Below are 288358 nucleotides of genomic sequence, written 5' to 3' on the forward strand. Positions count from 1 at the left end.
AAACGCCGAATTCGGCAAATAAGCGTGACAAGTAAAGACACAGGGTTTGGTGGGAATACGTTGGCACAGTCTCTTAGATTAGGGTTGCAGTTATGGTGGTGATCACGTTATGTGGGGATCCCTATTGGGGTACAGAAAGGACACATACTTTCTTATGTCATGATGGCCCCGATGCACTATATTCGTATTGCTTTTACCTGCTGAATACCATTTCCGCCTCAGCCCCCCTCATTATTAGCAGTAAAAATTGAATATTGTGTTATTGAATGAGACGTATGAAGCCGTTCGTAGGGAAGAGAAGAGGTGTAGTCGATGATTGGGAGCCATTAATTCATGTCTTTCTTTCCTGCCTTTATTACACAGGTTTACACTTCAAGCAACATTGGATACATCTATGACATTGAAAGTTTGTGTCGTACCTGGATCCTATCACCGTTAGACAGGTATAAACGCCGAATACGGCAAATAAGCGTGACACGTAAAGACACAGTGTTTGGTGGGAATACGTTGACACAGTCCCTTAGATTAGGGTTGCAGTTATGGTGGCGATCACGTTATGTGGGGATCCCTATTGGGGTACAGAATGGACACAAATTTTCGTATGTCATGATGGCATCGTTGCACTACATTCGTAACGCTTTAACGTTCTGACCAATGTTTCCGTTTCAGTTCCCCTCATAATTAGCAGTAAAAATTAAATAATGTGTTATTGAATGAGACGTATGAAGCCGTTCGTAGGGAAGACAAGAGGTGTAGTCGATGATTGGGAGCCATGAATTCATCTCTTTCTTTCCTGCCTTTATTACATAGGTTTACCCTTCAAGCAACAGTGGATACATCTATGACATTGAAAGTTTGTGTCGTACCTGGATCCTATCACCGTTAGACAGTTATAAACGCCGAGTTCGGCTAATACGCGTGACAGGTAAAGACACAGGGTTTGGTGGGAATACGTTGGCACAGTCTTTTAGATTAGGGTTGCAGTTATGGTGGTGATCACGTTATGTGGGGATCCCTATTGGGCTACAGAACGGACACATACTTTCGTATGTCATGATGACCCCGTTGCACTACATTCGTATTGCTTTATCCTGCTGAATACCATTTCCGCCTCAGCCCCCTTTCATTATTAGCAGCAAAATTTGAATATTGTGTTATTGAATGAGACGTATGAAGCCGTTCGTAGGGAAGAGAAGAGGTGTAGTCGATGATTGGGAGCCATTAATTCGTGTCTTTCGTTGTTGCCTTTATTACACAGGTTACCCTTCAAGCAACACTGGATACATCTATTACATTGGAAGTTTGTGCCCTACCTGGATCCAATCACCGTTAGACAGGTATAAACGCCGAATTCGGCAAATAAGTGTGACAAGTAAAGACACAGGGTTTGGTGGGAATGCGTTGACACAATCTTTTAGATTAGGGTCGCTGTTATGGTCCGTGATCACGTTATGTGGGGATCCCTATTGGGGTACAGCATGGACACATACTTTCGTATGTCATTTTGGCCCCCGTTGCACTACATTCGTATCGTTTTAACCTTCTCACTAACAGTTCCGTCTCAGCCCCCCTCATTATTAGCAGTAAAAATTGAATATTGTGTTATTGAATGAGTCGTATGAAGCCGTTCGTAGGGAAGAGAAGAGGTGAAGTCGATGATTGGGAGCCATGAATTCATGTTTTTCTTTCCTGCCTTTATTACACAGATTTACCCTTCAAGCAACATTCGATACATCTATGACACTGAAAGTTTGTGTCGTACCTGGATCCTATCCCCGTTAGACAGGTATAAACGCCGAATTCGGCAAATAAGCGTGACAAGTAAATTCACAGGGTTTGGTGGGAATACGTTGACACAGTCTCTTAGATTAGGGTTGCAGTTATGGTGGTGATCACGTTATGTAAGGATCCCTATTGGGGTACAGAATGGACACATACTTTCTTATGTCATGATGGTCCCGTTGCACTACATTCGTATTGCTTTAACCTGCTGAATACCATTTCCGCCTCAGCCACTCTCATTATTAGCAGCAAAATTTGAATATTGTGTTATTGAATGAGACGTATGAAGCCGTTCGTACGGAAGAGAAGAGGTGTAGTCGATGATTGGGAACCATGAATTCATGTCTTTCTTTCCTGCCTTTATTACACAGATTTACCCTTCAAGCAACATTGGATACATCTAAGACATTGAAATTTTGTGTCGTACCTGGATCCTATGACCGTTAGACAGGTATAAACGCCGAATTCGGCAAATAAGCGTGACATGTAAAGACACAGGGTTTGGTGGGAATACGTTGACACAGTCTTTTAGATTAGGGTCGCAGTTATGGTCGGTGATCACGTTATGTGGGGATCCCTATTGGGGTACAGAATGAACACATACTTTCGTATGTCATGATGGCCCCGTTGCACTACATTCGTAACGCTTTAACGTTCTGACCAATGTTTCCGTTTCAGTTCCCCTCATAATTAGCAGTAAAATTGAATATTGTGTTATTGAATGAGACGTATGAAGCCGTTCGTAGGGAAGAGAAGAGGTGTAGTCGATGATTGGGAGCCATGAATACATGACTTTCTTTCCTGCCTTTATTACACAGGTTCACCCTTCAAGCAACATTGGATACATCTATGACATTGAAAGTTTGTGTCGTACCTGGATCCTATCACCGTTAGACAGGTATAAACGCCGAATACGGCAAATAAGCGTGACAAGTAAAGACACTGGGTTTGGTGGGAAAACGTTGACACAGTGTTTTAGATTGGGGTTGCAGTTGTGGTCGGTGATCACGTTATGTGGGGATCCTTATTGGGGTACAGAATGGACACATACTTTCGTATGTCATGATGGCACGGTGCACTACATTCGTATCGCTTTAACCTTCCGAATAACATTTCCGCCTCAGCCCCCCTCATTATTAGTAGTAAAAATTGAATATTGAGTTATTGAATGAGACGTATGAAGCCGTTCGTAGGGAAGAGAAGAGGTGTAGTCGATGATTGGGAGCCATGAATTCATGTCTTTTTTCTTGCCTTTATTACACAGCTTTACCCTTCAAGAACATTGGATACATCTATGACATTGAAAGTTTGTGTCGTACCTGGATCCTATCACCGTTAGACAAGTATAAACGCTGAATTCGGCAAATAAGCCTGACAAGTAAAGACACAGGGTTTTGTTGGGAATACGTTGACACAGTCTTTTAGATTAGGGTCGCTGTTATGGTCGGTTATGACGTTATGTGGGGAAACCTATTGGGGTATAGAATGGACACATACTTTCTTATGTCATGATGGTCCCGTTGCACTACATTCGTATTGCTTTAACCTTCTGACTAACATTTCCGCCTCAGCCACTCTCATTATTAGCAGCAAAATTTGAATATTGTGTTATTGAATGAGACGTATGAAGCCGTTCGTAGGGAAGAGAAGAGGTGAAGTCGATGATTGGGAGCCATGAATTCATGTTTTTCTTTCCTGCATTTATTACACAGATTTACCCTTCAAGCAACATTCGATACATCTATGACACTGAAAGTTTGTGTCGTACCTGGATCCTATCCCCGTTAGACAGGTATAAACGCCGAATTCGGCAAATAAGCGTGACAAGTAAATTCACAGGGTTTGGTGGGAATACGTTGACACAGTCTCTTAGATTAGGGTTGCAGTTATGGTGGTGATCACGTTATGTAAGGATCCCTATTGGGGTACAGAATGGACACATACTTTCTTATGTCATGATGGTCCCGTTGCACTACATTCGTATTGCTTTAACCTGCTGAATACCATTTCCGCCTCAGCCACTCTCATTATTAGCAGCAAAATTTGAATATTGTGTTATTGAATGAGACGTATGAAGCCGTTCGTAGGGAAGAGAAGAGGTGTAGTCGATGATTGGGAACCATGAATTCATGTCTTTCTTTCCTGCCTTTATTACACAGATTTACCCTTCAAGCAACATTGGATACATCTAAGACATTGAAATTTTGTGTCGTACCTGGATCCTATGACCGTTAGACAGGTATAAACGCCGAATTCGGCAAATAAGCGTGACATGTAAAGACACAGGGTTTGGTGGGAATACGTTGACACAGTCTTTTAGATTAGGGTCGCAGTTATGGTCGGTGATCACGTTATGTGGGGATCCCTATTGGGGTACAGAATGAACACATACTTTCGTATGTCATGATGGCCCCGTTGCACTACATTCGTAACGCTTTAACGTTCTGACCAATGTTTCCGTTTCAGTTCCCCTCATAATTAGCAGTAAAATTGAATATTGTGTTATTGAATGAGACGTATGAAGCCGTTCGTAGGGAAGAGAAGAGGTGTAGTCGATGATTGGGAGCCATGAATACATGACTTTCTTTCCTGCCTTTATTACACAGGTTCACCCTTCAAGCAACATTGGATACATCTATGACATTGAAAGTTTGTGTCGTACCTGGATCCTATCACCGTTAGACAGGTATAAACGCCGAATACGGCAAATAAGCGTGACAAGTAAAGACACTGGGTTTGGTGGGGAAACGTTGACACAGTGTTTTAGATTGGGGTTGCAGTTGTGGTCGGTGATCACGTTATGTGGGGATCCTTATTGGGGTACAGAATGGACACATACTTTCGTATGTCATGATGGCACGGTGCACTACATTCGTATCGCTTTAACCTTCTGAATAACATTTCCGCCTCAGCCCCCTCATTATTAGCAGTAAAAATTGAATATTGAGTTATTGAATGAGACGTATGAAGCCGTTCGTAGGGAAGAGAAGAGGTGTAGTCGATGATTGGGAGCCATGAATTCATGTCTTTTTTCTTGCCTTTATTACACAGCTTTACCCTTCAAGAACATTGGATACATCTATGACATTGAAAGTTTGTGTCGTACCTGGATCCTATCACCGTTAGACAAGTATAAACGCTGAATTCGGCAAATAAGCCTGACAAGTAAAGACACAGGGTTTTGTTGGGAATACGTTGACACAGCTTTTTAGAGTAGGGTCGCTGTTATGGTCGGTTATGACGTTATGTGGGTAAACCTATTGGGGTATAGAATGGACACATACTTTCGTATGTCATGATGGCCCCGTTGCACTACATTCGTAACGCTTTAACCTTCTGACTAACATTTCCACCTCAGCCCCCCTCATTATTAGCAGCAAAAATTGAATATTATGTTATTGAATAAGACGTATGAAGACGTTCGTAGGGAAGAGAAGAGGTGTAGTCGATGATTGGGAGCCATGAATTCATGTCTTTCTTTCCTGCCTTTTTTACACAGCTTTACGCTTCAAGCAAAATTGGATACATCTACGACATTGAAAGTTTGTGTCGTACCTGGATCCTATGACCGTAGGACAGGTATAAACGCCGAATTCGGCAAATAAGCGTGACAAGTAAAGACACAGGGTTGGGTGGGAATATGTTGACACAGTCTTTTAGATTAGGGTCGCAGTTATGGTCGGTGATCACGTTATGTGGGGATCCCTATTGGGGTACAGAATGGACACATACATTCGTATGTCATGATGGACCCGTTGCACTACATTCGTATCGCTTTAACCTTCTAACTAACATTTCAGCCCCTCATTATTAGCAGAAAAATTGAATATTGTGTTATTGAATGAGACGTATGAAGCCGTTCGTAGGGAAGAGAAGAGGTGTAGTCGATGATTGGGAGTCATGAATTCATGTCTTTCTTTCCTGCCTTTATTACACAGCTTTACCCTTCAAGAAACATTGGATACATCTATGACATTGAAAGTTTGTGTCGTACCTGGATCCTATGAACGTTAGACAGGTAAAAATGCCGAATTCGGCAAATAAGCGTGACAAGTAAAGACACAGGGTTTGGTGGGAATACGTTGACACAGTCATTTAGATTAGGGTCGCAGTTATGGTCGGTGTTCACGCTATGTGGGGATCCCTATTGTGGTACAGAATGGACACATACTTTCGTATGTCATGATGGCCCCGTTGCACTACATTCGTATCGCTTTAACCTTCTGACTAACATTTCAGCCTCAACCCCCCTCATTATTAGCAGTAAAAATTGAATATTGTGTTTTTGAATGAGACGTATGAAGCCGTTCGTAGGGAAGGGAATAGGTTGTAACCTCCCCACAAAAATGTTGAATGACTATAGTTTGAATCTTAACAAGAATACAACCTAACGTAACCTCCCAGCGATAAAAGTGGAGCATTCAACAAAGCATGTTTCAGGTTCACAAATTCAGAATGTGCTTGCTTATCCCAAGACCAAATACTGTTTTTACCTGTCAGTTGACATAATCTAGGTGTGTCTAAAGCAGAGTGATGAATAAATTTACGAAAAAAGTTAATTAAGCCCAAAAAACTGCGTAATTGCTTTTTTGTCGTAGGAACAGTAATGTCACGTAGAGCTTGATGTTTTTCCGGATCAGGCGCAATGCCTTCTGCTGAAATTACGTGTCCAAGAAATTTTATAGAAGTTTTGCCAAAATGCGATTTACTGAGGTTAACTGTGAGTCCTTGTGCATGGAAAATTTGTAACAGTTGTTCAAGAATCAGATTGTGTTCGGACCAGTTAGCTTCTGCAATAAGAATGTCGTCTACATACGTCGTAATTCTGTCCTTAAGTTCTGTCGGAAGTATTGTGTTCAAACCGCGAATAAAAGCTGCAGAAGAAATAGTTAAGCCGAATGGTAATTTACAAAATTGATAACAGAGAAAAGCTGTATATTTTCTGCAATTTGGATGAAGTTGAATTTGCCAAAATCCCGATTTCAAATCTAATGTAGAATAAATAGCAGTACCGTGAAATTTCTGTAAAAGTTCCTCTAGTGTCTGTGGTCGATCTGTTTCATTAATAATAATGTCATTAATGTGACGTGAATCAAGTACGAGGCGAAGTGAGCCATCTTTTTTCTTAACAATATGTAGCGGGTTTATGTACGGACTAACTGCTGGTTCTATAATTCCTTGATCAAGCATATCCTGCAATTCTTTTTTAACTTGTTCTCTGTGAATATATGGAATGGGATAATGCTTTGCTTTAAATGTGTCGTGCTGTTTCACTTGAAATTCATACATAAAACCGGACATAGTACCAGGTATGTTGTCGAAAACTGGAGCTTGCTGTAAAAGAATTTCGTGTAAGTGCGTTCGTTCGTCGTCTGTAGTTGCACTGCTCTCTTTAACCTTATCAGAAATCAATTGCATTACGTCGTAGTCAGCTTCGTCTGGAGTATTATAGTTGTGTACGTACGTATCTGTGAACAATGTGGGATTACAGTCTATGTTACGTGTTGCGGAAATGACCTCTGTGCGGTTAATTGTTTGTTCTTCCGCAGATAAAGAGTGCTGAAATTCTAAAGCCAATTGTACATTTTCATCCTTTAACATTAAATAAGAATTTTGAAAATCGATAACTGCGTCGTCTTGTACCAGAAAATTCGTACCTAAAATTACGTCTGTTGTCAATAAAAGAACAATCCAAAAATTAGAGTGGAAAGTATGACCTCCAATACAAAATGATGAATGCGTCTGTAATTTAACGTCTACTCCTTTACTCGATACTGCTCCTTTCACTTTTGTTTTGCCTAAAGGTAATGTCGGATAAGTATTCTCTTTGTTGCACTCGTTAAAAGTCTCCTCATTTATTACTGATATAGGTGATCCAGAATCAATTACTGCTGAGAATTTTGATGAACCAATTTTAATTTCGATGACAGGATGTGAAATAGTTTTCTGAACAAATGGTCTTTCCAGCAAGAGAGTGTCTGATATCGTCAAAAGTAATTACATTTTCGTGAACAACATTTTGCGTGTCAAACGTAGTGCTTGTGTTATTGGAAGATGCGTCCTGTACAGTATCTAGTCAGATTCTATCTGACGTGTTATTATTATTAGGAGTATTCTGTGGCATTTCGACTATTTGAACTGTCCTATTACTTCTTCCAGACGTATTACGCTCTGGATGGTACCTACTGTCGGGTTCATTCATGAGAATAGGTTCTTGTGTAAAATTTTGTTGCTGGTAAGACCGACTGTTATTATATGTACGCTGATAATTGTGTTCATCGTTTTTACGTCTGTCGTAATAGTCATTCCTATACGGTGCATTACGATAGGAATTGAAATACTGTCTTCTCTGTACGTAGTTGTTTCCTTGCTGCCGTACGTTACTATTTCTTGTATCAGGGACTACACGTGCACGCGGCGAAACATTAAAGCCTGGTTGACCTTGTGCATTACATTGTTGGTGATGTATTCCAACCGGCTGACTTTCATGCTGTTGTGGTGGAAAACGTCTATTGTTACCAAAATGTGCTTCCTGTTGCTGAAAATTTTGACGATATTGGTAATCTGAATTTTGTCTGTGATCTAAGTTCTGGTAGTTGTCGTTCCTAAAGCGTCTGTTACTTTTCCTCTTGAAATTACGTCCCTGATCATAATTACTGTAAGTTTGTTGACCTTGGTTATTATACGAAAAGTTTTTGTTTACAAAAGAATAATCAGATTGCTGCACTTCTAAAAGCTGCAACAGATCCCTGAACGCCGAAATATTTTCTTTTTGTTGACCAGTCAGAAGTGACACTCTTAATGACCTTGGTAATTTAGAGATGCATAATTGAATAAGTGCTGATTCACTGTACGGTTCACTTAGGTACTGGTTTTGTTGCACCATGTGTTCAAAAAATTGAGTGACACTGGGAAAGTTTGTATTCTCATAGTTCGGTAAACTGATTAGCTGATCCTTAATTCCGCGCTGTGTCGTCTTCGACCAGTACGCTGACAGAAAAGCATTCTGAAATTCTTCTACTGAATAGCATTGTCTCGCGATCGGTCTCATACGAGTTGCCGGCTCGCCTTCCAAAAAACTACAAATAAATTCAAGTTTATGCGTAACGGGCCAAGTCGGTGGAAAAGCAAAGCTAAATTGTTGTATCCAATCTAGTGGGTGAATCTGTGTTCTGTCATTCTTAAACACTTTAAATTTTCTAACTGACAGAAAATGTTTGTAATCAAAATTATCGTCTCTATGTGATGGAACAGGTTCAGGATTGTAAGAGAATCTGTTGAACTGTGGTTGTTCGGAATCTAAGTCCCGTACTCTCTGTAGATTACCCAAATTATACGCGCTGCGTGATTCTGAAAAATGTTCGAAAAGTGGCGTCTGCTGTGATGTGTTATTAGCTGAAATATTTCTTATCTGTGCTACCTCTTGCTGTAAACTCGACAATTTTCTACGCATCGTGTTATTAGATGAATCGATCTCATTAATTGTCTGCTGTAGATTTTGAAATTCAGGTGTTTGATTAAATGAAACCGGTGAAGTATCGTCTGATTTATTCTCATTAGTAGTTTCAATAACGTAAATACGACTGGCCAATTCATCATATTTTTCAGTCAGTATTTTTACCTGCTCATCAGACTTAGTGTCAGAGGCATTAATCGGTTTTTGCAATTTACGTGTTGTTTCGTTCAGTTTTTTAACGTCAGTTTTGACGACATCGGAATCCTGTGTTAATTCTAATTGTTCGAGTCTGTCGGTCACTGTTTGAAAATCGGTTGTGTATGTGTCTGTTTTCGATTTAAGATCAGAAATTTCGTCACGTAATTCTATGTTCGACTGTTTGATGGAATTAATTTCGTCGGACACTGTAGCAATATTGTTGTCTACGTATGTCTTCGCTTTCGCGAACAATTTACGTTTGTCTTCCTGTCTCTGTGCAGTGATTGTTTCCATTACCTGACGTTTTACTTTATTTTGATCCTGAATAAATTTGCGGAAACGCGTATTACTGTTTTCTATGTGGTGATTAAAACGCTCGTCAATTTGAGTGTTCTGTTGGTCGAATTTCGCGTCAATCTTTTCATCCATTGTGCGCGAAAGTTCTGTTGTCATTGCTTTAAACTCATCGCGTAATTGTGTAGCTTTTTCAGAGCATTGTTTAGCGACTCCGCTAATTTCCTCTCTGAGTGTTTCTGTTGCAGCAGTATGCATTTCCCTTAATTCCTGAGCAACAGACCTAATTTCTTCGCTACTTTTCTTTGAACAAGCCTCAATTTCCTCGCGTAACTGTTCCTCAGTGTCATGACACTGCGCGGCAACGGCTGCAATCTGCTCGCTAAGCTGTCTGGAATTGTTGTCTAATTTTTCATTTAACTGTCTGGAATTGTTGTCTAATTTTTCATTTAACTGTCTGGAATTATTGTCTAATTTTTCATTATTATTGTCTAATTTTTCATTAAACTGTTTGTTCTGTTCTCTAAGTTGTTTGTTATCTTCCTTAAGGTTGTCTTGTTTTTCAATAATTTCGTTAACTCGTTGTAGCAATAGTGCCATAATTTGATCCGAGCCAAAATTAGCATTTCTATTATCTGTGTTGTTTGATAGTGTACCTACAATTGTCACGTTTTCTGTAACCATCCGGTCATTCTGCGATTCACAAAAAGGATTATCAGTCGGATGTACACTGTCAGACACTATTTCGGAATTAAATAAATTCGTCGTACTTTGAGTATTCTGTTCATTTTCATTGGAAAAATTTGTCTGTGCGTTACCTGAATTTTCTAAACCGGGTGTGTTAAGCTGGACAGCGCTCATTACAATAGAGCGCCCCGCGTCATCAGTTGTCGTCAAATTAACAGAGGAGACAATTGAGTTCGTTTGTTCATCATTAGGATGATTGTCAGTAAACGCTGAATTGTCATCATTATATGAGGCACTGAGAGCACAAGCGGACTAACCCACACTTTTTGTGAATTTGAGGTATTGACATGTTGTGATAACAGTATACGAGTATTATGCAATGCATGTTGATCTGTTTGTTTATCTGAAGGTTTGTCTAATGTAGCAACGTAAACATTGCTGTTGCACTCAACCGCCGATAGATACCGTTGAGAGCAGGGGTGGACTATGCGTCATAGTCCATTTGTGCTCTATGCTCTCCGTCCACTGCCATTGCGCGTGACGCCGGCGAACGAAAGACTTGTGTATTTAGTGTGGAACAACGTATTGGACCAGTGACCACGTGGACGTGTATTTCAGTTGATCAGCATGGCAGCCCCTGCGAAAAGCGTGGAGGAGCAGTTGGAAGGTTAGTTTGTATTGTGTTCCATTCCTTTTTTGCGGATAACATTGTCGATTGTACACTAACGCGTTCATATGCAAACACGTCTAGATGTACCGTATCTCGAATGGTGACTTTGTTCAGAAAATGCAGGTTGTTTTCCATACGAAAACAGAATGACATACAAACAATACTTTATGTATTGCTATTTTGTGTAATCAAGTAACGATCACTTGTAATGTTATGTGTACAACAATGTTTTACCGCCCGCCGAGTTGTGTTGAGCAATTGCTTCGCCTGTGGATACCAATGCACACGTTGACCATTACTGTAGTGTAGTTAATATTACATTGAGGGATGGATATTGTTATTACAGAGATGTTTGCGTCCGATGGGGACGTGCCGGGAGACGCGAGAGCGAGCACGGCTGCAGCAACAACTGTTCCAGAGGACGTGCCAGAGACGAACGACGATGCCGTGGTACGGAGCCGAGGAAAGAAGCGCCTTAGAAACGAAGACAAATGGCTTCGTAACGTTAGGAAAGAACGGAGAGCTCTAGGTCAAGAGTATGTAAACCGTAAGGGTAACCTTGTACCTCGAAAGGAATTGCGGAAAATCAGCGAGTGTACGTGCCGGTTTGAGTGCCACAAACACATCAACGAAGAACAGCAGGAACAAGTGTTCAATGAGTTTTATAACTTAGGCAGCCACGATCTGCAGTCGGCTTTCCTGTTTACCATGATTAAAGTCGTTGATAAAGCACGGTCTTACGTAGGTCAGCAACATTCACGTAGGGAGAAGACGAGATTGTATTACTTGCTCAATTCAAATGGGTCTGAAACGAGGGTGTGCAAAAGATTCTTTCAGAATACTTTAGCCGTATCTGCTGGAAGAATCGATAGGGTACTCAAGAATAAAGGGGGAAAAGCCACCCCTCCTCGTGATGGTAGAGGTAAAGGTGAACCTGGTAATAAAACACCTCGCCACAAAGTTGATGTAGTAAAACGTTTCATAGAAAAATTCCCGGCGTATGAAAGCCATTATGCGTATCATAAAAATAACGGTAGAAAGTATTTAAATTTATCAGTCATGTATTCACTGTACTGTGCAGAGGAGCAAATGCCCGTTTCTCATTTTATTTTCCGCAAAATTTTTTACGAAAACTTCAATTTGTCATTTCATCCACCAGTGTCCGACTCTTGTCGAACATGTGATGCTTTGCAGGTAAAAATAACAGCTGCCGATAATGATAAGGAGAGGACGGAGTTAATTGCAGAACGTGAATTCCATCAGCAAAAAGCTGAGTATGCACGGGCAGGTTTACATAGTGATACATTGCTTAGCAAATCAGATGGTAACGTTACAGTGATAACATTTGATTTGATGAAAACTTTGCCTACACCGATCATCTCAACTGGAGTTTGCTATTACAAACGTCAGTTGTGGACATATTGCTTTGGCATCCACAATATGCACAATGATGATGTATACATGTTTCTGTGGCATGAATCCATTGCGTCGAGAGGGCCACAAGAAATTGGTTCTTGTTTGCTGTACTTCATACGCAATTTTGTCAGGACTGAAAAACTAATTATGTACTCTGATCAGTGCGGAGGCCAGAATAGAAACATAAAGGTTGCTGTACTGTGCCAATACATTGTCAACAGCTCAGAGTTCTCTGTGAAGGAAATAGACCATAAATTTTTAGTTAGCGGACACTCGTACCTGCCCTGTGATCAGGATTTTGGCTTAGTTCAGAAACGAAAAAAGTATTTTCCTAATATTTACCGTCCTAAACACTGGAATGATGTGGTAGTGAGTGCCAGAAAAAGGAATCCATTCAAGGTAATTAATATGAATGCGGAATGTTTCTTTTCAACAAAACAACTCGAAAGAAACATCACGAATCGAAAAATGTCTTCTGGCAATTGTAAAGTACAATGGTTGAACATACAGTGGCTGCGGTATGAAGCAACCAACAGATTCAAAATATTGTATAAATACTCGAACCAAAACCAAGAGCCATTTCAGGAAATTGATGTGGCCAAACGAACATCCACATGCATCAGCAATCTCGAACTGCTTTATCCTAATGGAAATGTAATTACAGAGGCAAAAAAGAAGGATCTGCTAAGTTTGCTTCCGTATGTACCTCCACTTCATCATGATTTCTACAAAACTTTACAAACGTCATCAAATGCTGTAGAAACATTGCCTGTGGATGATTTTGAAATGTAACACAATGCGTAACATTACAGAAACCAATGTAAAATGGTACATGTAATGTGTACAATGTATACTAGTAATGAATACTATTGTCACATGCATCAGCGTACTAACGGACCTGTCATTGAGAATGTTCAACTACTTGGAGCGAAAATGGACTAAGCCACAACAAAACTGCTAATATTCTACTATATAGTACGTTTGTAATTTATCTATGTCAAAATATTGTTCAATAAAACCACAGTTACATCATATGCATGTTACAAGGCTGCAATGTATCACAAACATACATTATTTGTGGGCCCGTATTATGAGACCTGTTTCCTCCATATTGACTTCTCCGGGGTTAGTCCGCTTGTGCTCTCAGTGCCTCATATTGCATATCGCGATTCCTATCGGTCAAGCTGTTTAATTCGGTAGTTCCATTCATTATACCTTGCGATACACTATTCACAGTCTTTCGCGGCATTCTTACAATAGTCAAAATTATTCACAAAACAAATAAGCACAAAGCAAAAGCAACGAACACAAATACAACAGAGCAAAGAATTGCCGATGATCTGAGGAAAGAAATTCACAAATTAGTAAAAGCGTTGCGCCAAATGTTAATTATACTAAAGCAAATAAGAGCAGATTTCTGACTACTTTTCAGAAGATTCTCAACGAAATACGATCCTGGCAGGGTCGCCAAGTGTAACATCCCCACAAAAATGTTGAATGACTATAGTTTGAATCTTAACAAGAATACAACCTAACGTAACCTCCCAGCAAATAAATTCAATGACAATGACCATTAGACAAAAATTAGCAATCTGACCCAAGTATAAATTCCTCACGAAAATAATGAAAGTCAATTCAGTGATAAGAAAATCTCAGTGATAATTATAATTCAATTAAACCGAAATATCGGTCTTTGGCCCTGTGCAAATCAGAATTAAATTCTTACCTCATTGTAACTGCTAGTCAAATTTCTGCTCTTATTCTTGCGCACAGCTTGGAGGAACTGCATTGCAAATAATAATATTCCTTTTTTTTTTAATTTAACTGAAACTTTTCTTTAAGGGAAGTGGAATGAAATCGTTAATTCAATTAAATAAATTTTTTTGTAAAATTGCTTTTGAAATCAAAATTATTATTGGGGCACTTGTTGGAAATTAATTACAATAAATAACCTTTACATTATCTGATGATTACCTTAATTAACAATATACCTCATTCAGCATCTTGACCAGTGTTGCCGACAGACTACATCACACAACCGCACTGGGCTGCTACTACTGATCGACCGCTCTGCATGACGACTACTAGCGTACTGCACGACGGCTACTACTGTACTGCTCTACATGACGACTACAACTCAACTCGACGAGTACTGCCCAACTGCTCGCAACACTCGCGCGGTCAAGCGCAGACTAACCATGAAAATAGGCTCTCTGGTCAAAGATTTTAACGTGCCTCACCATCGCTGCTGTGTTACATACGTGTTTCAAGGTGTAGTCGATGATTGGGAGCCATGAATTCATGTCTTTCTTTCCTGCCTTTATTACACAGCTTTACCCCTCAAGCATCATTGGATACATCTATGACATTGAAAGTTTGTGTCGTAGCTGGATCCCATGACCGTTAGCCAGGTATAAACGGCGAATTCGGCAAATAAGCGTGACAAGTAAAGACACAGGGTTTGGTGGGAATACGTTGACACAGTCTTTTAGATTAGGGTCGCAGTTATGGTCGGTGTTCACGCTATGTGGGGATCCCTATTGGGGTACAGAATGGACACATACTTTCGTATGTCATGATGGCCCCGTTGCACTACATTCGTATCGCTTTAATCTTCTGACCAATATTTCCGTCTCAGTTCCCCTCATTATTAGCAGTAAAAATTGAATATATTGTTATTGAATGAGACGTATGAAGCCGTTCGTAGGGAAGGAAAGAGGTGTAGTCGATGATTGGGAGCCATGAATTCATGTCTTTCTTTCCTGCCTTTATTACACAGCTTTACCCCTCAAGCATCATTGGATACATCTATGACATTGAAAGTTTGTGTCGTACCTGGATCCTATTTCCGTTAGACAGGTATAAACGGCGAATTCGGCAAATAAGCGTGACAAGTAAAGACACAGGGTTTGGTGGGAATACGTTGACACAGTCTTTTAGATTAGGGTCGCAGTTATGGTCGGTGTTCACGCTATGTGGGGATCCCTATTGGGGTACAGAATGGACACATACTTTCGTATGTCATGATGGCCCCGTTGCTCTACATTCGTATCGCTTTAACCTTCTGACCAATATTTCCGTCTCAGTTCCCCACATTACTAGCAGTAAAAATTGAATATATTGTTATTGAATGAGACGTATGAAGCCGTTCGTAGGGAAGGGAAGAGGTGTAGTCGATGATTGGGAGCCATGAATTCATGTCTTTCTTTCCTGCCTTTATTACACAGCTTTACCCCTCAAGCATCATTGGATACATCTATGACATTGAAAGTTTGTGTCGTAGCTGGATCCTATGACCGTTAGACAGGTATAAACGGCGAATTCGGCAAATAAGCGTGACAAGTAAAGACACAGGGTTTGGTCGGAATACGTTGACACAGTCTTTTAGATTAGGGTCGCAGCTATGGTCGGTGATCACGTTATGTGGGGATCCCTATTGGGTACAGAATGGACACATACTTTCGTATGTCATGACGGCCCGTTGCACTACATTCGTATCGCTTTAACCTTCTGACTAACATTTCCGCCTCAGCCCCCGTCATTATTAGCAGAAAAATTGAATATTGTGTTATTGAATGAGACGTATGAAGCCGTTCGTAGGGAAGAGAAAAGGTGTAATCGATGATTGGGAGTCATGAATTCATGTCTTTCTTTCCTGCCTTTATTACACAGCTTTACCCTTCAAGCAACATTGGATACATCTATGACATTGAAAGTTTGTGTCGTACCCGGATCCTATCACCGTTAGACAGGTATAAACGCCGAATACGGGAAATAAGCATGACAAGTAAAGACACAGGGTTTGGTGGGAATACGTTGACACAGCCTTTTAGATTAGGGTCACAGTTATCGTCGGTGATCACGTTAGGTGGGGATCGCTATTGGGGTACAGGATGGACACATTGTTTCGTGTACCGAGAGGGGTGGCGCAGTGGTTAGACACTGGACTCGCATTCGGGAGGACGACGGTTCAATCCCGCGTCCGACCATCCTGATTTAGGTTTTCCGTGATTTCCTTAAATCACTCCAAGCAAATGCCGGGATGGTTCCCTTGAAAGGGCACGGCCGACTTCCTTCCCAATCCTTCCCTAATCCGATGAGACCGATGACCACGCTGTCTGGTCGCTTCCCCAAGCCAACCAACCAACCATTCTTTCGTATGTCATGATGGGCCTGTTGCACTACATTCGTATCGCTTTAACCTTCTGACTAACATTTCCACCTCAGCCCCCCTCATTATCAGCAGTAAAAATTGAATATTGTGTTATTGAATGAGACGTATGAAGCCGTTCGTAGGGAAGAGAAGAGGTGTAGTCGATGATTGGGAGCCATGAATTCATGTCTTTCTTTCCTGCCTTTATCACACAGCTTTTCCTTTCAAGCAACATTGGATACGTCTATGACATTGAAAGTTTGTGTCGTACCTGGATCCTATCACCGTTAGACAGGTATAAACGCCGAAATCGGCAAATAAGCATCACAAGTAAAGACACAGGGTTGGGTGGGAATACGTTGACACAGTCTTTTAGATTAGGGTCGCTGTTATGGTCGGTGATCACGTTATGTGGGGATCCCTATTGTGGTACAGAATGGACACATACTTTCTTATGTCACGATGGCTCGGTTGCACTACTTCCCAACCGCTTTCAACTTCTGACTAACATTTCCGCCTCAGCCCTTTTTATTATTGGCAGTAAAAATTGAATATTGTGTTGTTGAATGAGTCGTATGAATCCGTTTCCAGGTGAAGAGAAGTGACGTAGTCGATGATTAGGAGCCTAGAATTCATGTCTTTTTTTCCTGCCTTCATTACACATATTTACCCTTCAAGCAACATTAGATGCAGCTGCGACTATTAAAGTTAGTGTCCTACCTGAATCTTATCACCGTTAGACAGGTTTAAACGCTGAATTCGGCAAATAAGCATAACAAGTATAGATTCGAGGTGGGTGGGAATAAGTTGACACAGTCTTTTAGATTAGGGTCGCTGTTATGGTCGGTGATCACGTTATGTTGTGATCCCTATTGTGGTACAGTAATGACACTTACATCTTTATGTCATGATGGCCTCGTTGCACTATTTTTTACCGCTTTAACCTTCTGGCAAAGATTTCTGACTTAGCCCCTCTCATTATTGGCAGTAAAAACTGAATATTGTGTTATTGAATGAGTAGTATGATACCGTTCTTAGGGAAGAGAATCAATGGGTTCGATGAACGTGAGCCCTGATTCCATTTCTCAAATGGTTCAAATGGCTTTGAGCACTATGGGACTTAACAGCTGTCGTCATCAGTCCCCTAGAACTTAGAACTACTTACACCTAACTAATCTAAGGACATCACACATATCCATGCCCGAGGCACGATTCGAACATTCGATAGTAGCAGACGCGCGGTTCCGGACTGCGCGCCTAGAACCGCTAGACCACCGCGGGCGGATTTTATTTCCCAATTTCCTGCTATCATTACAGAGATTTACCCTACAAGCAACATTGGATACATCTATGACATTGAAAGTTTGTGTCGTACCTGGATCCTATCGCCGATAGACAGGTATAAACGCCGATTTCGGCAAATATTCGTGAGAAGTAAAGACACAGGGTTGGGTGAGAATACGTTGACACAGTCTGATAGATTAGGTTCGCTGTTGTGGCCGGTGATCACGTTATGTGGCGATCCCTATTGGAGTAAAGATGTGACACATAGTTTCTTATGTCATGATGGCCTCGTTGCGCTACTGCCCTACCGCTTTAACCTTCTTACAAAGATTTCGGTCTCACCCCTCTCTCACTACTGGCGATAAAAATTGAATATTGCATTATTGAATTCGTCGTATGAAGCCGTTCCTAAGGAAGAGAGGAGATGTATTCGATGATCGGGAGCCCTAATTTCATCTCTCTATTTCCTGCCTTTATTACACAGCTTTACCCTACAAGAAACATTGGATGCATCTATGAAATTGAATGTTTGTGTCGTACCTGGACCCTATCAGCTTTGTTGTTGTTGTTGTTGTTGTCTACAGTCCTGACACTCGTTTGATGCAGCTCTCCATGCTACCCTATCCTGTGCAAGCTTCTTCATCTCCCAGTACTTACTGCAATTCAAATCCTTCTGAATCTGCTTAGTGTATTCATCTCTTGGTCTCCCTCTACGATTTTTACCCTCCACTCTGCCTCCCATGCTAAATTTGTGATCCATTGATGTCTCAGATCATGTCCCACTGACCGGTCCCTCTTTTTGTCAAGTTGTGCCACATACTCCACTTCTCCCCAATTCTGTTCAATACCTCCTCATTAGTTATGTGATCTACCCATCTAATCTTCAGCATTCTTCTGTAGCACCACATTTCGAAAGCTTCTATTCTCTTCTTGTCCAAACTATTTATCGTCTATGTTTCACTTCCATACATTGCGACACTCCATACAAATACTTTCAGAAACGACTTCCTGACACTTAAATCTATACTCGATGTTAACAAATTTCTCTCCTTCAGAAACGCTTTCCTTGCCATTGCCAGTCTATATTTTATATCCTCTGTACTTCGACCATCATCAGTTATTTTGCTCCCCAGATAGCAAATCTCCTTTACTACTTTAAGTATCTCATTTCCGAATCTAATTCTCTCAGCATCACCCGACTTAATTCGACTACATTCCATTAACCTCGTTTTGCTTTTGTTGATGTTCATCTTATATCCTCCTTTCAAGATATTGTCCATTCCGTTCAACTGCTCTTCCAAGTCCTTTGCTGTCTCTGATAGAATTGCAATGTCATCGGTGAACATCGAAGTTTTTATTTCTTGTCCATGGATTTTAATACCCACTCCAACTTTTTCTTTTGTTTCCTTTACTGCTTGCTCAATATACAGATTGAATAACATCGGGGACAGGCTGCAACCCCGTCTCACTCCCTTCCCAACGACTGCTTCCCTTTCATGATCCTCGACTCTTAAAACTGCCATCTGGTTTCTGTACGAATTGTTAACAGCCGTTCTCTCCCTGTATTTTACCCCTGCCACGTTAGAATTTGAAAGAGAGTATTCCAGTCAACATTGTCAAAAGCTTTCTCTAAGTCTACAAATGCTATAAAAGTAGGTTTGCCTTTCCTCAATCTTTCTTCTAGGACAAGTCGTAAGGTCAGTATTGCCTCACGTGTCCCAATATTTCTACTGAATCCAAACTGATCTTCCCCGAGGTCGCCTTCTACCAGTTTTTCCATTCGTCTGTAAAGAATTCGCGTTAGTATTTTGCAGCTGTGACTTATTAAACTGATAGTTTGGTAATTTTCACATCTGTCAACAGCTGCTCTCTTTGGGATTGGAATTATTATATTCTTCTTGAAGCCAGAGGGAATTTCGCCTGTCTCATACATCTTGCTCACCAGATGGTAGAGATTTGTCAGGACTGGCTCTCCCAAGGCCGTCAGTAGTTCTAATGGAATGTTGTCTACTCCGGGGGCCTTGTTTCGACTCAGGTCTTTCAGTGCTCTATCAAACTCTTCACGCAGTATCGTATCTCCCATTTCATCTTCATCTACAGCCTCATCCATTTCCATAATATTGTCCTCAAGTACATCGCCCTTGTATAGACCCTCTATATACTCCTTCCACCTTTCTGCTTTCCCTTCTTTGCTTAGAACTGGGTTTCCATCTGAGCTCTTGATATTCATACAAGTGGTTCTCCTTTCTTCAAAGGTTTCTTTAATATTCCTGTAGGCAGTATCTATCCAACCCCTAGTGACATAAGTCTCTACATCCTTACATTTGTCCTCTAGCCATCCCTGCTTAGCCATTTTGCACTTGCTGTCGGTCTCATTTTTTACGTCTGTATTCCTTTTTGCCTGCTTCATTTACTGCATTTTTATATTTTCTCCTTTCATCAATTAAGTTCAATATTTCTTCTGTTACCCAAGGAGTTCTACTAGCCCTCGTCTTTTTACCTACTTGATCCTCTGCTGCCTTCACTACTTCATCCCTCAGAGCTACCCATTCTTTTTCTACTATACTTCTTTCCCCCATTCCCGTCAATTGTTCCCTTATGCTCTCCCTGAAACTCTGTACAACCTCTGGTTTAGTCAGTTTATCCACGTCCCATCCCCTTAAATTCCCACCTTTTTGCAGTTTCTTCAGTTCTAATCTGCAGTTCATAACCAATAGATTGTGATCAGAGTCCACATCCGCCCCTGGAAAAGTCTTACAATTTAAAACCTGGTCCCTAAATCTCTGTCTTACCATTATATAATCTATCTGATACCTTCTAGTATCTCCAGGATTCTTCCATGTATACAACCTTCTTTCATGATTCTTGAACCAAGTGTTAGCTATGATTAAGTTATGCTCTGTGCAAAACTCTACCACACGGCTTCCTCTTTCATTTCTCAGCCCCAATCCATATTCACTTACTATGTTTCCTTCTCTCGCTTTTCCTACTCTCGAATTCCAGTCACCCATGACAATTAAATTTTCGTCTCCCTTCACTACCTGAATAATTTCTTTTATCTCATTATACATTTCATCAATTTATTCATCATCTGCAGAGCTAGTTGGCATATAAACTTGTACTATTGCAGTAGGCATAGGCTTCGTGTCTATCTTGGCCACAATAATCCGTTCACTATGCTGTTTGTAATAGCTTACTCGCACTCCTATTGTCCTATTCATTATTAAACCTACTCCTGCATAACCCCTATTTGATTTTGTGTTTATAACCCAGTATTCACCTGACGAGAAGTCTTGTTCCTTGTCTTGTTGGTGAGGTATGACGCAATACCACTATATCTAACTTTAACCTATCCATTTCCCTTTTTAAATATTCTAATCTACCTGCCCGGTTAAGGGATCTGACGTTCAACGCTCCGATCCCTAGAACACCAATTTTCTTTCTCCTGATAACGACGTCTTCTAGAGTAGTCCCCGCCCGGAGATCCGAATGGGGGACTATTTTACCTCCGGAATATTTTACCCAAGAGGACGCCATCATCATTTATCCAAACAGTAAAGCTCCATGCCCTCGGGAAAAATTACGGCTGTAGTTTCCCCTTGCTTTCAGCCGTTCGCACCACCAGTACAACAAGGCCGTTTTGGTTAATGTTGCAAGGCCAGGTCAGTCAATCATCCAGACTGTTGCCCCAGCAACTACTGAAAAGGCTGCTGCCCCTCTTCAGGAACCACGCGTTTGTCTGGCCTCACTACAGATACCACTCCGTTGTGGATGCACCTACGGTACGGCCATCTGTATCGCTGAGACACGCAAGCCTCCACACCAACAGCAAGGTCCATGGTTCATGGGGAAGGCCATGGTTCATGGGGAAGACAGGTATAAACGCCGAATTAGGCAAATAAGCATGAGAAGTAAAGACACAGGGTTGGGTGGGAATACGTTGACACAGTCTTTTAGATTAGGGTAGTGTTATGGTCGGTGACAATATTATGTGGGGATCCATATCGGGGTACAGAAGTGACACGTACTTTTTTATGTCATGATGGCCTCATTCCACTACTTTCCCACCGCATTAACCTTCTGACCAAGATTTCTGTCTCAGCCCCTCTCATTATTAGCAGTAAAAATTGGATGTTTTTTATTGAATCAATCGTATGAAGCCGTTCCCACGGAAGAGAAGAGATGTAGTCGATGATCGGGAGCCCTGATTTCATCTCTTTATTTCCGGCCTCCATTCCACAGCATTACGCTACATGCAACTTTGGATTCATCTATGACATTTTAAGTTTGTGTCGTACCTGGATCCTATCACCGATAGACAGGTATGAACGCCGAATTCGGCACATAAGCATGAGAAATAAAGACACAGGGTTGGGTGGTAATTCGCTGACACAGTCTTTTAAATTAGGGTGGCTGTTATGGTCGGCGATCACGTTATGTGCGTATCCCCATTAGGGTACTGAAGTGACACATACTATCTTATGTCATGATGGCCTCGTTGCACTACTTTCCTACCACAAGAACTTTGTGACCAAGATTTCTGTCTCAGTACCTCTCATTATTGGCAGTCAAAATTGAATGTTTTTTTATTGAATGAGTCGTATGAAGCCGTTCCTAGGGAAGAGAAGAGATGTAGTCGAAGATTGGGAGCCCTGATTTCATCTCCTTATTTCCGGCCTTCATTACACAGCATAACCCTACAAGCAACATTGGATACATCTATGACATTGAAAGTTTGTGACGTACCTGGATCCTATCACCGTTACACAGGTATAAACACCGAATTCGGCAAATAGGCATGAGAAGTAAAGACACAGGGTTGGATGGGAATATGTTGACACAGTCTTTTGGATGAAGGTCGCTGTTATGGTCGGTGATCACGTTATGTGGGGATCCCTATTGGGGTAAAGCAGTGACACATATTTTCTTATATCATGATGGCCTCGTGCATACTGTGCATACTGTCCTCCCGCTTTAACCTTCTGACCGAGATATCTGTCTCAGCCCCTCTAATTTGTGGCAGTAAACATTGAATATTGTGTTATTGAATGAATCGTATGAAGCCGTTCCTAGGGAAGAGAAGAGATGTAGTCGATGATGGAGAGCCCTGATTTCATCTCTTTATTTCCTGTCTTCATTACACAGCTTTACCCTGCTAGCAACATTGGATACATCTATGACATTGAATGTCTGTGTCTTACATGGGTCCTATCACCGATAGACATGTATGAACACCGAATTCGGCAAGTAAGCATGAGAAGTAAGGACACCGGGTTGGGTGGGACGACGTGGACATAGTCGTTTAGATTAGGGTCGCTGTTATATCGGTGATCACGTTATGTGGGGATTCTTATTTGGGGTACAGAAGTGACACTTGCTTTCTTATGACATGATGGCCTCGATGCACTATTTTTTTTACCGCTTTAACCTTCTAACCAAGATTTCTGTCTCAGCGCCCTCTCATTATAGGCAGTAAAAATTTATGGAGTGTTAATGAATGAGTCGTATGAAGCCGTTCCTAGGGAAGAGAAGAGATGTAGTCGATGATTGGGAGCCCTGAATTCATGTCTTTTTTTCCTGCCCTCATTACACAGCTTTACCCTTCAAGCAACATTGGATGAATCTATGACATTGAAAGTTTGTGTCGTACCTGGATCCTATCACCGTTAGACAGGTATAAATGTAGAATTTGGCGAATAAGCATCAGAAATAATAACACAGGGGTTTGTGTCAATAAGATGAAAGACTCTCTTCGATTAGGGTCGCTGTTATAGTGGGTGATCACGTTATGTTGGTATCCCAATTGAGCTACAGAATTGAAACATACTTTTTGCACTACTTTGCTACCGCATTTGTCTTCTGTCCAACATTTCTGTCACAGTCCCTCTAATAATTGGCAGAAAGAAATGAATTTTGTGTTATTGAATGAGTCATATAAAGCCCTTCCTAGGGTAGAGAAGCGATCGGTTATGCTGATTTTATCTCTGTATTTCCTGCCTTCATTACCCGCTTTACTCGTTAAGCAACCAGGGAGTCATCTATGATATTAAAAGTTTGTGTCGTACCTGGATCCTATCACTGTTAGATAGGTATAAATGCCAAATTCGGCAAATAAGCATCACAATTAATAACACACGGTTGGGTGGGAATACGTTGGGAGACCCTTTTAAATTAGGATCGCTGTTATGGTCGATGATCGTGTTACGTGCTGATCCCTATTGGGGTACAGAAGTGACATATTTTCGTATGTCATGATGACCTCGTTGCACTACGTACCTACCACATTAGCCTTCTGACGAAGATTTCTGAATTAGACCCTCTCATAATTGGAAGGAAGATATGGATTTTGTGTAACTGAATAAGTTATATGAAGGCCTTCCTAGGCTAGAGAAGAGATGATGTCGAACATTCGTTATCCTGTTTTCATCTCTGTATTTCTTTCCTTCATTAACCGCCTTACTCGTCAAGCAACAGGGGAGACATCTATGATGTTGAAAGTTTTTGTCGTACCTCAATTCTACCACCGTTAAACACGTTTAAATTCCGAATTCGGCGACTAAGTGTGAGAAATAATAACATATTGTTGGGTGGGAACACGTCAACAGACTCTTTTAGATTAGGGTCACTGTTATGATCGGGGATCACGTTATGTTGGGATCCCTATTCGGGTACAGAAGTGACACATTTCGTATGTCACGATGGCCTCGTTGCACTACTTTCCTCACGAATTAGCTTATTAACCAGTATTTCTGACCCACTCTCTCTCATAATTAACAGGAAGAAATGAATTTTGTGTTATTGAATGAGTCATATGTAACCGTTCCTAGAGTAGAGATGACATGATTTCGATGATCGGTTGTCCAATTTTCATCTCTGTACTTCTTGCCATCATTACCTGCTTTCCTCGTCAAGCCACAGGGGAGACATCTGACATTGAATGTTTGTGTCGTTCCTGATTCCTATCAGCGTTAGACAGGTATAAATGCCGAATTCGGCAATTAAGCGTCAGAAATAATAAGACAGTTTTGGGTGGGAACACGTTGACAGACTATTTTAGGTTTGGGTCGCTGTTATGCTCGGTAATCACGTTGTGTGAGGATCCCTATTGGGGTGTAGGAGTGAACATTTGTTTCCTATGTCATGATGGCCTCGTTGCACTTCTTTCCTTCTGCATTAGCCTTCTGACCAACATTTCTGACTCATTCCCGCTCATAACTGGCAGGAAGAAATGAATTTTGTGTTACAGAATGAGACATATGAAGGCCTTCCTGTGGTAGACAAGAGATGTTGCTGATGATCAGTTATCGTGTCATCATCTCTGTATTTCTTGCCTTCGTTACCCTCTTTACTCGTCAAACAACAATGGAGACATCAATGACATTGAAGGTTTGTGTCGTCCCATCTTCCTGTTACCGTTAGATGGGTATAAATGCCGAATTGAGCAAATAACAATCACAAATAGTGACACAGGTTTGGGTGGGAATACGTAGACAGAATCTTTTAGATTAGGGACGCTGTTATGGTCGGTGATCACGTTACGTGGACATCCCTATTGGGGCACAGAAGTGACACACATTTTCCTATGTCGTGACGGACTCGTTGCAAATCTTTACTACCGCATTAGCTTTCTGGTTAACATTTCTGACTCAGTCCCATTCATAATTGGCAAGATGAAATTAATATGGTGTTAGGAATGAATCATATGAAGGCCTTCCTAATATGGATGTTGTTGATAATCGATTATCCTGTCTTCATCTCTGCATTTCTTGCCTTCATTACCCGCTTTACTCGTCATGAAACAGAGGGGAGATCTATGACATTGAAAGTCTGTGTCGTACCTGGATCCTATCACCGTTGAACATGTATAAATGCCACATTCGGCAAATAACGATCTGAAATAATAACATAGGTTTGAGTGGGAATACGTTGACAGACTCTTATAGATAAGGGTCGCTGTTATGGTCTTTGATCACGTTCTACATCTACATCTACATCTACATTTATACTCCACAAGCCACCCAACGGTGTGTGGCGGAGGGCACTTTACGTGCCACTGTCATTACCTCCCTTTCCTGTTCCAGTCGCGTATGGTTCGCGGGAAAAACGACTGTCTGAAAGCCTCCGTGCGCGCTCTAATCTCTCTAATTTTACATTCGTAATCTCCTCGGGAGGTGTAAGTAGGAGGAAGCAATATATTCGATACCTCATCCAGAAACGCACCCTCTCGAAACCTGGCGAGCAAGCTACACCGCGATACAGAGCGCCTCTCTTGCAGAGTCTGCCACTTGAGTTTGTTAAACATCTCCGTAACGCTATCACGGTTACCAAATAACCCTGTGACGAAACGCGCCGCTCTTCTTTGGATCTTCTCTATCTCCTCCGTCAACCCGATCTGGTACAGATCCCACACTGATGAGCAATACTCAAGTATAGGTCGAACGAGTGTTTTGTAAGCCACCTCCTTTGTTGATGGACTACATTTTCTAAGGACTCTCCCTATGAATCTCAACCTGGTACCCGCCTTACCAACAATTAATTTTATATGGTCATTCCACTTCAAATCGTTCCGCACGCATACTCCCAGATATTTTACAGAAGTAACTACTACCAGTGTTTGTTCCGCTATCATATAATCATACAATAAAGGATCCTTCTTTCTATGTATTCGCAATACATTACATTTGTCTATGTTAAGGGTCAGTTGCCACTCCCTGCACCAAGTGCCTATCCGCTGCAGATCTTCCTGCATTTCGCTACAATTTTCTAATGCTGCAACTTCTCTGTATACTAAAGCATCATCCGCGAAAAGCCGCATGGAACTTCCGACACTATCTACTAGGTCATTTATATATATTGTGAAAAGCAATCGTCCCATAACACTCCCCTGTGGCACGCCAGAGGTTACTTTAACGTCTGTAGACGTCTCTCCGTTGATAACAACATGCTGTGTTCTGTTTGCTAAAAACTCTTCAATCCAGCCACACCGCTGGTCTGATATTCCGTAGGCTCTTACTTTGTTTATCAGGCGACAGTGCGGAACTGTATCGAACGCCTTCCGGAAGTCAAGAAAAATAGCATCTACCTAGGAGCCTGTATCTAATATTTTCTGGGTCTCATGAACAAATAAAGCGAGTTGGGTCTCACACGATCGCTGTTTCCGGAATCCATGTTGATTCCTACATAGTAGATTCTGGGTTTCCAAAAACGACATGATACTCGAGCAAAAAACATGTTCTAAAATTCTACAACAGATCGACGTCAGAGATATAGGTCTATAGTTTTGCGCATCTGCTCGACGACCCTTCTTGAAGACTGGGACTACCTGTGCTCTTTTCCAATCATTTGGAACCTTAATTGAGTACAGAAGTGACACATAGTTTCGTATATCCTGATGGCCTCGTTGCACGTTCATCACAAATTTGCCTTCTGACCAACATTTCTGTCTCAGTCCCTGTCATAATTGGCAGGAAGAAATGAATTTTGTGTTACTGAATGAGTCATATGAAGGCCTTCCTAGGGTAGAGAAGAGATGTTGTCGATGATCGGTTATCCTAGACAGCTATGACCTTGAATGATTGTGTCATACCTGGATCCTATCACCGTTAGACAGATATAAACGCCGAATTCGGCAAATAAGCATAAGAAACAGACACAGCTTGGGTGGGAAGACGCTGACAGACTCTTTTAGATTACGGTCGCTGTTATTGTCGGTGATCACGTTATGTAGGGTTCCTATTGGCGTACAGAAGTGACACATATGTTAGATTAGATTTGTTTTTAGTTCTTTAGATCCGTGTTGAGGAGATCCTCCTGGATGAGGAACGTGTCACTTTTTTTTAAGCTGAAATAACAATACTAATTGTATGAGTATATACACCACATCATTTTTTAAGTTCAAATAACAATACTAATAGTATGAGTATGTACAATACATCATTTGTTTCTATTAAAAAAATCGTCAATGTAGTAGGTGCAGTTGGCCACTAGTAAGTCTTTCAGGCTCCTTTTAAACTGATCTTTATTTGTAACAAGAAATTTTATTTTTGCTGGAAAATTATTGAAGATGAGTGCTTCTGAGTAGTGGACCCCTTTTTGAACTAAAGTAAGTGGTGTTAGTCCTTCTGCAGATCATTTTTGTTCCTGGTATTGTATGTATGAACTGGGCTGTTTGTTGGAAAAAGAGATATATTATTTAGGACAAATTTCATTAAGGAGTAAATATACTGAGAGGCAGTAGTTAGTATTCCCAGTTGTTTGAAGACGTTTCTACAGGACGTTGGTGAATTTAATACTCCACAAATAATACGTATCACAAATAATACGTATTACAAGCTTTTGGACTCTGAAAACTTTTGTTTGACTTGAAGAGTTACCCCAAAATATTATACCATATGACATTATGGAATCAAAGTAGGCAAAGTAAGCAAGCTTTTTCATTTTTATGTCTCCTATGTCTGCTAACACTCGAATTGCAAATACAGATTTGTTAAGGCGTTTCTGCAGTTCTGTGGTGTGCTCCTCCCAACTGAATTTATTATCAACTTTTAATCCCAGGAATTTAAGACTCTCAACCTCTTCTATCTGCTCTTCTTCATACTTTATGCATATGCTGGGTGGAAACCTCTTAAAGGTTCTGAATTGCATATAGTGAGTCTTTTCGAAGTTTAATGTCAGTGAGTTGGCTTTAAACCATTTATTCATATCCATGAAAATATCATTAGCAGATCTTTCTAGAACTACACTCGACATACTATTTATTGCAATACTTGTGTCTTCTGCAAACAAACGAACTCTGCTTCTGCCAGTGTAACTGATGAGAGATCATTGATGTACACAAGAAAAAGCAATTGCTCTAAAATGGATCCTTGTGGGAGACCACATGTAATTTCTTCCTATTCTGATGATGACTGATGACTTAATTCACTAGTCCCTTGCGCTGACACACTTTGTTTCTTGTTAGTGAGTTATTACTTGAACCATTTTGCAGCACTGCCCATGACACCATAGAATTCTAATTTATTTAAAAGGATTTGTGATTCACACAATCAAATGCCTTTGACAAATCACAGAAAATACTTCCTGCTTGTAATGTGTTATTTAATGAATTAAGTACATTTTCATTGTAGGTGTAAATAGCCTTCTCGATATCAGAACCCTTCAGAAATCCAAACTGTGTTCTTGATAATATGTTATTTGTGGTCAGATGGTTGAGAAGCTGCCTGTACATTACTTTTTCTAAAATTTTTGTGAATGCTGGCAAAAATGAAATCGGTCTGTAGTTTGATGCTATCTCTTTATCCTCTTTCTTGAATAGAGGCTTAACATCTGCATATTTTAGCCAGTCAGGAAATGTCCCAGTTATAATTGATTGGTTACACAAGTAATTTAGAAATGTACTAAATTCACAAGAACATGCCTTAATTAACTTTGTTGATATTTCATCGTAACCACTAGAATGCTTTGTTTTAAAGATTTTATTATGGAAGTTATTTCTTTTGGTGAAATGAGTGACATATTCATGTACCTGAAGCTATTTGTAAAGGCTAGTTTCAGATATTCAAGGGCATTATTTACTGATCCTGACAATCCCATTCTATCAGTGACCGATATAAAGTACTTGGTAAATAGATTTGCCACACTATGCCCATTGATTACTAATGTATCATCTACCCTTAATACTATTTGCTCCTGTTCCTTTCTGGTTCTACCAGTCTCCTCTTTCACTATATCCCATATTGTTTTTATCTTGTTCCCTGACATTGCTATCTTTTTCTCGTAGTGCATTTGTTTAAATGTCTGAATTACTTTTTTTAATATTTTACAGTATTCCTTGCATTTAGCTAAATCATCAGCATTGGAGCTATTCTAGGTCGACAGATACATTTCCCTTTTTGTCTTACAGGAAATCTTTTTTCCTTGAGTAATCCATGGTTTTATTATAGACTTCTGTTTAATTTGAGTAATTTTTAGAGGAAAACAGTTTTCAAACATGGTACTGATACTGTTCATGAATGTGTTATAGTTTTCATTCATGTCATGAGCACTATAAACATCTTTCCAGTTCATATCTTTGAGCAGATTTCTAAAACACTCAGTTTTTGGTTGATTGACTACTCTCCTGTACTCACATTTAGCAGTCTTAATAATCTGCTTAGAATTTACATCTAAAACAAGGAGCTGCATGTCATGATCTGATAGTCAATTCATGATATGATTTTGTTCCTTTGATTTGTCTACAAAATGTTATCAATGGCTGTCCTTGAGGATTTAGTGATCCTAGTTGGAAAGTTTACAGTGTGGGTTAGATTAAAAGACAACATTACTAACTGCAGTAAACGTTTACTGGAAGATTGCATTAGAAAATCTGTATTAAAATCACCAGCAATCAAAATTTCTTTGTTTCTTCCTGTTAAATAACCCAAAACAGCTTCTAGATGATTTATGAATAGATTATAATTTCCTGCAGGTACTCGGTAGATAGTTACTATTATATAGGATCTGTTATGGAACTCTACTTCTGTTGCACATGCTTCTAGATGCTGCTCTAAACAGAATTTATTAATGTCAATGCTCTTGAATTTATGGCAGTTTTTAATGACTGTGGCAACTCCTCCTCCATCCATATCTACTCTGCAGAAGTAGGAAGCTAGCTTAAATCCTGAAATGTCTAACATATCTATACCAGTGGTCACCTGATATTCAGAGAGGCAGATTATGTCACTTTGGTTAGAAGAATACATTTCATCAATACAAATGAGTAGTTCATCAACTTTATTTCTGAGTCCTGAAATGTTCTGGTGTAATAAAGATAAATGATACTGCATACTAATGGGATTATAGCTGCTTTGGCGAAGATGAACTGGCAGTTTCTGATTACTTTCTGTTAAACATGTTTAAATGGAGGCTGTATGCTAAAATCTGACTCCTGTTCATCTGTTTTCTCAAACTGAGTGTGTCTGCCAATCTCTCTTCCCTGTCCTAAAAAAGGTATCCCTCTGACACCTGTGACCACTGGTATTTTACCACTTGTGACAGTGTCCCCCGGTAAGTTTTCTGCAATCAACTCAGACAGTTTTCCCTTCCCTTTCCTACTGAGGTGAAGGCCATGCCTAGTGTAGTCCCACCTATCAGTAACATCCACAGGAATCAAACCAATATGGGACCCCATATCCGTCATAAGCAGCCACTCCAACTCTAAGTTCACCCTCCCAACGGAAGAGTTCAAATGAGGCCGATCATGGCGTCTCAACACAGACACAAATCCCACACTCGTATGCTTTGTTGCTGATGCTATCTTCACCAGGTCACTCTCTATGGAATATTCAGAGTCTCTGTCAATGCTATTTCCCAGACCACCCACTACAACCACGGCATCCTCCTTTGTGAAATCCTTGCATAAAGAACCTACATCCTCTGTTATCTGACCCAGATCTGCACTAGGCTTGAAAAAGTTTGTGACCTGGTACTCTGGACCTAGATTTTCCTGCAGTAGTTGGCTAACACCTCTTCCATGGGAACTACCTAACAACAGAACTTTCTCTTTACAAATTTCCCTACCTTTTTCGAGTCCTTGAAAGCTTGTTGTGCCCTTTCTACAGCTTCAGCTACATGAGGCTCATCCGATTCTGACTGGGGCAACAGGTCAAATCTATTTTCAAGATTTATGACAAAGCTGTCTGATGCTCTCCTTTGCCTGTTCCCCCTATTACCTGTTGCCACTTCCCCCCTCTGTTCACCCTTCTCCCTCTTTAACCTGTCCAGATCCTCCCTTGCCTTGTCTAAGTCAGCTTGAAGAGCTGCAATTTTCCCTTCCTGTTCCAGTATTTTCCTATCTCTACTGCAGATCCTACATTTCCACTGGTGAGCCTCATTTATGTCCCCATTTCCCACGCCACTACATTCGCCCCAATGAAAGAAACTACAGCATCCATCGCACCACACCCTGGAACTAACGATCCTACGGCATGTCACACACTTCTCACTCATGGTAAAAACAGAAATCGTATAAACTGATTTAAGTACTGACTAAAACGTAAACAAAAGACCCTAGAAACTATTCACGCAGATATAAATAAATTGAAAGAGTACAGAATAAAAAAAACTGGTGATTACATATAAGTTTAAGTCACTGTTTACTTACGACACGCGCGCGTGAAATTAAGCCTAAAATCTGTGCTATAGGCGCGAGAAGGAAAATAAACTTCTTACCCCTTTTAATCTCCTTTAACACTTCACTAACACTTACACTAATGAAACAACGCTTATATTATATTTATACAAACTGGAAACGTTTAGCTATAAGTTTAATTCACTACTTAATTACGAATAGCACGTATGAAATTAGGCCTAGGATTCGTGCTACAGACGCGAAAAGAAAAATACGCTTCTTACCCGTTTAATCTTATTTTAGACGTCACTAACACTTCCACTAATTTAACAACACTTAGATTATATTTATAACAACTGTAAACACTAAAAAAACTTAATGACACCGCTTTCTATAATTATTTATTGCAGCAAATACTCGAAGTGTCCGCGTCAGCGCAGTGTTGCCAACCAAGCAATGACATGATGGACTCGTTGCACTACGTTCCTACCGCATTAGCCTTCTGGCCAAGATTTCTGACTCAGCCCCTCTCATAATTTTCAGTAAGAAATGAACTTTATGTTGTTTAATGAGTCATATGAAGCCCTTCCTAGGATAGAGAAGGGAAGTAGTCGATCATCGGGGTCCTGTTTTCATCTCTGTATTTCTTGCCTTCATTACCTCATTTACTCGTCAAGCAACAGGGGAGACATCTATGACATAGAAAGAATGTGTTATAACTGAAGCCTTTCACCGACAGACACATATAAACGTCGAATTCGACAAATAAGCATCAGAAATTAAGTCACAGAGTTGGGTGGGAATATGTTGACAGACTCATTTAGATTAGGATCGCTGTTATGTTCGGTGATCACGCTATGTGGAGTTCGCTATAAGGGTACAGAAGTGACACATATTTCCTATGTCACGATGGCCACATTGCACTACTTTAATACCGCATTAGCCTTCTGACTAAGATTTCTAACTCAGTCCCTTTCATAATGGGCAGTGTTGTGTTACTGAATGAGACATATGAAGGCCTTCCTAGGGTAGAGAGGAGATGTAGTCGCTGATCGGGGATCCTGTTTTCATCTCTGTATTTCTTGATTTCATTACCACCTTTACTCATCAAGCAACACGAGAAAACATCTAGGACATTGAATATTTGATTCGTAGCTGGATCCTATCACCGTTAGATAGGTATAAACAACGAATTCGGGAAATAAGCATAAGAAAAAAGGCACAGGGTTGTGTGGGAATATGTTGGAAAACTCTTTTAGATTAGAGTCACTGTTATGGATGCTTATCACGTAATCTGGGTATCAGTATTGGAGTACAGATGTGACACATACTTTCGTATGTCATGTTGGCCTCGTTGCACTACATTCCTACCGCATTAGCCTTCTGACCAATATTTCTGACTCAGTCCCTCTCATAATTGGCAGTAAGAAGAGGATTTTGTGTTATTGATTAGTCATATGAAGCCCTTGCTAGGGTAGAAAAGAGATGTAAACGATGATCGGAGATCCTGTTTTCATCTCTGTATGTCTTGCCTTTATAACCCCCATTTATTCGTCAAGCAACAGGGGAGACATCTATGACATTGAAATTTTGTGTCAAACTGGATCCTATCACCGTTAGACAGGTATAAACGCTGAATTAGGCAAATAAGCATATGATATAAATACACATTGTTTGGTGGGAATACGTTGACAGAGTCTTTTAGGTTAAGGTCGCTGTTATGTTAGGTGATCATGTTATGTGGGGAACACTATTGAGGTCCAGAAATGACACATTCTTTTGTACGCCATGATGGCTGTTACATCTGCCACAGACAGCCCCTGCTAGGCAGACTACACTCAAGACACCCCTGTGTACCATATAACATACGCAAGCACTTGCAGGTGGAACCAAGAGGAAAACAATTCATCAAAACAAATAGAACTTGCTAGATTCTAATGCAAACCATTTTCTGCAGAGGTCGCCTAACAGATGCAGGGAAGTTGGAGTACTCCAACGGTCTCCGCCAGATTTATAAGGCCAACGCAGCAACAGTACAGCAGGCCCTCGCCGAGCTAGGACCAGCTCTGACGGACCTCACCGTGATGAATGGTCTTCTACAAGTTATTTGTTTTTGTGTGTATATAGTGATTGTTCGAGAAGTGTAATTCAGTATCAATAAACGACAATATACTGAATGTTCAACAATACTGAATATTCTCCAATGGCCTCCTTGCACTACTCTCCTACCGCATTAGCCTTATGACCAAGATTCCTGAATTGGTCCCTCTCGAAATTAGGAGTAAGAAATGAATTTTGTGTTAATGAATGTTTCATATTGAGCCCTTCCTTGGTTAGAGAAGAGATGTAGTCGCTGATAGGGGATCCTGCTTCCATCTCTGTATTTCTTGATTTCATTACCACCTTTATTCGTCAAGAAACAGGGAAGACATCTATGACACTGAAAGTTTGTGTCGTACCTGGATCCTATCACCGTTAAACACGTTTAAATTCGGCAAATAAGCATCAGAAATAAAGACACAGGGTGCTGTGGCCTTCTCCACCAAACATCACAGAGCCTACAGTATCTGCAACCAAACTGACAGCCTGCAGACGCGGGCTGCCTGCATCGCAGCCACACCGAAGCATTACACAACTGACAGGCAATATTGATGAATGGCCACAACAACAACAACAACACAGCAAATCAACAGTGGCCACCAGGGGCCACTACTGGCCCACATAAACATAAGGAACAGGTCGCTGCAGATCCTGGAACTATTTTCACATGTCAAACCACATGATGGAAAAAAGTTCTGAGGTACTCATCCGCCGCAGCACTATAAAGGCCGGCGCTCGGCCGCACATTGGCAGTTCATCGACTGCCAGCAGACGTTGATAGCTGCTGCCCCGGCAGCCCGGCTTGGATCTTCTCGCTCATCTCTGGATTGGGCTTGGTATATAGGTGAAGTCTCTGGCGAAAACTAGTAGGAAATTATTTCAGTTGTTTTCTATATTATTCTTGTATGTGGTTGTGATTCGAAGACATATCACTGTTTTGTGTTGGTGTCATACTTGGAGAGTTGGTTTTGGTTAATTGTTTTCGGACTTTGATTGTTAGTTTCTTCTCCTTACACAGACACATCACATGGTTTGTTGGGAATATGTTGACAGACTCTTTTAGGTTAGGGTCACTGTTATCTTCAGTAATCACGTTATCTGGGTGTCACTATTGGAGTACAGAAGTGACACATACTTTCATATGTCATGGTGGCCTTGTTGCACTACAATCCTCATGCATTAGCCTTCGGACCATGATTTCTGTCTCAGTCCCTCTAATAATTGCAGTAAGAAATGAACTTTATGTTATTGAATGTGTCATATGGAGTCCTTCCTAGTGTAGAGAAGAAATGTAGTCGATGATCGGGGGCACTGTTTTCATCTCTGTATTTCTTGCCTTCATTACCCCCATTACTCGTCAAGCCACAGGGTAGACATCTGTGGCATTGAGAGTTTGTGTGGCACCTTGATACTTTCACCGTTAGACAGGTATAAACGCCAAATTCGGCAAATAAGTATAAGAAATAAACACACTGGGTTGGGTGGGAATATGTAGACACACACTTTTATTTTAGGGTCGCTGTTGTGGTCGGTGATCAAGTTATCTGGGTTTCACTATTGGAGTACAGAAGTGACAAATACAATCTTATGTCATAATGGCCTCGTTGAACTACTTTCCTCATCCATTAGCCTTCTGACCAAGATTAGTGACTCAGTCCCTCTCATAATTGGCAGTAAGAAATGAATTTTGTGTCATTGAATGTAACATATTGAGCCATTCCTAGGGTAGAGGAGAGGTGTAGTTGATGTTCGGGGGTCCTGTTTTCATCTCTGTATTACTTACTTTAATTGCCGCCTTTCCATGTCAAACAACAGGGGAGACATCTACGACATTGAAAGATCGTGTCGTAGATTGATCCTCTCACCATTAGACAAATATTCGGCAAAAAAAAGCATAAGAAATAAAGGCATATGGTTGAGTTTGAACCTGTTCAAGCACTATTTTAGATTACCGTTTCTGTTATGGTCGGTGATCACGTTATGTGAGGATCCCTATTGGGGTACAGAAGTGGCACATCACATATTATGTAATGATGGCCCCCTTGCACAACTTTCCTCACACAATGTACTTCTCTCCAAGTTTTCTGACTTGGTCAGTATTATAATTGGCAGTAAGAAACGAATTTTCTGTTACTGAATGAGTCATATGAAGCCCTTCCTGGGGTTGTAAGGAGATGCACTCGATTTTCGGGGATCCTGTTTTCATCTCTGTATTTCTTGCCTTCTTTACCCTCTTTACTCGTTAAGCAACAGGGGAGACCTCTATGACATTGAAAGTTTATTTCGTATCTGGATCCTATTAACCTTAGGCAAATATAAACGCCTAATTCGCAAATGATCATTAGAAATAAAGACACAGGTTTGGGGGGAATATGTTCAAAAACTATTTTAGATTAGGGTCGATGTTATAGTCGGTGATCACATTGTATGAGGATCTCTATTGGGTTACAGAAGTGAACCATACTTCCGTATGTCATGATGGCCTTGTAGCACTACTCCCCTTACGCATTGGCCTTCTGACCACGTTTTCAGGCTTAGTCACTCCCATAATTGGCAGTAAGAAATAAGTTTATTGCTATTGAATGAAACATATGAAGCTGTAACTAGAGTACTGAGGGATGCACTGTATTTATGGGTATCCTTTTTTCATCCACATACTTTTTGCTATTCATTACCTCCTTCACTCGCCAAACAAAGGGAGTAATGTTTGACACAGAAAATTTCTGTCGTACATGACACCTATCTTCCTTAGACTGATATAAACATCGAATTCCGCAAATAAACATTAGAACTAAACACGCTGCATTTGGTGAGAATACGTTCAGAAAGGTCACTGTTATGGTCGGTGATTACGTTATGTGAGGATCCCTATCGGCTACCAAAGTCACACATACTTTCGTATGTCATCATGGCCTCGGTTCCATACTTTCCTCATACATGCCTTCTGACCAAGATTTCTTACTCAATCACTCACATAAGTGGCAGTAAGAAATGATGTTAGCGTTATTGAATGAGACATATGAAACCCTTCATAGGCTAGTGAGGAGGTGCTCGCGATTTATGGGGATCCTTTTTTCATCTTCATATTTCTTGTCTTCATCACTTCCTTTACTCACCAAGCAACGGGGGAGACATCTATGACATTGAATGTTTGTGCTGTATCTGGATCCTATCACTGTTAGATATAACTGCCGAATACAGCAAAAAAGCATCAGAAATAAAGGCACAGGGTTGGATGGGAAAAAGTTCAAAGACTATTTTAGATTAGGGTAGCTGTTATGGTTGGAGAACATGTTATGTGATGAACCCTTTTGGGCTACAGAAGAGACACTTACTTCCGTATGTTATGATGTCCTCGTTGCACTACTTTCCTCAATCATTTGCCTTCTGGCCAAGTTTTTTAACTAAGTCACTCTCATAATTGGAAGTAAGAAATGAGTTTAGTGTTTTGAATGAGACATATGAAGCTCTTCCTTGGGTGATGAGGAGATGCACTCGCTTAACGGTGATCCTAGTTTCATCTTTGAATTTCTTGCCTTCATTACCTCCTTCACTCGCCAAGCAACAGGGGAGACATCTACAACATTGAAAGTTTGTGTCATCATTTTATCCTATCACTTTTACACAGATATAAACACCACATTCGACAAATAAGCATAAGAAATAAAACCACAGTTTTGGGTGGGAATACGTTCATAGACTATTTTAGGTTAAGGTCGCGTTAATGGTCGGTGATCACGTTATGTGAATATTCCTATTGGGGTACAGAAGTGACATAATTTCATATGCCATGATGGCCTTTTTGTACTACTTTCCTCACGCATAGCCCTTCTGACAAAGTTTTCTGAGTCAGTCACTTTCATAATTGGCAGTAAGAAATAAGGTTAGTGTTATTGAATGAGACATCCCATTTACCTGTCTTAAAATAACTGCAGTAGTCTGCAACCAGACTCCAATAATACCCACACAAGGACTAACCTTTCACATAACCACAAACAGAATGAGACATGCAAATGGAACATAGGACATATGTCAGTTAAATGACCTAGTTCTGAATTATAACAAATGACAACAATTCTGTTACATGAAAATAGAACGTGGTGATACTGCCGAGTATAGATCAATTTGTCAATTTTCACATACATAACACCTTAAGAGAATTAAAATTGAAAAATAGCTTTTTCCTTGCCAGAAAATGCAAAAGACGATGCTAACTTTCGCGTCCCCCATATGCATCCGCCACTGGGCTAAACTAACGGCTGTGACGTGATGTTACATGACAGACAGTGTAAATATGGCCTGACGTGACAGTGCCCTAACAGCCAGTGTGAATTGTCTTTTGGCATTCTACTTGATGAAATGTTTCTCATTAATATTTCGGTAAGTTGCGACGATATCAACTCTCTTGTTTCCCACAAAGTTCTTACAGCCCATGACGATATCCTCAAGGCAGTTGTTCTGCCAAGTTAAACACTTCTCAGTCATGTTTGCAGTAGAAGTTTCCAGAAACGACAGCAAGATGAACTGAATATCGCAACTTTATGGCACAAAAATATTCTATTTGCTTTGTGTACTCAACTTAATGAGAGTGCTGTCCCAGGGATAACTTACAGGAAAATAAAATGTCTTCATACAATAAGCAGCAGTTATACTGTAGTTAGTCCATTCCTGGAATAACTATCATTGGCTTTATCTCGCGATCGTACAACTGATACTAAATGGAAGAGAAATATCCAAGTCGACAAAGAACAAGTGCAATGCAAAAAAAAGTAATAAAATAAAGACTAATAGTACGCAAAAGCACAATATCCACTACTGTAATATGACTGAGCAGGGCGAAAATAGGTCAATGTCAGATGTTTGCAGATGACGACACCGTTTCTCCCACGAAACTCAACGCCAAACCTTCTTCCAGAGAAATCTTGACATTGTTGATGTGCCGTTCCGTTGACGGTCAATGTGAATGCCGTTATTTGAAATGCAGGGTGGTATGTTTCGACGTTCCGTTCCGTCCGATGTGAATCGATCCTTACAACGAGTGTCATTTGGTAAACAGAAGGCGCCATTTTGATTCGTGATTAGACAGTCACTTGTGTGTCGTCTGTGTTTTGTTATTCAGTCGACGAAGTATATGTTCCTTATTTCCTACGCTGACCCGAAAGGCAGGAATTCGAAGGTGTACTGAGATTGTTCTTTTATTACAGTTTATTGGCTATATTTTTTTTGAATGTAGATGACGAATTTCCCTTAAACTATGTAATAATTTCAATCGTATGCATATATTTGCTGTAATACATAAATAAAGCATTTTATGCCAAGGATTAACAAAACTGGTGATTGAATCCATTGCGATAAATTATAACTGTGTGAAATACTGACCTGCGGCATTGACGCTGGCGAGACATCTTTGACGTGTTGCGCGCACACGTACTAGCATGTTTGACAGCTATTCTGTTCAATAGACCAAATTCTTTCTTTTTTATGAGATGAACTTCAGCTATTCAAAAATTCCACAGTGACGCCCTATTAAGACATTTTATTTATAGAAATATACACAGTCACACAATGTGAGTTTTGTAAATTACAACAGTAATACTGATTTCATAGAACGCGCCAATTGAAGCGTGACAAGCAGCATTTCCCAAACGTAAATTGTTTACAATTTTACACAGAGGATGATGAAACGCACAGTGTCTGCTGCTATATTCACATTTGTGAGATTAATGCCGCGGTTGTATTCGAGTTCATCTTTTTGTCAGATTATTCCCCTGTCAGTGTACTTTTTCTGAGGGACTCAGGTCATTTTCATAAATGAATGCGTAGGTTGTTTTCTAGATGGCTGAAATTTTTATGACAGCAGTTTTCTCCACTCAATGGATACTGTAATAGTCGCAAACTGTCTCGTGTAAAACAAGCAAATGTGCTACCAAAGCATTCAAATTTTAATATTTCGTTCAAACTCGTTACCGGTTTTTGCCAATTGCAATATTTTTTTTTATTCCTAATATAATCCAAAACGTTATACAGATGTAAAAAACTGTGCATCATGTCACATACTGGGTGCTGTTGCCACACTGACGTCACCGATAGGATACTGATTTAAAATGTTGGAACATTTTCCTCTTCACTTTTGTATGCAAAACACGATAAGACATTATGCAAAACACGATAAGACATGCCCCACACTTTCATCCACTCATGGTTCGCCTATTGTGTTTCCATTTGTGAAAATTTACGTGCACATCTACATCACATATTTCATTAGTTTCATATAATGCAAGTGAATGAAATAACAGAAAGCCAACAAATTTAACCCATGATTTGTGTGGGAGCATTGTACCTCTTACATTTATGTTTATCATTGTATTAGGCTATCACCAACTTTGGGTCAGTTATTTTTGTCTGTTTAATTTAGAGTACATCTATAATGCTGTATGTAAAATTATTTAAATGCTTTGTTTGAAGTATTAGATATAAGCAATAGCTGTACAGTCAAAGAGGAAGGGAGTGGTCCACCCCCCCCCCCCCCTTTTTTTTTCCAAAGTAGCAGTGGCTGCTTTTGCATGTTGATATAATTTCTCTTTTCCACAGCCCAGGTGGTTTACTTTCATAGAGGGATTTATGGAACATGATGTGTGATAAATGAATGAATTCTAATTTTATACTTTTAGGTTTCAGGTTAAGCTCAGGTCAACATTCTTATGAGATTATGATTCATAACTAGGGAAAAAAGTCTGTTATGGTGAGCATAAAGGAAAAAAAAGCTGCAACTTTTTTTATGCACCCTGTATGACATGGCCTCTGTAGTGCCAACAATGCTGTTGAGTTATTTGCACATTTATTCTCAACAACGGATGTTGCTCTGCCAGAGAGACAAGATACATAAAGTTACTGCTTATGTACTGATATTTACAGTGAAAAGTGTACACTCTTTTAATTTGACATTTTAAGTATTTCAGTTGGTATCACTGGTTATTCATTAACTTCACCATCATTTAGGGGTTCATTATTTTATATAATTCCTGTGTGGCATTTTAGGTGTAATATGAGCATTGCTCTAGGATTATATCAGCACCCTCATCATCAAATAACACAGTGTAAAGGAAGCTTATGTATATGGCTGACCGTTTCCGATGCATTTGTTAAGAATTCCACATTCATCAAGTAACAGGTGACAATATATGAGAATTCTCCATTCATCAAGTAACAGGTGGCAGGATATGTATGCAGTTTTGAGCCAAAGTCTTAAATTGTTCTTTAGAACATGAAGACCCTTCAGAGATTGACATTTTGTTTTGTTGTACTTACTCAGATCACAAAAACATTGTAATCTAACAATATCATGTTACATAAATCTTGTAGGCACAAGTGTCATGATAGTATTCATTATTTGGATAATTTTTCAGATTTTATTTGTTATTCTCGATACGCTGAAGCCTAAGTTGTTTCACATTCAGAGAGATTTTCCCATTGACCCATATTTCTCACTAACTGCTTCTTCCTCCTCCTTGGCACCTCTCCACAATTTTACTCTCCTATTAATCTCTATACCTCTTATGTTTCTGATGTGTTTGAGGCCTGGTATTTCAGCGTGTAGATTTTCTTGTTGGTATGAGTTCATATTACAAATTAAAACTTTAAATCTACAACATGTTATATACCTCTTAGACTTGTGTAGGCAAAATAATTCAACAGAATATTGATGGGACACAGCAGTAACCAGCCACAAATTACTTTTTGATTACATTAGTAAAAAGCACCATTAGCACTTTTGAATTGATTTATACGAATTGATCATCAGACAACTTGCATGCTCTTGTTAAAATACGTGTCTTGATGTTTTAACAAAAGTTTGTAAGCGATTTTTTTATTATTATGAATGTATCAATTTGAAATTTATAATGGTGCCTTTAATAAACTAAAGTGAAACCAAATTGTGACCAATTGCTGGTATGTACCAGCAACATCCCTTATCACATAAGTCATACTGCTTTTATAGTGTCATTATTTTATAAAATGTAATAATTAATATTTAAATAGAAACATAGCAGCTGTAGTTTGTTTTTCATAGTTATACCCTTACCAGTAAATTTGACTCCTTTGAGACTTGTCATACAAATATATGCACTTTATTTCACATTTTCTCCTAGCTCCTCATATAACTGGCTGGGCAAGCCTATTCAAAGGTCAGAAACAGGCAAGAAGCAGACCTCCTCCAACAGGAGTATGTCAGATAGTGTTATTTGATATTGAAAACAAAGCTTCAGGTTGAGGACAAGTGTGCCATTGATTGTAAAACTTATATACTGAAAATTTTTCTGTGAAATTTCTCTCATACCAATACCTCCAGGTTGTATGGAGCATGAGAAGAATGACTGTGAGAATGCCTCTATGCATGATGTAATTAGTCTAATCTTCTTCTTGATCCCTATGAGAGCAATGTGTAGGTGGTTGTAATATATTCATAGATTCATCACTTAAAGTTGGTTCTAGAAATGTTGTAAGATTTTCGTGGGATGTTTTGTGTCTTTCTTCATCTGCCAGTTCAGTTCTTTCAGCATATTTGACACAATCTTCGGTGGGTTGAACAAATTTGTGACCATTGCCCTTCTCTGTGTATGTTCAATATACGCTATTAATTCTGTTTGGTATGGTTCCCGCACATTCGAGAGGATTTTTAGACAGTATTTCATTATAAGGTACTGCATCACCTGCGTAAAGTCTGAGATCACTATTAATACTGTCCACTAGGTCATTAGTGTACAACATGAACAGCAAGGGTCCCAACACACTTCCTTCGGGCAGACCAGAAGTTGCTTCTACATCTGTCGATGATTCTCCATCTGAGATAACTTGCCGTGTCCTTCCTACCAAAAGACCCTCAAACTAATCACATATTTCACATGAAATCCTATTTGATCATACTTTTCTGAATAAGCATAGACGTGTCTTTGGACAGCGAGAAATACTGCATCCATCTGACTGCCTTGATCCATGGCTTTCAGTATGTCATGTGAGAAAAATGCAAGTTGAGCTTCACAGTACCGTTCTTTTCATGATCCATTTTGGTTGGCATGAATAAGGTTATTCTGTGTGAGATATCTCATTATGTTTCAGATCCAAATATGTTCTAAGATTCTATAACAAATGTGAAGGATAATGGATAGCAGTTTTGTGTATCAGTTCTGCTACCCTTCTTGTAGATGGGTGTGACCTGTGCTTTCTTCCAACTAATGGGCACAGTTTTTTGTCTGAGAGATCTACAGCTGAGTATAGTAAAAAGCCACAAATTCAGTAACCTATATAATCTGATAGGGATTTCATCATGCCTAAGAGCTGGGTTCAATTTTAACATTTTCAGCTGTTTCTTAATGTCACAGACACTAATAATTTTGAATACTCTTTGAGAATAACTTGCTAGAGAAGAGCTAATATATTTATGTATTCAAATTAATTTTGTAGACAACCTGTAAATTCTGAAAGTACATTGCCATGTCTTTCCTTGTAACTAAATATGTTACCTTAAAGAATTCTCCTGGGGGCTTCCATACAATTTCACTGAATTTATAACAAAGAAAGTACAGACATATGCAATATGTGCATAAATTATAGAAAAGCACTATGGACCATTTATTCAACCAGGCTATTTTTTTTTTTAACTTGACTGTGAGTATCCTATTGCTGTGGTTGTTTTAACAAGTAAATACAGTTATTGCAAGTTCATTTTATATATGTCTAAAAATCTGATAGTAATAGATCGTCTACTTTGTTTTTGCATTTTTTGAAGTGCACAATTTTACAATTTCTGAACATTTCAAAGAAATTGCCAATATTTGCACCACTTTCAAATGTTATTAAGATCTGACTGGATATTTGTGCAACTTTGTTCACATAGAACTTCATTATAAATAACTCCATCAAATGCAAAAAGTATGAGAGTTCTGTTGACAATATCTGTGAGTTATTAATATAGAACATAAGCACAAAGCACAAAGAACCCCCTTCCCTGGGACAAGCCTGAAGTTACGTCTACTTTTGTTTATGACTGTCCATGCACAATAACGTGCTGCATACTCCTTACCAAGAAATCCTCAAACCAGTCACAAATTTTGTTTGATAACCTACATAATTGTACATCTGTTAATAAACACTGGTGTAGTACTGAGTAAAATGATTTTCGGAAACCAAAAAAATACTGCAGCCTCTTGATTGCCAGATCCATGACTTTCAAGACGTCATGTGACAGTACAAGTTGTGTATCACATGATTGATGTTTTCAGAATCCATTCCGGTTGGCATGGAAGAGATCATTTGGCATGATATACTTCATTATGTTAGAGCTCAGAAAATGTTTTGGAATTCTACAACAATAGTTTTGTTGTTCACTTTTGCTACCCGTCTTGTAGATGGGTATGACCTGTGCTTTCTTTCAGTCTTTGGGCACAGTTTTTTGTTCTACAGAATCTATGGTGTATTATGGTTACAATGGCAGGTAACTGAGCTTCAAATTCTGTATGAAATCAGTCAGTGATTCCATCATGCCCTCTTTAGTTCTAGTGACTTTGGTTGTTTCTCAACACATCTGTGGTACAAGAAGCCCATGGCGTATATTATCTGTTTCTTCCTTTGGAAAGTAACATTTGAAAATAGTGTTCAGGATTTCTGCATTTGCTTTGTTACCTTCAACCTAAATTCTTGTCATCTATAAGTGTCTGGACACTGGAGCCACTGACATTGTTTACATATAACAAGAATTTCTTTGATTAACTTCTTATGGGTGGGTTCACAGTAACATTTTTTTTTTTTCTTTCTTTTCTTTTTTTTTTTTTTTTTTTTTTTAACTGTCATGGTCAACTTTGACCTAAAGCTATTTATTCGTACAAACTGTTGTTGCATTTTCAATGGCAATTATCTAGTTAATTAATGAAGAATTGTGTTTCAGATATTTTACAAGTTTTGGCGTATTCCAAAGCACAATTTCTATATAACTCCACTTGACAGTGGCCACACTGCCAAAACTGCAATAGGGGTATATGAAAAAATAGTTTTAAAGTCAAAGGTAACCATGTTGTCTCTGAATTTTGTGAGAGGTCTTTCAATAAGATTCTGCTACAGTAGTCATTGAGGGCTTCATGCCCTGCCCTCTTGACAGCCAAATGTGTTCCATTCAGCATCTCTCCATCTATACCCTTACATTATGTTTTACACCTTTTAGCAGTAGTTGCTGTTTCTCTAGAAGTTTCTTTACAGTTCTGTATACCTGGGAGATCCCTCCCATCATGAAGTGTTCTGTGAAGTAAACATCTATCGTGTGCATTCTTTTAAACTTGAACCACGGCTCTTTTAAATGTTTCTCTCTAGAGGTAAATGTTTGGTGTTCCTGTTTGAGATGTGACATAATTACATCTTTATCTAGATTACTGCCCATAGAATACCCATCCTGCTCTAACCTGAGCACGTGCTCTATTTCTAATGACCATGTTGTTGACAGACATTAAACTGTAATCATCCCTCTCATTTTTTACTTAATAATGTTTTGCAGGATATTTTGTGACTCACACCACTTACGAAGCTGTAACTATCCCAGCTGAATATCGGATGATTAAAGTCTCTTCCAATTATGACATTATGATTGGGGAACATTTGCACTAATGAAATGAGATTCCTCTACAGTTTTTGGCTACATGTGGATGGTACTTGATAGAAAGATTCAAATACAAGTTCATGCCCACCCTTGATAGTGAGTGTCTCCCATACAATCCTGCATCCAGCTTAAATTTAAGTCCTGGTTAATTTGAATTTTATGTTTAACACAAAAAATATATTAGGCTACCTCCATTTCCCATCCCCCTATCCTTGCAACACTCATTTAGATTCACCCCAAAGTCTCACTGATGACAAACAAGATTTTAGTCAGCTTCCTGTACATAGTTTCTTCAAGCAGTTTAAGAGACTGACTATAAGGTTAGGCAGAGTTATTTGCGGTTATTATATGCGGCAAATAGAATATTAATTTTCTGTCTGATAGTGCTAATCAAGAACAGAAACAGTAGCTCATGTTCACTTTTGAATTATTTTCCACAGTGAATTTCCCAGTGAGGATTGAATTTAATAGTTCAGCAGCCATTGACAACTTAAAAAAAAATAGCTTCGGCAATTTAGAACACTCTAAAAACTTGGAAATTTAGGAGATAGGACCTGGATAAGTTTAAACAACTGAACGTCACCAAGAGTTTCAAAAGGAGCATTAAACAATGAATGACTGAAATAGGTGAATGAAATATAGTAGAAGATAAATGGATAACTTTCAGAGAAATAGTGCATAGAGGCAAGAGAAGAACAACTGAGTGAATAAGGCAACATGGAGTCGAAATCCTGGGTTAACACAGGATAAGTTAAATTTAGTTGATGGAATAAGTTATAAAAATGCAGGTGGCGTAGGGGAATACAGGCATCTAAAATAAGAGATTGAAATAAAGTGAAAAATGGGTAAGCAGGAATGGTTAGAGAGCAAATGCAGAGATTTAGATACAAGGGAAGATAGATGCAATTTATAGGAAAACTAAAAAAAGGATCTGTATGACCATAAAGATCTCAGATGGAAAGCCAATAATAAACAAAGAAAAGAATGCTGAAAGGTGCAAAGAATATAAAGAGGAGCTTCCTTTCTTCCTATCAGGTGCCCTTTATCCAGCCAATGCTGGAGCAAGGCTTGTATGGCATTTCTCCAGTTTCACAGAGAACCAACCTTGTTTGTATATAGGCTAATGTTATGGTGGGGTTGCCAGTCCCAAAGGCATTTTAAAGCTATTGCCAGCTCTCTCCTTCCATGGGGATGAATCTGCATACCACTTCTCTCTGTGTCCAGTGTAATCACATGGTCAACTGTGATGTCATTTTCGAAGTGTTGTGTATCTGAGTTGGGACGGGGAACTAGCTCAGTATTTAAATGGGTGTATGTGGAAAACTCCCTAAGAACTACATCTAGGCTGGTTGGCACACTGGTGTACATCACCATGTCCCTTAAGCGGGCACTTTAACACACTCAGCCATCTGGGCAGGTATAGAACAGCTATATTAAGGAAATAAACTTCACAAAAATATGGAAGAAGCAGTTGAGGATGAAGTGGAGATGTCAAACTGTGAGAAGAAGTATAATTTCTTTAAAAAAATATCCAGTATTATAACCATCAGAATGTTTAATATTGTTTCATAGTGTTAGTAGAGGAATTATTGGCAAAATTTAAACTAGTTGTAAATCACACTCTGGGGAAGTATGGGGCAAGTGGACTGAGGACAGAAAAGACTCACCATTCTTTAATGATAAAATTTGGAGAATACTGAGTGAGGAGGCAGCAACTATTACAATATTGCTACAAAAAAGAACATGGAAATGTTGACAGCTAAAAGTTAGTAAAAATGTGTGCATCTATAAAGAAGATCAGTGTGCAAACCATACAACAAACAACTCCCACCACCATTCTCTAGTGAAAGATCTGTCTGAAATTTTTTTTACATAAAGTCATTAAATGGGTCAAAAGCTTCTATCCCGCCACTTGTCAACTGACCTTATGTGCTGAAGTTTTAAATTTAGCATTCACGGTGGATGATCAAACAGAAATACTATCATTATACTGTCACAAAGTCTTCCATTTGGACGACATAATAATAGGCATCACTGCCATAGAAAAGTAACTGGAAGAATTGAAAACAAATAAGTAATCTGGTCCAGATGGAATCCCAGTTCAATTTTTCAGAGGTACTCTACAGTATTGGCACATTATAGTGAATCTCCCACTAAGCTACTGGAAAAAGCACAATTGATTCATTTGCATGTGAAATGTAAAAGAATGGACCCACAAAATTACAAACCAGTATCCATTACATTGGTTTGCTGCAGAATTCTTGAGTATTTTCCACATCTACATCCATACTCTGCAAACCACCATGAGGTGCATGGTGGAGGGTATGCTCATTGTACCAGTTATTGGGGTTTCTTTCTGTTCCATTCACGTACGGAGGTGGGAAGAATGATTGTTTGAATGCCTCTGTGCATGCACTAATTATTTCCCTTCGTGGGTGATTTGCAGGAGAGTGTAGTAAATTGGTAGAGTCACCAATTATAGCCAGTTCTTGAAACTTTGGTAGTAGTCTTTCTCAGGATAGTTTATGCCTATCTTCAAGAGGCAACCAGTTCAGTTCTTTCAACATTTCAGTGACACTCACCTGCAGGTCAAAGAAACCTGTGACTATTCATGCTACCTTTCTGTGTATACATTAAATATCCCTTCTTCTAACTTAGAATATAATAAAACTCCCTGAGACAGAGAAACTCCAGTCCACAAATCAGCATGGATGTAGAATGTGTCACTCATGTGAAACTCAGGTTGCCCTTTTTGCGCATGATGTGCTGTGAGCCTCGGATGGAGGGCAACAGGCAAATTCCATATCCTGGATTTCTAGAAAGTGCTTGACATGATGCTCCACTGCTGACTATTAAGGTTCGAGAGCACAGAGTAGGTTTCCAGGTACATGAATGACTTGAAGACAGAGTGTTCGTCGGAAACAAGGGTATTGTTAGAAGTCCCCTAAAGAAGTGTGATAGGGCCACTCTTGTTCTTTATATACCGTACATAAATGATCCAGTGGACAGAGTGAGTAGCAGTCTGTGGCTGGTTGCTGAGGACACTATAGTGTACAATAATTATGATTGTTGAGTTAATGTGGAGGGATACAGGATTTCTATTTGGTGTGATGAATGATAGTAACTTACTTCCCATTGGGAAAAACTATCCTGTAATGTTCAAATACAGTATTAGTAATGTGCTGCCTGGCACAGTCACATCAATTAAATATTTAGGCATAATGTTGCAATGCAGTATGAAATGGAGCAGTCACACAAGGAAGGTAGTAGGGAAGACGAATGGTCGACTTAGGTTTATTAGGAAATTTTAGGAAAGTGTAGCTCATCTACAAAGGAGACTATGTATAGAACAGTACTTGAGTACTACTCAAATGTTTTGGATGTCTTAACAGGTCAGATTAAAGGACGACATTAAAGCAGGCCAAAGGTGAACTGCTAAATTTGTTAATAGTGGGTTCAGTCAACATGTATTATGGAGATGCTTCGTGAAGTCAAATGGGAATCACTGGAGGAAAGACAACATTCTTTTTGTGAAACGCTATTGAGAAAATTTAGAGAAACGGCATTTGCAGGTGAACGCAGAATGATTCTATTGCTGTCAGTGTACATATCACTTATGAACTGCAATGACAAGATAAGAGAAATTGGGGCTTGTACAGAGGCATCTAGACAGTTATTTTTCTGCCACTCCACTTGCAAGTGTAAAAGGAAAGGAAATGAATAGTGGTACAAGTTAACCTCTACCATGCACCCATATAGTGGTTTTTAGAGTATTTGTGTAGATGTAGTTGATATCCGGATATTAGCCTACCACAGATGATTAAATAAAGACAATGAACTGAGGCCATCTAAAATTATGACTGAGGCCCCTTGAGAGTGGACCACTTCATATGATACAGGTGAAGTACCCTCAGATTCAAGAATAATGTAATAATTCCAATTCCAAAAACGGCAAATGCTGACAGTTAAGAATACTACTGAAACATTAGTTTAATAAGTCATATTTGCAAAATACTGATACACATTACCTACAGAAGATACATGTTACAGGGTGATGATGTACTATTGGCCTCTGAAGACGAAACTAACCTACAGTGGCAAGTCAAAGCCCGGAAAGACTGCCTTGCAGAAATAGGTCTGTGACGACATAAAGAAAATGCAGTACCTCACCACAGATGTTAATGATTCAGACACCATCAGAATAAATGCTGTTGACCTCCAAACAACAAGGACTTTGAAGTACCAAGGCTCAACCTTTGCTACCATGGAAATCTCAGTGCAGAAATCTCTATCCAGTTGAGCAGCACTTGGTTCAAATGGTGCTCTGTGTCTTATGTACTCTGTGACCGGAAGTTTCTAGGCAGGCTCATGTTGAAAGTATACCGATCTGCATTCTGTTCAGGTGTGCTGTATATGTTGAATGCTGGCTTTCAACAAAAGAAGTGGAACAGTAACTTGCTGACATGAAAACAAGGATGCTGAGATGGACATCTGGATTAACATTGCACAGCCATGCCACAAATCGTGAAGTTCGTAAGTTGTACCGAGCAGCACCAATGGTAGACAGGGTGAAAGACATCTGTGATAGTAAGAGCATGTTCTTAGAGCAAACACACCATTTTGCAAAAACTGGTTTTCACCTTAGAGTAAATGGTAAACAGCCAGTAGGATGATCTAGGCAGCAATGGCTTGACAACAGACACTGTCAGCATGTGGAACAAATGTTAAGGAAGAAGAAGAAGATTATCTACAGAAAGTACTGGTAGAAGCCACTCTTGGAGAAGATCTGTTAGGGTCCTGGAGAAATGTAGGAATACACGAGATGGTATTGATGTGGCTTATCTTACAAGACAGACTGAAGCAAGGCAGTCATACGTTAATAGTGTTTATAGATTCAAAGAAGGCTTTTATGAATGTTGAAAGCATGAACACACACACACACACACACACACACACACACACACACACACACACACACAGAGAGAGAGAGAGAGAGAGAGAGAGAGAGAGAGAGAGAGAGAGAGAGAGAGAGAGAGAGAGAGAGAGAGAGAGAGGGGGGGGGGGGGAGGGGGGGGGGGAGGTTGCTATGTAAAAATCTAAGTAGGTGCAGCATGTTTTCTTTGTTCTTAAAATGTGCCACAAAGTAATTTTATTTTTAAATATTTTTCAGTGTTTCCTTGCTCCTGTCACATACATCTAGTAAAAGATAACAAACACATAGAGATTACAAAGTACATTATGCTAGGCATTTTGAAAGGGAGTGGTAGTTCAGGTAGATGAAATAAAACTTAAAAGATTTGCCAATGATGTAATTCTGTTAGAGATGGCAAAAGGTTTGAAAGATTAGTTGAATGGATTGTATAGTGCCTTGAAAAGAGGTTTTAAGATAGATGTCAAGAAAAGGGAAAACAAGGACAATGACATGTAGCCCAATTAAATCCAGTGTTGCTGTGGAAATCAGATTAAAAAATTAAAGACTTGAAGTAGTAGACAAGTTTTGTTATTTTCACAGCAAAATAACTGACAACAGCAGGTAGACTGACCATAACAGGATAAAATTATACAGAGAAAGACAAATATGATAACACTGAATATGAGTTTCATTCTAAGGAAGTCGTTTCTGAATGAATTTTTTTGGCCTTGTCGTGTATGGAAGTCAAATGTGGACAATAACCAATACAGACAATAAGAGAATGGTAGCTTTTGAAATGTGATGCTACAACAGAATGGTGGAGATAAGATAGACTGAATAGCTAGTGAAGTGGTACTAAACTGAAGTGTGGGAAAAAGAATCTTAAAGTACACAGAAGAGAAAGAGGGAGTAAGCTGATTATTGATCACATCCTGAAACAGCAAGAAACAGTTAATTTGGCAACTACAGGAAGTGTATGGGAATAAAAATTGTAGAGAGAGGCCAAGACTTGACTACAGTAACCAGTTTGATGTGGATGCTGGCTGCAGTAATTATACAGAGATGTGCACAGGATGGATTAGAATGGAAAGCTGCTGCACACTTGTGTCTGGACTGAAGACCACAGCAATGTATTGTAAAAGCAGTTGTAAATTGGTAGTCAAATCTTGAAAATAAAAAACATGAAGCATTTACATCCAAGTCACAAAAGGGAAACAATGTATAACAGAAACTCAGTGGCTCAATCAGGGTGTTCAGAGAGAACTTACAGGGAGAATATTAGGAATAGACATGCAAAGTGAACAGTATAAACAAATATCCTCCACATTTTGAAGACTGATTTCCCTGAAACAAATAAGAATAAAACTAAGCAGAAGCATGGCCAAGGAATTGATGAAATTGGCATTAAAGTATTTTGTACTTTGGAGAGAAATATTCAAGTAATTTGGAAAATTCAGCATTCATATTGATTTAGGAGACAGCTAAAATATCAAGCTCAGCCAGGCTAAGATACCAAATTTTGGTTCATTTTGTAAATGTCAAACTCACAATGGAACTAACTCATCTTCTAGCTGTAACACATATAAACAGTACTGTCAGCATCTGAGCATTCTGTAAAACACAATAGTCTGTGTGCTACATGACTAACTGCAGACAATCAGTTTGGTTCAAACGGCTGATGATATGTCACTGGAATTTATAGCTGCTACATAAAACTTAAGATATTATGAAAGAAGGCAACACTCTCTGAATTTATTCTATAAAGAAATATTGTGGCTTGTTCCAGAACTGACCTTGAGATGGATGACAATTCTTCCAGTACTGAAAGTGGAAGTGAGGAAGACATCATGGATATCCATAATTTGTGCCGTTTATGTGCAATCCGTGATACCTGTCTTATTCCACTCTTTGGATTTGAAGGAAAGCAGTATGGTCTTGAAGTGAAGATCAAAAAGTACCTAGGCTTACCAATAAAGGTAAATTGTTCTATTTTTCTTACCTCATTTGACTTTTAAAAATGTAGCCTGTAAAATTAACTTCCGAAGAAATCTCACAAATTTATTGTAAATTCATTAAAATCATTGAGAGACTTGAAAAAATTAAGTTATGCGACAAATTTCAAATATTCTATATACACCTGTGTGGATATATTTACAAAATCATTATTAGTGAGAATCTGCATTGTGTATTTTTCGCCAGAGATGATTGATATGTGGTATGATGTGAAATCTGTCTGCAGTGAATTCAGTCGGTACAGTCACATTTATCTTTCTTGTAGGTCACAAAGTTTTACGGACTTACTGTACCACATAATTTATCTAGTCTGTTCAACTTAGTTGGTTGTCAGAGATAAGTAATGTCTGAATTTTTGTTAGTGTAAACAATAGAAATTATATTCTAAAATTTTCATCTGGATTCATTCTTCCATTTTTATACACATGGCCATTTGGAGTCCGGATAGCAAACACATCTTAGACTGTCACTGACAGCATCTGCTGAAGACAACTGGATCAGTCAGTGTAACATTAAAAATAGAAACAAAATTTTTTCTGACCATGGGCTGTCAGAAACATATCTTCTTGTCAGCATATGTTCCTTGAACTTTGCTCTGCATATTTATTTGATGAAGTCATATTTTGCCAAAATTTTGTAACATATGCTTTATGAAACTTCCTGGCAGATTAAAACTGTGTGCCGGACCGAGACTTAAACTTGGGACGTTTGCCTTTCGCGGGAAAGTGCTCTACCAACTGAGCTACCAGAGCACGACTCATGCCCCATCCTCACAGCTTTACTTCTGCCAGTATCTCGTCTCCTACCTTCCAAACTTTACAGAGGCTCTCCTGCGAACCCTGCAGAACTAGCACTCCTGAAAGAAAGGAGTTCTCCAGGGTTCGCAGGAGAGCTTCTGTAAAGTTTGGAAGGTAGGAGATGAGATACTGGCTGAAGTAAAGCTGTGAGGACGGGGCGTGAGCCGTGCTTGGGTAGCTCAGTTGGTAGAGCCCTTGCCCGCGAAAGGCAAAGGTCCCGAGTTTGAGTCTCGGTCCGGCACACAGTTTTAATTTGCCAGGAAGTTTCATATCAGTGCACACTCCGCTGCAGAGTGAAAATCTCATTCTGGGGGCATATGCTTTATATTTGTTAGCCGTACTTGTCTATTATTTTATACTCTCTTTTGTATTTCTGAAGCTTTATTAACTAAGTATGTCAATTATGCATTCATTATGCAATTAATGAAACAGCTAACAAGTGGTTCACATCATCATTCACAAATGACTCTCAAAAACGTGCTCCATTGGGGGTTGATAGTGACATAGGAGGTTCACAATTCAGGAGGCGACAGGATGCTATATGCTTGTTACATCACGAGGAGGCACTGCCTGATAGCAAACATAGGCTCACCAGCTGCAGCACAGAAGCAGATAATAAGCTGGTCTGAGGAGCTCCTTCATTCATTCATTTGTTAATCAATCCATCATGTTCCATAGATTCTGTCAAGAAGTAGAACCTTCAGGGATGTGAACCATGAAGCATGTGTTGTTGGCGACATTTGTTTTACATGTATCAGGCCATGGTAAAAGCCACATTTGTCTGCCTAACATTTTGTCTTCCAGTTCTGAAGACATTATCAGAGGTTTTAATGACTCAGAAAGCAGTTACAGACTCGAACAAGCTCAGCTAGCCGAGCTGTTTATGTATCCAGCTAACAGTCAGTTCATTGTGTCATCAGACTGCTGTCTGAATTTGTAGAGTCATACCAACATGTTTTGTGGTGCTTTATTTAGTATTGAGGCCCACAAAGTGTCTAATTTCAATCTGTCTTCTTTTCCGTTAAAGTTGTTTCTGAATTTCTGTATTTCTGTGACCTGTCTGTACATCTTAGCAAGGTAATGATTCGATCTTTATAAATCTGTGCTATGAGAGAAATGAATTTGGTGGTTCCACAGTCCCACATTCTCCTGTCGCTGATTTACCCTTGTTGCCTATATGACAATTGCCCTTGTGTTCCTTTTGATGGGTGTTAATGCTATTTTTTTATGTAGTATGTACACTTGACAACATGTGAAAGGGATTTTATATACCCCAGTTATGGCAAGAGGCAAGGCGAGGCCCTTTGGTTTTCACATGATCATGCATCTTTCTTGTTGGTGCAAAAATGATGTCAAAAGTGTCCTCTCAGTGCTCTTCAGATGCAATCTGTAATCTATTTTATGAATCGGAGGGAAACTTTCCCTTTAGTTAATTCTTTTTCTTCAGAATGTATCAGATCATATTGGGTGTAGTACTCTATTTATCTCTTTGTTAGAGTAGCCATTTCTTCTTATGGCAGTTCTTGAATGGTTGAGCTCATCCTCGAAGTACATGAGACTCACAGATTCTTTAGCATGATCCACCAATGTGTTGATAACTCCTCTTTTCCATTGGGGAAAGTGACTGGAATTTTAGTGAAGGTACCTATCCATGTGAGTGGGCTTTCTGTAGGCTCCTTGCCCTAAAATTCCATCTGGTTCTCGAAATATCTGTACACCCAAAAATGAAATTTAATCTTCATTCTCTTTTTCCTTAGTGAACTTCATATTAGAATTAATATCATTCAGATAATTTAGGAATTATGAGAGGTCTTCTTCTCCATGAGGCCTTATAATGAAAGTATCATCTGTGTACCAAAACCAACATTGGGGTTTCTTCTTAACCATCTGAAGGGCTGCTGCTTCAATATGTTTGTTTGCATGGCCATCTTCAGCAGCAGCTGTTAACATCTGTTACCGGTTACTATACATTATCCGTCTTGAGCTGACTGCAGATTATTATTATTATTATTATTATTTAAATTAGTTTTGCTTTTATTTACAAAGCATCTTCCATGGTTATTCTGTAAATTGGATACATACATTTGTACATTTTTTGATGTCAGTGTTTTCTTTATAAAGTTGGTCTGCAAGCTACTGCTAGCCTGCAGTCAGCTCAAGATGGATAACAAATGAAAAAATGGTTGGATCCAATTAAAGACATACTGTTTCTCCATTGTTGACAATTCGCATGGTGGCAGTTGGAAAACTGTAGGAGGTGTGCCTTGCTCCAACATTAGGACTGCTGAGAGGACAGAAGCAGTGAGGAGAAGGCAGCAAAGGCTGCTTGCTGCAATCTTGGCACCATTATCCTTAACAATGTGTGCAGTAATAGTCTGCATGTAGGAGAACATAATGTTAGCAGTACACAGGAGATAAAGGAATATCTTTCAACTAGTACTGATTTTCTTCTCTTCTGGCAGCACCAATAAAATTGTCGAGTTATCTTGGACAAGCAGCATGTGGCATCTTTCTGCATACATCAGCGTGAACAAATTCTCCTGGAACACAGACATGAGTGCAAATTTGATCTAAGTACTTTCCTGTATAGTTTATCATCCTGACATGATTCACAAAGGAATTTCTGTAAAGTGTTTAATTTTAATGTGGAATCAAATCAGAGTCATCCATTATCTTCAAGTTCTCAAAGTTTACATCGCCCAACTTCCTATGTCAGAACAGAGCTAAATCAAATGTTGCACAGTTTGCTTGTCCAATATTTTCTATGTAAGACGACATTCTGTAACACAGATTCTCAACTTTTATATCAGTTGCCACTGGTCTCATACTAAATATCTCAATCTTGTTGTTGTTTAAATGATGACTAACTGAAACCCTCAGCTGCCGACAGGTGTTGTTGATATACCTCGATGTGGACAGCTGAAAATGTGTGCCCCGACCGGGACTCGAACCCGGGATCTCCTGCTTACATGGCAGATGCTCTATCCATCTGAGCCACTGAGGCCACAGATGAATAGCGCGACTGCAGGGACTTATCCCTTGCACACTTCCCGTGAGACTCACATTCCCAACTGTCCACAATTCTATATATGTAATGTACCTAATAGACATTTGCCCATCCACTCATTACTCGCGCACGCTTTGGTGATTCCCGTAAGAGTTTGGACAACCTTGTTGTTGTTGTTGTTGTTGTTGTTGTTGTTGTTGTCTTCAGTCCAGAGACAGGTTTGATGCAGCTCTCCATGCTACTCTATCCTGTGCAAGCTTCTTCATCTCCAAGTAACTGCTGCAACCTACGTCCTTCTGTATCTGCTTAGTGTATTCATCTCTTGGTATTCTTCCAGGATTTTTACCTTCCATGCTTCGCTCCAGTACTAAATTGGTAATCCCTTGATGCCTCTACTACTGAAAAGGCCACTGCCCCTCTTCGGGAATAACTCATTTGTCTGGCCCCTCAACAGAAACCCCTCTGTTGTGGTTGCAACTATGGTATGCCAATCTGTATCACTGAGGCATGCAAACCTCCCCACCAGCGGCAAGGTCCATGGTTCATGGTGGGGGGATTTCAATATTATTGTTGTTAAATGTGATTCCTTAAATCTTTACTGGCTGCTGTTCCCACTGAAAAAAGCTTTGTTTCTCAAACCAGTAACATGTGATCTATCCTCCACTTTGTGGGGTACACCACTTACTAGCATGTTTAACTTGACTGATCCAATACCTTGAGCATAGACAACTCTTCAATCTGTGACAGACATTGCTCTTCTTTCAGTAACTTTGCTGTTAAATTATTGTAAGTCTTCCTGTTTTCATTATAGAACCCCAAGCTGTAACTAGTGTACCATATTTCACTGAAAGTCCACTTGAAAATTTGACAATTTTGTCAGTATTTCACACTGGTTCACGGTCTGCAAGAGACTGAGCTAATGTTTCAATTTTACTAAAATGTTGCAAAATAATATAACACTGCAAGGTTTTATAATTAAAGTACTGATGTTTCAATGTAACTTTATTTACTGTAGATTTCTATTTGTGAATTATCTAATTCCTCATTCCATTAGCTCTAGAACAGGACACAGCAGTTAGCAGCAACTGGTCAATTTCCAAATTTCCATACCAGATTAAGGAAAAGAACTTTACTTTTCCATTAAGCTCACCGCATCAACTGGCCACACTGTATTTCCGGCAACAACATCCAGCAGTTTCTCAGCATGAGAGAGAATTTTCGTGTGACATTTCGATAAATGAAAATTACTTCTACAAAATTTTTGGATGCCGAAAAACTTTGTTGTATCAATGTTTTCCAGTTTTCGCTTTACAAGTGTGTATGCTAAGGTTGAGTCTGGATCCTCAGTTAGTATGCTTGCATCATCAGTGAACTTCAAAAATTCTGAATCACCTTGTAAGCACCCTCATACAAGAATGATAGTAGAAGGGATCCATAAAATTGTCGTCCAATATCCTTGAGATCTATTTTTTGTAGAATCTTAGAACATATTCTGAACTCAAACATAATGAGCTTTCTTAAGCAGAATGATCTCCTCAATGCCAGCCAGCATGGATTTCGAAAACATTGATCATGTAAAACCCAACTCGCATTTCTCTTACAGACACACTGAAAGCTTTGTATCAAGGTAGTCAGATAGATGCTGTATTTCTTGATTTCCAAAAAGCATTTGACTCAGTACCACACCTATGCTTAATGTCAAAAGTATGATCGTATGGTGTATCAAGTGAAATTTGTGACTGGATTGAGGACTTTTTGGTAGGGAGGATGCAGCATGTTATCTTGGATGGAGAGTCATCGTCAGATGTAGAAGTAACTATAGGTGTGCCCCAGGGAAGTGTGTTATGACCATTGCTGTTCGTGTTGTATATTAATGATCTTACAGTCAATATTAATAGTAAAATCTGGCTTTTGCACTTATCTATAATGAAGTGCAATCTGAAAGAAGCTGCAAAAATATCAACTCAGATCTTTATCAGATTCCAAAGTGATGCAGAGGTTGGCAACTTGCTTTAAATGCTCAGAAATGTGAAATTCTGCACTTCACAAAATGATAAAACATAGTATCCTATAACTGTAATATCAATGAGTCGTAGCTGGAACTGACCAACTTGTACAAATACCTGAATGCAACACTTTGTTGGGGTATGAAATGGAATGATTACATAGGCTCAGGCGTGGGTAAAGCAGGTGGTAGACTTTGGTTTGTTGATAGAATATTGGGGAAGTGCTATCAGTCTACTAGGGAGATTGCTTACAAATTACTTGTGCAACCGGTTCTAGAATATCGCTCAAGGGATCCATACCAGATAGGACTAACAGGATATATTGAATGTATCCAGAGAAAGGCACCACAAACGGTCACAGGTTTGTTTGATCTGTGGGAGAGTGTCACAGAGATACTGAAGGAACTTAACTGGCAAATTCTTGAATACAGATGTAAACTGTTCCGAGGAAGTCTATTAACAAAGTTTCAAGAACCAGCTTTAACTGACGGCTGTAGAAATATACTACAAACCCCTACATATTGCTCTCTTAGGAATTATGAGAATAAGATTAGAATAATTACAGCATGCACAGAGGCATTCCAACAATCACTCTTATGTGAATGGAACAGGAAGAAACCCTCATAACTGGTACAATGGGATGTACCCTCTGCCATTCACCTCACAGTGGTTTGCAGAGTATAGATGTAGATGTAGAAAGTCACTAGAAGATCATTTATAGAAGTTAACTGCAAAACAGACCTTAGTATTGAGCCTTGTGGCACTCAGCACCCCACACGGTAGGTTCTCTCACAAGGTAATTCTTCTCATTTAGCTCTTCTGGCATTTTATTTGTGAGGTTTTGTATTTCTTTCTCTGTGAATAATCCTTTATGATCCCCAGACTGAGAGCCTGTTCACTGGCTCTACCCAGTTAAATGATCAGTATTCTCTTATAGGTCACTTTCTTAAAACCTCTGGAAAGACTGGAAGGAATGCCTTAGATCCGTAATTGAAGGTGGTTTGCTTTTCTCCAACTTTTTGGATGAATGTTGTTACAGCTTATTTGTTTGTGTCAGGATATGTACCCATAATAATTGAGTAATTATGAAGACAACTTAAGGGTAATCTTATCTACTTCTGCCTCACACTCCACAAGCCACCTCATGGTGTGTGTCTGAGGGTACTTCTGGTACCTGTTCCACGTGCAAATGATGCATGGGAAGAATTGTTGTTGCTAAGCTTCTGTGTTGGCTCTAATTTCTCAAATTTTCTCATCTGTTCATTATGCGAGATGTATGTGGATGCAAGTAATGTGTTGTCTGATTCCACTCGAAAAGTACTCTCTTGAAATTTCAGTAGTAAAACTCTCCCAATGCACAATACTTCTCTCGTAACATCTGCTGATGGAGTCTGTTGAGCTTCTCGGTAACACTCTCACATCGAGTAATTGATCCTGTGACTAAATGCACTACTCTGAGTCAGTCCTCTGTATCTCTTCTATCAGTCCTACTAGGCAGGTATCCTTTATTGCTGAACAACAGTCAAGAACTTTTCAAACAAGCACCTTCTAAGCCACTACAGTCATGGATATGTTACATTTCCATAAGATTCTTCCTATTAATCTCAGTCTAGCATCTGATTTTCCTACTGTTTGTTGTATGTGGTCATTCCACTTAAGGTCACTCTGGATATAGTATGTTCACTCACACATCACATACCCTCAATTCCATTGTGACGGAGAGTCTTCATGGATGTGGACTGAGTCAAGCCAGAGTCTTAACAGTGAGAAGTGCCCCCTGCTGGCTACATCTGTAAAGCATACTGACATCCAGGCATGACGAGTGCTAATCGTTCAGACTGATAATTACGGTAATTACTTGTAGATTAGGAGAAGAACAGCTTCTTTGAAAAAAAGCCACTGCTAACTCCTCCTGTGCTACTCAGAAGCCGGTTTTATGCAATATTTCAAAGCATATATGTAACTCTGCACAGACCAATCTCAAGCTGTCTGTGTACTGGCAAAGTCTGGATGCACCTAGTACAAATAAGTGCAGATATTCCTGACTGAGTGCAATGTACAGAACAACATTACATCAGTATTTAATTCATTTTCAGTCTAATAATTATAGCAAACCTATGCCTAAAATATGACAACAAACAGTTGAAGAGGTTGACAGTGTTAAGTTCTTGGACTTAAATAATAATAATAATAATAATAATAATAATAATAATAATAATAAATAATAATAAATTCTGCTGGGAACAGTATATCATGGAACTGCTGAAGTACCAAAACATAAGCTGAGCTTAATTTTTCTGACTCTAAATATGAATTGTTTGTGGTGTGAACTGAAGGATGCCCTGCAGAGGTCTGTTCGAGGAATTGGGGATACTAACGTGTCTGCTTCCTAATATGTTTATTCCTTAGTCGAATTTGTCATGAATGGTATATCTCTTTTCCAAGCTAACTGCTCAGTTTATGGGCTCCACACTAGACATTAGAATAATATTCATAAAGATTTTGTCACTTACTTGGGTCAAAAAGGTGTCCATTATAACAGAACACACATTTTCAGTATCTTGCCAGCATCCATATAAAGTCTAACCACTAATGTAGTTCAGTCTAAAAGGGAAATAAATAAGTTATTGCTGCCCAATTCCTTCTACTCCATAGATAAATTTGTTTCTATAATCAACTGATGTGTATACATTATTAATAATACCAAATAATGATAGTGATATGATATGTAAAATCATCTGTACTTCTTCAGTGCAGTAATGTAGTCAGTGCAAATAAGTGTTGTAAATTATGATCCACAGAACATACAAATTACCAACTAACTGACTTTTCTTTCTGATGACATGTGGCTACAATAGCCTAAGAATTATCATTTGCACCTCAGTGTACTGACATTTACACATTATGTGACAAGTTTGTTATTACCTTTTCAACAAAAATATGTTGAAGAGTTTTTACTTATTCCACATCCATGAGGGGAATTTCATTTGGGATCTGTGAAACGTATTGTTCAATCTCCGTGACTTTTGGATGATGATCTGTTATGCATAGCACACTTATTGATTACTTTTAGCTTTTTCAGTCTCCTGACATGAAAAGCTCATTTTTCTCATGGATGAGCTCCTGCTGTTTTGATGGAAAAGTCCAAATGTATTATGATTGTTATCCTTTGTACTGTTTTCTACTTCTTGTTACATTTATGTCTATAGTTATCTGGCTGCTCTGTTTTTTGAATACATTAACCTTAAATCCAGTGAAAATATTGCAAATCGCAGGGAATGGACTGAGAGTATTGTGACTGCACTTAATGCTTGTGGAAGTAAGCTGTTACTGAAAACATTCAGATGTAGACCATGCAATGTGTGGTGTGACTGTGTGAGGGGCTACGCGTGAGTCACACCTGTGTGTAATGGCTCCAACCTGTTCAGTGAATCATGAAGCTCTTCATTTACACATTCAGTGGAACACTCCATTGAGGGTTTGTCTCATCACTCAAAGAGTGACAAAATCTTCACGTCTGTGTGAGAAGCATTCCCTGCAAAGCTGCGTCTTGATATCCTCAAGTGCACAGTAGAGGTTATGCTCCAAACTGTTACCTGCACCTTTTCCCAGAGAGCCTAAATCACAGATGACACTACTGACCCCTGTACTTGGCTTAAAAATGCTAGTTACCTGCCATATACTGCATAGGGAGTTCTGTACAAGTTCAGACATGCCTCTCCAATGAGTACTCCACAGCCAAAGGACCTTCTTGGTCCTTTTAGCCATCTGACAACTACTAACCTTAGCTTGCACTTTTTTCCCAGTCTTGTCAGAGTGACCCTCAACTCCTTGGGTTTTCTGCACATTTTTGTCTACAGTCCCCAGAGCAGTGAAGCTGTTGGAGACACTAGACTGAAGCTAGTAGACTTGCAGCATCTGTTGAACTTCTGCCAGGTTAGACCAAAGTCCAATCATGTACACAGTTCCTAATTTTACTGCAGCCAGTTGCTGCTCTCAGGTGTGCTACCACTAGACCTGAGTGTTCTGATCAGCTGCTCTTTCTCCATAATCGTGGAGTGATGGGCACGAGTACCACAGTGCCAAAGGTTAGCCATTTCTCCACACAAGCAGGTTGCCTCACAGTACCCATCATGAAAACAGAGTAGTCAGTCTCCACACTGTTGACCACTTCTCATGACTGTGCAGCAGTTTGCACTCTTGTCCATTGTGATGATTTTTATTTATTTATTAATTTCTGTAAAGACTTTTTGTGCTAGCTGCTTAAGATTACATGATTTTATGTAGTTTCATTAAACAAAAGGAAGACTGATTTATGATACTGGGACACAAGTTATGGAAGAAGCTCGTATATGGAATATAAGAGATTGAATTAGCTTAATATTTATTAGTAAATATCTTCCCCAAGATGATGTTTCTTATATGCGATTCAAGTGCTATTACAACAGACTAAGATGAGATTAAGTTGTATTCAGCAAACAAGTACAAAGTGGACAAACTTCCAAAATATGCCAAAGCAGTTTATTATTTTTGTCCTCTAACATGATGAAAAGTTCACAGTGCTCTATATAAATAGTACTTTAGAAAATACTGACTATTATTTACATACTATAAGTACATAGCTGTGTTTTGCTCGGAACTCTTGACTGTTATCATTAACTGACAATCACTGTAAATGTATTTCTGCAGCTGCAAATGCACCAAAACAAAACTTGTAATTAACTAAATCTCCCTTTATGTGTGGTTGCTCAAACGGCTCTAAGCAACATGGGACTTAACATCCGAGGTCATCAGTCCCCTAGACTTAGAAACTGCTTAAACCTAACTATCCTAAGGACATCACACACATCCATGCCTGAGGCAGGATTCGAACCTGCGACCGTAGCAGGCGCACGGTTCCAGACTGAAGCACCTAGAACTGCTCGGCCACAGCAGCTGGCGTATGTGTGGTCACAGTATCTTTGCAACTAGACATAATGCATCTGCATGTGGTTCTTCATTAGCGGGTACAGTGCACTCTGCTATTGTGAGGCAGTAATAATTGAATCTGCTAGACAATGACTCAAAAGTTTCACCATTACTGCTAGATATATTTTGTGGGGGTTCAGTTTCATTTGGTTTGCTAATTTTGTTTGTTTGTAATTTAATAATGTTCCAAATTGTTTTGCCTTAAAAATCTGCAAGTGCTTTTGAAGTCTGAGCAAAGTGCATGAGTTTCTGATTGATCATAGCATCTCTGGTAAAGAAGCCTAGACTCATATTATGGGTTTGAAAGGCTTTCCTGCAGGGGGAGGGGAGGGGGGCGGGGGGAGTTTGAATAGTGATCATAGGCTGCTTGTTGCCACTCTGAGAAATTATCAATAAGAAAAGGCAGAAACACAGACAAAAGTTGGGGAATTTGCAGAATCTGAGAACCTGTGCCAACTAACAAGTCAGAGAAGAAGACAATGCTATGTTATTCTTTGAGAAAAGCAATTGAAAGACACGAAAGCATTATCATACTGAAATATGAATCAGGGAATGCATACCAGAAATCTACTTGATTTTTCCATTCTCAGTTTCTCAAAACATCAACTATTTAAAACAGCTTTGATTAAAACGAGCTCACTGTACCATCAAAGTACAACTTATCCACTGTGACAACTATAATGTATGCTGAATTTCCAATTATTTCATATAAAAAAGTCATTGCAATTTGTAATGTGTCAAATTTCTTTTATCCATTTGTGTTAATTATCTGTACTTGCAGCTTAAAGCATTGACAGTTGGGAGTCATTTTACAGCACAAGATTTGGAGTTTTTTTATTGTACGAACAGTACATAATGTGCTATAGCACTTCATGGGTTATCAGCAACATACATAACTGTCCAAACAGTAGATACTCTAAATAGCATTCATTATCACAGGAAACTCATGCCACCTGAGCATTCCGGAGGTGCGCAGCGTTTGCGTATACAGTACCCCTCTTCACACTAGTGTGAAGAGCATGTCATTCTTTGAGCTCTGGATGAAGATTTTTGTGGAACATGTTAATGCATAGCTTGGAACTTGGCTGAGATGTGAGGGACATTCACATATGGATGGGATTGTTATATCGACTTTCACTCGGTGGTGTAATACTCAATACACACCGTGGTTTGCATTTGAATTTTTCTAGCAAGAGGCTGCTAGCATGTCTAATCCACTCTGTTGAAGCAGTATCCACCCTCTCCTGGTGGTTATCATTGTGTTCTCCATCCGTTGTATAGGGCAAACTTATCTGAAAGATTGAGCTGCAGAATAAATATGACTACAGTTGAAACAGATAAATGGTACAACAAAAGAGTGGAGCTTGGACAAAGCCAAGGGTGTTAAAGAAAGTTCATTTAGTGTCTTTCATCAAAACATTAGAAGCCTCATAAATAATATGGATGATCTTCTCACATCCATACAGGAATATGGAAGGGTAGGTGGGATTTCAAGAGACTTGTGCATGCCAGAACATTATATGGATGTCACTGAAACTAAACAGATTCATCTTAACAGATACAAGTTAATATCACACTATTCTACAACCAATAAAAAGAAAGAGGGAGTGGGCATATTTGCAAAAGATGGAGTTAAGTCCCAGGCTCTCCAGCTTAACAAATGTTGAGTTGAACAGCTTTCCAAATGTTGCACCACATTAATGGACCAGGAAACACACACAAATGTAGTAATAGTAGTTTACAGGCAACCACCAATAAGTATCTTAAGCTTCATAAAGCAGCTGGCAACAATTTGGACAAATGACACAGACTTAAATTGTAGAATCATACACTCCTGGAAATTGAAATAAGAACACCGTGAATTCATTGTCCCAGGAAGGGGAAACTTTATTGACACATTCCTGGGGTCAGATACATCACATGATCACACTGACAGAACCACAGGCACATAGACACAGGCAACAGAGCATGCACAATGTCGGCACTAGTACAGTGTATATCCACCTTTCGCAGCAATGCAGGCTGCTATTCTCCCATGGAGACGATCGTAGAGATGCTGGATGTAGTCCTGTGGAACGGCTTGCTATGCCATTTCCACCTGGCCCCTCAGTTGGACCAGCGTTCGTGCTGGACGTGCAGACCGCGTGAGACGACGCTTCATCCAGTCCCAAACATGCTCAATGGGGGACAGATCCGAAGATCTTGCTGGCCAGGGTAGTTGACTTACACCTTCTAGAGCACGTTGGGTGGCACGGGATACATGCGGACGTGCATTGTCCTGTTGGAACAGCAAGTTCCCTTGCCGGTCTAGGAATGGTAGAACGATGTGTTCGATGACGGTTTGGATGTACCCTGCACTATTCAGTGTCCCCTCGACGATCACCAGTGGTGTACGGCCAGTGTAGGAGATCGCTCCCCACACCATGATGCCGGGTGTTGGCCCTGTGTGCCTCGGTCGTATGCAGTCCTGATTGTGGTGCTCACCTGCACGGCGCCAAACACGCATACGACCATCATTGGCACCAAGGCAGAAGCGACTCTCATCGCTGAAGACGACACGTCTCCATTCGTCCCTCCATTCACGCCTGTCGCGACACCACTGGAGGCGGGCTGCATGATGTTGGGGCGTGAGCGGATGACGGCCTAACAGTGTGCGGGACCGTAGCCCAGCTTCATGGAGACGGTTGCGAATGGTCCTCGCCGATACCCCAGGAGCAACAGTGTCCCTAATTTGCTGGGAAGTGGCGGTGCGGTCCCCTACGGCACTGCGTAGGATCCTACGGTCTTGGCGAGCATCCGTGCGTCGCTGCGGTCCGGTCCCAGGTCGACGGGCACGTGCACCTTCCGCCGACCACTGGCGACAACATCGATGTACTGTGGAGACCTCACGCCCCACGTGTTGAGCAATTCGGCGGTACGTCCACCCGGCCTCCCGCATGCCCACTATACGCCCTCGCTCAAAGTCCGTCAACTGCACATACGGTTCACGTCCATGCTGTTGCGGCATGCTACCAGTGTTAAAGACTGCGATGGAGCTCCGTATGCCACGGCAAACTGGCTGACACGGACGGCGGCGGTGCACAAATGCTGCGCAGCTAGCGCCATTCGACGGCCAACACCGCGGTTCCTGGTGTGTCCGCTGTGCCGTGCGTGTGATCATTGCTTGTACAGCCCTCTCGCAGTGTCCGGAGCAAGTATGGTGGTTCTGACACACCGGTGTCAATGTGTTCTTTTTTCCATTTCCAGGAGTGTATTTTGTGGAGTCTTCAGTGTTGATTTCTGGAGCTGTTGATGCCCATCTTTGAACTATGTTCTACAGTACAATTCCCTGTTAGAGCTGGAAGGCATGATGCAACACCTCTTGACAGTATTTTTAGACTCAACAACCTGCCGTGATTTAGCCACAAAACCAATAGTCAGTGAGTTATGTGACCATGATGGTCAAATGTTAACAATAAAATTTACTTTCCAGTTAGATACAGACCACAGAAAAAAGTGTCATATTGCAGAATCATAAATGATGACTCGATCACAGTGTTTAGAGAGAAATTGTGTGAAGACTGTTGCGGAGGAATTTATAAAGCAGACATTGCTGATGGAACGTTTAACTTTTTCTTAAATGTATTCCTACAGCACTTTGGGGTATGTTTTCCACTTAAACAAATAGAGGTAAAGTTAACCTAAAGCAAGAAAATGGTGTGGATAATTCTGGGGGATTAAAGTATCTTACGCTAAGAAGAGGAAATTCTACATAATTCAGAGAGCAAGTAGTACCAATAGTTGAGATTTGAAACTCCATTACCACCAGTATTACTGAATTCTCCACTCTGCCATAACTTTAAAATAATAATAATGATAATAATAATAACAATAATAACAATAAATAAAAAATATAAAAATTAAAAAACCTTGTGTACTAATGCAAAAAATAGATAAATAAATGAACAAACAATCACAGAAAAAGAAAAACAATTAGGAACATTCTTAAATAATGAAACAAGGAAACCCCGTCATCCCATTGAAATTGATACCCTAGGCAATAGCTCTGGCAGGAATGCTGACACTTTCAAATAATTAGCTACCAAATTCAGTGATTACTTCCTCACAGCAGCTGAAAAAACTGGACCCAGTAATAAACTATCAAATACAGATGTGTTAAATTTACTTGTGTAGACACCATACAGACATCAGTTTCAAAAATACAAGCTTTAAGCTTAAGTAATTCTGCTGGCTGTGGTGGTATTTTTAGTAGTATATTAACATCTCAAGATGACTCAGTTAGGATTACTGCTAAGCTAGCTTTATAGTTAATCAATAACTCTGGGATACTTCCTAACGAACTTAAATAGTCTATAGTAATACCCATCTACAATACTGCAGAAAAGCAAACCATATCTACCTACAGACCAATATTGCTCATTCCAGCCTTTGAAATGTATTAGAGAGAGTGGCCTATGATAGTATACTGACTCATTTAACCTGACTAGAACATGTTAACCATCTCTCAGTTTGACTGTTATAAAGGATTCTTCACATAGAAAGCAATACGGCATATCATAAATGAACTGCTAGTAGAGCTAACCAAGAGAAATTATCCTGTTAGTATATTCTGTGACCTTGTGAAAGCCTTCAATTGTGTGGAATGGAAAATTCTACTTAACAACATAAATCGCTGTGACATTAATGATATCCCTCTTGCTTGGACATAGTCACACATCAATAACAGAAAGCAGAGGATCTTATTAACAGACTGTATCTTGGGCACAAAATAACCACAGCATGGGGGAACATAATGTGTGGAATGCCACAGGTATTGGTACAGAGTCCACTCTCATTTCTAACCTACATATGTGATCTTCCAATTCCTTTAAAGGGCAGTTCAAGAACTGTAATGTTTGCTGGATGACACAGACATACTAATCAAGGGCCCAAAGTCAACACCAACAGGCACAGCTCAGATTATAGCCAAACAGGCCTACGACTGGTTCACAGCTAACAGCTTGAGTTTTAATAGCACAAAGGCTTGTGTTACACAACTTCAAACAAAGCAACTTGTTAGCACCAGAAGCAGACATTAACTGCAGTGTTCTGAATGGAGCACAAAGCGTGAAATTCGTTGGGTACCACTGGATGACAATTTAAAATGGACTCAACACACAGATAAACTAAGCGAGAAGCACAGTTGAGTGTGTTATGCCCTTATAAGGATCTCGTATCTTGTTGACCTAAAGTATTGGCTTGTTTTGCATATTCTCAGTCCCTGTTGCCTTATGGAGCTACCTTCACAGGCAGTGCACCTAAAATAAATAAAGTGATTCTTCAGAAAAAGTGAGCAATAGGAATACTAAGTGAAGTAAGTGGCCATACCTCTCGTAGAAGCCACTTTATTATTTTTTATTATTATTATTAAAGCATATTGGACTTCCTACAGCCACTTCCCTGTAGATGTATTGCTTAATGGTTTTTGTTGCCATCAGTGAAGAGTCAGTTTCTGCTGAACTGTAATTTCCACAGTCACAATACATGACATAAAGATAATTTTCTTGTAGACTTTGCCCCCTCGTCCAAGGTTCAGGGAATCATTACGTATTCCAGCAGGAAGGCATTCAACAAGCTCTCATCTGATGTAAAGCGACAGATTGGGAATCCCCTTGTCCTTTGAAAGAAAATTAAAACAGTACATCTTTAGCCACTCATTCTACGAATTATCTGAATATTTAGTGTCAGGGGTTGAAAAGTTCTCTTTAGTCACTTGGCAAATAGGAGTGTGTGTCACAAAGTTACACGAGCAGTAATGTCCGTAAATGTGACCCAGTATTTACAGAACAGCAGTTCATTACATCAAAAGAAAATTCAGTTGAGAGGACAGAAATGGAATTACTAGGTAGTAGTTGGTCAGGAGAGAAAGCGCATAGTGCCACCACAAGCCATAGGAACAACCTGCCTGGCTTTCAGAACTAATAGTTCCTTCATTGGGGAGGAGAGAGGAAAAGGTTAAAATAAAGTGCAGGTCAGTCAGACCCCAGGGTGAGAGGGCCCATCTATAGTCAGGATGAGGGGAGGCAAGGATGAGGGGGAGGGCATAAGAGGGAGTAGTGTTGTAAATTCATACGCACAATGGTGGGTTCTTTACTTTGCTCCAGGAGGAAATGAGAGGATACTATAACACATAAAATATTAGTTTGCGTTATTACAACACAGATAAGAAGAATTATATAAGTTTGTACAAGTAGTTTCCACAGGAATGTCACCAATATTTACAACTGTCTCGGAACATTAATGTATCACTCGATATGGACAAGATGTGAGTGTGTCACTCAGAGTACATTTGACAATAACTTTCACACAGTGTTCTGCTTAATGCACTGATCACACATGTTGTTGTCTTACTCGATAATTGCAGAAAGGGCAGCGCAGTACTGTGCTCGGCCATAAGTAGAAGATCCGTTGTAGTGTCATAGTGAACATTTCTGGGCATGGCTATGCTGGTGTCACTCATTCATCGATGCAGCTCAAAGTGACTACCTTTTCTTGTGGTTGCAACATGAGGCATTGACCTCGCTTGGTCACCTCGCTCTTTGGACAACACCATGAATATGTAATCAAATGATAAATGTATTGGGAAGTGGGCATAAGAATTCTGAGAACCTTAAAGAGGCCTTTGCAAGATGTGTGGTTATCTTCTTTACACAATATTCTTACTGTCCATTTCTGCTGAATAAATACTAAAGTTACAGTTGGTGCATTACCCCTAACAGGATTTTTGCAGTGCTTATATCCTGTCACTCACGTTGTATGATCTACAGTACTTCTGTAACTCATTCTTCATGTCACTTGTATTTTGCTTGATTCCAAATCTGTAAATAAAAGGATTTCTAAAGTGAATATACAGCCAAACAAGACTAGAAAAAGGTACTACCTGTGAAATGGTAGCGCCATTTGTGTACAGACAGTTGGAAGAATCACTGCTAAAATGCCTCAGTGTGCACAATAATTAGTGTGATACCATCTTTGTAGGCCCAATGGGAGTGAAATGCAGGAGGCTGTAGATTATTCCTAGATTCCTCTCTTAGTACTGGTGCCCAAAATTTCATAAATGTGTTTTCACAGGATAACCAGCACCTGTCTTCGAGCATCTGCTATCTGCCAACTCATGTTTTTCAATGTTTTCATAGCACTCTCTTGTGGGTCACACAAACCTATCACAATTTGTGCAGCCCTTCTTTATGTACAGTCAGTGTCCCTGCTAGTCCATTTGGTGCACTTGAGCATTATTGTAGGATAGGCCACACAAGTATTTTGTAGGCATATTCCTTTGTAGGGTGACCTCAGCCAGTATCGTACCAGTGAACCAAAGTCTGCAACCTGCTTTAAATATGACATAGACTATGTCATCGTTCTATTCCATATCCCAGCAAACTGGTTACACCTGAGTATTTTGTTACTTGACTGAGTCCAATGTTATTCACTTAGACTGTATCACATTTCTGAATTTTTTCAAGTGTGCAGTTTTACTTTCTGAACATTTAACGAACATTGACAATATTTGAACCATTTTGTAATCTTTTATTAATATACAACATTAATATCACTGGTCACAACACACTTGCCTGAATTGCTCTTACGTCTATCAGTGGTTCTCCATCCACCATAATGTGCAGAGTCCACCTGATCGAGAAATCCAATCTAGTTAAAGGTTTGGATAATAGCCATTACTGTGTCAAATTCTTTTTGGAAACCAAGAAACATTGCATTTCTATGAGTACACAGTAAAATCAGTTGAAAACACAATTAAGATAAAAATGGCAAAGCAACTTGAGAGGAAACCCATAATAATTTTATCATCGTGTGAATAGACTTGGCTATGGGATCATGATGGAAGGTTGTAATTTTTACACAAGAAATTAAACTTTGTTGCTTATATTTCACATAACCTAATTTTCCAATTGAAAGCGAATTGTTTAGTAAACTTATTAAAATGACATTTCAGTCTGAAACCCATGTTGTGTAAATTAAATAGTTTGAAACATAGGTAAAGATGTATGTTATCTTCTGTAAAACAGATTTTATTAATTTTACTTTAGGAAGACAAATACCAAGATATTTATATTTATTTATTGTTTGTCAATGGTAATTCTTGAATAGTCTCACATCTTACATCAGTTTCACATCCTTCATCAGTTTGTAAATGAAGAAACCACCTGGTTCCAATAGCCACAATGTCCTTCAGTTAACAGTGGTTGCAATGTCCTAGGTAAGTACATACTATGTAAAATGTACTGAAAACAAGCAGTGAAAGTTAATGAGATTTATCTGAGCTGCCAGGTATTTATTTCTCGCATTGGTTTCAGCTCTTTGAAGATACTGACATGCCACATTCTGTGTGTTACAACTGTGCTGCCGTTTTGTTATCGTGGCATAGTTTATACACAAAATGCATGGAAGCTCAAAAGAAGTTAAAGAGCCTTGCTGTTATTGCAATGGCATACCGAATGTCAACTAAAGAGGTGAGTGCTTCATCAGTTCCCTTTTTTGTGTACAGGCAGGTTATGTACGGACAGGAATACAAAAACTGAAAATGTCAGGAGGAATGTTTATTTTTCTGCTTCTCTATGAGTCTGCGAGCCAAAACTATTTGATCAGGAAATGAGCCATTGTATGATTCACAAAAAGCTGAAACCAAAATTTAAAACCAGAAAAGAAGACTGTGAAAAATAAAGAAATAAAACAAAAATTGACAATAGTAGATATAATAAATAACATGTTACAATGCAGTTTTGTAAACTACTGCAAGGATCTTCTGTACAGAATAAAAGTAGTGTGTCATGAGAAAGTCTTTCAGGGTAGATTTCAAAATCTAGGGTTCTTCAACTGCTACTGAAAAATAAAACCTGCAGAATGGTGACAATCAATGAAACTCATCTACTTCATACACAAACAAAAATTAAACTGTAATTTTTATTTTGCATTTTTATCGATCTACATCTACATCCATACTCTTCAAACCACCATGCAGTGCATGGCAGATGGTATGTCCCATTGTACCAGGTATTAGGGTTTCTTCCTGTCCCATTCATATAACAAGCACATGTCCCAAATTCTGCAGCCATTTCTTAAGCTGTGTCCTGGGAATTGTCTCTCCCTGGTCACCAGCTCAAAATATTTTATGCCATGTATTACACTGGTATCCATACAAGATTCAGAATGTGCACAAAATGAAGTGCCAAGATAGGCTTCATGGTTATTCATTGTGTTTTATTTGGAATTAAATGTGTGTGATGTTCTAGGACAGGTGTGTACACACTTAAAGATCAGGCACTTTGGTGAGAGATCTTGAAAATATATTTTGAGGTACAGTGTAAACAGCATACATAAAACTCGACAGCATTAGTGACACAATTGTAACCAAGTCAGTTAAAATATAAGTGTTTTTTTTCCTCACATAATAACAGGAAACAAACTCATTTGAAACATAATTATGTGCATTGCAATACTTTCACATTTCAGTCTTTTGAACAGAAAACTGCAAGAAATTGTCTATTGAGTTCTTGAGAAAATTCATGTACGGAAGCCTGTATTTAGAATGATGAGTTACTTTCTCATATTTATCCCATAAGTATGCCACATGTTGTATGTTATCCATTAATTTAAGTCCAAAAATTATATGAAATGTGTGCGCCATGATTCACATTGTTGCGTGTCACTTTGCTTTGGCAACTGGTTTACATTAGGGTATCATGACAGTAGACACCTGTATGTTATGTATGTCCATTCTATTGATCCGTCGAATCGTGTCCCTTGCTGTGTGCCATATGTCAGCAAATTTCGGGCACTTGAAACAGTGTACAATTCCTTCCTCCGAATTACAATTTCCACATGCGGCTGAAAGTTTTAACTGGATGGAGTAAAGCTTGGAGTTGGTCTGTATTGTCCAGTTTATCATTTTGTACCAAGTCAATCTGGCACTTTCTGGTATTATTTTCCCACATGATTTTCCAGCTGAGCTGCGGTAGTCACAGCTCCCATTTATTAGGAATTAGTATTCTTTTGAGAAGTATGGCCACATTACGATCTTTTCCTTGTTCTAGGACATCTGTTGATATGTAGCTTTTATTGAGCTAATAATTTTAGACAAATTGTTATGAGTGTGTGATACTGACAATATAAATCATTGCTAGCTCTGATGTCAGATGATATTTGTAAAACAATACAGCAGTTCATGTGTGTGGTCCCTTTTGTATTATACACTTAGTTCTGTTGATGAGGAGTGGTGCACATTTTGCACGCAAGTCTGTTAGTCCCAGTCCACCCTCATTTAAGCTGAGGGTGCAAGTTGGCAGAGAAACCTTAAAAAGATTTCATCGCTCCCTATTTTTTTGGGCATTGGGAGGACCTGGGCTAAGTACCACACTTTTGCAAGAATTTTTGTGTTTTACCCTTGTTTAGAAAGTCACATTAGTATTTTGAATGCTAAACTACTTGTCACTGCTCTTTATAAATACTGAAATAAATCGAACTATGTAAATGCAAAGAAGCACACATGGTATGTTCAAATGGTTTCAACTTTATTTTAGAACTGTACTCATATAATAGAACAAAGATAGGCAAGGCATATTAAAGTCCAAATATAACAATGATTTACAACTTTGTGATTCAGTCCACGCAAAATGTTAACTGTCTCATCTTTGTATTAAATCCAAATCCATTATACATTTAATTATTATTTCTCTTCAAGCTCACACAGGAAGAAGTTGATGTGATGCAGACTAACACATCAAGCAGAGCTTCAGCAGTGCATTACTACAGATTGATCTTTGATAAGCAATTTTCACAGAGACATTGCTATCTTTATGGCAGGGGTTGCAACAATCATCTGTGTATGTGGAGTACAACTTCAAGCATATTTTACAAAGTCTATAACTCATTTAGTGTTTTTGCTGGGAGTATAATCTCTTTATATAAACAAAATGAGTTAGCAGCCTGTGCCATAGCTGTTGAAATCACTGTTCACCTGTAACGGACATTTATTTTCATTTTAAAAGAATGAATCTTTGAATCTACAATGGAATGCACACTGGTGTGAAACTTCCAAATCAGGGTAATACTGGGGCTCGTACCCCAGGCCTTTGCCTTTTATGGGCAACACCCTTTACATTAAGAGTGCTATCTATAGAAGGCAAGATCTCAGTCAGATGTGTAGTTTTTATATCAAGAAGTTTACATCTGTTTTTGTGCTTGGACATACCATCAGTGAGTATAACTATTACCATGTAGACTTAGGGAAGGGTCCCAATGGGATTGCAAACTACTGACTCTGTAAAATAACTGAGACTTGCCAGTTCCACTTCAGAGCTGTTTGCTGTCTGATCATTCTTGACAAGGTAAGGATAGGAAAGTGGTACATACAGTACTTAAGAAGACCAGGATGTGTTCAGGATCTCCCTGAGACAGAATAAATGGGAAGTTTCCAAAATTAGCTCACTGCTGACAGCAGTTGAATAGATATGACCAAATAACTTTGGAGATGTAACCATGTAAATCTCTACATTTATTGCATTGACTTTCCAACTTTTTAATTCCTTCATAAAATAAGATTTGTGAAACTGTGTAAAACAATTATCCATTTTGGCTACAACTTCATCAGTGGAATCAGATGTTCATCCACACAGCTATTTGTACAGTTTTGGAAAAAAGAAAAAACTTAATTGCCCAGAGCCAGATCCAAATTTGGAAGTAATTTGAATTGCAGGTCATTTTTCAAAGTGTGTTATGATGATGGAGGAGAATGTCATTGTTTGAATGATATAGATTTTCAATGTTAATAATTTCTTTTAATTTGTGCAATAGGAAAGCACAGTAATCCCTGGTGATTGTTTTGCCCTTATGAATGTAGTATGTTACCATCACACCATGACTTTGTGTGCAGATTAAACAATTTTTACTTTCTCTGATTTCCTTTTAGCTTTTGTTACACACAATTTCACACAAATGAAGTGCTCCATGGGATTTCTGATAACAACCAGAGACATAGCCCATTGGCCAGAGGGAATAGGTTCAACAACGTCCATTCCTGCAACATGTCCAATTCTTCTGTGAGAACCAACAGCAGAACAATCAGAATAGGCTGAGCAGGGCAAAACTTGGGAACAGCTGTTGGTTTAAGTGTGATGTCAGTCTCAAAGTTTTTTGCAGCACCCAGTCCTGGCAAAAGCAGAGACCTGAATTTGTGACAGATGCCTGGAATGGGATGGAGCCAGAGATGTACATGTCCTGAATTTGGAAACCCAAAAACTGTAAATGAATTGAGAACAAAAATGTTTGGGTCATTGCCCTGTTTACAGCAAAAAACATGACTGGCTGTATAATATGCTGATACTCAGTGTCAGTTGTGAACTGGCCTCGAACAGGAATTGTTCGATCACCATAACTGACCAAATGCCTAATGCCAAAACCTCCATAAAGCCCACATGTGCATCCAAGAACTGATCACAGGCAACCATGACAGACAGCTACCATGTGGTTGTGTTTATGATAAGCTGCTTCCTGTCCCCTCTGGTGCGGGCAGTGACTACAGACCTGTGCTCAAAACAATCAAGGCACAAGGAGAACCTGCCTTGGGAAAAGCCACAGTCTAATTGTGAACAGCTTGAACAAGATGAAAACAACAAGGGTGTATGTCCATTACATCCTCAAACTGTTCAGTCACAGCCTGAGCATTAGTCATAACCACCTCAACTGTAGGATCTTCTAAACACATCATCTGCGAATGCGCAGATGCACCTCTCTGTCTGGAACAGAATAGATGACAGCATTGAACATCAGAAAATGGGCATAGGACTGTTTACAGTGATCATAAATTAATTTGCACTTCCGACATAAACCCAGGAGGTCCAGTGCCTGTGCTAGGTAGGACTGGCCCAGTTTCTTTTGATGCTGGTGAAACTCCATACCAAAAGCCACAACATGGGTTTGCTTTAGATAATAAGCACTGAGTGACTCATACATTTCGGAAAATGGCAACACCACTGGGTACCTTAATGGAGCAACTTTCCAAAGCAAGTTAAATGTTTTGGTCTTGATCCAAGACAAGAAAAAGGATTTTTGCAAAGATGGGTCCTCTGTCCAAAATGATGTAAAATGCTGCTGCAAATGCCATACATAATAGTCCCAGCCTTCCTTCACCTCTTGGAATGGTGGAAAAGTTGGGGATGCACGCAGGTGTACCTAGGGCAGTTGCAGAAGGATCGTGACAAGCTGCAACTAACAGAGCAAGTCTAGCTGCTGTTATCGCATTTCAAGCTACTGCTGCTGTTGTCTCAATGGAACCAATGTTGGATCCATTGTGCTGACAGAACATGTGTGAATACAAAAACAACCTCATAGCGAAAAACTGTCGTATGTACAGTTTTGTTACAAGAACCAAATACACAAGAAATACAGTGGCAGTGACTGAGCACCATAGTGACACATGCACTTTAGAACATTAGGAGAGGAGAAGCAGTCTAGGCCGGGTCCAATAAGTAGACTAAGTTTCTAAAAGCAAAATCACAGGACAGTACTAGTCGACAAGTAGAACCTTCAATCAGCACGATTGGTGCAAGAGAGGGCAGGCTGTGCTGTTGATGTGTGGCTGTCTCCATATCACCTGTGGTGGAATTGGCAGGAAGAAAAGAATGCACTTTCATTTGTGTCTCTCACCAGTAGCACTGAATATGAACTCTGTGTTAGTGGTGGCAGACATGTGGATATGCCGCCACAATGGCAAATCCAAATTTCATCTTCTGTATGAAATGTCAAAAATGCTCATTGACATTGTGTTTAATTAAGTCAAAATACTCCTGAGGTGTATTCATTTGAAATCTATTTGGTCAGTGTTTAACAGATTTGGTACTGGAAAAGTTTCCGTATAACATCAATTTTATGTAAAGTCACCACCTGTTGAGAACTTTTCGACATTAACAAGCTTACATATATTCAGTTGGCGTATGAGTGGCTCAGTGAAATGAGAGCCCATCCCAATCAGAGTTTATTTTAATTAAATTAAATTCCAATTGTTCGCAGACACGTAAGTTTCATGAAATATCCTCTGGTACGCTACTGCAAAACTGAACAATCATTTTTACCTGGAAATGTTCAAGAGACTACGCGAATAGTTTTCAGAATCAAAGTGTTCATTGTTTATGTTAACTTTCAAATATATCTCATTAAAATGGACAAATGTCATATCATGTGAGGATTTGTTAGATGAAATTTGTTTCTTAGGACTCCCATCCGATAATATAATTACACAGCAAACATACATGAAGTAAAGCCAGTAGTAGAATGAAAACCAGAAAATTTCTATATTTCATTAACAGCAGTTTCCAAGTCCATTTCAAAATTAACATAAAACAGCAAATAAAGTTTTGATTATTAAATCATTAATTTATGTTTTAGGTTGCTCCATTAATTGTGATCATAAGATTATCTTAAGGATAACAGTGTAACTTATTGTTTTTGAGAACATACATAGAGAAGGTGTTTAGTCGCAGACAGACACAATGAAAGAGAATGATAGAAATAGTTCAGCTACCACACAAAGTCCTTGTTTAGAACAAGAAAACTCTGACACATTCAGAAAACAAGAAGTCACACACACATGGCCACTGTCCTTGGGTGCTGAGGTCCACCTACCACTATCATTATTCCATCCTGGACTTGCATTGTTTGTTTTTGGGAGGTCATATTGACAAACCAGATTGTGACCTTGATGATGGATTAAGAAAAAAATTTAGTAGTACCTTCAATCTCTGCTTTTAAATTTTTGTAGAACCTCTTATATATAGGAGACATACACTGAGGTGAAAAAAGTCACGGGATAGCAACATGCACATATAAGATGGCAGTAATATCATGTACACAAGGTATAAAAGAGCAGTGTATTGATGGAGCTGTCATTTGTATTCATGTGATTCATGTGAAAAAGTTTTTGACATGATTATGGCTGCACAACAGGCATTAATAGACTTTGAACATGGAATGGTAGTTGGAGCTAGATGCATGGGACATTCCATATTGGAATTCATTAGGGAATTTAATATTCTGAGATCCACAGTGTCAATGCATGCTGAGAATACCAAATTTCAGGCATTACCTCTCACCACAGGCAGTGTGCGGCTGACAGCCTTCACTTAATGACTGAGAGCAGCAGATTTGCATAGAATTGTCAGTGCTAACAGACAAGTAACACTATATGCAATAACCACAGAAATTAATGTGAGACCCACAGTGAATGTATCCGGAAGGACAGTGTGGTGAAATCTGGCATTAATGGGCTATTGCAACAGACAATGGACACGAGTACCTCATTGATTGCTGCACTACACTGGGCAAAAGGAGACTACAGAGCTGTGAAAGTATTTTGTTGGAAAGACTACATCACGGAGCACTGGATATTATCCTTTCATTTTTTTGCAGACTATTTCTGTCATCAATATATTTGTCACTGAAAGAAAGTTTAGCATACACTGTAATTTCATGTCTGTAAAATTGTAACTGTGCTGTCTATGTAATACAGTCTCTTCTTATAACAACATTTTATTTACAACAGTAAAATCTCAGTCCTCATTTTGATGGCTTTTTTACAGATACAACTCCTTTTCCAAGTGAATTTACTATCTGTATTCTCTTCTCTTTTGTAGCAATGTTTGTGTTACATGGAAGGAAGTACACACTGGCAAAAGAAACTTACGTTTTTGTTTTCCTTAAAAATTCAGCAAATAGTGGCCAGCACATTAAAGTTTGTAAAACAATAATTTTCATTTTTTAGCCATCTAGGAACAAGGGCTTTGTTTTTGGCTAACAATTTCCAAGCAGGAGTCACCTTTGCAGAGCAGAAATATATTCCTGCTATCGTGCAAAATTTGAAGTTGTTACTGCTATCAACGTTACTATTTATATTAGCTTTAACATGTGATAAATTAGCTATACTGGAGGCTTTACCAAAATAACAGAAACTTAGCTTTGCTGCCACAGCAGTGCAGACATGTGCTCCAGGTTGGATTGGGTCATTCTTCCACTTGCATATGGAAACATTGGAACTGCACACTACAAAACAAGCCCTACTTGAAGATAAACATATAAGCATGGTATTCTACAAACAGATCTTGTATGGAGCCAGGATAAGTGCTGTTTGCAAAACTCATTTTCTGTTTTTGCTTGGGATGGGCCATCCTTCCACTGGGCCACTTAGTTGTTGAGTGTGACACTGTGAATGTTTTGTGCACAGATGGACCAAGATTAGGTCCTAAATGGGATGTGGGTATCTGGGGGTGCCAGGAAATGTACTGAAAATCAAACCCAATAGTGTTTGGTTCACTGTCTGAGTTTTATTGCTCCATCTCCTTCTGTTAATGGATACAGTAAAAGACAAACTGTGGTACGGCAGGAGGCTGCCACAGCCAGACTCTGGGGTGGGTGGTTGCGGGGGTGGGTGGTTGTGGAGGTGGGTGGGGGTATATTGCCCAGAAAGAGGAGCAAGAGAACATGTCCAGTTGCCATGAGAGCTCACAGATGAAGTGACCTTGCAGTAGAGGTGTGCTCTCACCAGCTCTTTCCATATCACTTGCTTATCTGTTTCCTGCCCCCTGACTGGCTGGTGGAGGGTACTTTGGGTGCATCCCTCTGTCAGTAGCAGTTGCATCCACTGCCAGCGGTACCCATGTGGAAACGCTGTTCTCATGGACTGAGCATGCATAGATGCGGTATAAGGCAACACCGTTATTGCACCAGCCCAGGTTCAGCTGTAGCTCAACTGTAAAATGAAGTTGGGTATGACAGAAATCCAAGGAGAGAAATAAAATTTATATAAAAAAAATTCAATTAATTTTGCAACCACAACTGCTGAGGTGTGTGCCGGTGAATTGTCATGATAGAAAATGAATTTTTTGTGGTCCAATCGCCAGAGTTTTTCTTGCAGCTCGGTTTTCAAAAGGTCCATTAATGATGAATAATATGCACCTGTAATAGTTTTACCCTTTTCCAGATAGTCGATGAGGATTATCCCTTGCAAATCCCAAAAGACAGTTGCCATAACCTTTCCGGCTGAAGGACTGCTCTTTGCTTTTTTGGTGCAGGTTCTCCATTGGTAACCCATTATTTAGATTGTTGTTTGGTCTAAGGAGTATGGTAATGTATCCATGTTTCATCCACAGTGACGAAATGATGCTTTAAGTCCTGCGGATTCTTCCTGAATAGCTGCAACCAATCCTTGCAACACTTCACACGATTCCGTTTGTGGTCAAGCGTGAGCAATTGAGGAACCCATCTTGCGGATAGCTTTCTCATGTCCAAATGTTTATGCAAAATATTATGTACCCATTCATTTGAGATGTCTGCAGCACTAGCAATCTCAAGCACCTTAACTCTTCTGTCATCCATCACTATATCATGGATTTTATCAATGATTTGTGGAGTCGTAACCTCCCCAGAACATCCAGCATCACTTGTGCCCATATGGCCACTCTGAAAATTTTGAAACTGCTTATAAACTGTTCTAATCAAAGGTGCAGAGTCACCATAACGTTTATCAAGCTTCTCAATAGTCTCCTGAGGCATTTTGCCTTTCGTAAAGTAATGTTTAATCACCACACGAAATTCTTCGCCGTGCATTTTTTGACAATCACTCGACTTCCTTGATTGACACGAATGCCAAACACAAAGAAGTAGACTAATATGGCTGAAACTTGGTGTGCGTTTTTTCAAAGATGCTACTAACTAAACATGACCTTGATATACGCCAGTGGTGTCATCTCGCGGACTTTGCACAGACTCTCCAACCCATGTATGTAAAATAAGTGCAAAACTGAAACTTAAAAAGTCTGCTACTCTTTAAGACGGGTTTCAAACAGTATTATATATTATGATCCATCCTTGGATTCCAGCACTAGATAATAAGACAGTTGTCATCTGTGGGGTGCTACAGCAATTTAGTAATATAAACGTTGACAGGGGTATTGATGTAGCTTCACACTGAAACAGTCGGTTGGATATTCACAGGTTGAACAATGTCCATAATGTAATGAAAGGGGATGAAGCTAGCATAATGTAATGGACAAGACAGAGGTATTGTGATTTTGTTTGCAATTCACGACAGTCAGCAGTTACACAAAGGCAAATAGAATGGGACACAGAGTTTCAGTTAGCTTATGGCTGTAGCGATCAGTTACCAGAGTTTTTGTGATGTTGGCAGAGCTAGTAAGTCTGAACTCGAATATGTAGAAGGATGCAATAAATACAAAAGGTAAGCGGGGTCAACTGTCCAAGCTCATAGCAGTTCTGGCAAACTGACACTAAGTGAGGTAGCGCAGTGGTTAGCACACTGGATCCACATTCGGGAGGACGATGTTTCAAACCCATGTCCTGCTATACTGATTTAGGTTTTCTGTGATTTCCCTAAATCACTTCATGCAAATGCAGGGATGGTTCCTTTGAAAGGGCACAGCTGACTTTCTTCCCCAACCTTCCCTAATCCGATAGGACCGATGACCTCTCTGTTTGGTCCCCTTCCAGTAAATCGGTATATTGCACATTTACACCAGGTAGCTCACTATGCAATGAACTGGGAGCAGGTGTTCACACTTTTTTTTTAAGGAATCTAGTCTCACGACGACTTAAGGATCTAGTTCTTCAACACCAGCACTAATTAAGTAGGATGAAATACCAGCTGACAGGATCCAACAGTACTAACCTGAAAAAGAGGTAGGCACAATCACAGGAAGTGGATAATCTCAAGACGATATTGTCCATCTGAAACACAGACAGAATATTCTGGGTGCTTCACTTCATAGAACATTGAGGAGAGAGCAGTGTAGGACAAATAAAGAACACAAATAGTTTTGTAGGTGTTAAATGTGAGAGGTCTACGATGATACAAATGAAAGGGAGTGTGCAGTAGTTGTCTGCAGAAGTACACGTAGGCAATGATCCAATCAGGAATCAAAAGGTAAAGGTGACAGAACCACATGAGGCAGGGTGGAACTACATGCTTAGGAATTTACTCGAGTGTAAGCATGCGTTGGGGGCACAGTTTCCCATTATCAATGTTTTTTACCTAACTGTCCACTTTGGACATAATTCAGACCTTGTGATAGATCCTTGAAAGATAGATAAAATGGACACTGCAACAAGGGAGGAACAATACCTTGGTAGTAATGGCTGGAATAAAAGGACAGAACCTGTCTTGTCAGAGTGACACAGTCTAGGTCATCCCAGATTAGCTTCTCTTGAACGGAACAACAATAACAGAATAGATTCAGTGACATGGTGGTAGAGTAAGGAATAACAGGAGAGGACTCAAAAATTAACTGCAATGACAAATGTCGATGGACACCCATCAGGTCTAAACAGCAGTACTTGTGGCCATACCTCATGTAAGAAACTGTGTCATTGAGAAATTGTCCTTGTGGCTCCTCGCTTACCAGAGATATGAACTAACATCTCCTTTAAAGTCACCATTAAAATACTACCTCAAAGCTATGGATGGAGACACGAGAAGGTAATGGAATGTACTATTCCACCATTAGACCATATCATACATCCCTGATAATAATCAATGTAAAATTATGTCGATCTCTCCTTGTATGGTTGCCCGCTATCTAGTCAGTAAACAGATGTTAGTTCATATCCCTGGTAAGCGAGGAGCCACAGGGACAATTTCTAAGGCACAAGGTATGGCCACCAGTACTGCTGGTTAGACCCTGATGGGTGCCCAGTTGCATGACATTGCAGTAAATTTTTGTGTCCTCCCGTGTTATTCTTTACTCTACCACCGTGCCATTGAATCTATTCTGTTATTCTGCTTCTGTTAAAGAGAGGCTAGTCTGGGCTGACCTAGACTACATCACTCTGACAGAATAGCCAGTCAAACATGAAATCTTAATATTACAGGTAGGTTCTGCTAGATCGTGTGGGAACACTGCTTTACTCACACCTATACTTCTGAGTGGTTGTGGGTGCAGCAGGAATATGACTACTGCTAAGAAAGTAGTACAGTATTACTCGGCCAGGGCCCATGCAACCTAATCCATGGTACTCAAGTGCAATGCCATGGTAACATGGACCGCTGTGATGCGCAAATAAGTAGTTTCCCAGGGGGTAGGAAACCACAGTCACTTAACTATTCACAGAAAAGAAATAAGGTCTCTATTCCAAGCATAAAATCCCCAATTTGGTCAGATAACATATAAGAAATAATGCACATTATCTCACATAACTCACAGTCAAATCATTAAGTTCCTCACAATATCTCTGATAACCTTTGTAAACATTGAACTTTCAGGTAATGTATCGTTTAAAATCTAATAGTTTTGATGTGTCTCAAGGGAGAGGAACTGTCATATTCCCAGGATCAGAGCACTTGAAATACTCAAAATAGAAATATCATAGGGGGCGTGGAACAGCAATCAATTATTTATTCACAGAAGAAGAAGAAAAACCTCAGTTGGGAGGGAAGTGATCCCCTCAGAATTAGACTTCATATAAACAAAGAAGGAATAATGCACTCTACCTAATGTCATCAAATGTGCTTCCTCACATTTAATAATATCCCAGCTTCAACATAATACTTCACTCACAGTGATATTCATTACTTGGTATAAAAGTATACTATAACTTGCACTTATGGCTAGGCTCAGGGGAGAGGGGCTGTCATACTCTCAGAGTCAATATACATAAAATACAGTACATCAGAAATCCTACTCTAAACATAATATGCATTGTCAGTAACCAGAACAGCAGTATGAGTGGTCAGCCTTCATCACTGTTTCCTGTTTTTCATGTGAGAGTGAAGGTGCTGTGAGCATTTACTCATATTTGAGAGATGACTGATGCACACATAAAATGGGGCAAAATTTGAGATTACCTCTCATACATTGCTACTAAGTAACTGGTTTAAACTATTTACATGTCTTCAGTGACTCTGAAATGCCTCTTCTTAATAATTGATAAAGTCATTGATGCTACTGAACTAGTGTATAGCTTATATCTTCTGCAAGTTGTTCACATATTGTATCTCAATCCTTAGCTGTGTACTTTCATGAGTTTTCCACTTATATTCTTCTGACCTACCTCGAGTCTCCCATTTTTCATAGTGCCAGGTCACCATCTTCATGTGCAGCAGCAATCTTCTGATGCTGAACCTATCTGCATTGCTTAGAGAATGAAATTTTCACTCTACAGCAGAGTATGTGCTGGTTTTGAAACTTCCTGGCAGATTAAAACTGTGTGCTGGACCAAGACTCGAACTTGGGACCTTTGCCTTTTGTGGGCAAGTGCTCTACCGACTGAGCTACCCAAGCACGACTCATGGCCTGTCCTCACAATTTTACTTCCGCCAGTACCTCGTCTCCTACCTTCCATACTTCACTGAAGTTCTCCTGTGAAACTTGCAAAACTAGCACTACTGGAAGAAAGGATTGCATTGCTTAGTATTCTGTATATAATATTTTGAGTAATAGTAAACAAATACTCAGAGAGAGAATGGTTTTTAGATCATTTCCTATTTTATCATTTGGTAGAGAACGGTAGTTGTAATTTGTCGTAGGACTTGTAGTTGTTTTCAGTGACCAAATAATTAAGTTGAAATCTTCCTCATGTGGCTCAGGTCAGAATTAGTTATGCCTCTTCGTGTGTTGTGTAGGTAACAGGCAATGCCATTTCTCTAGGTTCTGCTAAGTCAGCTGAGCAAAGTACGCTTCCAGTGACAGCAACTCGAGTTGCACCGCTTGTGACAAGAACATGTGCCTGTCGTGAGATTTAATCATGTAGTGTTTTAGACTGAAGTACGAATTGCTGCATATAGTGTCTGTTTGATTGTGCAATGAAATTGTATACTTGTCAGTCTCTGATCTCAAAAGTATTTGATAGAAATCCCTAGTACTCTGTTGTTCTTAAATTTTCATGCTGCACACAATAATGCAGAACTGGAATAGAAAATTATGCAATGCTTTTCATAATGGCTTTAAGCATCTTTATTGTTGAACGATTAATCAGATATGGAGTCATAAGTTGCTTCTATAAGACTGTGGAATTAGCAGAATCAATGCATGAGAGCGATACAATGGCAGTGGGCTCATATGTTGTGCACAAGGGTTGTAACAGAATGTTTAACTTGAGAAAGATGGACAGATAATTTATCTTACTCTGGTGTGACAAATTTCTCTTTAAATCAACAAATCAAATGAAAATTACAGAATGACATTTTACTGCAGGTACCATATCAGGATCAGTCAAAAGTGTAAAAATGGACAGGATTCAAATACAATAACCAAGGAATTTGTGTGATGTCAGCATTTTCATGCAACATCCAAAGATGCTTCTCACAATGGTTTGTATTCCCATTTGAATTTCTGCAGGAGTGCCGTGACCGTGTTGGCTGTATCAGGCTTTGCATTTTCGTGGAGAAAGGTTTACAAATAATGCTGGGCATTCACTGTTGTCCCGTGCTGCAGGAAGTGAATCAGAAGGGGCCCAGCTCGGTCAAGAAGAACATCAGCATAACCTTTCCTGCACTGTGTAGATGTCCTTGGCTTTTTTTCGGTGGCGGTGACCCTGGATGCTTCCACTGGAGACTTTGTCATTTTGATTGTGGTTCGAAGTGATGACACTATGACTCACCTCCAGCCACCACTCGTGCCAGGAACCATTCTCTTCAAGAGCATAGCACTGCAGATGAACAAGACAGTGGGCCATTCGACATGCTTACTGGTGTGATTGAAGACTGTGGGGCACCCATTGGGAATACACTTTGCACATAATTTCTGGCCAATTTCACTGACGTCGATTTGTTGTAGAATCATGGAACATATTTTCTGTTCAGATATAATGACTGTTCTAGACTCTAAGAAGCTCATCTGCAGAAACCAGCACGATTTTAGGAAACAGCGGTCATGCGAGACACAGGTGGCCATCTTAGTGCATGATATACAACAGGCTCTAGATACCGGCTCCCAGGTTGATTACATATTTCTTGGCTTTCGAAAGGAATTCGACTCAGTTCCGCACTGTTACTTGCTTCAAAAAGTGCATGCTTACAGTGTATCCAATGATTTATGTGGTTGGATAGAAAGTTTTCTAACAGGCAGAGAGCCGTATGTAGTCCTGACTGTGGTGACTTCAACAGAAACAAGCGTAACTTCAGGTGTGCCCCAGGGCAGCGTAATAGGTCTGCTGCTTTTTACGATTTACATACATGATCTGGTTGATGGTGTTGACAGCGGCATTAGACTGTTTGCCGATGATGCTGTAGTCTACAGGAAAGTAGTATCACACAAAAGTTGTGAACAAATCAATGAGTATTTGCAGAAAATAAGTGTGTGGTATAATGACTGGCAGTTATCTCTAAATATTAGTAAGTGTAACCTACTGCGTATAACAAGGCAAAAATCCTCATTAATGTACGAGTGCAAAATAAATGCCCAGTCTGTGGAAGCAGTACATCCATCAAGTATATGGGTGTGCTTATTTGAAATGATCTCAAATGGAATGATCGGTTTACACAAGTAACGGGCAAGGCGAACTCTAGATTGCAGTTTATTGGTGGAAACCTGAAGCGATGCAGTCCTTCAACAAAGGAAATTGCTTACAATACATTAGTTAAACCAGTCTTAGAGTATTGCTCATCTGTATGGTACCCTTACCAGTTGGGTCTGATTCAAGAGGTTGAGAAGGTCAAAAGAAGAGCGGCAAGATTCATGAATGGTACATTTAGCCATTGCGAGAGCGTTACAAATCTCATTGTAAGTTTGAAGTGGGACACACTTGCAGATAGATGACGCGCTAAATGGAAGGGGCTGCTCACTAAGTTCCGAAATCCGATCTTCGACGAGGATGTAGAGCATATATTATTACCACCAACTTTCAATCACCCAATGATCACCATTCAAAGATAAGGGAAATTAGAGCTCGTACTGAGGCGTTCAGAAAGTCGCTTTTCCCATGCACGATCTGCGAGTGGAACAGATGGGGGGGGGGGGGAAATACGACTTTGGCGCGAATTGTGCCCTCCGCCACACACCGCTTGGTGGCTAGCGGAGTGTATATGTAGATGTAGATGTGTAGTCATTCCTTGATGACACTCAATCCGACCACAGCGGCTGTGGCTTTCACTGTCACTCGGCGGTCCTGTAATGAGTGCATCCACCAGCTGGACAATGTCATCAGTAATGCAGTGTGGTGCTCCAGACCGTGCATCATCGGCTAACGACACCCGTTCTTCCCTGAAGCGCTTGTGCCATGCCTTGACCCTTGCAAGTGATATGCGGTGTTCACCGTACACTTGTGACATTTGTTGATAAATGTCCATTCCTCCTACTCCTTCCGCTGTCAGAAAACAAACAACACCTCTGCTCTTCTTTTGACACCTCCATGTCACTGTTTGCAATGCAACTGGCAGTGTTGGATGATTGATGCATGCTGTTGCTAGCTCTGTATAGTCGCATGGCATGCACGCACGCCCTCTTGTGATGGGGCTCATGCAGCACTGCATGGCCAATATTAACACATGAAATGGCAAAGTAAGGACTGAAAGAAAAAAAAGGGTGACCCTACGACAGTTGACAATGGATTTTTCAGGTAGAACAAGCATTATAGATATGAGCTATGAGCATCTTTTCTTTGGCCAGCCGCATAAAGAGTCATGTGTGGAAAAGGTCTACACACAATGGCAATTTGCATCCTTCCACTAATTCAGGCACACATAACTGCAGCACATGGGGGACACTGTTCAGGGTCCTGCTGACGACAGCAGTTGCATCTTTTTTGGGATTGCCACTCCGTCATCCTGTCTACATCCAGAGGTTCTTCTTCATGTAGCCTGTTGGCTATGGTCTGTACTTTGTATTTTGTAAAGTCATCGTTGGACTCTATAGTTGCATTATTTTGTCCTCTTGTGGAACTCTGCTTTCTCACAACATTTCCTCATTGATGCCAATGATCTCGTCTCCCTCATAAAACTGCATTTTCTGTTTGCACGGTGGGTGGCTACAGGGTGGACTGGCTGCATCCTGAATGAAGTGGATGTGACTGTTTAGCAGCTCAGCTGGCACAACGGACAGTGGTGGTACAGTATTTTTCTTACAACTTTTAAATTATCATTTGGCGTGTGAGAGGCAGTGTCACAGTTTTACGAGGCCTGTTCAAAAAATCCTGAAACATTCATAATTTCACAACAATAGTGTGATGGAGTGATATGCAGTTGGCATCCCTGCACACACCTTTGTTTGATATGAGACTGCCGGAAGTTTCATTGTTATGTCTGTTAGTTATTGTTCAGTACTGTATAGAGTAGAATGTTGTGTTTCACAGTTTGCGAATTTTGAGATGACAGAGTTAATGCATTTGCACTAAATTTTGTGTGAAACTCAAGAGAATTTTGACACAGGCACAGCAAATGGTGCTGGGAGCCTGAGGTGATAAGTGCTTAAGTACTTGGTGTTATGAATGGTTCACATGGTTTAAAAATAGCTGGACAGAAGCTAAGAAGGCCCTCATTCCGGACACCCTTCAGCATCTACCAGTTACGCTCATGTCGGTAACATCAACCAAATTTTTCATGCCAATTAAAGACTGACTGTTAGAGAGATTGCAGAAGAATGTACATTTCAGTTGGATCCTGTCATGAAATCCTTACAATCATCTTGGAATGCATTGTGTTGCCATCAAACTGAACCCATGGCTCATAAATCAAGATCAGGAAGACATTCACCTCACAATCTGTGAAGAGCTTTTGGATAGCGCAAATGAGAACGAGATGCTCCTTGAGAGAATCATAACTGGTGACAAGATGTAGGTCTACGGTTATGATGTTAAGATCAAGGTTCAATCTTCACAATGGGTTGGGAAAGGTTCTCCAAGACCAAACAAAAGCTTGTCAGGTCAAATGCCAAAGCCTTGCTGATAGTTTTCTTTGATTTTGGAATTTGTACCATATGGACAAACTATCAATCAGTGGTACTATCAGGACATGTTGCAATGTCTGCGAGAAAATGTGAGAAGGAAATGGCTTGAAATGTGGTGAGACAATTCATGGGTCTTGCATCATGATAACACATCTGCACAGCCATCTCTGCTGGTGCATGACTTTTGTGCAAAAATTGAAATTGCCCTCCATACTCTCCAGACCTGGCCCCTGTGGACTTCTTTTTATTTCCAAAGTTGAAACCCCCATTGAAAGGACAATGATTTGCAACAATAGATGAGATAAAAGAAAATTTGCAGATGGCACTTCACATGATCCAGAGAGAGGCATACCGGAACTGCTTCCGGAAGTGGAAATGGAATTCGGAGTGGTGTATCAATTGTGGAGGAGAGTATTCAAAGGAGACCATGCACAATAAGTAAAAGGTAAGTGTAGAAAAAATTTGTGGACAAAGTTCAGGAATTTTTTGAACATATTTCGTATTGCCTGTCTGCTTTTGCTGGACAGTAGATTTACAGTTATTCCACTTCCACTTTTTACAGAAAGCATCCACACCCTGGTGCAGTTTCTCTGGAGCCCTTGTGGGGGCTACTGCACTTGGCCCTCAGTTTCCTCCATTACTAGATGGAGTGCTGTGGCCATGACTCAGTTTTGTTACCATAGGCGATACATTTTTAAATGTCCTATCTGGTGGCAACTCTAGGCAGTAAGGTGTCTAACAGTGGTTGGCAATGTGGCCTGATTGAACACATCAGTGACACTCTGCCACTCATGTAAATAAGCAGCACTTCAGTTTGTTATTGTGCGTGAAGGTGGAAATGAACCTGTACGTCTCTTCCCACAGAAAGGCCACTCGCCCTGCTACTGCTCCTGCTGGGAAGTGTGGGCGGCCACCTTAACATGAACACCCACTTGTGGACCAGTTCCACATGTAAACACATTTATAGTCCTTGAATCAACTTCCTCATGTAAAACTTCATGCAAATGCAATCCACAAATGCTTCTAGCTCTTCTGCTGGTTTTTGTCTCAAAGTGTACAACTTATAATGGTAGTAACTGGTCCCACATTTATCTGATAATCTCTGTGCCAATTCCTTTTCTAGCTTTCCAAATCAGCTTGTATTTCAGAGCATATCATCTGATTCCACAAAAAGGCGAGCATCTACCACTAATTTCAGTGGGGTAACACTAAACAAAAATTTGTCAGGCCATGCACAAATGTGACCTGTATCATGGCTGTTCTGCAGAAAGAAATGCACACTTTCATCAGGTTTTCTCATAAATGAGGGTATAAAAGCAACTGTGAGAAAAACATTACTTATACATGGGGGTAGCAGTGGTAATTCCCATTTTTCATCAGTCTGTCCCACCAAAAACTCCATTTCTCTCAAATAATGCACCTTGACTGCTCATTTTGCTTTTTACGTCATGGACCTCATTCAGTGATGTACAAGCAGCTAGAGGAAATGGCTTGCTGGCCGTACCCTCCTCATAATCATCAAAGGTTGCTTGCATTCCCTCATCCACTCACGGTAGCACAGAATTCTATATGTTCATGTGAGATAGAAATCCACTTCTTCAATTACTCCTCCAATTCCTTACTCTTAAATTTAAATTCACCTTCTCCCAAATCATTGTCTCTAACTTTTCATTAATCCTTTGAGTATCATAGTTAGCAATGAAAACAAGAAGTAGTTGGCAAAATGTGAACCCTCATTTGTAAGGAGATGGTTTCAATTTGGAATATAATTTTAATATGTTTCACAAAATTAACCTTTATTATCATAGTATGCAATGACTAGGAACATAAATTGGCAAAAAGTAAACAATCAATTGTTTTAAGGAGATGGTTTCACTTTGTAACCACTAGGAAATACAGTTTTCAACTTCCCATCATTTCGTGTGAAAAATGTAAGGGAAAGATGTATTGCTACTTACTCTAAAGACAACAGTAAGTTGCAGACAGGCACAATTAAAAGACTTACACATTAGCTTTCAGCTAGAGCCTTCACCAAAAAAAGAAAGAGATACACACACAATTCATTCTCACAAGTGAGCACTCCTCATGCACACATGACTGCCAACTCCGCACATCACAACCACCTTCAATCATATAGCACAATCCCCATGCCAACTGTGACTTTGAACATTATAATTAACTGCTACAATGCAGTACATCCATAAAAGTACTTCAGTGTACCACTATGTATCAGTGGTTGCATGCAAAAACACTGGCACTTAAAAAAATTAATAAAATGGTGGTTTCAGGCAGAAACCAGTGGTGTTCAAAGGATTAAAGTTTGTTTTAACTGCAGTGGTTTGGGCACACAGCTTGTCTTTCTGGCTGACAAGTTCCTTATTATGCTCTTAACAGTTTGTCTCTCCACTCCTCTAGTCTTTGATTTTTTTTTTTTTTTTTTTTTTTTATTAAACACCCTACTTGTTTTTGAAAGGCTTCTGCCAACTCGAGACAAGGGCTTTCAGAAATGTTTTGAGATCTACTTCTCATCTTAGGAGGCACAGTTACTATTGTGTTGGCAGAAGAGCCGACACCGTGTTGCTAGAGGAGGCCGAAATGCACGCTTTTAAGCTCACGCAGGCTGGCGTGAGGTCTGGAACAGTATAATGTAATTAATATAGCAAATAAAGTACGTAGTTGAAGTAATACTTAACTTTATTCCATAGTTGGTGAACATCGCTCGTGTTGATACATTATATAATTTCAATATAAACTGGTAATGGCGCCTTGCTAGGTCGTAGCAAATGACGTAGCTGAAGGCTATGCTAACTATCGTCTCGGCAAATGAGAGCGTAGTTGTCAGTGTAGCTTTGCTAGCAAGTCGGCTGTACAACTGGGGCGAGTGCTAGGACGTCTCACTAGACCTGCCGTGTGGCGGCGTTCGATCTGCAATTACTGACAGTGGCGACACGCGGGTCCGACGTATACTAGCGGACCGCGGCCGATTTAAAGGCTACCACCTAGCAAGTGTGGTGTCTGGCGGTGACACCATATTCCTCCCCCGCAAATTGGTGGACGGTTGTGTTATAAGGCTTCCGCCCACCGTGGGGAGGACCCCATGTTGACGTATGCGACGAGGTGGGGAGCCTAACAACAGGCGAGGCTGTGCCACCTGCACCCGGCTATTCGGTCTGAGGGGAGCTAGGAAACGCCTGCCAACCTAGTCCAGGGTGCACGCCAACATGCGGGGTATGCGCCTGAAGATAGTCAGGAGGGGCCGAGGGGTCGACCTCCATCGAGTCGGAGCACCCGACGGGCGAAGACGACAGATGGTCCGGAGCGGGCAAGAGTTCCATGGCGGAGGACAACTGGTCACGGGAAGCGATCGGCGGCGCGTGACCCAGAGAGGCGCCCCGCGGCTGCAGCGAAGCATCCACTGCGGGCGGCGCCGGCGAGAGAACAGGCGGCAGCGGCGGTGGTGGCGCGTCGCCATGGGGCAAAATGGAAGGCAGCGTCGGTAACACCTGGGGATGAGGTGAGCCAGTAGATGGGTCCCCAGGGCGCTGACCGGACGGCACCGTCGCTGAAAGCAGACGGGGAGCGGCAGATCCCGTGCGACGACAGAGGCGCAGCTGATTGAGATGCTGACGCACCTCACCAGAGGCGCCCAAAACCAGATACATAGCGCGGCCGAGGCAGCGAAGAATGCGCCCTGCGAGCCAACGCCGTGAACCTCAATAGTTGCGATAGTATACAACGTCGCCTGGGCCAAAAGCAGGTGCCTGTCGCTGCACAGGAACCTGATGCGGCGGATGTAGCAAAGGCATCAAGGTTCGATGAGGGCGACCATGAAGCAGCTCAGCCGGCGAGCGACCATCTCGGGGCTGAGAGCGATACGAGGACAAAAAGAGCAATAATGCATCCTCCCGAGAATGCGACTCTGTCAACTTCAACATCTGGGACTTGAAAGTCCGGACCAAACGTTCAGTGGCACCGTTTGACTGTGGCGAAAACGGCGCGGACGTCAGATGTTGAATACCATTGGCCTTGCAGAATGACTGAAATTCTGCGGACATGAATTGTGGGCCATTGTCGGAAACAATAGTCTGTGGAAGACCTTCAATGCAAAAGATAGCGGACAACGCTTGGATTGTGGCAGAAGACGTCGTGGAAGACATCCGGACAACAAAAGGAAAATTACTGAAGGAATCGACCACAACCAACCATCGAGCATTCCAGAATGGACCAGCAAAATCAATGTGTAAGCGTTGCCAAGGGGAAGTGGCTTTCGGCCATGCAAAGAATTTCCTCGATGGTGCGGATTGTTGTTCGGCACGCCCCATGCAATTAGAGCACATATTCGTAATCACAGCATCGATTCCGAACTTCGTACAGTGCTGACGAGCAAGTTGTTTCGTTCTCACTATACCCCAATGTCCTTGGTGGAGAAGCTTTAAGACAGAGGACTGTAACGAACGTGGGACCACGACCCTGGACTGATCATTATCAGAACGCAACAGCAAAACACCACGTCGAACAAAAAGTCTCTCCTTGTGAGCAAAAAATCGGCGAACCAACGGATCCCCGATCCGTGACTTTGACAAGGGCCATTGCGTAGCAACAAAACGCAGAACGGTAGCAAGGATAGGGTCGGCAGCTGTGGCTGTAGCTACACGACGAAAATCAATCGGAAACGATTCGACCACGTCATCGGTTTCCGAATCGATGAACATGCAAGCAAGTTCGGAGGAATCGAATGCTCTATCCTCAGCAACAGGCAAATGGGACAACGCATCGGCGTATCCGTGCTTAGCAGTGGACCGATACAAGATATGGTAGCGGTACTGTGAGAGGAAAATAGACCAGCGAATGAATTTCGGCGCTGTACGTGGAGGTACAGGCTTGGCCGGATGAAAAAGCGATGTCAAAGGTTTGTGGTCTGTGATGATGGTAAAGTGTCGACCATAAAAGAAATCACGAAACTTTGTAACACAAAATACGAGAGCCAAAGCTTCTTTCTCAATCTGTGAATAATTTCTTTGCGTAGACGAGAGCAATTTGGACGCAAAGGCAATAGGGCGATCATGCGAACCATCTTTGTGCGCAAGCACAGCACCGATCCCGAAATCCGATGCATCGACCATCAACAAAAGGGGTTTCTGGGGATCGAATGGCGTAAGGCAAGTATTAGAAAGCAACGCCGATTTCAACTGGCGAAAGGCGCGTTCGCATTCCATCGTCCAGACGACCGGAACACCTTTACGGTGTAAGCGATGAAGCGGAGCTGAAATGGAATGGAACATATTATTGTAATAATTAATTTTTCCCAGCACACTCTGTAGCTGCTTCAAATTCTGCAATGAAGGCAAGTCTTGTATGGCACGGAGATGCTCTGGACTGGGATGTATGCCTTGGGCATTGAGTACATGTCCCAGATATGGCAAATCGCGAGGAAAAAACACACATTTGTCCTTCCGCAAGCGAAGACCATTTTGTCGCAAGACCTGAAATAATGTTCGGAGGTTGGCTAAATGTTCTTCTTCTGTCTTTCCGGAGATCACAATATCGTCCAGATAGTTTGCTGCAGTAGGGACCGACGCACAAACAGTTTGTAGATATTGCTGAAACAATGCAGGGGCAGATGCACACCCGAATGGCAGTCTTTTGAATCGATACAAACCAAGATGCGTGTTGACCACCAATACGCACTGGGATTCTTCGTCCACTGGTATTTGCAAGTACGCATCTGCTAGGTCCAACTTCGAAAAATATTTACCGGGGCACAGTTTGTCAAAAAGATCCTCCGGGCGGGGTAAAGGAAAAGTTGCAGTCACTAGTTGGCGATTCACTGTTGCCTTGAAGTCCACGCAAAGTCTCAATTTTCCGGAAGGGTTGGGCAAAATTACTAAGGGTGAAGCCCAGATAGAAGCCCGCACACGTTCAATGACACCTTGTGATTCCAATTCGTGTAATGTTTTTGCGACCTCATCACGCAATGCGTGGGGAACATTGCGCGCTCTGAAAAATTTCGGTTGCGTGTTTACTTTCAGTTCCAAATGTGCTTCATAGTTCTTAGCACAACCAAGGCCCGGTGCAAAAATGTCTGCAAACTCTTCACATAGACGAGAAACACTGGCTGAAGGCACAGTCTGGTTCACTGATAGGACCTGATTTACGATAGACAAGTTAAACAACTGAAATAAATCTAAACCAAACAAGTTCACTGCAGCAGAAGAACGAATGACGTAAAATGACACAAGTTTTGTTTGTCCCTTGTATGTTGCAAGAAGGCTGCACTGTCCTAATACAGGGATTGCTTGTCCTGAATAACTATTTAACTTAACATTTGCGGCATGCAATGGAGGTGCGCCCAGTTGTTTGTACGTGTCTTTATTGATCAATGAAACTGCAGCTCCGGTATCGAGCTGGAATGGTATCACGTTGCCATTTATGACCAAATCTACAAAAAGTTTATTGTCGTGCTGACAAGAGCGACTGTCTCGTGCAACATGAACAGACACTGGTACAGAATCACTTGCTACATGACGGGATTTCCTGCGACGTCGACGCACACTATTTGTGGGACGAACACAGTCACTGTTAGAGAGAGTGGCACTGGGCGGAGTGGAATGAACTACATGAATGTCCATGGGCGAAGGTTCACGAGCCTGAGTAGTCTTGGTTCGATTCCGGCACGAAGCAAAGGGCCTGGAATGGTTGTGAGTGTCTGTTCGGAGCTTTTTCTGGCAAACACTCTGAACATGTCCTTTTTTATTACAGAAAAAGCAAATAGCCTGGCGTGACGTGCAATTCTCACGCGAATGTCTAGTAGCACACCGCGGGCATGATTTCACTGCATTTGCATGCTGGCGCGGGACACGTGGATGAGAGCTAGGAAGCATTGGCGCGGCCGGGTGCGAGGACTGTTTACTGTTCCATGCAGCTCGCCCGGCGGGCCGGTTAACGTGACACATGGCTGGCGAAGTTTCGAATGATTCCTGAGCAAAGTCAAGTGTGTCCTGCTGATCCAATATGTCCATCACTTGTTGAAGGGAGGGATTGACTAGTTTCAAAATCTGTTCCCTTATACGAACATCAGAAACGTTCTGTGCAATTGCATCATGCACCATAGTATCTGAATAAGGGAGTCCACATTCACACTCAAAAGCACAATCCCTAATAAGGCCTTGCAAAGTTGCAACCCACTCCTGATTAGTCTGACCGGCCGAACGTTTTGTACGAAAGAAGGTATACCTTTTTGCAACTACATTGACTGATTCTTTGAAATATGCATCTAATGCTGACAAAATTTCGTCGTAGGACAGAGTTGCTACGTTGCGTAGGGGAAACAATTTCACTATCACACGGTAGGTGGCCACTCCTACACAAGAAAGGAGATAAGGCTGCCGCTCGTTACCTTGAATTCTGTAGGCGGCGAGATGGAATCCAAATTGGCATGACCACTCCGTCCAGCTTTCCAGTGCCGCATCAAAAGGACGAAAAGGTGGTGAAACTGCGTGTTGTGGCTGCGGTAGCGGTGGAGCGGCGGCCGCCTCATCGTGTTGCATTGCACGTTGACCCTGGACGAGCTGTCCAAGGGCATCCAATAAGGCCTGCAAGCAATAAAATTCGGACAGTACATCTGGAGATTGTGGCGAAGCTATGACACAAGTAAATTAGTGCAGCAAGTGGTACAAACGCGATTTAGCTCGTCGCCATATATTGTGTTGGCAGAAGAGCCAACACCGTGTTGCTAGAGGAGGCCGAAATGCACGCTTTTAAGCTCACGCAGGCTGGTGTGAGGTCTGGAACAGTACAATGTAATTAATATAGCAAGTAAAGTACGTAGTTGAAGTAATACTTAACTTTATTCCATAATTGGTGAACATCGCTCTTGTTGATACATTATATAATTTCAATATAAACTGGTAATGGCGCCTTGCTAGGTCGTAGCAAATGACGTAGCTGAAGGCTATGCTAACTATCGTCTCAGCAAATGAGAGCGTAGTTGTCAGTGTAGCTTTGCTAGCAAGTCGGCTGTACAACTGGGGCGAGTGCTAGGATGTCTCACTAGACCTGCCGTGTGGCGGCGCTCGGTCTGCAATCACTGACAGTGGCGACATGCGGGTCCGACGTATACTAGCGGACCGCGGCCAATTTAAAGGCTACCACCTAGCAAGTGTGGTGTCTGGCGGTGACACCACACTTACTATTTATGCAACCACAATTTATAGAGACCAGCAGACTTTAACAAAAGAGAAAAGGTCTCATGTAAATGAGCACTGAAACTTAATTTCAATGGATTCCAGTGATGGTAGCTCACAGTAAGATGGCAGCAAAGACTAACTTCCCCAGTGTCAGTCAGAGTGGTAGGTGACGATGAGGACAGCTTCATTGGCATCGGCACATACCCGTGGTGACAAGGCTCGGTCAAACGTGCGGTAGCATAACAGATGGCTCCTGCCAGATTGGCACATGCATCAGTGTGGCAGCAAGGCAGCCTGTAGTGTGTGCTCACTTGATGAAGAGGGCTGTTGATGCCCATACACAGTGTAAGAACACCCCACACACATTCTCAGAGTGTGATGTGTTCAGGACACACCTAAATGCCAAAGGAATTCAGACTACTCATAGTCCAGCCCATTGTTGCTGAGCTACAGGCTAACAGTGTGCAGGCAACACTCTCCCACAGAATTAATATGTGCAGACCATCCAAAATGGCATATGCTAATAACCCAGGCCAAACAGGGAGTTCTAATCCTGTGGCTGACACCAGTTGTGAATGGATGGACCAAGATTAGGATGTCAGTGTCTGGGAGTGTCAGGAAATTTGTTGAAAAGACAAAAACAGAAGTAAAAGACAAACTAAGGCATGGCAGGAGGCTGTTGCAGTCAGACAGAGAGCCATATTTCCTGGAAAAAGGAGCAGGAGGACATGCCTGGTCAGGACCGAGAGGTGGCGGACAAGAGAGTGACCCTTAGTACAGATGTGGACTCACCAGCCAGCTCCACGGCCCTCATGTGTGTCTGTCAGCAATGGTTTGCAATAACATCCCCTATCAGCAGTACCTGATGTGTGAACGCTGTTCCTTGGACTAAGTGTGGATAGATGTGACATCTATAAATGTCTGGTATTGCATTGGTACAGGCCGATTCATAGCTCAACTGTAAAACATGGTTGGCCATGCCAGAAGTCCAAAGAAAGAAATAAAAAACAAAATTTTAAATTCCACTAAACCTTTCAACAAATCTTTTGGCTCAGTCTGACTGCTCACCATGCACAGTTTGTCACAATCTCATTTTGCCTATACACATTCTGAACAAGTTTTATCCATTTTTTAGGAAAATAGTAACAGTTGATTGGTTGCACAATTACACAACAAACAACTAAACATATGTTTCTGAAACTTTACAGTGAACTAACTAAGGAGTAAAACTTTTTTAAGATTAATGTATTTTGGCAGCATTCATGCCTAGATGATAACTTTTGATAAAGGACAGACTTTTGGAGCTAAGGGATTGTTGTCATTCCTACAGAAAAAAAAAACTGCTTATGTGGGCTAACTGAGAGTCACATTCGTTTGAGTGTATTGAGGTCTGTCTCAGATTGAGAAAACTGTAATATTATAGGTGACTAATGAGCTCAATATTCTGAACATATAGGGGGACAATTATTAAACTATATGAAAAAAAAAACATAAATTAGTTACAAACTACAGTGTTGTGCACGTACTTTTTTCAACATGTAAACATCACTATTGATATTTGGATTTAGGTTATGACATGTTTGATATACCTGCCATCAGTAGGTTATGACATGTTTGATATACCTGCCCTCAATGGCGATGATGTGGCGCAGACGAATAGCGAAATTCTGCATGACCCACTGAAATGTCAGAACATTGATGCTGTCCATGACCTCCTGAATGGGTGCTTTCAGCTCAGCAATGATTTTGGGGTTATTGCTGTACACCTTGTCTTTAATATAGCCCCAAAAAACAAGTCGCATGTTTTCAGATCCGGAGAATGTGGAGGCCAATCGAGGCCCCTGCCAGTGACCTCTGGATACCCGAGAGCCAGAATGCGGTTCCCAAAGAGCTCATCCAGGACATCAAACACTCTTCTGCATCTATGGGGTTGAGCTCAGTCTTGCATGAATGACGTCTTGTTGAAATCAGGATCACTTTGTAAAATGGGGATGAAATCATGTCCCAAAACCTTCACGTACCATTTGGTAGTCACTGTGCCATATATTGCACTGATTATTCCATGACTGGACATTGTGCACCACACAGTCAGCTGTTGAGGGTAAAGAGACTTCTTGATCATGAAATGCAGATTCTCTGTCCCCAAAATGCATCAATTTTGCTTATTGATGATCCCATCCAAATGAAAGTGGGCTTCGTTGCTAAACCAAACATATTCACATCAAAGTCCTGTTCGTCAGTTCTGTGGACAATAGTGCTGGCAAAACACAACTGCTGTTCCATGACCCTGGGGCTTAATGGTTATTGTGTTTGAATTTTGCATAGGAAGAGATGCAGGTCCTCAACAACAATTTGTCGCAGTGTCTCCTGGTTTATTCCCAGCTGTTGTGCAGCTCAACTGACTGATTTCTTGGGGCTGGTTTGAAATACGGCAGGGGTCTTCTTGATGTTTTCACCCTTTTTAGTTGATCGACATTGCCAACACTGTCATCACGAACACTATCCATTCTCTCAAACCTGCAAATCTTGGATTGATTGTCTTCATCGTGAACTTGATTGCAAACATTTTCACGTGAAAATGGCTGACAACAATAAGGTGCATGTGCATGCATGTACTAATTTCCATCATGCCCCATGGACAACCATGCAGTTTGAATGTCCTCATTCAAAAGTTATGACAGTTGTATTTTATATAATTGAATAATTGTTACCCTGTTATAACAAGCACAACGATGTGAGACCACTGGGAAGCCAATGCAGCAGTGCTCACAAACCAGCAGCCATATATCTTCACCACTGACGAATGAAGACACATCAACAGTAGAGACCATGGGTATCAAAGTCTTAGTGGCTCCAGCACAAGTGGCAGTAACTAAACCATTGACCAAAGGCCATGCAGTGTGGCTCCTAGAGAGCTATAAAGATGTCAATGTAAACAGCAGAAGATCAGGTAGAAGGAAGCGACTTCATTCACCTACCTCAAGCAGATCGTTGCCAGTTATGTTAAGCCACTGTCTTCTCGATGCCACTGCCACTGGACTGTGATTACGACATCACTCCACTCTGCTCAAGTTGTCATTTCACCCTGTTGTATAGCTGCAGGACTTTGGCAGTGTTGACAGTTGTTGACTGCAAGTGAAGGAACTGGAAAACTTCCTGTGGATGTATGTAATATCATGGCTTGTGTTGTGTGGAGTACTCGAACCTACTCGAGTGTCACTGGTTACATCCTACAACAGCCACTGAAATTCTGAAACATCAATTTCTGCTCCAGTTGTCAGTTGTTTCTGCTCCAATGATTTAGGTGGTATTAACACGCCATGGTCAGTAAATACTGTAATTATAAAAGTGTTTCCTTACTGGTGTTGGTTACAGAAAATGGCAACATGGCGTTAAGCTCAATTGTGCAAGACAGCAACTGTATTAGTGACCATAAACATTATGTGTACAGAGCATTATCTCAATCTAGCTAGTTCATAAGGACAAGGCAGTGTGTCAGAGATAGAGGCAGCATTTCTTAAGCTCACTAAGTAACAAGAAAACTGTATGAGAAGCAGCAGGAATAATTGCAGCAGCAGTTACATCAGCAGCTTATGGAACAGCCATTGTCTCTACATCTGCATCTACATCCACACTCTGGAAACCACTGTGGAGTGCATGGCAGAGGGTATGTCCCATTGTATCAGTTATTAGTGTTTTTTTCCATCCCATTCACATATGGAGCAGTGTAAGAATGATTGTTTAAATGCTTCCGTGCATACTATTATTAATCCAATCTTGTCCTTGTGATCACTACAGGAGCAAGACTTTGGGGGTTGTAGAATGTTCCTAGAGTCAACATTTAAAGACAGTTCTTGAAACTTTGGTAGTATGCTACCTTGGAATAGTTTACGTATGTCTGTCTTCGAGAATCTCCCAGTTCAGTTTCTTCAGCACCTCTGTGACACTCACACTCACTCTAAACCTGTGACCATTCTTGCTGACCCCTATATATGTTCAGTCCCACCACTTGAGTAATATTCTCGGATGGATCGCACAAGTGATTTGTAAACAACCTCCTTTGTAGACTGAAATCCATTTTCCCCATATTCTACCAATAAAGTAAAGTCTACCACCTGCTTTATCCATGACTGAGCCTGTGGACCATTTCATTTCATATCCATTCAAAGTGCTACTCCCAGGTATGTGTACGAGTTAAAAGATTCCAACCATAGGCGGATACTATTGTCATAGGATACTATGTTTTTTCATTTTGTGAAGTGCACAATTTTATATTTCTGAACATTTAAAGCAACTTGTCAGTCTTTGCACCACTTTGAAATATTATGAAGATGTGACTGAATGTTTATGCAGCTTCTTTCAGACAGTACTCAGTACTGTTAACTGCAAAAAGTATGAAGTTACCGTTAATATTGTCTGAGAGGTCATTAATATACAATATACTCATGTCATCAGGTGAGGTTGTAATATTTGTAATTTACATCCACTCCAAGTAGATAATTGCACAATTTAAATAAAGAGTGTTTACATTAATGCCTACTATGAACCACGCTTTCTTTTATTAAGTATTTAGAGGTTGTGGATGCACACAGAAACAAAATTTTTAAAATATTTCTGAAAGTACAGAAATCCCTTTGTTTGTAAATCCACCAAGTTTTGCTCATTGCAAAAGTGTTGGGTGTATGGTTGTTGCTGATAAATATTGACACTTGTTTTAAAAAGTCATTATCTTTAGTGGAACTCCTGACTGATTACACTGTCCCTAAACTACTCCTGATAGTCTGCAGGGAACATGAATCAGCGAAGGCTATGTTTGTAGAGTGGGCACTGGGACGCGTATAAAGTACCATTGGACATCATTTTCTAATTAAAACGTGTGCTCTGCATAAATGACCACTCATCATACCTTTGGAACACCAGAAATTTGCAATTAGCAAATTAACACAGATTAGTTTCAAAATGGACAATATTAAGTTTGAAAGCCCATGCCCTGTTAAGTTTCACTCTGTTGTTTTTAATCATCAGTCCTCCTACTGGTTTTATGTGGCCTACTGTGGATTCACTTCTTGTGTGAACCTCTGAGTAACATTTGCACCCTGTATCTTTAATTAATTGCTTTATATATTCCGATCCCTGTCTTTCCTCACAGTTTTTATCCTATCTTACCTTTGATTTTTGTCATCGCTTCTTCAACAGTACTACTTCTGAACTGATCATGGTGTAACACATGCTCAATTCCCCCCCCCCCCCCCTGCCCCCCTCTTTCTTTTGTGTGTTATTCTTGTTGTAAGCAACTTGGATCCATGAGCCATTAATCTGATCATGCAATAGTTTTTGCATTTACATACCTTTTGTACCTTCAGGATTGTGTGGATGATATTTGGACTTAGTTTCTGCAAACCAGTATGAGTAGTCATTTGGTTGACACTTTCCCCAATGATTTCAGAAATTCCTTAGGAATATTATCTGTCTCTTCTGCCTTATTTCATTGTAGGTCTTCCAAAACTATTAAACACTGACTAATACTGTTTCCCCCATATCTTTCATATCATACTAATTTCTTCTTCAATCATCTCATCAGACAGGTCTTCCCCCTCATAGAGGCCTTCTGTGTACTCTTTCCATGTAGCCTGTCTCTGCTTTGCACTTAGCAGTGGAATTTCCATTGCTCTCTTAGTGTTGATGCCCTTGCTTTTAATTTCACCAAAGGTAATTTTGACATTTTTGTATGGAGAAACAGTCCTCCAATGACCATTTCATTTTTGATTCCATCAGATTTTTACAGCAGACATTTTGCTGTGGTTTCCCTGCACTTTCTGTTTATTTAATTCATAAGTGACATATTTCTGTATTCATGAATTTCCCTGAACATTTTTGTATTTCCTTCATTTGTCAGTCAATTGAAGTATTTATTTTGTGATTCAAGGTTTCTTCACAGTTACCTTTCTTGCATCTCTGTTTGCCTGTCCAACTTAGTGATTGTCTTATTATAATAGTATGTATAACTTCAGCTACTTCAAAGGCATATTTAGCCACAGGGTGATCTTCATTACCAACAAACACTGTCTGCCTGTGTCCATTCATGCGAATGGACAGTTTGTTGCTGGTCATTCCCACATTGGTAAGTCACAGCATCTTTGTTTTTTAATAAATTATTTAATTGGATAGATAAAAAATCTACTCACCAAGCGGCGACAGAACACATACATAAAGGACTGTGGTGATTGGCAAGCTTTTGGAGCCAGTGGCTCCTTCTTCAGGCAGAAGGGTTGAAGGGGAAGGAAGAAGGGGAAAGGAAAAGGACTGGAGAAGGCTAGGAAAAGGGGTAGATTTCGGAAAAGTCACCCAAGAAGGCTAGGAAAAGGGGTAGATTTCGGAAAAGTCACCCAGAACCACGGGTCAGGGGAGACTTACCATACGGTAAGTCTCATCCCATACGGTAAGTCTCCCCTGACCCGTGGTTCTGGGTGACTTTCTGAAATCTACCCCTTTTCCTAGCCCTCTCCAGTCCTTTCCTTCCCATTCAGCCCTTCTGCCTGAAGAAGGAGCCACTGGCTCTGAAACATTCTTTTATGTGTGTGTTCTGCCACTGCTTGGTGAGTAGATTTTTTATCTGTCCAATTAAATAATTTTAAAATCAAGTATCTGATTTTGGAATCCATGTCTCTTGATGTAGTCCAGCTGGTATCTTCCTGGGTTCTGCTCATTTCCATCTGTGGAAAAATAGTTAAGTCTGTAACAGGAAGTCTTCATGCACCATATTTTAATTCTAAATTTACGTACAGAGCACAGAGAGGTAGTTAGTCAGTTCTTGCAGTGTCTGTCATTTCTCCAGCAAGAATGAGGAACAACTTAGAACTGTTGAGTCTGTGGATAGTTTGCCCTCTTAAGATATCACCACTTATTTCCATTATCTGGTTTTGAATAACAGTGCTGATGTACTGGCCTTAGGACCATTTTGAAAATGCTTTAGCAAAATTAATCTGCCAGCTCCGAACCTCAAGTGAAAATAAAAATTTCAATCATTTTATTCATCATCATGTGACATTATATTTTCCAGAGTTGTGTTTTCAGAGTCAGTTCCTGCTGTCCTCACAGGATGACAGTTTTCATAATTGACAGAAGCATTTCCTATGTTTTGCATCTTGATGTACCTTTTTTGCTGTTCAATTGATGCAAAACAGATTTTTTTTTCCTTTCCTTCTGCTGCATTCAGAAACTATCAGTAGATTAGATACATTTCAGATGATACATCATTTGAATTATCGAAAAAATCTTTAAGAATTTTCTCCTAGTTGGTGTTTGGTGATGTTACTAAAAGATCCAAGTGTTGATGTCCACCTTTCCGAGTAGTGTCCAGCTAAATTCTCCTTGGTTGTTTTCAAAGTACTGCAAAGAGGGGTACCCCGGAAGCCACTATTTTTGGAAACAAAGGTTTCTCTTGGTAAGAGATAACCATTTTTCTCTTGTCTGCTTGATTATTGTCCTAGTCAGAACATTGAACTTATTGCATTAAACATGTTACTCATATCCAAAAGTAGATGTTAGAACATTTGTGGAAATCCAACACACATTTAGAGAAAGTGCATTTTTTCTTCCACACTGCTCACTGTTAACATGATGAACTGGGACACACATCAACCATTGACAGTACTGTGTGTGCCATAGCTTGTGATGTAACATACCACTTTGGTGAAAAGACGTGGTACGCAGCAACTACTGTATTGACAAATGATGACTGTGCCATTTGAAAATATGTTCTATTTGTTTAGAATTATAAATGGTTTTGAACTTTTTGTTATTGTTTGTGCCAGTAAACTTGTACAGATGGATGTCACACATCTTCAAGATGAGACAATAGTCGCAGTTTACTATGCATTGTGGTACCTGCTCGCTTGGCAATTATTGCATGCTGTGGTGTCCCACTTGAAGAAGTGAGATATGCCATTGAATGAGGAGCATGCCACGGTAATGAAGTGGACACCGCAAAAAACCAAGAAAGAATCTCGTTATTTGCTAGATTGGATTGACGTGTTGTTTGTTGCTGACAGACAGAATTCGTGCAATGTCAAGGCAAACGTATGAACTACAATTGTATGTGCAATGTCCCTATATATTCATACATTGTAACAGAAGACAGAATACAGCTATTATCTGAAGATCTACTTGCCATTATTTGGTAGAAAATTGCAACATTATCAGAGTTTCCAGATTCCAACATAACAACAACTGCAATGGAGAAGAAGTCCAACTTATTTTATGTACATGGTTTTATCTGAACATTTAATCAAGAAGTGGCAGTTTGGAGTTAGATGATATCAATATTCTCAGTCAGCATAAACTTATTTTAGGCATACATAAATACTAATGGAAACACTGGAAGCTGTATGTGCTGATGGTTAGGAAGCTGTAAGATTTGTCTTATGCAGTGGCTCAGTGACCTACAGGACCTGTTTTCACACTACAAAGTTGCCATCTGTCATCTCTCTGTTCACACATTCACAGGCCTGGTCACACACGTTTCCTATACAGATTCTTTTAAACCACATACCAACCTGAGAATTAATAGTCATACCCACATATCAGTTGCTCTGCAGTTATACGTAACCTTTCAGAATGACAACAGTTACAGTTATGTGTTCAAGTTCTATACCTGAAATAATTTCAGAGGTATTCAAAATTTCCTAAGACATAAATTTTGTAACTTCCCATTAAAATTAACACATTAATATGATTTTGTAAGTACAGCAGAGAATGAAATAAACTTTGTCACTAAATAGTTAATTAAATATTATTTAGTTCATAATAGTATAATATATCTAAAAACAAAGATGATGTGACTTACCAAACGAAAGTGCTGGCATGTCGATAGACACACAAACAAACACACAAAATTCAAGCTTTCGCAACCAACGGTTGCTTCGTCAGGAAAGAGGGAAGGAGAGGGAAAGACGAAAGGATGTGGGTTTTAAGGGAGAGGGTAAGGAGTCATTCCAATTCTGGGTGTGGAAAGAAGACTTCCCTAAGGTAAGTCTTTCCACTCCTGGGATTGGAATGACTCCTTACCCTCTCCCTTAAAACCTGCATCCTTTCGTCTTTCCCTCTCCTTCCCTCTTTCCTGATGAAGCAACCGTTGGTTGTGAAAGCTTGAAGTTTGTGTGTATGTTTGTGTTTGTTTGTGTGTCTATTGACATACCAGCACTTTCGTTTGGTAAGTCACATCATCTTTATTTTTAGATATATTTTTCCCACGTGGAATGTTTCCCTCTGTTATATTCATAATAGTATAAGTTACATAATATTTTCAGTTTTCAAGCAGTAATTATTATTTTAACTTGTCTGACATATTTTTATAATTTATGCTGCTATCAGATTCTTTTAAACCACATACCAACCTGAGAATGAATAGTCATACCCACTTATCAGTTGCTCTGCAGTTCTATGTAACCTTTCAGAATGACAACAGTTACAGTTATGTGTTCATGTAATTATTATTTTCACTTGTCTGACATATTTTTCTAATTTTTGCTGCTACCAGAATGAATGAGGGGATGAATATAGCATGTATTTGATGTATGAATCTTAAAATTTCTTAGTAATTGATGAGGAATAAGCATTGTGTAATTGTGTAGTGAGTCACGTACATGGCATGAAATGCTTGTATTTCAAGGACTCTAAAACAAAATTTTTACTTCTGCCCTTGAAACAAGTAAAGATGAGGTCATTTTGAGTTTATCTGCTTTTCAAAAAGTACAAAACATTGGTAATACTTGAATTAAATTTGGATTTGGGGATCGATCACAGGGGAAAATTACTGTGCTGTCTGCGAAAAGCTATGGATCTAACTGGCTAAATTATAGTCCAGATAACCAGTGAAGAGGACACTCGTTTATTCTGGAAGTAGGGGAGATTCTTGCTCGCTCTTCTCGAGGAGTTGTGATTTAACATTAGTAAAGTGACGACCTGTTTTGCAAAAAAAGTTGTAACTTGCATTTGATCAGATAATTAGGGGTCCAGAAACTGATGAAATCTGCTGTATTTGACAGCACCATAGGTTTTGGACTTTCTTTTTTTTAAAAGAGAAAATTGTGATTTTCTTCCAATTGGCTAAAGCTGCATGGCATGCTATGCGGTCTGACTTCAGATTACTGAATATTGCTGAACTATGTTGTATTGCATGAGCATACTAAACTGATAACCATCATGTGAAGCTTTCAGCTGTTTATTGACTGGTAAAAGTGTTTTGTAAAAACTAGGGAGAGAGATCAATACACAATAAATCAAGTGAATCACAAACACGTTATCAAATAAGGAACAACTTAACTGTAATCGATTGCCCCAGCTGTGACAGTTTACAATAGTGTGTGTGGTTGTGGCCAAATTGTTTCAAGTACACAGCAGATAAATAACAACTGTGCTGTGAGGTAACAATGGTCTGACAAAGCCATGCAACTGCTGCAGATAGTAGGTACACTGTTTGGAATTTGTGAACTTTAAAGACAGTACTTTAATGTACAGTAGCACGTTAAACACTGCTAAGAATGGTATGTCGGTGCATAACAAAAATTTTTCCACTTATCAGCCTGATACAGTACTCTGAGCTGACTCGACAACGGTAACACATCAAGGAACACTGTAGTGAGGCATGCAGCATTCTATGTAGGCATGACAACCAACAAGCTGTCTGTCTGCATGAAAGGCCATTGACAAACTGTGGCCAAGAAACAAGTGGACCACCCTGTTGCTGAACACGCTGCCAAACATGACATCCTTCATTTCAATGACTGCTTGACAGCCTGTGCCATATGGATCCTTCCCATGAACACCAGCTTTTCTGCATTGTGCAGGTAACTTTCCCTGCAATACATTGTACTTTCCCGTAACCCTACTGGCATCAGCCTTTGTTAGTCACTGTTGTCGCCCATCCAGACCCTTCCATATTCCCATTCCAGCACTACACAGCCATCATTCCACGACCACAACCAGTCTTTATTTCTCTCCTTTTCCGCTACTTCATCCCCCCCCCCTCCTCCCCACCTCTCCCCTGCCCTCAGTCTACCCTGCAGTACTTCGCTGTTCACCACCCACACCATACTATTCCTCCTCCTCCCCACTCCAGCCTCCTCCTTACCCCCACCCAGTCGCCACTCCCATCATGCACTGGTGCTGTTGCTCACAACGTGGTTTCAGTTGCCTGAGACTGCAGACTGCAATCGTGTGTGTGTGTGTGTGTGTGTGTGTGTGTGTGTGTGTGTGTGTGTGTCTATTGTTGACGAACGCCTTAACAGCTGAAAGCTTTTTGTTGTGCCTATCTGCGACTCAGCATCTCCACTATATGGTGAGAGGCAACTTTCCTTCCCATAATATTGTTACATCCATCCTGGATTTTCCATTATATGATTGCATTGTGCCTTATTGAGAGTTTTGGATGTGAAAGCAGTTAGTCTGTCGTGTGGAACCTATTCTGTGTGACAACACATCTATTATGAACCATCCACAACAAGAACAGCTGTTTTATTGGGGTCAAAGCAGATGAGACAACAATCATTCACTAGGGCATCCTTCAGTTGCTGAAAAGCATTCTGACAATCCATAGACCATACAAAAGAAACCCCTTTTCAATGCAAGCAGTTCAGAGAAGCCACAATCTACGTAGTGTGAGCAATAAAATGAATGTAGTAAGATAATTTGTTCATCACTACTTGCAGTTGTTTGACATCTGTGAGATCAATCAATCCCAAGAATGAATAACTTGCACATAAATGACATGTCTGAGATAATTTATTTCAGTATTAAAAGAGGAACACTCTGATCTATTGCACTTTAAGCCAGCTTCTGACAACATTTCGAACTGTGATTCTAAATTCTGCAAGTGTTCAGCTGGTACCCAACCAGGCACTATTATAACATCCAACTAACTGGCGCAGGAAGTAATTTTCGAAATAAGATGCCCTAGAAACCTCTGAAAGATTGTGGGTGCTGAAGCACAACCAAAAGGTGGTTTTTGAAACTGGAATAGACCTTCGTGTGTATTATTGAAAAGAAATATCTTGGATGACTTGCCCCTTGACAGTTGCAAATATGTTTCTTGCCTGCCAATTTTGGAAAGAAGATGACCCTTACCAGTTTGACCACTAGTTTTGTACTGGTGGAGGCAACAGAAATCAATCAATGACAGTTTGTGGATTCATAGTGGCCTTAAAGCCTGCACACTCTCTTAACCCACCCACAGCTACATAATAGTGATCAAGGGGGACACCTACTGGCTAGGTGATATAGGTTTTATCACAGCACAATCTTGCCATCATTGTAACTCCTTAGCAACCTGGTGCAGAAGAGCATGAGGGACAGGCTGCGCACAAAAAGACTTTGGCTGCACATGAACTTTCACAGCGACATGGGCCTCGAAGTCTCCCACCTTGCCTAAACTGTCATCAAACAACGTACTATACTTTGAATACAGTGCATCGATGCTAGCCTGAGGGACAGCTACACTCACTTGTAATACTTTGTCTTGTATAGATAAACCAGACAAAGCAATACTTTCCATACCATGATGGGGCTGTCCTGTGAACATAACACGTGGAAAAGTACTGTTTTTATTGTGTCTCAAAAATTAGCAGGCAGGTTACACACGTCCAATACAGGGATATCCTGTCCATTAAAAGCTGGCATTGTGGAAAGAGGGTTTTGTAACCAAGGACTGCGTGCTCATTCATGCATTGCATGGTTAAGCAACATAACAGTTGCACCAGTATTTAACTGTAGTTTTACATTCACCACATGCGAATGTAAAAATAACTTACTGGCTTGTCATTTGATCACTCGAGACTCCATGGCCTGACAAAAGAGTGACACTGGTCAATGTGCACAGATGCAGCAGTAACAGCATTCACTTCTATGGAAACAAAGTTTGAATCTGAAAATGGCTTGCAACAGGGCTTTCCAAAACACTCACTTTGAATATTACCCTCCCGCAAAAAAAGCACTTTTGCTTATCTACACAGACATTGTTTCTGATCATGCACTCAGAAACTCCTTAGGCAAGATTTTCTACTGGTTTTTTTCCCTCCCTATGGCATGACTAAGTAACACCAGACAACCATGGGCTACACGTGACCTGTGCATGGAGAGGGCAGGGGTTGTGGGGGAGGGGGTGAGCTGCTTGCTTATGTTGTGTACTCTTCACAACTGAAATGGCCGAAGCCTTGCATAGCATGTTCAGTAATATCAACTATATTCTGAGATTCCATAATAGACAACACACTTAGTAATTGTGGATTTGGCAACTTAAGAATAGGAGCATGAATGCATCCATCTGACACATTTTGGGTTATGGCATATCTAAGCATTATGTCACAGCTCAGTCCACATGAACAGTTAAACTGACTCTGTCTGGTTAAACCTCCTGCCAATAAATCTCAGTCTTTTGTGTGCTTTCCCACAACATTATCTGTGTGATCATCCAAATTTAAGTTATTCATAATTGTAATCCCTAAGTATTTACTTGAATTTACAGCCATTAGATGTGTGATATTGATCATGTAACCAAAATTTAGCAGATTTCTTTTAGTACTCATGTGAATGACTTCACACTTTTCATTATTTAGAGCCAATTTGCACATTTGTCACCATTCAGATAACTTAACAAGATGGTAAATGACAGCATCATCTGCAAACAATCTAAGAGAGCTACTCAGGTTGACTCCTATGTCATTTATGTACATCAGGAATAGCAGAGCTCCTATAACACTTCCTCAAGAATGCAAGCTATTACTTCTGTTTTACTTGATGACTCTCCATCAGGTACTTTGAACTGTGACCTTTCTGATGGGAACTAATGAATCTATTCATACAACTGAGGCGGTACTTCTTAAGCATGCAATTTGATTAGAAGTCGCTAGTGAGGAATTGTGTCAAAAGCGTTTGCAAATCTAAAAATATTGAATCAATTTGACATCCCCTGTCAAAAGTGCTTGTTATTTTTTGAGAATAAAGAGCTAGCTGTTTTTCACAAGAACAATATTCTTTATCAAAAGCCATGCTGTCTGTTTGTCAATAGACTCTTTTCTTGAAGGACCAAAATTCTACTGCAAATTGAATTTGTGATATGGGCGTGTAACACAGTGAATTACTCCTATTTCCTTTACTGGGTATTGGTGTGTCTTGTGCAACCTTCCAGTTTTTACGTATGGTCTTTTGATGAGCAAGCACTTGCATACGATTGCTAACTATGGAGCTATTGTACTAGGCGGTACTCTGAAAGGAACTTGACAGGTATATAATGTGTACTAAAGGCCTTGCCTTTATTAAGTGATTTAAGCTGATTTGCTACACCAAGGATATCTACTTCTAAGTTACTCATGTTGGCAGTTGTTCTAAACTTTAATTTTGGAATATTTACTTCATCTTCTTTCATGCAGGAGTTTCAAAAGACTGTGTTTAGGAACTCTGATTTAGTGGTATTGTCTTCAGTAACATCATCATTGTTATCACACAATGAAGATATTGACAGCATGTTGTCGCTGATGTACTTTACATATGACCAGAGTCTCTTTGTGTTTTCTGCCAGATTTCAAGACAGATTTTCACAGCAGAAAGTGTTAAAAGCATCTGGTATTGAAGTTTGTGCTAAATTTCGAGCTTCTGTCAAACTTCGTCAGTCTTGGGGATTTTGTGTTCTTTTAAATTTGGCATGCTTTTTTCGTTGCTTCTGCAACAGTGTTCTGACTCTTTTTGTGTATCATGGGGGCTCAGTACCATTTGTTATTAATTTATTTGGTATATATATATATATATATATACCTAAAAACAAAGATGATGTGACTTACCAAATGAAAGTGCTGGCAGGTCGACAGACACACAAACGAACACAAACATACACACAAAATTCAAGCTTTTGCAACAAACTGTTGCCTCATCAGGAAAGAGGGAAGGAGAGGGAAAGATGAAAGGATGTGGGTTTTAAGGGAGAGGGTAAGGAGTCATTCCAGTCCCGGGAGCGGAAAGACTTACCTTAGGGGGAAAAATGATATGTGTGGATGGATATGTGTGTGTGCGCGAGTGTATACCCGTCCTTTTTTCCCCCTAAGGTAAGTCTTTCCGCTCCCGGGACTGGAATGACTCCTTACCCTCTCCCTTAAAACCCACATCCTTTCGTCTTTCCCTCTCCTTCCCTCTTTTCTGATGAGGCAACAGTTTGTTGCGAAAGCTTGAATTTTGTGTGTATGTTTGTGTTCGTTTGTGTGTCTGTCGACCTGCCAGCACTTTCATTTGGTAAGTCACATCATCTTTGTTTTTAAGTATATATATATATAATTAAAAAGAAAGATGATGAGACTTACCAAACAAAAGCGCTGGCAGGTCGATAGACACACAAACATACACACAAAAATCTAGCTTTCGCAACCAACGGTTGCCTCGTCAGGAAAGAGGGAAGGAGAAGGGAAGACAAAAGGATATGGGTTTTAAGGGAGAGGGTAAGGAGTCATTCCAATCCCGGGAGTGGAAAGACTTACCTTAGGGGGAAAGGCAAAGAGTTTGGGCCCAAACTCTTTGCCTTTACAAATGTATGCTTGTGTCTGTGTATATGCGGATGGATATGTGTGTGTGTGTGTGTGAGTGTATACCTGTCCTTTTTTCCCCCTAAGGTAAGTCTTTCCGCTCCCGGGATTGGAATGACTCCTTACCCTCTCCCTTAAAACCCATATCCTTTTGTCTTCCCTTCTCCTTCCCTCTTTCCTGACGAGGCAACCATTGGTTGCGAAAGCTAGATTTTTGTGTGTATGTTTGTGTTTGTTTGTGTGTCTATGGACCTGCCAGCGCTTTTGTTTGGTAAGTCTCATCATCTTTCTTTTTAATTATATTTTTCCCACGTTGAATGTTTCCCTCTATTATATTCATATATATATATATATATATATATATATATATATATATATATATATATATATATATATATATATATAATAGAGGGAAACATTCCACGGTTGACCTGCCAGCGCTTTTGTTTGGTGGGTCTCATCATCTTTCTTTTTATATATATATATATATATATATATATATATATATATATATATATATATATATATATATATATAAAAAGAAAGATGATGAGACTTACCCAACAAAAGTGCTGGCAGGTCGATAGACGGTTATAATAGAAGGAAACATTCCACGAAGGAAAAATATACCTAAAAACAAAGATGATCTGACTTACCAAATGAAAGTGCTGGCAGGTCGACAGACACACATACGAACACAAACATACACACAAAATTCAAGCTTTCGCAACAAACTGTTGCCTCATCAGGAAAGAGGGAAGGAGAGGGAAAGACGAAAGGATGTGGGTTTTAAGGGAGAGGGTAAGGAGTCATTCCAGTCCCGGGAGCGGAAAGACTTACCTTAGGGGGAAAAAAGGACGGGTACACACTCGCACACACACACACACACATATCCATCCACACATATACCAAGGTGTGGAAGGTGTGGAGACTGTCTCTTAGAAACGCTTAAAGCAAATTCTTATGTGCTTTTTTAACTAGGTGCACTTATTTTTGGTGGGTTTGGACATTATGGTATTCAGGCTCACTTCAGCAATGTTGTGGTCACTAATCCCTGTATCCATCATGATGCTCCCTATTTGCTCAGGATTATTTGTTGCCGAGAGGTGAAGTATGTTTTCGCAATCCTGTACACTTTAAGTGGGGATCTCAACTAATTGTTCAAAATAATTATCTGAGAAAGCATTCAGAACAGTATGATATGACGTTTTATGCCTACTGTCAGTTTTAGATCATGTTTTTCCCAACATATCGAGGCCAGATTGAACTCAGGACCAAATTATAATTGTATGAATGGGATGCAGTAACTCATGGTTGTGGCCAAATTGTTTCATGTACTAGCAGCCAAATAACAACTGTGCTTTGAGGTATTGGTGTTCCGTCTAGTCCACCCCACTGTTATGGATAAGGAGGTACACTGTGCAGAATTTGTAAACTTTGAAGACAGTACTGTAATGTAAAGTAGTAAAGTGAACACTACTAAGAATTATATGTCAGTGCACAATGAGAACTATTTCACTCATCATCCTGACAACAGTACTCTGAACTGACTTCCTGACAATAACGCACTGTAGAGAGGCACCTCCCAGTGCACATGAACTGCTTATCTACTGCAGCCATTCTTGTGAAAAGGCCATGCAGTGATAGCACATGGGAACACCAAGTGGTGTGGCCCAAAGCCCATTCAGATTGTCCCCCCTTGGATGCTGCTCTGCCTTTGGGTTGGTCCGCCTCTTGCTGTGAGTGTCAATACTCGGTGACTCCACAAAAGTTGTGGCTGTTTGTAGAGCAGTTCACAAGTTATGTACTAGAGAGAGGGTAAACTATGTGCAAGTATATGCTATTACATCAGGGATAGTGTGTTAAGCTGGACTTGATAGTAGCTTGTGTATTACTTAAGTGAGAATATAGCACAGACATTTTAGCCAACATGTTGTTTTATTTAGTGGCTTCAGTGAGACCTAATAAAGTGAATCCTCTTTTAAATCATGTGACAGAACAATTTATGCTGCAAATGGCTATGGGTAAACTTCCATGTCACTGGTCAACAGATGCCATTTCAGTTGAATACCGGCGCTACAGCAGTGGTATCCATAGAGATGTACAGAAAATTAAGTTTCTGTCCCCTCTCCTGCCATATATCAAGTTAATGCTTGGGTCTGACCAAGCATCGATTCCAGTTTTACATGTATGGTATGCCTTGGCCACGTACAGATTGGCTACCTGCCATCTTCAGCTTGTAACAGTTGTTTACCTGGATGTTCCATACATATTTGGCAAGAGCTCTTTTAATTCATTCATTTTCACAATTATACACTCAATTTCATGTGACCTTAGAAGTCATTCCCCTCCAAGAAATCAGAATTTGTAACAAGACTGCCTTTCTGTTTCAAAAAGTTTTATGAAGCACAAAAGTGTTTTCATCTCATATCACTCCTTGTGCTCACTATTCCAGTTTGCACTTGCTCATCCTACTTCTGTGCCAATGAGTCTATTGGAAGTGAACTTGATTGCCTCATAGTCCAGGGCATTCTGCAGTGAATTCTATCTAGTGTCTCATTGTCTCCCGTCACAATGGTCCATAAACCAGTCAGGTCTCATCACATCTGTAGTGATTTCAAAGCTACAGTCAAGCCATACAGATGGACATTATTACTCAAATAATGACCTCTCTCTGTCATACTTCCAGCTTTCCTTTCATGGTTGTGATTACACCATTTGAATTATACCAATACCATATGCTACTGATTATCATAGCAAGTGTCCTAGCAATATTGCAGAGGTTCCTGGAGCAATTAATGCAGAACATTTCCCATTGATCAAATTATTTAAATAACTTCATAGTAACCAGAACAAATGATGAAGACCATTTACCCAACCTCTGACAAATTTTCACACTGCTGAAGCAAACAGGCCTCTGTTGCAACCTGCAAAAAATGCTCACTTTTTTTTTCTTTTTTTCCAGCCAGAAGTAGAATACTTAGGACAATATATTGGATATTGGTGCTACAGCAACATTGTCCATAGAGACATATTATGGGAAAAGACTGACTGAGAGCAACAGAATCACACCTACAAGCCATACAGAGACTGCCTGAACCAAACCATCTTGTAGAAACTCGTATGTGTTCGGAAGAGTATTTGAGTTGGTCACTAACCATATTTGTATATGCCTACAATGCTGGTCCCGATTTTTTAATAATTATCAATGTAAGCTCATCTAGATTCACAGCTCTCCAAGTCAATGTAGATGCTTTATCACTGTTACCAGTGGGTCCATACAAGGTGTTCGATGCCCCACAGTTCTGTTGGCAATTGGACAACCAACCATCAGCAACTCTTTACAGATCTTCTGTTGACAGTCACACAATTACCAGAGGCAGTGATTAAAGACTACCTTTTTCTGCTCTATTTAGGAATAGATGGCCACTGAGCTTCTGACGGAGACAGCAGATGGCCAAAACCTCATTCTCACACCACCAATAACTTCTTTGCCAAGTCTAAAGTCAGATGTGTTATCGCTCCTCCATCTATGGCAATGGTGCATACTCAGGGCTAAACAACTTGCATGCTTGTACTTATACTGGCATAGTATAAGCATAGTATAAGTGAAGATATCACCAAGATGATTGTGCACTGCCAGGTATGCACTACATCCCAGCCAGCACATCAGCAGCAACTCCATTCCTGGTCACCACCACAGGGACCCTAGGGCCACCACCACATAGACATTGTGGGTTCACTCCTACAATGTATGTGGATGGTGGTAACAGATGCTTGTTCATACTTTCCTTATGTCATCCACCTCAGCAGAAGCCGTGGCTTTTATGCTGTATATTTATAATAGAAGGCTTCCCTGAAAACATCACCTCAGGCAATGCAATGGATCCCAACAGTGGTCCCAAAGCTATTTTTCATATGCCCCATTCCATCCCCCATGAAATGATGCAGATGAATGTCTGGTGTGGACATTCAAGACACACGTGGCCCAGATTGTACAAGATAAGAATTGGTGGAAAGCATAGACCACCAGTTTATGCATGTAATGCACTGTACCATCAGTGAGAAGAGCTCAGCAGAACTGCTGCATGGTAAACAAGTATGGACAGCACTTTGCCTCTTACAAACTGAGAAACACCATCCATCACCATGAGCCCAGTGTACCTTCAGAAAAGATGATCAAGTCTTTGTTCATAGGTATGGCCATCAACCTTGTTGGCTCCCAGTCACCATCATCAATCTCCAGAACCACTGTGCAATGAGCAAGAATAATTCAGTGACACATTGACCAGGTGTACCATCAAAGGCTTTCTGTGCCTCATGACAAATCATCATCATTGGCAGCAACAGCACAGCACTCACCAGCATGATCATAACCAGACCTGGAAGCCAACCCATCATCTCCAGCACAATTGAAATTTTTAAATGCCTGAGCCTGGAGATGGCAGGAGCCATCACAGGTACAACACTATTCCAGTGGAAGAAGAATTCACAATAACACTGCAATGGTGAAAACTGCTAGTATGCAGCAATTACCAACAGCCACCTCTCCAGACCCGAGACCACATCAGACACCTGTGAGAGAACAAAGAGTGTTCTGATCATACCTCACAAATTTGGGCAGATGGATCTTATACCTTTGTCATCAATTGGTGAACATGCAACAATGGCACAAGACTTTGGACACACTAGGATGTGCCAGAAGTGGACAGTAATTACAACAGGTGACCACTGTCTACACAAATCGGCTCTCTGAGAAACTACAGAGATGGCAATGTAGCTGGTCACATAGCAGGCAGAATTTAGTTCTCTTCAGGAAACCACCTCTAGCAGATCATTGCCGGCTACACTGAACCGCTATCTTTTCACTGCCACTGGACTCAAAGTACAACATCAGTCCATTCCACTGAACCCTGCTGAACTCAATGTTTCACCCTGCTGCACAGCTGCGGGAATTTGACTCCGTCAGCAGTGCTTGACTACAGCTTGTAGGCTCTGTAACATTTCTACAGGAGATCTGTGCTACCCTGGCTTATGTCATGTGGAATGCTGTGAACCAGCTCACATTGTTATTAAGTCTCACTACATTCTGTGATAGGTGCTGAAAATATGGAACTTCCAAGTGTCAGTTCCTTTTACTCCATTTTTTTGAGCGAACTTTAATTTTTTTTGACTCAAGGATCCAGTGGTATCAATTGTATTAATATTTGGTGTCCATAACAGTAAAAGTTCTTTTATTGTTGTAGATTACAGCAAAGAGCATATTACCCATGACTGCACTTGAAAAGCAATCACTGATGACCACACTTGCACCTATGGGCTTTTCTAGCACATTCTTGCACTGGTTCAGCTTGTGTATGATTGATGACTGGAGAAAAGATTTGTTTGTCTGATTAGTCATAGTTTGTATATAGCCTCTGACTCTATTTTTATATGTTTCATGTCAAATACAATTATATAAGAGCACATTGTCCTTTCTGCAACTATGGTAGTCGTTGTCTGCTGTGGGAAATGCTTTTGCACTGTACCTAGCCACATATGAGGCAATGTAAAATATGTTTTTTAGTGTTCAATTGCACTATACACTCCAGTCTCACTTTTTTTTTGCTCAGGCAGACAAGCAGATTGATGACATCTCAATAAATTAAGTGCCAGATCCAAAGCCTTGCTTAAATTGTGACATCTGTTCCTGTTTACTGGGTTTTCTGAAATCCTTATTTTTATAGGACCTGTAGTCACACTGCTGTAGAAACTTGGTCTTGCATGTTACTGGTATTTCATGAGTATATGATTATACTCCAGGCAGTACTCTGTGAAATGATACTTTGTTGCTGTATTCTAATAGATTTCTGACATTATTTGCACATCATGTTAAGTCATCTATTGTCTGCTCCAACAAGACACACTGCACTTGGCAAAGAATGTGATATACACTCATTTTTCAGAGTGTTACATTGTGTTTTAACACTAAAAAGCAGTCTTTTATTTACTCTTTGTTTATGAAAATTAAATACCTTGGAAGATACATTTCCACAGGAATCTGCTGATTTTGCCCCCTGTCAGAATAGGAGAGATAAGTAGCCTCTGCTTTTTCTTTCTTAGAATTGATCTCTTTTATTGAAAAATACAGCATAATATTGTCTTTATAATTTATACTCACTACCTGGAGTCATATCCTATAATTTTGCAATGTCATGGGACAGCACAGCTAGTCACTCAGTTGACTCCTCTGAAATTGTTAATGGAAGTTTCATTGCTCACAGTGATGTGTCAAGACACCCTACCAATTAGTCGTTACAGTTACAGTGTGACACTACCACAATGCATTGTTGCTGTTTGAGAGGCAACAATGGAATACACTTGGCATTAGACAAGTAGCATTTCTGAAGAAGGGAAAACACTGTTAACACTAAATATAAATTTAAGTATTAGAAAATCTTTTCTGAATGTATTTGCCTGGAGTGTAGCCTTGTACTGAAGAGAAACATGAATGATAAACAGTGCATACAAGAAGAGAATAGGAGCTTTTGAATCGTTGTGCTACAGAAGAATGTGGAAGATTAGATGGACAGATCATGTAATTAATGAGGAGATAATGAATGAAAGAAAATAAATTTGGGGCAACTTGACTAAAAGATGGGATCATTTCATAGGACATTTTGTGAGATATCAAAGAGTAACTAATTTGGGGTTAGAAATTGTAGAGAGAGGCCTAGAGATGAATACAGTAAGCAGATTCAAAAGAAATTTGCTTGCAGTAGTTATTCGGAGATGAAAAGGCTTGCAGAAGACAGAGTAGTGTGAAGAATTGCAAACCATTTTACAGACTGAAGACCACAACACAAACATAAACAAGTAACCATTATTCATTTATCACATGGTAGATGGACAGGTCGTGTAACTAATGAGGAAATAATGAATGAAAGAAAATAAATTTGGGGCAGCTTGACTAAAAGATGGGATCATTCCATAGGATATTTTGTGAAATACCAAGGAGTAACTAATTTGGGGTTAGAAATTGTGGAGAGATGCCTAGAGATGAATACAGTAAGCAGATTCAAAAGAAATTTGGTTGCAGTAGTTATTCAGAGATGAAAAGGCTTGCAGAAGACAGAGTAACATGAAGAATTGCATCAAACCATTTTTCAGACTGAAGACCACAACACGAACATAGAAAATCATTTATCACGTTTCCTATTTTGTGCTGTGTTTATTAATAATAGAAAATGAAAATTTTCTTCTGTATGGAGTGCAGAAAAAATGATCAAAAAAATATATGTGTGTGTGTGTGTGTGTGTGTGTGTATGTGTGTGTGCGTGTGTGTGTGTGTGTGTGTGTGTTTACTCTTGTCCCCACAGTCCCTGAAGAAGTAATACATAGGAGGCTAAATTATGAGAGTGTGCTGAAAAGTAATGCCTCTGAACTTTTTATGTGAAAACCATTAAAGCTTTCTTTAAAAAAAGTTATTAACATTCTTTGCATATTTATTTCTCAAATTAGTGTCCCTAGTGATGAACACATTTCTCCCAGTGAGAGATCAGTTTCTTGATGCCATGATTGTAGAATGTTTGACTTCGTGGATGGAGCCACATACTCACCTCTGCTTGCACCACACAGCATTATCAGTGTGAAGTCTTCAAAGGTGTTTTTTAAGTTTTGGAAACGGATGAAATTAGATGAGGCCAAGTCAGGACTTTATGGGGGATGATAGATGACAATGAACATGAGGCATTAGATTGTTGCAGATGTTGCAGTGCTTGTGTGTGGTCTGCCATTGACACGCTAAAGGAGAGGGTGTTTCATGTGTGGGTGAACTCTTTGAATTTAAAAATCAATTACAGCACACTGTTTCTCACATGACGATTCAGTTACATTACACACTGCCATGTTATGTGCTACAATTCAGAGCCCTCTTGTGGCAGAGGACTGCAAATATGTAGACATGAAGAATAAAGATGTAGACTGTTAGTAACCTTTTGTTTTATTTTAAAAGCTTTAAGAGTTTTCATATAAAAATTTGGAAGCATTACTTTTCAGTACATCCTCTAACATTCCCAGATTTATTTAATATCAGTTCTTGAAAATTTTGTAGGAGACTTGATGTGCTTGCCATTTCAGGTTTTTTGCATTTCTGTCAAGTTTCCTGAAAGTCAAACAAACCTGTGATCATTTGTACTGACATCCTCTGTGTACAATCAGTATCCACTGTTTGTGCATACACTTGAACAATGTTATAGATTGATCACATGGTTGTTTTGTAAGTAATGTTCTTTGTAGAGTGTTTGAATTTTCCTAGTATCCTACCAGTGAAGTGAAGTCGTACCACCTGCTTCACCTACAACTGATTCTATATGATCATTCCATTTTGTATCCTCACAGTTTTACATTTATGAACATTTAAAGCAAGTTATGAATCTATGCACCACTTTAAAACTTGATCAAGATCTGCTTGAGCATTTGTGCAACTTTTTACTTTGTTACAGAAAACTGCACCATCTGTAAAAAGTCTGAGTACACTACATTAATTTTGTCTGGTACATAATTACTTTCCTAGGGCATAACTGAAGTTATTTCTGCACGTGTCAGTGATTCCTTCCAAGAAAACAAACTGCATTGTCCTTCCAAAAAATCTTCAATCCAGTTAAATTTTATTTAATACCCCATATGATTGTACTTTCATTAATAAATGTTAGTGTGCTATTGAGTTGAATTCCCCATTGTCAAATCTTGTATTCAGCAAAGTAATTGGGAAATGGTAGAAAGAGTTTAAAGTAATAACTATGTGAAAATAAAAATCATTTGCAGTTTTTGGTTTTCATACACAACTGACGAATTTTCTGCAACACTGTGTTACAACTGCATACATGGAAAGAAATATTTAGTATCTAGCTGGAGCATCTAAATTAACTCAGTGCAGGAAAATATCTCAAGTATCTCAATACAGCTGCCTAGGGGAAATAGTCCTACTTTCAGGATTAAATTATTAATCAAACAGAGAGAGAGAGAGAGAGAGAGAGAGAGAGAGAGAGAGAGAGCATGCAGAATCATGAGAAATAGATGTAATAGAAATAGAGGCACTACTACATAATAATCAGGCATCATAATTGGAGGCAGATCATGAATTCAAGACATGGAAAAAATCCAAAGAAAATGTTTTGTCTGTTCTGCACAGGTGGGATTTGGATGAAGAGGAAACCACAGGAATTATATCTGTGTTCTGAAAAATTTCTGACACCTTCTGGAAAAGGTGATTAAAATTTTATGGTCAGATTCTCTGTGTGAATGACGACAGACTATCCAAAAGAGCTGTTGTTGTGACTCGCTGATCATTCAAAGTGCCGCCGCGCAATTACGCCACCTAAGCGGCCAGCTGAGTAGCGACCGCTAGACTGGGACTCAGTGCTCATTCGAATGCTAACTTGTACACATGTCTTACTTGTCAACTTACTCTTTGACTTATATGTGTTGTTGTGTCATTCCGAAATATATGTGTTAAACTTGAAGTTCTAACAATTGGCGATGAGGTAGTGGATTTTTCCTTTTCACCGTTGAGTCACAGGGTTCCATGGCTACTGTCTAGCAACTATTGCAAAATCTCCTTGAACAGCAAACACTTCTAACAGCGGCGATTCGCGATTTCGTTGCTGCGTCAAATGCGGGGCGTTTCTCGTCATTGGCTATACCTCCTTTTCCTCCTTATGACGAGACGGCGGAAGACTGGTCTGATTATGAAAAACATCTTCGACAGCACTTCTTGGCATTTCATGTCACGGGCGAACAACCATGTAAGTCTCTGTTCCTTTCCTGGATTTCGCCTCAAATGTATCCGTTGTTGTCGCAGTTGGCTCCTTTGAAGGATCCTGCGTCTTTGTCGTTTGCTGAAATGTGCTCACTTCTGTCTGTCTATTTTCAAAAGCAAACGCATGTGGTAGCTAGCCTCTCGTGTTGCCTTTTATCGTTGTCAAAAACAACCAAATCAGTCCTATCGCGCTTGGGCTGCTGAACTTCATGGCCTCAGTCGAAAGTGTCAATTTGTTACTGACGTTCACAAAGAATCCTATGCCAATTCCATGGTACGGGATGCTATTATCCGGTCGGCGCCCGACAAAGAAGTTCGGCAACGTGCCCTTCAGTTGGCGAATCCGACTCTAGATGAAGTTCTCTCCATTGTGCAGTCTTTTGAAATTTCTCGCGCCACTGGGGCGCAAATAGAGGCGTGGGGTGATGTCGGGGAAATACAACCTCTGTGCGCTGTTGACGATGCGTGCGGCACGTCCCCGCCGGCCGACGTGGCCGCAGTGCGCTCCCACGCGCAGCCTCGGCCTAGACGTAAACAACCCGCTAAGAAACTGCAGCAAAACCCCCGGCAACTTCCTTCATGTCCGCGGTGTTTTACGAAACATTCACGCGAGGATTGTCCCCAACGTTGGGCTGTGTGTCACAATTGCAAAAAGAAAGGTCATGTGTCTTCCGTTTGCAAATCCGACCGCATACATGATGTTCATGAACATGACGCTGATTCTGATTCTGTGTTGTCTGTCAATTGCACTTCTTCCCTTTCAGGGAAGTTATTTCTCACTGTCCAAATCCTTGGTCAAGATGTTCGCATCCAAGTGGATACCGGTTCTGCTGCCACTATAATTAATTCTCAGACGTATCTTCAGCTGGGTTCTCCACTCCTGTCCCCTGTCACTCGGCAATTACGGACGTACAATAAACAGAAGATTTCTCTCTTGGGACAGTTTAATGCTGAGGTATCTTACAAATCCATCGTTCGCACTGTTCCCATATTTGTGGTCGACCAGAGCAACACAGAAAATCTTTTTGGTTTCGATGCCTTTCGCGTTTTTGGGTTCTCCATAGATGACTCTGTCAATATTGTCTCTGATGCTATTCCTTATGCTCAACTGGATTCCTTGTCGATGACATTTTCATCCATTTTTTCTCCTGGGTTAGGCCATGCAAACGACTTTGAAGCTCATATCACGCTCAAACCCACTGCTCGGCCTAAGTTTTTTCGGGCTCGGCCCATTCCTGTGGCCGTTCGTGATCGGGTAAAATGGGAGTTGGATCGTCTCACTGCTTCAGGGGTCTTGCTTCCTGTCACTTCCAGTGAGTGGTCCTCTCCTGTCGTTGTAGTTGCTAAGCCAAATGGTGATATTCATCTCTGTGGCGATTTCAAAGCCACTGTAAATGCTCAATGCCTCATCGACACTTACCCTATGCCCCGTCCTGAAGAACTGTTCACTAAATTTTGCTGGAGGCCAGTATTTTTCTAAATTGACCTGTCAGAAGCTTATCATCAACTTCCTCTCGACGCTGCTTCCCAGCAGTTTCTGGTCCTTAACACGCCTTTCGGCCTCTATCAATACCAACGCTTGCCATTCGGGGTTGCTAGCGCCTTGCTCTCTTTCAGCGATTCTTGGAACAATTATTGCTCCCTGTCCCTGGGTGTATCAATTACATGGACAACATAGTTGTCACTGGCTCTACCACTGAAGAATATCTTCAAAATCTCCGCACACTTTTTCATGTCTTAAAGACTGCCGGTCTTAAGTGTAATTTTCAGAAATCACAATTTTTTCAGGCATCTATCACGTACTTGGGGTTTCAACTCTCTCAGGATGGTGAGATCGATGCCCTTCCTCGCCCTACATCTGTTAAGGAACTGCAGGCCTTCTTGGGGAAAATAGCATACTATCACAAATTTTTACCGTCTGCGGCTTCGGTGGCTCAGCCGTTGCATCGCCTGTTGCATAAAAACGTGCCTTTTCGTTGGTCCGCGTCATGTGACGCGGCTTTCCAGATGTTGAAGACTATGCTGAAACAGGCCCCGTGCCTGGCTACTTATCGACCTGGCCAACACCTTGTTCTTGCCACAGACGCCTCTCAATACGGGGTCGGTGCCGTCCTTGCGCACCATTTTTCTGACGGTTCAGAACAACCCATTGCTTATGCCTCCAAAACGCTCACGGATGCCCTCCTAAAGTATTCTCAAATTGAGAAAGAAGCTTTGGCCATCATTTATGCTCTTCATAAGTTTGGTGTTTTTCTCTATGGCTCAAAATTTCATCTTGTTACGGATCACAAACCACTTGTTTCCTTGTTTCATCCATCAACGTCACTTCCCGACAAGGCTGCACACCGCCTCCAGCGTTGGGCTCTTTACTTGTCCCGTTTCAATTATGAGATTCATTTCCGGCCAACGGCTCAACATGCGAATGCTGATGTTCTGTCTCGCCTTCCCATGGGTCCTGATCAGGCATTCGATAGGGACGAACTTTTGTGTTTCCACCTGGATGTTGCCAAGCAGCGGGTTGTGGACGGGTTCCCCATCACTGGGGACAGGCTGGTGGCTGCTACGGGTTCTGACCCTACCCTCTCCTGGGTTTTACGTTGTATTCAGAAGGGTTGGCCAGATCGCCCGTCCGCTAAGACTTCTGATCCGTTGCGGAACTACTACACTTTGCGCTACCGCCTCACGGCTAGGGATGATGTTATCCTCCTCTCCACAGACAATGCTTCGCCGCGTGTTGTGGTACCTGCATCTTTGCGTGCTTCGGTGTTGCGCCTCCTTCACCAAGGGCACTGGGGTGTGTCTTGCACAAAATCCCTGGCGCGCCATCATGTGTAAATCCATACTCCGCAAGCCACCTGACGGTGTGTGGCGGAGGGTACCTTGAGTACCTCTATCGGTTCTCCCTTCTATTCCAGTCTCGTATTGTTCGTGGAAAGAAGGATTGTCGGTATGACTCTGTGTGGGCTCTAATCTCTCTGATTTTATCCTCATGGTTTCTTCGCGAGATATACATAGGAGGGAGCAATATACTGCTTGACTCTTCGGTGAAGGTATGTTCTCAAAACTTTGACAAAAGCCCGTACCGAGCTACTGAGCATCTCTCCTGCAGAGTCTTCCACTGGAGTTTATCTATCATCTCCGTAACGCTTTCGCGTCTACTAAATGATCCTGTAACGAAGCGCGCTGCTCTCCGTTGGATCTTCTCTATATCTTCTATCAACCCTATCTGGTACGGATCCCACACTGCTGAGCAGTATTCAAGCAGTGGGCGAACAAGTGTACTGTAACCTACTTCCTTTGTTTTCGGATTGCATTTCCTTAGGATTCTTGCAATTCATGCTGACTTTGTGGGACCCTTTTTAGGTACTTATTGGCTCCTCGTAATTGATGCCTACTCTAACTTTCCTTTCATTGTCCGTTGCACGCCACCTACCACCGCGGCAACCACCAGTGCTCTCACCCGAATTTTTTCTTTGGAAGGCCTCCCCTCTACTCTTGTTACTGATAATAGTCCGCAATTTGCCTCTTCTGAATTTGCGGATTTTTGTGCTCGTCATGGTGTTACGCATGTCACGGCCCCACCGTTCCATCCACAATCCAACGGTGAGGCTGAATGACTGGTTCGCACATTTAAGGCTCAGGTGTGGAAACTTCTGACTTCTTCTGCTGCTGATGATGTGCTTCTCCAGTTTCTGGCGTCTTACCGTTTCACCCCCATGGGCGACCACAGCCTGGCTGAGCTCTTACATGGCCGACAGCCCCGCACGCTACTTCATCTTCTGCGGCCTCCCACCTCACGGCCGCGGGTGCCTTCACTTGGCCGGTTCACCGCCGACGACCTCGTCTGGGTATGGAGATATGGCAGGCGGCCAAAATGGAGCCCGGGCCGCATCTTAAGACACCGTGGCAGATGCCTGTATGAAATCCAGACGGACACGGGTGTTGCAGTGCGTCATTCGGACCAGCTTCGGCCTCGGGTGCCAGCAACGCCTGTTACAAATGCCGCCACACCACCTTTGGCTCTACCTAACACTCGGGATCTGGGCATCTCTCAATACTCACAACACAGCCCTCACCGTCAAAGCGATGCCAGCACCAGAACGGACGCCACCAGGAGACGTGCCCATGCAGGAACCGGAGGACCATCCTCTGCCAGAGCAAATTCCTCTGCCAGAGCAAATCTACTCACCTCCTCCTCCAATGGACGCCGACACATCGCCCATGTCTCCTGTCATATCAACTGGACTTGCCGCAACGGGCAGATTGGTGCATGGGGCCCCAGCAGATTCGACCCCTACGTCTCCTGTCATCTCGACCCGTTATCATCGGGGACACTTCCATCCGTACGGGAAGCCTCCTCCTCGAGACTTTACGGCGAGTCAAACAACGCCTATGAATGTTAGCCATCTCCAGGACACCTCCATCAAGACCAGTGCAACAATTTCAAAGGGGGGAAAAGTGTTGTGACTCGCCGATCATTCAAAGTGCCGTCGCACAATTACGCGCATCCTCTACGTGCGGCGCTGTCTGCCAGCATGCAGCAGCTGCACCACCTAAGCGGCCAGCCGAGCAGTGGCCGCTAGACTGGGACTCAGTGCTCATTCGAATGCTAACGTGTACACATGTCTTACTTGTCAACTTACTCTGTGACTTATATGTGTTGTTGTGTTGTTCTGAAATATTTGTGTTAAACTTGAAGTTCTAACAGCTGTAATCTTAATTTAACTGAAGAACAACTACCTTCTCAAAACTGAAAGAGATCTTGAGGCAAACTGGCATTACAGGTAACATAGTACAGGATATGTCTGCATTCAAGACACTTATTGGGAATTGGAAATTTGCTGTCGGACTAAGAACTTTTGCTTTTCTCATGTGACATCTTAAATGCTACAGATCAAGGAATTGCATGGATAATGCTTATTAATGAAAGTACAATTGTATAAGGTATTTGTACTGGATTGAAGATGTTTTGGTTCAGTTGGAGCAGCGTGTTACCTTAGATGGAGAGTCAACAACACAAAGCAGTAACTCCTGTCATGCCCCAAGGAAGTGTGTCCATTGAGTGCAGGTGACTGTAATGGATATGTATACGGTGTGCTGTCACATCTGTGTGTACGATTATGAGAGGAGGTAGGGCAGAAAACCCGGTACTGGCATGTAGCCTTCTCTTCGAAAATAGCATCAGCATAAAATTGTCCACATCACAAAACACAGAAACATGGTATCCAATGAGTACATCACTGAGTTGCAACTGGTATCTGGCAACTCGTGCAAAAAGCTGGGTATAACGATCAAGTAGATACACTTGTGGGTGAAGCATGTGCAGATGAGGATACTGGGAAAATGTGTTCAGTCTACAGAGGAAATTACTTATAGAACAGTCGTGTGACCCGTGAGATAATTGCTCGAGTGTGTAGGGGTCATACTGAATTGGACTGCTGAGGGAATGTATACATAAAAGACAGCACTGATGTCCAAAAGTTTGTTAGACGTGTAGGAGAGGATCACAAGTTGCTAAAAAAACCTCAGCTGGCAGACACTGGAAAGATAGATGCCAGCTATCCCACAAATGCCTACCTAGAAAGGTTTGAGAACCACTCCTTCATTTAAAACTTCTGGGCTGATAGGCTGTGGTCAATTTATAAAACTCTCCTCTGACGTCATAAGCCTGTCTGACTGCAGGAGACACTCTCCGAGGTAAAGTGATGAACTGCAAAGAGAACTCGATGAAGTACTGATTATATAGGCAATACAGAGGACACTAATTTCCATCAGGTAGCATTGGCTATGAGACTGTCTCTGGTAATGCCAACATACTCGATTGAAAGTAATCGATCGTCATGCTTATGGTGCAGTGCTGAAATCCAAATTTTATCCAGTTTAACACCTTTGTCTTTCCTGTTAAAATTATTATTGTGTTTATCAATCTCTATAGCCTCTCTATACATGCATGCATAATAATGTGAGGTTTTAGATATGATGCTTGTCTTGTTGAATTTTATTTTGTGATCACCTTCCTGGTAAACATTTTCTGCTATGGCCGATTTATCCATGTGACCCAAGTGGCAATTTCTCTTATGTTCAGCAAGACCTGTGTTCACACTTCTCTTTGTGGTACCGATATAAGCCTGTCCACAACTACAAGGAATTTTATACACCCCTGGTGTAGCCAGAGGGTGCCTGCTTCATTTACTGCATTTTTATATTTTCTCCTCTCATCAATTAAATTCAATATCTCTTCTGTTACCCAAGGATTTCTACTTCTTCTACTGTATTTCTTTCCCCCGTTTTCTCTGGTTCTATCAGTTTATCCAGGTCCCATCTCCTTAATTTCCCCCCTTTTTGCAGTTTATTCAGTTTTAATCTACAGTTCATAATCAACAGATTGTGGTCAGAATCCACATCTGCCCCTGTAAATGTCTTACAATTTAAAACCTGGTTCCTAAATCTCTGTATTATCATTATATAATCTATCTGAAACTTTCCAGTGTCTCCAGGCCTCTTCGACATATAAAACTTCCTTTCATGATTCTTAAACCAAGTTCTAGCTATGATTAAGTTATACTCTGTGCGAAATTCTACCAGGTGACTTCCCCTTTCATTCCTTATCCCCATTCCATATTCACCTACTACTTTTCCTTCTGTTCCTTTTCCTACTGTTGAATTCTATTCCCCCATGATTATTAAATTTTCATCTCCCTTCACTATCTGAATAATTTCTTTTATCTCATCATACATTACTTCAATCTCTTTGTCATCTGCGGAGCTAGCTGGCATATGAACTTGTACTACTGTGGTGGGCGTCTTGACTAGAAAAATGCATTCACTGTGCTGTTCATCATAGCTTACCCGCACTCTTATTTTTTTTTATTCATTATTAAACCAACTCGTGCATTACCCCAATTTGATTTTGTATTTGTAACCCTGTATTCACCTGACCAGAAGTGTTATTCCTCCTGCCACCGAACTTCACTAATGCCCACTATATCTAACTTTAACCTATCCATTTGCCTTTTTACATTTTGTAACCTACCTGCCCGATTAAGGGATCTAACATTCCATGCTCCGATCCATAGAACGCCAGTTTTCTTTCTCCCGATAATGACATCCTCCTTAGTCCCTGACCAGAGATCCAAATAGGGGACTATTTTACCTCCAGAATGTTTTACCCAAGAGGACACCATTATCATTGAACCGTACAGTGAAGCTGCATGTCCTCAGGAAATATTATGGCTGTAGTTAGCCCTTGCTTTCAGCCGTTTGCAGTAGCAGTACAGCAATGCCATACTGCTTAGTGTTTCAAGGCCAGATCAGTCAATCATACAGACTGTTGCCCCTGCAACTACTGAAAATCTGCTGCTCCTCTTCAATAACCACACATTTGTCTGGCCTCTCAACAGATACCCCTCCATTGTGGTTGCACATAATGTATCTGTATCGTTGAGGCATACAAGCATCCCCACCAGCGGCAAGGTCCATGGTTCATAGGAGCAAAATGGGAAGAAATCCTGGTATGCAGTATAACATGCTCTGCTGTGCATTTTTATGTCTGCACCTACATATGTACTCTGCAAGCCCACATAGGGTGTGTGACAGAGGGTACCCTGTACCACTGCTAATCATTTCCTTTCCTGTTCCACTTGCAAGGAGAGCGAGAAAAATTACTGTCTATATGCCGCTCTATGAGACCTAATTTCTCATATCTTATCTTCATCTAGGCTTCTGCTGTCAGCTTCAAATGCTGGTTCTCAAAATTTTTTCAGTAGTTTTTCCTTGCAATGAATGTCATCTTCCCTCTGAGGATTCCCATCTGAGCTCTCAAAGTATCTCCATTAACACTTGCGTGTTGATTTAGCTTACCGGTAACAGTCCAAGCAGCCCACCTCTGAATTGCTTCTGTGTCTTCCTTTAAGCCTACATGATGCGAATCCAAAACTATGAAGCAGTACTTATGAATACATCACACTGGCATCCTATATGCAGTCTCCTTTACAAGTGAACCACACTTTCCTAAAATTCTCCCAATAAAACGAATTCTACCGTTTGCTTTCCCTACCAAAATCCTTTGCAGTGACTTGTAGAATATGGATGGAAATGTGGATAGCATGTTTCCTTATTTGGACATAACAATATATAAAAAATAGAAAAAAATTTTATTATTAAAAAATAATTGGTTTTCAAACCTACCGTGGTCATCTTAATTACTCTTTGATATGCAAGAAAAATTGTTAGTGTCTAAAAGCCTTAGTTCTGTTATAATGACTACCTTTCAGAGTCAATGTGATGGTGTATTTTCCATGGAGGAGCATAATCTAAGCACCAGATTGGAATGTGATCCACTCTGTGATGATGGAAGTAATACTTCTGATGAGCTGCTTCATGGTTCTGAAGGTTCAGTGAAGCCAGATGCCAGCAGATTAGAAGGCCCTGAGATTACAGCGTAAGTAATGATACATCAATGCTACTGACTTCCAAAAATCATTTGATTTGGTACTACACCAACATTTATTAACAAAATAATATTCATGTTATGGTGTACTGTAGCAAATCTAGATTACCTTATGAGGAGGTCCAACAGATACTACAACACACACACAAATTATTGGTAATTTACTAGAACTTGAGCTTGGTGAATGCTTAACTTTGGAAGCAATTGCTGCCCTCACAGTTGACATGTATGTGATACAGTCACTGACACTTCAGAGTACAATTGTCTATACTTGATATAAACTTCTGAATAAATGTTCTATTAGCACACATCATAATGAGACAGAGTATAACGTTGGCTGATGACAGCTCCTTGTCTGCATCCTGGTATCCACCTTGCTAGTGACTGGGAACGCTGGCCAAAGAACTGGTTACAGAGTGTACACTCAAATACCATGATGCAGACACTGTTGTTGGGCTGTCTGTAAGTGGAACTCCAGGGACATCATTCTGGCATACCAGGAGTAGCACATTCATGGATATCAACTCTGGCAACAGGTGGACGGGCAGTGATGTCAGCTATGGCGGTGACGGTGGCAGTGCAAGGTTAGTCCCCGGTACCGCTCTTGATGGCACTGACTGTGACAGGTGTAGAGGCATAGATGACTGCTGCTGTGCACCCAAGTGGCATGCTGAATCTTTGGGCAAAGATTCTGTGTCAGGATCGCTGTCATAAGAGCACTGTAGCTGGTTCTGATGATGCAGGTGTAGCCCAGAGGATCCTTCTACAATGTAAGAAGGGCACTGTGATGGCATTGTGCTCTCAACATTGTTTCTTGTCAAAAACTTTAAAGAATGCTGCATCCTGGCTGAAACTTTGTTGGACCTGGCAGAACAAATTGTATCTGCGGCAGCTGCAGAAGATGCAATGGGGTTCGGTGACAACAACCTCATAATAATTCTACTGGTGACTTCCCATCATGTGGCAAGGAGCATTAGGAGGAAATGAAAATCCTTAAGGCTTGATCCTGTGTACAGTGGGAACAGAGTTTCTCCATGTGACTTTTGAACATTCAAATGAACCATTCAGCATCACTGTTAGGCTAATGGTGGAAAGGAGCAGTAGTTTCTTGGTGTATGCCATTTAAAGCACACGACTGTTGAAAATGGCTGACATGAATTGTTGTCCTTTGTCCAAGACAAGGACCTCAGGAAAACCAAAGAGACAAAAATTTGAAGTCAAAGGTGATACAGTACTAGTAGTAGTGGTGGATGTCACGGGGAATTCGGAATGTAATATACTGTATGCATCAACCACCAACAAGCATCGTTGTTTTCCAGAATAGACCCACAAAATCTATGTGTACCCATTGCTGAGGTCTGGACAGATATGACCACTCAGAAAAGCATTGTAGGGGATTGGATGATGCTCTGCACAAACATTGAAACGAGTGATCATTTGCTGAATCTGGGTGTCCATGTCCTGACAGTTAGGCAGGTTACTATGCCACAGTGACCTTGGTGCAACAAAGACAAAACTTCCCATTGGAGGAAATGAGGAATCACAACCCATGTTGTATGCTGGAGAACACCTGACTGTGCAGATAGTGCATGATGGTGTGAAAAGTAGTAATGCGCCACCTCATGGGGAATTTCTTTCAAACTACCTGTGGCACACATGTTGCAAAACTACCTGAAGAGCTGGGTCAGAAGCATTTACTCCAGCAATGCACCAGAACTCAAGAGGAAAATTTTGAAGAATTTCAAAATCCTGAGTATTGAATTGATAACATGATTACTCAGAAACTGTGTTGGTATTGACCAGTAACCGAGACAAGAAGTTAGCCTTCAGATATTGTGAAGTGGGCCTATACAACAACTCATGTTGATAATTAGTTAATAATAGAGCCAAACATAGCAATTTTTGCACTGTCCATGCTGCTGCAGGCATGTAATGATTGAACAAAGCTGCTAAAGGCTGATGACCTGCAATCAAATGGAACTTTAGACTGTAAATATAATGGTGGGATACCATATATAATGGGAAGTGCCTCTTTTTCAAGTTAACTATAAATGCACTGCACAAAAGCAGTAGGCCAAATAGATGAACCAATTCTATGGGGATGCATAACTCTAACCCCATAAGGAGATTCATCCACAGCCAACACAGCGGGATTAGCTGGATCAAAATGAATCAGATGATGATGATTTAACAATGTATCCACAACGAATAAAATGCATCGTGCCATTCTTGGGACCACACAAAGGGAATAAATTTCTGACACAGCCAGTCAGCCAAGCAGCAATTTGTGCAGCATTTGCAATAAACTTAATGTAATATGTGAGCTTCCCCATGACAGCCTGGAGCTCCTTATGTTACTTGGCACTGGCAGATGTGTCATCAAGTGTGAATATGCTGTGCATTTATTACCTGTCCTGAATATTCGTGCTTCCTTATGGAAGAAGGACCAATTTTGCGTGTATCACTTTGTTTTCCACGTCTGCATCATCGTGATGGGTGTGAGGGCTGTCTACCCCCACACTGGGTCTCAGTCAAATTGTTATCGGCATATCTCTTCTTAGTCTAACACATCTTTTCTTTTAACATTATGACTTTCTTACGTCTTCCCTTTTGTTGCATTTACTAATTTTCTCCATTTGATTATTAGGCTTAGTCCAGTTTCTCGTAATGGTCCTCTCGTCTTATACTTGGTTGCTGTGGCAACACATATCTTCTTATGTTGTTTTCATCTCAAAATTCCTCTCCTCTTCTGTCCTGTCACAGTCACCAAGTTCTAACAGTTTGGACAACTTAAAGTGGTGAAGTATGTGTGTAAACTTGCAATTCTTTAACGATACGATTTACCTGAGATTGTCAACTGACTTTCCTTGCTGGTTAGTTTACTGCTGCAGTCTTCTTTTCTCTTCTTCTCCAAAATATATTTGCTAGGAACAGGAATTTCTCAAGACTCTTTCTAATTAAATAAAAATAAGCAGACCTACACAGTTTCTTTCCCTTCACTTAATGACATATCTTTTACAAATCTCGTTCTCCACATAAACAAAGACTGTCAAGTAAGTCTCCTCGCATATCCAAAGGTTTGAAACAAAGTTCATTTACACATAAGAGAAAGTTGGCTTAAAAACCAAGTCCATTCTCATCCTGAATCTGAATACATGTCTTAACCTCTCCAAGTCCAAGATGAGCATCAGTTAACAATATTTTAACTGTTCTTTTTTTTCCACTACAGTAGTCAAAGTTATAAAACAGCACAGAATACATAAACACTCCTTGTTCTTTCACTACGGCTTCCATGGCGCAACCGGCAGACACTGGTCGGAGCCGTTCAATCGCTGCATCTACAGTCGTCTCATGATAAACTTCAAACCTACACACACAGACAGGTGATGCACAGTAAATAGTATTCCTTTCTCCCACTCACAACTAAAGTATTGGGTGTTCAAGATGGTGGAAGGCTGAGGGGTTCTAGAATTTACACAGAAATTCTCGAAGCACTACAATATGTTTTATTCTTAGAAGCATCTCTCATTGTGTTGAACTGAAGCTGAGATTCTCAGATTGTTTTAGGTATTTTCACTTTTGTTTTCTTATGGAAGTTTCTTTTGGGATAATGTTTACTAAGCAGATGTGAGTAATAAGTATTTTGTGCAAAGTGTGTGACCGCACATCTTACAGAAGCATTAGTAAGGTTCTTGGAATTATTACATTCAATTTCCCATGCATGTACTCTGTAATGGTTCTTGTCAGTGAGAAAAAGTCAGTTCCAGTTATACTGTGAGGTACATAATCGCAATACAAGATACAAAAATAATTTGCCTGAAAACTTACCCTCCTTGACTAGTGTTCAGGGACTAGGTGGCAGCAGGACAAAGTTGTCAGTTGCCATGTCAGGGGGCTCGGGGGAGATAAGGGGGGGGGGGGGGGAGGAGGAACAGGGAGCAGAAAAGGAGAGGGGTGGAGAAAGGGAAATGATTGGTGGTTGCATTGACAGAGAATGGCACACAATGAGGGTAAGGGGACATGAATTGGGAGTGTTCAGTAGGAGGTGATAGAACAGAGGGAATGGAACTGTTCAGTGGAGGGTGAACGGACTGGAACTGTTCAGTGGAGGGTGAATGGACAGTAGGTTACCACAGGTTGAGGCCAGGATAATTTTGGAAAAGAGAATGTGTTGAAGATAGCTCCCATCTGTGTTGTTCAGAAAGGTTGGTGTCAGATGGAAGGATCCAGATAGCCAGGGTTGGGAAGCAGCCATTGAAATCAAGCACATTATGCTCAGCTGTGTTGTGCCACAGGATGGTCCACTTTGCTCTTGGCTACAGGTCAGTGCTGGTCATTCACCCTCATGGGTAACTGGTGGATAGCTGCCCAGTCCACCGAACCAGACTTCATATCCCAGTCTTGTCACAGTCTTACCCTACCCAGTCTTACCCTACCCTTTCTGAGGACGTGCCACTTGTGAAAGCAACCATGTCATACAGCTCCTCTGCTGCAATCATTCCACAGCTTTTTAGAATGCACACACAAAGAAAGTAGGTTATCTGTGCATGGGCCCCAGCACAAGGCAGTTTCACTGAGCCCAGAAAATGCACACTCGTTATCTAATGATGCAGCACACAGTGGCAGTCAAGTGGCAGTGTCAACTGGCATGGTCTAATTGGTGAGGCTTCTTTCAATGAGAAAAGGTTAACAATTCAGACAAAAATAAATCTCCAATTATTTTGAAATTTTGGCAGAATCCTGTAACCCATCATATCTGTAACAAAGACCAACTGGCACGGATTTTCTCCCTGTTCTTCATCTAAGAAATATGAAAATAATTTGCAGCAGATAGTGTACCATATTGTGTTCTTACCCCCATTCTGAGTGAAGTGGTGAACTTCTCCACCTTAATTACCTTTTTGTTGTGACTCGCCGATCATTCAAAGCGCCGCCGCGCAATTACGCGCGTCCTCTAAGTGCGGCGCTGTCTGCCAGCCATGCAGCAGCTGCACCACCTAAGCGGCCAGCCGAGCAGCGGCCGCTAGACTGGGACTCAGTGCTCATTCAAATGCTAACGTGTGCACATGTCTTCCTTGTCAACTTACTCTGTGACTTATATGTGTTGTGTCGTTCTGAAATATATGTGTTAAACTTGACGTTATAACACTTTTGATGTGTTAAAGAGATTATACATATTTATAATCTGTTTTAACTTCAATGAGTAGTCTCAAGCAGTTCACAAAGTAATGAGTACCATGTTTCATAACCTTATTATCCACAGATAATTGAACAATGCTGCACTTTTGTTCCAGAATGGAACTGACCCAATAAAAGTCTTTCATTATTTTGAGGCATGAACACACTGACAACTTGCATAATCGTGACAACTATTTGCCAGAATCAATAACACTTATCAATTAAAAGATATTTGTAGTAAGAAGTTTCATGCACTCACTCAGTAGAGGGACAGGAATGGAAAGACACTACAGTATCTGCTGTAATTTTTCATATGCCAAAGGTAACAGAAGTACAGGAATAAAATCCTTTGATAAGTTTCAGTCCCAGCTGCTCATTGTTGAAGATACACTAGGTTACAGGATTCCCCTGGAATTAGATCAGAACTGGCATTTTATTTTCATGTTGCTTGTTAAACTGTTTTCCAGAGACAAGTTTTGAGTAATGCACACAGTACAGCCATGAAATGAGGAATGTCCTACCCATTATCATTTTCATCCCTCCCACAGTGGTATTCCACTACCCACTGAACATACACAATATCCTCATGCACTGTGTGATTGAAAGTATCTAGAAACCACCCAAAACATACATTTTTCATATTAGGTGCATTGTGCAGCCACCTACTGCCAGAAACTTCATATCAGTGACCTCAGTAGTCATTAGACATCATGAGAGAGCAGAATGGGGCACTCCGCAGAACTCACGGACTTTGAACATGATCAGGTGATTGTGTCATACGTCTGTACATGAGCTTTCTACACTCCTAAACATCACCAAGTCCACTGTTTCTGATGTGATAGTGAAGTGGAAACATGATGCGTCACATACAGCACAAAAGCGTACAGGCCAACCTCGTCTGTTGACTGACAGAGGTCTCCAACAGTTGAAGAGTTGTAATGTGTAATAGGCAGACATCTATCCAGACCATCACACAGGAATTCCAAACTGCATCAGGATCCACTGCAAGTACTATGACAGTTAGGTGGGAGCTGATAAAACTTGGATGTCATGGTTAAGCAGCTGCTCATAAGCCACACATCATGCCGGTAAATGCCCAACGATGCCTTGCTTGGTGTCAGGAGTGTAAACATTGGATGATTGAACAGTGGAAAAACTTTGTGTGGAGTGACGAATCGTGGTACACAATGTGGTGATCTGACGGCAGAGTGTGGGTATGGTGAATGCCAGGTGAACATCATCTGCCAGAGTGTGTAGTGCCAACAGTAAAATTCGGAGGCAGTGGTGTTATGGTATGGTCATGTTTTCATGGTGGGGACTTGCACCCCTTGTTGTTTTGCATGGCACTATCGCAGCACAGACCTACATTGATGTTTTAAGAATCTTCTTGCTTCCCACTGTTGAAGAGCAATGTGGGGAAGGCGACTGCATCTTTCAACATGATTGAGCACCTGCTCATAATGCATGGCCTGTGGCAGAGTGGTTACCCAACTATAACATCCCTGTAATGGACTGGCTTGCCCCTGAATCCTGTAGAACACCTTTGCGATGTTTTGGAATGCCGACTTTGGGCCAGGCCTCACCGACCGACATAAACACCTCTCCTCAGTGCAGAGCACATGATTGAACGTATGCCTGTGAGAGTGGAAGCTGTCCCCATGCTAATGGTTGGCCAACACCGTACTGAATCCCAGCATTAGCGATGAAGGGTGCCATGAACTTATAAGTCATTTTCAGCCAGGTGTCCAGATACTTTTGATCACATAGTGTACATCCATACTCCACCCCTGCTCCCAGCACCATACCTCATAGCTCATATACCTGCAGTAGACCTAAATGCAAGATGTGTCCCATACATCCTACCACCACCACATACTCCTGTCTGATCACAAGCATTATCTATCCTATCAGAGGCAGGGCTGCCTGTGAAACTGGTCATGTGATCAGCAACCTAAGGTGTAACCATAGTGCTGCATTCTACATGGGCATGTCAACCAACAAGCTGTCTGTCTGCATGAATGGCCACTGACACTCTGTGGAAAAGAAACAGCTGGACCACCCAGTTGCTGAGCACACTGGCCAGCACAACATTCTTCATTTTAATGACTGCTTCGTAGCCTGTGCCATTTGGATCCATCTTACCAACACCAACTTTTCTGAACTGCAGGTGGGAACTCCCCTGCAATGTATCCTACATTCCCATGCCCCTCCTGGCCTCAACCTTTGTTAGTCATTGCCCTACTCCCACCTTCCTGCTTCCCTGTTCCTGCTCCAGCACTATGCAGCCCTCTATTCCACCATCGCACCCACTCTTTACTTTTCTTCTTTTCCACTTCACCCCCTCTCCCACCCCCTTCCACTGTCTAACCTGGCGACAGCACCTAGCTGCCCTACCATCTCTCCACCTCATCCCTGTATGCTCCCACAAGCATCACTTTACCGTCCACCACTCCTATCCTGCTATCCCTCCCTCTCCCAGCCCCAGCCTCCTCCTTACCCCCATAACCCAAGTTGCTTCTCCCATAATGTGTAGTTGCTCACAGGCTGGCCTTGGCAGCCAGAGACTATGGTCATGTGTATGAGTTGTGTTTGCATGAGGGGTGTGTGTGTGTGTGTGTGTGTGTGTGTGTGTGTGTGTGTGTGTCTTGTCTAATATTCATGAAGGGCTTTTTGGCCAAAAGCTTACAAGTTTGACAGTCTTTTTGTTGTGTCTGTGTGTGACAATTGACAGTATTATGAAAAGGATAGATAACTGCTTAAAATATAGTGGAGATGTTGAGTCACAAACAGGCACAACAAAAAGGCTACTGAACATGTAAATTTTTGGCAGGAGGCCTTCTTCAGAAATAGACAACATACACACATATATTCATGCAAAGGCAGCTCAAACACATATCACCACTGTCTCTGGCTACCATAGCCAGACTGCGACCAACTGCACATGATAGGTGAAGCAGTCTGGGTGGTGGGGATAAGGTGGAGGCTGGGGTGGGGAGGGGGAGCAAGAGCAGGGTATGGATGGTGCACAGTAAAGTGCTGTTTGTGCGAGTGTGCTGGGATGAGATGGAGAGAGGGTAGGGCAGTTAGGTGCAGTCAGGAGGTTAGATGGCTTGCAGCTAAACCGCAGTCACTGTGCTTTATTCTACATGGGCGTGACAACCAACAAGCTGTCTGCCCACCAAGAAACAATTATAATGACTGCTTCACAGCCTGTGCCGTTCAGATCCTTTCCACCAACACCAATTTTTCTTAATTTCACAGGTAGGAACTCTCTCTGCAATATATCCTATGTTCCCATAATGCTCCTCCTGACCTCAGCCTTCGTTACTCATTGTCCTTTAACCACCTGTCCTCTTCCCTGTTCCCCCTCCACAGCCCAGCCTTCTATTCCACAAGCACACCCACAGTCTTTTTACTTCCCCCCTCTTCTGCACCCCCCCCCCCCCCCCCCAAGCCATGTAACCTCCCAACTCCACCTAGCTGCTGCATCCTCTCTCCACCTCATTCCTGTGTGCTCCTACAAACAGCACTTTACTGTCCCCCACCCATACCCTGCTCTCCATCCCCCTCCTGCCACAGCCTCATTACACCTACCACCTAGAGTGCTTTCCCATCATGCACAGTTGCTTGCATTCTGGCCCTGGCAGCCAGAGACAGTGGCCATATGTGTGTGAGCTGCATTAGCATGAATATGTGTGTGTATGTTGTGTATTTCAGAAGAAGGCCTTCCTGCCGAAAGCTTACCTGTTTAGTACTCTTTTGTTGTGCTTGTCTGTCACTCTACATCTCCGCTATATGGTAAATAGCACTCTACCCTTTTCACAATAGTGTCATTATTCCATCCTCACTTTTCATAATATCATCATTATTTCATCCTGGATTTTCCATTGTTAATGTGGTACATTTATCTAGGTGACATGTGAAATTTTTCTCCTTTTGCCAAAACACAGTATAAATTCCACAAACTCACCTTGTAGTAGCTATTGTTACAGAATCTTGAAACAGTGTGTCTTATTAAACAAGCAATAGGCAAACAGAGAGGTCAGTATCTTACGCAAAATATCATTATGTGGGTTTACAGTAACATAATAGAAGAAATTTTGTGTTCATTTTCATACTAACAAATTCTCTTAGTGCTTGCTATCAGACTTTTTAAAAATTATGGTTCTGGATTGAAAAAATAAATAAATAAAAATATAGCTTTGGCTATGTCAATGTAGATAAGAAATTTCCGAATGTTAACCACATGGTAAAATACTCTTCACTTTGGATGCTATCATTTGCCAAAATCTTATTTTGATATTTCAAATGGTTTAGGAGATAGGAGGTGTGTTGTGAATATTTCATTCTCATGCACCTCCAATTGTAAGTGAACACTGTGCATGAAATCCATTTTCTTGTGATTGGAAACAGATGAGACCTCCTCCCAAGTTTAAAGAAAAGTTCAATATGTTGGTGAAATTTCCTATGCAGCAACAGACGGTGTAATATACACCAAACACAAATTCATAACAACCCCTATTTTTCACTACAGACATTTCAAATTTTGTGCAGTATCTTACTTAAATGCGAATATCACAATAAGTATGACCTTCATATGAAGCTATACATAACGTAAAAATAATTTTTTCTGCAAAATTGTGTGAAAAAGAAAACAGAGCTCACATAGTACATGTGACATTCTGCTTGTAATGGGACAGGTGCACCTTGACTGACAGGCTAACCAGCATTTTCTGTGTGCACCCTTAGGCGCATATAGCTGCATTAGATAGAGCAGCGAGTTGGCGTGCAGACTACTGGATTTCCTTCTGTTCTTGTGCTTATATTTGCATGAATACCAACCAGATATTCACCAGGATGAATGACCACTGCTGGACTGTGGCCAAAAGAAAGGTGGACCACCCTATGTTGCACAACAAGCAGCTGAAAATAACATGCTTGTTTTCAATGGCTACTTCTAAACCCTGGGCACCTGGGTCCTCTCCTCCACTACCAGCTTTTCTGAACAGAACAGATGGGAGTCATCCTTACAACACATTCTCCACTTTCGAAATTTATCCTAGGCTCAACCTGTGGAACCCACTGTCCCCACACCCTGCATTCAACAGTTTTCCCCTCCTCTATCCTATCACTTCACCCTCATTGTGCACTGCTCTCTGCCAATGCACCCACCAGTCTCTTCCCCTTCTCTGATCCTCTGCTCTTCCCATCCCCACCTTTCCCTCCCCCCACAGCCTCCCGACACTGTCCCTGGCAGACTTGTCTTGTCTTGTCCCTGCACGCTCTCCCAGACAGTGCTCTTCTCTCTCCCCACCAGTATCCTGCTACCCTATCCATTCCCTGCCCCACTCCGGATTTCTGCTCTTGTTCAGTGTGGTAGTTGCGGTCTTGCCAGAAGGACTGAGAAGAAGGCTTTGGCCAAAAGCTCAGTTTCTAGCAGTCTATTCGTTGTGCCTGTCTACAATTCAAGATGTCATTTTAAGGTGAGCAGCAATCTGTCCTATAGCTTTCACAATATTGTTGATATTCTGACCTGGACTTTTCCATTGTCTGATTTTGCCTAATGGAAATTTTGTTTTACTAAGATGGAGTAGTTGTCCGCACTTGTCACACCTACTTTACTTTTAGGTGGGAAACTTTATAGTTCATATTTGAGTTGCTATAGTGTTGTAGGGTTATATTTGTGCTGTTAAAAGTAGTTTTGCAGTTTCTTATAAATGAGTTCCTAGTAGTAGTTGAATTCTGGTATATTTGTGACAGCTACGTAATTTCCAAGCAAAAACAGGACATTAATAGTTTCTTGACCTTCCATTGCTTAATTTGTGGGGTAGACAGATGATAAGTTGAGTGCCTCATTGGAATTATGTCTGTTAGTCCAGTTTTATATTCCCCACACCTTACAAGTGCTAGATGGTTAGTAAGAACATGGTTCACATGACTCAAGCCATAAGAAGATGACAACTGAGTACCACTGGCTGTAACTGCCAAATGCACACCCAAGTGACCTTCCTTGCACCAATTCAGGACAAATCTTACATGACTGAGAAAATTTGCCCCCAAGATTAGGGAAACTGACAGCCCATGTACAACCTTGACCTTAAATGGCCATGTGAACTTTATTTTCACAATTTAACAACTAGATCACCCAGAAAATGCATTAACTAGAAATGGTCATCTTACACAGTTCACCTCCCCTGAATAATGCCACAAATTTGCAAATATCCTTACGCAACATACAAAAAAACTGACAGATTAAGATAACAGAACAGCCCAGATTGAGTACATATGAAATGAATGAGAGAATTGGGTGCCTCAAAGATCTTATAGTGCCATGGCATTTGTTTTCTCCACCGTTATACTGTGTCATCTCTACAGTCCCTGCCTAAATGTCTGTAATGGTAACAGTTGTGTTCCCTATCTGGAGGTCTCGATCTTTCCCCCTGCACTAATGCCGAGCCACTTCTTTCTTTTCATTTCCTGTCAGATTCTCGTACGACTTCAGCTTGCAAAATCAACTGCTCTAGTTTCACAAAATTCCCTGGGCAAGTTTTAAACATTATTAAGTCCTATCAGTCTGTACATTCTTTCCAATAGGCTCTTGACAATTTCTTCTTGTGTGAAAGAAAAGGAAAAGCAACCAGCACCATTTTTAATTCTATTACAGTTGCATCCTGAAGTATAATTTTTCTTCAAATTCATATCGGGCGCTATTATTAGACAGAGGTTTGTCACAAATTATCTCATGAATTTGAGCAAAGAGCAGTCTTTTCTTCATTGCGTTTTGTAGCATCTGCTCTAAACAGCCAAAAGCAGCTGAGACTTACAATTGATAACTGTGGAAATTACTTAATGCACACATCTTTCCCTCATCTTGTAACTTGAGAAGCAAATGTAGTGTATGTTCAATGTCTCTGCTACTCCTAACTGACAAGACACTTTGTGTTCGTGTAAAAAGCCTACTGATAGGGTAGGCAACTCAGTAAATATTTCATACTGATTCTCAAGGAAACCAGAAACCATTGTTTCACTATATTCTAGCTCACTGCTGAGAGAATTTTTGTTGTCCATAATATGTTCTGTTATCCTATTCGAAAGTATCTGGTTAAGGTCCAGTAAATGCTTCTGTTGGTCATGTAATAAGGTTATGGCTGTCCAAAATTCCTCTAACCTCTCTAAACATCTCTATCCACACTCTGGAAACCACGATGAAGTGCATGGCAGAGGGTAATCCCACTGTACCAGTTATTAGGTTTTCTTCTGGTTTGATTCAAGTATGGACCATGGTCAGAATGCCTCTGTGCAATGTAGTAATTATTATAATCTTATTTTCTTCAATATCCCTTGTTAGTCCTGTTTGGTATGGGTCCCACACCATTTGCAATATACTAGAACCAGTTGCCAGTTGCCTCAGTGATTTGTAAGCAATCTCCTTTGTGGACTCATTGCACTTCCCAAGTCTGCTGCCTGCTTTACCCATCATGGAGCCTAATGAGACATTCCATTTCATATTCCTACAAGGCGTTACTCCCAGGAGTTTGTAAGAGTTGGCCAATTCCGATAGTGGCTGATTGATATTTTAGTCATAGGATACAACATTTTTTTTCATTTTGTGAAGTGCACAATTTTATATTTATGAACATTTAAACCAATCTTTCCACCACTTTGAAATCTTATCAAAGATCTGATTGAACACATGCAGCTTCTTTCAGACAGTACATCATTATATATATCTACATCATTCGCAAACAGTTGAGGTTTCTATGAGTATTGTTTGTAAGCTCATTAAAATACAATGTGAACAGCAAGAGTCCCAGCACACTTCTCTGGGTACACTTGAAGTTACTTCTACATCTGACAATGACTTTCCATAACATGCTGCATCCTCCCTACCAAAAAATCCACAAATTTCACTTGATAACCCATACCTTTGACAATAAGCATGGGGGTGGTACTGAGTCAAATGCTGTTTTGGAAGTCAAGAAATCTGCATTTACCTTCCTGCCTCAATCCAAAGCTTTCAGTAAATTTCTGTCTCTGTCTCATTCACTAGGGACTGGTCACTGACTTTGGTGCCACTGACAGCCTTACATATGACCGAAATTTCTTTGGGTTTTGTGAAAGTTCCTTTGACAATATTCTGCTACAATAGTCATTGAAGGAAACACGAATTGCTCTCTTGACAGCCAAATGGGTTTCATTCAGTGTATCTGTATCTATAGCCTACACTTTGTTTCACACCTGTTATGCAGTACCCTCTGTTTCTTTGGAAGTTTCTTTGAGGTGACTGTACACCATGGAGGTTCTCTCCTACTATGAACTGTTCTATCTTTTAAACTATTCTTTTAAGCTTGAACCATAGTTCCTCTACATGCTCCTGCCCTGTGCAGAGTGTTTCAAGCTCCTTGTTGAGGTAGGACATTACTGATTTTTTTTTATCTTTGTTACTGAATATATATCTCTTTCTGCTCATTTTAGTTGTCTTTTGTACTTTGGTAATCATTATTGCCACAGTCATGTCATGGTCACTGATATACAGACGTCCTCAAAGAGGTCAGGTCTGTTTGTTGCCATTAGATCCAATGCATTTCCATCATGAGTGGGGTTCCTAACTACTTATTCTAGGTAGTTTTCAGAGAAGTCATTTAATAATATTTCACAGGATGTCTTATCATGCCCACCATTAACAAAACTTTTAATTTCCCCAAGTCTCCACTGATAATTACAGTCTGACTGGGGAACTTATGTACATGTGAACCGAGATTTTGTGTAAAGCTTTTGGTTACATCAGGAGATTAATCTGATCGGTGATAGAAGTATGTAATTATCATTTTATGCTCACATCTGTTACTGACTCTTTCCCAAACAATGGCACATGCAACTTCAACTACTATCACAGTGGGTTTGAGTTTCTTGTCTACTGGAACAAATACACCACCTCTGTTTCCCATTTCCATTCGATATATACTGCAATTTCCCCCCAAAATGTCACTGCTATCAGTTCCAGCTCTAAACCAGCTTTCTGTGCCTAGTATTATGTGGGCTTCAGTGCTTTTCATGAGCACTTCAAACTCTGGCCCTTTGTTGTAAATGCTTTGGCTATTGATCATTAGGATTTTGATACTCTCACCTGTATGAGGCATTTCATTTGATTTGCCTTGACACTTCTGGCTTTCCTACAGTTATCATTATCTGGATTAGATGGAGAGTTGCCTACTCTAAAGAACCTTGTGTGCACCCTACACACCTGAGTAGCAGCCTCTCACGTGTAATGAACACCTGACACTATTAGGAGGGCCCTACAGTTCTAAACCCTATGGTGCAAGTCCAGGAAGTTGCAGCCTAGCTTATCACAGAACCTTCGAAGTCTCTGGTTCAGTACCTCCACTCAACTCAGAACCAAAGGGCCATGATCAATTCTGGGACAATGCTGCAAACTGTGAGCTTGATTGAAACTCCATGCAAAAGGCTGGTCTTCTCAGTCTTCTCTGCCAGTCACTGGAATGATTCAAGTAGGACCTTGGAACCCAGACGACAAGCATCATTAGTTCCATCATGCACCACAATCTGCAGTTGGTTGCACCATGTTCCCTCGATGGCTGCTGGAATAGTCTCTTCAGCATGTTGAATGAGGCCCCAGGCATATGCACTGAGTGCACTTAGTGTCCTTTCCTGTCCCTTCCTACCATTTCCATAAGGTTTACTGTCATTCACCATACGTTTGAACTGCCGACCATTAGTGTACCCCTACCCTTTTGCATTTACTGGACACTCTTGATGCTGCACAAATTACCTCATCTGTTCATGTAGTGAAGGACTGTACTGATCTGTGAATGTCATCATTCACTGATTTCTAACACAGCAGTTACAGAGTCTAACTCTGTTAAGGCCAACTATATGTTGGAGATAGCGACATTTACTTCTGCCAGTGGCAGGTGTGGTAGTGCCATGGTGCAGTCGACTTCCTCGTGCAATCACTGTGCCAGCCCAGATGTACTTTCCCTGAAATCAGTGTTACAGATTTCTAATTTATAGTGTAAGTCATCTTTCCTTAGGTCCATTAGCTAGTCACCTCCCTTCAGGTTATACTGAAATGGAAGTCACAACAGAGTGATATTTGTCAAGAAAAAATTGTGTTATCCTAAAATTTTTAGTTGATTAATATCCTAAAAAATTAACGTTATTGTTTTATCATTCACACAGCTGACCACGTAATAACCATGCTCTTGTACCAAAATGTAATGGAACAGGAAACTTGTAAAGTGGTTAAGCTAAGTCGAGTTGTGAGTAAACATTACTCTTAAATATATTTTATTCCATGCCAATAATTTTCGTGCACCAAAAAGGAACACCAATGATTTTATGGTTGAGTGCTGAAGCTTCACATGCCAAAAATTGTTTGAAGATTAATTGATTTAGGTGCACATCCATAACAGCTTAAGTAAAACACGTTTAATCTTAACAGTTATCATCTGACCAACAATTCGTAAGGTAGAAAAAATCTGCATTAATTCCATACATCACTGACAACACAACTTGGACTTAAAAGAGTTAAGTTTAATTAAAAATTGGAAAACTGTGTAGTCACAAGAAGTTGTTACTCAGTTGTATAAGGCTGCACCAGCCACAGTTTTTACACACCATTGAATACGCAAACTAAGACAGTGCCACACTTACAAATTGACCTGACTGAAATGATAATCGACTCCAGTTATTGCATATAAAAGTCTTTTGATTAACCTTCAGCTACTCAGCAATTTAAGGAAATTACTGACAGTGTACAGAATCCATACAGCACAGTCATCTCAAGGCCCAAGAGATTAGTTCCCTACAGTCCATCGACATCATGTTGTGTCCTCTGAACCATCATCCTCGCATGGTTGCAGCTGATGATCCACATCAGAGCTCGCAGCACATTCAAAATGTCCTGTTTCCCAGAGCAAACTCCCAGACAAGCTCTGTCGACCCCACCACATGACAAAGATAAGCAGCGTACTTCACCACTGTGTGTACATTGCATTGGTGTGGCGTTTAAATTGTCATGGAGTTGTGACTTCTCATCATGGTTCAGTCCCTATGTGAGCCATTGTAAGCAACGTCAATGACAGAACGACATGCTGCAATTGTCTCCTGCCTGCAGCCTGTTCCACCGAACTGTGGAGGTTCCCAAAACTGACAAACAGAAATTGACGGATGACAGTCTGCAATGACTATCTCACCTCCTTTGCTGTACCAAGGCTGTGCTGCCTGCCAAAGATCTGGAAACTGCAAAGTTTCTTGTAGAAGACATCATTTTGAAGCATGAAGCACCCTGTATGATTATCTCTGATCATGGAAAAGTTTTCGATTTGTGACTAGTACCAGAAATAGTTTCATATTGCAACATTACCAACAACAAGACAATTGCCTACCTTACACAGACAAATAACCTTACAGAACACTTTAGTAAGTTTTTAGCAGATATTCTCTTGATGTAAAACAGAGACTCAGATACAATACAGCCTGTCATAACATTTGCATACACCACAACAGACCAGGCACTACAGGCTTCACACCATTCTCTGTGCTCCACAGTCGCCGGGCCACTGGCTTGAGTATGGAACTGGGCAACCAGAAGAGTTTGGTGTGGAATAAAATAGTTTGGCATGGAATAAAATATATTTAAGAGTAATGTTTACTCACCCATAGGCAATATTCTTATTCATTCTTCATTACTAGATGGGCGTACTGTTAGTGAAAGGATGAATGGCCTTTCAGACCATGATGCACAAATTTTAACACTAAAAGCTTATATATAATAACAGACTATGTAGAAAAGCTAATTCAGTGGCAATAGAGAGTCTTTAAAACCTCTTTAAGGAACAAGAGCCAGGATGTTTATAGTGCCGATAACATAGATGACTAATATAATGCTTTCCTTGATACATTTCTCATGCTCTTTGGAAGTTGCTTTCCATTAGAATGTTCTAAACAGGATACTACCAAGGTGGCTCACTAGTGGGATGAGGATATAATATAGAACAAAGTGGGAATTATATCAAAATATTAGTAGTAGTGACAATCAAGATATAGCAGTCATTACAAACAGTATTGTAAGGTGCTTAAAAATGTTATTAAGAGGGCAAAGAGTGTGTGGTACACAAATATAATAGCTAATTCACAGAATAAAATTAAAACTGTATTGTCAGTCATAAAGGAAGTGTTTGGTCAGCAGCAGAAGGTCATTGATATAAAATCAGTTCATAGTAAAAATATTTCTGTTACTGATAAGTCAGTCAGATATATATATATATATATATATATATATATATATATGTATTTGATGAGACTTACCCAACAAAAGCGCTGGCAGGTCGATAGACACACAAATAAACACAAACATACACACAAAACTCTAGCTTTCGCAACCAATGGTTGTATGTGTGGATAGATATGTGTGTGTGTGCGAGTGTAAACCTGTCCTTTTTTCCCCCTAAGGTAAGTCTTTCCGCTCCCGGGATTGGAATGACTCCTTACCCTCTCCCTTAAAACCCAATCCTTTTGTCTTTCCTTCTCCTTCCCTCTTTCCTGACGAGGCAACCATTGGTTGCGAAAGCTAGAGTTTTGTGTGTATGTTTGTGTTTATTTGTGTGTCTATCGACCTGCCAGCGCTTTTGTTGGGTAAGTCTCATCATCTTTCTTTTAAATATATTTTCCCACGTGGAATGTTTCCCTCTATTATATTCATATATATATATATGGTTATAATAGAAGGAAACATTCCATGAAGGAAAAACATATGTCTGCTTGTGTCTGTATATGTGTGGATGGATATGTGTGTGTGTGCGAGTGTATACCCGTCCTTTTTTCCCCATAAGGTAAGTCTTTCCGCTCCCGGGACTGGAATGACTCCTTACCCTCTCCCTTAAAACCCACATCCTTTCGTCTTTCCCTCTCCTTCCCTCTTTCCTGATGAGGCAACAGTTTGTTGCGAAAGCTTGAATTTTGTGTGTATGTTTGTGTGTCTGTCGACCTGCCAGCACTTTCATTTGGTAAGTCACATCATCTTTGTTTTTAGGTATATATATATATATATATATATATATATATATATATATATATATATATATATATATATATATATATATGCCTTTACAAATGTCTGCTTGTGTCTGTGTATGTGTGGATGGATATGTGTGTGTGTGCGAGTGTATACCTGTCCTTTTTTCCCCCTAAGGTAAGTCTTTCCGCACCCGGGATTGGAATGACTCCTTACCCTCTCCCTTAAAACCCATATCCTTTTGTCTTTCCCTCTTTCCTGACGAGGCAACCGTTGGTTGCGAAAGCTTGGATTTTGTGTGTATGTTTGTGTTTGTTTGTGTGTCTGTCGACCTGCCAGCACTTTCATTTGGTAAGTCACATCATCTTTGTTTTTATATATATATATATATATATATATATATATATATATATATATATACCTAAAAACAAAGATGATGTGACTTACCAAATGAAAGTGCTGGCAGGTCGACAGACACACAAACGAACACAAACATACACACAAAATCCAAGCTTTCGCAACAAACTGTTGCCTCATCAGGAAAGAGGGAAGGAGAGGGAAAGACGAAAGGATGTGGGTTTTAAGGGAGAGGGTAAGGAGTCATTCCAGTCCCGGGAGCGGAAAGACTTACCTTACAGTATTTAACATCACTTTCTGAGCATTGCTGGTGAATTAAATAAAAACTTAGTTTCTACAGGGGACCATATAACTCTCTTGGAAAATGCCTTTCCAAGACAAGTTTGAAATACTCCTCTGTGATACTGACAAGGGGGAGTTTGAGTCAATAATTAAATCACTGAAGACTAAGCTCTCTCGGTGGAGTACTTAACAGAATATTAAAGTACTGTGCTGCATATGTTAGCCCTGTAGTTAACCATATCTGTAATTTTTCCTTTAAGAATGATCAGTTTCCTGAACAATTAAAGTACTCAGTAGTAAAGCCACTTTATAAAAAGGAAGAAAGGGATAATGTAGACAATTTTTTAACTGTTTCTGTGCCATCAGTTTTCTTGCTTAGGTTATTGAAAAGGCTATGTGTGTAAGGATAATTGATCATTTTATTTCACATAATTTGCTGTCAAATGTACAGTTTGGTTTTAGAAGTGGTTTAACAACTCTCTTTTCTTTGTGAGGTACTGGATGGATTAAACAAAAGGGTTCAAAAGCTAGGCATAGTTTTTGATTTAACTAAGATGTTTAACTGTGTTGCTCACAAAATATTGCTCCAGAAGTTGGACAATATGGTATACTGGGAGTGGCTCCCAGTTGGTTCACCTCTTACTTTAGCAACAGACAGCAAAAGGTCATTATACTAAGTGTTGAGAATGGCTATGATGTGGGGTCTGAGTGGGGCATGGTCAAATGGGGGGTGCCCTAGGGGTCGGTGCTGAGGCCACTCCTATTCCTTATTTATATAAATAATATGCCCTCCAGTATTACAGGTGATTCTAAAATATTTCTGTTTGCTGAGCTTGGTGATATCAAGTCAAATCAAATCAAATTTTATTGTCGTTAAACAACTTAGCATTGTAATAGACAGCGTCAAAAAATACAAGAAGAGGTACCAAAACACAATACAATTTGTACATACAGGTGTTTTTAAAGGTACCAATTAGTTTTTAAAAAATATACAGAAAAGAAAAGTATTTACAGTTATACATCTCCTTGGATCAAATTTGTCACAGAATATGATACCGCCTATATTTTCACTACATGCTATAATCATCATTCATTCTGGAGGCGACTCAAGTTTTCTTCGAATTCCAGAATGTTGTAGGTTGTATTCAGAATCAGCCAATTTTTTAGTTTCTTCCCTAGTTGCTCTACTGGCATTTCCCTCAGTGTTATAGGCAGTTTGTTGAATAGCTTAATCCTCATGTAGTTTTGGCAGTTTTGGGTTTTCTTTAGCCTTACCTGGGGCGTGTCAATGTAATCTTTATTTCTTGTGAATGTACCTCCCCCCTTACTGTGAAGTTACTCTGGTTTTCTTTGATGTCTATGAGACAGTGGTATATGAATACTGCAGAGAGAGTCATTATTTTCAGCTCCCTGAATACTGGTCTGCATGATTCATTGTCGGGTAAGCCCTTTATGCCCCTAACTGCCCTCTTCTGCTACTTAAAAACTTCCTGAGCCCCTGAAGAGTTCCCCCAAAGTATTATGCCATAGACCAGGTGCGAGTGGAAAAAGGCATAGTATGCCTCCAACATTTGGCTCTTACTGACACAAGTCCGAAGTTAGCGCAGTAAAAAAATTACTCTGGACAGTTTCTTGCATAGTTGTTGCGTATGTTCGCCCCATTTCAAATTCGGGTCTAAATAAATTCCTAGCAGTTTGACAGATGTGTTTACTGTCCCTTCTGGTTTAAATTTACTCAAATGAAAACATATAGTCTCTGTTTTATTGCCATTTTAGACCAATTTATTGCTTTGCAACCATGTGGTGGAGTTCTCTACCATGTCTGTAGTTTTGTACTGTAAAGTTTCCAGATTTCCGTCTGATGTTATTAAGGTGATGTCGTCAGCATATAGAATTGATTTGTCTGGCAAGTTATGTGGGAGGTCATTGACATACACTAGAAAGAGAAATGGGCCAATTACTGATCCTTGAATAACTCCGGTTTCAATTTTGAGTATGTCTGATAGTTGGCTCTCAATTATGACCATTTGTTGTCTGTTATATAACTGTGAGCCCTTTATTCCATATAGTTTTAACTTGGAAAATAAGATCTCATGGGAAATAGTGTCGAAAGCCTTACTGAGGTCTAAGAGTATAATACAAGTAATTAAATGTAGCTCGAAATAGGTAACAATCTCATTGATAATATTGTCTACGGCTTTAATGGTTGATTTACCTGTCTGAAATCCAAACTGAGCATTGTTAAATAAATTGTTTGTTTCAAAGTACTTCAATAGTTGTGTTTTCATGCAATATTCAATGACTTTTTATAAAATAGGGACAATCGAAACTGGTCTGTAGTTATTTGGACAGTCTCTGTCCCCTTTCTTGTGGATTGGAACTGTGATAGTCATTTTTAAACAGTCTTGAAAGATTCCCTCCTCAAGAATGCAATTTATCAGATAAGTTAACGTTAACAATATTGTGTCTGAGATTTGTTTCAATATCACATTAGAGAGAACGTAATAATCCTCGGTTTTGGTGTTACTCAATTTTGCAATTATTTTAGACACTTCCCTAGATGTGACTTGTTTCCAACTAAAATTTAATCCCCTAGTTCTATCTGTGGTATAGTTGCTCACTCTATGTTTGTATGTTAACTCGAGATTGTCAGTGGGAGTAATATTTTTAACACTATTTACAAAGAACTCATTAAGTATGTTGGGTGCAATAGGTACTGATTCCTTTCTTACTTTTCTTCCTAATTCTTAATTTATAACTGCCCAGGCATCTTTACACTTATTTTTAGAATTATTGATAAAATTTTCATTGGCTCTTATCTTGGCTGCTTTTATTTCCCTTCTATAGACTTGTTTTGTGCTGGTATACCTATCTTTATCTGCCTGGTTTCCCTGTTTGGCTTTTTTATGAAGGATGATTGTAACCTCCCTAAGGGCTGCAAGTTTTGGAGTGAAACATTTGCAGCTCTGTTTCCTTTTCAAGTTATTTTGGTTATTTAGTACCTTTGTTATCTTTGGACAGTATTTATTAATATTGAAGCTAAGTGTTGACAAAAAGTTTGTAAAGGCCTCATTTACATTCTTACAGTTTAAAACATTATTCTCCCAGTCCATCTCCCCTAAAATTAATCTCAATTTTTCTATGTTCCTTTCCCCGAACATTCTGAACGTTTTCTGTTCCCTTTTATAACGCTCAGTTCTTGTCATTGGAAATTTAGTCCAGATCCCACTGTGGTCAGAGATGAGTGGATCTTCAACTCCATATGAAAATGAATTTCTATCTATGTTGGTGAAAATATTAGCTAGGCAAGACTTGTTGGTTGGTCATTAATCAGATGGAAGTTGTATGATCTTAAAATATTACATAATTCGGTCTTAGCATTTGACTGGGTTAAGACATCAATATTAATGTCCCCTAGATAAATTATTTTGAAATTCTTGTATTTCTGTAGGTGCTGTGTCAGTTGTTCCCAGTGGGTTATAAATACATTTATGTCTGCATCTGGGGTTTGGTAGAGTGAGATCAGAATCAGCTTAATTCATGAGAAAAGGACACCTGCTACTTCAAATGACTGTTCTAAGCAGAAAGTTCCTAGATTTAATAACTGATGGTCTAGATGATTATTACTTCTTAGAAAAATTGAGGCACCTCCATGACCAAGTCTCTGTCTGTAAAAACCTGTTTTTAATTCAAACCCAGATGGAACATAGAGAGTTCCTTCAACCTCTGAGAGCCAGTGCTCATTAATACATAGAATATCACATGGAAAATCTTCCAGAAAATTCTCTAGCTCATGTATTTTGTTTCTCAGACACTGTACATTGATATGAAAAACACTTAAAATATCCTTCTCAATAGAAAAGTTCCATAATTTCTGCTTGTATTCCTGAGTATTATGTGCTAGGGGCCTTGCTTTATAATTACTTTGTGAGGCATTCTCAGTGCAGTTGTTATGGGTACATATTTCTAATCTAAAAAAGTATTAATTTCCTGACTGACTGAGCTCGAATCATATTCTAATGGCAACATATTACTAATATCCTTATGCTTAGATAGTACAATTTTACAAATTTCATCACTCAATAATCTTTTTCCTGGCTGGTTTAAATGAAGTCCATGTCTGGTGTGCATTCCCCTTTCAAGATTAGAAATATCTACAACCTGAACGTTTTTGAAGTGCTTACTGACCTTTAATATGTTAAAGTTTGTTGTTTTCACTGCTGAATTTACACAAGAATTTTCCATCAAGTCGTGGCGATGTGGTATATTTATGACAATTACATTAGGGTGAGTGAGTGAAGACAATGAATCTTTCTATGAGTTTTTCACTTTTTCCCCTTTGCTTCTGTAAATGTCATTTGCACCACTGATAATCACCACAAAATCATTTGATGATAGTTGTTCACACTCACGTTTCAAGTCCTTTGTAACTTCAGCTATATGGGCACCTGGCTTGACCATCAATGAAACTTCTATTTCCGAATTCCTGCTGTGAATCTCTGCCGCTACCCTTCGTCCATGACTGTCTGCATAAATAAGTGCCTTCCCTAGCTTGATCTTCTTTCTCCTTTTTTCACTAACTGCCTTCTGTTGCATCGGTGTGTAGTCGTCTGTAGTTTCTGCATTTTCCTGAAGAACTTTGAAGGAATTTGAGAGCGGAATTTCCGCTGTTACGTCTGTCACTGCTACTTTAAGCCTAGTATTTCGCTTACTAGCACCTTTCACAACACTTGCCTAAGATATTTCTTCTCCTACTTCTTGTTATTCCCTCAGTTTCTTATTCTCTTCCATCAGCTTAGTTATGTCCTCTTTTAGCAGTCTTATTATTTTGTCTGTAAAGTCTGTTTCCTTCTTGAAGTAATCATAGTCATTGCTTGTAGGCACATGTGGCTCAGCACAACAACAACACTTTTAAGTTTCTTCTGGAATATCATGTTCACTTACATTGAAGCATTTCAGGAAGTGATACCATTCGTCACAATAATCACACAGTATTCCATTTTTCACTACTCTAGAACATTTTCTGCACTTTACATCGATCAGAACTCTTGAAAATCGGGAGCTCGACTCACGTACATGTAACCGCTCTGGCGCCATGACAATATCAATTGGACGCTAAATTGGAGATGAATTAGCAGACGAATTAGCGTACAATATTACTATAAAGGATGTTGTATGCAACACTGGCACTGTTTCAAATAGTGCAGTTCAGGACATAAGTTCATGGCTTGTAGAAAATAAACTAATACTAAATCATAGTAAGACTCAGTTTTTACAATTTGTGACACACAATTCAACAAAACCCAGCATTTTGATTTCACAGAATGGGCATATGATTAGTGAAACTGAACAGTTCAACTTTCTAGGTTTTCAGATAGATAGAAAACTGTCATGGAAAGCCCATATTCAGGATCTTGTTCAAAGACTTAATGCTGCCATTTTTACTATTTGAACGGTATTTGAAGTATGTGATAATTTTACAGCAAATGTAGTGTACTTTGCTTATTTTCATTATTTCATATATGGTATTACGTTTTGGAGCATCTCTTCTCATTCTCAAAGGATAGTTTTGGCTCAGAAACGAGCGGTTTGGGCAATATATGGTGTAAGTTTGCGAAGCTATTTTCACCCCTGTTCTTTAGTTTGGGCATTCTGACATTGTCCTCTCAATATATGTATATACTTTACTGTCGTTTCTTGTTGCCTTACCCCAAGAAGTGGCAGGTTTCACTCAGTTAATACTAGGCAGAAATCCAATTTGTATTTGGATTGCATTTCCTTGACTCTTGTACAGAAAGGTGTGCAGTATATTGTTGCATCTATTTTCAATAAGCTACCACAAGAATTCAAAGATGCTAGCAGTAATCCACACACTTTCAAATTGAAAATGAAAAGTTTCCCCTCATGTGTCACTCCTTCTATTCTGTCAAGCAGTTCCTTGAAAAATTAAGCTAGTTCCTGTGCTATATTGTTGACTGTGCTTACATAAACTTATGGCTTGTCCTTTTTTGGGTTCATAAACATTTTATTTTATCCATTGTTACTCTTATGTTGTAATTTCATGTACTGACATATTGCATGGCCTTGGAGATTGGCTCCTCAATCTGGTCCTATGGAACTAGACGTGTAAAATAAATAAAAAATAAGAAAGGCTGAGAGCATTACAGTGTTAAACACAGGCCAGTGAGATACAGGCCAGGAGATGTGGTATGAATTTTTCATCTGTGTGGAAAGTGGGACTATCCGAAAATTTTGTGAAGTGGTACTTTGGGTTGCTTGTCAGATGTCACATATGAACTCAAGAATTATGACCCTTCATCAAGAAAACAAAAGTGCAGAGAGATTGTGCATGTCTCCTGTGTGAAGCCATATTACACTCCAGATTTACTGATTGACAGTGGGAGGTTCAACGAAACTGAAGACTCACTCGATAGTCACAAAGCTTCAGCTAGAGGGGCTATCTTTGCTGCTCATCACAGTGGATAGGTTGTAATAATGTGACCAGAATGTGATGAACCACCAGCACCAATATCAGAGTACCATTGACAAGATCTAAATACAAAGTACTATAGTCAGCTCCAATGAAAAACTCGGAAACAGTAGCTCGCTTTTTCTATTCGAAAGAGAGCAATGCCCAAGCTGTTGTGCATGCAGTACGATGTAATGGTTAGCATCAATAGTTAACATGCTGCAGGTTGACAGTTAAAATCTGACCACAAGCAGTTATTTATTAATTTTGATTTATCATTTCTGGAAGCTTCTTCAAATATCTTACATTTGTGATGTTTATATATCTGGAATATTTGATGTTTGTATTATGGAATATTCAGTGTTTGTGTAACTATCTGCACTCTCCGTGCAGGAGGTCAGTTCTGTTCTTGGCTATATGTAGGCATCAGTAATAAACATGCTTTCAGTTCCAAGTGTTGTATTTCATTGATGATGACCCTGCGTTCAGATTTGGACTCAACTGTGGTTTTGACATGACAACATTGATGGGTGACTTCAGGCAGAAAATATAGATCCCAAATTTTCTAACTCAGGTAAAAGAACACCTTATTAGCCACTTCTTGTATCATTTATAGAATATTGTGACCCATGAACTCATTCTGGTTCACACACTAATGCTCATATTATACAGATTTGCAAATTTTCAGTACATAGACAGCTGATAGTGTGCTGTGAGAAAGTTATTTGCAAGCTTAATTTGAAGCATTGGATAAATGCGGCAGCCAAACACTGCAACAGCAAGAGAAGTAGCTTCTTTTCTACCAGGACATACAGCAATAAGATGTAAAAGTAATTCTCACAATTGTCAATGAGAGTAGATTTACTCTATTTGTAACTGGTTGTTAATATGCTGTACAGAAGTAGCCTGCAGTGGCTGCTTCCACAAATTAATGTACAATTCAACTCATTCCATATCCCTGAGGGCTTCTCTTCGTGATACCTGTAGGTATGGAGTGTATGAATGAATGAGTGGATGAAAGAGAGGAATGTGACAAGATAGTAAATGATTTCTAATTCTGTGCTCGCACAGGAAACAGAAAAGCATACTACAACATTTATAGCATTTACTTTTGAATTCAGCAAAATTGTTAACATTTCAGGATAGTGAATAGCTGTACAACAGGAATGTTGAAAAACAATATGAGGTTGAAGGCCACTGATCTGAAATTTATGTTCACCCCACTTGAAAACTCTCATGATCTGCAGTAATAAAAGACTATGATGAGGATCTAAATATGACAAACACAGAGCGTAGTGAGACCTGAGGTTCTGTATCAACATAGATTAATAATCTTATGAGATAAATGTTGAAGAGAGAAAGTGACAATGACAGTGAAAATGACAGCATGCTGATGGAAATGATATTGATTCAAATTTGGGAGCTGAATGGCAAGTTTTGATTGAAGATTTAAAACTGAGAAAGTCAGCACATTTAAACTTACAACGAATGATTGGAGGGCACATGGAAAAGAAGTCGAGTGTGTCAACTGACAACCTTGGACGTTAAAAGATTGGACACAAGGGCAAAAATATGCTTATATATTTGGAAACCTGAGTAAAAGTAGTCCAAAGAGACCTGATAATTAAGAAAGGTAACTATTCTGCTCAAGGCAGAACAAATGCATGAGATATATGTTGTAATGGCTGCATTGTTGCATGGATGAACATATTTTTAAACATTAGAATGAGTACCATCTGAGGGTGTATATTGTAAACACTGAAGAAGAGACAGTTATGGAGTGGAAAGGGCATAGGAAGTTGGAATATATAATTAGAGACATGTCTGACAAGTGACACAATCAAGGTTTAACACACCAGGATGGGAGGGGCAAGGTAAAGTAATGTGGAGTAGTCTTCATTATGGTCAGGGCTGTATACTGTCAACAAAACACAATTCAGGTAATGGGCAGGGATAATTATGAACCTAGTTGCGAAAGGAGGCTTCATACAGCAGAAGGAGGGAGGCGGTGTGGCAGTAGAACAGTGGAAGTAAACCATGGATTGTGTGGAAAGTTGTAGGACCAAATTTTGTAATTAAAGAAGTATGTTCAAGATGGAAAACAATTGGGGAGTGGGTTGTGAACCATTTGTTAATATTGATGCCCTTTTACAAGGATTGAACTATATGAAAAAAATGTAAATTAGTTGCAAACTACAGCATGCACACACTTTATTCAGCATATAAACATCTCTGCAGATATTCGGATTTAGGTTATGACGTGTTCGATATGCCTGCCATCATTGGTGATGATGTGGCACAGATGAATATCAAAATTCTGCATGATCCATTAAAGTGTCAGAACATCGAACCTGTCGATGACCTCATGATGGCTGTTTTCAGCTCAGAAATGGTTTTGGGGTTATTGCTGTACATCTCATCTTTAATATAGCCCCACTAAAAGGAGTTGTATATGTTCAGATCCAGAATATGGTGGCCAATCAAGGCCTCTACCAGTGGCCCCTGGGTACTCCAGAGCCAGAATTCCCTTCATGCCCCATAGCCAAGTGTGCAGTTTGAACATCCTAATGCAAACCATTCAGAAGTTATGATGATTTTATTTCATGTAGTTCAATAATTGTCACCCTTTATGTGTTACACAGTGGTGAAGTTTGTCATGATCTATGGTTTGTTGTACAGGCAGACAGTTCAACATCGGTAGTTGGAAGATAGCAAAGGTCACACCCATTTATTAGAAGGGTAGCAGAGGTGTTCTATGAAACTATCATCCAGTATCATTCACACCTATTTGTTGTAGAATCTTAGAACATATTCTCAGCTCAGACTTTTTTTTTATGGATTATCTCAAACAGAATGACCACCTCCATGCCAACCACAAAAAAACTCCAGCAACACTGGTCATTTGAAAACCAACTGTCACATTACTCAACTGACAACCTGGAAGCCACTGTTAAAAACAACCTGGTGGGTGCAGTATTTCTTCATTTCCAAAAAGTACTGGACTTAGTGTCACACCAAAGGATAGTAATGAAAGTATGATTAAATGAGTACCATAAAAAATTTGTGACTAACTTGAGGATTATTTGATAGAGAGGACCCTGTATACAGGGTGGTCCATTGATAGTGACCGGGCCAAATATCTCATGAAATAAGCATCAAACGAAAAAACTACAAAGAACGAAACTCTTCTATGGTTGGCCCGCTAGATGGCACTGCCATAGGTCAAACAGATATCAACTGTGTTTTTTTTTTTTTAATAGGAACCCCCATTTTTTATTAAATATTTGTGTAGTATGTAAAGAAATATGATTGTTTTAGTTGGGCCACTTTTTTCGCTTTGTGATAAATGGTGCTGTAATAGTCACAAACGTATAAGTACCTGGTATCACATAACATTCCACCAGTGCAGACGGTATTTGCTTCGTGATACATTACCCGTGTTAAAATGGACCGTTTACCAATTGCAGAAAAGGTCGATATCATGTTGATGTATGGCTATTGTGATCAAAATGCCCAACGGGCATGTGCTATGTATGCTGCTCAGTATCCTGGACAACATCATCCAAGTGTCTGGACTGTTCGCTGAATAGTTACATTATTTAAGGAAACAGGAAGTGTTCACCTAGATGTGAAATGTCAACCATGACCTACAACAAATGATGATGCCCAAGTAGGTGTTTTAGCTGCTGTCGTGGCTAATCCGCACATCAGTAGCAGACAAATTGCACGAGAATCGGGAATCTCAAAAATGTCAGTGTTGAGAATGCTACATCAACATCGATTGCACCCGTACCATATTTCTGTGCACCAGGAATTGCATGGGAACAACTTTGAACGTCGTGTACAGTTTTTCCACTGGGCACAAGAGAAATTACAGGACAATGACAGATTTTTTGCACGTGTTCTGTTTAGCGATGAAGCATCATTCACCAACAGCAGTAACGTAAACTGGCATAATATGCACTATTGAGCAACAGAAAACCCACGATGGCTGTGACAAGTGGAACATCAGCGACCTTGGCAGGTTAATGTATGGTGCGGCATTATGGGAGGAAGGATAATTGGCCCCCATTTTATCGATGGCAATCTAAATGGTGCAATGTGTGCTGATTTCCTACGTAATGTTCTACTGATGTTACTGCATGATATTTCACTGCATGACAGAATGGCGATGTACTTCCAACATGATGGATGTCCGACACATAGCTCGCATGCGGTTGAAGCGGTATTGAATAGCATATTTCATGACAGGTGGATTGGTCGTCGAAGCACCGTACCATGGCCCACACTTTCACTGGATCTGACTTCGCCGGATTTCTTTCAGTGGGGGAAGTTGAAAGATATTTGCTATCGTGATCCACTGACAATGCCTGACAACATGCATCAGTGCATTTTCAGTGCATGTGCGAACATTACGGAAGGTGAACTACTCGCTGTTGAGAGGAATGTCATTACACGTATTGCCAAATGCATTGAGGTTGACGGACATCATTTTGAGCATTTATTGCATTAATGTGGTATTTATAGGTAATCATGCTGTAACAGCATGCATTCTCAGATATGATAAGTTCACAGAGGTACTTGTATCACATCAGAACTACCAAAATAAAATGTTCAAACGAACCTATGTTCTGTATTTTAATTTAAAAAACCTACCTGTTACCAACTGTTAATCTAAAATTGTGAGCCATATGTTTGTGTCTATTACAGTGCCATCTATTACAAAGAGGAAAAAGTGGTCCAACTAAAACATTCATATTTCTTTATGTACTACACGAATATGTAATAAAAAATGGGGGTTCCTGTTTTAAAAAAACACAGTTGATATCCGTTTGACCTATGACAGCGCTATCTAGCGGGCCAACCATAGTGCCATCTGGTTTCCCCCTTCAAGCTAGACTAGTTTCGGTCTGTGTAGTTTTTTTCATTTGATGCTTATTTCTTGAGATATTTGGCCAGGTCACGATCAGTGGACTACCCTGTATAATTTTGGATGGAGAGTCAGTTATAGAGAGATAGAAGTATCTTCGAGTATGACCCAGGAAGTGTGTTGGGACCCTTGCTTGCTGTTAATGTTTTATATTGATGACCTGGCAGACACTATCAATTCAGTAACGTTAGACATTTTGTTTATGACGCAGTTTCCTATAAAAAAAAAAGTGCTATGTGACAAAGCAGCATAAACTGCCATTCATGTCTTGATAAAATTTCATTGTGGTGCAAAGACTGGCAACTTGTAGTGAATGTTCATAAATGTGAAATTGTTTACTTCATAAAACAAAAAAGCATGGTCCATATTCTGTAACTAAAATATCACTTAGTCACTGTTGAAACAAACCAACCTATACCAATATTTGGGTGTAATTATTTGTGGGTTATAAAAATGAATGTTCATCTTCAAATTTTTGTGTCTCGTCCATTAAATTTCAGGAGTGCAGCAGCATAAACCCTATTTCTTCTTCCACAGGGCGAACCAGAACTCCACCAACAATGTTTCAAATGGTTCAAAATGAGGAAAGAATGTCTAGTAAACATGAGGTCCAAAATGCATATCTTAAGAGGTATGAGCACTTGTTTAGCTTTGAACTTATGAAACACATCTCTTGTGCTGTGAGTCCTTTGCTTTCTATGTTTTTGAAGGAGGTAGTATGGACAAAAATAGGAAAAAATTCCAGTAAATATGGGCTCTGTAATGCATGCTTAGGGAGCTATGAGCACTTGTTTAGTGGAACAGATGTGTTTCACAGTAGCAAAGATGAACAAGTGCTCATAGTTCTTAAGGTATGCACTGTAGAGCACATGCTTACTGAACCGTTTTTTCTTGTTTTGGTCCATACTACCACCTCTTTAAAGTTTCTTCGTGGAGTTCTAGTCCACCCTGTATTGAAGCTACAGCACTTGCTCCATCCTTTTAAACCCACGGACCATGCCACTGTGCAGCAACCACAGATAGAGAGACATTGATTGGCGGCAAAGATCAGTTGAGTCTATAGTGACATGGTCAGCCCATGATGAGATATCAGTGAGCTGTACTGTAGTGATGTATTTGGAAGTGTATTAAAGGAAGTGCTAGATTTCATGATTTGTGCAGGCTGTAATTGCTATACCTCTTATTTAAATTCTTTGCTAAACAAGTTTCAGCTGCTGTTTTCACCACTGAGTCCCAAAAAAATTAATCCAACACTACGACTTTGACATTTTCATACTTCATAAGGTGACCATATAAATGCACTGCTCTGCCACAGTCAATTTATTGGGCTATGAGGTACAGGTGTACCTACAATATTCTGGCCATCTAACATGGACTGTGGGTGTATCTACAATATTCTGTGCGTCTTTCATGAACTCTTGAGTCATCTGTGTGACGTGCAAAAGGCCACATGGTCAGGAAATCTTGTAAACCCCAACCTTACAGAGCATCAAGTTGTTTTTAACAGAATCCAGAAGTGCTGTTGTCTTCAGTGGAAGGTGAAAAATCAATTTGTGTTTGCTGAGGATCTGGCCTATTTTCCCATATATGGCACAAGAAGGAAGAGATTAGTGTCTAACATTCCATTGACAACTAGGTCATTAGAGATGGAGTACAAACTCAGATTAGGGAATGATGAGGAAGGAATCGGCTGTGCCCATTCAAAGGAATCATCCTGGCATTTGCCTGATGCAATTTAGCAAAATCAGTGAAAACCTAAATCAGGATGACCAAAGACAGGTCTTAACCATCTTTCTCCCAAATGCTAGTCCAGTGTGCTAATCACTGCGCCATGCCGCTCCATTTTTATGGCAGGAAAGCCATGGATTTAAATCTCTGTATGTCTTTTTTCTTGTTTGTTATGTCCACCTCAGGTTTTATTTGTAGTACCTTATGTGCTTGTTGTGGAGAACACCAGTTTATTTTGAAAACTCATGTTAAGTATAGAAGTTCATCCTGCAGTCTGTTCTCATCAGCAATTTTATGTGTTCTGTGGGGACCAAAGTTCTGAGGACATTCTTCATCCGGGACTATTTGCATATAAAATAAATCTGTGAGTTTGTTTCTAATGAAGTGCATGTGTCAAGGTGACACCATCTTTGTGATTGCTTACAAATTGCTTGTGTGTCCCATCCTAGAATATAGCTCATATATTTGGGATCCATAACAAACACAACACTGCAGAAAGGAAGTAAATCCAGGTATACAAATTAATAGAAATGTATGCAAATGAAAAGTGAAGATGAGCTACAAAAAAGCAATGAATTAATTATGTTAGTTAGGTAAAACAGAATAGCAGGCCTCCAACTTCATTTTTTGAGGATGTAACATAAGCTATGACATGGGCAAGGGCATAGAAAATAAATTAGCAAATATCAGTCAGTATGTGGAATGATAAACAAAATATTCCAGAACAAAGTACAAAAGGAAACAACATTAAAATTTTATAAAATAAATAATGGATATACCTGTTTTGTTATATGATAGTGAGTCATGGATCAAAAAAGCAAAAACAAAGCCATAAAAGTAAACTGCAAGTAGCAGAAATGAGATTTCTTAGGACTGTGAGAGGTGTTACCAGGGAAGGTTATATAAGAAATGAAGATATTAGGAGTGAACTAATTATTTATAACATTAATGGAAAGAGTGAAGAAAGTAAAACATTATGGAAATATTACCTACAAAGAATGAGCACATAGATAATCCCACATTTGCCCATGCTGTACCAGCCAAGAGGAAGAAGGGGCGTAGGAAGACCCAAAATGAGCTGGCAGTGAAAAGTGGAGATGGAATAGGCGTAAGTGCCTAAGTCTTATAGTGCAGAAGTAGAACAAGAACAAATACAACTGATTTGGAACATACTGAGTACACACAGAGAAGGACAGCACAAGTATTTGACTCACAGATGAGCATAACAAAAATGTCGCACGTTTGCAGACTATCCCGCAAAAGGGTACTTGTGAGAAATCTAGGAATATACCATCCTCCTAGTGAGTCACCCCACAGGGCCAGTAAAGACAATATTAGACTAATTAAATCACACACACACACACACACACACACACACACACAATCTGCATTTATGAAGCTATTCTGCCTGAACTCTGTATGCAGATGTAACAGGGAAAACCACAAATATTCCCACAGTGAAGACGTGTAGTATTAAGTCAGAAGTGTAAACTGAAAGGTGGAAGGAATATGTATAAAGGGGCTATACATGGGAAATTATCTTGAAGATAATGTTGCAGAAATGGAAGAGTAAGTAGATGAAGATGATATTTTTAGAAGGATTTCAGAGAGCACCGAAACACACAAGTCAAAACAAGGCCCCCAGAGTAGATGACATTCCCCCTGAATTATTGAGATTTTTGGGAGAGCCACACATATAAAAATTATTCCACATGTTATACAAGATATATTAAACCGAAATTGCCCTCAGACATCAAGAAGAATGATTGAATCCAATTCCAAAAGCTTGCAAAATACGACTCCTTTCTCCTAGCCTTGTCCTGTGTCTTCACAGGATTAGCATGTTAGTCCGGATTTAGTGACCTAAGTTTCTGAGATATCAAGGAATAATCAATTTGGTAATGGATAGAAGAAGGGGTGGTGAAGGGTAAAACTTGTAGAGGGAGATCAAGGCTTCAGTACAGTAAGCAAGTTCAAATGGATTTAAACTGCAGTAGTTATGCAGAGATGGAGGATGGATGGACAAACATTTGAAGCTGCAGCAAACCGATCTTCACACTGAAAACCAACAGTAACAACAACAACAACAACAGCAAGAATAACATCAACAACACATCTGGTTCCAAAAGTTCATAGCTGTGCAACATATTGTACAAAACAGCTTTAATGATGCTGTAGCATGTATTCAATATGAAACTATAAATGAAAGAAAGCTGTAGAGATATGTTTTATTTGGTGTAATTTCATTTGTATTATAAGAGAATATCCTCAAGCACCCAAAAGGAAGATATAGATCTGATTGAATCATTGTACAACACTAACCATATTGAAGCTGATGCAGGTAATGAATATAATTGGACACTCAGAGGTTAATGGCTGTGTATATATCAATTTGGTGTGTTGGGTCAGTAACCTTTTAATTCTATTAGTCATATGTTGTAATAAAAAATAGCTGAAATGTTATACTTGAATTTTTAAATAAAGCCTTTCTTATTTACCTAAAGGAAAGCTGTTTCCTTGCAAGAGAGAAAATGTTTCATCATTGATCATAACTAACAGCTACAAATTTTTTCTGTGAATAGTTAACATAAATTTTTAGTAAACCCATTATTGTAAGGTACTAAACAGTTAACTGTGGGTTTAATTTATTTACTTAACACAGTAACAATATAAAGCACTGAAGTAAAGGAATTTGAAAGACTTATATTCTTGCTTCTGTCATGTTTAGATACATAGCTGAGGCCATCAAAGTAATGTTGCTGAGAGCATTACATTGTTGCACTCATTTGTCTGTCTCACAAAGTTTAGCAACACATAAGTATTACTGCATTTTCCAGGATGATCTCTGGAACTTCACCACTGGTAGTGGACAATTCACATTTCTTGAAGTTAAATGAAGAAGAAGGCACATACTCCAGGAGAACAACATACATTCATCCACGCGTAGAGAGGCCAGTCAGTAAATTTGCTCTCCCTCGAGCAGAAGAGGTTAAACAAGAACCTCCAGACTGCACAAGTGACTCTGAAAATGAGAATTCATCTCCATTGTCAGCAGATAATATGTGGGACAGTAAAAAGGTGAATGAAGGCTCTGAGTTTGTCTGTGGTCACTGCAATGAAAAGTTTTCTGTTTGGAGAAATCTAGATGTTCATTTTCAAGTGTGCCATCGTTCATCCCAGATAAGCTCACGAAAGTGGTACAGTGATGGTCTGCCAGAAGACTCATATGTGCAAGTATTTCACTGTATGGTGTGTGATCGATCTTTCCTCCATACAGCACAGCACTTTATGAAACATATGAAGTCTCATGAAAGTGCTGCCACAGCACTTCTTGACCATGATTACTGCTGAAGAGTAATGCATATCAATGAAGACTGTTCATTTTGTACATTTTAGTGGCTGAAGTTAAATGTTACGCTCCCCAAGAGAGACAACGCATCACTATCACAGGAGAAATGATTTACACCATCCATTGTTCAGACTTAGGGTGGAACAGAAAAGAGCGAGCCATGCAGCAATGAAGATGTTTGTAAAGAATTCAACAGATTGTAAAATTTTCAAACACAAAGTTAAATCATACCTGTCTGACAACTTTATAGATTAATTTCTGAATCTGTAGTAACATAATTGAGTGTTTAAGAGAGGAAGACATTTAATAGTTAAGTTTTAATAACTGTATACATGCACTGTGTTGAAATCACCTAATGATAACATGTTTATAAGTTGAAACTGGCAATGATATCACTTGAATGTTCTCAACCGAAATATGTAATAAAACATTTCATAAGACAGTCACAGTTTTTTCCTCAGGCTGTATGCCTAGTCCATGTGAGCTTATGACCATAAGCAGAAATTTACAGTTTGACTAGTTACCTAAGTTTCTTGATGCTTAAGTGCTCACTCTCTCATGGGGAGAATTGAAGTTTGTAAAATAACAATGCTTTTAAAGCATTATATTTTCATATTCAATTGCAGTCATATGAACTAAAAATTGCAAAATGAAGAATTGCACACAATACTGACATTAAATTTAATGTCACAGACAAGGTATGTGGTAATACATAAAGATTATTGAGCTCTACATGACCCTCACTTTATCAGTTCAGTTCAGCAGGAAACCTTCACAAATTGGTTCAGACCCTAATAATGTCATGGCACAGAACCAAAGAGGGTAGGGGTCCACCACAAACAATCAATAATGGTTTCTTGATGGTGGTGATTAGCAAACAATCAACCAGTTATATGTCAGACACTTTCAAGGCCAGCATATTATCCAAACATATGGAGATTCTTCATGAAATGTGTCCAGATCTTGTCTTGCTGAAACTGAATAGAACTGGAAACAATTAGTCAGTAACTTTTTAGCCAAAGTCATCTAGCAGCCACTGATGCTTTGTAGACTCTCATACAAACTATGTGAAGCTGCATGAAGGAGATGGGATTGCATACTGTATTCAAGCACCAGTCTTGGCATTTGTTCACTGTCATCACAATGGCAGGAATTAACATTTATAGGGCCATTGGCCTACAACAAGCTGTAGGAGGGCTCATCTGAAACTACATTTTGCATCTCAAAGGAGTGTTCATATGGCCATGGCAATCACAAACACCAAACAGTTGTCACATACTGTTCTATGTAACCATTGCATGGACAGAGCAGTACAGTCTATTATGGCCATGTAGATAGACATCCTGAGCTGTGGTCCAGTACCTACACATCTTTGTGTACAACCCAGTTGTTTCATACATGAATCACAGTTGTAGCAACATTCCCTGTTCAGGCTGAAATATCACACTACGACAAACCAGCTTCACACAGTGACCTTCCTGTCCTTTTTCAACTGACTTACTTGGTCTGTGATATCACTGAGGCATATTGGCAGTTGCTTTCATGTTTCTTCATGGCTTAAGTGTGACATAACAGTGACTTTTCTCGTGTGACAAGAGAGGGTGCTACTGGGCTTGTGTGTACACAAGCTCTTTGCAGTTTAATTCATTTATTTCTTCATTCATGTTCTACACATTCTGTGGTCTTGGTTCAATGGGATTATTGTTTCTGGATGTTGGTTTAAAATGAGAATTAAACTTGTAAATATTATAAATTGTTATTCAAAAGTATTTTTACTATCAAGTGAATGTATATTACTTGTTTGCCTGGGCAACATTGGTTTGTAGTATAATGTGATTTAAAGATTTGTCAGACATCTAATAGGTTTCTAGTGCCATCTGTGGCTGATAGTGATAATGACCCTGAACCATCTAGCCCTGCACTGGGAAATGCCTCTCACCTTGCGAGGTCCAAGCATTTACAGAGCATGAGAGTATTGGTAGATGGGGGCTCCAACATTAAGCACATGATGGAGCCCACTAAGGAAACAGCTGCCAAGAAGGGCAAGAAATCCAGTATGTACTTTCTTCACATACCAGGAGTAGCCATCTTGCATGATGAACAGGTCCTTCTGGGTGCCATGAAGAGCACAGGGTGTAGTCAGCTGCAGATGGTGGCTGATGTTGCTTGGGATCACAAGGGTGTCTCTTTGGTTGCTGGTGGCTGTCTGAAGAAATAAAGACAGTCTGTTTTCCCCGCAAAGTGGAGGAGGAGCTCACCATTCATTCCACCATTGACAGTACCGATTGTGGACCTGTGTTACAGACACAACTGGAAGGTCTGAATCAGAGGTGCAGACAATATTTTCACTTTGTAGGCTGCAGATTCCCTGAGTTGCACCATAGGGTGGAAAGATGTTAGGATCAGTGTAATATAGATAGGGGACTGTTACACAAAGGAGACAGGTGCATTGGTAGCAGGGGCTGTGTGGAATGGTTCTTTTAGGTTACAGGGTCTCAGATAAGCATAACTGGGGATTCAGTCTCCAGGGATGGAGGTCAGACACAGATTGAGGCTAGAAGTAGAAAACATCAGTCTTATAGTTACAAATTCTCGTAGCTGTGTTGGGATATAACCACAACTTCAAGTGCCCATTGACAGCTGAAGCAAAAATTGTATAAGTACTGAAAGCTGACTAAAGATAGAGACAAGTTTCATCGAAGTTTTTAGTGTGGACCTAATATGTTCAGAAAAGATAGGCTAAATTCCGTTGTCAGTGGCATGTTTGTTGCTGTAAGAAGTAGTTTATCTTGTAGTGAAATTGAAGCACGAGTTGAAGTTATACTCAACATTTGAAATCAATTAATAAATGATTCCTTTAGGTATTTTGAGCAGGAGTTCAGGAGCTAACATGAAGTGTAAATGGTTGTGACATTGTACTAGACCTCTTAGTGACAATCAATCCTAAGCAAATAGAGAACATTCTGATGATACAAGGATTAGTGACCATGAGAGACCGAATACCATAACACCAAAACCCACCAAAACTCATAAACTAAATAAAAATATTTATTTAAAAATGCAAATAAGAATTACTGGATGCTTTCCTAAGAGACAGCCTCCATTACTTCTAAATCCATTTTGTAAATGTAGACCAGATGTGACATCTATTCAAAGAAATACATTTGACGGAAACTGATAGGATCCTGTTGTGGAAACAGTGAAAAACAAGCCAGTTTTAAAAGACGCAAAATCTCCACAGTTCTAAAAACAAAGCAAAATCTCCATGACTGTCAATGCTTTACAGAAGCTCAAAACTTAGAGCAAACTGTAATGCAAGACACTTGTAACAGTTTCCACAAACTATGTCTCAAAATCTGGCAGAACTCCAAAGAGATTCTGGTTGTATGTAAAGTATATGTGCAGCTAAAGACGATCAATGCTTTCACTGCACTCCACTAAAGCAGAGTTACTAAAGACAGTTTTCCAAAATTCCTTCAACAAAGAATAAATATTCCAGAATCCTAATCAAGAACAGTTACCAACAAGAGCTACTTATGAAGTCACTCAAGGAAAACAAGTCTTACCATTCAGATTGCGTATAAATTAGGTTCCTTTCAGAGTATTCCGATGAAATAGCTCCATTTTTAGCAGTCATATACAACTGTTCACTTGACAGAATGTCTGTAACTAAAGACTGGAAAGTTGCACAGGTCGCAACAATATACAAGGAAGGAAATAGAAGTAATGTACTGACTTAATAGATTCATATTATTGACATTGACTTGCAGCAAGGTTTTACAATGTGTACTGTGTTGCAGCATCATGTAATACTTGGAAAGAAAGTCTATTATCACATAATCAGCAGGCATTCAGAAAATATGTGTTTGTGAAACACAACTGGCTCTCTATGCACATGAAGAAAGAAATGCTATTGACAAGGGACCTCAGGTAGAGTCCATATTTCTAGATTTACTGAAGGAATTTGACACTGTTCTTCACAAGTGATTTCTGACACAATTATGTGCATGCGAAGGACTGTCTCAGCTGTGCGACTGCATTCCTAATGGATAGGAAATCATGAAACTGAAATTATGTCTGGGGTTATCCAAGAAAGCATTATAGGTACTCTTCTGCTCTTGATTTCATCATCATAATTCAGGTTACTGATTGCTGAGTGTCATAACCTCGTATCTTCATTCATTTCTTAAGTAATTAAATCTTCAGCTGGGGATTTCCATTCACAGTGATCTTCAGCTTTCTTAATATAATTTGAAGATGCAAACCGGTAATCTTCTTCATTTGATCTAACCATATTTGTACTGCTCTTCCTCATGGGCTTCTGCCTTTGATTTCACCTTGCAAGATGGTCTTTTCTAAATGATTCCTTTCTCTTCTCAAAATGTGCCCAAGGGTCTTGAAGTATATCTTTTGCTGACACATAAAGATACCATATTTACTCGAATCTAAGCCGCACTCGAATCTAAGCCGCACCTGAAAAATGAGACTCAAAATAAAGGAAAAAAAGATTTCCCGAATCTAAGCCGCACCTGAAATTTGAGACTCGAAATCCAAGGGGAGAGAAAAGTTTTAGGCCGCACCTCCAAATCGAAACAAAGTTGGTCCATTGTAATATGACACACAATTTAGGTCGAATGAATGACTATACAGCTACAGTAGTTTGGTTCGAGTCGTAAGCTTAGCAGTTAAGCTTTACCAGGTAGCCATTGCTATGCGTCAGGCGCTCCGTCCGTATTTATACGGGTACCCTTCCTTTTTCACGTGCTTCGTCTGGTTTGAATCGATTGCTTATTTTGCTTTGATCTGATAAGTGCCATTTTCTCTGTTATAGGTGTTTACGTCACTCTAAGCTGAAAATGCATCACTGTACTGTGTCATGCATTGTTTGTTGCATTCTGATAGTGCGTGTTTACGGCCTGTCGCCGCTCGCGGCATGGCTTGCTTTTGTGCCCGCTACCGCCGCTTACAACTAAAAAGAGGCGAATCGTCTCATTAGTGAAACAATGGCAAGAGACTGCTATTTGTTGTTACTTACACTGCTGCTTCCTTTGAGAATGATCAACAAGAACCAAATAATAGGCTGCATATGATATAACATGTTCTGAATGAGAGTTAGGCGAAAATTTTTCTCCGTTTGAAAATCTTTGCGGCCGCTTCTTTAGTACATCAAATTCTGCACAGAAATTAGAGTCATCTTAGATTTAAAAATGTAGTCAGTTGCCGTGCTTCATTTTTGACTGTATCACTATTAGGCATAAGAATAATACGAATATAAACATGACACTATAAGTGTATTCTTCCGCGTTTCCTGTTGTCTCACTCTAGTTTCGTAGTTTATTAGGCAGACAGGATTTAAATGAGATAGCAACAAACACGGAAGAATACATGGCAAAATGTTTATATTCATATTATTCTTATGGTGAATGGTGAAGAGAATACTGCTTGTGATTCACATTTCATCAGGTTACTATTAGCAACCATCTCTTCTCACAGGTAGGAAAAAATTCAGAACGTAGAGTTGGCTGTATTGAAAAACATCCCAAACAGTCTTGCCAGTCAGATTTTCGTAGTACATTGAAATTCTACTACATTCGAAGATGAACAATACGGAATTTGTATTTACTTCGTTGGATAATGTATGAAAATGCAGTGGTCGAAACTCGGGGCAGAGAAAAAAAAGCTCATCTTCCACATTTTTTTTTTAATTTATTTACTGGTGCACAAGTTTTGGCGCCAGTATTTATCTTTGTGCTGACAAAGCATGCCTGTGTAGCGCTACATATATTCGACGGCAGAAGTTAGTTGTGGCGACACCTACCAACATTTTTCAGAACTTCCGCTTGCTTTGCACTCGATTCTAAGCCGCAGGCGGTTTTTTGGATTACAAAAACCGGAAAAAAAGTGCGGCTTAGATTCGAGTAAATACGGTAAACTTCTTGTGATGCTAAAATCATCGATAATGAAAGCATTGGTTCTTCTTTCTGACCATGGTATGCATAACATCTTCCACCAACACCACATCTCGAAGGCATCAATTCGGCTCTTCTCATTGGGTTTTACAGTCCAGATCTTGCAGCCATACAAGAACACCAGTGATTCCATGAAGTGTTTGACATTTTGGATGCTGCAAGCTTCTGCCAGGCCATAGTGAGTTTAACCATCATGGCTCTACTCAGGATGATTTGTCGTGGTTTTTCTTTATCATACTTTTCTGTGTCATTGACCAGATACCCTGGACAAACACCATCGTATACTGTCTCCAGATCCTTTAAGTATCCTGGAAGTTGAATTTCAAATAAACCTTGGCAATTAATAATCATTAGTTGTGTTTTTGTTCATGTTTATCTCTTGACAGAAACTTAAAACTGCAGTCTTTACTCTGGAGACTATATCACTAAGGTTTTATCACTTCTTGCACTAAGAATAGTGTCATCTGCACAGCATAGGTTGTTGATTTTTCAGTCATGAATTGAAATTCCACCATCCCTGCAAACCACTATTTTTTTTGGAATCTCAAACGCATTGTTCACATGCCACAACTTGTCCCATATGACACAATCAAACGGCTTGTTTAACGTAGTAAACAAATGAAGGCAAGGACATAGTGGCGGTAGGCATTTATTAAACAACAGACCAATGAGTCAATGAGACAATTGATACTGCTTATTTCTAACAATCTTTTCTTTTACAGACCGACTAGCTGACAATCTCGACACTGCCCAGGTAGTCATTTTGTCAGTTTTCCATTAGAAACAAAACCTTATATGTACTCGCTTGGTAGACTCAGTGTCGGATGATCCTGGACAGTTTCTGTACATTGAACAAAACTGCTTTACTTGTCTACAATGTGATTTTGCAAACGTCACTCTGGCAATGCCTGTTTGTAGCTCTATATATGGTTATTGTCTTTGTCTACAGCAGTTTGCTCTTCACAGTTAAAAGCTGTTGAAAATGCTACCAGTTATCAGAGGTACCCTTAAGTTGACTCAATTGTAGGAGTGTCTTTGAAGTAAAGAATAAATGTATTATAACTTCATGCTTGATGGTGCAGTTCTTCATGCATCTCACTATTTATGTTGTCATAACTTCTGAATGGTGTTAGGTAGGTGGTTCTTACCTTAACAGTGATTGTTGTCTGACAGTAAGAAATATGTGTGCCATGTTTGTTTGAAATCGCTCCAGTAGTTTAGAAGGAGATGTGGAACATACATAAATTCATTTTTGTAATATGTATGGATTAAACAACACAAGTGCTACCTACAACTCCTCTGCAGAAAAGAAAGCACATTGAATGTAGAAACTTGTTATACAACATAGGTCTTCTACAGCAGTCCTCTCTCTAGAGACTTTTTTCACTCCCTGCAACGCTATTTGAAATCAACCAAATTAAAATGTGTGCACTATACGTACTGTTTGAAAAATCACTTGGTTGCTGGATTCATTACTTCGAACTGGCAGAAATTGGAAAACTACAGGTGGCAAATGTTTTGCATATGATCACTGCCATTAATAATGATAATAATAATAGTAATAATACAATGTAGGCCCCACCTCAGTGAAGTAGCCATTACCTAGTGTGGTCACAATAAATGTTGCATATTGATTTATTGTCTGTACTGGACGTAATAGGAAACAGAACTGGTTTTGTTCTGTCAGGTACAGTCATAAGAAAATGAAAATAAGGAAGATAAACAAATTTCCATTTGATAAGCACAAAAAATGAAGCCTTACAAAAGACTGCACTGCAACACTGCTGTATCTTTTCGCTGTCATCTTGCGTAACGCATTGTGTATGAATCAGTTGGCCCTCCTTGTAACAGGAGTCACTTTTGATTGCAGTTGGTTGTCCAGATAAGCCTGTGGGATATTGCTCCCTTCCTCAACAGCAGCATCCATGTGGTCTATGATGAGACAGGACAATGCCTAACCTCTCATTTTAGCATGAATGATGCATTTTCAGTGCAGTTGAGATCTGGAAAATATGGGGCCATTCCTTCCAACTTTTTGTACAGTCCACCCCCAAAAAAAGTCAAGTACAATGATAAAATTGGTGGTCTACAATGCAGCTGGGATGTAAATGTTATCCTCATTTCTTCAACACATGAATATCAGTATTGTCAGAGTGGAGAATGACATAGGTCTCATCACAAAAGAGCATTGTAACCTGGTACTGCATAGCCCACAGAGACTAGTTCTTTGCCTATGTGACATGAGCTCCTCTCTGAACCCAGTTTAAAGGAGGAGCCTTGAGTGGTCTTCTGGCACTTAATTCCTGCTTGTGGAGCCCATTTTATATAATCTTTGTTGACACCTGCATCTTGTCACTCCCCCCCAGGCAGCTTGCCACTCTTTGACGGGTTCGTGCTTGGCTACCATGGGGCCCCACCCTTTGCAGCATTCTTTCCATTCAGTGATGCATGTCTACCCTCTTGCTATTCTTTTCCCCCTCCCTTGAGGAACATGTCTGGGGTGTTATTGGGAATGTTCTGCATTCTGTCACTGACGTCAGAACAGTCCACCTTTGTTTATCATTTCCTTTTCTTTTCTTTTCTTTTCTTTTCTTTGTTTCCCTTTTCCTCTTGTTCCTCTGCTTCAGTGTTTAAGTTTCCTCTTTTTCTTCTTCCTCCCTGTGTGCTGCTGAATGCCGGTCCACATGTTTGATGCATTACAGGTGACTGTGTAATGCGTAATTACCAGCCCCGGGTCGACAGGTAGGGTTCGTTCGTACCCCCTGGTACAAGCCAGGCTCAGGGAGGGGTGATTGCCTCAGCTGCAACCTTCCCAAATTGCTGATTGATCCCTCTGTCAGATGTCCGGGAGGCATGACCTGAGGTGTGATCAGTCACCCAAGATGGGTGCACACCCTTGTGAAGGGGCCCCAGTGGGAAGGAGCACGCCATCGGAGATGCTGGATATCATGGGGGATTTGCTCATGATGAGTCAATCATCTTCCCACTCAGTGTCTAAAAAATGTAAACGTAACGGGGCTAATGATTCAATGACCCTTCCCGCTGCACCACAGTTCCTCGTCATCTCATGTACTGAAGACGGTCAGTCCTTCACCACACTAAATCTGTTTATTATCCAGAAAGGTGTTGATGTAATTGCCAGCCCTGTGAAATCCTGCTCTCGTTTATGGAATGGCACTTTGCTTTTGGAGACCTCTTCTGATTCTCAAGCACAACAACTGCTTGCTGCCTCGCTTCTCCACGGTTACCCTGTTCATGTCGAGGCCCATAGAACTTTGAATCCTTCGCATGGTGTAATTTACACCAGGCTGCTTGATGATCTAACCAAGGCCAAAATCCAGTCTTACCTCTCTGATCAGGGTGTCATTGCCATCCATAGTGTTATTGAAAAGGTAGATTTCTCCTTAGTGCCCACCCGCACTCTCTCTCTTTTGATAGAGTGGTGCTTCTGTCCAAGATCAAAACAGGCCATGAAATCATCACAGTCTGGCCATGCATTCTGAACCCAATGCACTGCTACTAGTGTCATCATTTCAACCACTCTAGAATGTCTTGTCGACACTCAGCCACATGTGTCACCTGTGGTAGGGATGCACACAAAGACGGTTGTCCACCTCCTTCTCCCCACTGTATCAGCTGCAATGGCGGCCATGTCACCTCCTCTCGTGATTGCCCCATGTATCTTGATGAGTAGGCTGTTCAAGGGATCCAGATAAAGGAAAAAGTGCCTTACCCAGTCGCTTGCAAGTTACTGGCTAGTTGCAAACCCTGTGTTCTCCCGTCTGGTACTTATAGTTCTGTTCTTATCACCTCTCGCTCCGTGAAGGACATGACCACGCAGACATGCAACCTCCAATTCATCTCTGAAGTTGTGAAATCACCCAGTGTCAAGGTAGCATCACCATTCCCCCATCCAGCTATGCAACAAGCCATGAACCTCTCGCCTCAAGGGGCGAAGGCACCATCTACGTAACAGGTAGGCCAAAAAGGACGGAAGGAGTGCTCCCGTGAAGACTTCCTCTGTCCCTCCAGCCAAATCACACCCGACTCTTCCTTTAAGCAGAAAGGCTCGAAGGAGTCCACCAGAGGCAAATGGTCTTCTCCTTCACCAACTCAAAGATCCTCTTCAATGGTGTCACCACATGAAACCTCAGCCTGGCCAGCCTCTGTATCGCCGGTTCACACCAACAACCGTTTTTCAGTGTTGGACTCCACAGACCGACCGCACAAGCAAGCTGATGCTCCTGTGCACCCCATGGGGCAGGATCCCCCTGCTTCTGTGCCCTGTAGCAGCAGCTCTTTCCCGGCTGTCACTCGGCAGCCGCTGAGGTGATACCCCTACTTCTCTTCATCATGACTCTCCTCCAATGGAATGTTTGCAGCCTTCAGTCCCACAAAGAGGATTTACGGCTGCTTTTAGCATCACAGTGACCCCTTGTACTCTGCCTTCAGGAAACGAAATTGCGCCCTCATGACTGCTTTGAGCTTCCACATTTCTTACTGATTTGTTTTGACCTTCCGCCTGAGGTTGGCATTCCATCTCATGGGGGCATCATGCTGCTCATACTGAATGACATTCGTAGTCAACCCATCTCCCTGACTACTAGTCTTCGAGCTGTTGCATTTCGCCTTTTTCTTCCCCACCTGACTTTTTCCATCTGTACCATTTATGCCCCTCCATCATTCACTGTCACCAGGGCAGACTTCCTTCAGCTTATTGGGCAGCTACCTTCCCCATTTTTGCTACTCGGTGACTTTAATGTGCATCATTCCCTTTGAGGTTCTCCCAGGACCTGTCAGAGAGGTGCCCTCTTGGCTGACCTTAACCAACTTAACCTCTTCAGCCTTAACACCGGAGCACCCACTTTCCTTTCCGACTCCTCACACACCTATTCCCATTTGGACCTATCCTTGTGCACTGCCCAGATTGCCCCTCGCCTTGAGTGGTCCGTTCTGACACCTACTCGAGCAACCATTTCCTGTGTGCTATCTACTTGCTGACTCCTACCCCATCTCTGTGCACGCCCAAATGCCAGCTTCCTAAGGCTGGCTGGCAGCTTTACTCCTCCCTGGCGGCCTTCAAAGAACAAGACTTCCCCAGTTGTGATGAGCAGGTGGAATGTCTCACAAGTGTTATCCTTACTGCTGCAGAACGTTCCATTTACTGCACTTCCTCTTTACCACATCGTGTCCCATTCCCTTGGTGGACTGAGGCATGCTGCAATGCAATTCACGCATGGAGACGTGCTTTCCACGTTTTTAACCGCCATCCTATGATGACAAACTGGATTCATTATAAACAGATGCGTGCAAAGGGTCGAAGCGTTTTTGAGATAGCAAAAGAGCTAGCTCGATTTCATTCACTAGTTATTTTAACAGTTCCACCCCTTCCTCTGTCGCGTGGGCCAACCTCTGACAGCTCTCTGGACCAAGATCCATTCCCCAATTTCCGGCCTGACAGTAGCTGATGATGTCATCGTCGACCCTGTTGCTATCTCCAACACCTTGTGCCGCCATGTTTCGGAAGGTTTGAGCTCTTCCCACTATCACACTGCCCTCCTCCATCTGAAACGAGCGGAGGAGGCTCGGGCGATACAATTCTCTTCCTGAAGCGTGAGTGCTACAATGCCACCTTTACCATAAAGGAGCTAGATCGTGCTCTCAGTTCATCACGATACTCCTTCCCAGGACCAGACGCCATCCACTTTCAGATGTTGTAGCCCCTTTCTCTTGCGGGCAAGCACTTTCTGCTTAACATGAACAACCACATCTAGGCAGAGGGCACATTTCCTGGACGCTAGCGTGAAGCCATCGTCATACCCATACCTAAGCCCGATAAGGACAAAAACCTTCCCTCTAGCTACTGCCGTATCTCTCTTACCAGCTGCGTTTGCAAGGTGATGGAAAGTATGATTCATGCCCGGCTGGTATGGTGGCTCGACTCTCGCAATTTACTGATGAATGCACAGTGTGGATTTCGAACGCGGCATTCTGCAGTTGACCATCTCGATACTTTGTCCACACATGTCATGAATGGGTTTCTGCGGAAATCCCAGATTGTGCCCATGTTTCTCGATTTGGAGAAGGCCTACACCTACTGGAGAACTGATATCCTCCATACTCTTTACACGTGGGTCTCTGCCCTGTTTACTTCAAGCATTTTTAAAAGACCGACTTTTTAAGGTGCGTGTGGGTTCTGCCTTGTCATCTACATCTACATGGCTACCCTGCAAATCACTTTTAAGTGCCTGGCGGACGGTTCATCGAACCACCTTCACAATTCTCTATTATTACAATCTCGTATAGCCCGCGGAAAGAATGAACATCTATATCTTTCCGTACGAGCTCTGATTTCCCTTATTTTATCGTGGTGATCGTTCCTCCCTACGTAGGTAGGTGTCAACAAAATATTTTCGCGTTCGGAGGAGAAAGTTAGTGATTGGAATTTCGTCTCAACGAAAAACGCCTTTCTTTTAATGATTTCCAACCCAAATCCTGTATCATTTCTGTGACTCTCTCTCCCATATTTCGCGATAATACAAAACGTGCTGCCTTTCTTTGAACTTTTTCGATGTGCTCCGTCAGTCTTATCTGGTAAGGATCCCACACCGCGCAGCAGTATTCTAAAAGAGGATGAACAAGCGTTGTGTAAGCAGTCTCCTTAGTAGGTCTGTTACATTTTCTAAGTGTCCTGCCAATACAACGCAGTCTTTGTTTAGCCTTCCCCACAATATTTTTTGTGTGTTCCTTCCAATTCAAGTTGTTCGTAATTGTAATACCTAGGTATTTAGTTGAATTTACGGCTTTTAGATTAGACTGATTTATCGTGTAACCGAAGTTTAACGAGTTCCTTTCAGCACTCACGCGGATGATCTCACACTTTTCGTTATTTAGGACCAAGTGCCACTTTTCGCACTATTCAGATATCTTTTCTAAATCGTTTTGCAGTTTGTTTTGATCTTCTGATGACTTTGTTAGTCGATAAACGACAGCGTCATCTGCTAACAACCGAAGACGACTGCTCAGATTGTCTCCCAAATCGTTTATATAGATAACGAACAGCAAAGCGCCTATAACACTACTTTGGGGAACGCCAGAAATCACTTCTGTTTTACTCGATGACTTTCCGTCAATTACTGCGAACTGTGACCTCTCTGACAGGAAATCACAAATCGTCACATAACTGAGACGATATTCCATAAGCACGCATTTTCAATACGAGCTGCTTGTGTGGTACAGTGTCAAAAGCCTTCCGGAAATCCAGAAATACGGAATCGATCTGAAATCCGTTGTCAGTAGCACTCAACACTTCATGTGAATAAAGAGCGACTTGTGTTTCACAGGAACGATGTTTTCTAAAGCCATGTTGACTGTGTGTCAATATTCCGTTTTCTTAGAGGTAATTCATAATGTTCGAACACAATATATGTTCTAAAATCCTGCTGCATATCGACGTTAACGATATGGGCCTATAATTTAGTGGATTACTCCTACTACCTCACTTGAATATTGGTGTGACCTGTGCAACTCTCCAGTCTTTGGGTACCGGTACGGTTCTTTCGTCGAACCAACGGTTGTATATGATTGTTAAGTATGGAGCTGATGCATCAGCATACTTCGAAAGGAACCTGGACCAGAAGTCTTGCTTTTATTAAGTGATTTAAGTTGCTTCACTACTCTGAGGATATTTACTTCTACGGTACTCATGTTGGCAGCTCTTCTCGATTCATATTCTAGAATATCTACTTCTTCTTCTTTTGTGAAGGCATTTCGGAAGGCTGTGTTTAGTAACTCCGCTGTGGCAGCACTGTCTTCGATAGTACCTCCATTGCTATCGCGCAGAAGGCATTTCTTGCCGCTAGCATACTTCACATACGACCAGAATCTCTTTGGATTTTCTGCCAGGTTTCGAGACAAAGTTTCGTTGTGGAAACTGTTATAGGCGTCTCGCATTGAAGTCCGAACTAAATTTCGAGCTTCTGTGAAAGATCACCAATCTTGGGGATTTTGCGTCTGTTTAAATTTGGCATGTTTGTTTCGTTGTTTCTGCAACAGTGTTCTAATCCGTTTTGTGTACCAAGGAGGATCAGCTCCGTCGTTTGTTAATTTATTTGGTATAAATCTCTCAATTGCTGCCGGTACTATTTCTTTGGATTCAAGCCACATCTGGTCTACACTTAAATTATTAATTTGGAATGAGTGGAGATTGTCTCTCAGGAAAGAGTCAAGTGAATTTTTAAGTGCTTTTTTGAATAGGTATATTTTTCGCTTATTTTTCGAGGATTTGGGGATTACAATATTCAATCTCGCTATTACAACCCTATGTTCACTAATCCCTGAATCGGTTTTGATGCGCGTTATTAACTCAGGATTATATGTTGCTAAGAGGTCAAGTGTGTTCACAACCGTTTACTATTCGCGTGGGTTCATGAACTAACTGCTCGAAATAATTTTCAGAGAATGCGTTTAGCACTATTTCGGATGATATTTTATGCGTACCTCTGGAATTAAACATTTATTTTCGCCAACATATCAAGGGTAAATTAGAGTCACGACCAACTATTATCGTATGAGTCGGGTACATGTATGAAATTAAACTCGTTTTCTTTGAACCTTTCAGCAAATGTATCATCTGAATTGGGAGGTCGGAAATAGATCCAATTATTATTTTACGAGGTGCATTCAAGTTCTAAGGCCTCCGATTTTTTGTTCTAATTAACTACTCCCCCAAAATCGATGAAACTGGTGTTACTTCTCGACGTAATCGTCCTGCAGACGTACACATTTTTCACAACGCTGACGCCATGATTTCATGGCAGCGGCGAAGGCTTCTTTAGGAGTCTGTTTTGACCACTGGAAAATCGCTGAGGCAATAGCAGCACGGCTGGTGAATGTGCGGCCACGGAGAGTGTATTTCGTTGTTGGAAAAAGCCAAAAGTCCCTAGGAGCCAGGTGAGATGAGTGGGGAGCATGAGGAATCACTTCAAAGTTGTTATCCCGAAGTAACTGTTGCGTAACGTTAACTGGATGTGCGGGTGCGTTGTCTTGGTGAAGCATCACACGTGCAGCCCTTCCCGGACGTTTTTGTTGAAGTGCAGGAAGGAATTTGTTCTTCAAAACATTTTCGTAGGATGCACCTGTTACCGTAGTGCCCTTTGGAACGCAATGGGTAAGCATTACGCCCTCGCTGTCCCAGAACATGGACACCATCTTTTTTTCAGCACTGGCGGTTACCCGAAATTTTGTTGGTGGCGGTGAATCTGCGTGCTTCCATTGAGCTGAGTGGCGCTTTGTTTCTGGATTCAAAAATGGCGTCCACGTCTCATCCATTGTCACAACCGATGAAAAGAAAGTTCCATTTATGCTGTCATTGCGCATCAACATTGCTTGGCAACATGCCACATGGGCAGCCATGTGGTCGTCCGTCAGCATTCGTGGCACCCACCTGGATGACACTTTTCGCATTTTCAGTTCGTCATGCAGGATTGTGTGCACAGAACCCACAGAAATGCCAACTCTGGAGGCGATCTGTTCAACAGTCATTCGGCGATCCCCCAAAACTATTCTCTCCACTTTCTCGATCATGTCATCAGACAGGCTTGTGCGAGCCCGAGGGTGTTTCGGTTTGTTGTCACACGATGTTCTGCCTTCATTAAACTGTTGCACCCACGAACGCACTTTCGACACATCTATAACTCCATCACCACATGTCTCCTTCAACTGTCGATGAATTTCAATTGGTTTCACACCACCCAAATTCAGAAAACGAATGATTGCACGCTGCTCAAGTAAGGGAAACGTCGCCATTTTAAGTATTCAAAACAGTTCTCATTCTCGCCGCTTGTGGTAAAACTCCATCTGCCATGTGGTGCTGCCATCTCTGGGACGTATTGACAATGAACGCCGCCTCATTTTAAAACAATGTGCATGTTTCTATCTCTTTCCAGTCCGGAGAAAAAAAATCGGAGGCCTTAGAACTTGAATGCACCTCGTATTCCGGTTGCCAACAATGACCTCTGCCCCTACTAACTCACAGGAAGTATCTACTTCAATTTCGCGACAAAAAACTACTTCTGACAGCAACAAACACACCACCGCCAACCGCGTGTAGCCTATCCTTTCGGAACACCATTAGGTTCTTCGCCAGCTTTCAGTGCCTATAACGATCTGAGCATCTGTGCTTGCTATTAGCGCTTGGAGCTCTGGTACTTAAACAAAAAATGAAATAAAAAAAACCACACACACACATCCATGCCCGAGGCAGGATTCGAACCTGCGACCATAGCGTTCACGCGGTTCCAGACTGAAGCACCTAGAACCATTCGGCCACAACGGCCGGCTCAGGTACTTACCCAACACAGCTACGACAATGTACAACTGTTATACCAATCGTTCCTGTATCTACTTCCTTCCTGTGTTCAGCCTGCACTCTTTTCGACTGAAGCTTCTTGTGTTTTCCCGAGACCGTCTAAGCTAAAAGACCTCCCAGTCCACGCCACATAGCCCCTGCTAGCCGTGTAACTGCCTCCTGCGTATAGTGGACCCCTGGGACCCCTGACCTATTCAGCGGAACCCGAAACCCAAACACCCTTTGGCACAAGTCGAGGAATCTGCAGCCTACACAGTCGCAGAACCATCTGAGCTTCTGATTCAGACCCTCCACTCGGCTCTGTACCAGAGATCTGCAATCAGTCATGTCGACTATGCTGCAAATGGTCAGCTCTGCTTTCATCTTGCAAGCAAGACTGGCAGCCTTTACCATTTTTGTTAGCTGCTCGAAACCAGAGAGAATGTCTTCTGATCCAAAGTGACACACATCATTGGTACCGATGTGAGCAACCACCTGCAGTTGGCTACACCGTTTGCTCTTCATGACATCTGGGAGGAGCCTTTCCACATCTGGAATGACTCCACCCGGTACGCACATGGAGTGCACATTGGTTTTTTTACCCTCCTTGTCAGCCAAGTCCCTAAGAGGCCCCATAACGCGCATAACGTTGGAGCTCCCAACTACCAATAATCCCACCCTCTGCGATTGGCCGTATCTTGCAGGCTGAGTGGTTTCCTCTGAAACAGGACAGGTGACAGCATCTGGCTCAGCGACAGTGTCAGCCACAGACAGTACCTGGAACTTGTTTGTCAGACAAACTGGGGAGACCTTACTTGCGGCCACCTGCAAAGTCTTTCGCCGCCTGCTTCGCACCAGGGCGACCTTCTACGCGACCACAGCTGAGGGGTCAGACTCAGTGCGAGCAGTGACTGGGTTGGCCACCGGTATGGACCGATTGGAGGACTCTGACGTGCTGGACGTCCGTTGGATCCCCACGGCTGGCCCACAACAGTGGTGCCCATCCACTGCAGCCTCAAGCTGTGTAACTGAAGCCATCACAGCCTGAAGCTGCGAGTGAAGTGTCATCAACTCGGCTCGCATCTGCACACAACAATCGGAGTCCCTGTTGATAGTAAAGACCGTGGAAAACTAAACTACACAGATAAACGGACTATCAGCACGTGCTGCGCAACTCTACTGTAGACCGTGATGAAAATGCACGAACTCTGTCTAGTAATGCGCAGATATTCAAAAACCTAACTACCGAAGCACTCGCGTGATGCTAAATAATTCGCCCCTGATTAGAAACTTGTAATATGTCGCAAAATCGGTTTAGTTTCCGACACAAAGGAAAACGCGAGAACTGTGGCTATTAGATATTAAATTTATACGCAGAAACTCAAGAAACTGAACTATTAAAGCACACAGATGATATAATAAAACTCGCTCCTGGTTAGGAACTCGTAAATGTCACAAAAGCCGTTACTTCCCTGTTGCTGCGTCTGTCTCGGTCGGCTACTGCTGCCTGACTTGTTGGACCCCTTTATCCAGGAGAACGGCGTGCCTCAGGGTTCCGTCCTGAGCCTCGTCCTCTTTGCTATCGCCATTAACTCTATAATGGCCTGTCTCCCGCCAGGAATCTCCGGCTCCTTTTTTGTTGACGATTTTGCCTTCTATTGCAACTCTTCACAGACCTGTCTCACTGAGCGGCGTCTTCAGCGATGTCTTGAGCGTCTTTACTCCTGGAGCATTGACAATTGCTTATAATCCAGTGAAACTGTCAGAAAAAACGCCTGTACCTTGCAAAAGGTGGGGTAGAAGATTTTATTTTTTTTAACTCGTTCATATTGTTGGAAAGGTTAGAAAACCAAGTTTTGCCAACAAAATATCTCTTGAGAAAACTTTCTGCAGTCAAAAAACTTCGAAAATTTCGGACTTTTTTCAGTTTTTTCAAAATATCTCACTTTCATTTGCTCCTATCGCTTTGACGTCTATTTTCTTTTTTAAAGAGCACAAAATTCTCTACAAATTTGATACTTACCATTTTTTTCTACTCCCAGTATCTAAGGCGCTACAGCGTGTCAAAAAATACCAATTTTTCAAATTTCGAGCAAAGTGGCAAATTACCTAATTTTTGAACACTGTTATTTCAGTTTCTATTTGTGTAGTATAAACATATTACTCATCATGTTATTAATTGGAATTTACCATCTCACTCTGCTGCAGGGCCAGGACAAACAGCATCATATTCAATAACTACGAACACATTCACGTCGGATTGCGTGAAGTTTATTTGTGTTACAATATGTAATACGACTGCATGCAGGTGCCATACATTTTCTACAGTTGATTGACGTTAATGATCAGTTATAAGAGAAAGTATGTAGGAATTGTTCTTTAGTGAATAAAAGCGTATTTATTCTTTGGCGGGCAGAAGGCGATTATCTCTGGTGATTGTTCACAGCGCGCTGACAGCTATTAGCACTCAACAATAAGGTTCTACAGTTTGGAGTCGCTTCCATTCAGTATATGTTGTGGTGCTGAAAATGAGTAAGTCTGACATGAATTTGTGTTTCATTTGCGAAAAAACTGTGGTGAATGGCGGACGAAATGTTAAAAAGAAAGGACTAAACACACTTATCGATTGTAGTGCTAAACGCACGGAGTCTGCTCACACCCGTTTTTTGAAAACGCTCAGTGAAGTGATGGTGCATGAAGCATGTTACAAGAAGTACATTAATAAGAGAATGATAGCAGCTAGCCTTCGACATCCTCAGGAACCAACAGGTGTGCTACGTCGGTCGCAGGAAAAAGGTCAGTTAAATTTCAAAGAGAAATGCTTCTTATATGCAAAAGGGAATTCTGATGACTTTTTAACCAAGCAGTTAAGATTCCCATATGGCAAACGAAATTTTGTTTACAAAGTAATTAAATTCGTAGTGCAATCGACAGTATTAGAACAGGCTAAACGACGTGGTGATGAATTTGGTCAACAAGTGATAGAGCGGATTCAAAATGTAAATGATTTGGTTGCTGAAGATAGGTGGTGCCACAGATTTTGCTACAGAAGGTTCTTTCACCATGTTTCAGCTACTGGACAGAAACGAGGTTACCGACCTCCAACACAAGTAGGTGAAGGCATTGAGGTTATATTTGCCTACCTGGAAACCAATACGGAAGAATGTCACTTTTCTATGGACGATCTGTTAGAGCAAATACCCACATCACCTCGTCCTGATATTCGAAATGTCAAGGCTCGCCTTTTCCAGAAATATGGTGACCATGTGGTGATAGCTGAAACAGCTTCAAAGCCAGCAGTCGTATGTTTCAAGAATGTTGGGCACCAACTACTCCGTGAAAATTGGTACACCAAAAGAAATTCAGATCCTCAGCAAGAAAGACTACGAATCGTCAAAGCAGCTGCAAATATCATATTAGACGATATAAGATCAGTAGTGTACGATGTAAAACAGTACCCTCCCTCTGATAATGTTTTATGTGATGTACAGTCTGTCATACCAGAATCTGTAAGATTGCTCTTTGAAACTATAATTTTGAAACACAAGCGGTCTCCCAGAAAATGGGGGAAAATATGTGTTTCTCTTGCTCATGGACTCATAAGTGCTGCGAGGCCACGTTCATTTATTTCATCACTTTTGACTGCAATTAGTGCATACTTGTACCGGAAGTTTGGCTCAAAACATCTCATCCAGGTTTTGTCTTCCCATGGCTTTGCAGCATCTTATACGGAAGCTGCCCTATTGGAAGTGTCTTCAATCCTTCAGCTTGACAACGAAGTGACGCATTTTGCCAAATTGTGTTTGATAATGCAGATTTCAATGTAAACACCCTAGATGAAACTGGTACTTTTCATGCAATGGGAGGTATAATGTGTGTTACTCCTCATGATGCATTGCTTCCTCAGAAAAATATTAAAAAGTTGAATCATCGTCCCTCAGCTCAACTTGTTAGTGAAGCCGAAAAAAATGACATTCCACAGAACACAAGTTGGAGGGCTGAAGGCTATAAAAATTGAAGATTTGGACATAATTGCTCCTGCAAAAGGTGTGATCGTCATCTCAACAGCGGAAATTACGTGGTTATATTGTAAATGGTCTCAGAATGCAGTTGTTTCAGGATGGAATGGTTACATGGAACGCTTGACGGCAGGCAAAGAATATGAACGTTCTGAAATAAAGTGTCTTCCATGTCTTAATTCATCACCAACCCATTATGACACCATATATACTGCTCTGATGATACATAATCAGACTACATGCTTTGTCACATTTGATCAGCCTCTGTATTGGAAGGCAATGGATATTGTGGAGATAGACCTTCCTGAATTTCATAATGTGAGGGTCCGACTTGGCGGTTTCCATTTCCTTATTTCCTTATGTCGTTCATGGGATGTATCGGTATGATCATGGGTGGAAGTGGATGAAAGGACTTACTTGGTGTAATATTCGCTGAAAACAGCGTTGAAAAGATCTTGTCAGGACATGCATATTCCAGGGCTGTGCGAGCGCATTTATTGTGTCACTTGGCTTTGGCCTGTCAAGTGTGGGATCACATTGAGCTAACAGAAGATGAATGTGGGACATTGAATGACTTGTCTTCCCCTTGTGGTGAGTCTGAACTGTCAGTTGGCTAGGATACCAGTGTTCTCAGGGAACAAGTCATTAAAAAAATTTGTAACTGCCCTGAAAACGATTGAATGTAAGGCACCCACAGCAAAATTATGGGTTCAGTACTACAAGATGGTCACTCTCATGAAGCAATTTATTGAAGCGGATCGATCAGGCAATTGGAAACATCATCTTGAAAGCGTGCGAAAAATTCTTCCCTACTTCCATTCAGCTGGACATTTTATGTACGCTAAAAGTGGCCACCTCTACTTACAGGATATGTTGAGACTCGAGGAAAAAATAGATTTATCAGACTATGAGAAGTTCACAACGAAAGGACATTTTACAATCCGGCGATCAGAAAAGTATTGGCCAGGGGTTCCTTCTGACATGACTATAGAACAAACATTGATGAGAACCATGAAGAGTTCTGGAGGATATACTTCTGGCTTAGGAATTACGGATAGTGTATTAACCAGATGGACATTGGGTATGATTCACATGCAGAACATTTGTGAAGAAATTGAGTCGTATTGCGAAGTGAGCGCAGTAACATCAGAACAGCATATGGATGCAAGAAGTTGTCGCATCGAACGAGATGGCATAGACTTGCGTAAGCTGCGTGATTGGTTTTCAGTGCACCCTCCCTTCCCTGAAAGTGATTTTATAATGTCTATCATCAGTGGTGGTGTCGGAACGGAGGATGTTAATTGTCATATGTGTCACGAAGAGGGGGGGAAAAAGGCATGAAAAGAATAGTTGGTGACAATTTCCACGATGTAAAGTTCCGTAGAAAAGATACAGTTGTGACTCTCCTTTCTGCGTTCAATTCTGTAAAAGCTGGGAGCACTAAAATTACTCCTGTTGATCCTTTAACTCTTTTCCAAAGGATTTGTTTAATGAAACAAAGTGAAGCAGAGTTAAAAGCCTTTCTGAAATATGAACTTGCTCCTTACCCAATGTCCCTATTCTCAGAAAAAGGCATGCGAAAAGGAACAAAATCTTCATTCTACAATGCCTTCGTTCCAGTGGCAGATGTGAAGTCAGGTGGACCGAGTAAATTTTTTGTCATTGATGGAGGGTACCTTATCCACAAAGTGACTTGGACTCATAATGTTTGCTTCAAGTCAATAGCCCAAAGCTATGTTTCTTACCTGCAACGTCATTTTGGATCTCAATTTGCTATTGTATTTGATGGGTATCCATGTGAGGGAGATAAATGCAGCACAAAGAGTGCTGGTAGGATTCGTAGGCCCAAAAAACATTCTTCGGTTGACGTTGTGGTTGAATCAGAGATGGTGAACCAAGTTCCTCAGGACAAGTTCTTGTACAAAGAACGAAACAAGATGCGTTTGATCACACTTCTTAAAAAGGAATTTCTGGAGTGTAGCATTGAAGTGCACCAGGCACAAGAAGATGCTGACGTTATGATTGTAACATCTGCCATTTCAAGAACCAAAGATTTTGGAAGTGTTGTCATTGTAGGAGAAGATGTTGACCTGCTTGTGCTCATGACCGGTTTGGGGCAAAGCATTGAAAACTTATTTTTCTTAAAGCCAGGAAGAGGAAATGCAGAAGACAAGTGGTTTTCCACTGCATCTTACAAGTTTGACAGTGAATATATTCTGTTCACTCACGCCTTTAGCGGATGTGATGCAAGATCCGCCTTTTTTGGTCAAGTAAAAATTAAGTGCTGCAATATTGTTGCGAAAAATGAACACCTAACCTCAGCGCTTTGCACGTTCAATAAACCACATTCTACCCGTGAAGAAATAGTAACAGCAGGAGAACAGGTTACTATCGCATTGTATAGTGGAGGTGTCAGCAGTTCCCACACACTAGACCATTTGCGGTACCAGCTATTCGCCAAGACTGCCACAAAAAGCAGACTGAATCTTGCACGGTTGCCACAAGATGCTGCACAACATCATTCGTTGCGGACTTACCAACAAGTCCAAAGTTGGATGGGAAACTGGAAACCTCCTGAGAAATGGGGCTGGAATCACAGTGACCACAGTCCAATACCCGTTATAACGAGCCAAGATCCAGCACCTGAAGCACTTCTTCACATTGTTTCATGCTCATGCAAGCTGAATTGTGGCGGAGCGTGCTCCTGCAGAAAAGCGGGTTTGAAATGTTCTTCAATTTGCAAGAAATGTATTGGGGTCAATTGCGAAAACGTGCCAAAATTTTTATATGAAGACAGTGAAGAAGATGTTATGGAGGATGTTGAGGAAACCGCTGACGAAATCAACGAACTTGCTGAGGCTGACTCACTGTTTAAAGAAGAGGTCAATCTGGGATCAACTCTATGTACAGACCCTGAATCCGTAACTCAAGGTATTTCTGGTGACACTGAGGAACCTGGCCCATCAAAACGTTGAAAGTGATGCTCATATCTGTCTCAAGTGCGCTAAAGTGCGATATTACAAGTATTACACACCCAGAACTGTCAACATTTTTTAGTAACCGACAATGCATTTTAATTGTAATAAAGTTACTTATTTTTAATGTCAACTGGTGTGGCTTTTTTACACAAGAATAATTACCTACCTAATTAGGTTGCCTATTGCAGCTAATAATAGTTCAGTTTCCTGAGCCAATTTATTTTGTGTGCATGTTGTGTGTGTGTGTGTGTGTGTGTGTGTGTGTGTGTGTGTGTGTCTGTGTCTCTTAATGATGTATTTTTATATTTATAGTTTTACAAATACCAGGGCTGAGGTGGCCCATAGTGAACTTCAGGTAGTGTTGTAAGAATCACAATAGTTGGATGCCCAGCAATCCTCATGTTTCATACAGAGAAATTGAATACCTGAAAGTGAGTTGGTAAATTCCAACATATAACATGATGTATAATGTGTTTATACTACACAAACAGAAACTGAAGAAATAGTGTTCAAAAATAAGGTATCTTGCCACTATGCTCAAAATTTGAAAAACTGGTATTTTTTGAGGCGCTGTAGCACCTTAGATATTGGGAGTAGAAAAAAATGGCAAGCATCAAATTTGTAGAGAATTTTGTGCTCTTTGAAAAAGAAAATAGACGTTAAAGCGATAGGAACAAAAAAACTGAGATATTTTGAAAAACTGAAAAAAGGCCGAAATTTTCCAAGTTTTTTGACTGCAGAAAGTTTTCCCAAGCGAAATTTTGTTGGCAAAACTCGGTTTTCTAATCTTTCCAACCATATGAACGAGTTGAAAAAATAAACTCTTCTACCCCACCTTTTGCAAGGTATATCTGCTATTTGACTGGACTATTATACTTTTCCACTGACAAAACCGTCTATATGAATTTCTCCCTGTTGCTCTTCTATTCGTTGAAACTAAGAAATTCCTGGAGCTCATGCTCAATAGGAAACTCTCTTGGTCCTCCCATTGGTCTTACCTGGCAGCCCACTGTACACAGTTCCTCAATGTCCTACATGTCCTCAGTGGTACTTCCTGGGGTGCTGATCGAACCAACCTCCTCTGTCTGTACCGGTCCCTTGTCTGTGCGAAAGTCGACTATGGGTGCTTTGTTTATGCATCTGCACGTCCATCCACCTTATGCTGTATCTACAGTATCCACCATCATGGCATCAATTTGCCCATGGGTGCCTTATATAATATCCCAGTTGAGAGTCTGTATGCTGAAGCTGCTGAACTACCACTGTCCTACCACCATGACTTTCTTCTCAGCAGGTATGCAAGCCATTTGTCTGCCATGCGTGGCCAGCCATCTTATGTGTCCTTTGATGATTGCTTTGATCGCCAGCATGGGGCACCTCCCTCTTCTCTGTTACCTCCTGGATTCCGCTTTTGGCACTTGCTAGGGCCTCTTAACTTCACACTACCTGCATCTTTCCCAGTTGGTATGAACCCTTCACCACTTTGGCCTTCATTCATTTCCTAAGGACACTACTCCAGCCTCAGTCTATTGCCTTCAGTTTCACGACCTTCACATTGAACTTCGCGATAGTACCTGTGTATACAATGATGGCTCTCTGACTGTGGGGTCTGGTGTGCCTTCGTCATGGGCACCCATGTCTTTCGATATCGGCTTCCAGCACACTGCTCAGCATTTCCAGCCGAGCTCTTTGCCCTGTGTCAGGCCATATAGTACATCCGGCGATACAGCCTTTTCGATTGTGTCGTCTGCTCAGACTCACTCAGCGCCCATCAAAGTATTTGTGCGCTGTACGCCGCCCATCTCTCTGTGCAGCGAGTCCAGGAAAACTGTCACTTGCTATCTCGTGGTGGAGTCAGTGTGGTGTTTCTGTGTTCCTGTTCATGTCGGTCTGCCAGGGAACGACCCTGCTGACTCTGCTGCCAAGGCTGCAGTCGTCATACCTCAGCTCGCGAGTACCTATATTCCCTCTGATGATCTCTGTGTTTCAGTCTGTCTGGAGGTGATGTCCCTTTGGCATCGCCAATGGTCGTCGCTTTACGGGAATAAGCTCCGGCTTATTAAGCCTCTTCCAGTGGCTTGGACGACCACCTCCCAGCCATCCTGCCGGGAGGAGGTCATTTGGGCACTGCCTTTTTAGCTATCATCATTTGATAAGTGGCGTTACCCCACCACTTTGTACACATTGCGCCCAGGTTTTAATTCTCCGCCACTTCCTGACGGAATGCCCATTTTTTAACCATTTACGTTCCCGCTTGGGTTTGCCATCTGAGTCATTGGCCGTTTTAGCAAATGACGTGTGGGCTGTCGAGTGCGTTTTACTTTTTATCCGCCAAAGCAATATGGTGAAGGCCATATAATATTTAGTTTTGGACCTCCGTTTCTGTATGATGTCTTTTTTAGCCCTTTTCCCACGTGCCTGTTTTTAGTTGTCGCCTATTATGTCCATTGGGACTGATGTATAGTCGTTTTTTTTTTAACTACTCTCTGTCTTCATGTTCTCTAGTTTTGACTTGGGCGCGTATGACCCCAGTTGGTTTTTGCGCCCTGAAGCAAAACAAACAAAAAAAACCTCTTGTAATTGTTTGGAGGTGCCACTATAGACGTGTCGCATTTGTTGAGTGTGTCTACTTGCTGTAATATGCAGACATTAGTCCTCCACAACTGTTGTTATTCTTCTACAGCCTTTACTGTGACAACTGGCAACTGATCCTGTCTCTAGGAACTTGTCCTTGATTCTAGACATTACTTTGACTGACAGGGACGTTAACTGGAGAGCGACCCCGTGGTAACGGAGGGGATAGCGTACTCACTACCCATTCAGTGCCTGAGGGTTGAGGGAGTCCACAAATCTCCTGACACCTGTTGGCAAAGTCAGTTATTCTGAACTTCTTTTCTAAGTGAAGGTATTTTTTCGTATATGCCTTCTCTTAATAAGCTTCGTGTGCTTCGCCAGTTCTTGCAGACGACGTCTTCACAAATAGTGGTAGCTTTTTTGACGGCCCTTTATACACCCTGGCTCGTCAATGACTACACTGAAATTCCATTATCACGTGCTCCCAGGCAGAGGCATGGCATCACTTTTTTTGAACTGGGAATATGCAGGTAGCCTTTGCTGGTTGTTGTCATCACCCAATGATGGATGACTGGTACACATCTCCTTCAGCAACGGACTCCAGATATCGTTCACTTTTACACCCACCTCCTTCTGATTAAAATGTGGCTGCCGGTACACGAGTTTTATCAAACTGAAGCCGGTGGTCTCCTGGTTGCAAAGCACGTTTTGCATCAGCCCATCTGTCTCTTTCTTCCCTTCTGCAGTTGGCTTTTTGTAGTCGTTTTTTGACCGTTCTTATTGCAGTCCCATGTACACATTGCATGAAGCTGTTGTTTTCCGAAATAACCATAGGTTCTGCGAGTACTTCCTTGGCTGGCAAGGTAATTTGTTCTTATCCATGGCACACCATATCAAGCACTGCAGGGACTCCACATGAAACCAGCAGTCATCTTGGTGAATCAACGGTCCACATGAAGGAAACGTCTGGTATGGTTCAAATGGCTCTGAGCACTATGGGACTTAACTGCTGAGGTCATCAGTCCCCTAGAACTTAGAATTACTTAAACCTAACTAACCTAAGGGCATCACACACATCCATGCCCGAGGCAGGATTCGAACCTGCGACCGTAGCGGTCGCGCGGTTCCGGACTGTAGCGCCTCGAACCGCTCGGCCACGCCGGCCGGCCGTCTGGTATCCTACTGTAGTAATCATGGCTGTAATCGTCAAATTATGTTCAAAGAACTGTTGCAATCAATGTAAAAAGATTTACCATCTATATCTACCAAATACAATTCATAAATCAGGCAAAACATGATTTATTCAATTACACGATACAAATTTAATGACATGACTGTGAAATAAAAATGAATTAATACAGAATAATACGGGGCCGCCACCAGAGGAAGTCACTGGACGACTAATAATCCAATGTCGGTCACTAAACGAATGGCACCACATTAAAGATTGTAAATTGACAGCAGAGTACAAAACAAAACAGAGGACAAAGCCCACAATTGGGATGTTGTGTAAAAGAAGGAGGTCATCAGTCCCCTAGAACTTAGAATTACTTAAACCTAACTAACCTAAGGACATCACACACATCCGTGCTCGAGGCAGGATTCGAACCTGCGACCGTAGCGTTCGCGCGGTTCCAGACTGTAGCGCCTAGAACCGCTCGGCTACCCCGGCCGGCTTTTAAACATAGTGCCGATATATATCGGCCACCTACTTGTTCCCGATATATCGATACCGAAATGCCAATGTCGAGGGTCGATATTTTAATTTTATATTATATTTTTTCCCAATTTTCGGTAAATATGTGAACCTGTTCTTTGGAAATTGTACTAGAACATAATTTTACTTTCACTGTTTGAAGGAGTCTTACTAGTTCTTGAGCTTTCATCACGTCCAATCTTTCTCTTTCACTGCATGAAGCAGTACAGATGATACAAAAGACATGTCTGATTGTACTGGAGAGTGCCGATGTGTATGGAACAACAAGACTTCCGATGTGAAGAAATAGCACACCAGTTGCGTTAAAATACAGCTTTTAACGCAACCTGCGTTTGTTTCTTATCATCGGCATTCTCCAACAACTGTTGCTGAAAATGATGAAAACAAAAATTTGAATTACGAGATGGGCCTTTGCGGTGGTCGGTGGCGTGTGAGGTGAAATTCTGACGTAATCGGCGCTCAGCGCTACCAGCAGAAACTGCATGGTTTAACTGCACCACAGTTTTGACACTACAACCGCTAGGTCGCTGGCGTTTGCAGAAATGTAAAAACAGAGAAGTTGGTATGAAGCGTTCTGGACAAATTTGATATGTGACGAAATCGAACGACAGACCCATTGGACACCTTTATTGTGCTACTTACATGCAGCTACCACTGTTAGCAAAGTGGATACCACCGATCGTGAATGTGCATCATTGTCCTTTCAGTTCTTGCTGTAAGGGGAATAAGCAGGCTGGTAGCTTGTTGATGTACAGAATATCTAATAATAAATCAATTACTTAAATATACAGCTCTAAAACAGGCGGTATATTTACAATGTGCAGGCGATTTTATTCTAGCGCAATATGTCGACTTTTTCTGTAGAAACAATGATATATCGCTACTTTGATCGTCATATCGAGTTCCTATAATTATATTTTTAACTATCGATATATCGGATACCTGGTATTTAAAAAAAAATAACAATCTTAAGACTCAAAACACTGAAGGCCAGCACACTCGCCATCCTGGCTCCCTATCTAAATATGGAGCAGCAATCACGTCTCTGCCTCGCAACCAATGAGGGGGGGGGGGGGGGGCAGCCCTGAAACGCTCTTCTGATTGTTGCAATCATCGTCAGCTTTTGCCTCCCACCCAAGTGTCAACTGTGAATCAACCAATCAGCGCGTGCTGCACGAACCAGAGTCTAGCTGGCCTGATTCCCGCGGAGTGGCGGTCGTTCACCCTGCTCGCAGGACTTCTAGAAACGTGAACGGAAAATTTTAAGGGTCTACGTTCCACCAGAAGACTCTGAGTCTGTGCTCCACTGAGTATTACGGAGACGATATTACTTTGACTAGTGAGTGGTGACCCACTGCCTCCCACCAGAATGTTTTTTTTTTTTTGTCCTTCTGGCCAACTGTTACCCATTCCAGTTTCGCTGTGGCTAACTGGGGTGGCCCGTCTCACCCTGACTTCCTGCTTGGGTACACTATTGTGCGAATCGTGTTTTGGCGAGACTTTTGTTTTCGGTATAAGTGGCTTAGTCGTCGTCTGATTAGCGCTAATCCTCGTTTCTAGCCCGGAGATGACCTGCTGAACAGGTGTAATTGAGGTCCACCTGTGCCAGAACCCATGGGATGTGCAAGTTCAGAGGCCCCCAGATGTAGCACCAGAAACTATTCCCAAATGCAGAAAAGTTAGACAGAAAGAAATGAAGCACAGAAAACAGTTTAAAGAAGGCTGTAATCAAGATAAAACATAACTGCAGGGTCCATTAGATCTCCCAACCACTTATGTTTCATGTCCTCATTATAACCAGAATGCAAGGTTGAAGTACTTACACGTTATGCGGTTGTATGCTGTCAACGCCGATGCCTCACAACATCCCCTCAATTATACGGAATCCTGTAAACTCCTGCTCTTTCCAGCCATTTTCGACCAACCTTTAGGTCTTCCTGTATGTCCCGGGAGCGCTTGTATCTTATAGCCTTAAGCTCTTTGGACCGAACGGTTGTGTTGATATTTCGTGTGCGCTTATTTTTGAAGTTTTAGTAAGTATTAAGTGCAGTCTCTAGATTTTATTAGGTTTAATTGCGTTCAGTAGTGTAATATCTGTTCGGGGAAGTGAAGATTTTAAGTTCTGTGCCGCATTTTTAAAGAAAATAGCGTAAAACCGTTACCGCTTAACAGCCGTTTTCAGGCCTAAATTTTGTGCACCAAAGTTAAGTGATTCGAAGTGTAATTAAGCACGTACATTAATATTATACAGGGTGCGTTAAAAAAATGTATACACACTTTGAAGCGTGATAGAAAATTTATTCCCGTTCTACAATGTTAAATTTCTGGAAATGGAAAGCTTAAAGTCCAATTGGAAAAATAAATGTACTTTGCAAATGTGATTAATGTTCAAACTGGTGGCCTCAGCAGTAGCTGAGTACGAGTCACAAGTGATTCCTTACATGGTACCAAAGTGTCCAATGAGGTTTCTGCGCACACCGCCTGAATCTCATTCCAAAGTATGTCCAGGTTACGTGGATTACGTTTGTACATCTCATCTTTTACTGTGCCCCATAAGAAGAAATCCATCGGCGTGAGGACTGGAGAGCGTGCAGGAAACTCGATTGGTCCCCTGCGTCCTATCCACTGGCCTGGCACATTGTGATCCAGGTATGCTCGTACATCCCTATGATAGTGCGGCAGGGCGCCATCTTGTTGGAAATAAAACTCATCATTACCGTATAATGCACGAATAGCAGGGAATATGGAATCAGCAAGCACTGTTAGGTATGTTTCTCCAGTAACAGTACCTTCAAAGCGGAAAGGCCCAATGAGTCCCCTTGCAGAAAACCACACCACACATTTACACCAGGCAAATTCACAGCCTTTTCAACTGTAGTGTGAGGATTACCTTCAGCCCAGTACACACAATTGTGCCTATTGACAGTTCCATTGAGTTTGAATTGGGCTTCATCCGACCAAATTATGCTACCCATAAATCCCGGTTCACATCTCACCATCTCCTGAAGCCATTCACAAAATTCTAACCTTCGATCTGGATCGTCGTTACTTAGCTGTTGCACCAGCCTTGGAATGTACACACGAAACTTGCCTTTCTTCAGAATGCGTAGCACACTACTAGCACTTACATTACTCTCACGTGCCGCTTGCCTTGAAGATTTTTGAGGTGAACGCTGAAACAGTTCCAAGACTGCAGTTGTGGAATCATCACTTGTAGCTGTACAAGGTCGCCCTGATCGACCTTTATGCACATCACACACTGTTCCATGAATTTCGAATTTGTCTCGTAGACGTGTAATTGTTAACCTTGAAGGTGGTTCTGTACCATACTCACTTCTCCACTGTCTTCGAAACGCAGCTACATTCTCAAACTTCCAGTACCACTTAATTATCTGCTTCCGCACTTCAAAGCTCAAACGCACGTCCGCCATGTTGCAGTTACTTCCTTGCCACTGCTGCCACTTGTTGAAGAAACATAACATTACTTTCTCACAGATATTTAACCATGTAGAACGGGAAATGAATTGTCTATGACAGTTCAAAGTGTGTATACATTTTTTGACACGTATTTATATTAGAGCATTATAGAGCATAGTAAATAGGAAATTATCTTTACTTAGCGATAGCTTAAAGAGTAGGCCTATATTGTAAACAATCATGACTGTGAAGTGTTTTAGCTGCCGTAGGAAAGTTAGTTCTGCGGTGCTATGCAGCTTTTGTGACAGATCGTTTCACTGGGCTGAATGTAGTGGCATGGAAATTGGGAAATAAAATGAGACTCCTCCTAGGTACTGTAGAGTGTGTTCATGGGATATGAAAATAGCAGAACAAGAGGGGAAGGGAAGATTAGAGCCCTTCAGGCTGAATTAGATAAAGCTAGGGAGGAACTAATCAGGTTAAGGGAGGAGAGGGGTGAAGAGAAGTGGGAAATGGTAGCAGGGAACAGGGGCCACAGAGAGAGGGCAGTAGCTGACAGTTTCTTTGTTGGCACAAAAAATAGATTTGCCCTGCTGCCACAGTTAAGTAATGAAGAGCCTCATGTAGATGTAGGTGTAGTTGATACACAGCAGAATTCAGTTAGGAAGCCTGTTGCTCCAGAAAAAGTAGGAAGTAGGAAGAAAATTCTGCTGTTAATTAGGAGTCATGGAAGAGGTGTGGGCCAACTTCTGCAGGGAGAATTAAGTGACAGCTAACAAGTCACAAACTTTTTCAAGGCCAAGTGATAGAGGGCATAGGATCTTTGTGTAAAGGTTTCACCAAGGAGGATCATGTTGCGATAGTGGGTGGAGCATGGAACAGTATCAATAGGGACCAGGGCTACAGTATTGAGAGTGACCTGGTAAAAATAGCAACAGCAACGAACCACACTAATGTTGAGTTTGTGCCTGTTTTCAAGCAGTACGACCGACCCTAGTTGAACAGCTCTGTTAAGAGGGTCAATATGGAGTTGGATCGACTGCTTCAGGTTGGTGCTGGGCCAGGGATTGGTTTGGTTCCTGTTGATCCTATTGGTAGGTGGGGCTTTACTTCTCATGGCCTGAATATCAATAGAATAGCGAAGGATATACTGGTTAGGTTGATAACAAATTCTTTAAGGGGGGACACTGCAACTCATGGTAGTTCTTTTTTAGGTTAAGCTCATAATCTACACATTCAATTTCGAAACAAGATGTACCTGTAAATTTTAAGCATAATACATGTGAAGACAAAAAAAAGTAAATTTACTACATCAAAATATCAGAGGTTTAAAAAACAAAGTTAATGAATTTCAGATCTATTTAGATGAGCTACAATCTACAAATCCTGTTGATATTATTTGTATTTCTGAACATCGTTTAGGCCAACAGCCTTGCCGCAGTGGTAACACTGCTTCCCGTCAGATCACCGAAGTTACGTGCTGTCGGGCTGAGCTAGCACTTGGATGGGTGACCATCCGGTCTGCCGGGCGCTGTTGGCAAGTGGGGTGCACTCAGCCCTTGTGAGGCAAACTGAGAAGCTATTTGATTGAGAAGTAGCAGCTCCGGTCTCGGGAACTCACATACAACCGGGATAGCAGTGTGCTGACCCCATGCACCCCCCCCCCCCCCCCATATCCTCATCCAATGACACCTATGGGCCGAGGATGACGCGGCGGCCGGTCAGTACCGTTGGGCCTTCATGGCCTGTTGGGGAGGAGTTTTTTTTCTTTTTTTTTTTTTTTACATCATTTAGGTATTGAAATTGAAATGAAACTTCTTTGGAGATTAAACCTGTGTGCCAGAATGAGACTCAAACTCGGGACCTTTGCCTTTCGCGGGCAAGTGCTCTACCAATTGAGCTACCCAAGCACGACTCACGCCCCGTCCTCACAGCTTTACTTCTGCAAGTATCTCGTCTCCTACATTCCAAACTTTACAGAAGCTATCCTGTGAACGTTGCAGAACCAGCACTCCTGAAAGAACGGATATTGCGGAGAGATGGCTTAGCCACAGCCTGGAGGATGTTTCCAGAATGAGATTTTCACTCTGCAGCGGAGTGTGCGCTGATATGAAACTTCGTGGCAGATTAAAACCGTCACAGTCATAAAAACATTGACATTGACAGACTGAGACTCGAACTCGGGACAAATGCATTTTGCGGACAAGTGCTCTACCAACTGAGCTACCCAAGCACAAGTTCGAGTTCGAGTTTCGGTCTGGCACACAGTTTTAATCTGCCAGGAAGTTTCATATCAGCGCACATTCCGCTGCAGAGTGGAAATCTCATTCTGGAAATTGAAATGCTTAATATGGAAGGGTATACCTTAGCTTCAAGGTATTGTAGAAAAGAGATGGAGAAAGGAGGAGTTGCCACCTACATTATAAAGGATCACAATCATAAAAACATTGACATTCTTAAATACTGCAGTGATCAGCATTTTGAAGCATGTGCCACACAAGTAGAAACACACAAAAGAAAAATAATATAGTCACAACATACAGGGCTCCAACTGGTAATTTCCAGCTATTCACTTAACAGCTTGATGCAGTATTAAAATTCTTAACTTCTAAAAATAATGAACTCATACTAAATGGAGATTTTAATTTAAATATTCTGGAGGGCTGTCTCTCAAGATCCATACTAGAGTCTCTTACTACTTCTTATAATCTCATTCTCTTTGTACAGTTTCCAACCAGGGTTATGGGTACCAGGTGCACTGCTATTGATAACATTTTCATAGATACTACCACACTAGCAAATCGTAGTATAAATCCAGTATTTAATTGCCTTTCAGATCATGATACCCAGTTGCTTACATTTAATATAGTGGGGTCTGATTCAACTAATAACAGGAAGTGGGAAACTATACGAATAATAAATGAAACAGGAATTGAATGTATAAAAAACTGTTTGTGGAATACAGACTGGAAAGATGTATACAATTCACCTGGGATAAATAAAAAATATAACTTTTTCTCTAATATGGTCACACTGAAAACTGCTGTCCTAAGAAAGTAATCAAAGCAAATAGATTAAATGTTTCAAAACCTGGGATTGCAAATGGAATAAAAGTATCTTGCAAAACAAAAAAAGAGACTGTACTTAATGTCAAGGGAAAATGATGACTACAGAGCAAAAGCACATTACAAATTACACTCCTGGAAATGGAAAAAAGAACACATTGACACCGGTGTGTCAGACCCACCATACTTGCTCCGGACATTGCGAGAGGGCTGGACAAGCAATGATCACACGCACGGCACAGCGGACACACCAGGAACCGCGGTGTTGGCCGTCGAATGGCGCTAGCTGCGCAGCATTTGTGCACCGCCGCCGTCAGTGTCAGCCAGTTTGCCGTGGCATACGGAGCTCCATCGCAGTCTTTAACACTGGTAGCATGCCGCGACAGCGTGGACGTGAACCGTATGTGCAGTTGACGGACTTTGAGCGAGGGCGTATAGTGGGCATGCGGGAGGCCGGGTGGACGTACCGCCGAATTGCTCAACACGTGGGGCGTGAGGTCTCCACAGTACATCGATGTTGTCGCCAGTGGTCGGCGGAAGGTGCACGTGCCCGTCGACCTGGGACCGGACCGCAGCGACGCACGGATGCACGCCAAGACCGTAGGATCCTACGCAGTGCCGCAGGGGACCGCACCGCCACTTCCCAGCAAATTAGGGACACTGTTGCTCCTGGGGTATCGGCGAGGACCATTCGCAACCGTCTCCATGAAGCTGGGCTACGGTCCCGCACACCGTTAGGCCGTCTTCCGCTCACGCCCCAACATCGTGCAGCCCGCCTCCAGTGGTGTCGCGACAGGCGTGAATGGAGGGACGAATGGAGATGTGTCGTCTTCAGCGATGAGAGTCGCTTCTGCCTTGGTGCCAATGATGGTCGTATGCGTGTTTGGCGCCGTGCAGGTGAGCGCCACAATCAGGACTGCATACGACCGAGGCACACAGGGCCAACACCCGGCATCATGGTGTGGGGAGCGATCTCCTACACTGGCCGTACACCACTGGTGATCGTCGAGGGGACACTGAATAGTGCACGGTACATCCAAACCGTCATCGAACCCATCGTTCTACCATTCCTAGACCGGCAAGGGAACTTGCTGTTCCAACAGGACAATGCACGTCCGCATGTATCCCGTGCCACCCAACGTGCTCTAGAAGGTGTAAGTCAACTACCCTGGCCAGCAAGATCTCCGGATCTGTCCCCCATTGAGCATGTTTGGGACTGGATGAAGCGTCGTCTCACGCGGTCTGCACGTCCAGCACGAACGCTGGTCCAACTGAAGCGCCAAGTGGAAATGGCATCCACAGGACTACATCCAGCATCTCTACGATCGTCTCCATGGGAGAATAGCAGCCTGCATTGCTGCGAAAGGTGGATATACACTGTACTAGTGCCGACATTGTGCATGCTCTGTTGCCTGTGTCTATGTGCCTGTGGTTCTGTCAGTGTGATCATGTGATATATCTGACCCCAGGAATGTGTCAATAAAGTTTCCCCTTCCTGGGACAATGAATTCATGGTGTTCTTATTTCAATTTCCAGGAGTGTATATTGTAAAATTCTAAGCAAAGTAATCAGATCCTCAAAATGTGTTTTCAAGAAAAAATAAATGTATCTAATAACAAGATAAAAACTATATGGAACATAGTAAAAAGTGAAACATGAAAAACTAATCAGGTAAATGAGGAAATTGTGTTAAATTAAATAATGAGTTGATTAGAAATTCCTCCAAAATTGTAGACACTTCCAACAACTTTTTCCTTTCAGTAACAGACAACTTAGGTTTGCATAGTTCCTCACAAGACAGCCTAAAATATTTAAAAATGCATTTCTGCAGAAGTTTGACAAAATTCAATTATATTCTACCTCACCGAAACAGATTTCTAATATTATTAGCTCTCTTTAAAAAAAAATGTTCCAGCAGTTATGATGAAATCAGCACTACCATAATTAAATGTTGCTCCAAAGAACTTTGTGACATATTGAGTTACTTACGGGATGAATCCCTCCACATTGGTACTTTTCCAGATAGGCTTAAATATGCTATTGTCAAACCATTACACAAAAAAGGAGACAAATCATCAGTGCAAAACTTCCATCCCATTTAATTATTGGCAACATTTTCAAAAGTGTTTGAAAGGGTTATGTACACTAGACTTTATAAACACTTAGTACAGAAAAATATTCTCTATCATAATTAGTTTGGATTTTGGAAAGGATTGTCAACTGATCAAGTGATATTCACTTTTACAGATGATATATTAGAATCAATAAATCAAAAGTTATTACCACTTGGAATATTCTGTGATCTGTTGAAAGCTTTTAATTGTGTTAAGCATGATATTCTTATACAAAAGTTAAAATATTATGGGATAACAGGAGTAGCAGGCTAATGGTTCTTATCCTATTTTTTAAAAGTAGAAAACAGTGTGTGTCTGTATCAGGCTTACCATATAACAATAGTCATTCAAAAAATGAAACAATCAGACATGGGGTGCCCCAGGGCTCTATTTTAGGTCCCTTGTTGTTCCTATTATACGGGGTGAAGCGAAATTTGCGCACTCGGGCTTCACAGCGTGACTTCTCACATGCCAGCGATAAAAAAAAGTCTCTCTCAAAATTTCGTCCAGCGAGTACATCTGGCAGAAAAAGGATATTAAAGAGTGGCCATCTGGCAACACTGAAACCACATGTATGGTGACTACATTTGTCAGCACGCATTTGTCGTGCTGTACAGTTAGTGCAGTGGGACAGAATTTTGGGTTAGCATGCAGGAGGTCGAAGGTTCGATCCTGGGTTAGAGTGCATTTTTTTTTATTTATTTGCTAATTTCATTCTGACATTTCATACCTAATATACACCATTTCTGAGGTCACATGTAACCTGAAATTACAACATTTTGTAAGGATGAATGTAATACATACGTGGTTAGACAAATAAGAAATAGACAGTTAAAACAAACGACATGTCATAGGACAGAAGAACTACAAAAACAATAGCAATTTCTAAATGTAAAGATGATACCACAGTACAATAACACATCTACTTGTCGTTTATACTACATGTAACATGAGCACTCAGATGTCGCACTTAGCAACCAGCGACAATAATAATGCCCATATTAATGACCACATGACCTTCACAACAGAACACATTGTCCTCAGAACAACAGAGGCTCAAAACGACCTCCCTGCATGTCCAAACATCGCACAACCCGCTGGATAATGCATCTCTGGATCCTTCGCAGCAAAGCTGCGTCTACAGGAACAAGAGCAGCATGAACATGCTGTACCAATTCTTCCACATTTGTCAGCGGAGTACAGTATACGTGCTCCTTCAGGTGTCCCACAGGACGAAATCGAGGGGAATCAGGTGAATGTGGTGGCCATTCAAATCGACCTCCACATCCGAGCCATTTCCCTGGACGTATTCTGTGCAAATACTGTCGCACATTAATCCCAGAGTGTGGAGGTGCACCATCATGTTGGAACCATATGCTCTGCCGAACATGTAGTGGAACATCTTCCAGCGCATCAGGCAGATAGTTTGAGAGGAATGCATGATATCTTCGTGCAGTCAGCTGGTCAGGCAACATGTAGGGCCCAAACACCTGTCGCCCAATATGCCAGCCCAGACATTGATAGCAAAGCAAACTTGATAGCCTCAGTCACACGTGACGTGCGGGTTAACCTCACATCAATGGTGGATGTCATGAGTGCATGCTGCTTCATCCGACCATATTATGGTGTTCACAAAGTCATCGTTGGCCTCCTATTGTTGTTGGAACCATTCACAGAATTGCATCCGCTGATGGCGATCTGCAGGCTGCAGGTGTTGCGTGAAAGCATTATGATAGGGGTGCAGCCCATGCTCGTGCAGCACATTAACGACTGTGCATTGCGAGACACACAGCTGCCTTGCTATGCTATGTGTACTTCGCTGAAGTTCTTGGTGTATGACCTCCAGAATAGCTTCCTCATGAACGACCTCCGTCACGCGATGGTGGAAGGAGAGAACCTGACTCCCAAAGGCGCAGCTCCAGACGCCAAAACACATTTTTACCTGGATGGCGTCGACGAGGATATCTAACAGCACATTCACAAGCAGCAACACCAAACCAATTATCAGATGCACCAAGGACCAGAAGCATATCCACATGTTCATCGTTTCTGTATGCCATACGACTGCCACACTGGTTTGGAGGTTTGCAATGACAAAACTCGAGATGTATATGGATGTACGCTGGAGCCTGTAATGGGTGCGTTACTCCACTCACAACTAGTCCCCATCTGGTGGACAGCGCATACAGTATACACATGCCTTCAGTCCTGCGCACTGTTCCACCTGATGCTCATTACCCCTCTGACAGATATTGCTCTGTATGATTCATCCCAACACCGCTAATTGTGAAATGTTCGATTTTGAATTACACGGCAATAGACGTGATGTTTCCACAATCCCATCGATAGAATAATAATAATAATAATAATAATAATAATAATAATAATAATAATGCATTGAGATACATACCAAATAGCATGCGTTTACCAGACTCAGTGTTGAAAGGCATAATTAGTGAGACCATGGTGATAACACATACGAATAGTAACCGAGTTTGGACATTATTTGCAAAGTACGTTGCTAGTCCTACTGGTAACGTAAGGCCCTAACGAAATGTAATGTACCTGAACGAGGCAAGAATAATAGTTGGTACTAATCTATGGAACTATTGGAGGACGGTACAAAGAAAACAGGTCTCGCATCTAGTAGATGAAGTGGTGCGAATAAATCCACACCCACGATGTGGAAAGGACTTCTTTCAAAGCTGACCAATCCTCCATTTCTACGATTGTATTATGTAAGTGCAAATATTTTCTACAGGGCCCACTGCAATCGCTGTAGACGATTAAGATGCCAGGTAACGTACCACCTGAACTACATTTACGAAATAAAAAACATATGCCTCAACCCAGGATCGAACCAACGACCTCCTGCATGCTAACCCAAAACTCTATGGACTGCACCAACTGTACAGGACGCAGAATGCGTACAGGCAGAGGTAGTTACCATACATGTGGTTGCAGTGTTGCCAGACTGCCGCTCTTTAACGTCCATTTTCTGCCAGATGTACTCGCCAGACGAAATTTTGTGAGACTTTTTTTATTGCTGGTGTGTGAGGAGTCGCGCTGTGAAGCCCGAGTGCGCGAATTTCGCTCCACCCTGTATATTAATGACCTTCCATATGCAGTGTCACAAAATACAAATTTTGTCTTATCTGCAGATGATGCAAGTATTGGTATAAAAAACAATACCCGTGATCTCACTGAGCAGTCAGCTAATGAAATATTTGTAATTATCAATGGGTGGTCCACAGCAAATGGATTGTCACTGAATTTTGACAAGACCCAGTACATACACTTTAGTACCTCACAAAGAATACCTGACCCCATAAGTATAATGTATTCGAATAATGAAATTAAAGCTGTATACAGTGTCAAATTTTTAGGGCTACAAATTGACCACAACCTAACTTGGAAAACTCACACTCTAGACTTAATGAAACGCCTTAGTTCAGTTACATTTGCAGTACGCATCATAGCAGAAATAGGTAATTTAAAAATGAAGAAGTTAGTTTATTCAGCCTGCTTCCATTCACTAATGAGTTATGGAATCATCTTTTGGGGAAACTCCTCTCACAAAGAGAACATTTTCAAAATTCAGAAACGAGTCATTAGAATCATATCTGGTGTCAGTCCTAGATCATCATGCAGAGACCTCTTTAAGAAACTTGGCATTCTAACTACTACTTCTCAGTACATATACTCATTGATGTCCTTTGTTATTCCCATTTTACATAAAATTGTGAAAAACATAATTATAATACCAGAACAAAAACAATCTGTATAAGGACTATAAAAGCGTAATATTAGTACAAAAAGGAGTCAAATACATGGGTACTCATAAATTCAATAACGTACCAGGGCATATCAAAGGTCTTGTAAGTGATAAAGATCGGTTTCAGAGTGAATTAAAGAACTTCCTGTTGACCAACTCCTTCTACTCCATCGATGAATATCTTCACAAGGATTATAGCTCATAACTCTGTCTGCATTATAATTGTACAATATCCATGTATCTGAGTAAAAAAAAGTATCTAAAAAAAAACTTTGACTCTTTCCACCTCCCAGAGACTCCTTTCCAAGGGATGCATGGAAAACGATACATGTAATGTAACAGCATTATATTCGGTTTTCACGAGATCTTTCCTATGCGGTCAGTGAAATCTTTACTGAATGGCAGGAAAGCTTTCAATATCACGAACCCCTGTGCATCGCTATGATCTTTTTGTTGCTGTCTTAACGCCCATTTTATTTAAGCGGATGAATATCCGTTCTTGACGAACGGTGACATATTTCAGTTCTACATATATGAGCACCAGTTCTCAGATGTTACTTGCTGTATTGGCAAAATATTTTTAACACCTCCCATTTCTCGTGGACGGTGATTCGAATCCCAGTGAACCGAGTGAGGTGGCGCAGTGGTTAGCACACTTGACTCGCATTCGGGAGGACGATGGTTTAAACCTGTGTCCGGGCATCCTGATTTAGGTTTCATGTCATTTCCGTAAATCGCTGCAGGCAAATGCCAGGATGGTTTCTTTGAAAGGGCACGGCCGACTTCCTTCCCCATCCTTCCCGAATCCGATGGGAACGATGACTCCGCTGTTCGGTCCTCTCCCCCAAATCAATCAATCAATCGAATCCCAGTGTAGGTTACAGTCTATGTGCATGGTTTTCCCTATGCCACGAGGCCCAAGCTGCCATCCTCTTTTAAGCTGAATGTTCTGATTAGTGTCATCGAGGAGCGTACTGAAACGACCTAGTTCCTCTCTGATATGTCTCCGCATCACAAACCTATCATCTATGTAATGAAACCCAATATTCGATTTTTTGTTGACAGTTTCTAATGTGTGTTCTTTTTCCACAGAAAAAAAATTGCGATCGCCAGACTTAAGGGGCTCCCCATAGCCATGCCACCCGTCTGTTCATGGAACTCATCATCCTATTTGAAATATGTTGGTGTGAGACAGTTCTGCAATATCGGCAGGAAAAATCCAATTCAGCTGTTCGAACACCTCATTAATGCGAACAATGGTAAAAAGCGATACCACATGAAAACGAACTAATATATCCTCCGGCAGGACCACTGTTCCATTTACTTTACTAATAAAATGTGCGGAATTTTTGGTGTAGGAGTCCGATCTACCCATATATGGGGGTAATAGTATTGTCAAGAACTAGGTAATCGAGTAGGTGGGCACTTACTAAGGCATGAACAAAACTTTTTGTTTACCAGTTTTTGACAGCTAGTAATGTCTTGCTGGCAGCACAGCTGAATTAAACTGATCTGCCTGTATCCAGGTACCAGTAAAACTCTGATTGCTTAAAGACTCGGGACCTGGCGTATAAAACAATCTGATTGCAAATGAGTTAATTTGTTAAATATTTGCTTAAGCATGTAAGCGACAAAAAATTCAGTAAAGTTGAGAAATTGTTCTTAATATTTGTTAGAAATCCCTAAGTACTCTGACTGAAACAGTGGATGAACATAAATTGGGTAATTTGCGCTGCATTTTAACCAAAAGCTAGTTTATCACGCCTCTCAATGTTTAGGAGGTCTCCTAAACTGTGTGACGTACAGTGATATAATTTTGCAGGTATATCCAGATGTATGTGTGATTCCTGTTTCCAAACTGTGTTGCGAGGAGAGTTCAAAAATGGCTCTAAGCACTATGGGACTTAACATCTGAGGTCATCAGTCCCATAGTCCTAGAACTAGTTAAACCTAACTGATCTAAGGACAGCACACACATCCATGCCCGAGGCAGGATTCGAACCTGCGACAGTAGCAGCAGTGAGGAGAGTTAGTAGTAAACAAGGAAAAAATTAGAACGTCGTGCCTGATGCCGTTGTTTTACTGCATGAACAGCGGAAATGTAGTAACGGTTAAACTTTTTCCCTTTCATCATTTTTTGGGGGATATCAGCAACAAAAAGTTCTGTAATTATGTTGGAAATCACTAAGTGCTCACATTCTCAAATACTGGATGAATAAAGTCCGGGTGTTTGTACGCCCTCAGTTTTGTTGCCTCTAGACGAACACACTGTTTCACGCTGCCATGTTTGTATTAATGTGTCAAACTTGTAACATAAGATTATACTTCCTAATGAACAGGTTATTACAGAATTTTGAATTGGGACGATAATTAGGCGAAATATTGCAAATCAACTTTTTGCTGCCCGTGTAAGCTATTAGATAGGTCACCAAGAAATTAGTCTGGGTGTCGGGATAGTCGGTCGTGCACTGTACCAATACTTTCCAAGAAGCTGCGTGCAGAAATGAGATTTTTCGGTTGTTCATATCTCGGTTTCTGTTGATCACAGAGACAGGTGTCAAGTGTTTTGTATAGTCCTTGGCCTAGCGACCGTTTGTATACATATGGGAAGAACGCGAATACTGTAGCTGTCCTACAGTACATGGTAAAATTTTAAACATTACACATTTCCTGCAGCCCAGCTAGATGAAGCAAACTGTGTGGTTCTTTTGCGTTAGGTGCGGTCTACGGTGGACCTCAGGCAGCTTACAAAAACACCGTTTGTTCGTAGGCGGTTCTTGAGAAAACCCCGAAAAACCTCGTTTTTTGTGTACGAAAAATATCAGTTGTGGGAATGGAAACTTGTATAATTTCTGTTCACAATAAGATGTCGAAATTTTTACCATATTTTCTTAAGGTGATAATTTCGGGGGAACGTTAAAACTTTCCCTGATATCATTATCCGTTACAGAGATACAATGTTTCAAAGTTACCGTATTTATGCAAGTAAAATATGCACGTAATATCCGGTCTGAGGTGTCAGTTCAGTTTTGACGGATGCAGTGAACACAGGGTAAGGCTTCTAGGGTCATCGCAAGAGTTCTGAGGTTACCAAACTATGTTTTTAGTCAGCATTTTTTGACCAACGCGTCGTCTCTGTACAACGAGCACTTCACACCTATACAGATCTGCCGAACGTGGTACTGCAATGACGAAAAATGGGCTACAATAGTCTTAATACGCACTGAAGGGCTCCCATTCTCCACACATGTCAGACACAAACATACAGAAAACAGAGCAAACTTGCTGCAACTATTGAATATGTGGCTGGAGGTGACTGTATGCATTCGACTACAGTACTGTACTATGCCGTCCTACCAGAAAAAAAGTGCATTTGCGCTACGTGTTGGCAGTGTACTATATTTACAAGCAATTTTAGAATACGGAACGAGAAGTGATGTCATAATCGCATAAAATCTATAAAATTACGAAAAATGGCGGAAAAGACGTATAAACTGAAGGAAAATACGCCGAAATGCGGGGAAATTTAGGGAGTACTTGCATGTCTTATGGTTGGTGCAGAAAAATTCTTGTACATGGGAATGAGTATACGACAGCTAGAGGAATATGAGAAAACATTGACATGGAAACACCGTGAACCGTGGAAACAGTCTTTTTTTTTTAATTTTTTCATGGAGGCAACATTCACTGTATGTGAATTGAGGTAATAGTGATACACGCGAGTTGACTGACTTCGGTCTTTGATGCTTTCCTAGAGAAAAGAGAACCCTCTGCCTCTAAACTTCCTTCCATATTCTTTAAAGAATGACAGAGAGTGGATGGAGTGATCGGTTGAGATGGAGCTGTAACGAGGTAGGGTTTAATGGTAGACTCACGATGCATTCTACAGAGCGAAGGACGTGTTGCTGCAGGTCATTTGATGATTTTTGCCGTTGTTCTGTCTGGGTGCATCAGTTGTGTGACATAACCTGCGTTCGACTCGTATACAATTGCGTGTTCTGTGTGTGACCTCGAGCACTGTCTCCTTACGATAGTTAACAGCAAACCTCTCAGTCATCAGAGGACTTCCATCTCATGTGTGATGAAACATGACCATCCTGTTTCGACACATTCCTCTAGATGTACGAAAATTTGTGCAACGTACTCCATTGCCCCGAAGCATCTTGGGCCTAAAATTGAGTCTTCAGTTTCATAATTATGGTTTTCTAAGTTAGGGACAGGTGGTTGTGAGGTTCTGCAACCCCTGTGTATACATCTGTTTGACAGATGTCCTGTGTACAGCGTTAATGGTGGCATGACGTGTAATTTCACATGTCAAACACCGCTGCTATGCATTTGTCTCTTTCTTTTTATGGGGTATTCTCTGTTACTATCGATCATTTTATATTGGACTATGCGAGCATAGTGTAATATCTGAACCGTGATCAGATGTGATCAGTGGGCGCTATACACCTCTGGGAAGCTATATTGTACATGTATCAGAAGGTAGCGATGTTTTAAGGAAGTAGTTTTTCATTTTAAAGTTGGTCATCATAGTTTGTAGGAGAATGTATGTCATGCGCTGAAAATCTGTTTCTTACATTGGGATAGTAACAGCATTGCATTCCACACGACTAATAGGTCGGAAACATTATGTTGTTGTTGTGGTCTTCAGTCCTGAGACTGGTTTGATGCAGCTCTTCATGCTACTCTATCCTGTGCAAGCTTCTTCATCTCCCAGTAGCTACTGCAGCCTACATCCAGAACCGTGTAGCCCTAGGAGTGCTCTTACCAATACCCTCTTGATGCTGAGCCCTGATACTAGAACAATACTTTAGAATTGATAGTGCAGTTGATTTACGTAAAATGCTTCAAACTCTGTCCACTTGAAGCTCCATCATGCATAAAAACCACCCGATTATTGTTCTTAACTGTCTGTTATATCATCATAACGGTTTCATATCTAGTATATACGGATAAGGGGTGCTAACCTCCTCGAAATTCACGCATTTGGAGAAATCTTGTGCTCTTGGATGTGCGCGGGACAGCAGTTACGGACTAGGTTCACACTGTTCATTTAGGAAAGGTGGAAGGCAGTGGTTCAAATGGTTCAAATGGCTCTGAGCACTATGGGACTTAACATCTGAGGTCATCAGTCCCCTAGAACTTAGAAATACTTAAACCTAACTAACCTAAGGACATCACACACATTCATGCCCGAGGCAGGATTCGAACCTGCAACCGCAGCAGTGGCGCAGTTCCGGACTAAAGCGCCTAGAACCGCTCGGCCACCGCCGCCGGCCGCAGTGGTCTACTTCTGGTCAGCTGCAGATTAAATCGATGCCAGTGCTGCAGGGCGGGATGGTCAAAGACAATGCGAGGAGATCTTTCAGTCTCTAATTTTGTTCTAAGAATGCCCTGTGACTCCCATCCACATAGAGAAAGATCGTAAATTATGCACTATAATAGAAGTGCTAGAGATATGTAAATCGCTGTCTGGTATACTCTGGTGTATGTGTCTGAGAATTAACAATGAATGAACCTACTGCACAGTCCTCTATCTACATTTGCAATGGTACTCGCAAAATAGTGAGGGGCTGTTTAGCGGTGATACAGAAGTTGGGAAGCATGCTGCCACGTCCTTGGTCGGTGTAGAAATTACAGTAAAATTGCTAAGCTTGATTGCACTATCAACCGTGCAGCCGTGATGCTTATTATTGCAGTACATCGACGGTGTCTTTTCGGTCCCATCCATCCAATGGTACGCTCTTGATTATCAAACAATGATTGACTGACATCGCTTGTTTGAGATTCAAAATGGCTCTGAGCACTATGGGACTCAACATCTTAGGCCATAAGTCCCCTAGAACTTAGAACTACTTAAACCTAACTAACCTAAGGACGTCACACACACCCATGCTCGAGGCAGGATTCGAACCTGCGACCGTAGCAGTCCCGCGGTTGCGGACTGCAGCGCCAGAACCGCTAGACCACCGCGGCCGGCGTTTGTTTGAGACAGAGAAAGAGTCTGCGTTGAGGGTCAACACCTTCGGGGGAAGGCTGACGCCGAAACAGTGATCGCATACATGACTGCAATATGAGGAATCAGTCAAAATGGAAAACAGCGCCATTAGCTATCCCATTGCTGTGAATAATGAGTTTAAATGTAGAGGTCATCAGTCAACATTGGACAGCAGTTTGGAAATGCTCCACAATGCCTCAAAACTCTTTCAGTTTCGTTAAGTCATGACTGTGTTTTATTTCAAGCACCCAGTGTGTGTGTGTTGTGGGGGCAGCAGCAACAACATGATTTACACCGTGCGATGTCTAGTTTTCTGTGGGAGCCAATGGAGCAATACGTGTCTACGTCAGTTTAGAACCTGACACAGACCTCGAAGTCTTGGGAGGAAAAAACAACACCTATGGCAGCGTACAAAGCAAGTTACAACAGAAAAAGCAGTGTGTCAAACAACAAAATAGGGACCCTCTCTTGCGACTGGTAGCCTGTGGGATATGGTCCTCATACAATACAGGCAATGCAACTTTACATGGGTCTGTGCAAGCGACTTCGATCACTGGCCGCTTATTCCAGTGGATCAATACCTGTATATTTAATAGGATCGCCGCATGTGCTAGATGCCGGCAACCAGATGGTATTTGTTTTTGATATATCGGAAGAGAGAGATGCGGTAATAATCTTATCGAGTTCTCTACCAGATGAAGTTGGCAGAGCTTTTACAGTTCGTAATTTTTCTCTGTTGGATGGTAGAGAATAATGATGATGGAATGTTTGCGTGATAGATCTGCTTCAGACTGCAATACCTGTATGATGTTGAGCCGTCCCATTGTCCGTGATAAGAAACACCACCGTAACTGTTCATAGTTTCTTTTATACTACGTCGTCTTGCAGGAGCAAGCTTTGTTTGGCGCTGACCTTACACTTTGTACACAGTTGGCAGAGTTTCGAAAACAGGTTCCTATTTCCACCGAGTGGTCAAAACATGGCCCTGTGGCATTAACCCAGCTCGCTGTGTTTCTACAGAGGTTGCAGAATGTGGTAGCTATGGCTTTTCACAATCAACTATCACCTATAAACCAGTAGGTATATTGCAGAATCTCTGACGTGGAACTGAGACAGAATGCGTTACAAATACTGGAGAAATATCTAGCGATAGCATGAGGGAGTTGCAAATAACGGCTTCATACCACATTCCTTAGACAAATCACTTTCTAAATTCGATGATTTTATTACGAGCTTACACCATCGGCGACGTGTAACCGCACTGTCGGTCTGTTGATACACACTCTGGTGATCACCGTCTATATTCAGTGTTGCGGTATTTGTGTGGAAAAACCACCTCATTCGATTTATAAGGCTAGTATAGTTTTTAACAGGGATATCGTTAGTGATACTTGTGAGCATCTGTAGATCCACGACCACTTGTGACAATAACATAGCCATTCCGATCGTGTTTTTAACACCTGGTGGCTTGTAGGACGATTACGCCTCTCTTTCTATGGCACGGTGGTACCACTCGCAAGGGATAAAGACATGTCAACCCATCGCTGATTTTCGCTCAGTATTGTTTTGTATCGCCAACATTCAGTTATTGGTGAAGTATTATACATAGTAGTTGCGGATGCATAATAGATTCACCTTGAGCAGCAGGCTTATAAAGTGTGCGTGTGTTCCGACATGTGCAAAGAAAATGACTATGTCCTGTTGTAAGGTTAAGGTATGGATTTGACATGGAAAACTGCGATAGCCGTAAGGGGAATGAAAGATATTTTTACACTGCTTATGAAAGAACAATACAGGAGGCCTCTCGTGTGATTGATAGTCTGCTGGATATGGTCTTCCTCCAATACAGACAAAACCTTGTGCAGATCTGTGCAAACGACTTCGAGCACTGGCCTCCAGCTCCAATCGAGCGATACGATTATACTGGGTGATCAAAAAGTCAGTATAAATTTGAAAATTGAATAAATCACGGAATAATGTAGATAGAGAGGTACAAATTGACACACATGCTTGGAATGACATGGGGTTTTATTAGAACCCATAAAATACAAAAGTTCAAAAAATGTCCGACAGATGGCACTTCATCTGATCAGAATAGCAATAATTAGCATAACAAAGTAAGACAAAGCAAAGATGATGTTCTTTACAGGAAATGCTCAATATGTCCACCATCATTCCTCAACAATAGCTGTAGTCGAGAAATAATGTAGTGAACAGCACTGTAAAGAATGTCCGGAGTTATGGTGAGGCATTGGCGTCGGATGTTGTCATTCAGCATCCCTAGCGATGTCGGTCGATCACGATACACTTGTGACTTCAGGTAACCCCAAAACCAATAATCGCACGGACTGAGGTCTGGGCACCTGGGAGGCCAAGCATGACGAAACTGGCGGCTGGGCGCACGATCATCACCAAACGACGTGCGCAAGAGATCTTTCATGCGTCTAGCAATATGGGGTGGTTCTAATAAAGCCCCATGTCATTCCAAGCATGTGTGTCAATTTTTACCTCTCTATCTACATTATTCCGTGGCTTATTAAGTTTTAAAAATTATACTAACTTTTTGATCACCCGGTACTTTGCTGTCTTTAGAAAACTTTGTAAACGTGCGGTTTGATTATTGACTCCGAAGGATATAGAGCTGATGTGAACGCTGTGGATATTGTTCCAACACGTAAAGTGGATGGTGAGTACTAAGAGAGCACTGTGAAGGAATCTCGTTATTCATCAGAGGACTACGACACAGAACTTTTACATTAAATGAAAGTGTGCTTATACTGAGGCCGAATGCAAGTATTCGAGTTCAAATATACATGAAATATTTTTATTAACAACTGTTACTCTTCATGATTCGCAATTCAATATATAAACAGAAACTCTTAAGGAAACCTGTACTAGTGTGCTAGGTATACTTACCGCGACAATTTTTGCTCTGACTGATGTCTGGCAGAACATGCAGCTTCAAAAATAACACGAGAAAATGTAATGGGGCAGCCGTGAAGACTGATGCCGCAATATTTCGCTTACTATTTTAATGAGTTGTGTTGTCAGCGTTATCTGTTTGGCGTGATCGATAAACAGTTCTTTCATTTCTTAAATGTCACTCGTTTCACCTAATAAAAATATGGGAAACAGAACTCCGACATTCTCCAATACTTCACTTTGAAACGAATGGAAGAGAGCATGCCAAGGAGTATTGCTCCTGTTATTCTCACAAAATATTCTCCATTAACTCTCAGACCTTCTAGCTGAAAGAAAGTAGCGGCTGAGCACACGATCATCACCAAACGACGCGCGCAAGAGATCTTTCACGCGTCTAGCAATATGGGTTGGAGCGCCATCCTGCAAAAACATCGTACGTTCCAGCAGGTGTTTATCAGCCAGGCTGGGGATGATGCGATGCTGTAACATATCAACTTACCTCTCACCCGTCACGGTAGCAGTTACCGTACAAAACCAGAATCACGCATTTCCTCGAAGAAAAAAGGCCCGATAACGGTAGATGTGGTAAATCCAACACATACCGTGACTTTCTCGTCGTGCAATGGAGTTTCCACGACAGTTCTAGGATTTGAAACAGGTTTGCTTGAAACAGGTTGCGATAATCAAATCGATTACAAAAGTAGAACGCGAGATTCTGCTGCTGTATGACGGAAACGTTGCAGACGCGTCGGAAGAGGTGAGTTATGCATCAAAAATGTCAAATGTAAGCACGCACATGGTAATTGGTTTCGATGTACCGGAGGAGAGAGATGCATGGTATAATAGCTTATAGGAGCATCTGTTACAAGACAGACTCTCACTATTTGTTTCGTAACCGCCAGTATGAGATAGCATCACATTGGTAAAACGAGACCTGCCATAGTCTACAAAGCTGCTACATCCTCTTGAATTATAGCATGTTGTTGTCGAACGTAAAATGATTGTGTTTTTTTTCCGACATGTGATCCAATGGCTTGAAAGATTGTGTTCTCTGATGTTATTTCAAGTGTCTGAAATATCTGTAATGTCCATGTGCATGACAGTATATTTACAGACACTGACTTGAACGCGAGAGGCGCTACAAGGTCATGTACACGGCTGCCATTAAAATTGCTACACCAAGAAGAAATGCACATGATAAACGGGCTTTCACTCGACAAATATATTATACTAGAACTACATGTGATTACGTTTTCACGCAATTTGGGTGCATAGATCCTGAGAAATCAGTACCCAGAACAACCACCTCTGGCTGTAATAACGGCCTTGATACGCCTGGGCATTGAGTCAAACAGAGCTTGGATGGCGTGTACAGGTACAGCTGCCCATGCAGCTTCAACACGATACCACAGTTCATCAAGAGTAGTGACTGGCGTATTGTGACGAGCCAGTTGCTCGGCCACCACTGGACCAGGCGTTTTCAGTTGGTGAGAGATCTGGAGAATGTGCTGGCCAGGGCAGCAGTCAAACATTTTCTGTATCCAGAAAGGCCCGTAGAGGACCTGCAACATGCGGTCGTGCATTATCCTGCTGAAATGTAGGATTTCGGAGGGATCCAATGAAGGATAGAGCCACGGGTCGTAACACGTCTGAAATGTAACGCCCACTGTTCAAAGTGCCATCAATTCGAACAATAGGAGACCGAGACGGTAACCAATGGCGACCCATACCATCACGCCGGGTGATACGCCAGTATGGCGACGACGAATACACGTTTCCAATGTGCGTTCATCGCAATGTCGCCAAACACGGATGCGACCATCATGATGCTGTAAACAGAACCTGGATTCATTGGAAAAAATGACGTTTTGCCATTCGTGCACCCAGGTTCGTCGTTGAGTACACCATCGCAGGCGCTCCTGTCTGTGATGCAGCGTTAAGTGTAACCGCAGCCATGGTCTCCAAGCTGATAGATCATGCTGCTGCAAACGTCGTCGGCCGGCCGGAGCGGCCGAGCGGTTCTGGCGCTTCAGTCTGGAACAGCGCGACCGCTACGGTCGCAGGTTCGAATCCTGCCTCGGGCATGGATGTGTGTGATGTCCTTGGGTTAGTTAGGTTTAAGTACTTCTAAGTTCTAGGGGACTGATGACCTTAGAAGTTAAGTCCCATAGTGCTCAGAGCCATTTGAACCATTTTTTTGCAAACGTCGTCGAAATGTTCGTGCAGATGGTTGTTGTTTTGCAAACGTCCCCATCTGTTGACTCAGGGATCGAGACGTGGCTGCACGGTCCGTTACAGCCATGCGGATAAGATGCCTGTCATCTCGACTGCTAGTGATACGAGGCCATTGGGATCCAGCACGGCGTTCCGTATTACCTTCCTGAACCCACCGATTCCATATTCTGCTAACAGTCATTGGATCTCGACCAACGCGAGCAGCAATGTCGCGATACGATAAACCGCAATCGCGATAGGCTGCAATCCGACCTTTATCAAAGTCGGAAACGTGATGGTACGCATTTCTCCTCCTTACACGAGGCACCGCAACAACGTTTCACCAGACAACGCCGGTCAACTGCTGTTTGCGTATGAGAAATCGGTTGGAAACTTTCCACATGTCAGCATGTTGTAGGTGTCGCCACCGGCGCCAATCTTGTGTGAATGCTCTGACAAGATAATCATTTGTATATCACAGCATCTTCTTCCTGTCGGTTAAATTTCGCGTCTGTAGCACATCTTTTTCGTGGTGTAACAATTTTAATGGCCAGTAGTGTAATTTGTCCATCAAGCTGAAAGAAATTGCTTCACATAGGATATTTTTTCTTCGGAGTTTAAATTGTCGCGTTTTCTTAGCTCCAGTGACGTTTTGAAATAACGAGGACAGTCTGCGGTGATTGGTAGTTTTCGCATCAAAATAGTGAAGTTTTTCTCTGATTTTATGCTGGATGGACTGATCATATGTAATCGGTGGCGGTGCGCTTCGCTGGATGTCGCAAAATAATGAGATGCGAATTGTATCCTGCAGTTGAACGTAAAAATTACACCGATTTTTCTCATAAAACTAAAAGCAAATGAATTGCGCCTATTCTAGTGGGAAGGGGACATTTATTATCGTCGCAAGTGTGTTTTTTTTTTCATTTTTTAATGGATGCTTGATTATAGGAGGTACGTTGATGTTAAAGACAAATATTACAGTCCAGTGCTCAGAATGGCGTGGTGGCCAAGTTCTGTAAGAGGTCACGGCTGCCCCCTTAGACAAACAATCCATGGTCAGGATATCCCTTATTTATAACGGTTTTGTTTCGAAGGAAGCATTCGTTGTGCACTATTGTATGAGTAGTTTCTGTTGGCGTCGATAACACTGACAGCCAATCCACGTGCTCGGGTGACGCATTGTACTGAAGACACTCTGGACCATCTGGACCGTTCTCCAGAATTCTGTTGTTGTTGCAGAGGGGTCCAGTCTTTCTGAGAAATATGTATAACAGATTGCAAAAAAGAGTTGTGTTGATGGTAAATAAAAGTGCCTTCTATCACATTATGAGAGGCCTTTTGGAGGCATTCGAGGCTAGCCTAGTCTGTGTCAGGTCGCCACCGCAGGTGCGCCCCATGACCATTAGGTGCGGCATGTGGGGGTGGGGCTGTGTCGCTATACTTTAGATGAACAAGCTGTACTTGGGACAGATGTTCCTTTATCATCTATTGTTTAGTCAGCTATACCTGATTTTGTGTTGGTGAATGACCAGTGCCTCAAGGTGGGCAGTGTCCACGAGGTTATGGGGGAAGGCCTGGTGTGGGCAGTGGTTGCGAGGCGCTCAGCCATAGCAGGTGGCCATTTAAAAAAGCCTGTGTACTCCCTGTAGGTGAATGGATAGATGGATGGAGGCGGAGGGGAGGGATGAGGGGGGTAAGAGGGCCTCGATTTTCGGCAGTATGGGAGCGCCTATCGAGGAGAATGTACATCAACTACCACCCCTCTGCAGTCTTTTGGGACGAGGATTTTCCCCAGTACATGTGTTGCATTATGATCCATTCACTACGAGTGCTGGTTTTTTCACGACCATTTCGAAGTGTAATTAGAACTATGATGCATAGTTCATCGTAAATCTGTGTTACTAACCTTGAAAGATAATTAGTTTGGTGTATTTTCATCTAATTTTGATTTTATGAGCAAAGTCATTTTGTGTCCTTGCGAGGTCTTGCTAACAATAACTACTTGCACATACCCTTAGGGATGAATTGTGGTTACTCATGACAGGTATTGATGCAAAGTTATCCTTGACCACCTACAATGTTTATGACCATCAGTGGCTCGTAGATTTCTTTTGTGAGGTGTAGTAGCTTTTTGCTATCGACAACAGGTTCACAGTGTCACCCTGCTGCTCGAGTAATGACTAGAATTCGTCTAAATGGTGATGGTCGGATAACAACATCTTCAACGGCAAACAACTGTCCCGAACAATGTTGTGTTATGTGTGTTTGTTGGATTGGCGCTGTCGATCACAGTGTATAATTGCTTGTCATGTCTTCAAGAAGTCCCATCTGATAATAACATGATGACTACATTTCGTAAAAACGAAAAATTTGAAAGGCTGTGTTCTGTCATCGATAGTTATCCGTGCAATGCTCGTTCCTGTTGGCTGGTTGTATTTCCCATTTACGATCTTCAGCACAATCGCTTTCGTTTCATGGAACATATTCTTCTTTAGCTGGCGACGATAAGCATCAGAGATTACAGAAAAAGAATCCTCTGAGTCGACTAGCGCCCATACTGGTTGGCCATCGACGATGACGTCGATGACATTTCCTGTCACCTTGGTCTGTCGTCCGCAGACGATTTTCACCTATGGCATCTTTATCTTCACAAGTGCTCGCCTCACTTAGCTTTCCTGATTTCGTTGGCGTGGCAAGTGGCTGGTACCTCTGTATGTCGATGGGAAACGGTTATGGGGTGTTGGGGAGGGCCCTCGTCCAGGATATTGCGATGAGCTTCCTCTGACTGGTCGACTATAATCGTCGCAGTCGAGTGGTGCGAATAGGACTGTTGTGATGGTTGACGTCTTGCGGTGTAAATAAGTCAACACTCGTCTTCTCTGTCTGCAGTAGCGCACAACATGCTCCAGGCGTCCATATTGAAAACAGACCAATGTGCTGTCCTCTTTCGTCCGGGTGTCTGTTCCGCTACGGGGTGTTGTATTGGTAGAGGATTTGGTTGTGCCTGCATTCGTCAGGTGGTGGATTGTCTTTTGGCGGCGGCGTGGTAAGACCGAGTTTGTCGAGTTCAACATTCTCTGTTATGTACTGACGTATGAGGGTCGACGTTCATGGCTGCTATCTTTTGTGCACTTCGTTCGACGTTTCTGGCTACCACACACTCCTGTATCTCTTCTCTTAACACTGGGCGTACGAGAGAAGTAAGGTCATGGTCATCCAAACCTGGCATGGGGACCACATTCTGCGACTGCATAAATCTTATGTGAGGGTTTGTCGACTTCTGTCATATTCCGGTGGACAATGTTACAAAGGACAAAAACATTCTGTATGTACCACTGTCATTTCTATATGACGTTGGGCCATGTGCTTCAACTGCTACGCTAAACGGACTTGGCGTCGATTGTCATCAAACGTTTCCTTCAATACGTCCTCAGATTTGACACAGCTATTGAGTTTCGCTTCGTTGTTTTCGAACCACTGCTGTGCCGCCCAGGTAAAAATACACATTTGCCCAACACATCATGTGATCCCCCTGCTGTATTTGGCGACTCGATCCAGTTCGATTTTACGAACAATACAGCATTGTCCCCGTACCCAGCGTACATTATCGTGAATCTGTCACTCAGCACGAAGTCCCAAGCGACTGGAAAAGTCGCAGGTGACTCCAGTGTGTATGAAGGGCAAAAGAACGGACCCGTAAAGTTACAAACCAGTATCCCTAACTTCTGCAGAATCTTTGAACATATTCTCAGTTCGAATATAATAAACTTTCTTGAGACTGAGAATCTTATGACCACGAATCAGCATGGTTTTAGAAAGCATCGCTCATGCAAAACTCAGCTTTCCCTTTTAAGTTCAGGGTTGTGAGTTGCTTGAAGATTTCTTAAATAATGGAACCCAGAGTGTTGTCCTCGATGGAGAGTGTTCATCAGAGACAAGGGTATCGTCAGGAGTGCCCCAGGAAGTGTGATAGGACCGCTGTTGTTCTCTATATACATAAATGATTTGCTGATAGGGTGGGTAGCAACCTACAGTTGTTTGCTGATGATGAAGTAGTAGTGTACGGTAAGGTGTCGAAGTTGAGTGACTGCAGGAAGATACAAGACGACTTAGACAAAATTTCCAGTCGGTGTGATGAACGGCAGCTAGCTCTAAATGTGGAAACTTATAAGTTAATGCGGATGAGTAGGACGGTCAAACCTGTAATATTCGGATACAGTTTTACTAGCGTCCAGCTTGATACTGTTAAGTCGTTTAAATATCTGCGCGTAATGTTGGAAAGCGATATGAGGTGGAACAAGCACGCGAGAACTTTGGTAGGGAAGGAGAACGGTCGACTTCGGCTTATTGGGAGAATTTTGGAAAGAGTGGTTCACCTATAAAGGAAACCGCATGTGGGACGCTGTTGCGATCTAGTCTTGAATATCGCACCTGCTTTTCGGATCCGTACCAGGTCGGATTGAAGGAAGACATTGAAGCAATTCAGAGGCACGCTGCTAGATTCGTTACCGGTAGGTTCGACCAACACGTGTTACAGAGGTGCTTCGGGAACTCAAATACAATCCCTGGAGGGAAGGCGACGTTCTTTTCGTAATACGTATCTGTGTAGATGTAGATGGGACAACTGACTGTTTTTAACATCTGATTGGTCAGTCCATTGTTCTTTCGCTGAGCCGGTTTTTTCACTCGAATGAAACAACCGAATGCAGCTAATCTGTGCGGCGGTGTCAGCTGTACGAATGTTTTCACTCACTCAACCGGTTTACGTGGTCTCTCTCAGTGCGTGACAACCGACTGACCCAAGTCACTGTCGACTGCAGCCGTTTATTTAAATGTTTCCACTCTGGCCCCGGGTTTGAATGGTTTTATTTACGGGCTTTTTCAGCATTTTCTGTTATACAAGTACCATGACTAGGGTTGACGACCTTTTTTAGAGGCCAATACCTTATTTCAAGGAGATGTAAATAAAAAGTATACTTCTAAAAGTGAAGTATTTTCAAAATGTGTGTATTCACTTACTTAAATACGAATTTTCATACTTGTGGCATTAAATATCAACGTTTGGTTAGCTCTTAAAATTTAATATCTCTGCTGCACAGTAAATTTATATATGTTTAAATGAAGCATCACTTTTTAACACGTTTTATTAGATTGATTTTTCATCTGTTTGTTCGGTAAAATTTTTGTAATTGATTTTAAACTAACTTCTTGTTAAGCTAGATCCTTGAAACTTTCGACGTAGCTCACGTTCAATGTAGCCCTAAGCTGGATGGCACTGCAATATTAACTCGCTTTCGAATCTAATGTGTGGCGGAGCGTACTTTGTTTTTCAATATGTCTATCTGTTCGGCAGAAATTTTGCGCATAATTTCAGACTAACTTGTCGACAAGCTAAAGACTTGAAACTTTCAACATAGTTCAAAACTAGATGACAATGCAATATTAATTCGCTTTATTTTCAGGTGTGGGGAGAAGAGTACTTGATGTACCACTATTATTTCCCTGTCTTCTTGTTCCGGTCGCGAATTTTTACAGTTAAGAACGATTGCTGCTTAACTTCCATGTGAGCTCGATTCTCTCTGATTTTTCGATTCGCGGTCTTTTTGCGAGGTATACATAGGACGAACCAATACATATTTGTAGACTCAGTTGAACAGAAACTGAAATGAACTACATATCTTTGTTGTTATCTCACCAAAATGTTTGAAAGCAGCTGAAAAATTTCACAAACACAATACTAAAAGGCAGAAAATAACTATAGAAATAAAAAACTTTTTAGTACAACACGTTTTTAAAACGGACTAAAAAAGTATTAAATAATCTCTCGTACGCCCATACTGAGTCCTAATGCCATACAGATAGTTCTGAAAATTTGTGCTTGTAAATTTTTAATAGCTATGACAAAACTTGTAGAAGTGAAAACGGAAAACGTGGATTGCATGCAGTAGGTAATAGATAGTTCATATCATTTGAAGTGCAATAAAATTGTTATATTATTCCCATTCATATACAGGGTGAGTCACCAACTGTTGCCTCCAAGAATAACTCCGAAAGTATGATAGGAGCTGAAAAGTTTGTGGGACTAAAGTTGTATGGGACAACGGGGGCATTAATATGACGTTGGCTTTTGTTGCTAGGTTGGGTCGTTTCAGAGATACGAAGGTCAACTTTGTTTTTTTTAAATGGAATGCTATAGTTTGGTACTTATTTTCTGAGAGCGGCAATCGAGTCAAATCCAGTGATGTGTAACAGTAAGGTCTTTGAAGACCAACGAAGGTCAAAAAAGTGGCATGAACCTCCATTTATAGAAGGTGTTCTAAGTGATGACCATTGGTATCAATGCAGTGCTGCAGTCTTCTTATCATGATTTCAGTGGTATTCCTTATCACTTCGGCACTTATCAAAGCACATGCTCTGACAATTCTCTCTCGCATATATTCAGGTTTAGTTGGAACGTTTTTATAAACAATGTCTTTTACGAATCCCCTCGAGAAAAAATCGAGAGGCGTCAAGTCTGGCGAACGAGCTGGCCACGACACATCTCCGCGTCCAGTCAAATGTTCAAAATGTTCAAGTGTGTGTGAAATCTTACAGGACTTAACTGCTAAGGTCATCAGTCCCTAAGCTTACACACTACTTAAATTATCCTAAGGACAAACACACACACCCATGCCCGAGGGAGGACTCGACACTCCGCCGGGACCAGCCGCACAGTCCATGACTGCAGCGCCTTGACCGCTCGGCTCGCGTCCAATCCAACGATTTGGGAATTTTCTCTGCAACTCATTTGTAGCCATCACCGAAAAATGTGCCGGACACCCATCGTATTGATACCACATTCTGTTCCTTGTTCTTAAAGGTATTTCTTCCAGTAACAGACCTAATATTTCTTGCAGGAATGTGGTGTACTTCCTACCATTAAGATTTCCTTCGATGAAATACGGACCTATAATTCTGTCTCCCAGAATCCCACACCTTACATTCACCGACTACGGATTTTGGTGTGCAACTTCCTGCAGCCGACATGGATTTTCAGTTGCCCAATAATGCATGTTATGCAAATTAACATTTCCGTGGTCCGTGAATGTAGCCTCGTCACTAAATAAAATCAAATTAATAAACGTGTCTCCCTCTGAATCAGAAGTTGAGCCCATCGGCAGAATTCAGTGCGACACATGCAATCTGTACCAGTTCCTTCTTTGTGGAGACTGATATGCCGCGCGGGATTAGCCGAGCGGTCTAGGGCGCTGCAGTCATGGACTGTGCGGTTGGTCCCGGCGGGGTTTCGAGTCCTCCCTCGGGCGTGGGTGTGTGTGTCTGCCCTTAGGATAATTTAGGTTAAGTAGTGTGTACGCTTAGGGATTGATGACCTTAGCAGTTAAGTCCCATAAGATATCACACACATTTGAACATATGAGACTGATATGGTAAGGATGATATTTATGGTGATGCAGAACACCAACAACACTACTCTGGCTCATGCCAGATTTCCTTGCGATTTGACGCGTACTAACACCGGGATCTCGAACCACAGTGGCAAGAGTACCAATTTCCGTTTCCTCGTTAGTAACTTTCCTTTGCCGGATATGATTCCGATGCGTTAAACATCCAGTTGCTCTCAGTTTATCATATACATATTTAAATGTACGGCGTGTAGGGTGTGTTGAGGATATATTTCAGCGTATAAGCCTCTAGCTCTCACTGAATTTCGTTGGCATTCTCCTTAAATGAGAAGCGTATCGACTTGTTCTTCGAAGGAATACATCATTCACATTCGCTTGATTCGACGATATTAGTCTTGCCGTTACTGTTAGTGTTGTGTTGCGAAACTGTCGAATGGTGTTGGATACGCCGTAGTCGGGGAGTTCTTACTATTTGCACAATATACGAGGGAGAATTGTCAGAGCATATGATTCGATAAGTGCCGAAGTGATAAGGAATACCACTCAATCCATGATAAGAAGACTGCAGCACTGCACTGATACCTATGTTCATCACGTCGAACACCTTCTGTAAATGGAAGTTCATGCCACCTTTTCGACCTTCGTTGACATTCAAAGACCTTATTATTACACATCAGTTGATTCGTCTCGATAGCCGCTATTAGAAAATAAGTACCAGACTATAGCATCCCATTTAACAAAACAAAGATGACCTTCATATCTCTGAAGCGATCCCATCAAGTAACAAAAAACCATCGTCATTTTATGATCCCCGTTGTCCCATGCAACATTTGTCCCACAAACTTTTCAGCTCCTATCATAGTTTCGGAGTTATTCTAGGTGGCGATAGTTAGTGACTAGCCCTGTATATTACTCTGATTCATATACACACATATTTACGTAATAGTTAAGGGTACTTTGTTTTCATTGCGCTTATTGCTACATCTGAATCACTTGCAGTATTATTTGCGTCCATGTAAGCTAACAAGCGTCCAAAATACATTTATAAATTTCCAACTTTGCAGCTTCTTACAAAAATCGAAATCTTGTCGATGCAACCCAAAGTTACCTCTGAAGATAGTGTTATGCATGTTGAAATGTGACTACATGGTAGTATCAATATGTAGGAATGTTTTTCGTGTTGTAAGGGTTTGCGTGTTGTGTAAATGAGGCTGAAATGGTTTTCCAGCCAGCATTCTCCTAGATGAGTGTGAAGAAACCGCGTAAAAAAACCACACTGAGGCTGGCTGGCAAAAGCGATGCAAAGCGGCAGGGAAGCAAACAGAGGTAGCTCTCGCTTCCCAAGTCTGGAACTCAAGGAGCAGACACACTTCTATAATAATACCATAAAATTTCTCAGTTGATTTACGTGATTACATCTTGTACTAATGTTCTAATAAGCTCTGAGCATACTCGCTCGATATTGCTTTGAGTACAAATACATGTCACTTAATTGTCTTATGGAAACATTCTAATTTTGCAACATTGCGTTTTTACGTACTTTCGATAATAAACTTCATAATAAACAAAATAGGAGTGTATTGATTTTTAATGAAAGTGCCAAATATTACTTAAACACATATCAGTTACAACAGAACGCTTCACAATTTTAACCAAACCATAGCAGTCAGATGGTGGAACCGCAGGGTGTTTATGTAACAGCGTACTTTTGATTAATATTTAAAAACACCATTTTGTCTACGTTCTTCGACTGCTTCTGGTTCCTCCTCTCCGTACAAACTGGTCCGGTCGTCAAAAAAACTCTCTTCGAGGGGTCAAAGTGGTCGGAACACACAACACCTGAAGTCTGCATCAGACAAAGATGGCATGGCCTCATGGAACTTCTTCCAAAAAATCAGTGGATCATATTTGTCCTCTCTGTCTAGAAGCATTTTGGACAAATAGAGCCGCATCTCCTCTTCCGCATTTGCAAGTTCCGCTGATGCTGATTCATTTTTTTTCTGTTTCTTGAAAAAGGTTCAGAGCGTGTTCTTCATAACTTGTATGTCACGATCTTCCACTTGAGTCACCAGACCATCAACCGCAGCTCCGATAATGTTTGTAGTCTGGCTAATCTCTGCTATGAGCTCAGTCACGTCGTTTTCAGGGCTTCCAGCTACTCCGAAACCACACTTTTTCAGCCGAGAATCCAAAATAATCACTTTGGCACACATACCGGTGCTGTTTTTTTTGTAAGGCGTCATCCTTTTTGACAAGGCCCTTTGGTAGCTGTTTTCTCAAAGCAGTGTCTATATTAATTGTTGGGGTTGTCTTTGCCACTGCTTTCTGGCACCCTTTTAACTAAAGGTACAAGAATGGAGGCTGTTGTGAATTGTTCCTCAGACATACTTATTCTGTAAATAAAACCGCCTTTTCTTGCTGAAACTTAATTTGTTTCCATTATTTCTTACCTTAAGACCTCTTCAATAGGATCTAGAACGATACAGTTTTGTTATTTGTAGATTGTCAAACAGTTTATGTCGCGTTTTTTGTATGTAAATAAGTAATTACTTAAAGTTTGTCAGCATTATTGTACTATCATGAAGACCCTTTTAGCATTAAATTTGAAATTCAAGGTATCTGTAAAGTGAGCATTACACGCCATTGTTTGCTGACATATGTTATATGTTGTGATATATTTTTAATATTGTTCTTCCTAAGCAAAGGCTTATTAGTTCTTACTAAGTAAGGATTTATTGGTTAATTCCTCTCCTACATGTGATTATACTTTTCCTCTCATCTGGTCAGGAGGTAGCACAACCACTCCATTTTCGAAGCATAAGTACAATGTTGAATTACGAACTTTTTATTTCAGACTGTTCACCGTATTTCTCCTTCTTCTTTGTGGTGCACTATTATTCTTTTGCCACTAGTTATAGCTATTTGTTCGGACACTGTGCTTTTCACGACGTAAATATTGTGAGTTTCTTCTGTGTTTCTTCCTGTTTGGATTGTTTACCTACATGTTGCCAACCTAAGGAAGTATGTATTGAAATCTAACGTCTATTCATGATTTTCATATCTGTGTGTGTGTTTGTGTGTGTGTGTGTGTGTGTGTGTGTGTGTGTGTGTGTGTGAGTGAGTGAGAGAGTGAGAGAGAGAGAGAGAGAGAGAGAGAGAGAGATGAAGAGTGTGGATATGGTTGTTGTGTGTGTGTTTGTGTGTGGGGGGGGGGGGGGTTGGCTGGTGGGGGGGGGGTAGGAAGGGTTGTTGTTGAGTATTCAATATGAATGTAATAGCCGTTAGAGAGTGGTTGAAAGTTTTGGTGATCATCTAATTTGAGTTTTGATTTGGATGTTCTGTAGAGAGGTTCATGGTCAATGCCCTGCAATACAGGAGACCCTTGTTAGTGAACTGGCACCTATTTATATGTGGCTGTGCACCTGTTTTGCTAACGCGCTGCTCCGAGTCATTTACTCATAACATCTTTCTGATTTGATCATCTGTTTTTGGTAGTTTTCTTGGAGGGTTAGGAAGTGTTTTTTTTTATTACTGATTCTAATTATTTTCATGTCTTCTTATCCAGTGGTTGGTTTATGATTATGTTCTCTTAGGTGGTCTGCAAATGTGGAGTGGTTTGTCCGATACTCCCAGGCTCTCATATGTTCTATGAACCTGACATGAAATGTTCTGCCTGTTTGTAGCATATGTCTGCCAGCACATGTGTTTCTCTGTCGTTGATATATACCTGCTTCCTGTACATGTCTCAGTTTTTTGTCAATTTTGGGGTTAATTTTGTACAGAATTGTCTGTTGTGTATGCTATATTACACTCCTGGAAATGGAAAAAAGAACACATTGACACCGGTGTGTCAGACCCACCATACTTGCTCCGGACACTGCGAGAGGGCTGTACAAGCAATGATCACACGCACGGCACAGCGGACACACCAGGAACCGCGGTGTTGGCCGTCGAATGGCGCTAGCTGCGCAGCATTTGTGCACCGCCGCCGTCAGTGTCAGCCAGTTTGCCGTGGCATACGGAGCTCCATCGCAGTCTTTAACACTGGTAGCATGCCGCGACAGCGTGGACGTGAACCGTATGTGCAGTTGACGGACTTTGAGCGAGGGCGTATAGTGGGCATGCGGGAGGCCGGGTGGACGTACCGCCGAATTGCTCAACACGTGGGGCGTGAGGTCTCCACAGTACATCGATGTTGTCGCCAGTGGTCGGCGGAAGGTGCACGTGCCCATCGACCTTGGACCGGACCGCAGCGATGCACGGATGCACGCCAAGACCGTAGGATCCTACGCAGTGCCGTAGGGGACCGCACCGCCACTTCCCAGCAAATTAGGGACACTGTTGCTCCTGGGGTATCGGCGAGGACCATTCGCAACCGTCTCCATGAAGCTGGGCTACGGTCCCGCACACCGTTAGGCCGTCTTCCGCTCACGCCCCAACATCGTGCAGCCCGCCTCCAGTGGTGTCGCGACAGGCGTGAATGGAGGGACGAATGGAGATGTGTCGTCTTCAGCGATGAGAGTCGCTTCTGCCTTGGTGCCAATATTGGTCGTATGCGTGTTTGGCGCCGTGCAGGTGAGCGCCACAATCAGGACTGCATACGACCGAGGCACACAGGGCCAACACCCGGCATCATGGTGTGGGGAGCGATCTCCTACACTGGCCGTACACCACTGGTGATCGTCGAGGGGACACTGAATAGTGCACGGTACATCCAAACCGTCATCGAACCCATCGTTCTACCATTCCTAGACCGGCAAGGGAACTTTCTGTTCCAACAGGACAATGCACGTCCGCATGTATCCCGTGCCACCCAACGTGCTCTAGAAGGTGTAAGTCAACTACCCTGGCCAGCAAGATCTCCGGATCTGTCCCCCATTGAGCATGTTTGGGACTGGATGAAGCGTCGTCTCACGCGGTCTGCACGTCCAGCACGAACGCTGGTCCAACTGAGGCGCCAGGTGGAAATGGCATGGCAAGCCGTTCCACAGGACTACATCCAGCATCTCTACGATCGTCTCCAGGGGAGAATAGCAGCCTGCATTGCTGCGAAAGGTGGATATACACTGTACTAGTGCCGACATTGTGCATGCTCTGTTGCCTGTGTCTATGTGCCTGTGGTTCTGTCAGTGTGATCATGTGATGTATCTGACCCCAGGAATGTGTCAATAAAGTTTCCCCTTCCTGGGACAATGAATTCACGGTGTTCTTATTTCAATTTCCAGGAGTGTAATTACTTGTATTTTGAAAGTGTTGCTGATTTTATGTGTGAGTTTGTGTTTGTATACCACTGTGTACCATGTTGTGTTTTCTTTTGTATTGTAGCGGCACCACCATTTAAGATGGGAAAAGTTAGCTTCATTGCAATATTTCTGAGCCAACAAGTTACAGCCAGGCATGGGCCTGTTGACATTAAGTTACGCTACCAGCAGTTGTAAAGTAGAATGGAGGCCACAGGGCCGTAGACCCACTGAAAAGAGTAAATGCAGCATTGTGCATGGCGCAAGGTAGAAGAAGCCCACTGGCCCATCCCAGATGTTATGAGTAAATGGCTCGGAGAAGCGCGTTAGCAAAACAGAGGTGCACAGCCATATATAAATAGGTGCCAGTTCACTAACAAGGGTCTCCTGGATTGCAGGGCATGTCACGCCAACATCTACACGCAGCAGCAGATGGGGTGCCAGCATTCCAATCCATGGCTGGTCACCGGTTCCATCCTCTGAGGCCAACGCGCGGACCGTAGCCAGCCTGCGGTGGGTCACTCGACATCTCACTACCACGGGCTGTCTTTCTGGCTCTCAACACATGCCAGAGGCATCCTCGAGGTGAGGACCACAGATTCGGCTGTCGGATTGCAGGCACTTGTTGTTGCGGCGATCCTAACGATGACGGTGAAGAAGCTCGCAGCGAACTGCCCTGCGACTTCCCACGAGCAGCACTGAGACAACAGGGACAGAGACCACTGAGTTGACTGCCGGTGCATCCTGATGTTGCCACAACTCCGCTGCCGTACAAGGCCGGCACACAGCAGGGCGTTGAACGTGTCACTGAGGCAGCCGTTCTGTGCCAAGCCATTTCGCAGACAGCGAAGTGGTGTCCTCAGCATTGCGGGACCCGGTTATGCAGACCGAGAGGAGTGGGGCACTGTAGCTGGAAATAATAAATCACTTGAGAAACTCAGATGAGTGTTAATATGGTGCATCCTGACAGCCCATCCTCGTACGACACACCTCTACATTATTTTCTGCTGGTTCTGTGTTGTTATGGTGTTCAGTATTTGTGTCTGGTGCTGTTGTGTTGTTGTCTGTGGTTTGATGCTTTCTGCTTTTATTTTACTTTTAATTGTGCTGTTTAGCTTTGTGCTATCTACATTATTAGGTCAAGGTCTTTTTGCCAGTTTTCTTTGGTGAGTGGCACTGTGTTGAGTGTATGGAGCATTGTCGAAGTGATGTCTGCCTTTGTGAGTGTGGGTGGTTCCAGGATTGGGGAATGATAATGTCCATTGCTGTGGGCTTATGATAAATTGCAAACATAAGTTTATTGTTTTGTTTTTTGAGTGTTATAGCCAGAAAGTCAATTAGGTTATTCTGTTCTCTTTCAATTGTGAATTTTTATTTTTATGTGCATTGTTGTTGTCAGTGTGTAATTTTTCAATTTTTGTTTGTGGTTCATCTATTACGCAAAGGATGTCATCCATATGTTGTATTCTTTTGCTATTATTTTTGTGAAAATGATCTGTTCAGTGTGGTTTACTAAAATATTTGTTAAGGCTCCCCATTGGCAATCAATCTTCTTATTGAATTGGAACTTATTTTGTTCTGTTATGAGCCTTATTGATGTGTTATTTCTTCATCATAGATGAGTTCGTCGGGAGACTCGATTGGGAACTGTTTTTGTATTAACCTGAACGCTGGAGACCCCACAATCGAAAGGATTGTAACTTAACTGTACCGTGAACACGATAAACTTAACAATGTGCTTGTAACTGAGTCAGGTATCCAATTCATTCCTTCTCTGCCAGAACGTTGGTATACTAGTTGGCGGCACTTATTGGGCTGCTTGGTTGGTCGGTTGTGGTTGTGCGGCCAGTAGTTGTTGTACCGTTGACAGTAAGGTAGCGCACCAGACGCGCTCCGGCCGTCGTAGGTGAAGGAGCTCTCAGCCGGTGACGGCCGGTGCATCGGTAGCAATTGAAGCTTAGGCCTCGCTGAGCGCTCTGCTCTACAGAGAGTCTTCTTGCGAAGCGACCGTAGCGTCCGGCGGATCGGCGGAGGGTTGAGCCTTGCCCCCTTTCGTCGAAAAGCCACGTAGTCGCGGAGAAGCAGATTGTCGTGAAGAGTCCTAGACTCGCAGCTACCCTATAACTTCGGTTACGAACTCCTCCAGAGAGGCTATCTCGTTCTCTGTTAGGGTTAATCAGTGACAGGGGCCTTGCACGTCGGACCACCCCGTGCACTGTAGGCCACTTTCTTCTTCTACATCTCCTTTAGGTGCTGCTCCACTGCACTAACAGTGCACACTAGGCCGTAGAGCATCCCCCCACTTCAGTAGGGCCAATTAGTTAGCTCTTTTCTTTTCAGAAAAAGCAAATTGTCGTACACTTCCCTTCCAAATAAAGCTCCCTAGAATACCAAGATGGCAGATTCCGCCGGTATTTCCCACGCCCTCGCCAGCAGAAAGGCTGCAGTGAAAGAGGCGCATGACTCGGCTATTTCCGTAGACGTCAGCGTCCCGCTTGCTGCCATAGAGCAGGTATTGGCTGGCAAGGATTGGCAGATTGCTGCGCAAGCACAGGAACTGCTCGACCATCGCCGGATAGTGACCGACCTCTGTGGTGCAAGCGACTCCCCCACACGAAAAAACACACTACATATCACGTTACACTCCCCTGCAACTGATGAGTCCTGCTCTACCGTCCCGCTGCAGCCGCTGACTCCAGCGGTGGAATCAGTGGTGGCAGATGCGGACCCAGAACACAATTACACTGGGCCCTGGCAGGTGGAGGGGTCACGACTCAAACAAAAGAACACATCGCAAACAAGGGAGCAACCACACTCGCTAGGCAGCCGAAAGGCGCTGTTGCCTACACCATAAACTGCACTTCCCACTAGGAACACAAACATGTCTACCAACATGAACCGACCTGCGGCCAGCAACAACACACAAACACCAACTGCAGCTACACCTGCACAACAAAAGAGTGGTTTTCTCCCAGTCGTAATACAGAACTATGGGCACCTTAGTGTCCTCAACACCACATTCGCGGGTAGGCACACACCTTGCACGCTTCACACCAAGTACTCTGGGGCTAGGGCCTCATTGTCTGTATCTACGAACACAGAATACGAAGATCTCCTTAACATCCCCAGTACCCCAAACACAACAGTTCAAGTGGCGCTCAACTACTTGGGATTCGACTGCAAAAGTGCTTCCTGGATGACAGGCTTCCGCTCACACGCCCGACTGCCACACTACTTGGTCCAGATGGTCGATACGGCCACCTCCCGCGGCCTTCTGCAGATAAAGAGCCTTCTGCGGATGGATGTCAGAGTAGAAGTATGCGAACCACCACATGTCCCCAACAATGCAACAATTGTCAGCGATTCGGTCATTCAACCCTTCGCTGTGGCCTGGCACCTTATTGCTGCAGATGCACTGGCAAGCACGCATCCAACACATTTACACTTGCACAGCAAAACGAACGCCATTGCGCCATCTGTGGTCAAGGCCACACAGCCAACTACAGGGTCTGCAATGTATACAACGAGGGGCAGAGGCGCAAAACACAAAAACTGACGGCACACAACGTCATACCACGTACAAGGCCCGCATCAGACCCAATAAGGAACAGTGTCTCGTTTGCCATGGCTACGTGGCTTGGAGGAGCGGGGCGGACTGTGGAACATCTGCGCCCATCACACACACTCAACACAACTGCGGCGACAACAACACAACCACCTCAGCCAACACAAAACACTACAACTGCACCAGTACCGACACCAGCTCTCCCAATCAACGTGACCCCACTCCCTGAGGCCACGGCCTGCGAAACCAAACACACCGCACAGGAAGGTGCACCCACACAAGGAGCCCCAGAACTCAGAGAAAGCATAGGTGGCTACGAGAGTACAGGAATGGGAACACAAGCACACCACAACAAGCCACTCAGCAACAAGAGAACACCGAAACGCAGGCACACAGTCAGCAGGCCAGTGACATCAGCACACACATTTCTCCCCCCCCCCTCCCCTGACCACAGCTGTAACAGAGGCGCCACAGACTGCACCACACAGCGTCAACACAAGCACCAGCAGCCGCTAACACTACAATCGAGCCACAGGCTGACACGCACAACAGTAGGGGGAATATTGGCAACACTATTCCTCCAGAATACGACTGCTCAGATCTTTAACAAGATCATGGCGGTCGTCACCACACTTTTTACTCAGCTCATGACTGCTCAACCCAGGCAGTACTGGGCTGCCATAAAAACAGCATTCACCACGCTCTTCATACCCCTTCATGGATAATACGCCACACCCGGCGCCCATCGCAAACAACCACACTATCACAGATCCTGTTCTGGAATGCAGATGGGATCAACAACAAAAGGGCAGAACTTGCCTTGCTCATGGAGCGTAAGGGTATCCTTATTGCACTACTGAGCGAAACTAAACTCAAACCATACAACCACCTAAACTTCTCCAGCTACTGCGTTTATCGTATCGACTGACTGGACAGCTCAGGTTTCAGTGGAGCAGCTATCATCATACACAAAGATATTGAACACACAAACAGCCCTAAGAACATCAAGACACGCGATATCAGCGCTATACTCAACATATCACAGCCTGTAATCGTCACTGGAAATCTTAACGCAAAACACCCTCACTGGCACTCACATACACGAAACTCCAACGGCAAGAAACTATACGAACGCGCACTAGGACCAAACTACATCACACTAGTGCCGACCAAACCAACGCAAATTCCCTACTGGAGGGATCACAGGCCAGACATGATAGACATCATCAAGGGAAAACAACGACACTCAAGATTGCTGTTGAAAACTATCTGCCCTCAAATCACCACCTGTTATACTGTACACTGAAGAAACACTGCAGCACATGGACCAATGCAGGATGTTAGACTACAGGCGCGCGAATTGGACATTGTTCAAGGAAACGCTTGACAGTCGCATCCCACCTACCCACGCAATTAATGAAACAGCTCAAATTGATGAAGGTGTCGAAGCCCTCACTAGCGCCATCCAAGATGCAATAGCCGACATCATACCAATCCGCACACCACAACATCACATTGCAGTCCTGTCCCAGGAAATCCTGGGCCTTATCTCAATGGAACCAGAAACTTGAAGGGCTGGACACCACATGACTTGATGTGTGGCAGCTGGCCCCTCACTTCATCAGGGAGGAACCGTACACACCCACACTCCACACTGCAAGGGCCTGACGGACCAGCATATCCTGCAGAAGAAAAAGTGGAACTGATGGCTCTCACACTTGCAGCATCATTCACACTGAACCTGGATCCCTCAGACCCAGCATTCACACTTGAGACCGACCAGTTGGTTACACACATCTTGGCCCAACCAACGTGCAATGACATCCAACAGGCTAGCACAGCTGAAGTCAAATGGGCCACCATGCATACCACAGCTAGGAAGGCATGATGACATTCAAAACCGTGTTCTCCAGAAGTTCATGGATAAAGCAGTAGAATACCTTACATAAATCATGAATACCATCCTTAAACACCAACACTTCCCCACCTTTTGGAAGATGGCAAAGGTCCTGATGTTCAGGAAGCCGGGGAAAGACCACTCCCTCCCACAACATTACCGACCTATCAGCCTGCTGAGCGTACTCAGCAAGATTGTTGAGAAGGTAATACTAAAACGACTCACTAGGCACTGCATTACAAACGACACCCTGAGGCCAGAGCAGTTCGGCTTCAGGAATCGCCACTCGACAACAAAACACCTCCACATCATTAAATACATAACAGACAGATAAAACACAAACAAAGAAACTGGGCCAGTGTTCCTGGACATCGAAAAGGCCTTCGACGATCTGTGGCACAATGGCCTCATACGCAAACTCAGTGACGCATGGTTCCCCGACAGCCTCGTATGTCTCATACACTCATATCTCACGGACAGGAATTTCAACACTGGCGTGAAGGGCAAACAATCAACATGACATAGTATTCAGGCTGGAATACCCCAAGGAATCATCCTAGGGCCCATACTGTTTAACCTCTAGATTAATGACCTTCCAGCTACACGCAACATGATGGTGACAATGTACATGGATGACACTGCCATCCTCGCGCAAGATTGGAAACCGTTTAACATTAACTCACGACTACAGACTGCACTCAGAGCAGCAGAGCCTTGGTTGGTGAAATGGCGTGTTAGAGTATACGTCAACAAGTGCGAAGCTGTTCTGTTCACTAGAAGACTGAAACTACTGCGCAAACATCAACACTGCAACCCGATAACACTACATGCAAGCCCAATACGTTTCGGTGAGAAGATCAGATACCTCGGTGTCTGGCTGGACCGGAAACTACTGTGGGGGAAGCACATTCAACACATGACCAAAAGCCCGCATCTCGTGGTCGTGCGGTAGCGTTCTCGCTTCCCATGCCCGGGTTCCCGGGTTCGATTCCCGGCGGGGTCAGGGATTTTCTCTGCCTCGTGATGGCTGGGTGTTGTGTGCTGTCCTTAGGTTAGTTAGGTTTAAGTAGTTCTAATTTCTAGGGGACTGATGACCATAGATGTTAAGTCCAATAGTGCTCAGAGCCATTTGAACCATTTTTTTTTACCAACAAAGCAAATGAAAGGCTCAAACAACTCTATCCTATGCTTAACAGGCGTAGCACATTGAGGGGAGGGTGTCCAGGTACATGTACACCACACTTATTAGACCTCTGATGACATATGCTGCTCCCGTCTGGGGATATGCTGCGCCCACATGCCTGTGCTGTCTGCATCTCATACAGAACAAAGTACTCAGAATCATAAGCAATGCTCCACGTTACACATGCAGCATGGATCTTCACAGAGAATATCGACTAGATACCCTCTTGTAGGTATTCCACAAACTCTCCACATGACGCAACAGAAACACGAGACACTCGTGTGATCTTTTTATTCTTTCTCTGGGGAGCTACGACCACAACGATAGATGGAAACATAATAGGCCAAAGACACTATTAGCAAGGAACTAAACATCTATGGCCCGTAGCACGCTAACACAACCCTGCAGCACAGCTACTACTGGCAAACCCAGATGCTTGACCCCGCCAAAGAAAAACAGGCAATCTCAGGGAAGCCGTACTGTACACAACACACAAACCAGCCACACACACACCCTGCACTGTGAGCTGATCTGTGGCTGATCGCTCACTAATGTATGGCGACCTCGGACTGCTGCAGGGATGCAGCCACTGCAGCAGGCCCAGGAGAATTCACAGGAGCCCAGATGCAGCGCCCAGATTGAGACATCTACAAGGAGCACATGCAGTGACGAAGGTAACATTCCACCATACCTTGCACTGACGTAAACTCGCCTCGCATGCACTGTCGCAGCTGGCAAACCGCTACTGCCCATACTACCCGTCCTTCTGTTGCAGAAGTTTTTTCCCTTGGCGCTTGCCTTGGCATTTTTTTCCCTCTGCCCTTACAAACCGCTACCCTTCGGTCGCTTTCGTTCACTTTCTGTCTCCTGATAGACCATGTCAATGAATAATACTACCCAGACACATGGACAACATCACAGCCCACACCCTGTGACTCCTGATACGAAAACTAACATTTTATACGGAGGTGACAGTAGAACTTCTGGTTTGGTCACCATGTCAGTGGAGTGGCCCCATTCTATTAAAAACAAGTAAGGTAACGATTTGTTGGTTGTGAAACTAAAAAACTTGTGTTCGATCCATCACATTGGCCGTCTGCAGCTGAGGTGCAGGGGGCAGGGGGTGTAGGGGGAGTGGGGAATTCGTGGTTTTCACAAATGCGTTATATCAAAAAGTAATCAAAGTCTCTGAAAAGAGAAATTTTAGTAGTTCTGTGGCTCCACTCCTGGAATACATGCAAGAACACAACAACAAATTAACAAATAGAAACGCTTGAACACGATCACCCCTGCAATCTAAAATGCAAGAGGAGCATGCAAAATCTTCAGCCAAATTTATTAACTTCTACGCCAGTGAATTATCCTCATTCGCCACTATAGAGTATTGTACTGCAAGGTAGCAAGGGAGAGGGTGTTGTTATGGGTGGCTTATATCCTCTTTCTACAATGCAAATGCACATGTGTTTAATACAGTTCTTTATTTACATGAACTGGAAACATTTGTTTAACCTGAATAGAGTCCACGTTTTGTGGTACAAGTTCATCAGTAACAGTCCTCTTGCAGACTGATGTAATGTCAGTATCGGTAATCTTGCTATTACAAACTTTATTTTCTCCTTGCTAATAAAGAACAACTTTGGTTGAGGTAAGCTAGTCCATTTATACTCACCACTCTTGTCGCTACATACTGTCACAGTCTTTGATGAACTAAACCCACTCAATGAGTAAACTGACAGACAGAAAACTGGATGATTGAGTGAGGGCCTCCAGTCATCAGCTGCGCTATAAATACATGCTGTCGAATGGGAGTTGGCTGCATGTTGCTTGTGGGTGTGTCTTTGGCCTCTCTCCTGACAGGCGTGCTTGATCTAGTGCCTACTAATCGATCTTTGCACTTCATCGTTGCCGACCAGTATGCTGGCGACAACTTATTCCAGCACAACCTGAAGTTTTTTTTTCATTATTTTCCAATGTTAGTTATTGACTGGCCGTCCCTCAGCAGTTGGTATAGTGTCTGAAATGGTTGGTAGAGACCAGATCTGAAACCCAGCTCCTGTGGAATGGCATTACTTTTTTTTTTTTATTTGGGCAGGATATGCAGGAACTGTGAGCTCTCATCAGTGCAGCAATAGCTCACTTTAATGAGGACATAGTAGGCTGGACATGGAACTGGAATATTGTGTAGATGTCATGTGTTCTACACTACTGGCCATTAAAATTATTACACCACGAAGTTGACGTGCTACAGACGCGAAATTTAAACGACAGGAAGAAGATGCTGTGATATGCAAATGATTAGCTTTTCAGAGCATTCACACAAGGCTGGCGCCGGTGGTGACACCTACAACGTGCTGACATGAGGAAAATTTCCAACCGATTTCTCATGCACAAACAGCAGTTGACCGGCGTTGCCTGGAGAAACGGTGTTCTGATGCTTCGTGTAAGGAGGAGATCACGTTTCAGACTTTGATAAAGGTCGGATTGTAGCCTATCGCGATTGCGGTTTATCGTATCGCAACAATGGTGCTCACGTTGGTCGAGATCCAATGATTGTTAGCAGAATATGGAATCGGTGGGTTCAGGAGAGTAATACGGAACGTCATGCTGAATCCCAACGGCCTTGTATCACTAGCAGTCGATATGACAGGCATCTTATCCGCATGGCTGTAACGGATCGTGCAGCCACGTCTCGATCCCTGAGTCAACAGATGGGGACGTTTGCAAGACGACAACCATCTGCACGAACAGTTCGATGATGTTTGCAGTAGCATGGACTATTAGCTCGGAGACCATGGCTGCGATTACTCTTGATGCTGCATCGCAGACAGGAGCGCCTGCGATGGTATACTCAACGACGAACCTGGGTGCCCGAATCGCAAAACGTCATTTTTTCCAATGAATCGAGGTTCTGTTTACAGCATCATGATGGTCGCATCCGTGTTTAGCGACATCATGGTGACCGCACATTGGAAGCGTGTATTCGTCATCGCCATACTGGCGTATCACCCGGCGTGATGGTATGTGGTGCCATGGGTTACACGTCTTGGTCACCTCTTGTTCGCATTGAGGGCACTTTGAATAGTGGACGTTACATTTCAGATGTGTTACGACCTGTGGCTCTACCCTTCACTCGATCCCTGCGAAACCCCACAATTCAGCAGGATAATGAACGACCGCATGTTGCAGGTCCTGTACAGGCCTTTCTGGATACAGAAAATGTTCGATTGCTGTCCTGGCCGGCACATTCTCCACATGTCTCACCAACTGAAAACGTCTGGTCAATGGTGGCCGAGCAACTGGCTCGTCACAATACGCCAGTCACTACTCTTGATGAACTGTGATATCGTGTTGTAGCTGCATGGGCAGCTGTACCTGTACACGCCATCCAAGCTCTGTTTGACTCAATGCGCAGGTGTATCAAGGCCGTTATTACGGCCAGAGGTGGTTGTTCTGGGTACTGATTTCTCAGGATCTATGCACCCAAATTGTGTGAAAATGTAATCACATGTCAGTTCTAGTATAATACATTTGTCCAATGTGTGGTGTCACCGCCAGACACCACACTTGCTAGGTGGTAGCTTAAATCGGCCGCGGTCCATTAGTACGTGTCGGACCCGCGTGTCGCCACTGTCAGTACTTGCAGACCTAGCGCCACCACATGGCAGGTCTAGAAAGACGGACTAGCACTCGCCCCAGTTGTACGACGACTTTGCTAGCGACTACACTGACGAAGCCTTTCTCTCATTTGCCGAGAGACCCTTAGAATAGCCTTCAGCTAAGTCCATGACTACGACCTAGCAAGGCGCCATTAGCCTTACAGTGCTTGTATAACCAATAGTGATGTACCACAAGGATAAAGTAAAAGTTGAGTATTAATTTATATACGTCCTTTTCTTTAGTGCATTCATACTTATCCTGTTCCAGACTTGACGCCAGTCGGTGTGAGTTGACGCGTGCCCTATCGGTAACCTCACCCTGTGTCTAGACTGTCTTGTCTAGACACAACACAATGAATACCCGTTTATCATCTGCATTTCGTCTTGGTGTAGCAATTTTAATTGCCAGTAGTGAACTAGTGGTGCACACATTTATGGCTGAACATCCGTCCCTATGTCGTTTTTACGTGACAGTCACGATTTTTCTAGCTCTGTCCCAAAGTTTTTCTCAAGCAATTCGTGACACCTGATTGTTCCAGACTTAATGATTATGAAACGGTTGGTTCCGAATTAGATGTTCATTTCAACTACAGTATGTCAGTATGCTGCTACTGAAAGTGTATTTCGCCACTTGAGTAATCCTTGAAGCAGTGACAGAAGACATTTCTTGTAGAAACTACGAAGGCAGTGTCCACGGACGTATATAAGGGGGGGGGGGGGGGGGGGTCCAGGGGGTCGGACCCCCCCTTCCTTAGTTTACACGAAAAACGCCAATATTAGAAGAATACCTGCTTTTGAAGCTCCGTGCCACAAAATAGTCGCGCACTGCGCTTGGTTGATATAGTGACAAGCCATGCAGGAATGGGGCTGCAAAAAATAGCTGTGCCCTGCGGCGGGGTGTGTCTACTCCCACCATCACTACGTCTGCAACGGAAGTGAGTACAATCTTGCCAACCGTAGCGGAATTCCGCTACGCGTATTGGAGTTTTTTGGCCTTCATGACGTAGGCGAAATTCTGAAATTGTTAAAAATGTAGCGGAATTGAACTTTCTTTGGCGAAATGTAAAACCCTCGGAAATTTTCACTGCCACGTACAAAACATGTAATATATGCACGGGAATGCAGATACCGAATAGACTTTCACCATGATGACAGACATTAAAACTAAAAGACTTATTAAGCTACTCACAGAAACGTTATGTGACTTGTTGAAAGAATGACTAGACATCGAAAACAAGAACCGTTATTGATCATTATTATATTTCGTACACAATTACGGAGGAACATTTCCGCAAGTTTAAAAAACGTATCAATTATTATCTGAGAACTGAAGGTGATCAAAATATTGCTGCATCAACAAATTCATACATTTCACTGTGATTTTAATAAACACTGAAACGTTTCACATACACAATGCTAAAAAAAAAACCTTGTAAATCAATTCCTTACGCCTTAGCCAGTTCAGATTCCATATAAAGAGGAAAATTACCTGTCACATCAAATTACAATTACTATATTAACAGCAACTATTTGAATGAAGCACGATATTCAGGTCCATCACTGGACACTGTCGTCTTACCTGTCGCTGATCGTTAAATGCCTCACCTGGAAAGATGGAATACATTTGTTTATAGCTTAAATTATTTATTTAGCCTGTATATCGTAAGGAATTATGTAGACTATATCATAAATTACATTTGAAACTGTAGTGGAATTTGGGTGTGCTCGTAGCGGAATTAACTTATTTTTGGCTAGCAACTCTGTCGCTTATCCGTGGGCTGTCACAATTACAGTGACGAAGTTTCGGGCGTTGTGTGTTAAGCCAGCTTAAACTGTGCGTGTGTGTGTTTAGTTGTTAAACGAGTCGTTAAAAAAAAACCTATGAAACGGACAAGACAGAAATCCCTTCTGGTTTTTTTTTCTAAAAAAAGAGACTTGTTTCGAAAGAGAGTGGCATGTCACCACGTGATGCGGAATCCTAGCATGAAGAAGCGGGACCATCCAGGAAAACTGAGGCTGAAGCAAAGAAGGGTGAGTCTCCTATTTACCATTATAAGAAGGGTTATATGATTTTGAGCCGAAATTTTGTAAAAAATAAAGAAGAACCTTCTAGTTTAACATTTAATTACAAGTGAACAAATGGGCCTATCACAAAATACGTTTTACCAATTTTTTTCTAGTTTAATTCTGCGTTAGGCTATTATATGAGAGAATTTGGTTATAATGTTTAATAACTATTTTCTATTTATATTTATAGCAACAATTGCCTGGATTACGGGCGTTTTCCCTAGGAACTACTCACCTCAAAACTCTTGAAACGTGTTGGTCTGATGCTAATGAAATTTCATGTGGTTACAGGCACATGTATTGGCTGTGTAAATCTCAACTTACAGAATTATTCAATCACTTATTGAAAGTTTCTTATAATTTTTCTAAAATAAGTTTTCCAAAGCCATATAAACATAGAAAGCATGTGATTGTTTTGGAGCTCTCTTTTTGTGGTAGCTAATCTTGAAACTATGATCACTGAGACTGGATTGTGTGATATAATTTTATGAAGTGTAATATTGAATAATGGTTGCAACTTTGTCAATGTTGAAGTAGATCAAACTGACTCATCTCATTCAACGCTGATCTCCCTTTGTGAGACACAGTGGACCGAAAAGCATGTGGCTCTTGACAGATTTGCAGAAATGCTTTCTGTAGTACGCGCAACACTTGAGGCCCTTCAAGACGCTGCTAGTAGGGATGTCGCCACTGAAGCATACCAACTGCAGACTGCCATGGAAAATAGCCAATTTATCATTTCGATTGTTATATCACGAAAAGTTTTTTCATGTACAGCGAACCTGAATAAAGCAATGCAGAAGGTCAATGTTGACCTGATGAACACTTGCAGGTATGCGAAAAAAAAAACTACTCTACAAAATATTCGGAATTCAAGTGAGTTCTCAGTCCTTTTCGAACAGGCAAAGCAGATGAGCTCAAGTGACATAACTGTTCAAAGAACGACTGAAAGGCAAACCCAGCGCAGCAATGTACCAGGAGAAACTGCTGAAATATATTATCATCGAAATGTATTTTACCTTTTTATTGAACATGTGATCACAGAACTTGATGCTCGTTTTAAACCACATGAAGAAACAATCGAAGAAATTCAGATGCTTCTGCCTGAGAAAACCAATAATGATTCCAGGACAAAAGAAAATCTTAAGAAGATAGCGCAAATATTTCTTGGTGAGAATGTAGGCACAACAATTCTGAGTGAATTCCAGATATAGCACAATCACTGGAAATCTGTAGAGAAACAATCTGTCACCGCAATAGAAGTTATTGATCAGTGTGATGAACTGTTTTTCCCTTTGATAAAAAAGCTTCTTATCATATTAGCCACACTCCCAGTGTCAATGGCGCCCCCCGAAAGATGTTTCTCAACTATGAAGAAGCTAAAAACTTACATAAGGAATAAAATGGGAAGTGAAAGACTTACTGGTCTTGCTCTAATGAGTTTTCATCGTGATCTGGCGGTGCAACTAGATTGTGGAGAAACTATTAGTAAGTTAGCAGCAAGACGTAAAAGGCTGAATATAATACTTTAAATTAAAGTAATTAATGTTTATTTTTAAATTAACTTACGACCTGAATTTACAGCAAAATGCCAAAGTGGCACAATTTAAATACAAAGACTAATATAATAATATTATTGCTTAATATAAATGATTAATAATGATATTCAAAAATATATAATAACTCCAATGTTAGCTTACAATTACTTGTTTTTTCATAAATAAATAACTCAACAGCTACAATACATATGTTCTATTTAAAGATGCTTGGATCAATTAGTGTTCCTCTACAGTTTTACCCACATGTAATGTGGATGCTGACGTATTTGTGGGTTTTTTATAATTTCTGCTTGATTGACTCTGTTGGCGTTAACAGTAAAACCTTTTTATGTGGTAGGCGAAGAGAGGTTTACCTTCCTAAATGATAGTGTTGGACCCCCCATGCAAAAGCTGTAGGTACGTTCCTGGCAGAATGAATTATAATGAAACTTAAGTCGAATATTTTCATTTGCTGTTGAAGAATACAGACATGCTGAAGAAAATTTACAGCAGTGATAAATAATGTACGTCTACTCGCACTCTGTCATCTTAGAATGTTGTAATAAACAGTAAATTAATGTACTTTTTGTAACATATTAAAGTGATAGTTTGCATTTATTACGTTTACTTAAAACTTTTCTTGCAATATAAAAATTTGTAATGTGTCTCGAATTTCGGTCTAGAAAATATAAAAAATATAAAAAATTGGAGAAATAAATTATAATAAATATAAAAAATAAAAAATCATCAGAAAAAGAGCGCATATAAGTTAAATACGGAAAAATCACTCAAACAGCCAAAGAAATCACTAATCTGAAAACAGGAGAAAAATAATGAAGTAAATAATTTGATACAATAGAAATAGGTTTACATGCTAATGTTTATTAGATTTTTTGTGCTTTGGTTGCTAGATTACCTTTATTGTTGATTTTATTTCAGGTCTTTAATTTTGCTAATACTCTTTATTTTCCTTCTTTGGTTGATTTTGGTTCTTCGTATTTTATACTTTTTGTTTTTATTCTTTAACACACTGAACACTGTTAAGCAGATATTAGAGCCCTAGGTGTGTATGAGCATTACCCCACAATTCTCTCCATTTCTGAACTATATGCCATGAAAAGCTGTAAAGATCACTCTGCAACACCCTACATTTTCCGTACTTCCTTACTGAGGCAATGAGAAGCTGCCAACAATGTGCGATCGCATGCAGCACGACGCCACCCCGCCCGCCGGGTGACTGAAAATTTTAAATGTCATTCGCCTTCTACTCATTGAGCTGCATTAAAAATCGCTTATTTTCGTTCATATTCCTACTGCAAATGAGTGTTACGTTTGAAGATGTACGTCTCTATATTAGGCTTTCACAGATCCTTGGTACTCTCGTGTGTAATTTGTGTCTGCTGATCAGTAGAAACGGTGCGCCTGCTGGCGTTGTCAGGAATGAAAGACAGGGAGGAAATATTCCCCTTCGCCCGGCGGTACATCGTGGCCATAGACCAACTTATCGTCCATAGATTGTATGTGTCAGGGAAAATAATCTGGTTTGATCCAGATTTACTGGACTTTTGAAGTTTTTTTCTGGTTTTGACAACTTAAGTGATGGCAGGCCAACCCCAGCGATACGTCAGCTTAATTAGTTATTCGTTAATGGCCCTGGAACAATGGAATCCACAACAACCCATGGATGACTTTAAAATTATGAAAAGAAGAATTACAGTAGAGCGTCGATTATCCGAACGTCGGTTCAACGGAACGACCGCTTAACCGAACTGTGTACTCGCTCGCACCTGTTACTCTCCCACCCTACCGTCCATCATCCCCCTCACTCCCAAACCAAGTTTCCCACAGTAGTCGCCGCACTGGGCCACCGCTGGCGGAACATTGCTTCTAATGGGGCCTTCACAAGGCGCTGCTGACCGGCCAAGCCGCCAGTCGCTGTGTTTCAACAATCAGCACACTTCTGTCGGCTCGGCACTGGCAGCAGAAGTAGCGGCAGTATCAAAGCTGTTCACAGCAACAGCTGCGCCAGCTTAGAGTTGTGGCGTGCCGCTCCGCGCAGTTTGAATGACTGCGCCACCCGAAGAAGAGCTTCTCACGGTGCAAACAGTCACCATCTGTTCTCTGTTACGACCACTTGTGTACTTCTGCGTGAAGAAGTGACTTGACGATACAAAATGCTTAAACGTAAACGTGTTGTCCTTTCGATGAGGGACAAGTACGAGATTATTAAAAGGTTAGAAGAAGGTGAATCTGCAAGCACTTTATCCAATGAGTACAAGGTGGGGAAGTAGACAATTACGGATATAAAAAAACATAAGACGATCATAGCAAATTTTATAGCTATGCTTGATTCTACTGATGGATCAACAAGCCGTAAAACTATGAAGCTCGCCACTAACACAGATATACATGATGCTGTTTACAAGTGATTTACACAAGAGAGATCGGAAGGAGAACGTATCTCAGGTCCCATTCTGTGTGAGAAGGCAATGCAGTTCAACGAAAAACTTGGAGGGCCTTCGAACTTTAAAGCGAGCACGGGCTGGTTAAAACGCTTCAAGTCAAGACACGGCATTCGTGAGCTTACAATACAGGGAGAAAAACTGTCGGCTGATTCTTCAGCAGCTGATTCTTTAAAAGTCAAACTAAGGGACGTATTAAGGGAAGAAGATTATGCTCTCGAAAACGTTGACAGTGCTGATGAAACTGGAATTAACTGGAAAGCTTTACCGAGAAAAACTCTTGTTTCACGTCATGAATTACCAGGACCTGGTCCTAAAACAAGTAAGGACCGTATTACAGCTTTGGCTTGTGCTAATGCTACTGGAAGTCACCGACTGCCTATGTTTGTCGTTGGTAAAAGTAAAAAACCGCGTTGTTTCAAGCACGTTAATAAGTCAGTATTGCCTGTTTTGTACACCTCACAAAAGAGTGCCTGGATGGATAGTACGATTTTTATGAAGTGGTTTATGGACGTTTTCGTACCCTCTGTAAAAGCCCATCAGCTAAAGAATGGGAAGAGGGAGAAAACACTACTTCTCCTTGACAATGCACCAACTCATCCGTCATGTGATATTTTAAACGAAAGACGAGTTCATAAAGGTAATATTTCTTCCACCTAACGTAACCTCCTTATTACAGCCCATGGATCAAGGCGTTATTGAGACTTTCAAACGATATTACAGGAAAGAATTGTTGCTTAAGTTACTGTTAGAAAGAGAAGAGGATGGAGAAGAAAGTCTCTTAAGAAATCATAAGAATATTGACTTGAAAGACGCGTCCTACATGATTAGCGCAGCATGGAATAGTGTAAAGGAAGAGAATTTGAAGAAAGCCTGGAATAAAATTTGGGACACAGAAGAAAATTCACAAGGTATGATTGAAAATGACGAACAGAATGATTTGTCCGAGATTCTCGGTATGCTAAAAGAAATAAATTGCCACGAATGTGATGAAGAAGACGTTCATGAATGGATGAATATCGATGATGCAGATCCAGGACACCAAATCATGCAGGGCAGCGAGATTGTAAACGTCGTCACTGATAAAGATGAAGCCGCCAGCATCTCATCAGTCAGTGCTCCAGAAAGTGAAGATGAAAGTATACCAACAGCTTCTGAGGCGTTCACTTGTTTAGATACTGCCTTGCGATGGTTTGAAGCCCAAGATGAAAGTGACCAGTTTCAGATATCTGTAATGAAAAAAGTACGTGACTTAGCTGCTCGTAAGCGTTTAGGCTTGCTCTGACAGACCAAAATAAAGGATTTTTTTAAACGTAAATTTTGTATACTGTGTATATTGTTCATGCAAAATGCGTATGTAATATGTATATATTTTTGTTTAATAAACTGTGCCACATACTATATATTCCTAATGAAGTTGCCTTTGTATGTTACTTTGTAATACTAAAAGAGATGCCTGTTTTTTTAATGAATTTACTGTACAGTACTTCTTTTTGGCAAATAAACATGTACAGTTCGATTATCCGAACAAACCAATTTTCCGAACACACATGTCCCCCAATTACTTCGGATAATCGACGCTCTACTGTACAACATTCCGTACATAATTAATTGAACATGTATAGCAATCATTTTAAATCGTTTCAGCCATTTCGTCGGGTCTTGAGGAGCATCACCGGAAAACACCAATGGATACCTGACGTGCAGTTGACTTACTAATGGCTTGGAATCCGTGGTTTTCTTGAACGATGTACTGGTTGTATTCCAGTTCTTGTCCGTGTTCGCGACCGTTGTTACTTTGCCTGATACTAGTCATGGAGATATATATGTGCCTAGGGTCTGCTCGAAACAATGTCGCATCGAAACCACAATCAAGACCACATCCGACCGCAACGCAGCTCTTACAAATGAAAGCACGTTTCTTCCTATCACAAACATATAGCCAGGACTGTAGTGCTCCAGCGAAACCGAGAGTGCGTTTATTTATACTTTACACAAACAACGAACGTTCCAGAAAGCTAGTACATAGAATATTTGAGATATACAAATATTAAAAACATAAGATATTTCGAGAACCTTTCAGAAATGATAAATACGAAATAACAAATAATTTCTGGTGGTTGGGTTTGAACCAGCGACCCCGTCAGCGAGGCAACGGTGCTAACCACTGCACCACACCGCCATATTAAGCTCAAATTTATCTTACATCCTTATATTTCTTTCAGCTTTTCCTTTTTATTCACACAGCTGCTTGTCTTATCTCCAAACTACTTTCTAATTTCCTTACAGGCGGCATTATCTTTCTCCACGTCATTCACGCTCCTATATCCCCGCATTTCTCATCTCGAGATCCCTACTTTGGCATTTTGCATATTTGTCAATCTCGTTTTGTAGACATCTGTACTCCGTTTTGGCTGCTTCATTTAATGCAATTTTATATTTTGGCGTTTTGTCGGTTCGAAGATAAGGCAGGATAAATCAGTCAAGATTTTAGTCTACTTCAGTGCCCTTTCTTTGGCGTCTCGCAATGCTTCGATTGCATACTGGAAAGAGGCTGAATTATTAAGTCCGCCGCATTTGAATTCTCTGTGCCCGATGTCAGAAACTGTCGCAAATATTTTGTTATTGAGTAACACTACGAGGTATAAGGCGTCCATCTATTATATTTAATACGCTCTTACGACATAAAATACTTCGTACTTCAAGTAGAATTCTTACAGCTTGGTTGGGAAATACTTCGGGAAACCGTCTTCCTCACCCCCAACCGCACTCCTGGCAGCTAGAAGGTCTGAGAGTTAATGGAGAATATTTTGTGAGAATAACAGGAGCAATGCGCCTTCGCATGCTCTCTTCCATTCGTTTCAAAATGAAGTATTGGAGAGTGTCGGAGTTCTGTTTCCCATATTTTTATTAGGTGAAACGAGTGACATTTAAGAAATGAAAGAACTGTTTATCGATCACGCCAAACAGATAACGCTGACAACACAACTCATTAAAATAGTAAGTGAAATATTGCGGCATCAGTCTTCACGGCTGCCCCATTACATTTTCTCGTGTTATTTTTGAAGCTGCATGTTCTGCCAGACATCAGTCAGAGCAAAAATCGTCGCGGTAAGTATATCTAGCACACTAGCACAGGTTTCCTTAAGAGTTTCTGTTTATATATTGAATTGCGAATCATGAAGAGTAACAGTTGTTAATAAAAATGTTTCATGTAACTATATTTGAAATCGAATACTTGCATTCGGCCTCAGTATAAGCACACTTTCATTTAATGTCAAAGTTCTGTGTCGTAGTCCTCTGATGAATAACGAGATTCCTTCACAGTGCTCTCTTAGTACTCACCATCCACTTTACGTGTTGGAATAATATCCACAGCGTTCACTTCAGCTCTATATCCTTCGGAGTCAATAATCAAACCGCACGTTTACAAAGTTTTCTAAAGACAGCAAAGTACTGGGTGATCAAAAAGTTAGTATAAATTTGAAAACTTAATAAACCACGGAATAATGTAGATAGAGAGGTAAAAATTGACACACATGCTTGGAATGGCATGGGGCTTTATTAGAACCACCCCATATTGCTAGACGCATGAAAGATCTCTTGCGCACGTCGTTTGGTGATGATCGTGCGCCCAGCCGCCAGTTTCGTCATGCTTGGCCTCCCAGGTCCCCAGACCTCAGTCAGTGCAATTATTGGCTTTGGGGTTACCTGAAGTCGCAAGTGTGTCGTGATCGACCGACATCTCTAGGGATGCTGAAACACAACATCCGACACCAATGCCTCACCATATCTCCGGACATGCCTTACAGTGCTGTTCACAACATTATTCCTCGACTACAGCCATTGTTGAGGAATGGTGGTGGACATATTGAGCATTTCCTGTAAAGAACATCATCTTTGTTTTGTCTTACTTTGTTATGCTAATTATTGCTATTCTGATCAGATGAAGCGCCATCTGTCGTACATTTTTGTATTTTTTTTGTTCTAATAAAACCCCATGTCATTCCAAACACGTGTGTCAATTTGTACCTCTCTATCTACATTATTCCGTGATTTATTCAGTTTTCAAATTTATACTGACTTTTTGATCACCCGGCATATTCGTAGTACCACGGCGGCAGATATTGTGCATATAAAACGGCCGTCATTTGGACCATAATTTCGGCTGTGCGACCAGAGAAACACCGCAGGAGCCCAACTCCTCCTTGTGGGGCAGATGATCGCCCAGCTGCTAAACAGTCAATACAAATATTTGTCAGAAATCAACTATCGAGTTCATGTCGTGTGTTATTTGTTTCAAACAGCTCAGTAACACGAGACAGTTTAAGCATACTACAGGCTTAGCAATCTTGTTTGCCCAACATCGCATACAGTGTGTCCCAGCAGGAATGGTCGATATTCAGGGATATGCCAGGAACGCGTATCTGAAGCAAAAAGCTTCAGGCGAACATATGCTCTATTCGTAGTGGTTTTAGAGATAGAACACTTCTTTTTCTTTGCGCTAGTGAGGCGCACGTACGAGTATGCATCTTACCCGCGCAACGTCTCTGACGTTTTATTCTGGCCCTCTCTACGTCGTTGCTGTCGGTGTCTTTGCTCGGGATGTGTTTCTTCCTTTAAACTAGGCTGCTGAATGCGCAGTAGTTGTCCGTGGTGTGTGTGGCGCTTGAAATAGAGTGAGGGATTGTGAATGTGTCGGGGAGAGGAATTGATTAAGTGCTTTTGTACAGGCGGCGGTCAAGGCTCTACACATCTACGCCAGTGAAGGATACGCAGATACGGTGCACCTTTACGGCTTCTGCGATAGCAATCATCCTGCTGCTGTCGAAGATTACCGTCGGCTCTTTCCGACACGTCGAGTTCCTGACAATAGAGTGTTTACCACAATTTGCAGCACAATGCACAAAGTAGGTACTCTTCCATGCACCCAGCTACACGGTCCAGTCACGATAATGTGACCGCCGACTATGTAAGGCGTCAACGTACAGTAACCACTAACAGACGGCAGCTGACACCGCGAGAAGTGTAGGGTAGATTATACTGTGTCGGGGGACGCGGAAAACAGTGCAGTAGTTATCGTGATGCGAAAATGGAGCGGTTTATGTGACGTCCAATAGGGTATGATCATTGGCTTTGGCGCCTACATCTACATCTACATCTAATCTACATCTACATACATACTCCGCAATCCACCATACGGTGCGTGGCGGAGGATACCTCGTACCACAACTAGCATCTTCTCTCCCTGTTCCATTCCCAAACAGAACGAGGGAAAAATCACTGCCTATATGCCTCTGTACGAGCCCTCTTATCTTATCTTTGTGGTCTTTCCGCGGAATGTAAGTTGGCGGCAGTAAAATTGTACTGCAGTCAGCCTCAAATGCTGATTCTCCAAATTTCCTAAGTAGCGATTCACGAAAAGAACGTCTCCTTTCCTCTACAGGCTCCCACCCGAGTTCCTGAAGCATTTCCGTAACACTCGCGTGATGATCAAACCTACCAGTAACAAATCTAGCAGCCCGCCTCTGAATTGCTTCTATGTCCTCCCTCAATCCGACCTGATAGGGATCCCAAACGCTCGAGTAGTACTCGTATTATTGTTTTATAAGCGGTCTCCTTTACAGATGAACCACATCTTCCCAAAATTCTACCAATGAACCGAAGACGACTATCCGCCTTCCCCACAACTGCCATTACATGCTTGTCCCACTTCATATCGCTCTGCAATGTTACGCCCAAATATTTAATCGACATGACTGTGTCAAGCGCTACACTACTAATGGAGTATTCAAACATTACAGGATTCTTTTTCCTATTCATCTGCATTAATTTACATTTATCTATATTTAGAGTTAAGGTGGAAGAGTTAGGGTGGAAGCATTTCCGAAATGGCTATGTTTGTCGAGCGGTCTAAGGCGCTGCAGTCATGGACTGTGCGGCTGGACCCGGCGGAGGTTCGAGTCCTCCCTCGGGCATGGGTGTGTGTGTTTGTCCTTAGGATAATTTAGGTTAAGTAGTGTGTAAGCTTAGGGTCTGATGACCTTAGCAGTTAAATCCCATAAGATTTCACACATATTTGAACATTTTTGGCTATGTTTGTAAACTGTCCTTTTGCCGCCGTAATTACAGTATACGGTGCATGGCAAAATGGCGCTGTCCACAGCCGGCGACGAGGTAACTGTGTTCTATCAATGACCAACGATGATCGGGCTGAACGATGGTTGTGGAGATGTGTACCGGCTAAACGACATGCATCTGTTGAGCAACTGACCGCCCAGATGAATCAGGGGGCTACCAACAGTACCTGGTCAACAACTGTTCAGCGAACATGGCTGTATACAGGACCCCACAGGTGGCGCCTGGATCTACATCTACATCTACATCAATACTCCGCAAGCCACCTGACGGTGTGTGGCGGAGGGTACCATGAGTACCTCTATCGGTTCTCCCTTCTATTCCAGTCTCGTATTGTTCGCGGAAAGAAGGATTGTCGGTATGCTCTAATCTCTCTGATTTTATCCTCATGATCTCTTCGCGAGATATACGTAGGAGGGAGGAATATACTGCTTGATTCCTCGGCGAAGGTATGTTCTCGAAACTTCAACAAAAGCCCGTACCGAGCTACTGAGCGTCTCTCCTGCAGAGTCTTCCAGTGGAGTTTATGTATCATCTCCGTAACGCTTTCTCGATTACTAGATGATGCTGTAACGAAGCACGCTGCTCACCGTTGGATCTTCTCTATCTCTTCTATCAACCCTATCTGGTACGGATCCCACACCGGTGAGCAGTATTCAAGCAGTGGGCGAACAAGCGTACTGTAACCTACTTCCTTTGTTTTCGGATTGCATTTCCTTAGGATTCTTCCAATGAATCTCAGTCTGGCATCTGCTTTACCGACGATCAACTTTATATGACCGTCCATTTTAAATCAATCCTAATGTGTACTCCCAAATAATTTATGGAATTAACTGCTTCCAGTTGCTGACCTGCTATATTGTAGCTAAATGATAAGGGATATTTCTTTATATGTATTCGCAGCACATTACACTTGTCTACATTGAGATTCAATTGCCATTCCCTGCACCATGCGTCAATTCGCTGCAGATCCTCCTGCATTTCAGTACAATTTTCCATTGTTACAACCTCTCGATATACCACAGCATCATCCGCAAAAAGCCTCAGTGAACTTCCGATGTCATCCACAAGGTCATTTATGTATATTGTGAATAGCAACGGTCCTACGACACTCCCCTGCGGCACACCTGAAATCACTCTTACTTCGGAAGACTTCTCTCCATTGAGAATGACATGCTGCGTTCTGTTATCTAGGAACTATTCAATCCAATCACATGCCCCCACTCTGACTGCTGTTCATCGGCGATCGAAGGCTGGAATTTGCACGGAATTACCGCAACTGAACGTCCACTGAGTGGCAGTAGAAGGGCCTTTTCAAGTGAATCACACTCTATGCTCCAACGGATAGATGGCAGCTGGCGTGTACGGCGTGAAACATCTCAAAGCAAACACCCTGAAACAGTAGTCTGAAGTTTCCTGACTGAAGGACATACGTTATAGGCTCGGGAATGGTTTTGTGGCATGCCCTGGGTTATCTCGTCATCCTGGAAGGCACAATGGATCAACACAAGTATGCGTCAATTCTTGGTGACCACATCCGACACTACATGCACTTTGTTTTTCTTCGTCACGATGGCATTTACCAGCGGGACAACGCAACGTGTTACACAACTCGCAGTGTACATTCGTGTTTTGAAGAGCAACAGTTTGAGTTTACCCTACTCCCCTACCCACCAGACTTCCCGCATTTAATCCGAGTCTGGAATATGTGGGATCAGCCCTAGATCGAGCTGCTCACGTCATGGTTCCACAACCGAGAAACCTGTCGCAGTTGCCACGGCAGTGAAGTCGGCATGGCTCCAACTCACTCTTTACCTGCATCTCTTGCAGAGGCCAGGCTTTTAATAGCTGGTCACATTAAAGTGAGCGGATATGTGTCTTCTGAATGAGGAGTTCAACAATCTGTGCCATGTAGTGTTACTACCACCACACGGCCACTTTCTGCACGTATCAGTGTCCCGCGAACGCGTGTATAGCAAATATTACACTACTGGCCATTAAAATTGCTACACCAAGAAGAAATGCAGATGATAAACGGGTATTCAGTGAACAAATATATTATATTAGAACTGAAATGTGAGTACATTTTCACGCAATTTGGGTGCATAGATCCTGAGAAATCAGTACCCACAATAACCACCTCTAGCCGTAATAAAGGCCTTGATGCGCCTGGGCATTGAATCAGAGCTTACAAGAGGTGACCGAGACGTATAACCAATGGCACCCCATACCATCACGCCGGGTGATACGCCAGTATGGCGATAACGAATACGCGCTTCCAATGTGCGTTCACCGCAATGTCGCCAAACACGGATGCGACCATCATGATGCTGTAAACAGAATCTGGATTCATCCGAAAAACTGACGTTTTGCCATTCGTGCACTCAGGTACGTCGTTGAGTACACCATCGCAGGCGCTCCTGTCTGTCATGCAGCGTCAAGGGTAACCGCAGCCATGGTCTCGGAGCTGATAGTCCATGCTGCTGCAAACGTCGTCGAACTGTTCATGCAGATGGTTGTTGTCTTGCAAACGTCCCAATCTGTTGAATCAGGGATCGGGACGTGGCTGCACGACCCTTTACATCCATGCGGATAAGATGCCTGTCATCTCGACTGCTAGTGATACGAGGCCATTGGGAACCAGCACGGCGTTCCGTATTACCCACCTGTACCCACCGATTCCATATTCTGCTAACAGTCATTGGATCTCGACTAACGCGAGCAGCAGTGTCACGACACGATAAACCGCAATCGCGATAGGCTGCAATCCGACCTTTATCAAAGTCGGAAACGTGATGGTACGCATTTCTTCTCCCTACACGAGGTATCACAACAACGTTTCACCAGGCAACGCCGGTCAACAGCTGTTTGTGTGTGAGAAATCGGTTGGAAACTTTCCTCGTGTCAGCACGTTGTAGGTGTCGCCACCTTCGCCAACCTTGTGAGAATGCTCTGAAAACTAATCATTCGCATATCACAGCATCTTCTTCCTGTCAGTTAAATTTCGCGTCTGTAGCACATCATTTCGTGGTGTAACAGTTTTAATGGCCAGTAGTGTACATGTATAAAGCTTGTATCCAATTCACATACTGCGTGTCCGCAGTAGATTGACGACAGTGCCCCAAGTCTTGAATTTTGTCACAGGTTAAATGACAATCGTCATCTGCTTCTCTTAATATAAGGGACGATCAAAAAGTTTTCGTTTGAGGGCATTATTGCAGAGTATATGTAACGTAGTGCGACTCTAATAGGGGCATATAAGCACCAATACGTAGGCAAGGGATTAATGTGCATTCGTGTTTTTCCGAGGTTCGTGTGGTAAATGCGGTGGTAGTCAAATGTATCCGAACAGGACCGGCGTGCTGTTATTCCTTTCTTGGTTGCCGAAGGACAAGCATCGGTAGACGTCAATCGAAGAATGTAGATTGTGTTTGGGGCAGCATGTCTGCAGAAAACTGCCGCTGTGGAATGGTGCACCAAGTTCCGTGCAGGTTCATGGTAACGCGTATCTGCATACCATAAATGTCGTAACGCAGAAATTACGCCTGCTGAAGTGGGAGACAATCGAGTGTCCGAGCCCTACAGACCTGATATCTACTCGTGTGATTATTACGCCTCCTGTCCCTTAAAAAAGATGTGGTAGGGTTAACCATTCCTGTCAGATGAGGGTCTGCATGCATGGTGTTTTACCCGACGGCTGTCTTCAATGGGGCATGTCGGTATGATGATTGCCTCAATGGCCACGGCGATTTTGGTTGATTGGAGTACCGATTCTGGACTTTCTGTCTTCGAACGGAATCTTTTTGATCGATCCTTATGCAGTTCACAGACGAAGCCAATTTTACACGGAATATAATCAACAAAAATGGTTCAAATGGCTCTGAGCACTATGCGACTTAACTTCTGAGGTCATCAGTTGCCTAGAACTTAGAACTAATTAAACCTAAATAACCCAAGGACATCACACACATCCATGCCCGAGGCAGGATTCGAACCTGCGACCGTAACGGTCGCTCGGTTCCAGACTGTAGCGCCTAGAACCGCACGGCCACTCCGGCCGGCTACAATCAACAGCAGAAGTAATAATCATTGATTATTGCAAGAATGTCTACTCACTACAGTGAGTGCTACTCGTGTTTCGATCAGTGTTTAGTACAGCATGATCGGTAGCGTGTTGATAGTTCCAGTCATTTTAGAAGTGCGATTGACGGGACAGGATTACTTGCATATTTTGGAAAATTCGTCTTTCGTCAACTTTGACGGCATTCCCTCGGCCACACGGAGCGCAATGTGCTTCTATCAGGACGGAGCTCCTTCACATTTTACAAGGCGCGTGAGGGAACATCTCACCTAATCACTGGATCGGTCGTTATAGTAGAATTAACTTGACACCAAGCTCGCTAAATATCAACAGCGTCAGATTTTTGTTTATGGAGTTGGAGGAAGTCTGAGGTATACGACGGAAGGTCGAATCGGGAAGACGAACTGCTTGCTCGCATCATCGATGCTACTGTTCTCATTAGGGGTCATGCAGAGGCACTCATACAAGTAAAAAAATATGGCGTTTCAGTCTTCGATCGCTATTCTTTATATCCACTATATTAAGCTTAGCTTTAAAAAATGTTTTCACATCTCCCACAGCCAGACTAGGCACAAGTTTATCAAAACTAGACATGGTTGTCTCACTGGGAATTCCGCGATCGTTCATTAAATAAAATATGGCGTTTCAGTCTTCGATCGCTATTCTTTATTTTCAATTACCGGTTTCGGGCTAGCTGCCCATCTTCAGATCTGTTAGACAATGTTAAAAATGTAATTAAAAAGAGAGATACAGTTAGTGATAAAAATATCTTAGTTTAGAAAAAGAAATTTTGGAACGTATTAAAGCTAAGCTTAATATAGTGAAAGCTAATTTAAAAACACATTTCAATAAGAACTGTTTGCAATTAGGTGTTGTACCGAAGTACGCAAGGATAAAGATAAATAACAGCAGTATCTCAGCCACAAAAGTTAAGAAGAGAGCAGAACAGTCATGGATAAGACAGGAGATCAAATCAGGGTACATCGAGAAAGACAAACTCAATAAGCTTGCGTACGATTTACATTTGAAGTTAGGTAACCTATTGTCGCTACTGCAGTTTAGACAAATTGAATATGAGATTGAAGCAAGAATCCAGGTACATTGGGACGAAATCATAAAAAGACACAATAAGAAAATTACTAATCTGTGTAGAGCAATAGCAAAGGCAGAGAGGGAAACAGATAATATACAGTATGTACATAAGTTTTATGACAGAACCGTTAACCTAACAGATATTGTCTTTTCTAAAGAAGAACAGAAGCTTTAAGCAGATGCTTTAAGCATAATCCGCGAGCGAACTTGCAAGATCGAGACATCAAGAGAATGATCGCAGAAGTTAAGGTAGCATGTAGGGACGCAAAGTTAACTAAATTCCAGGAAACATGTATCGCCATCAAAGCCAAAGAGGCAATTGAATGCCAGAAAACTTTACATAACGGTAAATATAGTGAGATGAGGTTAGTGAAAGAAATTAACTTAAAACTGGATTCTAACAACGCAATCGTGATTAAGTCAAATAAGGGCAGTACCTCAGTTGTCATTTACGAAAAGGAATGTATAGATAAGACAATGCGGTTTTTTCAGGAAAATGGAATTAAAGAAGTCAAAAAAGATTTAACAAAGAAGTTTCAGACAGATTTAAAGACAAGGATGGAAGCAATAAAAATGAAAAAGCTAGATAGTAAAGATGAATCCAAGAACACCAGAAGCAAGAGCGCAAATAAAATTGCACAAGGAGAACAAACCAATGCGTGTTATTTGCAATGGGAAGGAAGCCGTTAATGAGCTCTTGAATAGGGCTTTGTACCGGAAGTTAAAATCTGCGTATAAATACGAGCAAGTTTACAACGTAAAAAATAGTGTGTGTTTCGCGAACGAAGTGAAGGACATTGCAATCCCAGAGGATGCAGTCCTAGCCTCATTGGAATTCGTGAACCTCTACACTAATATACCAATACCGGAAACTTTGCAAATTATAAGGAAAAACCTGATAAAAAATAAGTCAATGAGCATGGGTGAAATCGTCGAACTCGTAGGTATGCTAGAGTTCACATTGAGTTTTAATAGTTTTATCTTTAACGATAAAGTTTTTATTCAAGATGAAGTTTTAGCTATGGGTAACAGTCTATCAGGCATTTTAGCTGAAATTTTTATGAATGACTTTGAGAACAAAGTTTTTAGCTATTTCCAGAAATTAAGGAGAAGTTAATTTATTACAGACGGTATGTTGACGACACTATTTTATTACTCAAAGGGGAAAAAGAAGACGTAGAGGAAATGACTAAAGTTTTAAACGAGCAGCATCCAAAAATTCAATTCACACTAGAAATGGAAAACAATGGGGGCGATTAACTATTTAGATTTGACCGTCAGAAAGGAGGGAGGCAGGCACGTTTTCGGCGTCTATAGAAAAGACACTTACTCCGACAACATCGTAGTAGCGACGTCGAACCACCCGGCACAGCACAAAAGAGCGTACTTTCATGCAATGTGCAACAGAGCCCTCAGATTGTCACTACAGTAAGATGAGTTGCAGAAAGAATTAGGTATTATTAAGCAAGTAGCAGCAGCTAACGGATACAGGACACAAGATGTTACACGCATGCTTAACAAGATCAAAAACAAATCCGCGGGCATCAGTAGCGATTCTAGGAAAATTAAAGTTAAGAAGAAGTTTGTCACCCTGACATACAAAGGGTGTGTGTCGGAAAGAATTGCTAAATGCTTTCCAAAAAACATCGCAGTGGCATTTCAGAACGAAGGGCAAATGGCACATAGATTAAGACATAAACCAGCAACGACGAAACAAATGAAATACAATAATTCCGGAGTATATAAGATTAAATGTGCTGAATGTGACAGTTATTATATAGGACAAACAGGGCGGAATTTTGAAATTCGATACAGGGAACATTGCAGTCATAGCAATCGAACAGCATTTGGAACACATGTAAAAGAGAATAGACATGAAGTGAGTAATATAAATGAACAAATGGAGGTGCTACATAAAGCTCCAAAAAGTCTCTATCTCAACGTGCTCGAAGAGATTGAAATATACGCACATCAAAGAAAAACCCCAGGCCTACTACTTAATGAGCAAAGTGATTTTATGCACAGGAATTATTATGAGATTTTTAAAAACCTGTTTTAGGCTTACTCTTGAATGTAACAGCACGCCCCAGTAAGAAACAGCTACAGCGGAACGGCCCTCAGCGTACTGGCGGCGAGGTGAATTGGGCGCGGCGCAAGAGGACTCGGCGTGGCGTTGTATACGTTCTGACGTAGGGAAATCCACTCCACCACCAATCAAAAACAAAAAAGAGCAAACGCACATTTTCGGAAGAATATCTACATTTTAATTACATTTTATGTTTCTTTATAAAGAAATTTTAAATTAATGTAATTTTTTCGTTTCATGGTCCACTCAAAAAGATTATTCATATGTTATTACCTTAAAAATTGTTTTATTAAAAAGAATATTCGCCATTAATATATACGGCGAAATAATAACAGATGCACAATTGTTATAGGTAGAGGGCACTTTTTACTGTTACCAATTAGGTTACTCTTAAAAACTGCGATATAATGCTTTAACAGATTGAAATTTACTTTACTTATAACAGTGAACTGTGTGTTCTGTACGGACAAGTTACTCTGTAACTACAACATATGGTATGTTGGCATTTAATACGTTCCAAAATTTCTTTTTCTAAACTAAGATATTTTTATCACTAACTGTATCTCTCTTATTAATTACATTTTTAACATTGTCTAACAGATCTGAAGATGGGCAGCTAGCCCGAAACCGGTAATTGAAAATAAAAAATAGCGATCGAAGACTGAAACGCCATATTTTATTTAATGAACGACCGCGGAATTCCCAGTGAGACAACCATGTCTAGTTTTCATACAAGAAACACAAAATAATCTCCACAGAGCGTGAACTATACAACAATGTGAAGGGTACGATAATGATTCGATGTGACTGTATTAAAAATAGGTATTTTTGAATTCATGCTTTGCAAAATGCATGCTGTAATGTTTACTAATTGTTGTATATGTATATATGTATAAACCTGACTGATTACTGAATAACATAGAAAATAAATAACAATGTACGTTAAGTGTGTTCTGCGTTGGAGACCATTCAGGGCATTTGTCCATATGACGTTATTTACTTCAAATGAGTCGTAACTACCAAAAATAACATTGTAACTAGTAAAACTTTTAATAGCTGGTTGAAAAGATATGATTCTCCTATAAATAAAACATAGTTTCAATAGTAACAAATTACATTTTATATTCTGAAGACTATTTAGATAAATTAACAATTATTACATTTGTTACATACCTATTAATGTGGAACGTAGAAAGAGTGCGTCTTGCTAGCTCAGCGGTACAACTCGTAAAAATAGAATGTCTGGTCTTTATAAGAAAAATGAAAATTAACAGAGTAGATATTGTATTCTTTAGTCATTGTCTACACAGATAATAAATCGTGCTTATTGTTTTTGTCCTGTTCACTCGTTGCACTTGACATTATAAAATGTCAACGTTTTTCACATATTACATAAAAAATATTAAGTCCTTCTTTTTCAAGTATATTTACAGGGTTAAATACCCCAGGAAACGGCTCAATACCCAGGAATTAATTAGAGATGGATGATGAGAGCAGTGAAGGATGAGGGTTACGCGTTCCTGCGAAAGCGGTTGTTGGCAGAAGGGAGGTTAGGGAAGAAGCCATGTCGTGTTCGACCACGAGGGATGTTTTTACTGCTCTGAAGAGAACAGTGGAGGCAGCAGGTTTACAAGTATATTGGCAGTCTCCCGTGTGGTGAGGCCGATAAGCAGATGCCGGACGTTGCACTGCCGCTAAAAGAATTGGTGAAGCCAGGCAGGTACTGGAAGCCAGGGCTGGCGAGCGATAGAATCTTACAAGAGGAGGAGGCATCCTTTTAGCCTGAAGGAATGCGCAGGGCTCATAAACGGCAGACCTTCTCAAGTGAGCCACGCTTCCCACCTAAAAGCAGAGAAGTGAATTTGATTGGCAGAGTCTTCAGCCATAGCAGGAGTTGTAGACTGTTCTACAACAGTCTTCTCTACGGAGTATGAATTGCAGGCATTTGGCTGGCACCTTCACGTTCCTTCTAGTGGGAGGCATTGCTTTTGTAGCGAGCGAGGGGATTCAATGCTGGGAGCGCACGTGCGGTGGCCGTGAGCCGTGCTGGGTACCAGCGTGTGGCTCGTATGGGTCTCCCCTGCGGGTGTCGAAACAGGACGCATCACATGGGCAGCAAGTGAGAGACTTCACTGACAGGAGTTTCGGTGAAGAGTCTCACTGTAAGACTTTACAAGGTGTGGATTTCGCAACTAGGAGCAAGTTAAGTAGATTCTGTGCAAGCACAGTGCCGACTCTCTGTGGACCCTGAGGCCTCGCAAGATTCTTCGCTTCGCCGTGGATCCTCAGGCATCATAAAGGGCTTCTTTATGAATGAATACTTGAGATTCGTATCTGTACATGGCTTATGAGCAAACAGAAATCTGGACTCGTGTTCAGTGTTGTACTGAAGCAGTTCCAGCCCTAGGAGTTTGCAGTCGTTGTATTACGCCCACTGTGCAGACAGAGATTATAGGTACACAGTGTCCATCCTGGCATGGCGACCAGCGGCAGCGATCAGATTGGTGCTGCAGCACCACTCCTCGCAGCACCGTCATCAGTGATGTATGCACTGCAGCCTGGCAGAGAGGGTAACAGTCACAGTGAATGAGCTGAGTTCCATTTGCTTGTTCTGTGAGCTCTTTACTGTCAATGCCAGTCAGGGTGGAGGCCTTCTGTCTCTCGGGGGTAGTCATTATCAGCCAGTCTTGTGTGTCTGTGTAATATCCGGGGAGTGATTTTGAGGAAAATCATAGATGTTTCCCAAATCTCAAAGCTAGATCAAGAATAGTACACTACTGGTCATTAAAATTGCTACACCACGAAGATGACGTGCTACAGACGCGAAATTCAACTGACAGGAAGAAGATGCTGTGATATGCTAATGATTAGCTTTTCAGAGCATTCACACAAGGTTGGCGCCGGTGGTGACACCTACAAAGTGCTGACATGAGGGAAGTTTCCAACTGATTTCTCATACACAAACAGCAGTTGACCGGCGTTGCCTGGTGAAACGTTGTTGTGATGCCTCGTGTAAGGAGGACAAATGCCTACCATAACGTTTCCGAATATGGAATCGGTGGGTACAGGAGGGTAATACGGATCGCCGTGCTGGATCCCAACGGCCCCGTATCACTAGCAGTCGAGATCACAGGCATGTTATCCGTAGGGCTGTAACGGATCGTGCAGCCACGTCTCGATCCATGAGTCAACAGATGGGGACGTTTGCAAGACTACAACCATCTGCACGAACAGTTCGACGACGTTTGCAGCAGCATGGACTATCAGCTCGAAGACCATGGCTGTGGTTACCCTTGACGCTGCATCACAGACAGGAGCGCCTGCGACGGTGTACTCAACGACGAACCTGGGTGCACGAATGGCAAAACGTCAGTTTTTCGGATGAATCCAGATTCTGTTTACAGCATCATGATGGTCGCATCCGTGTTTGGCGACATCGCGGTGAACGCACGTTGGAAGCGTGTATTCGTTATCGCCATACTGGCGTATTACCCGGCGTGATGGTATGGGGTACCAATGGTTACACGTCTCGGTCACCTCTTGTTCGCATTGACGGAACTTTGAACAGTGGACGTTGCATTTCAAATGTGTTACGACCCGTGGCTCTACCCTTCATTCGATCCCTGCGAAACCCTACATTTCCGCAGGACAATGCACAACCACATGTTGCAGGTCCTGTACGGCCCTTTTTGGATACAGAATGTTTTCGACTGCTACCCTGGCCAGCACATTCTCCAGATCTCTCACCAATTGAAAATGTCTGGTCAATGGTGGCCGAGCAACTGGCTCGTCACAATACGCTATTCACTACTCTTGATGAACTATGGTATCGTGTTGAAGCTGCATGGGCAGCTATACTTGTACACGCCATCCAAGTTCTGTTTGACTCAATGCCCAGGCCGTTATTACGGCCAGAGGTGGTTGTTCTGGGTAGTGATTTCTCAGGATCTATGCACCCAAATTGCGTGAAAATGTAATCACGTGTCAGTTCTAGTATAACATATTTATCCAATGAATACCCGTTTATCATCTGCATTTCTTCTTGGTGTAGCAATTTTAATGACCAGTAGTGTATTTAACTTTCTGTATTGACTGTACACATTTTTCCGTTTTTCTGTTGTTTGAAAATAAATAGTTTTATGGTATCTAGTTGTATTCATTGTAGTATTATATCTGTTCAACATTATCGATCCCCTAATTAAGTTAGAGTGGAATATCATCACGACTAGAGACCTAATTAATATAACCTCTTGGTGTAGGTTATCAATAGCACGGTTGTGATTAATTCATTTATAGGCGTGATATTACCGTTCTGGACACGACATTTGGCAATCACTCGTACACATGTCATATGCACGCCGACACCCAGTGATTTACAATGTGTTCGCAAGGTAGCTGGGTAGGCGGAGGACGCCACGCCGCCGCAAAGTTGTTTGCAGGGAGTTAGCAATAACCGCCGTACTGGTAGAAATACCACCATAAACAAGCAGACACGGAACAGTCGTATGTCTTTGCGCCCCTATAGACTATGATGCTTGGCCCGCACCTGTAATGAAGAGGTATACATTCCCAAGGAGGAGACATAGTGTTCCGGTCATTCCTTTTTCCTTCTTTCTTCCGAATTTGGTTATGAATGGACAGTGTAGAGCTAAAGTTTGCTTGGCCTTTCTTTTTCTGTCTTCCCAAAACCTCTTCATTCGTTAACTTTTTGCTTTCTCTCCTCCTCGGAAACGCAATATCTGGTCCTCCTTGTCAATGGTTTCACTTCAAATGATTTTATGCTGCTGATTTTACTTCTGAATTCCTCTCTGTTCTGGATAATCTCCACAGTAACACCAGTTTTTTCTTTGACCTCCACTGCCGACTTAGAATTGGAGTAATTGAAGATCTTTTTGCTCAGTAAGTGTTCATCTATTGTTTCTAGGCCTCCATAAAATGTCTCCCGTCGTTTCTGTTTTACGCAATGTGTCCGTGATATTTCCGATGTACTTGCAGAGCTCCTCGCTCTTCCTGTTCTTCCAAATCCCATCAGTAGTCGTCAGAGGTCCCAGTATTTTCCTGAGGAGATTCCTTTACTGCTTTTCAATTCCTTCCAGTTGCCCCGTTTTATCTAGAACAAGATCGCAGCATAGAGTCCTCCTGTTTTTACCCTCTCCAGTCACATTAATGTAACCCCATGTCAAAAGCCTGAATAACCACATTCTACAGGGTGGACCGCTGCGGCGTGTAGGGAAACAGTTAATGAGGTTCGGGGAGGTACCTACAGGGATATGAAGCCATTTCATGTCCACTCAGGTGCCGTGACAAGCAGCACTAGGATCGATGGCGCGAACAGCCAGTCGAGGTGGTCTCGTAGATTCTAGATTGGTTTAAATCCGAGGGGTCTGGAGTCAGGGGAGTACTCTAAACTCAAACTGGTGCTCTCTGAACCACGCACGTACACTGCGATCTGCGTCATACTTGGCATTGTCCTGCTGGTAGATGTAATCAAGCTGGGAAAAACAAGCTTCACGTTGGGGTGAACATGGTCCTCAATAGGTAGATGCATGCTTGTGTTGAACCGTTGTGCCTTCTAGAATGACGTGACCACCCAGGGAATGCCACGGAAACGTTCTGCAGATCATAACACGTCTCCTCCGGCCTGGACCCTTCCAATGATCGTCGCAGGGTATTCTCTTTCAGAAGTTTCACGCCGCACACGCCATAGTCCGTCTGTCCGATGGAGCATGAAACGTAATTCATCTGAAAAGGATACCTGACGCCTCTCAATGGACGCATTCGAGCCTTCATCGCTGATGAACAGCAGTCAGCATCAGTTCATGAGCTAGGAGCGTACTACAGAAGACCATACTCAGCAACATTCGTTGAACACTTGTTGAGGGGACACTTCTATTAGGCCCTTGTTTCATCTGGATGGTGAGTTGCTCACTAGTTGCGCATCTATTCGACAGCACACATCTCCAAAGACTTCATTCACCCCAGTCATCGCCCTGGCACGCTAACTGTTTACAAACTTAGCCATTTCGGAAATGCTTCCGCCCTTTGCCCGAATACCAGTGATAATGCCTTTTGGACGACAAATCAATCGCCTCGTTTCCGTACTACGATAACGAATGACTGTTTCCTTGCATTCCTGCGAAAGCTTTGTATATCCACCACTGCTAGTGCTGCACCTGTCGTCCATGATTGGTTGTCACACGTTGACGTCGAACATGGCGATGGTCACATTAATGTGACTGGGCCATGCGTAACTCAATGATACTGCAACATAACTATCATGAATTATAGTGTCCAATTTTGACGTTGTAGGATATCCCTCGTTTGTAGTCCCTGTTCTGTGTTAGTCTGTATGCAAGGTCTAATTTTCTAGCTCTTCCTCTGATTGCCTCTTTAGCCAGTCCACTAGGTTCGATCCACTCTCTTTAGTATTTTATCTCTCCTAAGTATTTTCATCTGCCCTTTCTGTCTTTCTATATATTACTTCCAAGTTCTGTGTTAGTCTGTATGCAAGGTCTAATTTTCTAGCTCTTCCTCTGATCGCCTCTTTAGCCAGTCCACTAGGTTCAATCCACTCTCTTTAGTATTTTATCTCTCCTAAGTATTTTCATCTGCCCTTTCTGTCTTTCTATATATTACTTCCAAGTATTTCTCTCCTTGGTGTCTGTGTTACATATATTTCGTTTTTTCACATGAGACTTTGTAACCCATCTTTCCTGCGATTTCGTGCAACATCTCCAGAATTCTTTGCTCTGTATCCTTCCGGTTTCTGACTAAAAGGGCAAGTTCATCGGCAAAAGCTAAACACTTGATTTACAAGTTCTTTCCTTACTTCCCAAGCTGTATTCAACTTATTCTTTCCAACTGCAGATTCTTGTTATTTTCTCCAGGGCGATGGTGAAGAGAACTGCACTTAATCCCACGCCCCAAGATCTCTGTCTGTCACCAGTGGAAGCGGGGAAATAGCAACAGACGTCGGTTTGGAGTCTGACGAAATGGGGAGACATGTTGCTCTGAGGTAACTGGAATAATGTTCTCCCGAGGTTTATTGTTTTCCTCTTCTATTGCTTTTGTCGGCCGAGAAGCTTTTGGCGTTAAGCTGTTCGAAAAGTCGACTGTTGTTATAGGAGCGGAAAAGGAGCGGGGAGCCCTAGTTGGTGGCTCTTTCAGCCACTGGCTACCGGTTTCAGGGGGGAAGTTCGCGAATGGGAGCTCTGTCTCCAGTAGACTCTGCAGGAGGATGCTAGTTCTCTGACCAGATGTTGGAAGTGGTACTGCAGGAACCACGAGAGGGGAGGTCCCGTCTCCTTCGTCTAATTTATTTGTGCATCTGCCAGAGCTCGACGTCGAGGGAGTAAATACGCCAAGCACTGTCGAAAACCTGGGCACGGTAGTGAGAAAAGTCAATACACAGAGACATGATATAAACGATATTATTTTTTCCTGTGGTTCAAAACACGAGAGGCGATCGGATTGCTTCAGTTCCTGTACTTTAGGTTCCTTAATTAGAGGAGTACTTTTCCGGGACTGGGCAGGATCGTCGTTGCCGCAAAAACACAGACAAGTGGTGGAGCCCACCACTTGTCCAGTGGCAGGACACATTCACATCAAAACGGTTCGTATATCTAAATATCACGAAGATATATGGCCAAAGCATTGGAATTAAAAGCGTCACACTGCGAGTGGCTTCACATCATAGCGGCACACCATGATTTGATACTTCTCTGGAAGCGAAATCCGTATAAAACCAACACCGAATGCACTGGTGTCAACCTTGGTGTCTTATGCACCTCAACATACGTAGTGGATCCATAGTTTCTCAAAGTGCACATTCAGTTCTTCATCCATTTGCACCACTAGTTCTGGGAGAAAATTTAAACACTGCACCATGTTGGGTTCTTATGGGATTTCATAGCAATAGGGTAGTGGTGTCACCACCCGAAATTTGATATCACGTCGATATGCACATTAATTAAATTGATCATTTAATCCCCCTACCATGCTTACTGCCTCCCACGACCATGCCCACTCCCACTACCAGATAAAGTCATGTATTTTTCTCACCCTGCACGTGGGCGCTATCCCCTTACTCCTCTTCCCATCCTGCCCCCTCTCCCTTCTACCACGTTTCCTGCTGGCGGGAATTTCTAATTTTGGCGAGAATTAATTTCGAATTTGGCGGGAATTTTGAATTTTAGTGGGAATTTCTTTGTCCCAGGGCTGTGCTGACGTCCTACTGCAGCCACCACATGAGAACTGGTGGGAAATTAAAAATGGCTGTGCCCTTGCCGAGATTGGAACCCCCGTCTTCCGATTACATTAGGAATATAAGGCGGACCCAGCAACTATGTAGCCTTGAAATTGGCGGGTAATTAAAAATGGCGGTGCCCTTCCCGGGACTAGAACACTTGCCCTCTAGATGGAAGCCGAAGTGCACCCGCAACACGTGGAAACTGCCCAGATGCAGGAGAGGAAGGTTTGGTTAGCGTGCTTTATTTATTTTGTTCGGGAAACGGACGTAAATATCGGCCCTAATTACGTAATTAATCATAAAGATCGGACCTAATTGCACAACAGTCAGGCAGTAGTAGCCAACCGAGACAGAGGCAGCAACAGCGGAGTAACCGCTTTTGTGACATTTACGAGTTCCTAACCAGGAGCGAATTTTATTATATCATCTGTGTGCTTCAATAGTTTAGTTTCTTGAGTTTCTGCGTATAAATTTAATATCTAACAGGCACAGTTCTCGTGTTTTCGTTTGCGTCGGAAAGGAAACCGATTTTGTGACATATTACAAGTTCGAAATCAGGGGCGAATTATTTAGTATCACCTGAATGCTTCGGTAGTTACGTTTTTGAATATCTGCGTATTGTTAGACACAGTTCCTGCGCTTTCGTCAGGGTCTACAGTAGAGTTGCGCAGCACGCGCTGATAGTCCGTTTATCCGCATAGTTTAGTTTTCCACAGTCTTTAGTATGCACAGGGACTGCGATTGTTGTATGTGGATGCGAGCCGAGTTGGTGACACTTCGCTCTCAGCTTCAGGCTGTGATGGCTTTGGTTACACAGGTTGAGGGTGCAGTGGATGGGCACCACTGTTGTGGGCCGGCCGTGGGGATTCAACGGTCGTCCAGCACATCCTCCGATCGGTCCCCACCGGTGGCCAACATTGTTACTGCTCGTACTGAGGTTGACCCCTCACCTGTGGTCGGGTGGGAGGTCGCCCCAGGGCGAAGCAGGCGGCGAAAGACCTCCCAGGCGGCCGCACGTAAGGCCTCCCCGGTTTGTCTGACAAACAGGTTCCAAGTGCTGTCTGTGGCTGACACTATCGCTAAGCCAAATGTTGTCGCCTACCCTGTTTCAGAGGAAACCACACAGCCTGCAAGATCCGGGAAATCACAGAGGGTGGGACTATTGGTAGTTGGAAGCTCCAACTTTAGGCGCGTAATGGCGCCCCTTAAGGACATGGCTGACAAGAAGGGAAAGAAAATCAATGTGCACTCCGTGTGAATACCGGGTGGAGTCATTCCAGATATTGAAAGGGTCCTCCCGGATGCCATGAAGAGCACAGGGTGCAGCCAACTGCAGGTGGTTGCTCTCGTCGGTACCAACCTCTGTCAGAAGAGATTCTCTCTGGTTTCGAGCGGCTAACGGAAGTGATGAAGTCTGCCAGTCTTGCTTGCAAGATGAAAGCAGAGCTGGCCATTTGCAGCATAGTCGACTGAACCGATTGCGGACCTTTGGTACAGAGTCGAGTGGAGGGTCTGACTCAGAGGCGCAGACGGTTCTGCGACCGTGCAGGCTGCAGATTCCTCGACTTGCGCCAAAGGGTGGCTGCGTTTCGGGTTCCGCTGAATAGGTCTGGTGTCCACTACACGCAGGAGGCGGCTACACGGATAGCAGGGGCTGTGTGGCGTGGACTGGGCGGTTTTTTTAGGTTAGAGGGTCTCGGGAAAACGCAAGAAGGGCTTCAGTCAGAAAGGGTGCAGGCCAAACACAGGAAGAAAACGCAGGAGGAACGTGGATACAGCTGTATTGGGAAAGTAGCAGAGCTCCGAGCACTAATAGAAAGCACTGTTGCTCAAATCGTTTTAGGCACTGAAAGTTAGCTAAAGCTCAGCCGAAATTTTTGCGGAGGACCTAACGGTGTTCCGAAAGAAGAGGCTAAACACGGATGGTGGTGGCGTGTTTGTTGCTCTTAGAAATAGTTAAACTTGCCGCGAAATTGAAGTAGATACTTCCTGTGAGTTAGTATGGGCAGAGGTCATTGTTGGAAATCGGAATAAAATAATAATTGAATCCTTTTACCGACCTCTCAATTCAGATGATAAAGTTGCTGAAAGGTTCAAAGAAAACTTGAGTTTGATTTAAAACACGTACCAGACTCATACGTTAATAATTGGTGGTGACTTTAGTTTATCTTCGATATGTTGGCGAAAATGCGAGTTTAATTCCGGCGGTACACATAAAATATCATCCAAAATTGTGCTAAACGCATTCTCTGAAAATTATTTCGAGCAGTTAGTTCATGTGCCCACACGAATAGTAAACGGTTGTGAAAACACACTTGACCTCTTAGCAACAAATAATCCTGAGTTAATGACGACCATCAAAACCGATATAGGGATTAGTGAACACAGAGTTGTCGTAGCGAGACTGAATATTGTAATCCCCAAATCGTCCATAAATAAGCGAAAAATATACCTATTCAAAAAAGCAGATAAAAATTCACTTGACGCCTTCCTGAGAAACAATCTCCACTCATTCCAAATTAATAATATAAGTGCAAACCAGATGTGGCTTGAATTCAAAGAAATAGTGTCGGCAGCAATTGAGAGATTTATACCAAATAAATTAACAAACGCCGGAGCTGTTTCTTCTTGGTTCACAAAACGGGTTAGAACACCGTTGCAGAAACAACGAAACAACCATGCCAAATTTAAACAGACGCAAAATCCCCAAGATTCGCGATCTTTTACAGAAGCTCGAAATTTAGCGCGGACTTCAATGCGGGATGCTTATAACAATTTCCACAACGAAACTTTGTCTCGAAACCTGGCATAAAATCCAGAGAGGTTCTTGTTGTATATGAAGTATGTTAGCGGCAAGAAACAATCAGTGTCTTCTCTGCGCGATAGCAATGGAGGTACTATCGAAGACAGTGCTGCCAAAGCAGAGTTACTAAGCAATGCTTTCCGAAATGTCTTCACAAAAGAAGACGAAGTAAATATTCCAGAATTCGAATCGAGAACAGCTGCTAACGTGAGTAACGTAGAAGCAAATATCCTCGGAGTAGTGAAGCAACTTAAATCACTTAATAAAAGCAACTCTTCTGGTCCAGACTGTGTACCAATTAGGTTCCTTTCGGAGAATGCTGATGCATTAGCTCCATACGTAACAATCATATACAACCGTTCGCTCGACGAAAGATCCGTACCCAAAGACTGGAAAGTTGCACAGGTCACACCAATATTCAAAAAAGGTAGGAGTAATCCACTAAATTACAGGCCCATATCGTTAACGTCGATATGCAGCAGAATTTTAGCACATGTATTGTGTTCGAACATTATGAATTACCTCGAATAAAACGGTCTATTGACAAACAGTCAACATGTTTAGAAAACATCGTTCCTGTGAAACACAACTAGCTCTTTATTCACATGAAGTGTTGAGTGCTATTGGCAAGGTATTTCAGATAGATTCAATGTTTCTGGATTACGGGAAGGCTTTTGACACTGTACCACACAAGCGACTCGTAGTGAAATTCTGTGCTTGTGGTATGTCGTCCCAGTTATGTGACTGGATTCGTGATTTACTGTCAGAGAGGTCACAGTTCGTAGTAACTGACGGAAAGTCATCGAGTAAAACAGAAGTGATTTCTGGCGTCCCCAAGGTAGTGTTATAGGCCCTTTGCTTTGGGAGACAATCTGAGCAGTCGTCTTCGGTTGTTTGCAGATGACGCTGTCGTTTATCGACTAATAAAGTCATCACAAGAGCAAAACAAACTGCAAAACGATTTAGAAAAGATATCTGAATGGCGCGAAAAGTGGCGGTTGACCCTAAATAACGAAAAGCGTGAGGTCATCCATATGAGTGCTTAAAGGAAAATCAGTCTAATCTAAAAGCCGTAAATTCAACTAAATACCTCGGTATTACTGTTACGAAGAACATAAATTAGAAGGAATATATAGAAAATGTTGTGGGTAATGGTAACCAAAGACTGCGTTTTGTTGGCAGGACAGTTGGAAAATGTAACAGACCTACTAAGGAGACTGCCTACACTAAGCTTGTCCGTCCTCTTTCAGAATACTGCTGCGCGGTGTGGGATCCTTACCAGATAGGCCTGACGGAGTACATTGAAAAAGTTCAAAGAAGGGCAGCACATTTTGTATTATCACGGAATATGGGAGAGAGTGTCACAGAAATTATACAGGATTTGGGCCGGACATCATTCAAAGAAAGGCGTTTTTCGTTGCGACGGAATCTCCTCACGAAATTCCAATCACCAACTTTCTCCTTCTAATGCGAAAATACACAGGGAGAAACGATCACCACGATAAAATAAGGGAAATCGGAACTCGTACGTAAAGATATAAGCGTTCGATCTTTCCGCGAGCTGTACGAGATTGGAATAACAGAGAATTGTGAAGGTGGTTCGATTAACCCTTTGCCAGGCACTTAAATGTGATTTGCAGAGTATCCATGTAGATGTAGATGTAGACAACTATATGCATAGCGCTACAAAAGAACTGCCTAAAACAGCTCAACTGGAGTTATCCTGCTGGAAAAAAATTTCACAATACCACTCGAAAGTAGTGATTTCGCCTTCAAGCTGGCGGCAAAAGGGTTAGGTGTAAGATATCTTTATTCTTCTTGGCGGTAAATATGTACAACTGATGAGATGCTGGTATTGGACAGAGAGGAGTTTAATAAGTGTATTAGCTGTAAGATACAGCTCTGAACAGTATGTATCGTTGTTTGACGTCAGAGTTCGCTACATACACCTGATCAAAAACCACCCTAGAGCTCAGGTAATCGAAGCCAAAACACGCTACCACAACTTATGGAAAAATGCATCACTGTTCTCATCACACTTCGGAATTGTGTGAAAAAAATCAGCACTGGTAATGAACGGGCCATAACGCAACACATGTACTGGGGAAATTGTCGTCCCAAAAGGCTGTAGAGGGGTGAGGGGTTTCCTTGATAGGCACTCACAAACTGCAGAAAATCGAGGTCCTCTTACCTCCCCTCATACCTTCCCTCTCTCCCTCCATCCGTCCATTCACCTACAGGGGGTACACAGGCTTTTTCAAACGGTCAACTGTTGCGGGTAAGGGCCTTGTAGCACGAGCTGGTCATGGCTACTGTCCTTCGCTAAACAATAGGACATAAAAGGATGGCAGCCCCAATTTGAAGTTGTTCCTCTAAAATATAGCGACACACTGTCACATGCCGCCCCCTGGACAGAGTGCGGCTGTGTCCGGCGACCGCTGACAGTAGACACACCCCTCCCCCCTCGCCCCCAGTAGCCCGCTCTTAAGTGATGCGAAACACTTGTATTTACGAGGGTGAGTCAAATGAAAACCTTAAATTCGTAATAACAAATCGAAATTTCGCGCCGTTATCCTGTAAGTTGGTGAGCGTGCTACAAACAGCGTGCAGAATGGCCTGTAGGTAGCAGCATAGTGCAGATGCACACATTCCATCGCAGTATCAGTCTAAAGATGGCCACTCCACTTGCGACTTGCACCAGGGAAGAACAGCGTTCTGTTATTCGGTTTTTTGTGTGGTGAAGGTGTGAAACCTACCGAAATTCATCGACGAATGAAGGTTCAGTACGGTGATGCATGTTTGTCACAGCTGCAAGTATACGAATGGAATAGGAAGTTCGCAAATGGTGTGACTTCAGTGGAAGATGCTCCTCGTCCAGGTCAGGTACAACGAGTTGTGACTCCACGGAACATTGCAGCAGTTCAAGCCATAGTGAAGGAAAACCGCCGAGTGACACTGAATGACAGTGCAGCATGTTTACAGATTAGTCATTGGTCAGCACACCACATTGTGCAAGATGTTCTCCAGTTTCACAAAGTGTCTGCAAGATGGGTGCCACAGCAGCTGACTCCTGAAATGAGAGAACGACGTGTTGATGCTTGTGAAGAACTTATTCGGCGCTTTGATCGAGAAGGTGATGGCTTCCTTGTAAGAATCGTTACTGGGGACGAAACTTGGGTTCAATTCCACCAACCGGAAACGAAGAGAACGAGCAAGGAATGGCGTCATTTCTCATCACCAAAACCAAAGAAGTTTCGAACAGAACCATCAGCACGGAAGATTATGTGTATGACTCTCTTTTGGGACGAATAAGGCGTCCGTCCGGAGCATTTCATGCCTATAGGGACTACTGACACCAGTGCATCGTACACAGATCTCCAAAAAAATCATCTGCGGCATGCAATCAAATCAAAGCGACGTGGATTGTTGTCAGCAGGTGTCCTTTTACAACATGACAATGCAAGGTCCCACACTGCCCGTACAACAGTTGCAACAGTCACAGACCTGCATTTTGAGTGTCTTCCTCATCCACCATACTCACCAGACATTGCCCCAAGCGATTTCATATGTTTGGACCACTCAAAGACGTAATGGGAGAAAAGAAGGTCCGTTCTGAAGAAGAGGTACGCCACGTGGTGCATGAGTGGTTGCGCTGACTACCAAAAGAATTTTCTTCTAAAGGAATTCATGCACTTTGTAAGCGCTGGCGGACTTGCATTGAGCGTGGGGAAGAATATGTTGAAAAGTGATACAGCTTTGTACCACTTCTGCACAGTAAATAATATTTAAAAAAATATTTAAGGTTTTCACTTGACTCACCCTCCTAACATCAACGCAACTCTTTCTTCAAAAATGTTAAACGTATTTCTCGGAAAGACTGGACCCCCCTGTAACAACAACGAAATTCCGGAGTGCGGTCCAGATGGCCCGCAGTGTCCTCACTACGATTTGTCCCCACGAACATGTGACTGGGCTGCCAGCGTTATCGACGCCGACAAAAGCTACACATACAATAGATCGCGACGCCTGCATCCCTCAGAACAAAACTGAGGGCTATTCTGACCAGGGTTGTTTGTCCAAAGGGACAGCCACGACATCTTACGGAAACTCAGCCAACAAGCCATTCTGACCACTGGACAGTAACTTTCGTATTTCACATCAACGTGTCTCGTATAATCAAGCATCTGTTAAAAAAAGAAAGAAAAAACACAATCGATAGTAAAATCATTTACATAAAATGCTTCTACTCCTTCCACTTGGAGATCCATCATGGATATAAACCATAAATTTCTCCTACTTCTTCTTAACCGCCTGTTACTACATCATAACACTTTCATATTTACTACTATACCGATAAGGGGTGCGCCCGCATCTCGTGGTCGTGCGGTAGCGTTCTCGCTTCTCACGCCCGGGTTCCCGGGTTCGATTCCCGGCGGGGTCAGGGATTTTCTCTGCCTCGTGATGGCTGGGTGTTGTGTGCTGCCCTTAGGTTAGTTAGGTTTAAGTAGTTCTAAGTTCTAGGGGACTGATGACCATAGCTGTTAAGTCCCATAGTGCTCAGAGCCATTCGATAAGGGGTGCTAACCTTCTCAACATGAGCGAATCAGGAGAAATCTTGTGCTCTTGGACGGGTGCAGAACAGTAGCTACGGACTTGGCACGCTCTATTCCTTCACAAGACGAGGAATGTAGTGGTCTACTTCTGGTCAGCTGCAGATTAAATCAGTGACAGTGCTGCAGGATGGGTTGATAGGAGAGAGTACAAGGAGATCTTTCAGTCTCTAACTTTATCCTAAGAATGCGAAAATGCCCTGTGACTCCCATACGCATAGAGAAAGATCGTAAATTACACGCTATGCTCGAAGTGCTTGAAATATGTATATCGCTGTCTGTTATACTTTGATGTATATGTTCGAGAATTAACAATGAATGGACGCACTGCACACTCATCTATCTTCATTCGCAATGGGTCTCGCAAAGTAGAAGAGGGGCGGTTTATCGATGATACTGAAATTGGGAAACATGCTGCCCCATCATTGGTCGGTGTTGAAACTAAGGTAAAATTTGCTAAAATTGTTTGCATTATCAACTGTGATGCTTATTATTACAGGTACATCAGTGGTCTCTTTTCCATCCCATCCATTCACCAGTTTGCTGTTAGTTACCACATAATGCTTGACTGAGATTGCTTGTTTGAGATGGAGAAACAGTCTGTGTGTGTGTGTGGGGGGGGGGGGGGAACAGCACCTTCTGGTGATGCTAGCACCGAAACAGTTATCGCGTGCCTGACTGCAATACGAGGAATCAATCGAAACAGAACACCAAACCATCAGCTATTCTGTCACTGTGAAAGATAAGTTTAAATCTAAAGGCTATCAGTCACCTTCGGACAGCAGTTTGGGGGCGCTCCACAATGCCGTAACTCTCTTCCGCAAAACTCTTCCAGTTTCAATGTGCTGCGACTGTCTTCTATTTAAAATCACTCAGTGTGTGTTTGTGTGTGTTGTGGTAGCAGCAGCAAGAACATGATTTACACCATGCAACGTCTAGTTTCTTGTGAGATGTAATGGATCAAAATGTGTTAATGTCAGTTTAGAACCTGACACAGACCTCGAAGTCGTGGCGGAAAAAACAAAATGTATAGCAGTGTACAAAGCGTGCTACAGCAGAAAAAGCAGTCTATCAAACAACAAAACAGGGACCTTCTTTTGTGACTCATCGTCTGTGAGATACGGTCCTCATACTGTGCAGGCATAGAAACTTTACACTGGTCTGTGCAAGCGACTTCAGTCACTGGCCGCCTGCTCCAATGGATCAGTACCTGTATATTTAATAGGATCACCGCATATGCTCAATGCCGGCATGCAGATGGTATATCGAAAAAGAGAGATGTGGTAAAAATCTTATCGAGTTCTCTATAAGATGAAGTTAGCGGAGCTTTTGTAGTTCGTAATTTTTCTCTGTTGGATGGTGCACAACAACGATGATAGAATGTTTGAGTGATAGACGTGAATGGGTCCAGAGGAACGCAGATCTGCTTCGGACTGCAGCACAGTACCTGTATGATGTTGAGTCTCCCTAATTTTCCCGATAAGATATGCCACCGTAACTGTTCGTACTCTCTTTTATACTACCTCGTGTCGCAGGAGCAGGCTTCGTTTAGCGCTGCCCTTGCATTGCACATCATACATGGTTGGCGGAGCTACGACAGCATGTTCCCATTTCCTCCGATTGGTCAAAACATGGTCCTGTCTCATTAGCTCAGGTCACTCTGTTTCTACACGGTTTGCAGAATTTGGTGGACATAGCTCTCTCCAACTTCTGCTCAGTTCCGAATTAAATTGGAACGATCACACGTGCAAAGCTGCAGGGATGGTGGGGTAGTGTCTTGAGTAGCCATTACATGATGCAGTGCGGGTATCTAAAACGACGTTGAAATTTTACTGTAACAGATAGGTTCGAAAAAATTGACTCATTTTCAGTTATAAGAGTGTCACGAATGTGATTCACTAGTGGCTGTAATCATTAAAAGGTTTCTCCATAGCATCCAACGCAGGTATGTGGTTGAACGGAAAAACTTGATTCCAAATAGCAGACAGCATTTCCATAGGAAAGCGTAGTACTAGAGATCTGAAAAGCCAGTGGACATTTCTTACGACCTCAATCAACACACCATCTACTGCATGTGATTATCTTCAATCATCGCCTAAAACTGAGGGGATGTACGCAGAACTTCTGACGTGGCATCGAGACAGAATGCGTTACAAATACTGGAGAGATATCTAGTGGTGGTGTGAGGGAGTTGCAAATACCGGCTTTGTACCACGTTCCTTAGCCGAGTCACTCTCTAAATTCAGTGATTTTATTACGAGCTCACGCAATCGGCGAAGTGTAACCCCACTTTCGGTCTGTTAGTACTCATTCCGGCGAACACCGTCTATATTCAGTGTTGTGCTTCAAATGGCTCTGAGCACTATGGGACTTAACTTCTGAGGTCATCAGTCCCCTAGAACCTAGAACTACTTAAACCTAACTAACCTAAGGACATCACACACATCCATGCCCGAGGCAGGATTTGAACCTGCGAGCGTAGCAGTCGCGCGGTTCCAGACTGTAGCGCCTAGAACCGCTGGGCTACCCCGGCCGGCCAGTGTTTTGGTACTTGCCTTGCCTCGATTTATAAGGCTTATATAATTTGTAACATGTAACTTGTGAGCACCTATAGAAGCAAGTGCGCTTGTGATAGTAACACAGCCGTTGCGATCGTGTTTTTAACATCTGCCGAGACTATTATGCCTCTCTTTCTAAGACACAGTGGTACCATTCTCAAGAAAAAAACGTAGGAAACATGTCCACCCATCGCTGCTTTTCGCTCAGTATTGTTTTGTATCCCCAGCATTCAGTTATTGGTGAAGTACTATACTCAGTAGTAGGGGATGCGTGATAGATTCGCCTTGGGCGGCAGGCTTATAAAGTGTGTGTGTGTGTGTGTGTGTGTGTGTGTGTGTTCCAACATGTAGAAAGAAAATGACTATGTCCTGTCATAAGGGAATGTATGGATCTGACAGGGAAAACTGCGACAGCCGTAAGGGGAATGAATGACTTTTTTTTCTTTTTTTTACAGTGCTTATGAAGGAACAATACAGGAGACACCTGTTGTGATTGATAGTCTGCTAGATATGATCATTCTCCAATACAGACGACAAAACTGCTCAAACGACTTCGAGCACTGGCCTCCAGCTCTAACGGAGTGATACGTGTATATGTAATATGCTCAATGACAACATGCAGACGGTAATTGTTTTTCGATATGTCGGAAGAGAGAGAGATGCGGCGAAGTCTTATAGGACATTCTGTTACAAGGAGTGTTATAACTGGTTAAAGTTTGGATGCAGATAGTTTTCTCAAAACTAAACCGATTTTTTTCACAAAACCAATAGGACTCGTCTGTATCTATTCTCGCGAAATCATGACTGTATTTTTCTTTTTTTGTCACGATTGCGTCTTTAAAAAATAGGTGTTATTTCATGCTTCATAACTTCTAATTATAAAGCAGACATTGCTTGAATTATAGCTCATTGTAGAACCAAAAAATGATAGTGTAAATTTTTTTTCAGACATGAGAGTAGACTGCGTGAAACGTGCTGTGATGATCAAATTGCTTACAAAACCAGAATCTGCTGCTGTTTGATAGAACTTTAAAGACATGTCGGTAGAGGTGAGTTATGCATAAAAAATGTCAAACGTAAGCATGCAGACGCTAACTAGTTTCGACGTAACGGAAGATAGAGCCACGTGATAAAATCTTATAGGAGGTTCTATTACAAGACGGACTCTCACCATTTGTTTAGGAAACGCTAATATGATATAGCATTGCATTGGTGAAACGGGACCTGCCGTGGCGTACAAAACAGCTGTGTTCTCTTGAATTATAGATTGTTGGAGTCGAACGTAAAATGATGGTGTTTGTCCCGTAATGTGAGCCAATGGCACAGATGTCGGAAATGTTTGTAATACACTTGCGTGACAGTTTATTGACAGACACTAATTTGAATGCGAGAGACGCTCTCAGGTGCTGTAATTGGTCCATCAACCTGAAATAAATTATTTAACATACATGTTTTTTCTTCAGAGTTTAAATTCTCGCGCCTTGTTTACTCTGATGACGGTTTTGATAGAGTGAGGACATTCTGCGGTGATCGGTAGTTTTCGCTTCAAGATAGTGGACGTTATTTCCATAATTTTACGCAGCGTGGACATGTCTGTGCTGATCATCTGTATTCGGCTTCGGTGCATTTCGCTGGTTGTCACAACATAATGGGATGCAAATTGTATTCTGCAGTTGAATGTTAACTACACCGATTCTGCTTATAAAACTAAAAGAAAAATTAATGGAAAGAGGACATTTATTATGGTTGCGATTCTGTTTCTTTTTCGTTTTGAATAGATGCTTGATTATAGCGACATGTTGATGTTAAATACAAATGTTACGGCCCTGGGGACAGAATGGCGTGGTGGCGTGGTGTCCCTTTGGGCAAACAACCTGCGGTCAGGATAGCCCTCAGTTTTGTTCTGAGGGATGCAGGCGTCGCGATCTACAGGGTGAAGAGTATTTAAACCGACAAACTCTGGGAGGTTGTAGGGGACATCAAAAGAAATATTTTTCCCTAATGTCATTTTTTCCTATGAGGATTATTTAATCCGTTGGAGGCCGTATTACCATTTTCAGTTGTTAGAGGGCGTATTACGCCCTTCAGTTGTAGGCAACTGCTGTCCACCAGTGTAGTAGTGCATTGTCTCTGTTTACTAATGGAGCTATACACCTGGACTGAGTACACGGATTTTGTTGGTGCGTACTACGTAGCGCACCACAACGGACGAGCTGCACAGCGAGTTTATCAATAGCAATATCCTAATCACCATATCCCGCATCATACGACCTTTGCTGCTGTGTACCAATGTCTGCGTGAGACCGGGTCATTTAGCAGATTACCTGGACAGGGACGCCGTCACACGGTAAGAATGCTGCAATTTGAGGAAGCTGCCTTGCAGCATGTGGAGACAGCGTGTCCAGAACCTGGAACCAGTTGATTATCCACCCAGAGCACAGTTTTCGCAGTGGTGCCTGGAACAGTGTGAAATGCATTCTACATTTACCGATGAAGCAACGTTCAGACGTGATGGAGTCTTCAACATGCACAATTCGCATGTTTGGAGTGAGGATAACCCACATGCCACAGTTACTAGCGCTCATCAAGTACTATTCTTCGTTAATGTGTGGGTCGGTGTTGTTGGGACCGTATCTGCTACCTAGGCCATTAAATGGCAAGCACTATTACAATTTTCTCGCCAGAACATTGCCAGAAGTGCTGGAAGACGTCCCGTTCCCTACAAGACAACGCATGTGGTTCCAACATGACGGGGCGCCGGCACATTTCAGTCGTGGTGTGCGTCGATTCCTGGACCGACGGTTTCCAGAAACGTGAATTGGCAGAGTTGGTCCTGTACCATGGCCTGCTCGATCCCCAGATATGTCCCCTCTGGACTTTTTTGTGAAGGGAGAGATGCGCAACCTCGTTAACGCAACTCCTGTTGCATCAGAAGAGGATCTGGTTGCCCGGATAGTAGCAGCACCAGGAACAATTCAGAATACTCCTGGGGTTTTTCCCGTGTCAGTCAGAACTTGATCTGACGGTGTAACCTTTGTTTATGTGTCAATGGAGGCATTTTTGAAAATCTACTGTAATTGAAATTGGGTTGTGTTAATGTGTTGTCTCTTGGTCCAAAAAAATGGAAAAGTGTTTGTTGGTTTAATTAATTTGGCGCCAGAGAAATCTTCCTCTACCGGTTTATATACTCCTCTTAGGAAAAAATGACATTAGGGAAAAATATTTGTTTTGATGTCCCCTACAGCCTCCCAGAGTTTGTTGGTTTAAATACTTTTCACTCTGTATTGTATGTGTAGCTTTTGTCGGCGTCGATAGCGCTGGCAGCCCAGTCACATGCTCGTGGCAACATATTGTGCTGAAGACACTCCGGAATTTCGTTGTTGTTCCAGGGGGTCCAGTCTTTCCGAGAAATCTGTTTGGCAGATTGCAAGAAATAGTTGCATTAGACGTTAAATAAAAGTGTTTTCCATCGCAGAACCGTGGGCTGCTGTGGGCGAGGGGGTGCGTGGCTACTGTGAGTCGTTGCCGGACACAGCCGCACTCTCACCAGGGTGTGGCCTGTTGCGCTGCGTCGCTACATTTTAGAGGAACAAGTTGCACTTGTGATTGCCATCCTTCTATCTCCTATTGTTTAGTTAATTATACCTGCTTTTGTGGCCAGCTCGTGCCGCAAGGCGCTCGGTCACAACAGTTGACCGTATGAAAAATGCTTTGCCCTACCCGTAGGTGGTTGGATAGAGGGAGGGAAGGGATGAGGGGAGGTATGATGGCCTCGATTTTCGGCAGTTCGTGAACGCCTATGTAGGAGATGTACGTTCAACTACTGCCCCCTACATCTACATCTACAAAAAAATGGTTCAAATGGCTCTGAGCACTATGGGACTTAACATGTATGGTCATCAGTCCCCTAGAACTTAGAACTACTTAAGCTTAACTAACCTAAGGACAGCACACAACACCTAGTCATCACGAGGCAGAGAAAATCCCTGACCCGCCGGGAATCGAACCCGGAAACCCGGGCGCGGGAAGCGAGAACGCTACCGCACGACCACGAGCTGCGGACTCTACATCTACATGTATACTCCGCAAGCCACCCAGCGGTGTGTGCCGGAGGGCACTTTACGTGCCACTGTCATTACCTCCCTTTCCTGTTCCAGTCGCGTGTGGTTCACGGGAAGAACGACTCCCGGAAAGCCTCCGTGCGCGCTCGAATCTCTCTGATTTTACACTCGTGATCTCCTCGGGAGGTACAAGTAGGGGGAAGCAATATATTCGATACCTCATCCAGAAACGCACCCTCTGGAAACCTGGACAGCAAGCTACACCTCGATGCAGAGCGCCTCTCTTGCAGAGTCTGCCACTTGAGTTTGCTAAACATCTCCATAACGCTATCACGCTTACCAAATAACCCTTTGACGAAACGCGCCGCTCTTCTTTGGATCTTCTCTATCTCCTCTGTCAACCCGACCTGGTACGGATCCCACACTGATGAGCAATACTCAAGTATAGGTCGAACGAGTGTTTTCTAAGCCACTTCCTTTGTTGATGGACTATATTTTCTAAGGACTCTCCCAATGAATCTCAACCTGGCACCCGCCTTACCAACGATTAATTTTATATGATCATTCCACTTCAAATCGTTCCGTACATTCCCCTCTGCAGTCTTCTAGGAGGACGGTGTTTCCCAATTAATGTGTTGCATTATGACCCGTTCATTACGATTGCTGGTTGTTTTCACGCAGTTTCGAAGTGTGATTAGAACAGTGATGTATTTTTTCCATCAGTTGTGGTAGCGTGTATTGGCTTCGATTACTTGGGCTGTAGGGTGGCTTTTTAGCAGGTCTCTGTAGCGAAGTCTGACGTCAAACAATGATACATACTATTCTCAGCTATATCCTTATGGGTAATACACTTATTAAAAAACTGCTCTCTGTCCGACACCAGCATCTCATCAGCTGAACATACACTACTGGCCATTAAAATTGCTACACCACGAAGATGACGTGCTACAGACGCGAAATTTAACCGACAGGAAGAAGATGCTGTGATATACAAATGATTAGCTTTTCAGAGCATTCACACAATATTGGCGCGGGTGCTGACATGAGGAAAGTTTCCAACCGATTTCTCATACAAAAACAGCAGTTGACCGGCGTTGCCTGGTGAAACGTTGTTGTGAAGCCTCGCATAAGGAGAAAAATTCCGTACCATCAGGTTTCAGAATTTGGTAAAGGTCGGATTGTAGCCTATCGCGATTGCGGTTTATCGTATAGTGACATTGCTGCTCGCGTTGGTCGAGATCCAATGACTGTTAGCAGAATATGGAATCGATGGGTTCAGGAGGGTAATACGGAGCGCCGTGGTGCATCCCAACAGCCTCGTATCACTAGCAGTCGAGATGACAGGCATCTTAACAGCATGGCTGTAATGGATCATGCAGGCACGTCTCGATCCCTGAGTCGACAGATGGGGACGTTTGCAAGACAACAACCATCTGCACGAACAGTTCGACGACGATTGCAGCAGCATGGAATATCAGCTCGGAGACCATGGCTGCGGTTACCCTTAAAGCTGCATCACAGGCAGGAGCGCGTGAACTCAACGACGAACCTGGGCACACAAATGGCAAAACTTCATTTTTTCGGATTAATCCACGTTCTGTTTACAGCATCATGATGGTCACATCCGTGTTTGGCGACATCGCGGTGACGCACATTGGAAGCGTGTATTCGTCATCGCCATACTGGCGTATCACCCGGCGTGATGATGGGGTTGCCATTGGTTACACGTTTCGGTCACCTCTTGTTCGCATTGACGGCACTTTGAACAGTGGACGTTACATTTCAGATGTGTTACGACCCGTGGCTCTACCCGTCATTCGATCCCTGCGAAACCCTACATTTCAGCAGGATAATGCACGACCGCATGTTGCAGGTCCTGTAAGGGCCTTTCTGAATACAGAAAATGTTCGCCTGCTGCCCTGGCCAGCACATTCTCCAGATCTCTCACCAATTGAAAACGTCTGGTCAATGTTGGCCGAGCAACTGGCTCGTCACAATACGCCAATTCCAAGACTGCAGAGCTGCTGGACCCACCTTATATCTTCGATGTGATCGGATGCTGCATTCCTATTAGCTACTGTCAATTTCAGGAGCCTCTGGTGGTATAATTTTGTTAGGCAAGTGCAATTGGGCTTTTCGTCCAGGAGGGCCAGGTTTCGAATTACGGGGAGGGTACCGCCATTTTTAATTTCCCGCTAATTCCCATGTCATGGGTGGAGTGGTTCGTCGGCACTGTCCTGGGGCAAAGAGTTTCCTACCAAAATTCGAAATGCCTGTCAGATTCGAAATACTCACCAAAATCCTGCTAATAGTGTACGTGGTGGAGCAGAGAGGGAGGGGCAGGGTGTGGAGAGGGGAGGGGGCTGGGGCCCAGGTGCAGGCTGGGAAAAATGCATCTGGGGTAGTGGTGAGCGGCGTCAGCGAGGGACTGGGCGTGGTAGGGGCGTTCATTGATCAGTTATTTGCAGTTCACTTTGAATCAAAATTGGGATGGTGCCGCCACTACTCTACTACCTTTAACGGTAACAGTTACGTCATCACGTTGTTTACAGGAGAGTAATACCCGGCACCGAGTAGGGCTTGATATCTCCTCCAGGACGTTTCTATGTTGTTACAGGTAGTTGTAATTTGTGCGTGGTTCACCAGTAGGCAGCACTTGTTAATTTCAGGCATGTATGTCGCCACCGCTTCAGTTTAGTAAAACGGCGATGAAGTCCAGTTGATGCTACAACAGAAAATAAAGACTATATTGTTTTTCGTGGCAACGGAGAGTGTATCGAATATATTGCTTCCCCCTGCTTATACCTACCGAGGAGATCACGAATGTAAAATTAGAGAGATACGAGCGCGCACAGAGGCTTTGCGGCAGTCGTTCTTCCCGCGAACCATACGCGACTGGAACAGAAAAGGGAGGTAATGACAGTGGCACGTAAAGTGCCCTACGCTACACACCGTTGGGTGGCTTGCGGAGTATAAATGTAGATGTAGATGTAGAGATGTTACTTAGGCGAAGAGAGTTTACTAAATATGATTTCTACATTATTGATAAAGAAGAAAGGACTCTCCATCCAACCAGGTGCAAAACGGGAACTGATGGGAGTAAGCTTTTACAAGTCGCTTGGTTTTGCTTTCGTCCTGTGTCGCGGCCGTGGAAGGAGTCTTTCTGAAGAGGCTGTTGGAGACTCGTTGCCGTCGGCCGATAACTTCGACCTTACAACGACGCCACATATCTGCCATAATGATGCCTCCTCCGGACGAGACCTCTCCACATGGGCTCCGCCCAGCAGGAGGAATTACCACTTGGCGTGATGGTCATTGCCCAGAGTCCCAGAGCCACAAAACGAAAAGCCGAGACATGGGAATCTGACACCTCGGGCGACCATAGGGCGATCTCTGTGTGGTCAGGGGTCAGCCGCCGTACTGGTGCCCGACTAGCCCCCACGTGGTCTTGCTGGGTATTACGTGATCATATCCCAAGGGTCCGTACTTCTGCACAACGTCAGAAAAGATGGGAGGTCAAACACATACGTGGGAATCAAACATACGCAGCAGCATACGAAATCTCATGCAGGTTGATAATTATTGAACTATATGAAAAAAGAACATAAAATTGATTACAAACTAAGGCACGCACACACTTTATTCAACGTGTAAAAGTCACTACAGATATTCGGATTTAGGGTATGGCATGTTTGATGTGCCTGACATCATTGGCGATGATGTGGCCTGAACCGTGAATTTACTTTCAAAAACTTTTCTTAAGAATTTACTTTATTTACTAACCATTCATCAAGAACATTAACACATTTACTCACACTATGTGAGCGTGGAAGTAGTGTCCAGTGGGTAACTGATGAAAACAAATTAATTTTTTTTAATAAATGGATATTTTATTCCTAAAAGCCCCCCCCCCCATTTTTAAAACAGATTTAAAGGTATAATCAGAAAGCACCCTGTAAATATCAAGTTACAATTTATTCAGAGGCAGAAATAACAATTTTTTTTGACAGTATGAGCTTTCGGGCTGAGAACCTAACCGCTCCCTTTTAACACGGCCGTAGTCACGACCGCTCACAACAACATCTGAGAGACTACACTGGTGCAAATCTGCAACACACCAGATTACTTTAAACTAAAAATTTTAACAACTCACACAAACACATAAACTATGCAGCCCGTAAGAGGGATGGAAATGGTACAAAACATTCACATTAAAAATTATTTGCCACCGAAAGTGCAACATGTTTTTAACTTTATATGGCAACTTTATATAGTAAAATGACCATTTAAATAAAAACCCATGAAATGCAGTCTTACATAAAATATACAAACATGCTCTACATTACACATACACTGCCTCTCAAGATGATAGGCAAGATAAAAACACAGTTCAGGAATTCGGCCTTCACACCTTAAGCAATAAATTCGTTAACACCGAATCCGACAAAAGACAGAGGCATCTAATAACGTACGGCAGACCGACAGATAGACAGACACTAACTGCCTAACAAATGCGGTCGAGAGACAGACGTGGAAGCTGGGGACGAGAGACTGACCAAGAAAACAAGTAGAATTTAACAAGTAAATGAAACAACATATCACGAATCACTTAACTTCTAATAAACTGCGATTTCTGGTGAGGACCTGCCGCAGCACCCCCAAAACGCTCACCCGAACCGTCTGCTGCCAGCCGCTTCAACGGACGCAGGAAGTCGCGCCGATCTCCCGTCTCACGGCGTCGCAACTCGCACCGGCCACTCCAATGTCGTGGGTTGACTCCTGTTACTCTCGTGTCGGCCGCGAATCCACTACCCCTCGCTGTACGACGCGGCCCACTGTTCCTGACGTGGCGACCTCACATGCACCGACGCTCAAGACGGACCAGTCATCTTGTGTCCCAGTGCGCGATCGACCAACCGATCGATCCGACCGTCAATGTCCATTGCCTGAACAAACTCGAGCAGACTGGCGGCCTAACACATACTAGCACTCCGGACGACAGACACACACTGACTGCCATACACTGAGCCAGCTAACCAACTGTCTAACCTCGACTGCAGACTGACCCGACTGACCCCCTGCCGGGCTGATAGCGCCCCTTAAATGCACGTGATCAGGCAACTTTTCCCCTTTCCCACCAGAGGGAGACACCAAAGCTGCGACTGCCACAGCGGCGCCACCGCCAGAAACGGAAGGCGACTGCTTCACACTACGCGCTGCGGCGCGCTCTTCAAAACAACAAATTTTACCACGGCTCATGGTCCTGATCAAACGCGAAATTCTGCGCGATCCCCTGAAATGTTGGATCATCGATGCTAACGAAGACCTCCTGAATGACTGTTTTCAGCTCAGCAATGGTTTTGGGACTATTGCTGTGCACCTTGCTTTAATATACACTCCTGGAAATTGAAATAAGAACACCGTGAATTCATTGTCCCAGGAAGGGAAAACTTTATTGACACATTCCTGGGGTCAGATACATCAGATTATCACACTGACAGAACCACAGGCACATAGACACAGGCAACAGAGCATGCACAATGTCGGCACTAGTACAGTGTATATCCACCTTTCGCAGCAATGCAGGCTGCTATTCTCCCATGGAGACGATCGTAGAGATGCTGGATGTAGTCCTGTGGAACGGCTTGCCATGCCATTTCCACCTGGCGCCTCAGTTGGACCAGCGTTCGTGCTGGACGTGCAGACCGCGTGAGACGACGCTTCATCCAGTCCCAAACATGCTCAATGGGGGACAGATCCGGAGATCTTGCTGGCCAGGGTAGTTGACTTACACCTTCTAGAG

The 288358-nt window shown here is 41.7% G+C and overlaps 1 protein-coding gene and 1 non-coding gene across 5 annotated transcripts; one reads left to right on the plus strand and one right to left on the minus strand.

Annotated features, from left to right (window-relative positions):
* The first annotated feature begins 39223 nt into the window (after positions 1 to 39223).
* On the plus strand, positions 39224 to 232080 carry LOC126188299 (uncharacterized). 4 transcript variants are annotated; one of them, XM_049929889.1, is made up of 6 exons: positions 39224 to 39325; positions 52490 to 52679; positions 71846 to 72001; positions 131250 to 131416; positions 162215 to 162308; positions 166243 to 167196. In XM_049929889.1, exons 1-5 carry the CDS (start codon positions 39279 to 39281, stop codon positions 162258 to 162260), a joined length of 606 nt encoding a protein of 201 aa, XP_049785846.1. In that variant the 5' UTR covers positions 39224 to 39278; the 3' UTR covers positions 162261 to 162308; positions 166243 to 167196. The 4 variants fall into 4 exon arrangements, with proteins under 4 accessions (XP_049785846.1, XP_049785845.1, XP_049785843.1 ...); XM_049929888.1 differs by lacking the exons at positions 162215 to 162308; positions 166243 to 167196 and adding an exon at positions 230909 to 232080; XM_049929886.1 differs by lacking the exon at positions 162215 to 162308.
* On the minus strand, positions 56444 to 56517 carry Trnat-ugu (transfer RNA threonine (anticodon UGU)). The gene has a single exon. It is a non-coding gene; the product is annotated as a tRNA-Thr (tRNA).
* Positions 232081 to 288358: the final 56278 nt, after the last annotated feature.

This window comes from Schistocerca cancellata, chromosome 5 (assembly GCF_023864275.1).
Source record: "Schistocerca cancellata isolate TAMUIC-IGC-003103 chromosome 5, iqSchCanc2.1, whole genome shotgun sequence".
NCBI classification, from domain to species: domain Eukaryota; kingdom Metazoa; phylum Arthropoda; class Insecta; order Orthoptera; family Acrididae; genus Schistocerca; species Schistocerca cancellata.

Excerpts from the sequence above, each read along its gene's own strand:
- LOC126188299 (XM_049929886.1), top strand. The coding sequence starts at position 39,279 with ATGTTCCTTATTTCCTACGCTGACCCGAAAGGCAGGAATTCGAAGGT. Across the intron at positions 39,326-52,489 it reads AAAGGCAGGAATTCGAAGGT|AACTGACCTTGAGATGGATG; the intron begins GTACTGAGATTG and ends GGCTTGTTCCAG. Across the intron at positions 131,417-166,242 it reads GAAGGCCCTGAGATTACAGC|GATGATCTCTGGAACTTCAC; the intron begins GTAAGTAATGAT and ends TGCATTTTCCAG.